We start from the raw sequence: 266,668 nt of genomic DNA, 5'->3' as shown, positions 1-266,668 counted from the left end.
GAAATGCATCATTGTCAGTCATCTCAAAGCCCCGCCCTCCAATCCAGATTTTCCAAGTAATCATAGTAAACTCATAGTTTAACCATAAGTATCCATCCCTACTCACAATAGAGTAGGTTGTCTGGTTTGGACCTTTATGTAAATGGAATCATGCAGTAGGACCCTTTTGTGCTTGACTTGGTGGTTCCCTTGACCCATTGTTTACTATATGCTTCCATGCTTTTATTTTGTTTATTCTTCCATGCTTTTACAAGTTTCTCTAGTTTTTCTAACTCTTCTATTGTATGTAAATACCACAATTTATGTATTCATTCTACTGCTGATAAGCATCTGGGTTATTTCCTGCTTTGGACTGTTTCAGGACTGTTGCAGTGAACATTTTACACCTTTCTCTTGGTGGTGTGCATGCATTTCTGCAGAGCGTGTACACACAACTGGCATTGTGAGGTCATGCTGTGTCTATGCTCATCTCCTGTAGATACTGCCAGTTTCTCAAACTAACTGTGCCAATTTGCACCACGCCAGCAATGCGTGTTTCCCCAGTTCTTCACATCCTTGGCCTTTGGAATATTATTAGAATTTGTACAATAGACATTCTGGTGTATGTACAGAAATACCTCATGGTAGAATTTGACTTTTCTTGATGACTGATGAGGTTGAGCACTTGTTCGCGTGATTATTTGCCATTTGGACATTCTCTTTTGCTAAATACCAGTTCTCTTGCCCGTTTTATGATGAGTTGTGTGTCTTTTTCTTTTTCTAGTTATATTCTAGTTATGGGCTCCTTTTTCATGTATTGTAAATCTATTCTCCCATTCTGTCTTATATCTTAGACCTCATTGATATTTTTTGAGAAACTGTTCTTAATAGTTACAGGACTACTCAAGTATTCTTAATCTAATATTCTCATTTCTAGTGTCAATTTTAACTAGCATTTTATAAGAATTTTTCTCTTTCATCTAAATTTTTTAATGTTTGGCATGTTCAGTGTTATGCCCAAGGTCCCAATCCCCAGAACTGAGAGAACAAGACATCCACAGCAATGCAAACGCATAAAGGGAATTTTATTGCTAGCTCGAGCCAGGACCCAAGTTTCATCCAATGCAATGGAGTGGAACAAGAGCCCGGAGCCCTGAATTACAGCAGTATTTATAAGGTTAAGACAAAGACAGGGAGTTGACAGGGGCGGATTGGTTGCAAGGGTTCCTTAGCATCTGCTAATTGGCTAGATTTTCGTGGACGCGGGCTTTCTCAGGGGGGTTTTCATCCCCGTCCTGATAGGCTTAGACCTGGCTACAGGGAGTATACTGATTGGTCGAGTTCTGTTGCCGGCGGAGGATGATCTCAGCTCCTTCTTGGGAATAAATTCAGCCCCTCTGTAAAGGAGACTTAGGCCTACCCTGGCCCCCTGAAGCTTGTCGTGGCGCCTGCTTGGTCCTAACATTCAGTTGCTCAGTCGTGTCCGATTCTTTGTGACCCCATGCTCCAGGGTCCTCTGTCCATGGGATTTTCCAGGCAAGAGTACTGGAGTTGGTTGCCATTTCCTCCTCCAGGGGATCTTCCTGACCCAAGGGTCAAACCCACGTCTCCTGCTTCTCCTTCACTGCAGGTGAATTCTTTATTGCTTGAGCCATCAGGGAAATATTTTAGCAGAAAATTATTCATATTTTCTTCTTAACTGTTTAATACCTAAAGGATGTATTGTATTGGCCTGTTCCTTAGTCCAACATAGCTATTTGTGCTTTCTGTCTTTTCTTTTTGATGATATTCACCAGAATTTATGAATTTTAAAGCTTTTCAGGAATGACTTTGTTGTCTGCTTGTGTTCTGTCTTACTTCTATTCTAATCTTTTCTTTTTCCCCCCTTCTACTTTCTTTGCATATATTTGCCATCCTTTGTTTCCCCTAAATTTTTTATTTGGATGCTTATACCTCATTGATATTTATTTAGCTTTTCATATTTTCTGATACTCACATTTAAAGACATATGTTTCCTCTCAAGTATGACCAGAGCTGTATCTCTCAAGTTGCAATGAGTTCTATTTTGATTATTATTCATTTCAATGTATTTTCCATTGTGATAGAGTTTTTTCTAGCTGTCTTTTTCTTTCATTCCTTTTTTTTTTAATGTAATTTAATTTCTCTGTTGTCACGGACAATACTCTATGTGATTTCAGTCCTTTGAAAGTTGCTTTTTGGCCAAGCATGTGGTCAGCATTTATAATAGTTTGTGTATGGTTGAAAAGAAGGTGTTTTCATTTCAGTGTGCCAACCATGTTGTTTAAATTCTCTGTATTCATAGTGATTTTTATTTGTTTATCCTACTGTATTCTGAGAGATGTTATATTAAAATCTCCCACTATGATTGTGGATTTTTTTAAACTCTATTTTATTTTGCTTTATATGTTTTAAGGCTAAATTTTGAGAAGTTAGGTTTAGTATATTATTTTACAAATTTAGAATTAGTACATCTTTTTGGTAGATTGAAACATTGAACATTTTGAGCTGTTCTCCTTTACCTCTATTAACTTTTCTGCCTTAAAGTTTTCCTTTGATATTCATACAGTTTGGCTGATGTTTTATGGTACATCTGTTTTCCATACTTTGTGTCAGCATTTTTTATCTCCATGTGTTATGTGTCTTTTATGACATATGATTAGGTCTCTTAGCTAATTTTTTTTTTAATCCAAGTAGATGATCATTGCTTTTAATTGAAGAATAGTTTGTGTTAAATGTCTATCCTAATAAGTGCTGTCTTCTTATCTAACCATTTCTGTGTTTCTTTTCCCCTTCTTGCTTCTCTTGGATTACTGTGTATCACTTCATGTTTTTCCTTCTGCTTATCCATTTGTCGTACCTGATGGATTCATTTTCCATCTTTCCCCACCCTGCCCTGGGTCCCAAGGAAGGTCACGTTTATGGATGACATCAAAGAGCTTCCTTGCTTTCTAACTTCAGGTTGGTTTTGCTCAATGGAAGAAACCATTAAGAAATTGAACAGTGGGAAGAATATGGAATTGGGATGTTTATTCCCCTTCTCTCCTGCCAGGTGGCATGGTTCCTCTCTTGCAATGCAATCCACTGCATGTGTTAAGTGTTACCTGACCTCTTTATGTAATCCTATGGGAATTTCAAGCTCAGAAAACTGCACAAATGCTGATGCTTTGGCTACTGTTATTGCTGTGAGTGACAAACTGTCCTTTGTCTCTGACCCAGGAGTTTTGTGTCTTCTGCCAGCACCCTTGAAACTATAGCAGGATAATTTGTCAGCTTGCAAGCTGAGTGAAAACTCGGAGAGATCTTGACACAATAGAGTTCTGCACTAGCACACAATGGAGTTCTCCACTAGCTCCTTTTGTTATATTTTGTTTTGTCTTGTTTAAACTTGGTCACATCTTTATAAGGAGCTCCTTTATTAAACTCTCTTCAAATTACCCAGCTTGAATGTGCCATCTGTTTTCTGCTTTATTAACTTGAGAATAATGCACATTTTTAGTATTCTTTTAGTGATTGTATCAGAGATTACAGCATAAATAAATAATAATTTAATTTTAACCATCTTTCCAAACAATGCAAGGATATCAAACACTTTTATATGAAATGCCGAGAATAAGCAAATCTGTAGAGATAGACAGTAGATTAGTGGTTACATAGGACCACTTGGGTTGGGGTAAAATGGAAAATAATTGCTAATGGGTGTGAGATTCTTCAGGGTGTGATAAAAATGTTCTAGAATTAATTGTAATGTTGGTTGTACAAATCTGTGCATATATTGATAGCTATTGAACTGTACATTTTAAGTGGTGAATTGTGTGGTATGTGACCTGTATTTCAACATAGTTGGACACTCCCTTGTGGTCTAGTGGCGAGGATTCAGCAGTCCCAACATAGTTGTTATATACGGTCTTTTATGACTGGCTTCATTCACTTAGCATACATTTTCAAGGTTCATACATGTTGTAGCATTTATATATACAGTTTATCCGTTCATCACTTGATGGATATTTGGATTTTTTCCACTTTTTGGATTGCATATAGTGCCACAGTGAATATGTGCCTACAAGTTTTTGTGTGGACATATGTTTTCAATTCTCTTTGAAATTGCAAAGCTATTTGGTAACTCGATGTTTAATCATTTAAGGAACTGCCAGAATATTTTCCAAAGTGTCTACACCAGCAGTATACAAAGGTTCCAGTTTCTCCTCATTTTGACTAACACTTGTTATTTTCTGTCTTTTGAGTATAGCCATTCCAGTGGGTGCCATGTGGTATCTCATTATGGTTTTGATTTGCACTCCCCAAATGGCTAATAGTGTTGAACATCTTTTCATCCACCAACTGACCATTTATATATCTTCTTTGGAGATATGTCTATTCAGATCCCCTCCCCATTTTTCACTTGGTTCATTTGTCTTTTTTTTTTTTCAGTTGGTTCATTTCTCCCATTGAGGGTTTTCTTTTCACTTCTGATGATTTTTTAAATCACAATGTAAGCTTAGATAAAGTCCAGTTTTTTTTTGACATGTGGTATTGATATCATATCTAAGAAAGCTGATGTCACGAATATATACTCCTCTATTTTCTTCTCAGTTTTAGAGTTTTAGCTCTTAACGTTTAACTCCATAATGCATTTTTATATATCATGTGAAAAGAGAATCCAACTTCATTTTTTTACATGTATATATTCAATTGTCCCAGCATTATTTATTGAAAAGACTTTTGTTTCCATTGCATTATTTTGGCATCATTGTGAAAAATCAGTTGTCCACTAATATGAGGATTTACTTCTTGACTTCCAATTCTGTTCCATTGAGCTATATTTTTCGTATGCCTGTTATACTCTTTTTATTATTGTAAATTTTTAGTTAGTTTTGAAATTGGGAATTGTGAGTCCTCCACTTTGTCCTTTCTTTAAAGTTTGTTTAAGGTATTCTGTATCCCCTTAATTTCCTCTTGAATTTTAAGATCAGTTTGTCAGTTTCTGTAAAGGAGCCAACTGAGATTTTGATAGGGATTTCACTTAAGCTTTGGTTCAGTTAAGAGGAGAATATTGCCCTTTTAAAAATATTAAGTCTTCTAATCTATGAACATGAGATATCTTTCCCTTTATTTAGGTCTTCTTTAGTTTCTTTCATCAATGTTTTGTGGTTTTCAGATTATAAATGTTATACTACTTTTTAAAAATTTATTACTAAGTACTTTATCTTTTTTGATGCTAATACAAATGGAATTATTTTCTTAAATTCATTTTTGCATTATTTATTTTTACTGTATATAAATTAAATTGATTTTTTGTATATTGATTCTGTATCCTGCAACCTTGCCGAACTGACTTATTAGTTCTAATAGGTTTGAGGATGCATTTTTCTTTCCTCTCAGGATTTTTCATATGCAATATCAGGTCATTTGCAGATAGAGACAATTTTAGTTCTTCATTTCTAATCTGGATACCTTTTAGTTTATTTTGCCTTCTTTATTCTTTTTTTTCTTTTTGTCTAATTGCCCTGGCTAGAGCCTGTAGTACAATATTGAATAAAAGTGGTGAGAACAGATATCCTTGTCTGGATTCTAATCATAGGGGGAGCAATTCAATCTTTCAGCCTTAAGTATGCTGTTAGCTATGTGTTTTCATAGATGACTTTTATCAAGTTAAAAAAGTAAACTTCTATTCCTAGTTTTGAATGTTTTACTATGAAGAAGTATAGGATTTTGTTAAATGATCTTTTCTGCTCAGCTTCCTATTTGAAGGATTTTTTGCTGCACAGAGAATTCCTACTTGGCACTACTTTCTTTCAACACTTTGAATATATTCTTCCATTGCTCTGACTGAATTGTTTATATTGAGAAATCAACTCAGTCTAATTGTCATTTATTTTGAAAGTAATTTGAACCCTATTTACCCCCCTTATTCTGAAGGTTTCCCTTTCCTTTAATATTCTGCCATTTGATTGTGTTGCACCTAGGTGAGAATTTCTTTTTATCCTTCTTGCAGTTTGTAAGTGCTCTTGAATCTGCTACATAATATTTTTTGTCATCTTAGAAATGTTTTTAGCCGTTATCTCTTCAAATAGTGCTCCTTCCCCTTTCCCTCCTTTCTTGGATTCTAATTATGTATATCTTAGACCTTATCACTGTGCCCTCCTTGCCTATTGGCATTTCTCATGTATTACCAAATTTTTATTTTTTCATACTTTCTGCTCAGTATTTTTTTCCTGACATATCTTTCTTCAGCTGAGTCCAAGATATTAATAAATCCATTCATTCATACATAAATTCATGTGAAAGTATCCTATTTTTAGTATCTAAATCCCTGTTAAAATTCAGTCTTCTTGTTTATCTCCTTGAAAGTAATAGGTGTTATTTTAAAGTGTCTGATAACGCCAGTCTTTGAACCCCTCGTGTCTATTTGCTATTCTTATTATATTTGATTCCCATCTTTTTGTCTCTTTAAACTCTTGGTTATTTATTTTTGTTTACCTGACATTGATTTGCAAAGGAACTATTAGAAATAAGCAGAGGCCTAAACATGACACTAGCTTCCTTCCCAAAGGGTTATAATTGCTTCTCCCTGCTTCTGGAAGCACTGCTGCTGCTGCTGCTGCTAAGTCGCTTCAGTCGTGTCCGACTCTGTGCGACCCTGTAGACGGCAGCCCACCAGGCTCCCCCATCCCTGGGATTCTCCAGGCAAGAACACTGGAGTAGGTTGCCATTCCCTTCTCCAATGCATGAAAGTGAAAAGTGAAAGTGAAGTCGCTCAGTTGTGTCTGACCCTCAGCGACCCCATAGACTGCAGCCTTCCAGGTTCCTCCATCCATGGGATTTTCCAGGCAAGAGTACTGGAGTGGGGTGCCATTGCCTTCTCCGCTGGAAGCACTAGGACTCTGAAATTATCTCATCTGGTGATGACTCAAAGCTGAGCGCCAGGTCATTTAAAGATTTACTACTTTTGATTTGCCACTACTGCTAGAGTACATCCTTTTGGTGACCCATCCCAAATCAAAGAGTGTTTCCAGGATTCCTTTTTCTACTTTAATAGTGCTGTATTATCATAACCCTCACAAGACTATTAAAAAAAAATTGCTCAGTCTTTCAGCCGTCCTCTAAAACTGATGAATGAAATTTCATCATCAAATCTTAACCTATGCTATATCTTATTCTCTAAAACAGGACTATTGTAGACCACCCTCACCCTTCACCCCCACTTATAGCCAGCTATGCTAACAAAGCAGTTAATAGTTGTGGGAAAAGCTTAAACATCTTCTCTGTGATCTAGGAGACATACATTTATCCCGTGACTTTTAGAAAATAAAGTGTACCCCTGAATAATAGAAAGTATAGGAGAATAATAAAACATTTTAAGTTCTTCTAAGACAGGAGGGTGCTGCCATGACCAGCCAGTGCAGAAACCTGTTTTCCAGGAGCACATCTATTGGAGATCCTGTTATCTTCTGTTATGTGGCCCTCTCCCATGAGTGTGCTGTGCTTAGTGGCTCAGTTTTGTCCAACTCTTTACAACCCCATGGACTGTAGCCCTCCAGGCTCTTCTGTCCATAGGGATTCTCCAGGCAAGAATACTGGAGTGGATTGCCATGCTCTCCTCCAGGGGATCTTCTCAACCCTGGGATCGAACCCAGGTCTCCTGCATTGCAGGCAAATTCTTTACTATCTGAGCCACCAGGGAAGTCCAAGAATACTGGAGCGGGCAGCCTGTCCCTTCTCCAGGGGATCTTCCTGACCCAGGAATCCAACTCGGGTCTCTTGTATTGCTTTCTTTACTAGCTGAGCTACCAGGGAAGCCCCTGTCATGAATAACCATTTTAAATAATCTTTGTGCCTTATTAAAAATGATATTTCCAGGAGCCATAATTGACTTGCCAAACTACCTGCACTTCTTGTGAATTTATTCATTTATCTCCTACCACTGCCTTCAGATGCAACAACAACCTGATTTATGTAAAAATGTTGATGTGCTTATAAGTTCCTATAATGCCCCAGTTAAGTCCCATTCCTAAAAATGTTTCAGCACATTTGTAATATCCCTGCCTGTGTTGCTGATGCTTTTGCAGGCAGAAAAATGGGGCTGCAGAGCTACCAGTCTGATGCTTTTATGAACTGCATGCTATATGATATCATTTTCTAAGTGAAAAAGAAAACCACTACAATACTCCAGGGAGCATACTTTATTCTCCAGTCCTAGAAGCATGACGTTTAGTGAGTACCTACCAGTGCACCTGTGTGTGCCTGCCTTCATTAGCTCGAAAATATGCATGCTCTCAAACTCCTGAGCTCCAGATGGCTCACAGAGATTCTGCCACCAACTTTATCTATGAAAGTTGTTTAAAACATTTTATATTTCAAGTCTTATTACTTTCAGCGGTTTCGTATGGTTCCCTTCTTGTTAATTTTTTTAATAACTAATTTACTTTACTTGGAGGATAATTACTTTACAAAATTGTGATGGTTTTTGCCATACATCAACAGAAATCAGCCCTGAGCCCTTCTTGTTATTTTTTTTTAAAATATAAACAAATTAGTGTGTGTGTGTTAGTCGCTCAGTCACGTCCAACTCTTTGTGACCCCATCGACTGTAGCCCCCCAGGCTCCTCTGTCCATGAAATTCTCCAGGCAAGAATACTGGCGTGGGTTGCCATGCCCTTCTCCAGGGGAGCTTCAGGGATTGAACCCAACTCTCCTGCATTGCAGGCAGAATCTTTACCATCTGAACCATCTGAGCGCATTGGGTATGTCCTATTTAAATAACAATACCAGAAAAGCCAAAGGCTAGCCTTTGAATGACTGTCTTAAGTGAGCATCAAGATTAGATTGTTAAAGGAAGGAAGGAAGGGAGAAGGGAGAGAGGGATGGAAGGGCAAAAAAGATTGAGATAGTGTAAAGATAAAGTAAAAATGGAAATTCACTTAAGAAGCATTCTAGAGAAACTGAAATCTCAGGTATCAGTTTTTAAACCAGCAAAGTATTATGGGCTTACGCCTAAGGAAATCTGACAGTATACCCTAAAGAAAGGCTTCTTTCTCTAAAGATGCTTTTTTTGCTCATATTCTAAGAAACTTAAAATTTCTCAAGAAAATCAGACTCTACCTGTAAAGTTCAAAGGCTATGTAAGAAAGGTCAATGTCACTTTTATCCACTCACAGCAAGTGTACAGATTCCAAAAGTCTGCGTTCTCTATATGAATACTACCCATGCATGGTTGGAGCTTATTTCCCTTTCCTTATGTTCACCATTGACTTTGACTTCCTTCTGTATATTTTGGTTTTTGCTGTTCTTTTTATTGTTTTGCTGTGTGTGTTCTGGCCACCTCATACAGTTTTTGGAATGAACCTAGTGATGTGTAGATAAATAATAATAATAATTAACAGTTTATTATGGTTACTATGCACTCCACAGTGTTGTGAGGGGCCAGAAGGCCTGCAGAGTAGGTATGAACAGAACTCAGAGAAGTGTTCTTTGTTAAAGCTGTTTTGACTAATTTTCCATTTTATTGGGCTTCCCTGGTGACTCAGACAGTAAAGAATCTGCCTGCAATGCAGGAGACCCTGGTTTGATCCTTGGATCAGGAAGATCCCCTGGAGATGGCTACCCACTCCAGTATTCTTGCCTGGAGAATCCCATGGACAGAGGAGCCTGGCAGTTTACTGTCCACCCAGCCAATATGTCTTGGGGAATCTCTCTTTTAATGGACACTTGAATATCAAAGGAATAGGGGGAGGTTGCTGCTGCTGCTAAGTCGCTTCAGTCGTGTCCGACTCTGTGCGACCCCATAGACGGCAGCCCACCAGGCTCCTCTGTCCCTGGGATTCTCCAGGCAAGAACACTGAAGTGGGTTGCCATTTCCTTCTCCAATGCATGAAAGTGAAAAGTGAAAGGGAAGTCGCTCAGTCGTGTCAGACTCTTAGCGACCCCATGGACCACAGCCCACCAGGCTCCTCCATCCATGGGATTTTCCAGACAAGAGTACTGGAGTGGGGGGCCATTGCCTTCTCCAGGGGATCTTCTTGACCCAGAGATCAAACACCCATCTCCTGCATTGGCAGGTAGATTCTTTGCTGCTGAGCCACCAGTGAAGCCCAGGTAATATATTACCAGATACATAATTTTATAGGACAACCATAAAGATTTTCTTTTGGCTTAAATCTCATCTTTGACTCTGAGCTGCTGTTTTGCCAAATATCATATACTCAATTGAGTTCATCAGTTTTTAATTGAGTGATTTCTCTTTGCCTTGTGAGGATTCATAAGTTCTGCTCAGAATTTGGTTGAGAGTTCTATCCACTTCTCTCAGCATAGCCTCCAGCCTCATCATAAGATAATCCTTAATTGCAGAGATCTGTGACGGGCATTTCCATCCCTAACTTTAAGATCCATAAGAATATTCGTGAACCTCTTCTGCAAATTCTTTAGAAGATGAGGAAGATAGGAGAGGTGTATCATTCTGTAGCTTCTCTTGGATTTGAGGTACCGTCTCTTGTGGGTTTTTTGTTGTCTTTGTTTCTCTTTTTTTGGCTGCTGAGGGACGGGATCTTAGTTCCCTGATCAGGGACCCAAGCCTTGCCCCCGTGCAGTGGATGCGCAGAGTCCTAACCACTAGACCACCAGGGAATTCCTTCCAGGTGTCATCTCCTAATACACACCTGTATTAAGAAAGGAAGTCTCTCTTCCCGTTTTAGAGATTGGCCCACCTGGCTGTGAGAACCCAAGTTTGTCAAATATCTGAATCTTTTCCCCTTCTCATTCTGATTCCATACAGCTACCTGGTTAGATCGTGATGAGGGGTCAGTTTGTTTGACAGGTAAGACTTTCAGCATAAATAAGAAATTGTTTATTCTGGTTTTATACATCTGTGTTAAGGGTGCTGTTAGCAAGTATAATATGCATTAACCTAATCAATTCCCCAGGTCATTTCTGAGTCTTTAAAGTAAAGGACGTACTCTGGGCTGAGGTGAATTCAGGTTGTTGGCTCCGTGATGCAGGGACTGTGTTTATCTTGCTAATCACCCGGTAATTTAAAGTGCCTGGTCCTCCATTGGTGTTTGATATATGTTAATAAATAAAAATTTTATCTTCTCAGGTTTATTAAGAAGCTTCTAGCTACTGAATTGGACTCTCTCCTGGTGACATCAATTATACCACACAAGATTTCTTTTGAAATTCTTGGTAAGCCGTATTATTCTCATTTTATATATATAAAAACCAAGACTTAGTTAAATGACTTTCCTATTGTCACAAAACTAACAGAATGACTTTGGAACCTAGGTGTAAAGAATTCCAAAGCCCATACCCTTTCCATTGCATCACAGTGGCTTTAGGAATAAATCAATGGGAGATCTCAGCTAGCTAGAGTTATCAGGTAAAGCATCTTAGAAAAGGTTTAATTTGAACTAGGTTTTCATGATATCAGCAACATGGTATCAGCCAAGGTGAAGTCATAAGATACTGCATGTTACATTGAGGAAATATTAGGTAATAAAATTCAGATTCAGTGTATAAGAAATAAGTTATAGGATGATAGACAATGAATCAAGAAAAGTATGATGGATAATTAAATTCTTGAATAGCAGACTGAGGAATTTGGACATTCTTTATAAATATTCTTAGACTTCCCTGATAGCTCTGTTGGTAAAGAATCTGCCTACAATGCAGGAGACCTGGGTTTGATTCCTGGTCAGGGAGATCCCCTGGAGAAGGGAATAGCAACCCACTCCAGTATTCCTGCCTGGAGAATCCTGTGGACAGAGGAGCCTGATGGGCTACAGTCCATGAGTTCACAAAGAGTCAGACACAACTAAGCAACTAACACAACACTATAATTTTCTTGCCTGGGAAATCCCATGGACAGAGGAGCCTGGCAGGCTACAGTCCATGGGGTCGCAAAGAGCTGGACACAATTGAGTACAACAAAAAGACTAAAAAAGATAGCAGTAAATGTTTATTGGGCTTCCCTGGTGGCTCAGGCAGTAATGAATCTGTCTGAAATGCAGGAGCCGCTCGCCAATACAGGGGACCCAGGTTTGATCCCTGGTTGGGAAGACCCCTGGAGAAGGAATGGCAGCCTACTCCTATATTCTTGCCTGGAGAATCCCATGCGTAGAGAAGCCTGGTGGGCTCTACAGCCCATTGGGTCACAAAGAGTTGGACAAGACTGAGCGGCCAACTAAATAAATTGGAAGCAAATGAAGATTTTTAAAGGTGATATGAAACATGATTAAAGCCATGCTTTAGAGTGATGATTCAACTTGACATGTTCCTCAGCTGGAAGCAAGGAAAGTAGTTAAAATGTTACTGAAAGTAGTGCAAGTAATGATAGGAAAGGTGGAACAGTAAGGGAGGAAGCAATTAATTCAAAGAGATCTGAGCCTCAAGGCAACATGGATAGGAGAATGAAGTACTAACAGAAAAGAGGAATTATTTTATCCAAATGTAGAAGACTAGTGCTGCTTTTGAACTGTGGTGTTGGAGAAGACTCTTGAGAGTCCCTTGGACTGCAAGGAGATCCAACCAGTTCATTCTAAAGGAGATCAGTCCTGGGTGTTCTCTGGAAAGAATGATGCTAAAGCTGAAACTCCAGTACTATGGCCACCTCATGTGAAGAGTTGACTCATTGGAAAAGACCCTGATGCTGGGAGGGATTGGGGGCAGGAGGAGAAGGGGACGACAGAGGATGAGATGGCTGGATGGCATCACCGACTCGATGGACTGAGTTTGAGTGAACTCCAGGAGTTGGTGATGGACAGGGAGGCCTGCTGCTGCTGCGGCTGCTGCTAAGGCCTGGCGTGCTGCAATTCATGGGGTCGCAGAGAGTCGGACACGACTGAACAACTGAACTGAACTAAACTGAGTGCTTCCCAGGTGGCTCAGTGAAAGAATCTGCCTGCCAATGCAGGAGACAGGGGTTCGATGCCTGGCCTAGGAAGATCCTCTGGAGAAGGAAATGGCAACCCACTCCAGTATTCTTGCCTGGAAAATCCCATGGACAGAGGTGGGCTACAGTCCATGGGGTCACAAAGAGTTGGATGTGACTGATCACAGAGAGTAGCAAAGAAGACCAGCAGGAGGTTAGAATGTGAGACTATAGCTTGAGAAATTTCTGCTAGACTCATCTATTTTGGATTCTTCTGTAGGAAGGCAACATTGAAATCATGGGGTAAATGAGATTATCAGAGGCAAGAGTCTGAAGAGCAGAAAGTAAAAACTTGAACAAATCTCAGGCAGGAACATTTAGGGGACAGAAGGAGGAAGAAGAAGCCTCAAAGTAGACACAGAAGGCGCGGTCAAAAGGTAGGTAGTTATTACTTCCCTCAGGGGGTTATTTCTGCTAGTTTTAAGACTGAGAACTACTGTCTTAATTTAATGATAGAAAATGATGGAAATAGCTAGGAGGAAGTAAGTTGGTAAATATGGATTAGGCCAAGGCAAATTTGATGAGCTGAATAGAATTTTTTTTTGGCAGCCATTTACTTAAAAAAATTTTTTTTTACAATGCTACTTCGAAACTGGCTTATTTTCCCAAGCATTCCCCACCCTATTTTGAACAAAAGTAATAGGCAGTAATGCATAAAGGATTCCTGGTAAATTCTTAAAACATTTAGGAATATGACTTGAAGCTGAATTTTAGATTTGATTCAAATATGAATTTAATTACTAGCGACTGATGTTATAAATTGACTTTGAATTTAAAATAGTCTATTAATTGAATGACTTTATCTTAGCTATTAATGTACTCTTTTCTTTTTCTATATTTTGTCTCTGAAATACTAATCCCTCTTTCCCCTCTGGTTTCCAGTCTTTGGTTAGATAACGTCATTTTGCTTTTTAAAAATTCCAATTTGACATAAATAACATTCGTTTCTCTGACCTTTAATAATGCTAAAGTCACAGAAATGCTATTCTACATTTGGATTTTTGGTGGGGGTTGATAAACACAGAGCATTTCTATTATATGATTATGTGATACTTTTATAGAACACAAAAAAAGGTGAAAAAATAACTATTGCTCAACATCAAAACTTGTTTGCTTAGTCTTTTTTTGCTTTTGAAGTATACTTGATTTACAATATTATACTAGTTTCATAGGTATAAGATATGACTGTATTTTTATAGATTATACATGTTTTTTTATAAAATATTGACTATATTCCCTGTGTTTGTTCACTCTTAATAAAAATATACATATTTCATAGCCTGAATATTTTTTGCTAATATAGATTTGTTCTTTTTGAGTAATGAATGGAGACTTTGGAAAATTGCTTTTTAATTGCAGAAAGGAGTTTTTTCTTCAATTGATCTCTATGATTAATTTCAACTGATATGAGAAACCCCAAAAAGAATCTTAATAAATGCACAGACTGTTTAGAAAGTGTCAGTAATCTCTATATTTATTTGTTATGGTTATTTTTAAAAGAACATTTTGACTGGCTAAAATTTTTAAAAGGAATTGATGTCATAGTAAATATATTAGGAGAAGATAGCTAGAATTTAAAAAAAATTTAAAGATGAAAAACACCCAATGGGAATTTAACAGAATGTTCTCTAAAAGTAAATAATCCACTTTAGTACAAGACAAAAACATCAAGTCTCCTGCTAAGTCACTTCAGTCGTGTCCGACTCTATGTGACCCCATAGACCGCAGCCCACCCAGGCTCCCCTGTCCCTGGGATTCTCCAGGCAAGAACACTGGAGTGGGTTGCCATGTCCTTCTCCAAAGCCTGAAAGTGAAAGGTGAAAGTGAAGTCGCTCAGTCGTGTCTGACTCTTTGTGACCCCATGGACTGCAGCCCACCAGGCTCCTCGATCCATGGGATTTTCCAGGCAAGAGTACTGGAGTGGGATGCCATTGCCTTCTCATTTCTTGCCTAAAAAATAGAAAAGAAATTCAGTGGTACCAATCGTTACTGTAGATATTTACACTGACACTTTACTCGCTGTGTCTGTCAGGAGGTCATGGATTGTACAGTGAGCGCAAGGCACACCAAGGGCACACTGCGACACCCAGTGTTGCTCCATCACTCTTGAGTTCCCTTTCAGCATTTTGCCATGTGTTGCAATTTCCTTGTCAAGTGAATTTTTAAATTTATTATTTTCAGTATTATAAGCGTTAAATAGTTTGTAATGAGAAAGACAATATCTAAAAACTTTTGTCTTACAAAGTCATTCACTAGTTATTTCACTGAAGTACTTAAAGTGATTGTTGAAATAAAAATTGAGTTATACATTTTTATTTTATATATTAAATAAAGGCTTCACATTTGCTGGACTTTTCTGCACTGGTAGGTGTGTCTCAACAAAATGTCGCCTTGTAGATATTTTTTGAAAAAAGACATGTTTTCATCCAGCCCATCAAGGTTAAAATGAGTGATTAAGCAACAATGGTTGCTTAACAATGAGTGATTCACAAATTGTTTTTGCAACTCATCAATTAGAGAAGGCATTTTTGAAAACATATGATTTTGCTGCATTTTAATAACAGATGTAAATATGACATCTATAAGTGTCCATTTCTTATGTTAAAACATAAACTCATGATTTAATCTGTTTTAAAGTCTTCTAACTGAAAATTTAAATGGATCTTGAACTCATTGCTAAAAGTATAACAATGCAACAACTTCTGATTAGTTGTCAAAATCTAGAAAATGCCAAGTTGCTGAATTTCAAAAAATATTCTGGTAATTGGTAGATGGATTTGAAAAACAAGTAGTATTATGATTTCCTAAGTACTTCCCTTGATATACTCATTTCATTGGAATATAACATTTTTTATAAAGTATCTTCTTCAGATATGTTAGCTATTAAAACCAAGTTTAAAAAGTTGAACCTTTAACTTAACTTTCAGATCACTAAATGTTAAGATAAAACTTTCATGGAAAGTCAGCATGTGAGGTTATATTGTTTTCTCTAAAAATAATTATCAATAACTTTAACAGCAAAGATTTTATCATTAATAACAAGAATTATTTAAACATTATTTCATCTTTAATCTAGACTTTAAAGTCTTCTATTTATATACTTGTAACTATGTATATATTATATTTCATACACTATCATAGAACAGTGGTAGATATATATATTATAATCATTTATTTATTTATAGCTTCCAGGATACACACAGGCTTCCCAGGTAGCACTAGTGATGAAGAACCTGGCTGCCAATGCAGGAGATGCAAGAGATGTGGGTTTGATCCCTGGGTCAGGAATTTGCCTAGAGGAGGGCATGGCAACCCACTCCAGTACTCTTGCCTGGAGAATCCCATGGACAGAGGAGCCTGGTGGGCTATGGTCCATGGAGTCACAAAGAGTTGGATCCAACTGAAGTGACTTAGCATGCATGCATGCACACAGACTCACATTCAAATAGTCTAGAGTCTACTCAATCATTAAACTAGAATGAACACGATAACATGTTTTCCTGTGAGAATAATAATTGTACTGAATAGTACACAGTCCCTTAGTGTCTGTTATCACATAAATACATGCTGACTTTATTATGACTTTGAAGGACCAGACACAGCCTTCATGTGCCTTTTCCTTCATAAAACTATATTCTTATATTTTATAATTGCATTGGCTGAAAATAAATATATCAATATTACCTGTATTCTCTAACCTAAAAGTTCATTTTTTTCTTCTGATTTTTAAAACAAATTGAAATATCTGCATATTTTAAATATTGTGGGCCATAGGCACCGTAGCACATGGACAAGTTGGCCCTGGCACCAACACCATAAGAGATGAAAACTACAGCTTCTCACATTCAGATTTCAGTGCCATATCTAGTATACCATTTGTTACAAGATAACCACACATGAAGACTAAGTATACTTTGTAAGGAAGGACTAATGCAAAACACAAGGTATGTGTTTTCTCTAAATGATCCGGCAAAGACATGAAGTCCTTCTGTTTGAAAGATAAGGGAGTCCCAGAACAGCAGCGCGCACAGGAGACAGGAGCGAACGTGGACCTGAAACTACAGCCTAGGAGCAGGCAGACACTGTGCGGATGCTCCCAGCATGAGCGCAGCAGTGAGGGCCCAGTCTTCAGAGAAACTGAAGCCCAGCTCCTCCTCTGGGCCTGCACACTGGACCCACCCTCTTAATTCCGGTGTCCTTCTTCAGGTCCCCATCACAGTGGCCTGCCCGCCGTTCCTCGCAGATGTGCTGAGCTCCCTGTAGCTGGAAGGCCTTTGCTGGGTCGCTCTTTCCCTGCGTTAGGGCAGCACTGCTCCCGTGTGTCATTTTGGCCTCTGCTCCCACGTCACCTCCCCAGGTAGTCTTTCCTGGCCACCCCTTCCCGCACTACTCTGTTAGAACACCCTGCTTTCTTTTCTTTGTAGCATTGATCACTGTCTGAATCTTGATCATTAATTCATTGGTCAATTGTCTGGCTCACCAAACGGAACACAAGCACTGTGGTTACAGAGGATGTCTGTTCATGTGTAGCTCCTCAAAGTCTGCAGCAGTGCCTGGCATCCAAGCGATGAATGAAAACACTGAGCTCAAGGCAGCCACGACCTCAGTCTTTCCTTCCTCTGCTTCTACTGAAGTCCACGGCTCTCTCTACCATGTGATCTTTTCCTTTAGGAATGTCACATGTAATTCAACACCTAGTTTAATGTACTGTATCTGAAAAGTGCTTTAGTGAAAGGATACAGGGTGGTGCTGCATGGCTAGACAGCTGAGAAAAACCTACCCAAACATCGTAAATGTCTGTTAGTATTTACTGGTGTTAATACACTTCACATGAGTATGTATCACAGCATCCTTAACTACCTGGCACTGTGTTTTTACATAAAACAGCTTTGTGCTGTCTCTATAACTTAGATGACAGTCTGGGTAAAATGACATGGCACTTGCAATATACCTACTGATCATGTATCTGCCTCACAGAAGTGAAGACGATAGCAGAGAATGCAATGTCTAATATTTAAAATGTCAACAGTGTTTCCAGGGCTTCATTTCTTCAGCCACCAGATCTATTCCCAAGCAGGAAAGTTTTTGAAGTGCTTTATCGCCCGCTTTCATTTTCTGTGAATGCTCGCTAACTGTTAATACACAGCTCTAAAACACTGCAGAGGGTGATGTTTAAGGCCCCCTCACACCCCCAGACACTGATTTTTGACTTCAATCACAAGTTCTTCTGCTGGAACATCTTCGATTTTCTGCTCTTCTTCCTCATACTCTATTTTGCAGCCATCCCCACAAGCACTCAGAAAGCAGTCAACCCAAAAGTATTTGCTTACTTCTGATGGTGTGCTCAGTACTGTGCCAGAGCTTTGAGGAGATGGAGGCGAGTTGTAAAAATCATCCCTGTTCTTGAGAACTTGTAGACCAAATTAGAGTCAAAGTTGTTGTTTAGTCACTAGATCGTGTCCAACTCTTTTGCAATCCCATGGACTGTAGCCCCACCGGGCTCCTGTGTCCATGAGATTCTCCAGGCAAGAATACTGGATTGTGATTTCCTTCTCCAGAGGATCTTCCCAACTCAGGGATCAAACTCACGTCTCCTGCATTGGCAGGCGGATTCTTTTACACTGAGCCACTTGGGAACCCAGAGACAAAATTACTAGGAATAAAAAAGTATCAATGAATATTAACTAAACTTATTGTTGTGATCATTTTGTAATAAACATATATTGTACTCCTGAGACTAATTTTATATTTCAATTATATCTCAGTTTTTTAAACATTAAAAGCAAATCAATTTTTTTTTTTAAAGCAGTGAATCTTTGAGTAAAAAATACAGTCACAGGATGCGGACCAAGATCCCATTCTCCAAGTGAGCGAGAAGGCATTTCAGGCAAATGGGTAAAGGCATAACGAAATGGCTTATTTATGGACTTTGAGGAGACTTGATTAAAATGGTGTCTATGTTAGAAAAAAAAAAAAAGTGGGAAATGCGGTTAGTTAGCAAATGAGAACATATCATCAAAACGTTGAATGTTAGGCAGAAGCGTTTAGATTTGTTTGAGCGGAAAACTTGGAATTATATTTACTCTCATTTTTCTCTCCATGTCCCAAATTTGTGGAGAAAATAAAAGACTTCTTTTTGTTGAATAATTCCTTCCTGGAAGTCTTCTATTTGTAGTAATGACAGTCAAAACCCTCTGAAGGTATGTTAAGAATAGTTGCTGAAACCTCAAGCTGGGATTTTTAGCATTTATATGTTTTTTCATAAGTTCTTTTTGCTATTTTTAACCCTAAATAATTTGGTTTGGAAGAATGAAAGAAATAATCCTTAATGAGAGGTGACTTTTTTCCTGACAGCAAATAGATTTTTCATTTCAGCTGGTCTTAGGACATGGTGACTTTCTCAACTATCTTAAGCTGCTTTTGGTTGGTCTCAGAATCTGGAATAAGAATATATTATATCCAAGTGGGCGATACATGCCCTAATTTTTCATTTTTTTTTTAAATTTAAAGCTTATTTCTATCATCTCATGCACTAAATTATTGTCAAAGGAAAGAAGAAAATTTGTGGAGTATGTATTACGGATCAAGATAGAGTAAGATGCAGGACAGGTAAAAGAACCAGATTCTGGTGGGCACTAATAAGGTCTGTTAAGACCATGCATCCAGCCAATGTGCTTCATAAGTTTTATTGAATCTTTACAAAAGCTTTAAGGAGTAATATTCTCCTCAATTTTACAAACGCAAAAAGCGAAGTGGTGCAGAGATGTAGAAAGAGATTTGGGCCAGAGGTCTTGGGTTGGGATCTCAGTTCTGTTATGTATTTCGTTGTAAGACAGTGCAACTGATACGTTCACTTCTGTAGAATTAAATTATGCACACCACAGTAGGATGATTTTCCTGATCTCTTGATCATATTAGGTGCCTCCGCTATCTTACCGTAGCAATCGGTACTACTTTTCCCTCATTGCCATTGTTGTAGGATAACTACTGTGATAATGATACATTTCTTAAGAAAATGGTTATTCATAGTTGTAACCATTGTATTTAGTTCAGTTTCTGGTACCTGGTGTTTAATATTAACATTTATTGAGGGAATAAATTTAAAAACGTAACTTTCTAGTCATCTATTTGCTGACAAAGGTCCGTATAGCCAAAGCTCTGTTTTTTTCCAGTAGTCATGTACGGATATCAGAGTTGGACCGTGAAGAAGGCTGAGCACTGAGAATTGATGCTTTTGAACTGTGGTGCTGGGAAGACTCTTAAGAGTACATAGTTCAGCAAGTCCCTTGATCAAACAGTCAATCCTAAAGGAAATCAACCCTGAATATTCACTGGAAGGACTGATGCTGAAGCTGTGGCCACCTAATGCGAAGAACTGACTCATTGGAAAAGACCCTGATGCTGAGAAAGATTGAGAGCAAGAGGAGAAGGGGGCAGCAGAGGATGAGATGGTTGGATGGCATCTTCGACTCAATGCACATGAGTTTGAGCAAACTCTGGGAGATAGTGAAGGACAGGGAAACCTGGTGTGCTGCAGTCCGTGGGTCACAAAGAGTCAGACATGACTGAGCTATTGAAAAACAACAATTTAGCTGAAATCAATCAGATGAAAATGGAGATGCTGGTAATGGTATGAAGTAACTTGCCATATTCCAGAAAAGCATAGCCAAAAATATCTATTTTCACAAATTCCTAGGGATTTTTATCTAAAAAATAAAACAAATTTAACAAAATTATTTAATATTACAGACTGGCAAACCATATATGAAACTGACAGGTTAATTTTTTTCTTTACAATTGTATTGGTTTCCTAGGGCTGTAGTAACAGAGCAACACTAATTATGTGGCTTAAAACAAGAGAAATTTAATGTCTCAAAGTTCTGGAGTCTAGAAGTCAACACAGTCAGTTCCTTCTGAAGGCTGTGAGGGAAAATCTGTCCCATGCCTCCCTTCCTGGCTTCTGGTGACAGCCAGCAATCCTTTCTGCAGATGCATCATTACAACATCTGCCTTCCTCACATGACCTTTTCCTTGCATGTTTCTTCTCCCCTCTTTTCTTATAAGGACACCAGGCGTGTCAAATTAGGTTCCACCCTCGTGACCTCATCTTTGCTGCTGCTGCTGCTAAGTCGCTTCAGTCGTGTCCGACTCTGTGCGACCCCATAGATGGCAGCCCAACAGGCTCCCCCGTCCCTGAGATTCTCCAGGCAAGAACACTGGAGTGAGCTGCCATGTCCTTCTCCAATGCATGAAAGTGAAAAGTGAAAGTGAAGTGGCTCAGTCGTGTCCGACTCTTCGCGACCCCATGGACGCAGCCTACCAGGCTCCTCTGTCCATGGGATTTTCCAGGCAAGAGTACTGGAGTGGGGTGCCATCGCCTTCTCCGACCTCATCTTTACTTGATTACATTTACAAAGACCCTATTTTGAAATAAGGTCCAGGACTTCCCTGGTGGCCCAATGGTAAAGAATTTGCCTTGCAATGCAAGGGACACGAGTTCAGTCCTTGGTCGGGGAACTAAGATTAAGCCCAGGCGCCACAACTAGAAAGTCTATGTGACACACTGAAAAGATCCCAAATGTCATGCCCAAGATCCCGAATGCTGCAACTCAGAACCTACACAGCCAAGTAAAACAATAACGAGTTAAATAAGGTCACATCCGCAGGCACTAGAGTGTAGACTTCAACACATCTTTTTAGAGGCCAGATAAAACTGCAACAACTATGAATAGCATTGTTTTAAATATGTGAGTCAACAGTAAGATCATTAGACCTCAAATAAAAATCTAGATCTCTACTTCTCTTGAAAACTCAAAAGATCTTGAAAGAGAGAACTGGGTTTTCAAGATTGTGCAGCAACACAATATCAGCAAAGGTAAAGGGGCAAGATGTTGTATGATATATTGGAGAAATATTAGGTAATAAAGTCCAACTTTAGTGTATAAGCTTTAAGATATAGGACTACCAAAATGAATTTATTCAGGACAAGTTATTTCAGAATGAATGACTTATTTTTAAAGCCTGAAGTATAGTGAAAGTGAAGTCATGTCCAACTCTTTGCGACCCCATGGACTGTAGCCTACCAGGCTCCTCCATCCGTGGGATTCTCCAGGCAAGCGTACTGGAGTGGGTTGCCATTTCCTTCTCCAGGAGATCTTCCCAACCCAGGGATCGAACCTGGGTCTCCCGCACTGCAGGCAGATGCTTTACCATCTGAGCCACCAGGGAAGACTCATAATCAGGCAGAGCCCATGAGAAATGAGAAGGTAGTGTCAAAGGAGAAAATAAGGTCAATAATCACTTTTTCACAGAAACAGCTGAAACAGTGCAGCAATAATTAAGAGGGAAAAGACATGGGAAAATGAATTGCATCATATGACCCACCCATGGGCAAGATAAGGGCTTCCCTGATGTCTTAGATGGTAGAGTCTGCCTGCAATGCAGGAGACCTGGGTACGATCACTGAATTGGGAAGATCCCCTGGAGAAGGAAATGGCAACCCACTCCAGTATTCTTGCCTGGGAAATCCCATGGACAGAGGAGCCTGGTGGGCTACAGTCCATGGGATTGCATAGAGTCGGACATGACTGAGCAACTAAGCATGCATGGGCAAGATAAAAAGATGTATTCAGAAAAAAAAAATTAACTCTATTTAAAATCATAATAGTCAAATTTTAAGGATACACAAAGAAAATTTCTAAAGGGACTCATGAGATGAGGGTAAAATGTTAATTGTCTCTTAAAGTTGTTTTATGTATTGCTAAATAGAAAGCTACTGGAGGTGATAGAATTCCAGTTGAGCTGTTTCAAATCCTGAAAGATGATGCTGTGAAAGTGCTGCACTAAATATGCCAGCAAATTTGGAAAACTCAGCAGTGGCCACAGGACTGGAAAAGGTCAGTTTTCATTCCAATTCCAAAGAAAGGCAATGCCAAAGAATGCTCCAACTACAGCACAATGACACTCATCTCACACACTAGTAAAGTAATGCTCAAAATTCTGCAAGCCAGGCTTCAGCAATACGTGAACCGTGAACTTCCAGATGTTCAAGCTAGTTTTAGAAAAGGCAGAGGAACCAGAGATCAAATTGCCAACATCTGCTGGATCATGGAAAAAGCAAGAGAGTTCCAGAAAAACATCTATTTCTGTTTTATTGACTATGCCAAAGCCTTTGACTGTGTGGATCACAATAAACTGTGGAAAATTCTGAAAGAGATGGAAATACCAGACCACCTGACCTGCCTCTTGAGAAACCTATATGCAGGTCAGGAAGCAACAGTTAGAACTGGATATGGAACAACAGACTGGTTCCAAATAGGGAAAGGAGTACGTCAAGGCTGTATATTGTCACCCTACTTATTTAACTTCTATGCAGAGTATATCATGAGAAACGCTGGGCTGGATGAAGCACAAGCTGGAATCAAGATTGCCGGGAGAAATATCAATAACGTCAGATATGCAGATGACACCACCCTTATGGCAGAAAGTGAAGAGGAACTCAAAAGCCTCTTGATGAAAGTGAAAGAGGAGAGTGAAAAAGTTGCTTAAAGCTCAACATTCAGAAAACGAATATCATGGCATCTGGTCCCATCACTTCATGGGAAATAGATGGGGAAACAGTGGAAACAGTGTCAGGCTTTATTTTTGGGGGCTCCAAAATCACTGCAGATGGTGACTGCAGCCATGAAATTCAAAGACGCTTACTCCTTGGAAGGAAAGTTATGACCAACCTAGATAGCATATTCAAAATCAGAGACATTACTTTGCCAACAAAGGTCTGTCTAGTCAAGGCTATGATTTTTCCAGTGGTCATGTATGGATGTGAGAATTGGACTGTGAAGAAAGCTGAGCGCCAAAGAATTGATGCTTTTGAACTGTGGTGTTGGAGAAGACTCTTGAGAGTCCCTTGGACTGCAAGGAGATCCAACCAATCCATTCTGAAGGAGATCAGCCCTGGGATTTCTTTGGAGGGAATGATGCTGAAGCTGAAACTCCAGTACTTTGGCCACCTCATGCGAAGAGTTGAATCATTGGAAAAGACTCTGATGCTGGGAGGGATTGGGGGCAGGGGGAGAAGGGGATGACGGAGGATGAGATGGCTGGATGGCATCACCGACTCGATGGACATGAGTCTGAGTGAACTCCCGGAGTTGGTGATGGACAGGGAGGCCTGGCATGCTGCGATTCATGGGGTTGCAAAGAGTTGGACACGACTGAGCAACTGAACTGAGCTGAATAGAACGGAAATAGAAAGTGGGCTTCCCTGGCCCAAATGGTAAAGATTCTGCATGCAGTGTAGGAGACCTGGTTCAGTCCCTGGTTTGGGAAGATACCCTGGAGAAGTGAATGGCTACCCACTCAAGTATTCTTGCCTAGAGAATTTCATGGACAGGGGAGCCTGGCGAGCTACAGTCCATGGGGTCACAGAGAGTTGGACACGACTAAGCAGTTAACACACTCTTTCAAGTAGAAAAAATATGCAGCATTCAAGGGCAGTGGATTTAACAAAAGAGAACAGCAATAGATCTTTAGACCTAAATAGACATGAACCGCTGTCCTCCAGTCATTAAATTTTCGATGTCAAAACTCATTTTATGCTCATTTTTCACTTCCCCCACCTGATCCAAGCATGTCTCCCTGCTGAATTCCCTGAGTTAAAAACTAACCCTGTTTTCCAGTCATCTGAGATGCAAGCATCCCAGCCTCACCCTTTTCTCTGAATCACATTCAGTCACAGATCTGGTCTTGTCGTTTTTTTACCTCATAAATAGATAAGGAGACATCTATTTCCTTTTCATCCTCACTATCCCCATCTTCATGAGGCCCCCTCCACCATACCCACTCTGCAGAATGGAGCTACAAATAATCAGGTGAATGCATCAAAGCAGGTGCTCATCATTCCTCCTGTGGACTATTGCACTTCCTGGAAATTGGTGTCCCTGTCACTTGCTTCCTCCAATTTTCTTTTATTTTACACTCAGACTATGGCCATTTGCACATCCTGTGTCCTATGTAATACTCCCTCTAGTCAAATGCCTGTGTGCATGCTCAGCTACTTCAGTCCTGTCCAACTCTTTGTGAGCGTATGGACTGTAGCCCAGGAGACTGTCCTCTGTCCATGAGATTCTCCCAGCAAGAAGACTGGAGTGGGTTGCTATGTCCTCCTCCTGGGGATCTTCCTGACCCAGGATTGAACCTGCATCTCCTGGGTCCCCTGCATTGCAAGCAGATTCTTTACTGCTGAGCCACTGGGGAAGCGCATTCAAATGCATATAATACCTACCTTTCCACCTTCTATTGCTTATCCCTCAACTCCATCTCCCTCTTGGAGCCTTCCATATTGAGTTAGTTTCCTTTCTTCTGTGCTCTTTTAGCATCACTCTGTTTATATCTCAATGAACTTGCTCCTAAACTTTGGTCCATTGGTCCACAGTTTCCACAGCCTGGGAACCTATGAAAAATGTAGAATCTCAGGTTCTTCCCCAGACTTACTGAATCACAATCTGCATTTTAAGGAAATCTGCAGGTGATTCTTACGCACACACATGTTTGGGATGTGTGAATAGAAATTATATTATCAGAGATTTGGATCTCTATCTTTTACCCTGAACTCCGAGCTCCTCTAGATAAGAGCCACATATTTTATTTCTGAATGCCTAACAAAGTGTCAGTGTATGCTGAGCATTTACAGTACGTAAATGAGTGAAAGAGGAATAGAAAACAGATGGTTCAGTGGTCACCCGAGTGTTAGTGGCAAAACCGGGACTCTGCAGGCACGTACATATCAGAGCCTTTCTACCCCCCATGCTGTGCCACTTACGAAATGTCTTTCTTTTACATTTCCAACACTTAGAGATGGTGAATGATGCACTTATAGTCACAAGGCTATTTTAAGTGGCAAAGAGCACCCTAGAATACAACTCTTTATCTTGACACTGAGTTGAGGATCTTTCCATGGTGTCATTTGGCCTCTATCTGTCAGAAGAACAAGTGAAAAACACATTAATTGAACTTCTGTTCTCACAATTCAAGTTTCAAAGAGCATCTGCCATGATGAATAAATATATGTATTCCCCCAGTGTGCTTCAATTCAGTCAGTCCTGGATTACAGTCCAGTAAACTAAGCTCCGTGAACATGTTTATTTCAAAGTTAAAGGAAAAGCCCGAAATTAAACAAAAAGAAATAATTATAAATAGAAACATAATTACTCACTCAGTTTGCCAGTTTGATTTTTTTTCTATGTGGTTCAATAATTTCTAGCTTGTAACATTAAGTATATTTTTATAGTACATTTATAAAATGTTTGATATATAATGGTTACAAACTTTCCTTTAAGACATATTTATATTCCAGATGATACATTTGCTTATGTATTTCCAGCATGCTTAAATATTTTGGGAAGGGAACAAATAGGACATTTATATAATTGCCACCAATAAGCTTTGTTTTGTTTCACTTTTGAAATAATAATCGTATTATGCCATCCTGTTCATTCATGAAGGCAGCAAATATTTATTATATTTGCACTATGTTTCAGGAACTGTCATAGGCTCTGGCCTCAGAAAATTTTGCCTCCAAGAGTCTTATGGATTAATGGGGGAGAGAGCCAAAGAAGCAAGCAGTTTCATGAAGGCAGGTGAAAACACAGGTCCTACAGGGCATCCAGGCAGAAAGAGCACCTGGTCCTGCAATGGGAGACCAGAAAAGTCTTTGCAAAGAGGTGGATGAAACTGGAGCCTATTATACAGAGCAAAGTAAGTCAGAAAGAAAAACACCAATGAAGTATACTAATGCATATATATGGAATTTAGAAAGATGGTAACAATGACCCTATGTGCGAGACAGCGAAAGAGACACAGATGTAAAGAACAGTCTTTTGGACTCTGGGAGAGGGCGAGGGTGGGATGATTTGAGAGAATAGCATTGAAACATGTATATTATCAGATGTGAACCTGATCGCCAGTCCAGGTTTGATGCATGAGACAGGGTGCTAAGGGCTGGTGCACTGGGATGACCAGAGGGATGGGATGGGGAGGGAGGTGGAAGGGGGGTTCAGGATGGGGAACACATGTACACCCATGGCTGATTCATGTGAATGTATGGCAAAAAACACTACAATATTGTAAAGTAATTAGCCTCCAATTAAAATGAATAAATTAATTTTTTTAAAAGATGGCCATGAAGCCATGTCCTAAAAAAGAATAGAATTTAATTAGGCAAATTATGTGAAATGGGACTTGCCAGATATAACAGCTACACATGCAAGAGAAAGAATGTGTGTGCTCAGTTGCTTCAGTCACATCCGACTCTTTGCAACCCTATGAACTTTAGTTCTCCAGGCTCCTCTGTCCATGGGATTCTCCAGGCAAGGATACTGGAGTCCGTTGCCATGCCCTCCTCCAGGGGATCTTCCCAACACAGGGATTGAACCCACGTCTCCTGTGTCTCCTGTACTGCAGGCAGATTCTTTACTGCTAAGCCACCGTGGAAGTCCAAGAGAAAGAATGGAAGGTTCGAAATAGATGCAAGTAGTTCAGTATAGCGAGAGCAGAGCTTTGCTGGTGTGAAGGAGGGAAAGATAATAGAGAGTGAAAAGGGTTAATGCCAGACAGGAAAGTAATGGCAACATCATGAGGGGTGCTGGATGCCCCAAAAGCACTTTGGATGTCATGCTAAAAAGTAAGAGTGACAAGTAATGCACGTCTAGTGCTTATTATGGGCTCCACATTGTTCTAAATGTATCTCAATTTGTCTTCATAATTGGTATATGCTCTGGGTACTGTTATTACTCCTACTTTTATAGATAACGAAACTGAGGCAAAGAGAGTTAAAAGTCCTTTAGTAAAATTGTTCAGCTGGGTGTTAATGGTGCTAGGCTTTTAAAGATGATGGGAAGGCATGATTAATTTTTGTTTTGTAAAGAGTGAAGAGTGACTTTAAGAAGACATTTCAGTAATCTAAGTTAAATAATCCAAAGAGTTGAACCAAACTGAGGCAACCAGGAGGAAAGAAGTAGAGGCCTCGAGAGATGTTCAGGGGGCTAGGACAGACATAGTGATGGGTCAAGAAGGTGTGAGGCCAAATATGTGACCAGATGCACTGCTCCAAACAGGCGTAAGTACCAGATTTTAGGGAATAAACAATCAATATGCATTTTCCATTACCACATTTTTCATTAGAACAACTAAAATAAATATCAGCTAATTTCTAATTGATGACACATAAATTAAAAGTAATGCTCAAAATTCTCCAAGCCAGGCTTCAGCAATACGTGAACCGTGAACTTCCTGATGTTCAAGCTAGTTTTAGAAAAGGCAGAGGAACCAGAGATCAAATTGTCAACATCTGCTGGATCATCGAAAAAGCAAGAGAGTTCCAGAAAAACATCTATTTCTGCTTTATTGACTATGCCAAAGCCTTTGACTGTGTGGATCACAATAAACTGCGGAAAATTCAAAACAGATGGGAATACCAGACCACCTGACCTGCCTCTTGAGAAACCTGTATGCAGGTCAGGAAGCAACAGTTAGAACTGGACATGGAACAACAGACTGGTTCCAAAGAGGAAAAGGAGTACGTCAAGGCTGTATATTGTCACCCTGCTTATTTAACTTCTATGCAGAGTATATCATGAGAAACGCTGGGCTGGAAGAAGCACAAGCTGGAATCAAGATTACCGGGAGAAATATCAGTCACCTCAGATATGCAGATGACACTACCCTTATGGCAGAAAGTGAAGAGGAACTCAAAAGCCTCTTGATGAAAGTGAAAGAGGAGAGTGAAAAAGTTGGCTTAAAGCCCAACATTCAGAAAACGAAGATCATGGCATCTGGTCCCATCACTTCATGGGAAATAGATGGGGAAACAGTGGAAGCAGTGTCAGACTTCATTTTAGGGGGCTCCAAAACCGCTGCAGATGGTGACTGCAGGCATGAAATTAACAGATGCTTACTCCTTGGAAGAAAAGTTATGACCAACCTAGATAGCATATTCAAAATCAGAGACATTACTTTGCCAACAAAGGTCTGTCTGGTCAAGGCTATGGTTTTTCCAGCAGTCATGTATAGATGTGAGAGTTGGATTGTGATGAAAGCTGAGTGCCGAAGAATTGATGCTTTTGAACTGTGGTGTTGGAGAAGACTTCTTGAGAGTCCCTTGGACTACAAGGAGATCCAACCAGTCCATCCTAAAGGAGATCAGTCCTGGGTGTTCTTTGGAAGGACTGATGCTAAAGCTGAAATTCCAATACTTTGGCCACCTCATGTGAAGAATTGACTCATTGGAAAAGACTGATGCTGGGAGGGATTGGGGGCAGGAAGAGAAGGAGACGACAGAGTATGAGATGGCGGGATGGCATCACTGACTCGATAGACATGAGTTTGAGTGAACTCCAGGAGTTGATGATGGACAGGGAGGCCTGGCGTGCTGCAATTCATGGGGTCACAAAGAGTCGGACATGACTGTGTGACTGAACTGAACTGAACTGAAATTAGTTTGAACAGTGACATAATTTAAATGGATAATTGGAAGACCTAGCTTCATTTTATAATAAATGATGTAATCTGACTATGGTGTCACTTCATTCTTATGTTGTTTACAGTACAGCTCTCGCTCATTCTCTTTTTTTCCTGCCAGTTTTAATTTCTCAGCAGAAGAGCCTCATCAGTAACTATTCTCCCAATGCTGGCAGGAAGTCAAAATTCAGGTTGTTCCCTGCAAGTTTTGAACTTTGCTTGGTAGATGACTCAGATTCCAGGTTGTGAATATCTTTCTTGATCCCATTCATCTTTCTGCCTTGTCTCTAGTTACCCTGTTTTTATGTGCCAATTTCTATGCTTGGGCTTTTCACCATGCAGTGCCTGCCATTCGCATACACTTGATCCCTGGCCTCTCTAGTTCAGAACCCCATATTATCAGCTGCCAAACCAGTATCTCAGCTCATCAGTTCATATATAGTGATCTTTTCTCTTCTCCTCTGAGGTTTTTTTTTTTTTTTTGGTAATATTGATAAAGTTATGATAAAACTAATTTTGTCAGACACTGTGTTGTTTATTAAACTTATTCATAATCTGTATTAAAATGCCAGGTAATTAGTATTCTTTAGTTTTGACCAATGGGCTAGTCCATTTCTGAAAAGACAGTTTTGAACTTTTAAGACTTTTGTCGCTTCTTCTCATACTGTGACTATCCTTTTTTTTTTTTTTAATTGGATGTAGGGCCAAGCCTTGAACTGCCTTTAATATCACATCTTCACTTCCTTATCATTAAAGCAATTATCCTGTGTGTTTCTATTTCAGGTCTTCACCCAGCTTTTAATCTTGCCTGTACTTGGTTCTTCTCTTCCATATTCTTACCAGTTCCACAAGGGCCAAAATTCAGTCCCAATGTTATTAATAGCTATTAATTCCCATTTTAGATTACATCATTATTAGAATAGCCAAAATCATAGTAGATCACCATATTTTAAAGATAATCTATCATAAAAGAAAGGTGAGAGAAGAGTATTTTATATTATTAAGAAGACAGAGGAATACTTACTACATTTATGAAAACCTAAAAACATAAAATGACAAGCATTTATCAGAGCAAGGATAAAGAAGCCAATATATTCTTTGTTATCAATTGTCTCAGTTTTTATCAATTATTATAAATAATAACAATAGAGCAAATCAGTGCACATTTTGAAGAACACAGGATCAAGGGTAAAATGGTTGATGGACAGTAAAAAAAAAGATAGTGGATTTGGAAAACATTGCAAATTTGGAAGAGATAACAAAAGAAAATTCCCAGCAGAGATTAAAAGCAAAAGCAAATATACTAATTAAAATGCCATAGTCTCTACATCTTTATCATTGACATTTAAAAAATCAGTTCATTGGCAGATTATTGTTATTTTCATCTACACCTGACTTCACTGTTTTTTGCAGGGGTTAGTAAACTACAGCTGGAGGACCCACTAGCTAAGAATAATTTTCACATTTTTAAATGGTTGAACAAAAATTTTATTTTTAAATGATTGAACAAAATCGAAGAATAATATTTTGTGATGCATAAAAATTAAATGCAAAATTCAGTGTCCATAAAGTTTCATGGGAATGCTGGCAGAGCTGAGGAGCTGCAGCAGAGACCCTATGGCCAGGAAAGCCTGAAACACTATCTGATCCTTTACAAAAAAGTTTGCCAGCCCCTGATTTTGCAACTAAGTTTCATCTTATTTGACAAAGGCTTTTAAACGCAAATATTTTGTAAGTATTCATTCCCCAAAGCAGTGGATGCCTGTATAATGGTGTAATACGTAAGTATATAAGTGAATAAACCAGCTGATTTCCTACATAGATCATCAGGTCATTTTCCAGACTATATAAAAACAATGACTTCTTTGGCATATGTGACAGTTGAACAGTCTATAAAACTTCTCTAAAATATTCTATTGGTTGCTTATTAATTCCTGGATGTTCTTCTGGAAAGTACTAAGGGATAGAATGAGGTTGGTTTGGATATACAATAGGAAATGAAAATCCTCAGAAATCCTAAAAAGGAACAGGGAATTGTGGTAAGATGAATAAAGGCGTCTACATAAAATGACTGTCATTTTTATAGCACATAAGAATGTCTTTGGGGAAATAAATGTGGCCTCTAAAAATTACTTGTATTTTTGGAACAAGTTTGCCATGTTAAATTGAACTTGACCTTGGTATGTAAAGGCCACTGAAGCAGTCCCTTGAGCAGTCCCATTGTATTTACATAGGTCATCAATGTGCTCTACGACTTCACTTAATCTTTTTAAAAATACAAGAGCTTTTGTTTTTGTTTACATATACTTAAATTTGGAATTAAGACAACGATAACAGTATATACATCAAAGGTCAGCACAATTCCATGTATAAGAAGTTGACACAAAGCAAGGTGTTTATGTTAATATTAGCCGACAGATTTTATTAAAGTTTAGGAATAATATTTTTGCTAAACTGAATTTGAGACACTAATAAGATAAATTAACAAAATTATGTAGGAATGAAGAGGGGTTTTAAAAACTCATAATCCAAGAAGGAGTTTTTTCTTCCATAATTTCAGTGTTTAATGTATTTATTCATTTAAAAAGTATGTCTATTCAGTTGGCATCCATCACAGGCAAAGTGGTGTGGCTAAGTCCATGGGCTGTGGTAGGAAAAGACCTGACTTCAAACCCCAACCCATCTGTAACTAACAGGATGTACTTAGGCAATGTGACTAACTTTTTTTTGTACCTTAGTTTTTCTCCCTAAAATTAGATGTAATAATATGTCCATGTTGTAAAGTTAACATACATATTAGTTCATTGTTATGGTCATTTTATGCCAGGCCCTGTGTGAAGAGTTTTAACATAGTATAAGTATGAACATTTACTATCTTCTTGATTTTTCTGTCAGCTCATGACAGTGAAAGTGTTAGTTATTTAGTCATGTTCAACTCTTTGTGACCCCATGGACTGTAGCCTGCCAGGCTCCTGTGTCTATGGGGATTCTCTAGGCAAGAATACTGGAGTGGGTTGCCACCGCCTTCTCCAAGGGATCTTCACAACCCAAGGATTGAACCCTGGTCTCCTGCATTGCAGGGAGATTCTTTACCGTCTGAGCCACCAGGGAGGCCCATCAGCTCATGGAGTAGATCATTATTACTGGCCCCTTCAGCTGCATGTTTTTGTTTTTTTTTTTTTTTGTAATGTTAGTGAGAAAATGAAAATGTTCCAAACAGCACTGTCACTTGTGAAATCTACCCATCGTCTGTTCATATTAAATCTTCACCTAACCAGTGATCTTTAGTTACATCTGTATAATAAAATATAATAGCCATTGTCTGCCGTAATATGGGGTTTAATATAGCTGGCCAGAAAGTAGTTTCTGAATGCATATTCCCACTGTGTGAACATCCCTGTAATCATGGAGCTAGTCTTACAGAAAGATTGTGGGAGCCAGTCTGACTGTAAGCTTCCCTTGAATGAAGTCCTGTTTTTAGCTGGTGTTGGCTTGAGGAGACTGGAGCACACCCAGCGGTCACATCCAGGACCTCACTAGGAATTTCCCCTACACAGACATGACTCAAGTCAGCTAAATAAAACCCAAAGTCCCCAAGTATGAGAACTTCTTGTTGCTTGGATGAGCAGACATTTCTGAATGCCTGTTCCGATTGTCTTATTTTCCTGTCATAACCCTGTTGGGAAATTTGGACCCATCCTATGTTATAGCACACTGTGCAGAATTTTGACCAAGTATATTTTTGTCCAAAATGAAAACATACTTCCCTGAATTTACAAAACATTGCTCTATTGTGAGGGATGGACTGTGGGAGTCGCTGTGAGTAAAGTCTTCTTTGAAGATTTGGTCTTGGTTCAGTATTGCCTGCCAAAAGATGGATCCAAGGGGGATTCCCTGTAAGTGTGAGAGACTCCCTAATAGAATTACTGTGAAAGGGGAAACCAGACAGTCTGGAGGGCCATCATCTTTTCCTTCAAAGCATATTTGTGATCTTTCCCAAAGGGGAGGGAAAAGATTCCATGTTATCTTGAAAAGTTTGGATCATCCCTCAGAGGTGACATCTAGGCCACTGAAGAAATGACTCAGATGAGACATGAGGCAAATTAGATGGAAAGTCCCCAGATTTCCTTATGGAGAACCTTGGAGCCAAGTCTCTCATGCAAAGATTTCTGTACCAAGAATCCACACTCTTCAGTTCAGTTCAGTCACTCAGTCGTGTCCGATTCTTTGCGACCCCATGAATCGCAGCACACCAGGCCTCCCTGTCCATCACCAACTCCCGGAGTTCACTCAGACTCATGTCCATTGAGTCCGTGATGCCATCTAGCCATCTCATCCTCAGTCATCCCCTTCCCCTCCTGTCCCCAATACCTCCCAGCATCAGAGTCTTTTCCAATGAGTCAACTCTTCGCATGAGGTGGCCAAAGTACTGGAATTTCAGCTTTAGCATCATTCCTTCCAAAGAAATCCCAGGGCTGATCCCCTTCAGAATGGATTGGTTGGATCTCCTTGCAGTCCAAGGGACTCTCAAGAGTCTTCTCCAACACCATAGTTCAAAAGCATCAATTCTTCGGTGCTCAGCCTTCTTCACAGTCCAACTCTCACATCCATACACGACCACAGGAAAAATCATAGCCTTGACTAGACGGACCTTTGTTGGCAAAGTAATGTCTCTGCTCTTCAATATGCTATCTAGGTTGGTCATAACTTTACTTCCAAGGAGTAAGCGTCTTTTAATTTCATGGCTGCAGTCACCATCTGCAGTGATTTTGGAGCCCCCCCAAAGCAAAGTCTGACACTGTTTCCACTGTTTCCCCATCTATCTCCCATGAAGTGATAGGACCAGATGCCATGATCTTTGTTTTCTGAATGTTGGGCTTTAAGCCAACTTTTTCACTCTCCTCTTTCACTTTCATCAAGAGGCTTTTGAGTTCCTCTTCACTTTCTGCCATAAGGGTGGTGTCATCTGCATATCTGAGGTTATTGAGATTTCTCCCGGAAATCTGGATTCCAGCTTGTGTTGCTTCCAGCCCAGCGTTTCTCATGATATACTCTGCATAGAAGTTAAATAAGCAGGGTGACAATATACAGCCTTGGCGTACTCCTTTTCCTCTTTGGAACCAGTCTGTTGTTCCATGTCCAGTTCTAACTGTTGCTTCCTGACCTGCATACAGGAGTCTCAAGAGGCAGGTCAGGTGGTCTGGTATTCCCATCTCTCTCAAAATTTTCCACAATTTATTGTGATCCACACAGTCAAAGGCTTTGGCATAGTCACTAAAGCAGAAATAGATGTTTTTCTGGAACTGTCTTGCTTTTTTAATGATCCAGTGGATGTTGGCAATTTGATCTCTGGTTCCTTTGCCTTTTCTAAAACCAGCTTGAACATCAGGAAGTTTGGGGAAGGATATTTCTTGAATTTGCCATGTCCAAATCTATTGGCTATCTCCAGACTGTGTTGGAGTTGAGAAAACAAAATGAGACTCTGTGGGGAAAAAAATTTCCCAAATTTCTGCACACAATGGAAAATTGGATGGATAACCATTAAGTTTAACCAAGCTTTGTTCAATAATCTTTCATTAATATACACATATTAAAACAATCCATTGTAACTTCAAAGAAATTAGCCAACTTGGTTTACTAAGAGTTTCTTTAATATTATAAAACTGAGGCAGTGGGTACTGCCAAGTCCCAGGCATATGGCTCCACCATGTGGATGAGCCTCTGCAAGTAACACTGACAATAATTTTTTTAAAAGAAGTTAGTCATAATGAAAATCCGAGATCAGAGGCCAAACTCTCATTTTATATGTAAGACAAGAGAACTCAAGAGGTTAAATGATTTACCCAGTCACACTTCAACACTAAGGCTAGCAGCTTCGGGTTCTTTTTATTAAAGTAGTTGCATAAACTAATTAAATCTTACTGTTATTTCACCCATTCATTTATTTTAATTATTAAATAATCAGATTAAGCATGTTCAATGGGTATGCCCTTCATTTTTGTCTGCTCAGAATCTTACACCCCTTTTTATTGGGTAGGAATCTTGTTATGGAAATACCTTTGGGGAACCAGAAGGAACATTCATTCCCTCTTCTCACCCCGAGAGCTAAGATGCAGACATGTCTCTTAGGTTTGGTCTGCAGGAAGCTTTATATGGGAATGTTGGAGCTTTAGGAAGTGACAAAATCAGCGGTAGATGAGGGTTGCTCTGGAGGCAGCTGCGCAGTTAACTCACAGTGGTTCCAGGCCTTCATGCTAGAGCAGCAGCCAGGACCCAGTGGCAGTGCTGCTAATGGGGATATTCTGTCCAGGCTGATCCTGAGGGAGAGGCTTAGCTGCCTTCTCTGCTTCCCAGTCTCTAACCCAGGCCCCTTTCCTGAGCGTGATTCTCTAGACTTATAGACTGTCTGAGCCAACATTTTTTTCTTCCAATGAAGTCCTTTTCTGCTTTGTAGAATCAGAGTAGGCTTCCGCTATGCAAGCAAGACCCCAGTTTAAACAGAAACTGTTACCAGTGAGTTGCAGCACAGAACCTCAGTGAAATTGGGCAGGATCCAGGGCTTTTATCTGGCTTTGTTGAGGGTGAAGGAATAGAAAATTCTAGTCATTTTAGAGATAGAATGTAGATCTGCCTGATTCTAGTATGAAGAACTGAAACAGCTAATTAACTTATTTCTTGTGGTTCCTGGGAATGAAATCCTCCCACTCTCTGGCCATCATGGTCTTGTGGTTGCCAAGAGAGGCCTTATGTAATTCCTTCAGTCATCAGCCTTCGTCCTTGAGTCAGTCCAATCTAGGTACCAGGTATGGAGGAAGGAGACTTCAGATGGCTCCAGCCCATAGTTAATGAGTCATCCTCAAGCTCGGGATATCCTAACTGAGGCAGACATCACAGGACAGGGGAAAACCTTCCCCAGGGTTCCACCTGAATTCTTTACCTACAGAATTCATGATCCCAATAGAGTGATTGCTTCAAGCCACTAAAAGTGAAAGCTAGTCACTCAGCGGTGTCCAATTCTTTGTGACCCATGGAAGGTAACCCACAAGGTTCCTCCGTCCATGGAATTCTCCAGGCAAGAATACTGGAATGGGTTGCCATTTCCTCCTCCAAGGATCTTCCCGACTCAAGGATCGAACCCTGGTCTCCTGCATTGCAGGCAGATTCTTACTGTCTGAGCCACCAGGGAAGCCCTAAGCCACTAAATTGTAGGTTAGTTCTATAAACACCAAAGATAATCAGAACAAGAACCTATGCCAATCCAGTGGCTAATGAAACTAGTCAGATAGCCAGGCAGTTGGAAAGAGTAGGATTGGAGGATGACGGAGGAGTTTGGGGAAAGCATATGTTGAACAAATCTGTGCTTTCATAATGTGAGTACCTTTCTTGGGAGGTTATATGTTCACCACAAAGCTTGTGTGGATATGTGACCCACTCCATAAATATAGGTTAATCTCCTTTCTTGGCAATGTCAGTGGGTTCCTGAACCAAATGTTTGTCATAGAGGGAATAAAGGTTATCTTATCCCTGGTTTCAACAACATGGAGTTCTCATCAGTGGCCATCCAGCTACAGGGAACACTCCTTTTTCTAGTATCAGTAACTGATCGTGGGCTTCTAAAAAGCATTATACCTAGAGAGACCAAAGAACAATTTAATGTCAAACAGCTCAGCTGATAAAGAATCTGCCTGCAATGCAGGAGATCCTAGTTTGATTCCTGGGTTGGGAAGATCCCCTGGAGAAGGGATAGGCTACCCACCCCAGTATTCTTGGACTTCCCTGGTGGCTCAGCTGGTAAAGAATCCACCTGCAATGTGGGAGACCTGGGTTTGATCGCTGGGTTGTGTAGATCCCCTGGAGAAGAGAACAGCTACCCACTCCAGTATTCTGACCTGAAGAATTCCATGGGGTCGCAGGGTCAGACATGACTGAGCAACTTTCACTGTTTACACAGAACACCAGTCATCTTTATGGTATGGGGAACAGAGAACAGCAATTTTTCCAAATTGCAGCAGATATTCTGAATTTATTTTTGCTTTTCCTTATCATTTTTCTCTGTCATTGTGCCACCTGTAGATTAATTGGTTGCCTTATGCAAAGACATGGTACCCCACACCAATAGTTTCAGTTTAAAGGAAGTCATTTTTTAAAGAAACAGGAAGTCAACGAGTTAATGTTCCAGGGGTTCACTGTTCCTTTTGCATACCCCATTCCTAGTCACTTAGGTAAATTTCACCTGAGAGTCAATAGTGTGGGGGTTTGATGTGTTGTCCTGCAGGACATGTTATACACTTTGAATAAATGATTACCACATGGAGTTCCTTTTCCACTTAGAATATTCAAGTCAGAAACTCTAGGGTTTGAAATTGGGATGGAGATTCTCGGGGTTATATTTATTGACTCTCATGCCAATTGTTTGCTTTCTATCCTTTCGATTTTAGATTCTGATGGAATCATTACATGAGGATTGGAATTCCACTGAATTGAAAAGTAAGGCTGAACCTAATCAGATTGGGTTCTTCATGCCCTATGTGTGTTTGTGTGTGTATGCTCAGACACGTCCAACTCTTTGCAACCGCATAGGCTGAAGCCTGCCAGGCTCCTCTGCCCACGGGATTTCCCAGGCAAGAATACTGGAGTGAGTTGCCATTTCCTTCTCCACGGCATCTTCCCGACCCAGGGATTGAACCCACATGTCCTGTATCTCCTGCATTGCAGGGAGATTCTTTACCACTGAGCCATTGGGGGAAAAAACAGAAACCTACAGAGAAGGACTTCCCTGGTGGTCCAGTGGTTGGAAACTCACCTTCCAGTGCAGGGGACACGTGTTCCATCCCCTGTCAGGAAACTAAGATCCCACTTGCAGTGGGGCAGCTGGGCTCAAGTGCCACAACTAGAGAGCCTGTACTTTAACTAGAGAAGCCCGTGCACCATAATGAAAGATCCCACGTGCTACAACTAAGACCCAACACAGCCAAGTAAATAAATACTAAAAAACACCAACATCACTACAGAGAGAAGATGACTGTTGCTGTGTTGCTATGTTTGTCTGTTCTCCTTAAGGGAAAATAGACTTACTGTCACAGTGGTGGGTGGAAGGAAGTGTCAGTATACTGCAAGCTGACTTAAACAAGGTTAATGGGGGCTCAGCTCCCTCACCATATTGGGTAAAAATTCATGACCCACTGATACTCAAACTAAAGCAAAGGAAAGTATAATGGACAACGGGAGTCGCAGAATTCAGTTAAGGCCTCAGTCGAAGAAGCCATGGTTACTTGTGCTGTGTCACGTTGCTTTCTTTGTGTTAGTGTTTGCAGCCAAGAACTTGGGCTGGTACAGTCTCCAAATTTGGTGTTAACTCATTTTTCTGGAAAGTGATAGAAAAATCACAGTCCAGTTTAAGTTTATAGCTATTGGAATAATATAAATTTGCATCGATTTTAAATTGTATTATCTAAGTTAATTATAATTTAGGAAGAGTTGCTGTATTTCAAGTAGACAGACATATAAATTTTCAAAATAGAATTTATTTGATTTAAATATTTATTTGACTTAAACATTTCATCAGGTAGTGAATGATAGTGACATGGGAAATTATTCATTTTTAGTATCATAGTATTTTATGATTAAAAATACTTATTTCTCAACTTTACATAAAATATTTTCTGTATTAATAATGTTTTAATAATACATTAATAATACTAATCTTTTCTGTAATAAGGGCATTTCAAATAGTCGCCACAATAAAAATAAACCCTTTTCTTAAATATTCTTAATAATAAAGTAATAGAATATGGAGAGTCCCAGAAAAACATCTATTTCTGCTTTATTGACTATGCCAAAGCCTTTGACTGTGTGGATCACAATAAACTGTGGAAAATTCTGAAAGAGATGGGAATACCAGACCACCTGACCTGCCTCTTGAGAAACCTATATGCAGGTCAAGAGGCAACAGTTAGAACTGGACATGGAACAACAGACTGGTTCCAAATAGGAAAAGGAATACATCACGCTGCTTATTTAACTTATATGCAGAGTACATCATGAGAAACGTGGGGCTGGAAGAAGCACAAGCTGGAATCAAGATTGCCGGGAGAAATATCAACAACCTCAGATATGCAGATGACACCACCCTTATAGCAGAAAGTGAAAAGGAACTCAAAAGCCTCTTGATGAAAGTGAAAGAGGAGAGTGAAAAAGTTGACTTAAAGCTCAACATTCAGAAAACGAAGATCATGGCATCTGGTCCCATCACTTCATGGGAAATAGATGGGGAAACAGTGGAAACAGTGTCAGACTTTATTTTTGGGGGCTCCAAAATCACTGCAGATGGTGATTGCAGCCATGAAATTAAAAGATGCTTACTCCTTGGAAGAAAAGTTATGACCAACCTACATAGCATATTAAAAAGCAGAGATATTACTTTGCCAACAAAGGTCTGTCTATTCAAGGCTATGATTTTTACAGTGATCATGTGTGGATGTGAGAGTTGGACTGTGAAGAAAGCTGAGCACCGAAGAATTGATGCTTTTGAACTGTGGTGTTGGAGAAGACTCTTGAGAGTCCCTTGGACTGCAAGGAGATCCAACCAGTCCATTCTAAAGGAGATCAGTCCTGGGTGTTCATTGGAAGGACTGATGCTGAAGCTGAAACTCCGATACTTTGGCCACCTCACGTGAAGACTTGACTCATTGGCAAAGACTCTGATGCTGGGAGGGATTGAGGGCAGGAGGAGAAGGGGATGACAGAGGATGAGATGGCTGGATGGCATCACCGGCTCGATGGACAGGAGTTTGAGTAAACTCTGGGAGTTGGTAATAGACAGGGAGACCTGGCGTGCTGTGATTCATGGGGTCACAAAGAGTCGGTCACAACTGAGTGACTGAACTGAACTGAACATTAATATATTAAATTAAGTAGCTTATTATTGGGGAAAAGTGTGTCAAATTTATAATTCTAAGCAGTTTTCATTATTGAAGAAACCATAGTATACCATGATATTTGGTACATTAAACTAACATAGATATTTTAAGTTTTAAGAACTGATAACTAGGCTGTGGAATGGAAATAAGAATTTCATAAATGTTAAGATTATTTGCTACCAGAAAAGAAAATTAAGTGCTGCAGGGTACATGCTTTGGATCATACAAAGAAAATAACGTAATGATTTGGGGTTGTTGGAGTCTTTCAAGATAAATTGGTAGTTATGTAAGAATATTATTTCAGTGTTTACAGAGTAATTTATCACAGAAAAATGTTCAGTTAAGATCCCAGAATGATTTACCACAGACATTTTAAGCATATCCAAACATTTTCCCATAAATTAAACATGATGTAATTGAGTGTTACGTTAGTAATGTACCGCTGTTGATTCATGTGGAAATCACAGACGTTTCACTGATTACTATCCTTTCACCATATTTAATGTTGATATGATAAGTATTTTCACAAGATTTTCAGTAAGTCAACTTCAATGTACCATTTTAAAGATTGAAGCAGTTTTCAAAATGTCATAATCCATTTATTCAGGTTTGTATACTGTTTAGAACTTACAAATAAGTGCTATTAGGATTACTTCAAGTAAAACTATGTATTTAAATAAGTCATTTACCCACGAGAATTCTTCATGTTTACCAGTACATGACTTGTGTGTGCTCAGTTGTGTCAGACTCTTTGAGACCCCATGGACTGTAGACTGCCAGGCTCCTCTGTCCATGGGGTTTTCCAGGCAAGAATGCTGGACTGGGTTGCAGTTCCCTACTCCAGGGGATCTTCCGAGATCTGGGATTGAACCCTTGTCTCTTTCATCTCTTACTTTGGTAGGCAGATTCTTTACTACTGAGCCGTCTGGGAAGCCCCGATATATGACTTATTATCTGCTAAATAGTGATTCTTTCTTATGGATATTCATTTTGGGTATTCTAACATAAACATAATTAAAGCAGTAGGCTATTTCATAATTTTGGTCTTTGGTTTTCCTAATAATCATACAAATTATTTAGCCCATCTTTATTTATATCTAGATAAGCACCCAGAACAATTTAGGGTAGATGATTGAGAGTTTATTTCACATGTAAAATCTTTTTTGAACTTTTAAACAAGGAAAAAATGAGAATGGAAAAGTTAGATGGAGCCAGGAATGAGGTATCTAAAAAGCATACACTTGCTACTGAACTGCAAATCTGGCTCCAAGCTCTCCAGCAGCCAGATATTCCTTAAATAGCTTGAGGCTGTCTTTACACAGAAGTGAAAACCAGTCTGAATGACCTTGAGGCTATTCAAAGTTAGTACAGTATAAGCTTAGTACAGTATAAGAAGATTATAAATGAACCATGCTTTACACAATAGATTCATTACTGATAAACTACAGAAACAAAAATTTTGTACATGAAATAATGTTATAAATATACTCATGGAGGGATCATAAATGATCCCTTTTAAAGAAAACCAAAAAATGATTCCTTGTGTAACATGGAACTAATACACATACTTCTCTCATGTGCTTAGAATTTTTAATATTGGATTTACCAAAGAGTCGATATGTAACATAAGGCCATCCTCTCATCTCAGTATCGTGGCAGTAGAAATATTTAATGTATGCACCGAAGGGAGTAGGTTGAGACTATGTAAAATCCTTTAACTTTTGTTTGTTCAGCTGTATTTATCATGTTTCATTGCTTTTGTTCAATTTTCTGAGTGCATAGGGCAACCTACAATTTAAATTCCTTTGTACAATACACATGTATTATCCAGTGTTTGAAAATAGAAATACACACATCTTTAGTCATATTCAAAGATAACTCTAACATTCACCAGTTATAGCCTACCATGGTAAACTCTAGATATTGAACCCAGTATCACTTAAAATATCTTACTGTTTTTTTTAAAGCCTTGCATTTACTAAAATGGGTAATCTTTTATGATCCTTGAAATAAAAACAATCAGATGAATTAGACAGTTTACATCTAAAGGGAGCTTTATGAAGTTATCAGTTTCCCATTTTGCAAGAGAAAAGCACAGGATGCCAAGAGTGTTTTCCTTCCTGTTGTATTCCAAGGCACCACACTGCTGCTGCTGCTGCTAAGTTGCTTCATTCGTGTCCGACTCTGTGTGACCCCACAGACGGCAGCCCACCAGGCTTCTCTGTCCCTGGGATTCTCCAGGCAAGAATACTGGAGTGGGTTGCCATTTCCTTCTCCATTAGGCACCACGCTGAGCTAATGCATAATAGGTTCTTGGTATGTTTAATGAAAGAAAGAAAGTGAAGTCGCTCAGTTGTGTCTGTCTCTTTGTGACGCCATGGATTGTAGCCTACCAGGCTTCTCTGTCCATGGGATTTTCCAGGCAAGAGTACTGGAGTGGGTTGCCACTTCCTTTTCCAGGGGATCTTCCTGACCCAGGGATCAAGCTTGGGTCTCCTGCATTGTAGGCAGATGATTGTTTAATGAAGGTGAGGTATTTGAATATTATTTCATGATGACATTGCTTAAGTGTTCACCTATGATGATTAAATTAAGCTTCAGAGGTACTCTTATGAAAACAGAGAAATATGACTTCTATGTCATCTATAAAAGCAGTGAAACAGAAAATGTAACAGTGTTACATTCTCATTTAGAGAAGCATAAGTTTTTGTAATACTGTCTGGTATTTTCAAATGCTAAAAGAACTAAGTCAAAGAAAACAGTCAAATTAGAGTCTTTGCTTATAATCAAGACTTCGTAACAAAATGAAAAGTCTAACTTTTACTTATATTTAGTAAGTTGAAAAGTATTTTAGGGCAGTTGATCCACTTAGGCTGAAAATGTTTCAATATGAATAACTCAGAAAATAAATCATTAGCAACACAGAATGAAAATACAATATTGCAAACAGACTAAGCAACAGATACCTGGCTAGTTTACTCCAACATCAATGAAATACTATTCAAACTGTATGACAAACAGTTTAGAAATCCAAATACTATAGAAATACTACTCAACTATATGACAAACTGTATACAGTAAGTGACAAAAGCTGTTTTAAGAACAAGTTGGAAAGTACACTTAATTTTCCCACAAAGCATTTATTTTTACTGTGTAAATGTTAGGTTGATACAAAAGTAATTGTGGTTTCAGACCATGAATTTTAAATCATTATAACTGGGCTCAAGCACATCTTTAATAATCAAAATAGGAACCATTACAATCAACACATTTTTGCCAGCAAGAAATAAGTTTGTTTATTCTTGTAGCGTAAAAATCTGTGCTTCAGGATTTGAAGAACTCTTGGAAAGTACTTTCTGCCTCCTGCTGGTTGTGGAGGCATTTTCCCTGCAAAAACTTGGTGAGATGCTTGAAGAAGTGTTGGTTGGTTGGCAAGAGATCAGGTGAATAGGGCAGATGAGGCAAAACTTCGTAGCCCAATTCATTCAACTTTTGAAGCATTGGTTGTGGGATGTGTGGTCAGGCGTTGTTGCAGAGAATTGGGCCCATTCTGTTGACCAATACCGGCTACAGGCGTTGCAGTTTCTGGTGCATCTCAACGATTTGCTGAGCATACTTCTCAGATATAATGGTTTTGCTGGGATCAGAGAGCTATAGTGGATCAGGCCGGCAGCAGACCACCAGTGACCACGACCTTTTTTGGGTGCACTTTGGCTTTGGGACGTGCTTTGGAGCTTCTTCTCGATCCAGCAACCGAGCTGATCATCTCAGGTTGTCTTGGTAACATCCACTCTTCCTCGCATATAAGAATCCAATCGAGAAATGGTTCCTTGTTGTTGCGTAAAATAAGAGAAGACAACACTTCAAAACAATGATTTTTGGGGGGGCAGCTCATGAGGCACCCATTTATTGAGCTTTTTCACCTTTCCAATTTGCTTCAAATGCCAAACGACTGAAGAATGGTCGACACTGAGCTCTTCGGCAACTTTTCGTGTAGTTGTAAGAGGATTAGCTGCGATGATCCGCTCAGTTGGTCACTGTTGACTTCCAATGGCTGGCCACTGCACTCCTCATCTTCAGGGTTCTTATCTCCTTGGCAAAATCTCCTGACCCACCACTGCACTGTACGTTCATTAGCAGTTCCTGGGCCAAATGTGTTGCTGATGTTGCAAGTTGTCTCCGCTGCTTTACAACCCATTTTGAACGCCAATTAACAAAAAAAACACTCAAATTTGTTTTTTGTCTAACATCAGTTCTATTGTCTAAGATAAATATACACAGCAAGTAATGTCATTAGAAGGAAAACATAAAGTGAGAAATGGGCATTAAAATGATGTATAACATAACCACAGTTGTTTAAGAATGTATTCCCACGTCAAACAGCAAAGTTCAGCAATGCAAAAGAGCAATTACTTTTGCACCAACCTAATATAAAGAAATTTAAAGCATTTACTCTGTTTGTAACAGAATTTGAATAGAAGACAGGAATAATTAGAAGATGTTCTTAATGACATGAAGCTATTGTTGTTTAGTTCTTCTAAGAAAGTTAACCATAACCATAAACTTAGCCACAACCACTTAACCATGAAGTGCTGTTTAAGGGCTAGAGTTGAATTAACCTTTATTTATGTCCACTACTGAAAATGAAATTATAGCTAGTCAGCCAAGATATCTTTAAGCACACACACACAAAGCACACACACACACACATACACACACAAAATAGGGTGAGAATAAAGGTACATTAGTGAATTAACTGTAAATAACATATAGAAATAAAGGACAAAATAATTATATCAAGATGGAAGGTAAAGAAAAAAAAATTAGTAAAAAGTATTGAAAAGGGAGCCTTAAAGCCATATTGAAAAGAAATTTGTAAGAGGAAAGAAGAAAGGAGCAATATAAACATCTGCTGTAGTTGAAGGAAGAAAAGGAAGAAAGGGAGGGAAGGAAAGAGGGAGGCAGGAAGGGTATGATCTCTTTTATTTATTTATGTATGTATCCATTTATTTATTTACTTCCGGCTCTGCTGGGTCTTTGCCGCAGTTCACCGGCTTTCTTTAGTTGCCCTGAGTGGGGGCTACTGTCTAGTTGCAGAGCTCGGGCTTCTCGTTGAGGTGGCTTCTCTTGTGGAACACAGACCTATAGCATGGTCTCAGCAGTTGTGGCAGAGAAGGCAATGGCACCCCACTCCAGTACTCTTGCCTGGAGAATCCCATGGATGGAGGAGCCTGGTAGGCTGCAGTCCATGGGGTTGCGAAGAGTCAGACACTGAGTGACTTCACTTTCACTTTTCACTTTCATGCATTGGAGAAGGACATGGCAACCCACTCCAGTGTTCTTGCCTGGAGAATCCCAGGGACGGGGGAGCCTGGTGGGCTGCCGTCCATGGGGTCGCACAGAGTCAGACACGACTGAAGTGACTTAGCAGCATCAGCAGTAGTTGTGCAGTATCGGGTTAGTTGCCCCAAGGCCTAGGGGATCTTCCTGGACCAGAGATTTAATCCATGTCCGCTGCACTGGCAGGCAGATACTTAACCACTGAACCTCCAGGGAAGTCCAAGAGTAAGAGATCTCAAAGTTCACTACAAATTGAAGACCCTACTCCAGAAGATTGTTCTCAGTCTCTTTTCTCACCAGAGTGGCTATTTCAGAAGTGTAAGCTCTAAACATAATCGCTTTCCTTGGAGGCGAATGGCAAGGAGTTTTTTAAATCTTTGTTTCCAGTTTTGGTGTGTTTGGTTGGTTTCTGTCACTGGGGATAGGAAGAGAAAGCTCTATCTATTCTTCTAATGGCAAAGAAAACTCTCCATTATTTATCTTATATTCTCTTGCATATCTCAAGCAAGAGTTTAAGAAATTTAAAAAGAAAAAAAAAATCACCGAATCCTTATTCCTATTTTAACACCATTGCTTCCATTATTCAATGTTAACCTTCTAGTTTATTCACATCACATGGTATAATCAAAGTAAACAGACCATTTAGTGCTCTGATTTTTAACATGCTGTTTTTCTATGTTATTATGCAGTTTATATTTATCATTATTTGAGGGAATGAAATATTCCATGTTGTTTACTTGTCTATTTCTCTATTGTTGAACAATCAGTATGCTCCTTAGGTTTTATTTATAATTGACACTATATTTGAATTCTCTCTCCATTTATGGTTTTTTTTTCCTTTTTAATTATTGCCTTAGGATAAATTCCCGGGAATAGGAGGAACTGTGCCAAATATTATGAACATTTATAGTGCACTTTGTAAATGTTGCCAAATTGTTTTCTAAAAGGAATAAACCAATTTATACTTTGATCAGCAGTATCTGAACATATCCATTTTCTCCAAAAGTTGACAGCAATTTTGCTTTATCATTTAACCACACACATGCTTTGGGATTTTTTTTTTCCTCTACTATCCAAAAGGGATAAGTAGATGAACATGAAAAGAATGGAACTTTTAACTTAGTCAGTTTGGAATGACTGTGGGTTCTTGTTTTCATTCAATAGCTGTTGTTACATCCACTCAAAGAAATATTATGCAGGAATAAATAAGGATAAACACAAATGCTACATAGTAACATAAAAAACACATTCTGGAATTCAATTCAAAGGAAAAGGAAGACTTAAAGGGTTTGGCTTGTCCACTTATGTTTCCAAACCCACACCATCTGAGAGACAACTGTGTATACTCAGTCTCCTTTCATGCCAAAAACTTTCTTGCAACACAGTCTGTTTCCAAGGGTAATACAAATCTATTTTTCCAAGAACACTGCTTGCTGCCTAACCATTTCTAGCTACCTACAAAGTTTCAGAAGAGACAGATCAACTCTGAGGCCCTGTAACTTCTCTGGATGGGTGTAATAAGTCACTTGGGAACATTGCAAAACATTCTTTCTTAAAGAATAGGGCATCTATCTAATTCTTTTCCTGGTAGTTATCTATCTGGTCCTTTTCTAATTAATTGCAATTAAATTGTAAAAAAAAATTAAGGTATTGACTTAAACTGCAACATTAACAAAAATATCTGCTCAATATTAAACTCTTCTATATCCATTTATGTATGGTCAGGCCAGTCAAGACGGCTGTTCTCTTATTCTCTGCTCAACCAGAGAACTGTTGCCTCTGTAAGCCCCCCTGCTCAACCAGGCTCTGCTTCTCTCACATGAATATCCAATCCTCTTAATCATGGAACCTAATTAACTGCCTGCGTGCTTGCCCCTTGCCTCAGCTGCTGGTCTCCCTGGTGACTGAGCCAACCTGACATCAATTCTCCTATGAACAGAGGCTTCCTGCCCCCCCACCCCCACCCCCAGGTAGCAAAGGTTGCTGGCGTTTCCTGCTCGATGGCTGCCTCACACAGCACACGGTGGGATGCTGCTCCAGGACTTCACTTCAGACAAGTAAGAGCTCCTGTCCCTTAAGCCATTGGTGTCTCTGTCTTAACTACAGACTGTTTCTTCAGTCTTAAAACTGGGCAAGTACAACAAAGGTCTGTCTTAGTCAAAGCCGTGGTTTTTCCAGTAGTCATGTATGGATGTGAGAGTTGGACCATAAAGAAAGCTGAGCACTGAAGAATTGAGGCTTTTGAACTGCAGTGTTGGAGGAGACTCTTGAGAGTCCCTTGGACTGCAAGGAGATCCAACCAGTCCATTCTAAAGGAAATCAGTCCTAAATATTCACTGGAAGGACTGATGCTGAAGCTGAAATTCCAATACTTTGGCCGCCCGATGCGAAGAACTGACTTATTTAAAAGACCCTGATGATGGGAAAGATTGAAGGTGGGAGGAGAAGGGGACGACAGAAGATGAGACTGTTGGATGCCATCACCGACTCAGTGGACGTGAGTTTGAGTGAACTCGGGAGTTGGTGATGGACAGGGAAGCCTGGCGTGCTGCATTCCATGGTATCACAAAGAGTCGGACACAACTGAGTGACTGAACTGAACAACACTTGCAGCCCAACAATTGGTGAGCCAGCCTGGTGGCCGAGAAAACTCCCGTAAATGTCAAGATGTTGGGAAATAAGGACAGGGAATGAAGGTTGCAGGGTAGCCCCCCACCCCCAGCATGTGGAGCCCTGTGGCCACTGTTTATCATGAAAGGTATCTTTTTATTCCATTATGTCAATGAAATCCTGTTAAACTCGGAGTCTCTTGCCAGTTGAAAAGAAGCAGCCCCATGCTTGTGCACAGGAATGGCTGATAAGGACACTAACTTGCTTTCGCCCTTGCCACAAGATCTAGCCCCAGAGGAACACATTGTAAAATGGCCCTGGGACTGGCAGGTAAGGCCTTGGTGGTTTCAGTTTGCTGCTATGGATCTCACCTGTCTCCTGCTGGGCCCCACCTAGTAAAGCAACTACTCCAGGCTCTCTACCGGAGAAAGGCACCCTTATGTTACCACAGGGTCTGTCACGTCCCTTCTCCAGTATTCAGCACCAACTGTCAGCACGGTGAGTGGACAGGCGAGGTGGCCCTGCAGGCCAGGATGAAAACCACAGGCAGGGCTGACGTTGTCTCAGAAGGCTGTTACTGCTTGTATTTTGCTTAGTGGTCGTGATCTCCCCTGTATTGTGCCTGTTAAACATCTTGCATTTCATCCTTAGTCTGAGCAGAGGGAATCTGTTCATGAACAGGTGGCTTCACTGCAAAACAAGTATGATTGCTGAGTTGCTAAAGCGAGATGACTGTGTCATCCTCTCTGGACTTCCATGAAAAATTGACTTGATAAGCATGTGACCTCCATCTCTTGGCCTCCCAATACTCTTTAGCTACAGTTTGTCGATTCTCTATGTGTGGTATATGGTTTCCATGTACCTCTACTTACCTGACTCCAGGGGTATCCAGGAAGATGGGTGGACGCAGACTATTAGAGTTATGCATGTGTGCAAGGATGAGTGTATAGTCAGGCCGCTCAAGATGGCTGTTCTCTTGCTTTCTGCTTAACCAGGCCCTGCTTCTCTCACATGACTATCTACTTCTCTTAATTATATGGCCTAATTAACAGCCTGTGTGCTTGCCCCTCGGAGAAGGCAATGGCACCCCACTCCAGCACTCTTGCCTGGAAAATCCCATGGACGGAGGAGCCTGGTGGGCTGCAGTCCATGGGGTCACTAAGAGTCGGGCACGACTGAGCGACTTCACTTTCACTTTTCACTTTCATGCATTGGAGAAGGAAATGGCAACCCACTCCACTGTTCTTGCCTAGAAAATCCCAGGGACGGGGGAGCCTGGTGGGCTGCCGTCTATGGGGTCTCACAGAGTCGGACATGACTGAAGCGACTTAGCAGCAGCAGCAGTGCTTGCCCCTTGGCCCAGGTGCTGGTCTCTCTGGTAACTGAGGCAACCTGACATCAGTCCCCCCTGTTAGTGGTAGCCTCTTCTTCCCCGAGCAGTGAAGACTGCTGTCATGTCCCTCCCACCGTCTGTGCACAGTAGGTTGTACAACCTTACTTATAAGATCCCTCTATCCCTTAAACCATTGATGTCTCTGTCGCTTACTCTGGGCTTTTTCTTTAGTCTTAAGGCTGGGCAAATACAGGGCTTGCCACCCAGCAGTTTATAAGAATGGACCCTGGAACTAGATGGATTGCATTCAAACCCTAGCTTTGTCACTTAGCTATGAGATTTTGCATATTACTTAACCTGTCTTTGATTCATTTTGCTCACTTGTAAAATGAAAATAGTGGTACCACTTGTCTCAGGACTGGTACAAGAATTGAATCCGTTATTTTAATGATATCCTAGTGTCTAGAAGCACGTAATGAAACATTAAATAAATTGTCTCTGATGTTGTTACACAAGAAATCTTTCAGTACTGCGCTGGCTCCAAGCTCAAGAGTAGCTTACTAGTGACCTTCATTTCCTCTCCAACTGTCATTTTTTCATTTAAAGTAATACATAACAAAGGGAAGAATTACAATAGCCGTCATGACTGAATGCTTATTATGTACCATCCACAATGCTAAGTGCTTCATATGCTTTATTTTATCAGTCATCACAATAACTGTGAAGTTGATACCAATTTTCAGAGGCAGTGACGAAAGCTTAAAGAAACAAGTAGTATGCCCAACACCAGCTAACTAGGAAGTGGCAGAACTTAAAAGCAGTCCTCCCTGTCAGAATATGTGCAGAAGAAGAGAAAATGTACTCAAATATCAGTGGTTTCTGGATCATAAAGTTGGAATGATTTTAAATGCCTCTGCTGCTGCTGCTGCTGCTAAGTCGCTTCAGTCGTGTCCAACTCTGTGCGACCCCATAGACGGCAGCCCACCAGGCTCCCCCGTCCCTGGGATTCTCCAGGCAAGAACACTGGAGTGGGTACTTCTATCTGTTTTATGTAGTAAGAGCATATTTCTCTGATAATATGAGACTTTGCATATTTAAATATATTTCAGATTCTGTTTCATAATGAATTTCTGTTTCATAATGAATAATAGTTCCTCTTATTGCTCACTCTTGTGAACCAAAAAGGAAGTCTATCTTTGAATCAGTCTTTTTATCTTTTGCACAAAGCAATTCTATTACAGCTTTCTAAAAATGAATATAGTGTTTTAGAATCTGAATTCCATCTACTTGTTCTTAGCGCAAGCATCACATACACAGATTTTATTAAAATCAAGTTAACATCCAGCATCACCTTGAGCTTGGCATCGTAGGGTCTCCTTGCTGTTACCCCTAATACCTCTAAGGGAAAGCCCCTGCTGAATTTGCATGGGGATCAGCAACAGAGGAGAGGCCGAATGAAGGCCGAGACACAGCCTGGTGACACTCAGAGGAGGCAGGTGTGCCCCACACTCCCTCACTTCTCTCCCAGAACTTTTAACGAATGGAGAAGAGGCAAGAAAGGCAGTATGGGGCACATCAGATTCGTGGTTAGGGTCAGCTAACACTGACTCTACTGCCCGTTAGGTCCTGTGTGCTTTTACCAGCATTGTCCCATTTTATCATCCAAGACCAGTGTGAAATAGGTATAGTTAGTTCCTCTTACAGGTAGGGGCAGTAAGGATCAGATTCGGCAGCTTGCTCAGTCACCCAGAGGACAGGCAGCAGACTTGAGATTTGAACCCTGCTCTGCCAGTGGCCTACACTAATCTTTATATAGTGCCACCAACACTTTCATCATTCCTAGTGCCCAGAGACATGAGGCAGCCATCTATAAGAGCATTATACATAAGAGCAGATCCATAAGTTGGAATACTGGAACAACATTAGTAAGTAAATATGGGTCTGTCTATTTGCCTGCCAGTCTGTGCTTCCTTTGCTTTTTTGCGTAAGAGCCTATTTCTCGATTACATGTTTCAGTTTGGATAGTTTTTGCTAAACTTATGATTCTTGGTATGAATTGCAAAGCAAAATTTCACTTATTGATGTATGATAAATCCTAGATCTGATTTATAGAAAACAAATAGAACCATAATGTTACTGTAACTAGAACCAGAGTCCATGGATGTGCTGATTATTCCCTTCTCTGAGGTCTTCGAGAAGATATAACCAGTTCTGTGACCCATCTCAAAGGCTCTCATCATCGATGTTTCTGTCAATTTTATTATTCTATATATCTGTCAACAGGGAGCTTAAACAGGAGTGTGGACTTGTATTGCTTTCAGAACTTTATGAGGATAAGGACATTTTAGACAATGGAATATGTTACCGAAGTGTCTTATGAAGTTTTTTTCTTTTTTTTTTTTTTTTTTCTGGGAGGCTGCGCTGTCATTTGCCTGGAATGGGTCAGGACAGTTCTGCCTGGAGGCAGGACTATGGACTCATTAACCTTCTAGCCCTGCAACTCTGTCAATCTCAATTCTCTCCACAGTTTCAATCAGATACAGCTGCCTCCAGTTTCATTCTGGTTGGTTCAGTGTGGCTGTGTGCTCTTGCAGTTTTCCATATTGCAAGGGAAGAAAAAAAGCATCTTCCATATATGTAGCTGTGTGTGCGGCAGTGTGCATGGTGGATCTTTCCTTACCGAAAGGCTCAGCGTAAAATACACTGATAGACAAGCACACTGGTGTATAGAAGAGCACCATATGCCAAATATAGAGGATTCTTATCATTTCTCTTTGCATATAGATGAATACACAGCTGCAGCACTCTCAGGAGGCCTCGGAGTCGACTTGGTCCAGAGGAATGACTGTGCTATTTTTGCACTTTCCCTTACATTATTTCTCAAGGCTTGAGGGAATTTAAATGTGACTTACTTGGCAATGACAAGTCTCTGTCCCCTCGGTACCTCCTGAATGAGATCATTTGCAAAAGTCACCTCACCATAGCTCATTCTATTTCTTCATAGAGAAACAGTATCACTTAGATGGACCCTACATTTAAAGAAAGAATGGTGTTTTCTTTCCCCTTAAAAATGACTCCTTTAGAATGTTACTATTAAATTCATAGTACTTCTGTAATTTATTTTAAAAGTATATGTTCTCTGGAAGCGATAAGGGTTGTATCATAGAATCTTAGTTTTACTAATGAAGGAATTGAGGTTCTGAGAAATTAAATGGCCTGGGCAAGGTCTCTTGGTAAGTTAGTAGCATTACAGGCCTAGAATTCAGCTCTCTGGTGTCCCAGTCCAGAATGCAAGCCTCCTTTCCTTCTGAGGCCCTGTTTACTGTTGAGTCGCTCATGTCCAACTATATGCGACCCCACGGACTGTAGTCTGCCAAGCTCTTTCCATGGGATTCTCCAGGCAAGAATACTGGAGTGGGTTGCCATTTCCTTCTCCAGGGTCTGAGGCCCTACACACTCCTGAATGAAACTAATTTTAACAAAAGCAGTAAGATCTCTCCTCAGTAAAATGTTAACTGTACTTATCATGAAGTAGAATTTTGAAACTCTCAAATGTATTCATTGGTGGTCGTTTAATTGCTAAATTGTATCCAGCTCTTGCAACCCAATAGACAGTAGCCTGCCAGGCTCCTCTGTCCATGGGATTTCCCAGGCAAGAATACTAGAGTGGGTTGCCATTTCCTTCTCCAGGGGAATCTTCCTGATCCAGGGGTCAAACCTGAGTCTCCTACATTGCAGGCAAATTCTTTACCAACTGAGTTATTTCTTATACTTGAAGAATTTTTTGAAACAATGAAATTCATCCATTCCCCTGGAAAATCTTTTAAAATGAAGACAAGTAGTAATTAAGCCAAGTGTAAAATACACAGTGAATTGGAGTCTAGAGAAAGTGACCATTTGGAGTCCTTCTCTATAGAGGGAATAATCAAAGGCCCTGGAAGAGGTGGTGACTTAATTAGAGCTATATTTTAAAGAGTAGGGATGAGGATTTTAAAAATCAACAAACAAACTCATTTATAGAAATTCTGTTTGTAAACCACTTTTACAAATACTATGAAAGGTTTCTGTGCTTCCTAATGTATTTGTATATACTTCTGGCAGAATATGTTTTAGTGGAAATCAAGACAGCTTTGAGTAAATTTAACCTCAATTACTCAAATTTCCTGTCTCTTTAGAATTTGAGGGAATTCTACAATAGTTGTATCAAGATTGAAGTTAGGTTATTGTCATTATTAAGCTCTCAATACAATTGGCTATCACTATTTTCTTACATTTGTAGAGAGGCGGATCAATATTTCTAATGAAAGAAAAGAAAAATTCAAATGATCCGTGTCTCACTTGGCCAAGATTTTAAAAAGCTATTTACTGAATTGCTCATTCATGCTTTTCACCAATACTTATCGCTTGCATAATATGACAGGTAATATAGGAGAATGAGGAGTCTGAAGTCAGAGGACCTGGTTAATGTTCTGGCTTTCTACCTGCTAGTTGTGGTCTTTTGGTAATTTGTTCCTTAGTGTCCTTGTTTGTAAGATTGGAAGTAAAAATATCTATTATTAGATTAAAGAATTAATGTCAAAGCATTTAGAAGAGCATATGATCAGGGCAAAATGTTAACTGCTGCTGTTGTGTTATGGACTATGGATGGAAGATAAACTAGGTATGATTTTTTTTCTGTCATGGAGAACAAGTTAGTAATTGGGAAATAGTAAACAATTGGATAAATAACTTTAAGCTACAATTGTTAAGTGCTAAGGAAAGTACAACATGAATAATATCACGTGGAAATAACATCTCTCCAAATGTTCATGTGTCATTGGCTTGTTTGCAACCAAGAGAACCACAGTTCATTTTGCTGTTCCACACCCTCCATGGTGACTGAGTCTCAAAATCTTTGATATTTTTAGGATTATCATACACTTTCAAGTGAGTAGCAAATGGAATTTCACATCAGGACCATTGTGTTGGGCAGGCATCCTCAGAATAATTTATTTTCCCACTTCTCATTGCGTTATGACCATTTAAAGTTTCAAAAGGGTGGCTCAGACAGTAAAGAATCTGCCTGCAATACGAGAAACCTGGGTTCCATCCCTGGGTCAGGAAGATTCCCTGGAGAAGGGAATAGCTACCCACAGCAGTATTGTTGCCTAGAGAATCCCACGGACAGAGGGGCCTGGGGAGCTACTGTCCATGGGGTCACAGAGTCAGACACAGCTGAGAGACTAGCATGTACACACACACACGCACACACAGTTTCAAGAAAGCAATCCTAATTCCCAATGGTTCGCTACATTTCTTGAGGCATAAATCTCTGCGATGCTCCAGAGACCTTTGTCCTAATAAAGACACTTTCTTCTGAGAAAAGATGAGGAGAGCGTGAGCCAAGGTTTGTGGAGGGGGAGCCCAGTTGTCTCTCCCATTCAGCAGCAGATGGCATGGACAGCCTGAGTGCCAAGGAGGAAACATACAACCCCATCATCCAACTGTCCTCGTCTCGCTCAGAAGCTCCACGTCACAACTGCAGTCACATCTTCTCATTCAAGTCTCAGCCTTCTAGGAGGGAGCTGATTTGGATAATCTGCAGTAATATTAACCAGATACCTCTAAGTACGCTCGGCATTTTGGCCCTACCCAGACATTTGAGGCAGATTGTAAACTCATATTTAAATGAAGGTCAGCTTGTTCCACAGACTGCTCATAAGGGTTTAAAAAAGAAAATGGTCAGATTCTGCAAGAAGTCAGGCTTTTTTTTTTTCCTTATTTTTTTTTCTTAAAGAATAAAACAATTCTTATACAAGGATTCCCCAAATCAATCCTGGACACAATCAAAAGTCCTAGGTTTACTAAAAATGATTTACTTGACCTTTGGCACTGATATTAAATGTCTTATTTTTAGACAAGATTTTTGAGGTCTCCTCTCAAATACAGGGTCATCAAAATATTTTATTGCTCTTTTTTCTTCTTGCCACAGCACGGGTATTCTTTGGGCAAATAGGAAAATTCACACTCACCCTTTAAGTTGGAAGACACAGATGACATAAGCCTGCTACGAGGGAAGCTGCAGCCTAGGACTGCTGTGGTTATATAGTGAAGTGTTAAAGCATTTCTGCCCTGTGGTACTTGAGTGCACTAAAAATAGGCAACCCTGGACTATTACTGCAGTTGAAGGACGAGATAAAAATAGGAAATAAAGTTGAAAAAAGTTGTATAAATAAAGTACTGGGATTAACAACTCAACCCACAGGATTGAATTCGCTAATAAGATATTAGTTTTTGTTGAATGTAGCAAACAGGGTACCATTTAAAGATTTAAGAGAAACCTTGGTTATGTAAGTATGTTCAAAATTTAAGGACGATTGACATTCAAGCAATGACAACTTATTTGAAATAGGGTTCCTTTCAGTTTTTCAGCTGGGAAGTCCCTTTATATCTTTTAATGGTACTCTTCTCACTTAGAAACAAAAATGCAAAAAAACACCCAAATTTGGATAGTAGCATCAGCCAGCTAGACATAACTGATCTAGCAGATGTAGCTAAAACTCACTGGCGATTTATGGTGTCACGTTACCCTTGAATTCAATTCCCATTCAGTAGGACTGGGAAGAGCCCAAGAAATAAAGCCATTCAGTTTATTTAGCATAAATTTAATCACTTATAGAGACAGCATCTGAAATTTAAAATTCTTCACGTCTCCTTAAAAGATGATATTGAAAATTCTGGCTTCAAAATTCTCTGACGAAAAACCTATCCTGGGAAATTAACTCTTGGCCTCCTACTTCAGTCTTCCTTTGTTTTGGCCTTCTGTGTTTCCACCAAGAATACTAGCAACACTTAGCCCTGTTTCTTGTTCCTTCTGATGCTCCTGCTGTGATTCCAGGACCAGAATGCCATCGGTAACTTCTGAATTTCTGCTGTTGTCTGCACCCAGCAGATTAACATAAATGTGCAGGGATGTCACTTTTCTGCTCAAAAACTTCAGAAGATTAGAGGATAAATTTGAAACTCTTCACCTGGATCTAGACTTGCTAAACCTGCTTTCATGTTTTAACATTAGTAAATTATAGGTTTGTTTTTATTAAACCAATTTATTTTCACCCCTGAACCTGCCATCTAATTCATAACAAGACAGTAATCCTAATAACCTACCTGTGTCCTCCTTGTCTATCCTAATCTTACCCTTTTCCTCTCTCTCAAAGCTAACCACAGTCCTAAATTTGGCGTTGGTCATGCCTCATTCTTAAAATGTTTTAGCATATATAAATAATCCTCAGTTTTATAGAAGGTTATCATGCTCTAGTTTGCCTTCTATGGCTTGCTTCAAACTGTTTTCCTCAACATTTGGTTACTAAGACTCATCTGTGTTGCTGCATGTCTTACAGTTGGTTAGTTTTCACTTTTGTATAATATTAGGTTGCAAATATATCACAGTTAGCTTTGATCCCATCCCTCCTTGTTTTCTGTTTTGCTATTACCGATATGTGCCAAGTGTATTGCGGACATTCTTGAACATGTCTCCTGGAAAGCATTCCTGCTTTGGTTTCTCTTGGGTGTGTGCCTAAGAGTGAAATTGTTGAGTTTTAGGTTGTACCAATAAGGGTCCTGGCAGGAACAAGGTCAAATTGTGTAATTGAGGAAAGTTAAATAAAGGAACTATTATGGGATGATGAAGCATGCTAGCTCTAGCAAGGGCAGGGAGCCATGGCCATCCTATCCCCGAAGAGGAAAGGAGAGGGAGGAATTACTGGAACCTGAAGAGGGCAGCTGCAGCTGTAGGAGGGGATTACCCAACAGAGCTCTAGCTTTTCGTGGAACTCCACCAATCAACAGCCTGGCAGAGAGGGAGCTGATCTCACTAAAAACCCTGACCTCACTCTCAACCCGTCCCTTCAGTGTTTGGCAGAGTCTCTCATTAGCTCAACCCAACCCAACCAGAATGCCAGGTAGCCCATTGACTCAAGTCTCTAAAGGTCAGCTTGCAAAAACAGAGCATGGTTTTGCCTTTCCATATTCACAGGGTTCTCGAGGCAAGAATTCTGAAGTGGTTTACCATTCCCTTCTCCAGCGGACCATGTTTGTCAGAACTCTACACCATGATCATCTGTCTTGGATGGCCCTGCGTGGCGTATAGCTTCAATGAGTTACACAAGGCTGTGACCCATGTGATCATTTTGGTTTGCTTTTTCTGATTGCAGTTTTCATTTTGGAGGCTGTGCAATTATAGTTCTTACTTCTTCTCTTTGCCCTCTGATGGATGAGGATAAGAGGCCTGTGAGTGTTTCCTGATGGGAGGGACAAGCTATGGGGAAAAACTCTTGCTCTGGTGGGCAGGACCATGCTCAGTAAATCTTTAATCCAGTTTTCTGCTGATGGGTGGGGCTGTGCTCCTTTCCTGTTTGTTGTTTGGCCTGAGGTGGCCCAGTCCTAGAGTCCACAAGCTCTATGGTGGGGCTAAAGGCGACCCCCAAAAGGACTTATACCAACATGGACCTCCTAGTACTGCTGCTGCCAGTGCCTGCTTCCCTTCAAGAGGCCTCTACCAACCCACATCTCTGCAGGAGGCCCTCAGACACTTGCAGGCAGGTCTGGTTCAGTCTGTTGTGGGGTCACTGCTCCTTTCCCATGATTCCTGGTGCACACAAGGTTTTGTTTGTACCTCCCAAGAGTATCTGTTTACCCTAGTCCCTGTGGATGTTCTGTAATCAAATCCACTGCCCTTCAAAGTTGGATTCTCTGGGTATTCCCAGTTCCTTTGCTGGAGCCTCAGGTCAAGAAATCTTACGTGGGGGCCTAGAGCCCCTGCCACAGTGCAAGAAACTTCTTTGCTATTATTGCTCTTCAGTCTGTGGGTCCCCCTCACAGTGCATATGGGATTGGATGTTAATGTGATTGCACCTCTGTCATTTGTTGCAGCTTCTCCTTTGTCCGTTGAGTCTGTTTCTAGTTTGTAGATAGATTCATTTGTGTCATATTTTTGATTCCACATTGAGTGATATCATATGGTATTTGTCTTTCTCTTTCTGACTTCACTTAATATGATAATCTCTAGTTATACCGTGTTGCTGCAAATGACATCATTCATTTTATGGCTGAGTAATATTCCATTATATGTATGTACCGCATCTTTATACATTCATCTGCCAGTAGACACTCAGGTTGTTTTCATGTTTGGGGCTATTGTGAATAGTATGGTTATGAACATAGGGATACATATATCTTTTGAAATTACATTTTTGTCTGGATATACACCCGGGAGTGGGATTACTGGATCCTATGGTAATTCTCTATTTATTTTGAAAGTATCAGGTAAGTCAAACTGACCTGTTGTATCATTTAGGGTCTCTGTTGCTTTATGGATTTTCTGTCTAGAAAATCTGTCCATTAATGTGAGTGAAGTGTAGAAGTCTCCTACTGTTGTATTTCTGTCAACTTCTCCGTTTAGGTCTGTTAGTTTTTATGTATTTGGGTGCTCATATATCAGGTGCCACATGTAGCAATATTTTTGATGTACTTGTGGGAGGAGATGAGCTCCGTGTCCTACCCCTCTGCCATCTTCATCATGCTCCCTCTTAAATTTTTTCCTTATTTCTGTCCTCCCTCTCACAGATAATGCTATATTTAATCAAACCTTGAAATGTATCTTTTTTAGTTAAGACTTAACAATAAAACTGTTCAATAAACTTTGCTAGTAGCTAATTGCTTTTGCCAAATTAATGCTTGCATCACAACATCTCCTCTGACTTGCCTAAAATTCATTGGTGGAAGGAACAAATGACCCCAAATTAAACTCTCCTTCCCAACTTGTGCATAGTGCTGCTGTTCACTATTATAGGAGTATCTCAATAATTTGTTCCCCAACTTTATATTATGAATAATTTCCAACATGTAGGAAAATTTGAATAATCTTATGTAACTATTATCCTGATAACCCCCTGTTAGATTTATCAGTCATTATGATGATTTATCATATGGATGATGCTGAGGTTAATGAGGACATTAGCAGAATATCTTTCTTCTTTTTTTTTTTTTTGATGGTTTAGTATGGTTTATTAAGCTGTGCCTTAGTACAGACACTGGGGCTTGCCCATGGTGCTCTTAATGTACAAGGCCTGACTTTCTGCCAGTTTTTCTTGAGCAATGATACCAGGAAGTTGACAGCTAAGTGGATGTTGTACACAAAGCTCATCATCTGTCATCTTCACATGGCCAACAGCCACTGCCAGACGCAGCACCTTCTTCATCTGGAACTTGACCATGGACTTCACGTCATCAGCTTTGGCCACCATGTTCTCATTGTGGGTCAGCAAGGAAAGGAACTTGCCAGCCTTGTTCAGGCCTGGGCCCAGGATTCGGGGGATCTGCTTGATCAGAGACTCTGAAGCCAAAAAGGCATCATATTTCTTGGCCAGCTTCTTGACCAGTTTCTTATTCTTGTTGAGTTTTTTCAGTGCCTCGATGTCCATGTGGGGGATATCCACAGCCTTGGCCTCATCACAATGCTGCTGGTCCCCCCAAGACACACATGGAGAACTTGGGGCGGGGAGTGGACTTAAGCCTGACGGTGCCCGAGAAAAGTTTGTCCTTCTGAGGGTCATAGTTCTTCAGGCTGATCTGAAGCGCCACCCTCTCCAAAAACTTTCTGCGCGTGCGCTGGTTCCCGTGCAGGACTTTCTGCACCGCCTGGTAGAGGGTGTCGCGGGAGACTTTGCTGCTCATAGTTCCCTGCACCGCGATAACCGGAAAAGAGCAGAATATCTTTCTTATTTTATTTTTTATTGAGTGAAAGTGTCTTTAAATTCTATAATGCTATTAAACAGTTTTCCAAAACGCTTTTCCAAAACAGTTTTCCAAAGTTTCACACACACAATTTCATGTACTCTCAGAATATCCCGTTTTTCCACTGTATTGTGGTCTTTCCACCCTTCTTACTCTCTCCTAGTAATGACTAGGTTGTCCTATATATCTATGTATCTGAGTCCGTCTCTTTTTTGTTCTATTCACTAATTTTCATTTTCAGATTCCACGTGTAAATGATATTTTGCACTTTTCTTTTTCCATTTGACATTTCACTTAGCATAATGCCCTCCAAGTCCATCCATGCATCCATGTTGCTGCAGATGGCAAAATTTTATTATTTGATTTTTATGTGGCTCGCCACGTCTCCTTCATTCATCATCTGTTGCTGGATACAGGTTGCTTCACAAAGTCTTGGCAATTGTAAATAATGCTGTGGATATAACCATGAACATTGTTATCGTTGCTGATGTTAAGTTGTGTCCGACTCTTTGTGACCCCATGGTCTGGTACCTCTCCAGGCTCCTCTGTCCATGGGATTTCCCAGGGAAGAATACTGGAATGGCTTACCATTTCCTTCTCCAGGGGATCTTCCCAACCCAGGGGTCAAACCTGCGTCTCTTGCATTGGCAGGCAGATTCTTTACCACTGAGCCACCAGGGAATGTTGATGTGAACATTGAGGTGTGAAGGTGAGGTGTTCACCAATGTGAACATTGAGGTGCTTATATCTTTTCAAATGAGTGTCTTTTTTTCTTTTTTTTTTAGGATACATACCATGGAGTGAAATTGTTGGGTAGTATGATAGTTCTATTTGTGGTTTTGTGAGAAACCTCCATACTGTTTTCCACAGTGGCTACAAATTATATTACCACTAACAGTATATGAGGATTATCCTTTTTAAACATTTAATTCTGATTTTGTATTAAAATATGATTGTTAGTTTCAGGTGTATAACAAATTGATTCAGTTATCCATGTGCAAATATCCATCTTTTTTTCAGACTTTTCCCATATAGTTTATTACAAAATATTGAGTAGCATTTCCCACACTATACATTAGGTGCTGTTGATTATCTGTTTTATATATGGTAATGTGTGTGTGTGTGTGTGTGTGTTAATCCCAGACACCTAATTTATTCCTCCTTCTACCTTTCCAGTTTGGTAACCATAAATTTGTTTCCAAAGTCTGTGTGTCTGTTTCGATTTTATAAATAAGTTCATTTGTATCTTTTTTTTTTTTTTAGATTCTCCATATAAGTGATATTATATGATACTTGTCTTTTCTCTGTCTCTTACTTCAGGTAGTAAGATAATCTCTGGATCCATTCATGTTGCTACAATGGCATAATTTCATTCTTTTTACAGCTGAGTAATGTTTCATTGTATATATACCACATCTTTAACTACTCCTCTGTCAATGACAATTAACTTGTCTCTACGTCTTGACTATTATAAATAGTGCAACAATGAATATTGGTGTGCATGTATCATTTTTGAATTAAGATTTCTCTGCATATATGCCCAGTAGTAGTGATTGCTTGATCATATGATAGTTTTATTTTTTATAGGGGCTACCAGCTACATTCCCTCTGCCAGTGTAGGAGGGTTTCCTTTTCTCCACACCTTCTCCTGCATTTACTGTTTGTAGACTTCTTGAAAATGAACATTAACTAGTGTGAGACGATAATTCATTATAGTTTTGATTTACAGTTCTCTAATGATCAGCCCTGGGATTTCTTTGGAAGGAATGATGCTAAAGCTGAAACTCCAGTACTTTGGCCACCTCATGCGAAGAGTTGACTCACTGGAACAGACTCTGATGCTGGGAGGGATTGGGGGCAGGAGAAGGGGACGACAGAGGATGAGATGGTTGGATGGCATCACCAACTCGATGGACATGAGTCTGAGTGAACTCCGGGAGTTGGTGAGGGACAGGGAGGCCTGGTGTGCTGCGATTCATGGGGTCGCAAAGAGTCAGACACGACTGAGTGACTGAACTGAATGATTAGTGATGTTGAGCAACTTTTCATGTGCTTTTTTGCCATCTGCATGTCTTCTGTGGAAAAATGCCTATTTAGATCTTCTGCTGAATTTTGATTGGGTTTTGTTTTTTGATATAGAGTTATATGAATTGTTTTTATATTTTGGAGATTAATCCCTTGTCAGTTGCTCCACTTGAAAATATTTTCATTCTATGGTTTGTCTGTTTATGATTTCCTTTGTTTTGAAAGCTTTTAAGTTTAAATAAGTACCATTTGTTTACTTTTATTTTTATTACTCCAGGAGGTGGATATTGCTGCAGTTTATGTCAGAGTGTTCTGCTTATGTTTTCCTCTAATAGTTTTATATTATTAGATCTTACATTTAGGTCTTTAATCCATTTTGAGTTTATTTTTATGTATAGTGTGGGAAAATGTTCTAGTTTCTGTACTTTCTAGACTTGGATGACTGTTTCTTTCCCAGGTCAGGAGTGTTTTCAGCCATTATGTCTTCAGATATGTTCTCTACGTCCTTTCTCTCTCTTATCTTTCTGGGACTTCTAAAATGCAAACATTAGTGCACTTGATGTTTTCCCAAGGGTCTTTTAAGCTGTGCTCACTTGTTTTCATTTTCTTTTCTTTCTTCAAAGGCAGTGATTCCCGCTACTCAGTTTTTCAGCTCACTGATAGGTTCCTCTGTGTCATTTGGTCTACTGTTGATTCCTTCTAGTGGACTTTTCACTGAAATTACTGTGTCTTTTCATCGCCTATGTGTTAGTTGTTCAGTTGTGTCTGTCTTTTTGTGACCCCATGGACTGTAGCCTGCCAGGCTCCTCTGTCCATGGGATTTTCCAGGCAAGAATACTGGAGTGGACTGCCATTTCCTTCACCAGAGGATCTTCCTGACCTAGAGATCGAACCTGAGTCTCCTGCATTGCAGGCAGATTCTCTAACATCTGAGCCACCAAGGAGGCCCATTTCATCTGCCTAGTTGTTTCTTCAGTTCAGTTCAGTCACTCCATCGTGTCCGACTCTTTGCCACCCCATGAATCGCAGCATGCCAGGCCCCCCTGTCCATCACCAACTCCTGGAGTTCACTCAAACCCATGTCCATTGAGTTGGCGATGCCATCCAACCATCTCATCCTCTGTCGTCCCTACTCCTCCTGCCTTCAATCTTTCCCAGCATCAGGGTCTTTCCCAATGAGTCATGTCTTCACATTAGGTGGCCAAAGTATTGGAGTTTCAGCTTCAACGTTAGTGCTTCCAATGAATATTCAGGACTGATTTCCTTTAGAATGGACTAGTCTGATCTCCTTGCAGTCCAAGGGACTCTCAAGAGCCTTCTCCAACACCACAGTTCAAAAGCATCAATTCTTCAGTGCTCAGCTTTCTTTATACTCCAACTCTCACATCCATACATGACTACTGGAAAAGCCATAGCCTTGACGAGATGGATTTTGTTGACAAAGTAATGTGTCTGCTTTTTAATATGCTGTCTAGGTTGGTCATAACTTTTCTTCCAAGGAATAAGCATCTTTTAATTTCATGGCTGCAGTCACCATCTGCTGTGATTTTGGAGCCCCCAGAAATAAGGTCTGACATTGTTTCCACTGTTTCCCCATCTACTTGCCATGAAGTGATGGGACCGGATGCCATGATCTTTGTTTTCTGAATGTTGAGCTTTAAGCCAACTTTTTCACTCTCCTCTTTCACTTTCATCAAGAGGCTGTTTAGTTCCTCTTCCCTTTCTGCCATGAGGGTGGTGTCATCTGGATATCTGAGATTGCAGACATTTCTCCCGGCAGTCTTGATTCCAGCTTGTGCTTCATCCAACCAGCGTTTCTCATGATGTACTCTGCATATAAGTTAAATAAGCAGGGTGACAATATACAGCCTTGACGTACTCCTTTTCCTATTTCGAATCAGTCTGTTGTCTCATGTCCAGTTCTAACTGTTGCTTCCTGACCTGCACACAGATTTCTCAAGAGGCAGGTCAGGTGGTCTGGTATTCCCATCTCTCTCAAAATTTTCCACAGTTTATTGTGATCCACACAGTCAAAGGCTTTGTCACAGTCAATAAAGCAGATGTAGATGATTTTCTGGAACTCCCTTGCTTTTTCGATGATTCAGCGGATGTTGGCAACTTGATCTCTGGTTCCTCTGCCTTTTCTAAAACCAGCTTGAACATCTGGAAGTTCACAGTTCACATATTATTGGAGCCTGGCTTGGAGAATTTTGAGCATTACTTCACTAGCATGTGAGATGAGTGCAATTGTGCAGTAGTTTGAGCATTCTTTGGCATTGCCTTTCTTTGGGATTGGAATGAAAACGGACCTTTTCCAGTCCTGTGGCCACGGCTGAGTTTTCCAAATTTGCTGGCATATTGAGTGCAGCACTTTCACAGCATCATCTTTCAGGATTTTTTTTTTTTTTTTTTTTAATTTTATTTTTTTTTAATTTTTAGTTTTTTATTTTTTAAATTTTAAAATCTTTAATTCTTACATGCATTCCCAAACATGAACCCCCGTCCCACCTCCCTCCCCAGAACATCTTTCTGGGTCATACCCAAGCACCAGCCCCAAGCATGCTGCATCCTGCGTCAGACATAGACTGGCGATTCAATTCACATGATAGTATACATGTTAGAATGTCATTCTCCCAAATCATCCCACCCTCTCCCTCTCCCTCTGAGTCCAAAAGTCCGTTATACACATCTGTGTCTCTTTCCCTGTCTTGCATACAGGGTCGTCATTGCCATCTTCCTAAATTCCATATATATGTGTTAGTATACTGTATTGGTGTTTTTCTTTCTGGCTTACTTCACTCTGTATAATCGGCTCCAGTTTCATCCATCTCATCAGAACTGATTCAAATGAATTCTTTTTAACGGCTGAGTAATACTCCATTGTGTATATGTACCACAGCTTTCTTATCCATTCATCTGCTGATGGACATCTAGGTTGTTTCCATGTCCTGGCTATTATAAACAGTGCTGCAATGAACATTGGGGTACATGTGTCTCTTTCAATTCTGGTTTCCTCGGTGTGTATGCCCAGAAGTGGGATTGCTGGGTCATAAGGTAGTTCTATTTGCAATTTTTTAAGGAATCTCCACACTGTTCTCCATAGTGGCTGTACTAGTTTGCATTCCCACCAACAGTGTAGGAGGGTTCCCTTTTCTCCACACCCTCTCCAGCATTTATTGCTTGCAGATTTTTGGATCGCAGCCATTCTGACTGGTGTGAAGTGGTACCTCATTGTGGTTTTGATTTGCATTTCTCTAATAATGAGTGATGTTGAGCATCTTTTCATGTGTTTGTTAGCCATCCGTATGTCTTCTTTGGAGAAATGTCTATTTAGTTCTTTGGCCCATTTTTTGATTGGGTCGTTTATTTTTCTGGAGTTGAGCTGCATAAGATGCTTGTATATTTTTGAGATTACATAGTTCTGGAAGTTTTAGCCACAGCAATCAGAGCAGAAAAAGAAATAAAAGGAATCCAAATTGGAAAAGAAGAAGTAAAACTCTCACTGTTTGCAGATGACATGATCCTCTACATGGAAAACCCTAAAGACTCCACCAGAAAATTACTAGAGCTAATCAATGAATATAGTAAAGTTGCAGGATATAAAATCAACACACAGAAATCCCTTGCATTCCTATACACGAATAATGAGAAAGTAGAAAAAGAAATTAAGGAAACAATTCCATTCACCATTGCAACGAAAAGAATAAAATACTTAGGAATATATCTACCTAAAGAAACTAAAGACCTATATATAGAAAACTATAAAACACTGATGAAAGAAATCAAAGAGGACACTAATAGATGGAGAAATATACCATGTTCATGGATTGGAAGAATCAATATAGTGAAAATGAGTATACTACCCAAAGCAATTTACAAATTCAATGCAATCCCTATCAAGCTACCAGCCACATTTTTCACAGAACTAGAACAAATAATTTCAAGCTTTGTATGGAAATACAAAAAACCTCGAATAGCCAAAGCAATCTTGAGAAAGAAGAATGGAACTGGAGGAATCAACTTGCCTGACTTCAGGCTCTACTACAAAGCCACAGTCATCAAGACAGTATGGTACTGGCACAAAGACAGACATATAGATCAATGGAACAAAATAGAAAGCCCAGAGATAAATCCACACACATATGGACACCTTATCTTTGACAAAGGAGGCAAGAATATACAATGGAGTAAAGACAATCTCTTTAACAAGTGGTGCTGGGAAAACTGGTCAACCACTTGTAAAAGAATGAAACTAGATCACTTTCTAACACCGCACACAAAAATAAACTCAAAATGGATTAAAGATCTAAATGTAAGATCAGAAACTATAAAACTCCTAGAGGAGAACATAGGCAAAACACTCTCAGACATAAATCACAGCAGGATCCTCTATGATCCACCTCCCAGAATGCTGGAAATAAAAGCAAAAATAAACAAATGGGATCTAATCTTTCAGGATTTGAAACAGCTCAACTGGAATTCCATCACCTCCACCAGCTTTGTTCGTAGAGACACTTCCTAAGGCCCACTTGACTTCACATTCCAGGATGCCTGGCTCTAGGTGAGTGATCACACCATCATGATTATCTGGGTCATGAAGATCTTTTTGTACAGTTCTTCTGTACATTCTTGCCACGTCTTTTTAATATCTTCTGCTTCTGTTAGGTCCATGCCATTTCCGTCCTTTACTGAACCCATCTTTGTATGAAATATTCCCTTTGTATCTCTAATTTTCTTGAAGAGATCTCTAGTCTTTCCCATTCTATTGTTTTCCTCTATTGCTTTGCACTGATCACTGAGGAAGGTTTTCTTATCTCTCCTTGCTATTCTTTGGAACTCTGCATTCAGATGCTTATATCTTTCCTTTTCTTCTTTGTTTTTTGCTTCTCTTCTTTTCACAGCTATTTGTAAGCCCTCCTCAGACAGCCTTTTTGCTTTTTTACATTTCTTTTTCTTGGGAATGGTCTTGCTCCCTGTCTTCTATACAGTGTCACGAACCTCCATCCATAGTTCATCAGGGACTCTATTTATGGATCTAGTCCCTTAAATCTATTTTTCAGTTCTACTGTATAATCATTAAGGATTTGATTTAAGTCATACCTGAATGGTCTAATGGTTTTCCCTACTTTCTTCAATTTAAGTCTGAATTTGGCAATAAGAAGTTCATGATCTGAGCCCCAGTCAGCTCCCAGTCTTGTTTTTGTTGACTGTATAGAGCTTCTCCATCTTTGGCTGCAAAGAATATAATCAGTCTGATTTCAGTGTTGACCATCTGGTGATGTCCATGTGTAGCGTCTTCTCTTGTGTTGTTGGAAGAGGGTGTTTGCTATGACCGGTGAGTTCTCTTGGCAAAATTCTATTAGCCTTTGCCCTGCTTCATTCTGTACTCCAAGGCCAAATATGCCTGTTACTCCAGGTGTTTCTTGACTTGCTACTTCTGAATTCCAGTCCTCTATAATGAAAAGGACAGCTTTTTTCAGGTGTTAGTTCTAGAAGGTCTTGTAGGTCTTCATAGAACCATTCAACTTCAGCTTCTTCAGCATTACTGGTCGGGGCACTGACTTGGATTACCATGATATTGAATGTTTTGCCTTGGAAATGAACAGATATCATTCTATTGTTTTTTAGAGACTGCATCCAAGTATTGCATTTTGGACTCTTTTGTTGACTATGATGGCTACTCCATTTTTTCTAAGGGATTCTTGCCCACAATAGTAGATATAATGGTCATCTGAGTTAAATTCATCCATTCCAGTCCGTTTTAGTTCACTGATTCCTAAAATGTTGATGTTCACTCTTGCCATCTCCTTTTTGGCCACTCCCTATTTGGCTTGGTCTGTGGACCTAACCAGAGAAAGCAATGGCACCCCACTCCAGTACTCTTGCCTGGCAAATCCCATGGACGGAGGAGCCTGGTAGGCTGCAGTCCATGGGGTCGCTAGGAGTCAGACACGACTGAGCGACTTCACTTTCACTTTCATGCATTGGAGAAGGAAATGGCAACCCACTTCAGTGTTCATGGATGGAGGAGCCTGGTGGGCTGCCGTCTGTGGCGTCGCACAGAGTCGGACACGACTGAAGCGACTTAGCAGCAGCATGGACCTAACATTCTAGGTTCCTATGCAATATTGCTCTTTATAGCATCGGACTTTGCTTCCATTCTTGCCTTGAGAAGCCCATGAACAGTATGAAAAGGCAAAAAGATAGGACACTGAAAGTTGTTTCTAACTCTTTGTTTAAAAACATCTAACTTCTTGCTCTGTGGATCCATTCTTCTCCAAAGCTCTTTGATCATCTCTGTTATCATTACTCTGAACTCTTTTTCAGGTAGACTGCCTATCTCCACTTCACTTAGTTCTTCTCGAGTGTTATCTGGTTCCTTTGTCTAAACCATGTTCCCCTGCAGCCCTATTTTGCTTACATTGCTATTTGTATCTTTATGTAGGTGTCAGTTAGTTATGTTTCTCAGCCTTGGAGGAGTGGCCTCCTGTGGGAGACGTTCTGTGTGTTCTAGCAGCCCACTCCCCTCTCATCACCTAAGCTATGTGTTCTAGGGGTTTCCTCTCAGAGGGCTGCATGGGTTCTTCTTTTGTGACAGGCTGATTATGTTAGTGGCCTGGTAAGCTGGACTGGCCCATAGCCCAGTTGATTGCCATGTACTGCTTTGTGCAGATGCTGCTGGCTAGTGAGGCCGAGTCATGGAAGAGCTTGCTGCAGAGCCCTGGGGAATCCTAGGCTAGTGCTAGCTCAATAGTGTGTGGAATCAGGGTTCAAAAGACTCAAGAGCTGTTGCCTGCTCACTGGAGAGTGAAGCCAGATCATGGGGTTAGTGCTAAAGTGCTGGCTTGCAGAGCCAAGTCCTATAGTCTGGGTGTAGGGCCCAGGGGTACTAGTTGTTCAGTCGCTCAATTGTTTCAGACTGTTTGTGACCCATGGCCTGCAGCATGCCAGGCTTCCCTGTCCTTCCCTGTCTCCCAAAGCGTGCTCAGACTCATGTTCATTGATCAGTGATGCCATCCAACCATCTCATCCTCTGTCGCTCCCTTCTCCTCCTGCCCTCAATCTTTCCCAGCATCAGCGTGTTTTAGGAGTTGGCTGTTCGTGTCAGGTGGCCAAAGTATTGGAGCTTCAGCGTCAGCATGAGGCTTTCCAATGCATATTCAGTGTTGATTTCCTTTAGAGCTGACGGGCTTGATCTCCTCGCCGTGTAAGAGATTCTCAAGAATCTTCTCTAGCACCACAGTTTGAAAGCATCAATTTTTCAGCACTCAAAGTTCTTTATGGTCCAACTCACATCCGTACATGACTACTGGAAAAACCATAGCTTTGACTATATAAACCTTTGTCAGCAAAGTGATGTCTCTGCCTTTTAATATGCTTCCTAGGTTTTCATAGCTTTTCTTCCAAGGAGCAAGCATCTTTTAATCACTATCTGCAGTGATTTTGGAGCCCAAGAAAATGAAGTCCATGACTGTTTGCATTTTTTCCCATCTTTTTGCCATGAAGTAATGGGACCGGATGCCATAATCTTAGTGTTTTGAATATTGAGTTTTAAGCCAGCTTTTTCACTCTTCTCTGTCACCTTCATCAAAAGGTTCTTTAGTTCCTCTTCTCTTTCTGCCATTAGGGTGGTGTCATCTGCCTATCTGAGTTTATTAATATTTTTCCCAGCAGGCTTGGTTCCAACCTGAGCTTCGTTCATCCCAATATTTCACATGGTGTACTTTGTAGAGAACTTAAATAACAGGGTGGCAATATACCACCCTGATGTACTCCTTTCCCAATTTTGAATCAGTTCATTGTTCCATGTGCAGTTCTAACTGTTGCTTGCTGACCTGCATACAGGTTTCTCAGGAGGTAGGTAAGGTGGTCTGGCATTCCCATATCTTGAAGAATTTTCCACAGTTTGTTGTGATTCACACAGTGAAAGGCTTTAGCATAATCAATAAAGCAGAAGTAGATGTTTTTCTGGAATTCCCTTGCTTTTTCTATGATCCAACGGATGTTAGCATTTGCTCTCTGGTTCCTCTGCCTTTTTTAAATCCACCTTGTGCATCTGGAAGTTCTCTATTCACATACTGCTGAAGCATAGCTTGAATAATTTTGAGCATTACCGTGCTACCATGTGAAATGATATGATTGTGCAGTACTTTGAACATTCTTTGGCATTGCCTTACTTTGGAATTGGAATGAAAACTGACCTTTTCCAGTCCCGTGGCCCCTGCTGAGTTTCCAAATTTGCTGCCATATTCAGTGCGGCACTTTAGTAGCATCATCTTTTAGGATTTGAGATAGCTCAGCTGGTATTACATCACTCCACTCGTTTTGTTTATAGTGATTCTTCCAAAGGCCCACTTCACTTCGCAGTCCAGGATATCTGACTCTCGGTGAGTGATCACACAATCTTGATTATCCTGGTCACTAAGAATTTTTTTAACAGTTTGTGTATTCTTTCCACCTCTTCTTAATATCTTCTGCTTCTGTTAGGTTCATACCATTTCTGTCCTTTGTTGTACCCATCTTTGCCTGAAATGTTTCCTTGGTATCTCTAATTTTTTTTGAAGAGATCTCTAGTTTGTTCTATTGTTTTCTCTATTTCTCATTGCTAACTTAAAAAGGCTTTCTTATCTTTCCTTGCTATTCTCTGAAACTTGACATTCAGATAAGTATATCTTTTTCTTTCTCCTTTGCCTTTAGCTTCTCTTCTTTTCTCAGCTATTTGTAAGGCCTCCTCAGACAGCCATCTTGCCTCCTTGCATCTCTTTTTCTTGGGCATGGTTTTGGTCACTGTCTTCTGTACAGTGTTATGAACCTCAGTCCATGGCTGTTCAGGCACTCTCTCTACCAGATCTCATCCCTTGAATCTATTCATCACCTCTACTCTATAATCATAAGGGATTTGATTTAGGTCATATATAAATGGCCAAGTGGTTTTCCCTCTTTTCTTCAATTTAAGCCTGAATTTTGCAATAAGGAGCTCGTGGTCTGAGCCACAGTCAGATCCAAGTCTTGTTTGCTGACTGTATAGAACAACTTCTTCTTTGAGTACAAAAATATATAATCAATCTGAATTTGTTATCTGCCACCTGGTGATGTCCATGTGTAGTTTTGTCTCTTGTGTTGTTGGAAAAGGGTATTTGCTATGACCAGGTATTCTCTTGCCAAAACTCTGTTAGCCTTTGCCCTGCTTCATTTTGTACTCCAAGGCCAAACTTCCCTGTTACTCCAGGTATCTCTTGACTTCTTACTTTTGCATTCCAGTCTCCTATGATGAAAGAACATCTTCTTTGTGTGTCTTAGTTCTAGAAGGTCTTGCAGATCTTTATAGAACTGTTCAACTTCAGCTACTTGGCATTTGTGGCTGAGCCACAAGTGTGGATTACCATGATGTTGAACTGTTTGCCTTGGAAGCAAACCAAGATCATTCGGTCATTTTTGAGATTGCACCCAAGTACTACATTTTGGACTCTTGTTGACTATGAGGGCTACTCCATTTCTTCTAAGGGATTCTTGCTCACAGTAGTAGATATAATGATCATCTGAATTAAATTCACCCATCCCCTCCATTTTAGTTAACCGATTCCTAAAATGCTGATGTTCACTCTTGCCATTTCCTACTTGACCTTGTCTAATTTACCTTGATTCACGGACCTAACATTCCAGGTACCTATGCAATATTGTCCTTTACACTGTCAGATTTTATTTTTACCACCAGACACATCCGCAACTGAGTGTTATTTCTACGTTGACCCAGCCTCTTCATTCTTCCTATAGCTATTTCTCCACTCTTTCCCAGTAGTCTATTGGACACCTACTGACCTGGGGACTCATCTTCTGGTATCATCCTTTTTGCCTTTTCGTAACTGTTCATAGGGTTCTTGAGGCAATAATTCTGAAGTGGTTTACCATTCCCTTCTCTAGTGGACAACGTTTTGTCAGAACTCTCCACCATGACCCATCCATCTTGTATGGCCCTGTAAGGCATGACTCATCGCTTCAATGAGTTACACAAGGCTTCGATTTATGTGATCATCTTGGTTAGCTTTCTCTGATTGTAGTTTTTGTTTTAGAGGCTTTGTGATTATAGTTCTTACTTCTCTTTGCCCGCTGATGAATGAGGATAAGAGGCTTGTGCAAGCTTCCTTGATGGGAGGGACAAGCTGTGGGGAAAACTGAGTCTTGCTCTGGTGGGTTGGCCATGCTCAGTAAATCTTTAATCCAGTTTTCTGCTGATGGGTGGGGCTGTGCTCCCTTCCTGTTTGTTGTTTGGCCTGAGGTGGCCCAGTCCTAGAGTCTACAGGCTCCGTGGTAGGGCTAAAGGTGACCCCCAGAAGGACTTATGCCAACATGGGCCTCTTAGTACTGCTGCTGCCAGCGCCCGTTTCCCTTCAGGAGGTCACTACCAACCCACATCTCTGCTGGAGGCCCTCAGACACTTGCAGGCGGGTCTGGTTCAGTCTCATGTGGGGGAAAGTAGTCTCATGTGCTCCTTTCCCATGGTTCCTGGTGCACACAAGGTTTTGTTTGTACTAAGAGTCTCTGTTTATCCTAGGTCCCTTGGATGATCTGTAATCAAATCCGCTGGCCTTCAAAATCAGATTCCCTGGATATTCCCATCCCCTTAGCCTGATCCGCAGTTTGAGAAGTCTGTTGTGCCTGGAACTTTCCCAACAGTGTGAGAACTTCTTTGGTAGTATTGTTCTCCAGATGTGGTCACCCCCCAATGGGTATGGGATTTGACTTTAATGTGACTGCCCCCCTCCTACCATCTTGTTGCAGTTTCTCTTTTGTCCTTGGAGTCTGTGAGTCTGTTTCTATTTTGTAGACAGATTCATTTGCATCATATTTTAGATTCCACATTAAGTGATATCATATGGTATCTGTCATTCTCTTTCTGACTTCACTTAGTATGATGATCTCCAGTTATATCATGTTGCTGCAAATGGCATTGTTTCATTCACTTTATGGCTGAGTAGAATTCTATTGTATATTTGTACCACGTCTTCTTTACCCATTCATCTGTCTGTAAACACTTGAGTTGTTTCCATGTCTTGGCTGCTGTGAATGGTGCAGTTATGAACATAGGAGTGCACGTATCTTTTTCAATTATAGTTTTTCTTGGATACATGCCTGAGAGTGGGATTGCTGAATCCTATGGTAGTTCTCTATTTCCTTGAAATATCGCTAATAAGTCTAACTGTTGTATCACTTAGGATCTCTGTTGCTTTATGGATTTTGTTTAGAAAATCTATCCATTTATGTGAATAGAGTGTAACAGTCTCCTACTACTACTGTGTTTCTGTCAATTTCTCCCTTTAGGTCTGTTAGTTTTGTTTTATGTATTTGGGTGCTCATATATCAGGTGCCACATGTAGCTATATTTTTTATATATTTGTGGGAGGAGATGAGCTCCATGTCCTCCCCCTCTGCCATCTTCATAACACTCCCTCTTAAATTTTATTTTCCTTATTTCTATTCTGCCTCTCACAGATAAGGCTATATTTAATCAGATCTTGAAGTGAATCTTTTTTTTAGTTAAAACTTAACAATAAAACTGTTCAATAAACTTTGCTGATAGCTAGTTGCTTTTGCCAAATTAATACTTGCATCACCACATCTCCCCTGACTTGCCTAAAATTCTTCATTGGTGGAAGGGAAACAAATGACCACCATTTAATCTTTCCCTCTCCACATATGTTAGTGCAGCTGGCCTCTCTAATAGGAGTATCTCAATAATTTGTTTTCTAACTTTATTTTAAATAATTTTAAAACATGAAGGAAAGTTTAAAAAACCTTGTATAATTATAATCACATATCTCCTGTCTAGATTTGTAGTCATTATAATAGTCATAATAATGATGCTGAGATTAATGAGAGCCATAGCAGAATCTTTTTTTATTTTATATTATTGAATGAAAGATTTTTAAATTCTATAATGCTTTAAAACAATTTTTCAAAACAGTTTTCAAAAGTTTCAAACACACAATTTCATGTAATACTGCAATAATCTTTTTTTCCCTATATGGCAGCTCCACAGTTCTTTCACCTTCCTGGTAATGATTCGTTCATCTCTGTAAGTCTGTTTCTTTGTTATATTCACCAGTGTGCTGTACTTTCTAAAAATTCTGCACATAAGTGATATTATACACCATTTCCCCCCCTGTTTGACTTATTCCACTTGGCATAATGTCCTCCAAGTCCATCCATGTTGCTGAAAATGGCAAAATTTTATTTTTTATGGCTGCGTAATATTCCATTATATATCATTATATATACGTGTGGGTGTACACACACACACACACACACACACACCCTATCTTCTTTATTCGTCATCTGTTGATGGATACCGTTTGCTTCCATGTGTTGGCAGTTGTAAATAATGCTCTAAATGTAAACGTGAACATTGTTGTTGTTACTAGGTCATGTCCAACTTTTTCATGACCCCATGCACTGTAGCTGGCTCTTCTGTCCACGAGGTTTCCCAGGCAAGAATACTATAGTGGGTTGCTATTTCCTTTTTTAGGGGACATTCCCGATCTAGGGATCGAACCCACATCTCCTGCATTGGCAGGCAGATTCTTTACCACTGAACCACCACGGAAGCCCAACGTGAACACTGAGGTGCTTGTATCTTTTCAAACTAGTGTCTTTGTTTTTTTCGGATAGTCAAGGCTATGATTTTTCCAGTGGTCATGTATGGATGCGAGAGTTGGACTGTGAAGAAAGCTGAGCGCCAAAGAATTGATGCTTTTGAACTGTGGTATTGGAGAAGACTCTTGAGAGTTCCTTGAACTCTCTGCAAGGAGATCCAACCAGTCCATTCTAAAGGAGATCAGCCCTGGGCGTTCTTTGGAAGGAATGATGCTGAAGCTGAAACTCCAGTACTTTGGCCACCTCATGAGAAGAGTTGACTCATTGGACAAGACTCTGATACTGGGAGGGATTGGGGGCAGGAGAAGGGGATGACTGAGGATGAGATGGCTGGATGGCATCACCGACTCGATGGACGTGAGTCTGAGTGAACTCCGGGAGTTGGTGATGGACAGGGAGGCCTGGCATGCTGCGATTCATGGGGTCGCAAAGAGTCGGACACGACTGAGTGAGTGAACTGAACCTAACTGAACCATGGTGTGAAATTGTCGTTAGTGTGGTAGTTCTCTTTGTGATTTTTTTGAGAAACCTCCATACTGTTTTCCAGAGTGGCTGAACAAATTTGCATTTCCACTAACCGTATATGAGGATTCTCCCTTTAAAAAAAATTTTTTTAAATATAAATTTATTTTAATTGGAGGTTAATTACTTTACAATATTATATTGGTTTTGCCATACATCAATATGAATCCACCACAGGTATAAAATTTAATTTTTGTATTATAGTTGATTTGCAATGTTTTGTTTCAATTGTACAATAAAGTGATTTAGTTATACATGTACAAATAATCATTCTTTTTCAGATTTTTTCCCATATAAGTTATTATAGAATATTAAGTAGGGTTCACTACCCTGTACAGTAGGTCCTTATTGATTTTATATATGGTAGTATATAAATTATACTATATATTTTTAATATATATAATTTATAGTAGGTCCTTGTTGATTTTAAATATGGTAGTATACATATGTTAATCCCAGACTCTTAATTTTTCCTTCCCTCTACCTTTCCCCTTTGGTAACCATAAGTTTGTTTTCCAAGTCTGTGAGTCTGTTTCTCTTCTGTGAATAAAGTCATTTGTGTGATTTTTAGATTTTACATGTAAGTGATATCATACGATATTTGTCTTTATGTGACTTGCTTCACTTAGTATGATAATCGCTAGATCCATCCGTGTTGCTGCAAATGGCATTATTCATTCTTTTTTTACAGTGAGTAATATTCCATTGTATATATACCACATCTTTAGTCCTCTGTCATGGGCTCTTACTGTGTGTCTGTCTCTTGACTATGATTAATCGTGCTATAATGAACATTGGGCTGCATGTATCTTTTTGAATTATAGATATCTCTGCATTTATGCCCAGCAGTAGGGATTGTTGGACCATTTATTTTTTATAATAGCTACCAATTTCATTCCCTCCACCAGTGTAGGAGGGGTTCCTTTTCTCCACAACCTCTCCATCATTTACTCTTTGTGGACTTTTTGAAGATGAACATTCTGACCACTGTGAGGTGTTACCTCATTGTAGCTTTGATTTACATTTCTCTAATAATTAGTGATGTTGAGCATCTTTTCATGTGTTTTTTGGTCATCTGTCTGTCTTCTTTGGACAATTGTCTATTTAGATCTTCTGCCAATTATTTGATTGGGTTTTTTGATATAGAAATGCATGTATTGTTTGTATATTTTGGAGATTAATCCCTTGTCAGTTGTTCCACTTGCAAATATTTTCTCTCATTCCATGTATTGTCTTTTTTTTAATGATTTCCTTTGCTCTGAAAAAGCTTTTTCTTTAATGTTTCATTAGGTCCTATTTATTCATTTTTGTTTTTATTACTCGAGAAGGTGGACACTGCTGCAGTTTATGTCAAAGAGTGTTCTGGTTATGTTTTCCTCTAGCAGTTTTATAGTATTCAATCTTACATGTAGGTCTTTAATCCATTTTGAGTTTATTTTTAGGGATAGTTTTAGAGAAGGTTCTAGTTTCTGAACTTTCTAGACTTGGGTGACTGTTTCTTTCCTAGGTCTGGGAACTTTTTAGCTATTATGTCTTCAAATATGTTCTCTACGTCCTTTCTCTCTCTTATCTTTCTGGGACTTCTAAAATGCAAATATTAGTGCACTTGATGTTTTCCCAGAGGTCTTTTAAGCTGTGCTCACTTGTTTTCATTTTCTTTTCTTTCTTCTGTTCAAAGGCAGTGATTCCCGCGACTCGGTTTTTCGGGTCACTGATAGGTTCCTCTGTATCATTTAGTCTACTGTTGATTCCTTCTAGTGTATTTTTCATTGCAATTACTGTATCTTTTCACCCGCCTAGGTTTGTTTTTTTTTTTTTTTTTTACTTTTTTCTCTTTGTTTAAAACTGTCTAACTTCTTGCTCTGTGGATCCATTCTTCTCCGAAGCTCTTTGATCATCTCTGTTATCATTACTCTGAACTCTTTTTCAGGTAGACTGCCTATCTCCACTTCACTTAGTTTTTCTTCTGGAATGTTATCTGGTTCCTTTGTCTAAACCATGTTCCCCTGCAGCCCTTTTTGCTTACATTGCTATTCGTATTTTTATGTATGTGTCAGTTAGTTATGTTTCTCAGCCTTGGAGGAGTGGCCTCCTGTGGGAGACGTTCTGTGTGTTCTAGCAGCCCACTCTCCTCTCATCACCTAAGCTATGTGTTCTAGGGGTTTCCTCTCAGAGGGCTGCATGGGTTCTTCTTTTGTGACAGGCTGATTATGTCAGTGGCCTGGTAAGCTGGACTGGCCCATAGCCCAGTTGATTGCCATGTACTACTTTGTGCAGATGCTGCCGGTTAGTGGGGCCAAGTCATGGAAGAGCTTGCTGCAGAACCCTGGGGAATCCTAGGCCAGTGCTGGCTCAATAGTGTGTGAAATCAGGGTTCAAAAGACTCAAGAGCTGTTGCCTGCTCACTGGAGAGTAAAGCCAGATCATGGGGTTAGTGCTGGACTACAGCTGGCGCAACCAGGTCCTATAGTTTTCAGGGGTCCTGGAGCTGGGTTCAGATCACTGGTGGGAGAAGGGACTGTTCCTGACACCTTTGGATATGGGGTCCTGGGTGTCCTGAAGCTTGTGTTGGCCTGCTAGTGGGTAGGGCTGGGGTCCCAGGGAAAGGGCTGGCCTTCTCTAGGCCAATTGGGTCTGTGGGCTGCAAGATTATGGTTTTCTTATGTCTGGTGTCTGCCCTCTGGGTGAGGCTGGTCTAGACACTAGTGTATCCCTCTTGGAAGCAGCACCGGTGCCTCCCCACTGTGGGGCTGAGTTGGGTTTTAGTCCTCTGCTGGGCAGGGTCATATTAGAGGGATGTGTAGAGGTGCCCTGAGCTCAAGAAGTCTTTAGCCAGACTGCCTGCCAAAAGACATGGTGTTTCCCTGCCCACTTAAGTTATTTGATTTGAGGTGTCCTAGGCTACAGGCCTAGAGGCTGTTGGGTGGGGTCTTGGCACTGATAAACTAGAGGGAGGGTCCCAACATGGCTCTCAGCAGCGTGTCCCAGTTCCCAAATTGAATGTCCCCAGGGTTAGCCACAGCCACCCTCCACCTCCCTAGGACACTCTCCGAGACCCACCTGTAGGTCTGACGCAAAAGAAAGTGAAAGCGCTAGTCGATCAGTTGTGTCTGACTCTGCCACCGCATGGACTGCAGCCTACCAAACTCCTCTATCCATGCAATTCTCCAGGCAAAAATACTGCAGTGGATTGCCATTCCCTTCTCTAGGGGATCTTCCCGATGCAGGAATCAAACCTGAGTCTCCCGTGTTGCAGACTGATCCTTTACCATCTGAGCCACCAGGAAAGCCTCCTATCAAATTGCTGCTTTTACTCTGGGTCCCAGTGCACTTGAAATTTTGTCAGCACCCTTTATGAGTGAAGTCTCTCTTGCCCCTAGTCCTGTGGGGCTCCTGAAATTAAGCCCTGCTGGCCTTCAGAGACAAATGCAAAGAGAGCTTGTCTTCCTAATGCGGGAGGCCAAGGCCGGAGAGACTGACATGGGGCTCAACTCTCATTCCTGTAGAAGGATCTTTGCAATAGAATTATTCTCCAGCTTGTGGGTTACACACCCAGGGGTATGAGACTGGGTGGGATCATGAGTCTGCTCCTCCTACCTGGCTCATTGCCTTCTTATGCCTTTAATCATAGAGGGTCTTTCATGGTAGGCTGTGGTATTTTTCATTGATTGTTGTTCTGCAAATAGTTATGATTTTGGTGGACTTGTGAGAAGAGGTGAGCTCACTGTCTTCCTACTCTGCCATCTTTGCCAATCTCTAGCAGAATTTTGCGAGTGTATTATTTCCTGATGACTTAGGAGGTATCTAAAGTCTACCAACAGAAGTCATCCACAGGGTTTCTTCACTGTGAACTATTCAATGAAACTTTTCCTATTTACCACCTGAGGGTTTCTCTGATGGTGAATTACCAAAGAGAATAAAGGTTGAGTCACTCTTCCACAAGGTCACTTTCCAGTTTCCTGACTTGGCTGGGCCTGCTCTCTCCTTTCCCCACATGTGGGATGCTTCATATCCTCCTTCTAGACTTTCTTGAAAGAGTAGGGTTGCCAGATTTGGCAAAGAAAAATATAGGATGTCCAGTTAAATTTAAATTTCAGATCAGTGATTAATTTTTTAGTGTTTCTCCCAAAGATTGCATGGGACATGCCTAGACTTAAAAATAATTCATTGTTTATCATTGAAATTCATATTTAGCTGGGAAATCTTTATTTTATTTGGCAACTGTATAAAAAACAAGTCCAAAGAGTTTCTAAGGGGGTTGTGGATCTCTTTGATATTGGATCTCTCATTCTCCCAGTTCTGAAGATAAATTGAGAGGTGAGAAAGAGAAAGAAAATATTTCTGTACCACCAGTAATAAAGGAATTTTTAAGTTAGAATGATTTTTTGAGCCAGCTGGGAGCTAAAGAGAGATTCAGAGGTATATTTTTGATGGATTTAGTAAAGAATGTGTGGAACTCTGGGGAAAATAGGGCGTGTGAATCTGAACCAATTGGATGAATTGATATTTTGGGTTGCAGTCACATGTATATTTGTTTAAAAGGATGTATTGAATCTATTGCCACATTAATGCTGTATAACAGTCAACCATGGGACCTTGAGGGCATCGCTAGTTGGTAAATATTGATTGCTTACATACCAGGGGCAGCTCTGTGGCCCTGCTAATCTTGATTGAACTTGCTCATGTCTAGGGCTCTGACTGTTGAATGCTGTAGACTGACCTCAGTTGGTAGCACTGCTCTCTGCATCGCGCATCCTTAATTTAAGGACCATTCAGCCAACCCAGAGATGTCTCACAGTAGCATTTCAGGCACAGGAAGAGCAAGCAAAAACATGCACCCTTGGATATCTGGTCTCAGAACGGGCACTGCGTCATTTTCACCTCATTCTATTAGTCACGAAACCTATTTCTCTGGGTGGGGAAATAGGCCATGTCTCTTTAGTGAAAGGAAGTACAAAGTCATGTGGCAAAAGGTGTAGATGCAGGTGTGGTAAAGAATCGGGGCCATCACTGCCATCTACCACAAGGAGTGGGTAGGAACATAAGGATCAGTTGGGAGGTAAAGAGATGCCTTGACTTGAAAACTATAAGTTTGGAATTCTAGCACTTTTGCTGCAAGATGAGTAATTTGTGAGGCATCCAAATGAATTTCTCCAGTTTGTGGAAGCAGAAATGCCAACAGTTCTACACAAATTGTCAGAATGTTTCACAATTTCTCTTGAAATACCTGTCAGAAAATTCTTTTGAGAGAGCACATGGTGGCATTTTTTCTTGCCATAAACAAAATGTATCTATCCATATGAAGAGTCTGAGGTGTTAAGGAAGAAAACTGGCAGGAAAGTGGTAACATTTAAGAGAAAAGCAAGACCAACTGAAGATCTGGAACGAGTAGGTCCCTAATCAAGTGTCCTTTGAAATCTAGCCCCAGATTCTCCATCATTTACACAGTTTGGCCACAGGAAAGAGCAGACTGGAAATGAGATGTGGGATTCGGTCACTTGTCTGGTTGTGTGACCTTTGTAAAGTAGCAATTTCTTTGTGTGGATCAAATAATATAAAAGTTCTGTGTAAACTCAAACACTACATAAATTAGCTATTTTTACATAAAATATCATCTAAGAAAAACATTCTATTCATGGAAATCTTCATTGTGACCCCTAATTGCAAGTTCCCTTTTCTTTGAAGACATTTATGACAGACAATGAATAGTAAAAAATGATGAGTTTCTTAACTCTTGTGGTTTTTTGTCTCTACTAGTAGTGGGTAAGAAATGAACTGGCACTAGACAAATAATTGTATCAACTGCAATTCTTTTAAGTTTCAAGGACAAGCAACATTAGGTCTCAGGAGAATGGCTGGTCTCATTCAAGGACTTGGACCAACTAGCAGAGTGTGGATTCTGGTGTCTCAGGCCAAAGCCAGATCTGATCTTAAAATGAGAGGGAAGGTCACTCTTGAGGAGGATGGGAAATAGATTAGATTATTAGATAAATAATACCTGTTCACTAATAGTAGTATTTAATACAGGTAGTTTTAGCTCCTCTGGAGGAGGGATAGGCTACCCATTCCAGTATTCTTGGACTTCCTTGTTGCTCAGCTGGTAAAGAATCTGCCTACAACACTGGAGACCTGGGTTCAGTCCCTGGGTTAGGAAGATCCCCTGGAGAAGGGATCTCCAGTGCTCCAGTATTCTGGGCTGGAGAATTCCATGGACTCTATAGTCCATGGGGTGGCAAAGAGTTGGACATGACTAAGCAACTTTCACTTCACTTTACAACCATCACCATGAGGTAAGTTTACTAATTCAATTTTTCATAGGTAAAGAGGCACAGATAAAATAATCCCCATGATTCATAAATGGCAGACATATGATTTGAACCCAAGTATCTTAACTCTCGACAGAACTGTGTACCACAGCAAGAAGCAAATAATAGAACAGCAAACTGAAGCATGATAGGGTAGATCTGTATGAGCGAATGGAAAAGCTCTTCCAGAACATCGCTGGCACAAAGCGAAGATGCTGCTGCTGCTAAATCGCTTCAGTCGTGTCCGACTCTGTGCAACCCCACAGACCCCACCAGGCTCCGCCGTCCCTGGGATTCTCCAGGCAAGAACACTGGAGTGGGGGTTGCCATGATGCTAAATAGTATTAAATCTTAAAAGCAACAGTAACAAAAACAAACCCTGTAAAAATACAAAAGCCCAAAACAAACCTATATATTGATATAAATATCTACATATAGGAATTCATATCAAAACATTGATGTTGGTTATCACTGGAGAGGGGAGTGGGATGCTGGAGACAGAAAAGAGGGTATCTCAGTTCATACCCTATAATTTATATACTCTGTGTAACTTAAAAATATGTATTGTAAAGAGAAAAACTGGCGGAAAATGAAAAGCAAAATACTTAGATGCCCCAAATTCAGGATGAAAATAAATATAAAGTTGCTTCTAAAAATATGTATTATAAAGAAATAACCTGATGGGGGGAAAAAGGAAAAAGCAAAAAATGCCTACATGCCAAAAATTAAATACAAAAATTGAAAGTTCTGACTCACTCCTTTGTCTTCATTTTATTGTCACTTAAGGATATGGATCGTTTTCACTAGTTTCACTAGTTTTCACCTCCTTTCCCAATTGGGGAGAGAATGTAGCACATGCTTTTCTCAAAAATAGTGTGGATAAGGGAACTTTTTTCAGAATGTATGTGTATTCATGGTTCATACATATCCCCCTAAGTCCTGTGTGATCTTTAAAAAATATCCTTATTACAAACTATTTCAAGTATGCTAAAATCTGGAGTAAAACTTGTTTTCAAACCAGTTTGTAAAAGAAATGAACCACAGCTTTCTTATCCATTCATCTGCTGATGGACATCTAGGTTGCTTCCATGTCCTGGCTATTAGAAACAGTGCTGCGATGAACATTGGGGTACACATGTCTCTTTCATTCTGGTTTCCTCCGTGTGTATGTCCAGCAGTGGGATTGCTGGGTCATAAGGCAGTTCAATTTCCAGTTTTTTAAGGAATTGCCACACTGTTCTCCATAGTGGCTGTACTAGTTTACATTCCTACCAACAGTGTAAGAGGGTTGGTTCCCTTTTCTCCACACCCTCTCCAGCATTTATTGTTTGTAGACTTTTGGATTGCAGTCATTCTGACTGGTGTGAAATGGTATCTCATTGTGGTCTTGATTTGCATTTCTCTGATAATGAGTGATGTTGAGCATCTTTTCATGTGTGTGTTAGCCATCTGTAGGTCTCCTTTGGAGAAATGTCTGCTTAGTTCTTTGGCCCATTTTTTGATTGGGTCATTTATTTTTCTGGACATGGAAGCAACCTAGATGTCCATCAGCAGACGAATAGATAAGAAAGCTGTGGTACATATACACAAGGGAGTATTACTTAGCCATTAAAAAGAATACATTTGAATCAGTTCTAATGAGATGGATGAAACTGGAGCCGATTATACAGAGTGAAGTAAGCCAGAAAGAAATACACCAATACAGTATACTAACACATATATATGGAATTTAGAAAGGTGGTAATCATAACCCTGTATGCGAGACAGCAAAAGAGACACAGATGTATAGAACAGACTTTTGGACTCTGGGAGAGGGAGAGGGTGGGATGACTTGGGAGAATGGCATTGAAACATGTATACTATCATGTAAGAAACGAATCGCCAGTCTAGGTTCGATACAGGATACAGGATGCTTGGGGCTGGTGCACGGGGATGACCCAGAGAGATGATATGGGAAGGGAGGTGGGAGGGGGGTTCAGGATTGGGAACTCATGTACACCCGTGGCAGATTCATGTCAATGTATGGCAAAACAAAAAAAAAGAAATTACTACAATTGATGCTTCCTATAAATTTCCCCAATCCAGTCTTCATTTCTTGATTCCCACTAGCAAACATGTGTATTCTATGTTTTTCTGTATTTATAGCCATAATACATAATATCACTTTGCATTTATTTTATATAACTGGCATCATAAAACAAGCATTGTTCCACAACTTTTCTTCATTATTTTTGAGATGTATCCAAGTTGATATGCGTAACTATTCATTTTCACTGTTGTATAGAAATCTATTATATGAATATACTATCAGTGTTGAATGTCAGAATTCATTTCTGCTGCTTATATATAAGGCTGCCATGAACATTTTTATGTCTCAAGCACACACATAGCGCTTCTTAGGTGGAGCTAGTGTTAAAGAACCTGTGTGTCAATGCAGGAGACAAAACAGATGCAGGTTCAATCCCTGGTTGGGAAGATCCCCTGGAGGAGGGCATGGCAACCTACTCCAATATTCTTGCCTGGAGAATCCCATGGACAGAGGAGCCTGGTGGGCTACAGTCCATAGGGTTGCAAAGAATCAGACATAACTGAGCAACTTGGCATCTACACAAGCACACACATAAGTACTTCCTTAAGGTAACGTGGTAAGAGGTCTTTAATTTTATTAAATATTGAACATTTGATGGTTGTACCAGTTTACTTTGCCACCAACAGTTAAAAAAGTCTTCATTATTTCATTGTCCTTGACAACATTTGCTATTTCGAAACTTACATTTTGGGTGTGATATGGTACACTTCCTTGGGTTTGTAACTTGTGTTTCCTTGATTATTAGTGCAGAGTATTTTTCCATATGTTTATTAGCCTTTCAGATTTACTCTTGTAAGAAATACCTTTGTTTTCAGTGTGTGCGTATTTCTATTGGGTAGTAGTTTCATGAATCTTAGGGATTTTTACATTTTTACAAATTAATCCTTATATACAATAAATGCTTTGTGGGTTACTTTTTCACTTTTATAGTACTTAATGTACATATACCTTTTAATATTTGTAAATGTATATCTTCTATGACTGTGCCTTTGTCTTATTTAATTTGCCTATTCTGATGTCTGAAAAATGTTGAATATATTCATTTAAGTTTTAAAATATTAATCTCAAAACTTTAACTCAAATATATTTGTTCCTAGTTTGAGGTACGAATCCAAATTTATTTTTTTTCTAAGAGGATAATCAAACACAATTTTTCAAAAAAGTCACTCCTTTCCCTATTGGTTTATAATGATGTAACAGGTTTCCATATATGTACGTCTCTTCAAGTCTGATTCAAGGTAATAGCAGCAGTATTTAACCTAATGTGTACTCTCTCTGTGTCAGAAACTCTGCCAAGCATGTTATGCATTTTGAAGTTAGAATGTGTGGGTGGTGGTGGTGGTGGTGGTTTTTGGAGTTTGAACATGTGGGCTTATGTATACTAGAGAGCCCTGATGAATGCATGGTCTCAGTATATTTACTGGCTGATGGAGATGAAATCAGGTGAAATGTATAAATACCTGATTGACACACACTGCATTTTAAAAAAGCATCCCAAATATATAACTTGCTTTTATTAAACAGGGGAAAAATCAACATATTTTCCAAAGAGGCAGATATCCCAGTAACTAATGTAACATCAGTTTGTTTGACAAGGCATTTAGAATAAGCAAGCAATTAAATTCTTCAGGTAGGAACAGAACATCAACAAGCTTCACATCCCAGAATCATTACAAGCCAACAAGTTAGGCATTGTTTTGCTTAACAATTTTAACTTTAATGTAAATATGTATTATTTAGAATATTAGCTTCTGAACTACATAATGACTTTATCACTATAATTAAAACCAGGATTTCTGAAACCTCCAAGTAATCTTTTAAAGTTTTCCAATATGGACATAAACTAACCCCTATTCTTCTCTACATATCGAATTTGAAATAACTGTCACAATATATCAACATTTTCACAGGAAGAATTTTAAGGCTTCTGGCACATAAAATGTGCAAAATCTGTGTGACAATAATGTTATAATTATATACAGAAAATATTTAAAATTCTCCTTGAGCAACTTAAGTTCTAAAGATTAAAAAACTTAAGTGTCCATGTTAATAAAATATTAAAATACTATGAGCTTTTTGATAAACTTGACACTGATTTTGTAATTACATAAAGAATGTGCAAGATAAGACCTGCACACTGATTCATCATTGAAATTAACTGTTAAACTGAATATACTTATTGATATCATTAGTTTTCTAGATCAAACTTTCAGCACAAACAGGCTTTAATATAACTTAAAAACATTTCCAATTAAACTGTAACGCTGAGACAGCAAATGTCAGATCTATGTTTGCCTAGCTATTTAGGTGTCACATAAATAAGTCTGAATCCTAATTTATCCTTTTGTCTAAGTCACCATTGTAGATAATGTGTTAATAAGGGGAAAATAAATGAAATCAACAAAAAGTGACTATTTCTCATTTGAAGAAATGAGTTATCAACACCTTGTCTTAAAGTTCTGAAGCAGCACATTCAGTTCTTAAGGCAAAAAAGGCCAAACTTATTATTATAAATTATAAATTCTGGTAATTCTTCTTTTGGCATTAAAAGTCACAGCACAAATTCTTAGGCTTTAATAGATAATATATTAGTGTATATCTCAATATACATTTGCTAACATTCTCCATCAGTATGAAGTTGTTCTGCGCAGCAGAGGTGGTGAAGTGTGGCATGGCAGGGCAACATTTAACGGTTACCCGGGGAATCAAGGGACACAGAACGGCTGAGTCTTGACTTTCCATTCACATATATTGTATTTGATTGAACTGTAACCTAAGAGAAAGAAACACACTTTGCAGCAATCAATGTAAAATTGGACAGCTGTCTGTGAATTTTCATCAGTTACCAACATTTTAATTTCTGCTTAATACTAAAATTTCATGTCATTCAATAAATTTCAAATAATCAAGAATAAATGTTCATTCTACCATGAAATTAAAAATTAGTTATTTCTACAACAAACAAGTTAAATAATCCATTAACACATCTTAGTCTTTACAAAATTACCAAATCAACTCAAAGGACAAGAGCATAAACAGACTGCAGGCCAAGCTGTTAAAGCGCATTTTTAGCTAGATTAGTTCTGGTTCCCTCAAAGTACATTGGAGAATGTAGAAAAACATAGTGAATCCCCACAGAGCAATGAATTCTGTAATTTTCATATTGATGATATTAACTTGAAGTTACTCTCTCCCAGGTACCCCTTATTTATAAGAAAAAATAGCTTTGGTTTTTAAAATGCCTTCATTTGAAGGGCTAAAAATGTCAAACTTGTGACTGTTATGCCAAAACTGCAAATACATTCCTAAGTTCCAAAATTCTATGGCAAAGTTTCCTGTTTATAAGCTGTAAGTAAATAAAAACCACTAAATCAAAATTTCCTAAATAGCTTGAAATTCCAACATTATTTATAAGAATGTAGAAGAAAATTATCTGGATTCTACATAGTAAGCAGGTATAGTATTTTAAAATATTACATGTAAAATATAACAATATTTTAAGGGAATTGATTTATCTCTTGATTATAATTTGACTAGCTTAGCTTCCTAACCAAACATTATCCTCTTCTCCCAAGCAGAGAACTGAAGTTGTACAAAAGGCCAGATTCTGCCTAGCAACAGAGTAAGTTAGTGGAAAGGAAAATAAAATTGGCAAATTTAGTTGGCTTTGGTTTCCTGGTGCTTCATTTGTTGCCTTTTACTAAACAAAGTTAAGTAATCCAAACTAGTCAATTTTCTTGACTATCTTAGGAACCCAGGATGGAGTAGAATGGTTGACAACCATCCACCTGAAACAAAACAGCTAAGGAAAAGAAGTTGCCACCAGAGGAAGAACACCTGTCTGCATGCTTTTCAGTACTTGTGTGGGATTACTTTCCAAGTGCAGCCAACAGACAGGTAATGGCTTTTTGCTATGCGGTCTTGGTCTGAAAAGTCTGTGTGTGAGGGGTTATTTTTGTAATTCTTGCCAAAACTGAAGTTCTCACATTCTTTGTAAAGTAAAAGAAAATTTGGTTTAAGCACTAAAAAACGATACAAATGGCTCTAAATATCTACAAATAAAGATGCTCATTGTAACATCGTTTATAGGATAAAAAACTAGAATCCAGTTAAATGTCTACCAATAAGGAACAAATAAGCTATGGTTCTTTCACACAAATTCTGTGTAGTCTTTTTTTTGTTTTGGCTGCACTGTACAGCTTCTGGGAGTAGGAAATGGCAACCCATTCTTGTATTCTTGCCTGGGAAATCCCATGGACAGAGGAGTCTAGCAGGGTACAGTTCATAGGGTCGCAAAGAATCCAACACGACTGAGCAACTCAGCACAAAAACAGATATGTATGTCTTAACATCAAACACATTTTATAAAATACTATGCTGGATGTAGTAATGCTTTATATGAAGACAAGACAAATCACCATGATTATATGCAGGTTGAGATGGGGGTAAGGTGCAGGAAAAAAAAGCCTTCAGAAACATGAAAATTCATGACTACATTTACACTAGAGCTATCAACTAGATAATTGTTCTAATGTGAACCAACTATATAATGAAGGTTAATTGCTCAAGTATGAACAAGAGCCATAACCTGGACTTAAAGTGAACATTTGGGTGCCAAGATACAGGCAAACACAGAGCCAACTTTCTGATGAACAGTCTAAACCCACTGTCAAAATCACTGGAGATTTTGTTTGGCACTATAACTGTTGTTCTATAAAAGAAATGTTAGAATTTAAAACAAACCAAGAGACATGTTCAGAACAGCACAGAAATATGGGACTTAAGCACAAGAAAGAAATTAGCGTAAGAAAGGAAAAAAGCGTAAGAAATTAGAGCCTTGTGTCTGTTTCTACCACCTTCTGCAATTTTTTGAAATATAATACATGTACAGAGATGTGCATTGAACAGCACAATGAAAATGGACATATATGTAGCCCACCACCCAGGTCAAGAGAAAGAATACCTCCAGCTCCCTCCTGATCTTGTCTTTATTTAAAATTTTGACTTTATCATGGATTTTTGCATTAAGATATATTTATCTTGGGAAAAAAGAAACAATATTTATCCTGATTACTAATTTTTTTGGTTCCCTCTTAAATTGTGTTCCAGTCTTGCTCCAATAAACCTCTAACAACCCTTTTCCTTCCCCTCTGGAAGTAACCCTATTGTGACTTTTGTAATTATTTCCCAACACTTAGGAATAATTGCCACCTATGCATGTATCACTATATAATTCAGTTTTGCATGCTGTCAACTTTACACATATCTTTACACATATCTACATTGTTATCTTTAGTATATCTTATCTAATTTATTGCCATTTGATAGTCCATGCTTTAAATATACCACTATTTATTCCACCATTTTTGGATATTAAGATTATATGTATTTGGAGCTATTACAAACAATATTCTTGAGTCTTGGCACATTGAAACACATTGTTAGCATATATAACTAGAAGTGAAGATGTTAATCATGGCATATAGATATGATAAACTCCACTAGACCCCGTGTCTTTCTTTAGAGGAAGCAAAAGGATTATGTAAGGGATTTTCATTAAACAGAATTTAGGAGCTGGCATTATAGAGAGTCAGAGCTATCAATAACCTCCTACTGAAAGAGATAAAATTTAGATTCAATAGAACCTAAAGTAATGAGTAATAAATAGGATACAATTATAGGATCATCATTTAGGGCCTGCTTTCTGTGTTGATTCACATCCAGCTCGTTCTGGAAGCAATGAGAGCTTTATCTGTGAAGAGACTGCCAAATCAGGGCCCATAACACACCAAGTATACAGCTGCCTGCCTATATGATTCTGTTGGCCTAAAAGGCATTTCCAACTTAATGCATTATTTTTTGCCATTAGTTCATTGAAACTGATTATTAATAATACATCCACTGATTTAATACAAAGATACTGCAGTTATTTTCTATTCTGCTGTGAGCGTGAGGATCCCTGGCTCTGAACACCCAGAAGGCAGAGGCTTCATTTGACTCAATTTTGTATCCTCAGTATCTAGTACAGTGTTTGGTATTTTTCTGTTTTTAAAAAATGCTTATCAAATTTACTGAATTGAGAACTTTGAAACTCTAATTTATAAAATTAGAAACAGAATTAGAAATAGAATTATTTTCATGAATGAGAATGCACAATTTATTTACAGGAACATATTTCCCCCCAAAAGTATAAATGTCATGACCTGTGAAATACCAATTTCAATATTCCTTTTTTGCTGCTGTTGTTTGCTGCCTGGGACTCAACTCAAATTCTACAAATAATCTACGAAATTCAGACCTACCCCCCTGAATTATTCCTTTGTGTTTCCTCCACTCCTGACAGCACACAATATTTTGCCTTGTCACCCACCATGTGTGCCCAGATGGGAATGCTAAGTCCTCTGGGCAAACGGCCGTCACTCAGGGCTCCACTGAAACCCACTAGGAAGCTGACTGACGTTCACGAATGCCTTCCCCTTTTTTTTATCTTCGCAGCATTCCTGTTCCTTCGCAAATTTCATTTTTGTTGAGTTCAGTGATTTGCTCAACAAGTCTCTTACTTTTCTCTAAATAGCTTCTAAAATGATTAGAAAAGCAATTCACAAAATGAAATGCCTAGGGAGTCAGTGAAATAATGAGTACTTTTCTTGTCTTGGTGTTGAGGAACTTGCAACCAAGATGACTAAGGGGAACAAGAAAGACATTTAGGGGAGACTGCAGCCTCTGGGAAGTCCAAGTCATGGTGCCAGGCTTAAGGCTTCACTACATCCTGTTTCAGAGGATGAGAACGACAGAGAGGAAACTCATCTGTAATAACTCCCTGTGATGCTTTCCAGAACAGAGTGTGTTACCTTGCTCTCATGTCAGTTGAAGCTAGACTCTCGCAGTATATTATTAAAACTTGAATTTCTGCATTAGGTATCATCTAAATTCCCTAGATTTTCCCTTCATTTTTTTAGTTTAGCCTATAAAACTCCTCCCCCCTTAACCAGCCAATCAGTACGGTAGTAGCTGATTACTATAGGAGCCAGGACTGAAAACTTGCAGGCTCTTACAATAGCACAGCTTTTCTGGAGTAAAGGAGGGACTTTCTTTCCAAAAGACTCTTTCTTGCTGTGCTAACACAGTTTCTTAAAATAAGAGGCACTTTCCGGGGCACTTTCTATATATAGTTATATAATAATGAGCAAAACTTGCTTTCTGCACCTGGCCCGTGTTTGGAAAATAGACCTGACATAGATTTAAGGATGTGTAACACTCTAGACTCTCAACTTATGCTTCAAAATGACCCTTGACTTATAAAAGAGGAACTTCTGGCATCTTCCCTGTTCAGATTTAAAAGCCAGAAAACAATTTCCCCTAAGTATTAGTTTGACACTGTTGAAAATAAACCCAATGTCACCCATCTGATAAAGAAAACTTACCCTTTTCAGTTTGGCAGCAGCCTCTCCAGAACGAATTGCAGTCAGCAAGCTCTGTCGGATCTGTTCTGGGTCAGAGCTTTGGAATGTCACAGAACTTTGCCTCTTAAGGGTGACCGACGGGCAGTCAGTTGGAGATGGTATTTGAGGATTCTGTTCATTATGCGCAGAGTTATTTTCCTGTAAAAATAAATGTGAACGTTATATGAATACCAGGTGAAGAATGGACCACTGTTCAAAACACTTTCATCATCAATAGCTCTTTAAAACACCAGTGTAGCAAATGGGTGTTCTTAAACTATTTCCTCATCCACTGAGTTATATCTGATGTCAGGCTCAACTGGAAGACAAGGGCCTTACTTTCCCTCATTTTGAACTCAGGAGGCTAAGGAAGAAAAGTGATATGTCTCTTTGTTTCACAGTGCAGTGGTAATTTTACTGTCCTTGAGTAAATGAAATAATCCTGATTTCTCCAATAGAGTCAGAAGAGACAAAGTAATAATAAAAATCCACAGACTTAAAAAAACAAAAACAAACCCATTTTCATAGTTCCAATATATTAGTATTATGAAGTTATTTTTGATGGTACAAATGGACAAATATTGGCAATTTCATACTGGTTGAACCTAACACATCTTCTAATAAAGAAGTATTAATGACTATGTAACAGCTTATTTTGTCTTTCTGGAAGTCACTGGGATGAAGTGATGCCCATGTTTTATTTTTCCCATGAGACTGAAAATAAATATTAGAAATTTAAGAATCAAAACTTTAATTAAACTTCTTAGGAAGGAATATTTAGTAACTGATTTCACTGGCAACTGTATTCAAACAATCTTAAAAATGTCTTTTTCAAACTGCCAAATAAATATCTTTATAAAAGATGAGTTAAACAGAACTCAGGCAATGGCTCAAAAACTGTATTATCTAAATCAAGCTTCTGTTGTTTAGAAATGGTATTCCATTCTAAGAAAAAAAACACAGGCTTTGCTCCCAAGTAAAGAATTAATCTCTAGATCATATATATCTTTCTGATATGATATCAAAGTAATAAACAAAAATACAAACTATAAAGAAATATTTTTCAAGGTAAATATTCCTTTAAATTATGGAAAAATCTTTACTTGGCAACATGGTTAATGTTCTGTTACTCTGGGCGTGTTTGAAAAAGTAGCATAAAATACTTCTGGAACTGTCATACAAATATGAAAGTATTCTTTAAACACATCAGAAAAAGTACACAATGTATTTTTTTAATCGCATGGGAATTATCATAATTCATACTGTGAATTGCATCCTCTAACTATACTACTTGAGTCTAGCAAATTATATCATTTAGTTGATCCAACATGAAGTCAACAAATTCTCCTTTTGTACATCACTAAGGTCAGATATGCAGATGACACCACCCTTATGGCAGAAAGTCAAGAGGAACTAAAAAGCCTCTTGATGAAAGTGAAAGGGGAGAGTGAAAAAGTTGGCTTAAAGCTCAACATTCAGAAAATGAAGATCATGGCATCTGGTCCCATCACTTCATGGGAAATACATGGGGAAACAATGTCAGACTTTATTTTGGGGGGCCTCCAAAATCACTGCAGATGGTGATTGCAGCCAGGAAATTAAAAGATGCTTACTCCTTGGAAGGAAAGTTATGACCAGCCTACACAGCATATTCAAAAGCAGAAACATTACTTTGCCAACAAAGGTCTGTCTAGTCAAGGCTATGGTTTTTCCAGTAGTCATGTATGGATGTGAGAGTTGGACTATAAAGAAAGCTGGGCACCGAAGAATTGATGCTTTTGAACTGTGGTGTTGGAGAAGACTCTTGAGAGTCTCATGGACTGCAAGGAGATCCAACCAGTCCATTCTAAAGGAGATCAGTCCTGGATGTTCTTTGGAAGGAATGATGCTAAAGCTGAAACCAGTACTTTGGCCACCTCATGCGAAGACTTGACTCATTGGAAAAGACTCTGATGCTGGGAGGGATTGGGGGCAGGAGGAGAACGGGACAACAGAGGATGACATGGCTGGATGGCATCACCAACTGGATGGACGTGAGTTTGAGTGAACTCTGGGAGTTGGTGATGGACAGGGAGGCCTGGTGTGCTGCAGTTCATGGGGTCGCAGAGAGTCGGACACAACTGAACTGAAGGTTAGATGGTGGTTAAGTGATATTTTGGTCAACATACATATAACTGGAATGTTGACACTGAATTAACAAAACAGAAAACAGTATTTTTCACAGAGCTAGAACAAATAATTTCACAATTTGTATGTAAATACAAGAAACCTCAAATAGCCAAAGCAATCTTGAGAAAGAAGAACAGAACTGGAGGAATCAACCTGCCTGACTTCAGGCTCCACTACAAAGCCACAGTCATCAAGACAGTATGGTACTGGCACAAAGACGGAAATATAGATCAATGGAACAAAATAGAAAGCCCAGAGATAAAGCCATGCACCTATGGACACCGTATCTTCGACAAAGGAGGCAAGAATATACAATGGAGAAAAGACAATCTCTTTAACAAGTGGTGCTGGGAAAACTGGTCAACCACTTGTAAAAGAATGAAACTAGAACACTTTCTAACACCATACACAAAAATAAACTCAGAATGGATTAAAGATCTAAATGTAAGACCAGAAACTATAAAACTCCTAGAGGACAACATAGGCAAAACACTCTCCGACATAAATTACAGCAGGATCCTCTATGATATGATCCACCTCCCAGAATATTGGAAATAAAAGCAAAAATAAACAAATGGGATCTAATTAAAATTAAAAGCTTCTGCACAACAAAGGAAACTATAAGAAAGGTAAAAAGACAGCCTTCAGAATGGGAGAAAATAATAGCAAATGAAGCAACTGACAAAGACTTAATCTCAAAAATATACAAGCAACTCCTGCAGCTCAATTCCAGAAAAATAAATGACCCAATCAAAATATGGGCCAAAGAACTAAACAGACATTTCTCCAAAGACATACAGATAGCTAACAAACACATGAAAAGATGCTCAACATCACTCATTATCAGAGAAATGCAAATCAAAATCACAATGAGGTACCATTTCACGCCAGTCAGAATGGGAGGGATCCAAAAGTCTACAAGCAATAAATGCTGGAAAGGGTGTGGAGAAAAGGGAACCCTCTTACACTGTTGGTGGGCATGCAAACTAGTAAGCCACTATGGAGAACAGTATATAGATTCCTTAAAACTGGAAATAGAACTGCCTTATGACCCAGCAATCCCACTGCTGGGCATACACACCGAGGAAACCAGAATTGAAAGAGACACATGTACCCCAATGTTCATCGCAGCACTGTTTCTAATAGCCAGGACATGGAAGCAACCTAGATGTCCATCAGCAGATGAATGGATAAGAAAGCTGTGGTACATATACAGAATGGAATATTACTCAGCCATTAAAAAGAATACATTTGAATCAGTTCTAATGAGGTGGATGAAACTGGAGCCTATTGTACACAGTAGTAAGCCAGAAAGAAAAACACTAATACAGTATACTAACACATATATATGGAATTTAGAAAAATGGTGACGATAACCCTGTATGCAAGACAGCAAAAGAGACACAGATGTATAGAACAGTCTTTTGGACTCTGTGGGAGAGGGAGAGGGTGGGATGATTTGGGAGAATGGCATTGAAACATGTAAAATATCATATGTGAAATGAATTGCCAGTCAAGGTTCGATGCATGATACAGGATGCTTGGTGCACTGGGATGACCCAGAGAAATGGTATGGGGAGGGAGGTGGGAGGGGGGTTCAGGTGGGAAACACGTGTACACCCGTGGTGGATTCATGTTGATGTATGGCAAAACCAGTACAATATTATAAAGTAATTAGCCTCCAATTAAATAAATTTATATTAAAAAAAGAAAATTACATATTTAAACTGATTTTAATTTAAATTATATATAACAATATTTGGTAAGCTCAGGTTGAGTGTATATGACAAAGTGCAGAGCTGAGATATGTTTGGTTATTTTATCTAGTCTTTGATGCTGCTTATGTTTTTATATAATTACAACAATTTGTTTTGCTATTATGGAGAATTGGAGAAGAAAATAAAGTAAACCAGAACATCCAGGAAAGTTTTCAACAAACTGAAATAAGCAAAACACAGAAAACTAGTCAGAACTATAGTACGGTATACAAATGTATGAGCAAAGAAACTAAATATTTGCAAATGAGGTGATTATTTAATGACCTTATAGTAATATCTGATTAAATTAAATGAATTATAATGACTGAGAGTAAATAATCAGATTCTATGTATTACTACTCATTTTTTTCCCCCTACAGCATCTTCATTGCAGATTATGAATTAAGTCACACACAGGCTTTTTAAACCCATTGAAGTCATGTTGTATAAGAATCCCCTGTTTTATAAAAGGCTACATTTACCTTATCACTCACACCTAGTTGTGGCATGTTCCCAGATGTATTTACAGAAGGAACCTTCCCTTTCTCTGCATCAGTTGGAGTTCTGGCAGAGGCACCCTTGGTCTCCTCGCTGCATGACTCTGTAGGGCTTTTGCTGAAAGACTGTGACCGTTTCACCACAGCGAGGGCAAACGGTGAAGGAGCAGAGCTGGAGTATGGTCGTGGGGCACCAAAAGTCTTCAGAGTTCTCAGATTCGGCATTGCTAACTGACTCTTGGGCAGAGGAACCGGTTTGGAGGCCACGGGAGGAGGGGGAAGCGGGGCGGCCACGGGGGGAGGGGGAAGGGGGGAGGCCACGGGAGGAGGGGGAAGGGGGGAGGCCACGGGAGGAGGGGGAAGCGGGGCGGCCACGGGAGGAGGGGGAGGTGGAGGCGGCGGAGAGGCCACAGGAGGAGAGGTTTCAGTAGGCTTCTGATTGCTGTCATCATCAGTGTTTTGAATGTGTGTCTGTGGAAGAGATTGAATAGTTTTACTTAAGGGAGAAAGAGCTGGCTCTGGAGGAGGTATTGTATCTCCTTCCACCTCTTTCTTTATTAATTCCTTTGGAGCAGGATTAGAGGCAGCTTGAACACTCTTGGCGGCTGCAGATGTCACATAGTGATCTGAAACTCTTTTTTGCATCTGCAAGAAAAAAGCGCTTGGTTTGGAGTGGGGATTTGAAACCCGCGATTTAAATTTTGACTCCAAAATATTGTTTATATCTTCCAATTTTGGCGCAAAAGGAGCCGTGCCAGTGTCACTCGTCATTCTGGGAGGTTTCAGAGGATTCACCATTCTGCTGCGGGTTAAGCTCTCCTCACTTTGCATCTGCTGCTCTGTTCTCAGGGTAGGCTTTGATTTCAGGTCTGCTTGTGACTCCTTTGGGCTTTCAGAAATGAGGAGATCTTCTGTTTGGACTGTTGTTTCTTTCACATTCTCATAAGTGTCCTTTTTCCCTAAAGTATGTATCTCTTGATCATTTTTATACCCTATGGTTTCCGATTCCCAATCTTTGGATATTTCTAGGGATCGGGGAGGCACTATTTTATAAGTAGTCATCCCAATTTTGGGTATGTACTCTCTTGTAATTTCATTTGAAGGTTTTGGCTTGGGAATATAATCTTGTCTGTAAAATGGATAATTCTTTACATAAGCTGTTGAATTTTTATCAGTTCCATCTACAGGAGGCAAAAGATTGTCATTACCACCTGCACAAGATGGATCTTTTATGGTGAGTTGCTCCTCTGTATGTACAAGGGGGCCCTGACTCCTGAATTCTCCTGAGATATCTACAGAATCTTGTGGGCTCAAAGATAAGCGTTGAGTTGATTTGTTGTTACTTGAAGTTTGCACACTTTCATCAACTTTGACGTCAGACAAATTATGATCTTGCTGATCCCCATCAAAACTGTCACAGGAAGGGATTGTCTGAATTGCCGCATCTTGCATTTTTGTCTTTTCTGCACTGGGTTGAATCAGGTTTTGATCTGGTGCTGATGAAACAGAAAGATTTTCTTTGTAACATCCAGCAGTATCAGTTTTATATGCCTGATAATTTGATAGTCTGTCAACTTCTATGTCCACGTTGTTATTTTTGGCAACGCCTGCTACATTGATTTCTGTTCCCCTCACTCCATTTTTCATATTATTTTCTCTGTTTGTTGGAATGACAATTATTTCATGTTGATCTGCTGAGAGAAAAAATATAAAGTATATGAAAAAAATAGAAAAGTGCAAGTTTTCAGTACCCACCCTGCCCTAAAGTGAACAGGTTGGTTTGAATTCTACAGATAAATAGTCAGCTCACCAATTATACAGTAATTATACAGGTAATGGCATACAGAGAAAGTGGCAAGGACTTTGGGATCATAGAGACCTGAGTCAGGAATCCTGCTTGACTAATTACAATCTGTATGGGCCACATCATGTTACTCTGTTTGAGCCTCAGATGTCAAAAACAAAACTATGTATTATATATCACTTATGTAACAGTAACATGCTTATTAGGATACAGTAACATGCTTATTAGGATACCGTATTGCCCAAAACAAGTACTCATAGAATATAGCTATGATTTTAAGACCATATTTCAGTCATTATTAAGAATGACAAAAAGATACTGACAAATTTTAAAAAATGTTTTTGCTCTGTTTTTCTATTTTGATTCTGTCTTTTCTATAATCCCTAGTGTATTTATATTTCATACTTAGCATTTGTTTGGATTGTTTCCCTTTTAATGTTATGAGTTTTACTTACGACAGACCACAAAACCTTACCTTTAAGAGCTGAAATAAAAACAGCCTAAGTTCATTGTCTGACTAATTAGGTATCCATGCTAAATAATTTTAGAGGATTTTGTTTTCAGTCACAATATGGGTGGTTTCAACTACATTAAAAACAACCATGTGGGTTTTTATTTTCTTCTCTGTGAAAAAAGATAACTTTATTTTTCTCATGTCAGAATCCAGGTAGAGAAAACAAACTTCCCTCTCCCAATACTACTTTTCCTCTTAATTTTAATTCAGACCTCCTGAAAACAAAAATCATTTGCCAGTGTCTAGGTTCACAAAGCCAACAGTTGCCAGCCAACAACATGATGGCAAAGAGTTGGAATGAGGCATCTGGAAGGAAACAGGCTTATGACTGAGCCAAGTGACTCATATATACTGTCCTCCTCTAGTCAAGTACCATGAAGAATCATTTCTTCTGAATAACCAGCTAGCCCTCTTTTTCAAAATCCTTGGTGGCCTCTCCTTTCAGATATGACAGTTTGCACAGCACAAGTGAAATGTGGGCCTTGGAAATCAAATTGTGAAAGATGTCAAGTATTTCTCTATAGTTTTATAATCACTCACTTTCACCTATAAGATCAAGTTCACTGTCTAAACTATAAAATGGATCCTCTGTGGAAAATGAAATGAAAAAAAGAAGCCTAAATGTATTTCCTTTTCTCTTGCTTATTTCTCATTTTCCACTGAATATAGATATATCCCAGTTACAGAATGGAAACACTTTCTAAAAGAAGGTATATCATTATAGAAATATATTTTAAAAATGAAATTCCCTATAATAAATCCTGATTTATTGGTTTTAGAACTTCTTCACATTTTCTGTGGGTTATAATTACCATTATCTACTGAATTTCTCACCAAAATTTCAAAAATTTCAGTGTTTGTCAGGCCTAGAATCACTACTGAATTCATTAGCTTGTCTATCCTGCTACATATCTGCTGATAATGCAAACAAAATGTCAATGAATAGACAGGCTATTTTTCAGAAATGGCCAGTAGAGGGAGAAGGTATATTTTGTACTATACTATACTTTCCCCTACTCAAAACTGACATGAACATCAACCACCTGATGAAAGGATCGTTTAGATAAGTGCACAGTTTAGGTTTAAAGAAAAAAGGAGAAAAGCAGAATAAAATTAGTTCTAAGGATAACAAATTATTTTAAAAACCACCCAGAGTTGACAGTGGTCATTGTAAATCAAGTGCAAATCAAAATAAGTCTATTACAGAAATGTGCTTGGGACCCTAATACTAATATGATACCCAGATCTTTGCAAAAATGATTTAATTTTACTATGATTTTAAACAGTAAGCAGCTTTTAAATCATATCTTCTCAATAGAAATGCTATTGCCATCATAATATATTTTGTTAAAAAGCTGCGTCAAGAAGAAAAAATGGGGAAATTATATAGAAGTATATAAGTGTACACTTGTATCTCAGGAGGTTATTGACCATAAGGAAAATGAATCAAAGACATTCATATTCAAATTAACCAACACATACCACATATATAAAGTGTCATATCTATATACATCTGTCTATCTTGTTTGTGACATTGGGATAATCCAATACCTATTGAATTTATATACGTATCTATGTATCTCCGGAGAAGGCAATAGCAACCCACTCCAGTACTCTTGCCTGGGAAATCCCATGGACAGAGGAGCCTGGTAGGCTATAGCCCATGGGGTCGTGAAGAGTCGGACACAACTGAGCAACTTCACTTTTACTTTTCACTTTCATACACTGGACAAGGAAATGGCAACCCACTCCAGTATTCTTGCCTGGAGAATCCCAGGGACGGGAGCCTCATGGGCTGCTGTCTGTGGGGTCACAGAGTCGGACACAACTGACATGACTTAGCAGCAGAAGCCTATATATCATGTTTTCTATGGACCTTAACCTAGTTTTATGTACTAACATAATAGATTGGACTTGAGAATAAGTCATTTCCTTCATATCCCCTTAAAATACCATTGTGTATTCACTGCAATTCTAATTTGTACAGTATCTTTTTTTCTGAAATTCAATCCTAACTATTTATTTTAACTGTTATCTCAGTATTCTGCTAGGTTCCATAAGGAATTGAAACAAAGTATCAGATATAATTTCTCTGATGGAAGACTGTCGAATCTAGTCAAGTAGTCGAGACACAGAACTACATGGCGTCCAGCAGTCAAGCAACAGAATAAGTGAAGTGGCAGGATTTGGATAATAGTTGAATGGGTGAAGATTACTTTCCAGACAAAGATAATAATAAAATAACCCATAGGCCTAATGATAGAACTGAGTGAAACATATATGCCATGAGAAAGAATAAACTATCTTGATTTGGAGGTATTGGGGGAGGAGTGGGAAATCCTGGTGAACTTTATTACATGATTAGATGGCTTGAGCCTGCAAAATCAGGCAGACAAGTTTTACCCAAGGTATATCAACTTGGCTATGAAATAAAACAGGCTTGAGCTAGGGAGCCAGTAGAAGGAAAAAGGAGAAGCAGATCATAAGTATGCACAGAGTATACATCGGTAAGATTCAGAGCTAAGTTAGATAACCTCTAAGATTTAACAACATCATCATAAGACATGGTAGTGAGAAGCAAATTCTGGAATCAACACATATTGAACACATACTGCCTGAGTTCAAATCTGAGGTCTACCATTTACTGTGGGACCTCAGGTGAGTTATGTAATATCTTCGTGGATCAATCATCTGTAAAATGGGACTAAAGTAACAATACCCATTAATGAGTTAATATACAACATTAAATGAGCTAATATAAAGTGTTTAAGAAAGGTCATTGGCATATAGTATGTGCTATGAAAGTGTTAGTTATTAGTGCTTACAGAACTCACCTTTCTCTTGGTTTGGGTCCAGTGACTTAAAGTTTCTTACACTGTCAACTACCGTCTCTTTGTCGCTTGAATTATATACCACAATGTGTGGCCTTCTGTAAAAATGATATTATATATTATATATGATACTATTCAAACACACACTCACACAACAATAAAACAGGCAATAATTTCCAAAGACAGATAGACTGGAACAATCATCTTTTTCTGCCAAATACTGGAAATTTAATAGCAAAGAAAAAATAAAGCTAAGAGGAAATGGTGCTATGAAACATTAGCTTTCATATGTGGCCCTGTAACAAAGCAAGATATTAGAAGCTTGGTAAAATGGACAGTTTCCCCAAGAGAGTATCTTTTTCTTATTATCAATTATTATTTTTGAAAGAAAAAGGAGCTAAATGAAATTTACTTTCATAGACATTTCCCTTACATCTGGCAAGGTCACCTTGTGGCAAGTCAGAATGTGAATTAACTTTACTGGGTTTTTTTAATGATAGAGAAGTGTAATTTGGAGACAATCTCATGCAAATTATAGTAAAACTTTGATAAAATGGTTTATTTTACGTTCTTGATTTCATCTTTATTCATAGTGTGGTATTAGTAACAGAATGTAAGTGTACTTTATTATGAATTTCTATTTCTAGAACCAAAGGGAAAGTGCATTCTCTGCTTCACAAAATTGACTGTAAAAATGATTAGTGGCTTAACATCATATTCTAATATGCAGAATTGTTTTATAAACCAGTCAGTGAAAGTTCTTTAGGAGTATTTGGTGCAAACTGAGATTAAATATTTTATTTAGGTCAAATAGGTAACAGGCAAAACAAACACAACACAAACAAAAACGCTAATATTTATACAAAATAACTACATGTTGTGATTTATCTGCCACAGGGACCCCAAAACCATTGGATTTGATTTTACTTAAAACCAACCACATGTAAATAGATACTCTATGAATAAAATTTTTTTAATGATGGTAAAAGGGATAAAGTATAAACTAAAGAAATGACTTCACTTGTGTTTAAAATATCATTTCTTCAGTTAAACAAAGCACCGCCACCACTTCTGGCATACAGACTACTTACTGTTCATCTGTGTTTCTAGTTCCTTGTTTTTCTTCTTTGGAGTTTTGTGAGGACTCTCCAGTAGCACTGCCAGGGGCTGAGTCAGGATCATTTTTCAGTGTATTTATTATATCAGTAGATACAGTAGGACTGTCTTGTGACTTCAGAAAAGTATTTTCAGCCTCATCTTTAGGCATTTCACTCAGTTCTTCCTTTTCATCTATCTCTTCAAGGCTATAATCAGAGCTTATTCCAGCTACAAAGAAATGAAGATATAATCCTAGATATTAATTTGTCTCATTTATCCAATGCAATTCTGGCAAGGAAGGAATTTTTAAAATAATAATTAGCTGGACTCTTTTAAATTCTGATTCAAAGCTAATAGTAAAATACTTGTCTAATGGTGAATAATTATGTTAATGTATAATCAGATTATCTCAGACATGCGTTTCTAAAAATAATATGCTATCGCTCTAGGTTTTCTTTGTGGTAGAAAAAATGGTTATTTAAGCTTATAAACTTCAAGTTATATATTTCATTTAAGAGTGTGTCTTTCAATTTAAATGACTTTTACCTAGACCAATAGCATTAAATGTAAACAAAAAGAACACAAATTTTTAGGTAGTCTACAAGTGTAATTGTGGCCCAGACGGTAAAGCGTCTGCCTACAATGAGGGGGACCCGGGTTCAATCCCTGGGTCAGGAAGTTCCCCTGGATAAGGAAATGGCAACCCACTCCAGTACTCTTGCCTGGAAAATCCCACGGATGGAGGAGCCTGGTAGGCTACAGTCCATGGGGTCGCAAAGAGTTGGACACGACTGAGCGACTTCACTTCACTTCACAAGTGTAATTACAAAGTTTGACTCAGTAGTTATCAGTGCTATGACTGAGAACTGTCTGAGCATCCTTTAAAAATACTGATGCTCACCTCTACTGTACATCTGTTAAATTGGAATCTCTGCAGGACAGGACCAAGAATTTTTAAGATTCTTTGGGTGATTCTAGTGTGTAACCAAAGTTAAAAGCCACTTACTTAGATGCTTAATTTTTAAGATAATAATAGAATAAGCATTATGCTATAAAAATTAATTTTAATTCCTATTGAGTTTGATTCTCAGAGGCAACTTCCATTAAGTCTTCCTTTCTCTATATTAACTAAGTATAATGAGTATATACCTTTTAAGCAGATACACATACATTTCCTTCTCTTCTTCTTGTTGGTTTATTTAATCTAAATGGAAGCATCCTGTATCTGATGTTTTCAACTTTTCTTTCTCCACTCAACTGTATCTTAAAGGTTGTCCCATATCGATACGTGTGTGTGTCTGATTCTTTTCAATAGCTGTGGTTAATATTTTGTTGAATAAAATGGTTTTATTATTATTTCTTAGTTCTAACAACAAATGGCCAACAGGGTAAAAGACAAGGAGCCATCCTAAGTGGTTAGTGTCCACACTAGTTCTGAAAGTATATTTAAACCAACAAATGAGTTTTTGGATCTCTGCTTATTTGAATATAATTCAGTACCTCCACCTACACAATAGCAGCTGAACAAAGTTTAATTTTACCCCAATTGAGGGAGGGAAAAAAAGTAGTATATCATTGAATTGTAGTGATCTGCACATCTACAAAATTTAACAAAAAGTTTAATGTATTTGAAGAATATTTGAAATAATTAAAATGTATTTATCTTTAAGCATATAGACAGAGTAGTATGCCATTTGTGATTTTTGATAAATGTGGGGAATTTTAACATTTTTGTTATAAATTGAAAAGTAGATTACTAAGAACAAATAATTTGACTTTAAGTAAACATATATATAAATATGTGCACATACTTATACATACAAGTTTTTATCATGACATGAAATAGTTATTTTGATGCCAGTGTACAATATTATGCCTTTAAAGTAACTATATAGATATGACATCTATATAGTAGGAACATATTTACATAATTTAAAAAATGTATCCAGGAAAACTTAATGGCCATTATGATTTAGATGCAAGTGTGTTTTATAGATGGCTCCTGGATATATGTTAAGCTCTTTTGAAATTAACTGAGGTAACATTTAGCAAATTATTGATCTTTCTCCCTATTTCTCTCTTCACAATCACAAGTATTTTATACAGATACACAATTTTAAGCATGAGGTCCTCACTGAGAAAATGGTCCTAAAGTATGAAGAATGAGTCACACGTTTCAAAAGTCTTTTCAAATTATTTTTCTGGGGTTTTATCAAGTGAAGTCGCTCAGTCGTGTCCAACTCTTTGCTACCCCATGGACTGTAGCCTACCAGGCTCCTCAGTCCATGGGATTTTCCAGGCAAGAGTACTGGAGTGGGGTGCCATTTCCTTCTACAGGGGATCTTCCCGATCCAGGGATCGAACCCAGCTCTCCTGCATTGTAGGCAGACACTTTACCGTCTGAGCTACTTATACTTAGTAGTTATAAGCATTATATGTGTGCATGCTCAGTTGTGTCTGACTTTTTGTGAGCCCATGAACTGTAGCCCACCAGGCTCCTCTGTCCATAGAATTCACCAGGCAAGAATACTGGAGTGAGTTGCCATTTGCTACTCCAGGGGATCTTCCCAACCCAGGGACTGAACCCTGCATCTCCTATACTGGCAGGCGGATTCACCATTGTGCTACTGGGAAGCCCAAGCATTATGTAGGCTTTCTTAAATAAATGCATTCCTGTCATTAAAAGTCTTAGAAAAGGCTGTGATTCTTTAAAAAAAAATTCTAATCAAGAGCACTTTCACACTTTGTTATTTGATTAGTACAGATTTTCCCAAGCTTTAAAAAATATTAAATCAAGTTTGTTTACTGATACTATGGTCAAATGACCAAATTTTAAGACTACAACAACAACAATGACTATAACAAAATGAGGTGGGGACTGTGAACAGTGAATACTTTTCACAGATGTTATATCACAACTATTATATTTCAGCTTCATACATTCTAAGGGAAGACAACTCACTTTCAAAGAACAGAATATCCAAACCTTTGGTGTAGTTTGAAGATACAACAACTCCCAAAGTGTGTTAAAAAAAAAATTACAAAAATATCATTTGAAAGTATAATTATTGAAATTTCTTTTACATTTACTTAGCTTTCTATAATTTGAATCTATTTATCATAATTTTTTCAATCCTTCTAAAGGTTACAAAATTGAAACAAAAATAAAATTCAAAATATTTAAAATTCACAAAATTCAATTGTGTAAAAGAAATTCAAATAAACTTAGTTTGTAGCATCTTATGTCATTAAAGCTTAAAATTTCACTAAGCCTTTTGGGACATCGTGTATATTTTTCCTGGAAATAGTCAAAAGGGCAAAATTGTTTGACAACCACTATCCTTTGCTAAAACAGAATTGTATTAGATTAAACCTATTCTTGTGAACTTTAAAAAAAAATTCATTTATTCAGAAAAATGCTCACTGTATCAGACACTTGTAGTTGTTACATGAGTTGTTTTCGCTTTCATTTTTAGAGACTGAGGGAAGGCCAGGTAACTTACAGGGCAGAGATGTGGCAGCAGCCTCAGGCGTTCCAGGGCACCCTGAGACAGGGGCTTCAGCGGGCAGCTGGGACACAGCGCACTGTTCGTTCCCAGGGCCAAGGGAGGCTTCTGCCAAAGAAGTAAAAGCTGCGGTGATGGCACTTAGAAAACAGAATCAAGCAAGCAGAGACCGAGAAGCGTTTTGGAAGAAATTATATTTGTGACCTCACAATTAGCCATGCATTAAATAAGAGAGAGATGAGGGGGGAGGGGGGAAGGACCAGAAGAGGAAAGAGCTATGGAGCAGAGTTCAAAGAGCAGCCACTTGTCTCTAATACTTTAGAAATCCTCTCATTTCATTTATATAGTTTGATATTATTTAATAAATTTCCATGTGAAACAGAATGGTGTTATTGATATTACTCTGGGTAAGACTTGAGAAAAATCATTACTAGTTACCTAATGATAGTGTTTTTAATCACAGAAGAAAGGAGAATTCTATGTCAAAATATTAAATTCCTAAGGATCACCTAAGGATTAATGATTCAGGAACACTTGGGTGCTCCTGAGTTTTTCTGTATTTGTGAACATCAATTATAAAAATTAAGTAGTTATATTAAGCAATTTTTATACCTATCAAATTATCTCCATGTTAAAGTACTGACATAGTAATATTCTATTTTTATCATATTCACTTATATCTAACTAAGTCTAAGGAAGAAGAAATTTTATCATACCTATAATAGCTACTAAATAGCTGTCATTTAAAATATTAGGAAACAGTATTAGGTTGAATTTTTTTTTTACTGGAATTTTACTTAGAGAAAATTCAAAATAAGCCATATAACAATAAATAGTTCACAGTAAATTTTTATCATTAGATTAGGACACTATGAATTCACACCGATGACAGCTGAATAAAGAATGATACTTTATACCTTCATATAAGTTTTCTTCTGGAAACACCAAGGTGCATTCCTAACTAAGATGCATTGTTCCTCTGGGGGAGAAGATTAATAAATGGCAACCTGGCATTGCATAAGGAAAAGCAGGAGACCTATAGGAAAAGTACTCAGGGTACCATCACAGAATTAAAATTCTGATTGCTGTGTTTCATGCTCTGAGCTCAGGAGGGGAATATTTTTCATTTCATACTGTATAATGTGGGTGTTAGCCACTCAGTCATATCCAACTCTTTCTGACCCCATGGACTATAGCCACCAGGCTCCTCTGTCCATGGAATTTTCCAGGCAAGAATACTGGAATGAGTTGCCATTTCCTTCTCTGATCTTCCCAACCAGAGACTGAACCCACATCTCGCGCACTACGGGCAGACTCTACTGAATTACCGGGGAAGCCCCTCCCTGGTGGGAAATGGAGTCAAAGTATCTGTATCTCCTTCATGTACAGAGCATTATAAGTAGCTTCTAACTTCATTCCTCAGCTCTACTCGAAGTTCTTTCTCAGTGGTTACAAGATGAGGAACAGAGGTGTCATACCTGGGCTGGACAGGCCCTCAGAAGAGCTCACTTCTATGCCACTGTCTGTAGGAACTGCAGGTACTGACTGTGTGGCTAGAGGACAGAAGAGACATAACTTATAAGCAGGCAGGTCACATTCACCAATGAAACAGTTCCTTACTAGCTTAACTTAGTGGCATTTATAGAATTCAGAAAGAGATAGCCCTAACCACCTTAGAAACCTCTTTACTTGTCTAGCTCTGATACAGCCAAATCTGGTTAGATTCCCAATCCTACATGTAGTCAGTCCTGGAAAGACAGTATCTTCTTAATAGACTCATAAATTATAATATGCTCATTTTAGGGTCATGGAGCTGTACAGTTTTATACTTTGTTAAGTTGCAGATTTTTCAAAGGTGGTGAGAATAATCAGGGGCTATCTAAGTATTACTAATAAAATCAATTAATTAAAAGTTAAGTACTATTATTATTTAATAAAAATACATAATTTATAACATATCATCTCTGTTGTCTAAAGAAAACACAGCACAAATGTAATGTTAATGGGAAAATTGACATTACCAGTCACATGGCTGTTCTCATTGCTTTGCAGCAGGACTGTTGTCGAGGGCGGGGAAGGTGCTTTTCGCTTTGTCCTTTTCAAAGATGAATTCCCAGCAGATGTGCTGCTGAGCTGCAGAGAACCCGTCCTCACCCTGCCTGCTCCATAGGAACTCTATAGAAAACAAAACAACCAAATGGAATCTCCAGTCGAAAATGAACAGCAGGCTTTAGGAAGACACTGACCTTTCCATTCTAACACATCACATGCCAACATGGAGCTTAACAGTCAGAAAGCATTTACAGAGTATCTGCCATGTGCCAGAAATGGATATGTAAAGCAAAATAAAACATGGTCCTTCTCAAGAAAGGCTAGAATGGGAGGCAGGCATATAAACAACTAATTAAAATGTACATGACTCATAAAAACTAGCTTCCAAAGAAAAATCTAGAGGAAACTACTGGAGTAAAGTCAGAAGCGGAAAAGGGAAGAATATTTGTACATTGAGACTGGCTTGATCTTTCTCTTTTTAGCACAATACATCAATGACAAACATTTCAAAAATCTATATGTTTACCAAAAGCAAGGTCATCTGAGGTCCGTGACTCTATACACAGCTGACGCTCACACTCACAGCATGTGACTGTCAGCAGGCTGGCCAGTGCCTCCTGGCCCACTGCCATGTCATCTTGCTCTTGCCCTTTACAACAAACCTGCTTAAAAGAGTTATTCATAATTTTTTTCTCCCATTTCTCATCTGCCACTTGAACCCCTCCAATCAGACTTCTCTCAATCTTTGATCCATTAAAACTATTTCCTGTCTGTGAGATAATAGAAATACATAAAGGTCTCTGTCCCTGTTGCTGGCACAGAACTCCTAAAACCCTTGAACTTTCCTAAGTGACAAGAACACTAGAATCATCTCTTGTTCTAATATTGGTCTTGGACCCTGGCTCCTGACACCTTGTAGTTTCCTGGGTGATAGGAGTATCTTTTGTTATAATAAGGCAACTCTAGAGGCCTCCTGAATGAGGGCTTGTCATGGGGAAGTCACAATTAGAAGTCTGAAATTTTCAGCCCTGCCCTCACTGTCTTGAGAAAGGAGAAGGGCTGAAAATGGAATTAATGACTGATCATGCCTGTGTGCTGAGGCTGCCATGAAATCACAAAAGTATGGAGTTCAGAGGGCTTCCAGGTTGATACACATGGAGCTGCTGGGAGAGTGCAATACCTGGATAGGTCATTGCAAGCTCCATGCCTCTTCCCACATACCTTGTCCTATATGTCTCTTCCATCTGCATGTTCACCTATATCCTCTACCATATCCCTTAAAAACAGGTAAATATAGGCAAGTGTTTCCCTGAATTCTGTGAGCTGTTCTAGCAGATTAATTAAACCTGAGAAGGGGTCGAAGAAAACTCTGGTTTATAGCAAGTCGGTCAGAAGTATAGGTAACAACTTGGACTTGGGAATGGTATCTGAAGTTCAAGAAGAGGGTCACTGGAACCTATGATCAACAGCTGGTTGGTTAGGGCTTCTGACTGGTATCAGAAGTGTGTATGGGAAGGGAGGGCAGTCTTGTGGGACGGAGCCCTTATCCTAAGGAATCATGCTGTCTCTGGGTAGGTGGGTCAGAATTGAGTTGAATGCTGGTGTCTAAAAATTGCTTGGTGGTGTGGGGGAAAACCTCCACACGTCTGGTGACCAGAAGTGAAATGTTTTGTGTGAGTAGCAAAGAAGACTCAGGGAAGAAACACATAGTAGGAAAGAACTGGGTTTTCCCTACATTGGTAGAAAACTGTTTTTACTTTATACTATGCAAGTCATCAATGACCTCCTCCCTGACTAAACCAGAGGTTACTTCTTCATTTCAGTTCAGTCGCTCAGTCATGTCCGACTCATTGCGAACCCATGAATCGCAGCATGTCAGGCCCCCCTGTCCATCACCAACTCCCGGAGTTTACCCAAACTCATGTCCGTCAAGTCGGTAATGCCATCCAGCCATCTCATCCTCTGTCATCCCCTTCTCCTCCTGCCCGCAATCCCTCCCAGCATCAGGGTCTTTTCCAATGAGGCAACTCTTCCTATGAGCTCACTTACTGGACATATTAGCAGCATTACATAGCTGACCATCCTCTAAAGTCTTTTTCTTATATCCAGGATACTATATCCTTATTCTGCATACATCTGAACTTTCTATTTCTGTGTGGGTCCTTTTCATCTAGTCCTTGGACATATTCTCTTTAATATCTATGCTCACTCTTAGTAATCTCCACTATCTCTAGGTTTTCTGTATTATTTGTATTATTTACAGGTCTTGGACCTTGTATATACATTTTCCGTATTTATTTATATAAATATTTATATTATTTTCTGTATTATTTATATGTTGGTGATTCCAAACTATGTCTCCATTCCTGGACCTCTGTCTGATCTTCACTTAGTATCAAAGCTCATTTCAAACTCAGCATGTCTAAAAACTAAGATCCTGATAATCCCTCCTTTCATCTCCCCCATTAAAAATAATCCTGTTCTCACAGTCTTCCCTGTTTCAATAAAAAGCAAGTCATTCTTCCATTTGTTTAGGCCAGAACTTGTGGAGTCATGCTTCCTTATCCCCTCTCACACTGCACATCACGTCCATCCTGTTGGCTCAGCCAGTTTGACTGCTGCCACAGAGTCTGAGTCACCACCAAGAACCTTCTACCTGGACTGCTTCTTCCACACTGCTTCCCTATTGTCCTTCTGCAACATAGCAGTGAAGGCACCTGTTAAGACAAAAATCAAGGGGCTTCCCTGGAGGCTCAGTGGTAAAGAATCTGCCTGGTCAAATCAGGAGACACCAGTTCAATCCCAGATCTGGGAAGATCCCACATGCCAGGTAACAGCTAAGCCTGTGTGCCACAACTACTGAAGCAGCGCTCTAGAGCCCATGAGCTGCAACTCCTGAACCCATGTGCCACACGCCTAGAGCCCCTGCTCTGAAATAAGAGAAACCACTGCAATGAGAAGCCCACACTCAGCCCAACTGGAAAGGCCCATATGCAGCAACTGAAGACCCAGCAAAGCCATAAATAAATCTTACAAAAAAAAATCAGGTGAAAGCACTTTGTTCAAAACCCCCTAATAATTTCCCAAGTGATACAGAAAAGCCAAAGTCCTTGTAATGACTTCTAAGGTTATCAATGACCCAGCACCTAGATCTTTCTGACCTCCTCCTCCAAGTGTGGAGCAGACTGAGCCACACTGGCCTTCGCACTGCTCCTCGAATGTGCCAGAAGGAGTGTTCCCACCTTAGGATGGTTGCCCTTGCTGTTCCCTATCCCTGGAATGCTCTTTTTTGTAACTTACCATCTTATCCTTTCATATTCTTCAGGTCATTTCTCAAGTATCACTTCTCAGTGAGCTCCTCCTTGATTCCCTCCCCCTACCCACCCACCCACCCACCCACACACACACACATACTCTCTCTCTCCTCCTGTCTCTCTTCCTAGCTTGATTTATGTGCTTGTGTGCTTGTGCTAAGTCGATTCAGTCGTGTCTGACTCTTTGCAACCCTATGAACCATACCCTGCCGGGCTCCTCTGTCCATGGGATTCCCCAGGCAAGAAAACTATGGTGGGTTGCCATTTCCTACTCCAGGGGGTCTTCCCAACTCAGGGATTGAACCCACATCTCTTGCATATTCTGCATTGGCAGGTGGGTTCTCTACCACTAGTGCCACCTGGGATATTTACTCTCAGTGTTTAATCTTTCTCTAACAGACTATAGGACTGGCCTGTTTACCTTGTCTATTGTTGCTTCCACCGGTTTGACTCTTAGATTAAGGATGTTTTTTTCCTGTTTTGCTCACTGCTGTATCTCCAGAACAATGTCTGGTTCATAGAAGTTTCTCGATAAATATTTGTTGAATGAATGAGAGAAATGAACCAAAAATTGCCTTCTTCATTTGTAAATAAAGGCTCTTGATAAACTTGGAGAGTCTGTAAAGCTTAGGCCATTCCAGTCTTATGAGAGAAGGTAAGTACAGCTAAGGAAAGCAGTCTGTTTCATAAGATGTTTATTAGTATGTTTTGCTACACACCACAAAAAGTTCAGCAAATTTACTCTTTTGAAATATTGTCATATTTCTGTCAGGGAAGGAAGAAAGCCTGCCCTCCCAGAGAAAATTTTGAGTCAGCTGTTGTCACTGCTTGCTCTGTTAGGTACCAAAGTGGAAGGCAGATCATCTCACAGGGACAGAAGCAGAGTCCACAGTGGCAGGTGCTTGGCGGAACACACCTCTCACTAAGGTTAAGTCATCTTAACAAGGGGTCAGACAGGGTGGCACCAGGCTGACCTTATCAGTAACTGAAACATTAGACTTCTGTACCAGTTGATAAATAGCTGCAACCATTAATCTCTCCTCTCATTACTCTGGTCCCTTCTACAGAACACTTTAGACGTCTCCAAAATCCAGCATGAAATGAGTTAAAGCCTGCCACCCAAACCCAGATTTTGATTCTGAGTCACTAAAGCCAATTCTGATTAAATCAGAGGGTCATCGCCCCCCCCCCCCGCCCCCAAACACACCTCAACTGGATGGGCATATGGGTGGCTCCTCACCCATATGCTGCTTGGACCTTTAAATAATTAGGAGAAAGGCCCTTGATGATAAGAGATGAGAAAGGAACATAGTGATGAATCAGCAGTATTTAAATATCATTTTGAGTAGAACATAAAGTTTAAATAAAAACCTTATGATGATGTGTCTGTGTTTGGAAATGTTCACTTGCCATCTTATAAAAGTAACAAATTTAGGGATGGTTAGGAAGAAGGCCAAAAATTCTCCTAAAACAATGCGGCACTTCACTTTTTGAAACATTGATCTAAAATATCAAAAGCAGTAAAAATGTCATTTTATTTCTTGATGAGATTACTTCTGTAAAGCCCTATTCAAGTATGCCTCATTCCTATCACAGACCCAGTTTACCAGTAGAAACACAGTAGGTGATCAGGAAGTAATTGGTGAATGCATGAAGCCATGGCTGCATCTGGTCCTCCTAATTCTATGCTGACACCATGTTTCCCATCTCTGGACTGATTGCTTTCATGTCGTCTGAAAACAACTTGTGTTCCCCTTCAGGTCAAGTTCCCAGCCACAGTCATTTATTGGTCTTTTCTATGACCTGACAAAAGCAGTCACAACATGAATTTCTCAGACAACTATATCTGTTTAAGAGTTAGAGCTCTTAAAATTTGATTATAATATAATAAAGCAGATAGCACAGAAATTTTAAAAAGGGAGAAATGTATATACAGAGATTCACAAATTTATATGGACATAATAACACAAAGACAGAGTAAAAATAAACTCATGTATTTCATTTATCATCCTAGAGGTCTTCAAATAAGCTAACTTTTTTTTTTTTGTACAGGATATTTATATTTCTATGGATAAATAATTTAAAATTTGTCAAAATATACATATTTCAGCATCACAAATGTTAAACTATTTTTAATAGCATTTGTGAAGACAGTTGAGGGAACGCATGTTAGAAGGGCAAAGCCATGAATGTCTTGTGGGGAGCACATGTTTTATAACCCTATTCTGTAAGATTTACCCCCTTCCTCTATTGTATGGATGTGTAATGAAAGCAAATTGACTTGTGTTTCGAGACTAGCACATGGGTCATACAGACTTAAGAACAAAGACATTTGAAGAGAACATAATCATCACTGCGTGTGACCAGGTCAACTTATGTTAACTATATCACTAGATTCCATGCTATAATTAATGATAAGAGCTTACTAAATTGATGTTAAAAATGCAAACTTAACAAATGGTGTAAGATGGGCCAGGCAGGATTTTTTAAGGACTAAGAATGATGAGTTTAAAAAATAAGCCTCATTTAGTGACGGGAATATTTCTTTCGTTCTGAGATATGAATGATACTAGCATTCAAAGAATAGCTTAATATACATTTTTTGTTGTCCTATAAGAGAGAGCCACAAGAGTTTTTAAATTTGTGTGTGTGTGTGTTTAGAGGCTATTAGAAAAGAATTTTAATCAGCTAAGCTGCAGCCAAGAGAAAATCAAACTTGGACTTATTCCATGTTAATTAAAATATCGCTATTAAGATTAAAATGAAGGAACCCCTGGATCCTAGAGGAAAACATTTCTCTTGGGTAAAAACCTACAGAAAAAGAAAGGGCATTTAAGGTAGAAGATCTAGGTATTTCTAAATAGACTGTAGCCAAGAAAACTGGCATGTACCTTGGGATGCCTGTAGAATAACAGATCTAGTACACAAGCTTTCTAAAAAGTAGACAGACTAAACTAATGCAGTTATTTAAGTAAACACATCATGAGTTCCTATATAAAATATTAAAGAAATAAAAAAGGGTGAGGAAGGGCATTGTGTATTCTTAAGCCCCATTTTGTTCTGTGCGCTTCAGGAATATGCTCCTTAATCGACTCCCAGTAGTTCTACTGTTTTCTTTCATCAGGGTTGAGCTACCCAGGATGTTGAGTGTGAATCTGTTTAATTGGAGAGAAGTTTACAGAGGTTTTGCAAGCTGGAAGAGAGGCAATGTAATGGTTACCAAACACAGGAGCTTTGGAGTCAATGCCAGGGCTTGCACCAGGAGAGCATAGCATTTACTGTCCCTGCAACCTTCTGCCTCCTCCTCCACAAAGTGGGAAAAGTAACAGTACCTGCTTCGCTGGGGCTGGATGCTCATGTGACATGACCTGTGTCAGGCACTGAGGGCTAGTACAGTGCTAGTACTGCTCCACAAATAGTAGCTCATGTTACGACACGTAATTTGTCTATTTTCAAGTACGTGAAAGTGTAAATAAGCAAATGACAGTTGTAATTAGGGGTTAGAGTAAAAAGTATAGGTAAAAGGAGGTCTTTAAGAATGGTGCTTTCTTCAGTGCTGGGGGTGGTGGGAGTCCTACTAGAGACAGTCTCAGTTATAATCAACCTCAAACAGCTGCAGGAACTTGTGCTTAGCCCACTGCACAAACCAGTTCCACTGTGTGTAGAACGCCACCTTAAGTCACTTCAGGCAGCTTCATCATACCTTCTGCTGCTGCTAAGTCACTTCAGTCATGTCCGACTCTGTGTGACCCCACAGATGGCAGCCCACCAGCTCTCCCGTCCCTGAGATTCTCCAGGCAAGAACACTGGAGTGGGTTGCCATTTCCTTCTCCAGTGCGTGAAAGTGAAAAGTGAAAGGGAAGTTGCTTAGTCGTGTCCAACCCTTAACGACTCCATGGACTGCAGCCCACCAGGCTCCTCCATCCCATGGGATTTTCCAGGCAAGAGTACTGGAGTGGGGTGCCATTGCCTTCTCCGCATCATACTTTCATCATACATTAAAGGAGTTTAATAAAAGCTAAATGTGTAATACTAGTTTGTTAAATCTTAGTGAGGGGGTATATTAAAGTATATAAATCTGCAATATTTCATACATTTAGTGCAAACATTTAAAATAAAAGAACTGCTTAGAACTGTCTTTAGTTTTTACCAGCTAGCCAAGGTACATTTCCTTTGTTCAAATTATGATGGAAATTTTTAAAAGGAGTTGCTGCTGCTGTTAAGTCGCTTCAGTCGTGTCCAACTCTGTGTGACCCCATAGACGGCAGCCCACCAGGCTCCCCCGTCCCTGGGATTCTCCAGGCAAGAACACTGGAGTGGGTTGCCATTTCCTTCTCCAGTGCATGAAAGTGAAAAATGAAAGTGAAGTTGCTCAGTTATATCTGACTTTTCGTGACCCCATGGACTGTAGCCCACCAGGCTCCTCCGTCCATGAGATTTTCCAGGCAAGAGTACTGGAGTGGGTTGCCATTTCCTTCTCCAAAAGGAGTTGAGATCATATTAAAGTCCAGGGGATTTACAAAACAAGAAAACAGAGAGGTTTCTTCTTACTATGGGAAAAATGCTTTGGTTAATGGTTAATGATTAGAAATCTCCAATTATTTATTTTAGTTAGACTCACTAAGTCTGCCTGCCTTCAGCAAAAACTACACCTCTAACAGTAACATACATCACTGAATTAATTCACTAATGAAAGTGACAAGGTCAAGCTGAAAACCATGCCAGATAGTTAACCCCTCATAATTCACATCCAGATCAGAATTCACTGGTTTAAAATAAAAGTAAATTTAGCTGAAGAAAACAGGGTTAAATGGCATTCAATAGATTTACTTAGTACTAGAACTATAGTAGTTATTAAATTACTTATTAATCACAGTTGAATTACCTGATGTGGATCATTGAAATCAATATATCCTGGTTAAAAGAGAAGAATACAATTAGGGAAATAAAAAGACTAAATCAAAGGATGGAAATACAGTGATTCAACTTCAATGACATTGTTAAGTGTTTCTAGTAGAAGCTTTTGGATTTTAGTTTGTTTATAATACGATTTTCCATGTAAGGTGGGGTTGGGTTAGAGAGAACTTAAGCAATCTCTTAAAACTGTCTTAAAACTCATATAATTTTCTTTTCTTCTTTAGGCACAGATTCCCATTATCCTTCTCCAATTTGGACACTCTCAATAAATGCTGTAAAATATTATAATACCTTATAATTGACATTAGGTTTTCTTCATTTACTATGGATTAATCATTTCTATCCTAATGACTAAATTTCCATTTAACTGAAGGTCATGCTTTAACTTTTTTTTTTAAGCCAGAACCACTTTCAGGACCTTAGTTTGCTGACCAACAACTGAACCCTGCAGTGAAAACATGGAGTCCTAACCCCTGGACCGCCAGGGAATTCCTAACTCTTAACTCTTGATAGAATTCTAAAATACTTTGACAACTTAAACAACAAATCAATTTTCTTAAACTTTAAACATAACTATTATACCAGAGTGAATGTAATATAGAAGTATAAGATGTTCTATTGAATTTCAAAATACGCAAAGCTCTGAAGGTAGGTTTTACTTATTACAAAGAAATTGGTTTTATTATTGATTTGATCATAAAGTTAGCACAGTCTCCCATGAGATTCAAACAGTGCATATGTTGACGAGGAAAAAAACAAAAGAAACATCACTGTAAATCTCAGTAAATACAGGTTACCTCCTAGAAATTTTGTTGTCCAACCTTTACCTTATACCTGCATACACTCAGGCAGACAAATGCACACAAGCTTTGACTTGTACTGGATGAAAGCATACATGCCAGTTTCTTATATGACGATTTTTCACACAGCATGCTACGTTTGGTGGGTCTAGAGCAAGTTTACTTTGCTTCTTTGAATCCTGCCTTTTCTATACCCTTTTCCCCCTTGGGCAGCACTTTGTCAAGACTCCTAAACACTTAGAACTTATATGGTCTATTTTTTTATTCTCTCTGTAATCCTGTTTTAAGATCCTTCATTGATAGCACTGAAAGTCTAAGCTTGCTTTAGTCAACTTACATTTTAAAAAGTCATATCAGTGAAGGAGTATAAGAAATAGGGGTGATATTCCAGGTATCAGACAATGATAGTTAGGGAAAGGAGAAATAGGGAAGCAGTCTCAGAGCCTGGAGCTCTCAAATCCACATATATAAGCAGGCATCCATTCTGCTAATTTTAACAGTATTTCTATCAATCCCCTGAAATAAATTCTACAAGAGGTAGCAATGAGATTAGAGCTGATCCACTTACAGGTGTCTAAATGACTACCACCACCTTTCACTTGTGCCTTTTAGAGTTACTAACAAGTTAAATCTCTTCAGAGGATTCTGAGTGGCCAAGCCTACCAAAGCACTTGTCTTAGAATCATCTAGTTTTTAACTCACTGTTCAGTTCAGTTCCATTGCTCAGTCTTGTCCAACTCTTTGTGACCCCATGGACTACAGCATGACAGGTCTCCCTGTCCATCGCCAACTCCCATCCCCAAACTCATGTCCATTGAGTCGGTGATGCCATTCAACCATCTCATCCTCTGTCGTCCCCTTTTCCTCCCATCTTCAATCTTTCAGCATCAGGGTCTTTTCAAATGAGTCAGTTCTTTGTATCAGGTGGCCAAAGTATTGGAGTTTCAGTTTCAGCATGAGTCCTTCCAATGAATATTCAAGACTAATTGCCTTTAGGATGGGCTGGTTTGATCTCCTTGCATTCCAAGGGACTCAAGAGTCTTCTCCAACACCACAGTTCAAAAGCATCAATTTTTTGGCTCAGCTTTCTTTATAGTCCAACTCTCATATCCATACATGACTGCTGGAAAAACCATAGCTTTGACTAGATCGACCTATGTTGGCAAAGCAATTTCTCTGCTTTTTAATTTGCTGAATAGGTTGGTCATAACTGTTCTTCCAAGGAGCAAGCGTCTTTTAATTTCATGGTTGCAATCACCATCTGCAGTGATTTTTGAGCCCAAAAGATAAAGTCTGTCACTGTTTCCTCGTCTTTTTGCCATGTAGTGATGGGAAGTGAAGTGATGGGACCAGATGCCATGATCTTAGTTTTCTGAATGTTGAGTTTTAAGCCAACTTTTTCACTCTTCTCTTTCACTTTCATCATGAGGCTCTTTAGTTTTTCTTTGCTTTCTGCCATAAAGGTGGCGTCATCTGCATATCTGACGTTACTGATTTTTCTCCCAGCAATCTTGATCCCAGCTTGGGCTTTATCCAGCCCAGCGTTTCTCATGATGTACTCCACATATAAGCTAAATAAGCAGGGTGACAATATACAGCCTTGACGTACTCCTTTCCCTATTTGGAACCAGTCTGTTTTTTCATGTCCAGTTCTGGCTGTTGCTTCCTGACCTACATACAGATTTCTTAAGAGGCAGGTCAGGTGGTCTGGTATTCCCAGCTCTTGAAGAGTATTCCACAGTTTGTTGTGATCCACACAGTCAAAGGCTTTGGCATAGTCAATAAAACAGAAGTACATGTTTTTCTGGAACTCTTGCTTTTTCGATGATCTAATAGATGTTGGTAATTTGATCTCTGGTTCCTCTGCCTTTTCTAAATCCAGCTTGAACATCTCGAAGTTCTCAGTTCATATACTGTTGAAGCCTCACTTGGAGAATTTTGAGCATTACTTTACCAGCGTGTGAGATGAGTGCAACTATACAGTAGTTTGAGGATTCTTCTGCATTGCCTTTCTTTGGGATTGGAATGAAAACTGACCTTTTCCAGTCCTGTGGCCACTGCTGAGTTTTCCAAATTTGCTGGCGTAACAGTGGCAAACTCACTGTTAGTCAATGATAATAACATCTGTGTTGTCTGGTTAACAGACTCATTAACCTGAACATAACTTCCTCAAATGTTATTATCTTCAGCCTCTTTTAAGGGATACCCAAAACACATGTGTTGGCTTTTTGTGTTACAATCAAGAGTTCAGGGAGAAAGATCCCAGTTAGCCCATGATTTATTTTGCTATCCTTCTTCAGGGTTCAAAAATCTTTAGATGAGTAATACCAAGACTAGATATCACTGTCCAGTGTAACACTGACCAAACCAAAGACCCCTGCAACAGAGCACTTTCATTTGTTAAAGCCCGATTTTAAATGACAACAACAACTTTCACAGAAAACAATACTATAATACTAGAGTTGAAAAAGACTTTTGGAAATTTTGTTACAAAACCTTTTTCTACAGAGGAGAAACCCAAACCACAACGTTCAATGTCTTGTCCTTCAAGGTAGATGATGATGAAGACAATGAGAAAAATAACCCCAAAACAAAGAAGAATATGAGACCTCTGGCAGATCCAAGAGTCTCTCTCAAGCCAGGCTAGGGTTTCTTCTGCCACAAAATAATTCTTTCCAGCCCTCTCCACACATATCAGAATAAACCTAAAACACAATTTTACAACCTGTGTTACACCTGTTCTTGCAAGGGCTTTACATTTCTGTCCCTCAGGCAATCTGCTTCCATTTTATCAACCCTCCAATACTTTGAGAAAGTATGTACTCAAGTCTTATTAGTGGTAATCCCTTATTTATAACATTTTTTAAATGCCTGAAGATATGGGCCTAAGTAGTATATCTTTAATGAAAAAAGACAAGATGAACCAGGAGAAAGCAGAGATCAGGATCAAGTTGAAAAGAGGACAGTGGTAACTGGTTCTCTGTGGTCATAGTGATCAAGACAGAGGGGTGTCTAGAGGCACAGCAGGAGAATACCCTACAGGTAGCTGAGTTAGGGCCTCTACCAGAGCAAAGGAGCAATCAAGGGGACAAACTAGGACCAACTCAGCTCATCCCAGAAGAGAGTTCAGACTGTATGGCCGGCATTATCCAAGTGACCCCACCTTTTTATTATGGAAGCTCCAGGAAAGGGGCCAGCTTCTCTCCGCCCCAAGAAAAGTTATGACCAACCTAGATAGCATACTGAAAAGCAGAGACATTACTTTGCCAACAAAGGTCCGTCTAGTCAAGGCTATGGTTTTTCCAGTGGTCATGTATGGATGTGAGAGTTGGACTGTGAAGAAGGCTGAGCGCTGAAGAACTGATGCTTTTGAACTGTGGTGTTGGAGAAGACTCTTGAGAGTCCCTTGGACTGCAAGGAGATCCAACCAGTCCATTCTGAAGGAGTTCAGCCCTGGGATTTCTTTGGAAGGAAGGATGCTAAAGCTGAAACTCCAGTACTTTGGCCACCTCATGCGAAGAGGTGACTCATTAGAAAAGACTCTGACACTGAAAGGGATTGGGGGCAGGAGGAGAAGGGGGCAACAGAGGATGAGATGGCTGGATGGCATCACCGACTTGATGGACGTGAGTCTGAGTGAACTCTGGGAGTTGGTGATGGACAGGGAGGCCTGGAGTGCTGTGATTCATGGGGTTGCAAAGAGTCGGACTGAGCGACTGAACTGACTGACTGACCAGAGAAAGGCATGCCTTTAGAACCATGTGGTCCCAAATATCAAGGTGGCAGAAAAGCTAAGAAAGCTTTGTCCTATAAGAACTTGTAAAGGAAGACCCCTAACATTGATTATTTTCTATGATACTTAAAAACTTTGGGCTGTACTTTGCAGCATGCAAGACCTTAGTTCCTCGATCAAAGATTGAACCTGTGCCCCCTGCATGGGAAGGCGGAGTCGTAACCACTGGACCACCAGGGTAGTCCCTCAATGATATTTTATTAACTCAGAATATCAAACTAGATAAGGAAGTGAAATCCCCACTAATTCCACAAATGACCTATTGTTCTTTGAATAGTACTGTTCTTTAAAATTTAGCAACTTTATAATGTGCTTATTTGCATTTAGGTCAGAGGTAAAGCTGGCAGAAGCTTAAAAAGTAATTGCTCAGAGGAATGTCATGAGCATTAAATGAATAAAGTGATCCTTGTCGGAAATATTAGCAAATGTTATATAAACATTAGTCATTATTTCTGCCCTTGTGTGATTATGACCCTTTCAAGATCTGATGAAAAGTACAATGCAAAGTATGTCTTGTATCTGGGAAAACCTTAAAAAAGCAAGCATATTAAATATTTTATTGTGCTGGTACATTTCTCTACTGAATGAAACAAGTCATATTTTTGGAAGTACAGATAGCTGTATACTGTATATAAGGCTGAAGATGCCATGGCAACCACTGTTCCTAGGCAATTGGAGAATTATATGTGTGGTCCACTTTCTGTATCATAAGTGGAACGTGGAGGTGAAAATCAAATGTTATGAGACAACCTGGAGAAAAAAACTAGAAAGGGGTATATTTCTCAAAATTTATATGCTCTATTACAACAACCTTAATGACTCTGCATAAAATGACTAGATTAAACTCATTAAGTGAAGCAAGACCAAATATATGCTTGCACATTTCATAACCGTATGACAATCTCTCATCTGTTTGTAAAGCATGATAAATATTAAAAGATGAAATTGGGTAAAAGATGAAAAATGTCAAGTATTTAAAAAAAAAACAAATCAGCTGTTAAAAAACTAACACTCTAGGTATTATATTTCAGTTGCATAAGACTATATGGCAAAGAATTTCAGTTTCTCAACATTTGAGTGTTTGTCTGCAGCAGAAAGCAAAATGAGACCAAGTGAAATGCCCAGTCAAAAGCATTCCTTGTTATGTTTCCAGCCAAAAGTCAATATCCTAAAGAAAATGAGATGTCACGCAAGTAGCAGTAAAAAGCAGTTTTCTGTTGTATACACACACATCCAAGCAGCAAAGTCACACCAAATGTATGAAGAATTCTCCAAAAGATTCTTTGGATTCTATGGGTCAAGATTACTACAGCTTCTGTCCAACTCTCCTTCCACTTCTTCAAATGTAAAATAAGCATAAAAGGTTAACTTATCAATAATACTAGGATGTCCTTTGGCCGCTGATTTCATTAAATGTGCTCTTCAGAGATACTTGGTCAGTAGACATGGGTCAGAAACTAGATTTCTGAACTTAGTTTCAGTCCCAGAACTCTAAGTCACTTTTAAGTCAATATCACTGCATTTCTGACTTCTGTCATGTATGAAGTCAAGGACAACCTTATTTTAAAAATTATACGTATTTTATGCAGTGATACATGTGATCTAGTCCATGAAATGACAGCATGGGCCAGCTCCTACATATGTTGTTGCACAAATGGCATTTCACATCTTCAGGCAGAATCATATTCAAAAATTGCTTTAAAAGAACCAAGTAAAACTGCCAGAAAATTTCTAATTGGATAGTTTTCTCTTCCAAATGAACATTTCCATAGAAAACAAGGTATTTCACCTTTACAAGGAAAATGACACTGTAGAAGTGCCAGCAAACTGTGTAGTCTTTTAAAATATATGCTTTAGATGGATAGAAAGAATTTTAGATGCAGAAATGTTCCCCCAAAAGGTTAGGATAAATTATTTTACTAACTAGGATCATCATTGAGTTCTCTTTGGAAACTGCACGCCTGGTTGCCAAAATTAGCTCAGAAAATCAACAGCCTTTGATGTGAATATTTTCAGTTGATGCTCCAAAATCACTATCCAAATACCTTAATTTGCCAGTACTGAGAAATGCCTTAGAGGAATGAGGCAAATTATTAAATATAGACTGCCAAAAAGTATAAAATAGGTGTGGTTAGCAACATTTTTTCCAGGCTACAGATAGACTGACTTATCTCTAAGCCTAAGGCAAATAGAATATCAGTGATTACTAAAGAACATTAAAATAAAAACTCAAAATGAATAAAACTGTGCTAACTATAAATCACTTTCTCACACATTACTGTTATTTCTCTCTCTAGCTCTGTTTCCTGATAGTTCACCCACAAGAGATAAGCATTTGCTATTTCTAATATAATGTAACTATTTCCAATATTCTCTTTCTGCTTTATTCAAAGGATGCTTTGGGGAATAAGACTGGAAAAATCAGAATGCTATAGTTCTGTTAAACAGCGCACCCTTGTGGTTTATTTTACCACCTAAACATTAAAAATCATAGGACGAGGATGTATCCAAAATTTTCACCGACTTGGAAATTATTTTGTCGTTTATTTTTTTCCAGTAATCTTTCCCAGCTTGGTATTACTTTTAGGCTTTTAGGCAGTAAAAATAGTGCCTTTTTAAAATTTCAAATTCTAAACTAAATTGTTACAATGGATATAAAATGTCTGCAGTGATTATGACTATATGCTTTGCTGAATCTCCTGAATCTTTTCATCTGATGCTATACAAAAATTTCAATTCAAGAGTGAATTTCGTTTCTATGCATTATGCAATGCACACTAACTACATTTTAGTTGTTGGTCCTTAAGCTTTTAACACAACCTTGCCAAAATTCTGGCTTTGTAAAAGCTTAGGAAAAATATTGCCAAGAATTATTTGAGCCAATTACTATTAAAAAGTAAATGTAAGCAATGTTTAAGTTATCCAAGTACTTCTTAAAATTTACCAGATCTACCCATGGAATACTAGAATTTTATTTGACATTTTCATTGTATATCCCATACCTGATCGTGTGAAACCGTGGTTAAAAGTTTACGTATCAATTCTCTAACACCTACTGTGTTACAGAATTTCTCTGGGTAACACAAATCCCATCCTCTGGTTGGGAATTTAAAAAGGGAGAATTTAACAATGTTATAAGCTTTAAACAATAAAACAATGTTTATCTTTAGAGGATGGGGTGTCTATCCCATAACATGTTATATCCATCAATAGAATATTATGCAACCTTAAAAAGGGAAGCCTTTTATGTATTGATAAGGATATCTAAAATATATCATTCAGTACCAAAAAGTGAGGTATAACATAATACATGTAGCATATGACTGGCTGAGAAATTAAAAACATATGTAGGTTGAATACTGACTTGAATATATATACATATAGTCAGGCTGGAAGAATACACAAAAGTGTAATTGGTTGCCTTTAGGCATAAAAATTTGGCTGGCAGCAGGGTTGGAATGGAGAATTTTCACTGTATTTTCCTTTTCATCTTTAGAAATATATATCATAGGATATATGATACTACCTAAACATATATATAAATTAAAATGAAACATAAAAACACAAGAGACACAAATTCAGAGAGAGTAAGATCATCTCATGTTGGAATCTTTAAAAAATTGTCCATGAAGCAGGTAAAGGAAAGTTATAATTTGAATGAGCGAGGAGGAATCAAGATGAAGCTGGGGGAATTACTCTATTCTAAAAGCATAGGAAACATGGTTTTTGCACAAGTGATGTCAAATCTTCTGGTTAGAGTTAGAAGTATACTGAAAATGATGAGGAGTTAACATTAAAAACAAACAAACAAACAAACTTGTGCTTTTGTACAGCAACAGAAACCACCAACAAATGAAAAGGCAACCTGCAGAAAGGGAATATTTGCAAATCATGTATCTGGTAAGGGGCTAATATCCAAAATATATAAAAAACTCATACAACTTGATAGCCTAACAAATGCAATTTTAAAAATGGGCAGAGGAACTGAATATTTTTACAAAGATTTACAGATGGTCAATCAGTATTAGAAATGGTATTTAACATCATTAATCATCAGGGAAGTGCAAATCAAAATTACAGTAAGATACCATGTCATACTTGTTAGAATGGCTATCATCAAGACTATAAACGATGTGTGCTGACACAAATGTTAAGAAAAGAGAATCCTTGTGCACTCTTGGTAGGAGCATAAATTGGTGCAGTCACTATGGAAAACAGTTTGGAGGTCAGTGAAATAATTAAAAATAGAAACTACCGTATGATCCAGCAATTGCACTTCTGCATATGTATTCAAAGGGAACAAAAATAGGATATTAAAGAGCTACCTACACTCCCATGTCACCATAGCCAAGACACAGAAGCACCCTAAGTGTCCATGTATGGATAAATGGACAAAGAAGATGTGATATGTTAAATATGTATATGTGTGTGTATCATATATATATATATCATATATATATATATGATACACACACATATGCACACACACAGGAATATTATTCAGCCATGAGAAAGAAGGAAATCCTGCCATTTGTAACAACATAGATGGACCTTCAGGGCATTACAGTAAATGAAATAAGCCAAAGACTGCCAAATATTGCATGGTTTCATTTACATGTGGAATCTAAAAATCAAACTCAAGAGTAGAAGAGGTTACCTGGGGCTGGGGAATGGGGGAATAGAGAGAAATTGATAAAAGAGGACAAACTTTCAATTAGCAGATGAATAAGATCTGAGGCTCTAATGGAAACCTAATGACTATGGTTGACAACACTGTATTATATAATGGAAATTTGCTAAAATAGAACTTAAATGTTCATACCAAAAAAAAACCCAATAATATGTGAAGTGATGGACATGTTAATTAAATAGATAGAATTCTTTCACAATGTATTCAAATTGCCACAATGTATTTAAATAGCTTACAATTTTATTTGTCAATTATACTTCAAAATAACTAGAAAGAGAGGAGGGGAGATGTGTGTCGGGCCTTTCACACCCACCACACTGTGTAGAGGGCCTTAAATGCCGGGAAAATAACAGCCATCTATAACAGCCATCTTCAGTTCAAAGTTTCTGAACTGAAAAGTGACAATTATAAAATATAAATGTGGCAGCTTGCCATATCCTTCATATTGTGAAGACGAAAAGGGGCAAGACAAGCTAAGTACTGACCTTCTCCTTACATTCCTGCCCCTGGACTTCCCTGAGGCATGGCTTTAGCAGAGGGGATACAAGAAAGGGACAAGGAGACACTGTAAAGAGAAAGTGAATAAGTGGATGTGGAAAGAAAAAGAAAGAACATCAGAGGTCATCCTGAGCTTTTCAAATTGGGAAAAATAAGTGAGATTGATTTTACATACATTGATCTCTAGATGATCGACGCCCAAATCAGATTGATTATGTTCTTTGCAGCTGAAGAATTATATTCTTTGCAGCTCTAAACAGTCAGCAAAAACAAGACCAGGAGCAGACGGTGGCTCAGATCATCAGCTCCTTATTGCAAAATTCAGGCTCAAACTGAATCAAGTAGGGAAAACCACTAGGCCACTCAGGTATGACCTAAATCAAATCTCTTATAAGTGGAGGTGACTAACAGATTCAAGGAACTCGATCTGGTAGACAGAGTGCCTGAAGAATTATGGATGGAGGTTCCTAACATTGTACAGAAGGTGATGACCAAGACCATCCCCAAGAAAAAGAAATGTAAGAAGGCAAAATGGTTGTCTGAGGAGGCCTTACAAGTAGCTGAGAAAAGAAGAGAAAGAAAAAGCAAAGGAGAAAGAAAAAGAGATACCCAACTGAATGCAGAGTTCCAGAGAATAGCAAGAAGAGATAAGAACGCCTTCATAAGCAAACAGTGCAAAGGAATAGAGGAAAACAATAGAATGGGAAAGACTAGAGATCTCTTTAAGAAAACTGGGGATACCAAGGAAACATTTCATACAAAAATGGGCACAATAAAGGACAGAATCAGCAAGGATCTCAAGGAAGCAGAAGAGATTAAGAAGAGTAGCAAGAATACACAAAAGAACTGTACAAAAAAGGTTTTAATGACCAAGATAAACACAATGGTCTGGTCACTCACCTAGAGTCAGAATCCGGGAGTGTGAAGTCAAGTGGGCCTTAGGGAGCATGGCTACAAACAAAGCTAGTAGAGGTGATGGAATTCCAGTTGAGCTCTTAATCCTAAAAGATGCTGCTGCTAAAGTGCTGCATGCAATGTGTCAGCAAATCTGGAAAATGCATTAGTGGCCACAGGACTGGAAAAGGTCAGTTTTCATTCTAATCCCAAAGAACGTTCAAATTATTGCACAACTGCATTCATTTCACATGCTAGCAAGAGTACGCTCAAAATCTTTCAAGCTAGGCTTCAGCAGTACATGAACTGAGAACTTCCAGATGTACAAGCTGGATTTAGGAACCAGAGATCAAATTGCCAACATCTGCTGGATCACAGAAAAACCAAGGGAATTCCAAAAAACATCTGCTTCAGTGACTGCGCTAAAGCCTTTGATGGTACAGATCACAACAAACTGGAAAATTCTTAAAGAAACAGGAATATCAGACCACCCTACCTGTCGCCTGAGAAACCTGAATACAGGACAAGAAGCAACAGTTAGAACTGGACATGAAACAACAGACTGGTTCAAAGCTGGGAAAGGAATATATAAAGGCTGTATATTGTCAAGCTGCTTATTTAACTTACATGCAGAGTACATCATATGAAATGCCAGGCTGGATGAGGCACAAGCTGGAATCAATACTCCCTGGAGAAATATCAATAGTCTCAGATATGCAGATGATACCACTTTAATGGCAGAAAGTGAAGAGGAACTAAAGAGCCTCTTGATGAAGGTGACAGAGGAGAGTGAAAAAACTGGCTTAAAACTCAACATTAAAAAAATGAAGATCATAGCATCGTGTCTCATCACTTCATGGCAAATAAATGGGGAAAAACTGGAAACAGGGACAGATTTTATTTTCTTGGGCTCCAAAATCACTGCAGTGACTGCAGTCATGAAATTAACAGAAGCTTGCTGCTTGGAAGAAAAGCAATGGCAAACCTAGACGGCATATTTAAAAGCAGAGACATCACTTTGCTGACAAAGGTCTGTATAGTCAAACCTGTGGTTTTTCCAGTAGTCATGTATGGATGTGAGAGTTGGACCATAAAGAAGGCTGAATGCTGAAGAATTGATGCTTTCGAACTGTAGTGCGAGAGAGGACTCTTGAGAGTCCCGTGGACAGCAAGGAGATCAAACCAGTCAATCCTAAAGGAAATCAACCCTGAACATTCATTGGAAGGACTGACGCGGAAGCTCAATACTTTGGCCACCTGATACGAACAGCTGACTCCTTGGAAAAGGCCCTGATGCTGGGAAAGATTGAGGGCAAAAGGAGAAAGGGGTGACAGATGAGATGGTTGGATGGCATTATTGACTCAACAGACATGAGTTTGAGTAAATTCAGGAGATAGTGAAGGACAGGGAAGCCTGGCATACTGCAGTTCATGGGGTCTCAAAGAGCTGGACATGATTTAGCAACTAAACAACAATCAGGCAGTGAGGAGTCAATAAGCAACCATGAGTTCAAACTGCAAGTGGAATGATATTGAGACTGGAATACAAAGCTGATGTATTCGTTTCCTAGACTGCCAGAACAAATGACCATGACTGGGCAGCTTCCACCAACAAAAATGTGTTCTGCTGCAGTCTGAGATCAGGTGTCAGCAGGACCATATCCCTCGGAAGTCAGTGGGGAGAGCCCTTCCTCGCCTCCTCTAGGCTCCTGGTATTCTCTGGCTTGTGGCGAGGTGCCACTGCAATCTCCATCTGTCGTCACACGACCTCGCCTTTGTGCCTTTGTGCCTGAGTCTTCCCTGGTGGCTCAGGGGTAAAGAATCTGCCTGCCAGTGCTGGAGATGTGGATTCCATTCTGGGTTGGAATGATCCCCTGGAGAAGGAAACGGAAACCCACTCCAGTATTCTTGCCTGGAAAATCCCATGTACAGAGGTATCTGGTGGGCTACAGTCCCAGAGGCCGCAAAGAGTTGGACAGGACTGAGCGACTAAACAATGTTCCCCTCTTGCTGTTGTAACACCACCAGTCACTGGATCGGGCCCAACTTAAGTCCAGGACTTTCTCATCTCTAGATCTTCGGCTTGGACTTTTTTGAGGGGGACATTATTCCAAACACTACAGCTGAAAACTCAACAAAGAACAGATGTTTTCTCTGAAAGAGTAAACAGACTAAGATCATGAATTCAGGTACCTCCAAATTTAGAAAATGGATAAAGAACTTGTGATTAAAAAAAAAAGAAGAGAGCTGAGCTATAAGAAGAGAATTAGGGCCACAGAAGAGAGAAAAAATAAGACCAAAGGGTGATCCGTCCCATTGAATATGGCAAAGAAGTTAAGGCAATATGTGGTAAGATGCCTTGGAAGGCATGAACTCAGGAGCATCATGTGTGCATGTCCACACACTCATACACATACTCACACAGAGAACCGCAGCTTCACTGTTAAGAAATTTTTGTAATGAATAAATTTTTTAAAATGACTTTTCAGCTTCTCTAGGGAAAAATAAATAATTCCAGATCCTGCTAAACAATACATCAAAGAACTAACCAGATGTCCAGATCAAAAGAAAAAATAATTAGAAAATTATATAAAAATGTCTAAATTTCCAAAGGCAACAAACTAAAAAAAATTAGCCTTGAACATGGGGGCATCAACTGGTCACAGAACAGAGAGTAAGAATCAAAAGAAATGGTTTTTGGTGAGGTCACTGGTAGTACAGCCTAGAATTTTAAGAAGCTGACTTTTAGAAAGACAATGTAGACCTCTTCAGGCTCCAAACACAAAAGAGGTTTACTGTAATAGATTGGATGAAGTCATCTGGAAAGGTTTGTGAGCAGGGGCTAAGATGTATTTCTATATAAAGGAAAAGACAGACTGGTAACCACTCAAGAGTGTAATAATTTATACTCTTACAGTGCAGTTTTATGGTAATTAAAAATATAAAATGATCCTGAAAGTGCTACCTTTTAAATGACTTGCTATGAAGAAGTGCAAACTAGTTATGGTCATAGAATGAAGTCTCTGACCCTGACATGGGGTCCCTGCTTCTCTCACTCAGTTTCAATCTCTATTTCTTACGCATGCCCAGACTCACCAACAGGCCTCACATTGCTTGCATCTTTCAACAGGGTTCCTCTTGCCTGACCTATACACTCCCACACATTTTTGAAGACTGAACCCAACCACCAAGCATTTGCCCTGGAAAACTCTGTAGTAAATGATTCTATAATTTGAAAAAATAACTATCCTCCTGATGTGTAAGATGAGATTTTATACCACAGCCATTTGACAAGAGAGCCTTACAGAAATAATAAGACAGCTTAATAAATGACTTTCCAAGTAACTACTGAGTTTCAGCATTTTTTAAGTTCATTTCTATCTAATCCAGTTGCTACTTTCTAAAAACACATGGCAGTTTATAAATTACAATTTAAAACTATAGTTAAAATATCTCTAAGATTAAGAAAATACAAAAAAGTTTATTAGTTGAGAAGGGTTAATCTCTTGATTAGTTGAATTCACTAACTTAGTTGAATTCACCCTTAGTTGAATTCACTAACTTTCTAAGGCGGAAACAAAATCCTTCAACTAGACACAAGAAAACTGAGTTTCTCAAACACCTCAAAATAAAATTTGCTCTTAAAGTTACTTAGAACAATTGTCAACTCCAAGCAACAAAATATATGGTCTCATATTCAATCACAGTTACTTAAAACTTCATATATCATATCAATGTATGGCAAAACCAATACAGTATTGTAAAGTAAAATAAAGTAAAAATAAAAATTTTTTAAAAATAAAAATAAATAAATAAAACTTCATATATAATCCACCTGAATAAAGCAAAGAGTGTACAGACATTACAGGCATGAAAAGTTATTTGCAAGTGGATTTCTACAAAATAGTATGTTCCAGGAAAATTGGGGATTAAAGAGAAGTAATAGTGAGGATGTTTGGGGAAAAGGTACACCTAGCAGTGCCTTGAACATCTAAGTATATGATAGTAACTGTAGTATTTTATATATAAAGACTTTTTTATAATAGAGTATACATGTATCAGGCAGACCCCCCTGAGAATCTGAGAGCCAGGTCAAGATCTGACTATATGTAGTTAGAAATCCATGAAAGTAACATAGATTGTGTTGCTGTTAACAAAAAGAAAAAAAGCTGTGTTCAAAAATAAATATTTCCTTTCCTAATACATGCATCAAACAAGAACCTCCAGCTGGGCCTTAATAAACCAGGACTTTACGGTTTACAGATGATATATTTGCTTGCATATAAAAGCTACTTAAAATAGACATTTTATTCTTTACTGCATTTCAGAACTGTACACAGGGACTCTCTTCATGGTTCCAACGCTGCTAGTAACTAGTTATTCATCTAATTACACATGAGTAAATGTTACTATTAGCAGCCTATGTGGAAAAGGACAAGCTAGTTAAGAGGAAAAATAGATGGTCCCCTTCCCCATCTTAAAAATACAAACAAAACAAATGTACCTACCTCCTCTGTTTCATCCACACTCGGGGATTTCACCATACAAGAAGCTGGCCTCTCCTGAATGTGTGCAGGGTCCTGGGGGGCACTCTGAGGCCCTGGCATTGGAGGCAGTGGAGCACGCCTCTTCTTGGGAGCATCTGACGGCAGGGTGTTTGAAATATACTGCTTGGAAATGGTATTGCTCTTTGTAAAAGTTGGCCGGTGCTTACTTACTAGAGGAGTCGCAGGGGCGCTGACAGTCTAATACAGAATGAAAAGGCAAAATCTACAGGTAATTCCATGGTAAAAAGCACATGCAATTAAAAACAGATTAAATAGTCTTATAAAATACTACATGAGAAAATACGTACTTGCTCCCGCTTTTTCTTACTGCGTTGAAATAAGCTGAAAATCCCTTTACTTTCTTTATCCTTCATAAGGTCTAGGTTTTGTGATATTTGGCAGGACTCTAAAATAGAAAAAAAGCACCTTACTTTTGTTCACAGGGTTATATGTTCACCTCTGAGGTTTCTCTCGATTACTTTTTCTTGATAACTGTATTTAATGATAAAAGCTACTAGCTATGGTCTACTATGAACCAGGCACTCTGCTAGGCACCTCATATTCTAATTAACTCTTGAGAGTTAATAGGACATAAACCCATTTCGTAGTGACTCAGAGTCTGTTTTATACACAACTACCAACATTTCAGAAGTATAAAGGACACTTTTTACTTTTAAAAGGATGTTGTAAAAAGGATGCTGTTATCATACAGTTTGTCTCTGTTGATTTTGAATTATACTTTTTTGTCTCAGCTAAACTATCATGAAGTATTTAATTCTCCAAAGCATGATTCATTATAATTACTTAGCACTCTGTTAAATGTTTTAAAAATTTTATTTCTGTAATCCAATGGTTCTCAACTGAGGGTGACTTTGCACATACGATCACACATACACACATTCACCCAAAGACATTTAACAATGTCTAGGGACAATTTTTCTTGCCTGGAGAATCCCAGGGATGGGGGAGCCTGGTGGGCTGTCATCTCTGGGGTCGCACAGAGTCGGACACAACTGAAGTGACTTAACAGCAGTAGCAGTAGGGACAATTTTGGTTGTCAGGACTGAGTTAGGGTGAAGAGAATGTGCTGTTGGGATCTACTGGATACAGGCTAGTGATGCTGCTAAATAATACTCTAAAGCACAAGACAATAATACTCTAAAGCCCAACAACAAAGAATTATTTAGCCCCAAATGTCAATAGTGCTGAAATTAAATCATATTTTAATCAGAATAGCAAATGTCAAACCTCAATGTTGCATAGGTAACATTTCATCTTCTAAACAGTATTTTCTAATGTCAACTGAAAGGGCCTACAAACAACAAATCCAGTACCCCTGAGTCACCCTGGCCCAGACTGTTTCTAAATTCCATTTCCCACTAAAAGGAACCATCTCAGGAACCAACTTGATACAGTTTCTCCTGACCAGTCAGGACAATTTGGACATCATAAGAATAACTCAATAAAGTGAAACATAGCACACATGTTTAATTCCATAAATTCATAACAATACTAAAAAGTAACTGATTCTCATTGGCCACTATTTTAAGAATTAAGGGAATCACATTTTAATCCTGGCTTTTCTGAATGAATTCTACTGAGAGAGATAAATAGCTGACATAGGAAAACTGGCTTCTTTTAGAAATATCTCAACTACTAATTATAGGAATATTTGTTACAGACTATAATTGTTTTATAACTCTTAATTAACTAAGACATGTGCAGTGATGTTCACAGCAGCACTGCCAATAGTACATAAAACACGCTGCTGCTGCTGCTGCTGCTGCTGCCAAGTCGCTTCAGTCGTGTCCGACTCTGTGTGACCCCATAGACAGCAGCCCACCAGGCTCCCCCGTCCCTGGGATTCTCCAGGCAAGGACACTGGAGTGGCTTGCCATTTCCTTCTCCAATGCATGAAAGTGAAGAGTGAAAGGTAAGTCACTCAGTCATGTCCGACTCTTAGTGACCCCAGGGACTGCAGCCTACCAGGCTCCTCCATCCATGGGATTTTCCAGGCAAGAGTACTGGAGTGGGTTGCCACTGCCTTCTCCGCATAAGACATGAAATAACCTAAATGTCCATCGACAGATGAATAGATAAAGAAGAGGTGGTATATACGCACAATGGACTACTACTCATCCCCCCAAAACAATGAAACAATGCCATTGGCAGCAACATGGATGGACCTAGAGATTTTCATACTAAGTAAGCCAGAAAGAGAAATACAAGTACCATATGCTATCATTTATACATGGAATCTAAAATATGATACAAACGAATCTATCTATGAAACAGACTCAAAGACACAGAGGACAGACGTGCAGTTGCCAAGGAGAAGGTAGGGGTGGGGAAGGAATGGAGTGGCAGCGGGAGTGCAAACTATCATATGTAGATAGGATGGCTAAGCGACAAGGTTCTACTGTATAGCACAGAAAACTATATTCACCGTCTTGTGATAAACCACAGTGGAAAGGAATGTTAAAAAGAATTATATGTATGTGTAACTGAATCACTTTGCTGTAGAGTGATATATCCGCTATACTTCAATTTTAAAAGATACCGGCAATGATTATTGATGGCTAATATCAATAAAGGTAACTTGTTATTACATGTCTGTTAATGGAAATACACAATACAACCCATGAAATATTCTTATCAAAAATACCTCCCCCAAATCTGATCAAGTCTCTAGATTTAACAATCAATTTACAGGAGACAGGGGATAAAGGAACATGTTAAGTGGCACCACAGGATGCAATCAGCCAAATTCTGAATGTGGGAAATACCATAAGACAAATGACCTGGTTTCTTCAACAAATAAGTTGCAGATTTTAAAAAGAGAGACAGGAGTGGGCATTGATACATTTTAAAAACATCTCTCCTGTGAAACACATATGAGTTTTATGGCAAATTACAATATAATCTCTGTGACATTGGAGACAAAGTATTATATGTTGAAATATGTGGGATATATCTGTAGCAAAACTTAGAGCTCAATGATAGTCTTAAATACATAGTATTTTCTAGTCTTTTTATTTAAAGAAAAAGTTTCAAAACTTAAATAGTTTATGACAAAGTAGGAGTTATTCCAGGAAAGCAAAGATAGTTAACACCAATAAATATATTAATGCAATATGCCTCAATAAGACACTAAAGGAGAACTATATTTCACAAATTAAAACTTCATAAATCTGATGCTTCAAATATTAAATAAGCACTATGTATTCTGTCGGAGAAGGCAATGGCACCCCGCTCCAATACTCTTGCCTGGAAAATTCCATGGATGGAGGAGCCTGGTGGGCTGCAGTCCATGGGGTTGCTAAGAGTCGGACATGACTGAGCGACTTCCCTTTCACTTTTCACTTTCATGCATTGGAGAAGGAAATGGCAAGCCACTCCAGTGTTCTTGCCTGGAGAATCCCAGGGACGGGGGAGCCTGGTGGGCTGCCGTCTATGGGGTCACACAGAGTCAGACACGACTGAAGTGACTTAGCAGCATGTATTCTGTACGATGAGTTTACTGACAGTGCTAGCAACTAACAATAATAGGCATGTGGACAGCATTTTATGGTCAAAAATTTTTTCACATGCCTAATTCATCCTTTAGAACAATCCTGTGAGGTAGGTGTCACAAGCTACCTGAGCTGTTCTGAGCCCTTGTTATAAGTAGGGGACTGTAAAGAATTGAAAGGCCTGGGTCACGGTGACTAGAGAGTTTGAATAACTTGCACCAAAACAAATAGACATTAAACACGAGAATTGAATCCAGTACCCATTTAAAGAGGATGTGCAATACCTCTGACTTCTTTTTTTAAGAAATGCTACTATTTCCTTTTCAGATAGACTCATCCATTAGCTGAATGTAGATATACAATTAAATTTCATTGGAACAGTAAATAGCAAGTTCACATGGCGCTGCAGTGCAATAACTATAACCAGAGTACTCATGTAGTTATTTTTGGCAAAGTAATTTCCAGGCATCCTGAATAGTGGTTAATTCCTAAGTCTTCACTTAAACCTCAATTTCAGGGATCACTACAAGTCAGTTAAACACCAGGACAAACAAGGACTTGAGCCTACTTAGAAAAGCAACTCAAATACTGTAGTTTCCTGTTTCTCAAAGAGAGGCTGTAAATAATTGCACACAAAGTTCTAAGCCTTCTGATCTTATCAGACAAAATAAGGAGGCAGGGGCATTTACCATGTTTGGATTGACCTTGTAGATTCTGACACTGTAAAAGAAGCTTTTTACGTTTTCCTGTTACAGTCTCTCAAGATTATATTCACAACATTTAATACTCTGCATAAACCACATACTTTTTCAGCTGGAGGGGATATTAGCAATCAGCACATTCAACAGCTTCAAAATGAGGCCAACAAGATTATGGAATTTGCTTAGCAGTGGCAGTAGCAATATGTATGCAGAGAGTGGCAAAGTTAGGAGTGAAAGCCATGTACAAGTAACAGAATGCTGTTGCTGGAAAGAATCAACAGAACATTTTTTTCTCTTGATTATCATGAAAGTGGGAGGCAAGATCCAGACAAATAAAGTTATTTGCCTAATCAGCTTGCCAGATGAGCTTAGTAGCTAAGGTAATATCAGGATTAACATGCCTATCTTCTGATTATTAGCCAGTATACACTTTACAATCATAACAATTTTCAACTCCTTTGATTAGTCTTCATGATAGCCACTAGAAATAAATAAGTATAATTCTTAATTCTTGGAATCGAGAGGTTCATTCTGTTATGAAAAAATTCTAAATGGTGAAGAAAGAAGATTTCAGTAATTTAATAACACTTAATGTGTATAGTTTATTAAGTTTTTTTAGTAGGGAGTAATTATTATAGTAATCAATTATCTGAACCTATTCTTTTTTAATGGGGAAAAGATTTCCAGACTTTATTATTATTGGCTAATTTTTAATAAAGTTTTCTGCTATGAAAGTAATATATTTCCATTATAAAACTCTATAATATAAAGAAAAGAAGAATGAAAAAAGTCACTCATAGCCCTACCACCCAAAGGTATCCACACTTAAAATTTTTATATATTCCTTTTCAGAAATTTCATGTAAAAGTTTTTTAAAATATACTATATTAAACATTAAAGAGCTTTAAAAGCTGATTTTAGCATAAGCACTTTCCATATTATTACAAAATATTCACAAACAATTTAAATTTGCAAACATTTCCTATAATGAATATACCCTTAATATTCCAAATAACAATTTCAAAAGAAATAATTTGGGATCCTTCTTGGAACCACCAAGCTTTCAGTGTACGTACCCAATAAAGGCCCTAGCAAAACCACTTTTTCTTGTCTGAGAGTGAAGGGTATGTTTTTCTCATTCTTAATGTGATATAAGTTTTCAAATAGTTATTGAAATGTAATTATTGTATTAAATTCAGAAATCAAGGTGGGAGCTTATAAACTATTTTTTAGAAATAAAACCCAAAGATTTTCTAAATTAAAATCTCTTACAGAATGTACTTATTATTAGCGTTAAGAAAATAAGTAATCTTATCAGCTTAGTTGGTTAGTGTTAGTCACTCAGTCATGTCCAACTCTTTGCAATCCCATAGACTATAGTCTTCTAGGCTCCTCTGTCCATGGAATTCTCCAGGCAAGAGTACTGGCATGGGTAGCCATTCCCTTCTCCAGATCTTCCCAACCCAGGGATTGAACCCGTCTCCAGATTCTTTACCATCTAAGCCACCAGAAAAGTCCCATTAGCAGTTTTTGTAATTTACCCAATAGAAATAGAGATTTCATACCATAATCTTCCTGCAGATTCATATGTCTTACCTTGTAAAGATGACTTATTGAAGGCAGTAACAGAAGTGGCTACAGAAGGAGGGAGGGAAAGAGGGTAAATTGACTGTAAAGATAATGTCTGCTCAAGTATAAAACATCACTGAGTTGAAACATTTGTCTATGAATTATTTAAAGCCACAATCTCAAGATAAAGTTGAAGTTCTCTACACAGAGAAGATGTAAGTAATCATTCTTCACAAAGCTTTTATTACTCCTAATAAAACAGATTTGTGTTAAATAAATAAGCTTCCATATATCTATTAGATATCATAGAAACCAACATTATCTAAAGTCTCCAAGTTTTAATACATTATATCTATAGATTTATACTCCAAGTATTCCGATTTTGAAGACTTTTGTAACTAGACGGACTCATTTTATAAGCTAATTGATTTTGGGTGCTGAACTTAGAAAAATATTTGTCAGTATACTCCCAAATTCGAAAGAAAATTAAGACTCAGACAAAACCATGGTGAGTCTCCCACAGTACAGTCGGATTTTTTACCATCTGAGCCACCAGGGAAGCCCATGAATACGGGAGTGGGGTAGCCTATCCCTTCTCCAGGGGATCTTCCTGACCCAGGAATCAAACCAGGGTCTCCTGCATTGCAGGCGGATTCTTTACCAGCTGAGCTACCAGGGATGCCCTAAATAGTCAAAGGTAGATGGAAAAGTGGAAAATGTAAATGACAGCTAAGGAAGACAATTTTTATTCCAATTTTAATAACTGAACTCAAGTTAAATTTTATTACATTTAGTTTTCTCTTTTTATTTCCAATGACATGTACTGCCTTTACTACAGGATTCTTTATGAATCTGAGAATACTTAATACATAAACACAAAACATGCACACATATGCACATCCTGTCAAATGAACATGCAAAGTCTTACTCACCTTTGCTGACATCGATGGCATATAATTCTCTCAGTCCCAGTTCATTAAGAGATTTTGTCAAGTCAAGGGGCTCCTGAGACTGATAGTCCTTCAGCAACTGTGTGTGTAATGGATCAAACTCACATTTGCTGCATATAATGGCGAGAAGTTCTTGAAGTGGTGCGTGTGGGCTAACTCTCACTATTGTCTTCTGCGTTTTCTTAAAATTGATCACTACTCTCACAGTTTTCTGAAACATAGATTAAAGCCAGAGTTACACCATAATTTACTGGTTTTTTTTTTTTCTTCAAGATAATAAGAACCTTCATTTTATTGTGTAAGAATCCTTCTTCCATAGCCAAGTTCAATAATATAGGTAACATTAAGAATTAACGTGAATAACATGATGATATACAAGTCCTGTGACCTTATTTTTACCTTATGGTGTTTCTTGTGGAAGTTAAGTGGCCTGAGTTTCCATCCTGAGATCTGGAGAAGATTGGAAGCATTTTCTAGAATAGTCTTTGTAGCACTAGAATGTCATAAATTTCTGTCTCATACTTCAGACCTTAACCTAAGCCCCAGGCTCTATTCCTATATCTCTAGCACCCTCACATTGCATAATATGAAATTACCATAGTTTACTGACCATCTTTCTACATCTTTCTACAGTGATGTCTAGAACAATGAGATAATTTATGGAAAATTATGTATTGGAACAAATACAATATATAGTATTTTTTACTTTGTGGTAAAATTTTCATTTTGATTAATGTTACTTCCTAAATCCAAACCAGATTCTTGGAAAAAAGTCGCTTATTAAGTAATTTAGATTAAATTCATAACTCTTATAAAGTATTAAGTAGATTTAAATCCAAAACAAAACATAAAAGCCTCTTATCTAGTCCTGCAGGTGTTTTTGCTTTATTCCTTAAAATATTTACTTTAAAATTAGCATACATGATAGAATTATAAATGTTTTATTCTATTTTTTTTAGTTGAGAAATATTTATTTTCCCAATGGTTTGTCAGTTGTCTCAATGGAAAAGGGATATTTTAATTAAGACACTAACATTTTTGAGCTTCTATTTGAGATAAGTGAGTTAATCCATATGAAGAGCTTAACACATGGCAAATTGTAAATTATCAACACATAAACATTAGCAATCGTAACTATTGTTGTCACTACTATTATTACTACTTTGGTTAATTTTAATATATTAGTAAAGAATAGTATAATAGTCCTCATTTAGATATTTAATACTGCTAACTCAAAGTTACCAAGAAGATTTTAAGCACCTCCATATTTTAATGCAATTGAATTAAATTTTATATGTAAATGGAATTTAGAAACATGAGCACGTTAAGTGAAACTTACAGACTGCAGATCTTTAAAGTTTAACATATATTTCTAAAATACCACATACAGTCAAATGCTACAACATAAATAATACAATTTCCATTTAGATAAATAGTATACATATGTTTATGGAAAATAGCCCAATATCCTAATTAATATTTAATATCCAATCAAATGCTGTAGAAAGCAAAGAATTTTTAGTACTGTCCAAAAAAGGTAACTTTTTTGTTAAAAAAAAACCTTCTCATAAGAATATGAAGAAAATATGAGAATGTATGTACTCAAGTCATGTGTAAATGAACTAATTTTAAAAATAAACCTTTATATATTTTTTAAAGTTAAAAATGGTTTATGTTGTTCCTAATGAAAGAGTATTTCTAGAAACCCATTACTTCTACCCCCCCATTTGCTTACAGAAACAGAACAATTTTATAAAGGAGAACTGATGAATGATATTATCACTGCGGTAAAAAAATTTTTGCTTAAAATTCATACATTACAGAAAACCGAGCCATCATGCAGCTCAAATTAACAATAATTTATAAGTTAAAAAGTTACAACCACCACTTACCATGTACAGAGAAGTCAAAAAAATTGTTTTAAATTCTTAGAGGAATTTGTATTAAAGAATTCTAAAGCCTTTTTTAAAAAATGTAAAATACTTTTTAAAAGAGTAGCTCAAAATATAGATCTTTCATAATTGTCAGATTCTGATACTGTCAAAAAGATCACTTCAGCACATCTAAAATCTTAAGTATTCTCCAAATCCTAGTTAATCCAAGGATAAACAACCAAGTGAATCCTAAGCAAAAAGGTTCAGGAAAACATGATAGCCATACTTATATCAAATTAGACCAGGAAAGGCAAACTTTATTTCATTTACACCGAGCTGCAAAGAATGATTTTTAAAATTAACAGTATTATGTCAAAAACTACTATGAAAATCTTACCTCTGGTATTAGAGGTGTAGGTTTTTTCTTATCCAGAGTTTTTGGCTTTAAAATTACTTTCTCCACCTCCAACATTCCTATTGGTGTGTTTGGCTTAAATTTAATGGGGTTCTTTTCAGCTGAGAGCAGATCAATTGTGTGACTTGATGGATTTAAGTGATATTGTGCACAGAGGAAAATCAACAAGTCCATCATAGGTTTACTGTAAAACAAGAGTAGTGCTGATCATGGAACAGTTTCATTACCTGTTCAATTTATTGTTTCAGGCATTTTTTCTAGGGCCTCTGGGGAATGGCAACCCACTCCAGTACTCTTGCCAGAAGAATTCCATGGACAAAGGACCTGCTGGGCTACAGTCCATGGGATCACAAAGAATCAGACACAACTGTGTGACTAACTTTCCTTTTTTTTCTTATCTTCAGCAGATAAAACAAGCCTACAGAATACTGTGAAAGCTGCTTTAAAAGCTAACTACAAGATATTATATTTAAGCAGACAAAATTATAATAGTTTAAAAATTCTATGTAGTATTCAAGAAAACTTGGCTCCTTGTGTTGGTTTAAAAATTCTGTATATTTTATCTGCCAAATTGTCTTCATATCATAGATTTCAGGAGAAGGAAAAGATCTTCTTTACCCAAAAGCAGTCACTTAACTTAGCAGATGCTCCTTCACAATGTCATTTGGAATATGAGCAATCTTTAGCTTACAAATTGGTTCTAATAAGAATACAGAATTGTCACTTTGGTCTTTAGAAAGCATAGAATCTACAGGAGGAAGGCCACAAAATCCTAACGAAAAGTGTCATACAGACTTCAATTCATTCAAACAGCATTTAATATCCCTAGGCACTGGCAACAGGGTACAACTTTATGGCATACCTTCTCTCATATCCCCAAAACACTGCTAGATGGGCTAGACTAAGTGTCAGCAAGCTACAGTCTGCAGGTCAAAGTGGGTCCACACTCTTGTTTTTGTAAATAAAAGCTTACTGGCACACAACAAAGCTTATTTGTTTATATAATACCTAGGGCTACTTTTGTGTTATAATGACAGATTTGAGTAGATGTGACTGAGACTGTAGGGCCTGCAAAACCTAATACTTTTTTACTAACTGGCTCTTGACAGAAAAAGTTTAGGGACTCTTGTGCTAGACAGTGAGAAAAGAACCAAGTAAATGTATGATAAAATTTCAAACAGTGGTTAAGTGTTGAACACTAATAGTAATACAGAACCTATTTCTAAACAGAATTGCTAATTTGACTTGAGATTCAGAGACACTTAAATTTTTGCTTCCCTTCCCACAGATTCCAGCTGCTGACACAGACTTATTTTCATTCACTTCATCTCCCTTCTCTCTCCCACATACAAGTTGTACCCATTATACATATACCAAGAAAATAAACAGAATTGTGCAGTCTCAAACTCTTTCTTAATTGTCAGCATTTGAGGAAAGCATACCAAAAAAATCTTTTGTATTATGTGCTTTCTGCAAATGTCTGTAGGTCCTAAGCTGTTAGCTCATACTCAAGACTGAGGCAATAAAATACTGTCTAAAAGTCTTATTTTTGCGAACTGAGGTTTCCAGGGCTTCAGTTGAGGGTAATCAGGTGGCCAGCCTTTTTTCTCCCCGCCAAAGGTAAGTATAAATGTCAATAGAAGATAATTCTCCAATTTCTTGCCTAGATTATGAACAGCTATCAGTCTTTGAGAAACTTGACAGGGAAATGAGACTAAAAAACCTTCCTGTTCAGTCTGCTATTTTTAATGTAGCACATCTGTTCCCATATGCACCTACCCGCAGTCTCCTGGATAGGATTCCCAGGTCTGTAAGCCTCTCTGGTTCAAGGTTTCCAGAGAGGAAGTATCCTGCTGGGGAAGAATTAGTTGTCTGACATTCCGTGGTCCTGAGGTCCAATACTTTATATGGATTTTCAAACCATGCCCTGGGTTCAGCTCCCTACCTCACCCTCAGCTTCTGCGGCTGTTGCCCATTCTTAGGCCATTCCACTTGTTATGGGATTAAGAGGCATTTTTCATAATGGTGTACTTACTTCTCTTCTCTCTCCCACATACTAGTTGTACCCGTTATATATATGCCAAGAAAAATGAATAAATAAAAAATAAGTCCCTCAGTTAAAAAAAAAAAGTTCTCTGTAATATGTTTCAGTCCCTCAACTATGTTTCCTATGTCTTTATTAAAGGCTTGTACAGTAATATTTAGGAGTTTTATTTCCTACTCTTGAGCTACCTAGTATGTTCATACATACATTTTCTATAATTGCACAAATTTTGGCTTTGGATAGTACACAATCAATTTCATCCAGAGAAAGACTAGCATAATAGTATTGTTGAAGTTTATTTTTTGGTAACAGTCCTCTATGATAGCAATTTGATGCTAAATACCAATTCTAGATTTGAAAATGGTACTTCTTTCCCTGATAGTAAATAAAGTTAAGAAGGATTAGGTAATGTCTAGATAAAAACAATATAATTAAAAATACAAAATATTTATACAAAATAATTATAAATTACAATAAATTATAAATCCTTATACATATAAGCTGGAAGAAGAGAGAATTTTCAGTGCCAACTCAGTGGAGACATGTCCACTGTGGTCTATGAGTAAATGGTATTATGTTCAGATTATATTTTCCTTTCTCTCTATATATAAATGTGCCAGTTAATACATGTAAAAACTCTAAACTTCATACTTCACACATCTTTTACTTGTTAAATGTACAGTCCTTCTAGAATCTCTGCCAGAAATATACACTAAACATTATCAAGACAAAAAGTGATTAGTATAAAGTTTTGTTTTTGTTTTGTTAATCTCTTATTTTTATGCTACCATTTTTTTATCTTTTAGAGTAAAAGATACTTTAAAAACTTTTTAACAATTTGACACTCTAACTCTTCTGATATGCCTTAATGAATTATAGCATTTTTATCTGTGATATGCAAATTTTATTCCTTTAGTCAAAGTGGTCACCTATAATTTGCATACTATACCAGATTTCACAGTAAAAAAGTTGCATGGTGACTAGAAACTTTGGATTCACTGCCTAAATGTTTTCTAATAAACTCTTGGAAAAGCAACTAAAAGTTACAGATCTTCTTTATGACCTAATTCTCTCATTCTATAATTACAGTTTCAACTTTTACTTAATCATTCCAGAGGCCAATTCTCTCTAGAAAATATTTGTGGGCAGATGAAAGCAAAAGATCAGTAAGTTCTGTAACAGACAAAAATACACAGGGATTTGATACTGCCTATGATAGTGATGTGATCACTCATCTAGAGCCAGGCATCCTGGATGTGAAGTCAAGTGGGCCTTAGAAAGCACCACTACAAACAAAGCTAGTGGAGGTGATGGAATTCCAGTGGAGCTGTTTCAAATCCTGAAAGATGATGCTATGAAAGTGCTGCACTCTGTATGTCAGCAAATTTGGAAAACTCAGCCGTGGCCACAGGACTGGAAAAGGTCAGTTTTCATTCCAATCCCAAAGAAAGGCAATGCCAAAGAATGCTCAAACTATTGCACTCATTTCGCACACTAGTGAAGTAATGCTCAAAATTCTGCAAGCCAGGCTTCAGCAGTACGTGAACCATGAACTTCCAGATGTTCAAGCTGGTTTTAGAAAAGGCAGAGGAACCAGAGATCAAATTGTCAACATCCGCTGGATCATGGAAAAAGCAAGAGAGTTCCAGAAAAACATCTATTTCTGCTTTACTGACTATGCCAAAACCTTTGACTGTGTGGATCACAATAAACTGTGGAAAATTCTGAAAGAGATGGGAATACCAGACCACCTGACCTGCCTCTTGAGAAATCTGTATGCAGGTCAGGAAGCAACAGTTAGCACTGGACATGGAACAACAGACTGGATCCAAATAGGAAAAGGAGTACGTCAAGGCTGTATACTGTCACCCTGCTTATTTAACTTCTATGCAGAGTACATCATGAGAAAGGCTGGGCTGGAAGAAGCACAAGCTGGAATCAAGATTGCCGGGAGAAATATCAATAACCTCAGATATGCAGATGACACCACCCTTATGGCAGAAAGGAAGAGGCACTAAAAAGCCTCTTGATGAAAGTGAAAGAGGAGAGTGAAAAAGTTGGCTTAACCTCAACATTCAGAAAACGAAGATCATGGCATCTGGTCCCATCACTTCATGGGAAATAGATGGGGAAACAGTGGAAACAGTGTCAGACTTTATTTTGGGGGCTCCAAAAATCACTGCAGATGGTGATCGCAGCCATGAAATTAAAAGACACTTACTCCTTGGAAGAAAAGCTATGACCAACTTAGATAGCATATTGAAAAGCAGAGATATTACTTTGCCAACTAAGGTCCATCTAGTCAAGGCTATGGTTTTTCCAGTGGTCATGTATGGATGAAGAAATCTGAATGCTGAAGAACTGATGCTTTTGAACGGTGGTGTTGGAGAAGACTCTTGAGAGTCCCTTGGACTGCAAGGAGATCCAACCAGTCCATTCTAAAGGAGATCAGTCCTGGGTGTTCATTGGAAGGACTGATGCTGAAGCTGAAACTCCAATACTTTGGCCACCTCATGCGAAGAGTTGACTCATTGAAAAAGACCCTGATGCTGGGAGGGATTGGGGGCAGGAGGAGAAGGGGATGACAGAGGATGAGATGGCTGGATGGCATCACGAACTCAATGGACATGAGTTTGAGTGAACTCTGGGAGTTGGTGATGAACAGGGAGGCCTGGCATGCTGTGATTCATGGAATCGCAAAGAGTTGGACACAACTGAGCAACTGAACTAACTATACTTAGATGTTAACTCCTCTCTAGCAGGTCCACCTCTTAGCAGACTTTCTTTCCAGGACCAAATACAACACAGGTCAGCGTCACTGAATGAGGAATTTATAGGAGTCAATGATTATTTATCTCTTAGGTAATTCTGCTTAAATATCCATGAGCTCAAACCTACAGCAGACAATATCCATTTGAGATGGCTGTTCAGTGTCTGATGCATGAAAAGGTGAAACTGTCAAAAGGAGACTCACACGCTTTAAAATAAAGACAGAGGTGAGAAAGCAGTTTTGATTTTTGTTTTTTAATTAACAAACTTGACTAGTAGCCTTGTTGCATCTAAAGACAGTACACTTAACATAGAAGTGGGGTATAAGCATCAAGTTGTACTAAGACTTTATCCAAAATCAGCCTCGGATCACTATGACTGCTTGAAGTATTTAATTAAAGGCTCAGCATTTGGCCCTAAAAACACAGAAGATATGATTCTGACCTAGCCAATTCTGAGGATGGGAATTACTAACCATCTCGTTCTACCTTAAAGAAGCTGTAACACAATAAAAGCAGGACACTAACTTTTAAGCAGGCCCTGCACACAGTGGGACTGCTTTGGGGATTAACTAGCCACAAAGCACTCCCCTAGAAAACAAAATCCTCTCTTGAGGATAGTTTAGAATTCCCCAACCAAATGCCGAGTTACTTCTACCAAAAACAACAATTTTAGTTTGATGGTAATTATCCTAAGCTGATGAACCTAACAACCATTGGCTGAAAGGTCTAAGCACGTGATCACCATAGTAAGGACACTTGTGTTCCTATTCGCTAAGGTGGGAGCACATGCCAGCAGTCCACCCGAAACCCAAGCCAAATAACTGAAAGTTCAATAGGACTGGCTGAATTTGATCACCACTTCGTCATTCAAACAAGAAATAGTCTTCTTCCTCCTCTATATCACCATATTACTTTGAATTTTGGCTTATTATTTAACAAAGTCTGCTTTGCCCTATTATTTACAGATTTTTTTTTTAAATCTTCTAAAATAATGAATTTCTAGAGAGGGAATTAAAAAAAAAAAAAACTTAAAAAAAAAAAAACAACTCTTCTTTGAACCAGAAGAAATCCTTATGAGGTTTCCCACCCCATTTTGAAATAAAAATCCTTTGTATTAATTTCATATCTAGTATCTCCTTTGAGTTCACAACCACCGCAAAAGCTACTTCCACTTTATGAATGAAGAAACTGTGGTTAGAAAAGTGACATAAACAGATTACCAAGAGCATAAACAGAATTGGCTGCAGTCAGAGTGAAAATGTCCTGACTCCTAATCCAGCTACACTTTAGCCTCAGGATCACATGCAAGACTCAGAGCAGATGGCTTGCAACAGGTTTTATGCTTTCCACTGCAGTTTCACTTCAAAAATTGATGGCATCACTAAGTAACTCCCTGAAATCCTCCAATGACCCTTCCTGCATTCATGGTACATATGAAGGGTAATCTTGTCCTCGTTTTATTACCTGCTAGATAAAAGAAGACTTCTGCTTTGAGATTTTAAAGATCCACTTAGGTATTAAAAATGAAAGTCAGGATTCACCAAAGAGCTTTCAGATCAGCTCCAACAACTACCTAGGTGAATTTCCAAATCCTGCTGCTACTGCTAAGTCACCTCAGTCGTGTCCGACTCTGTGCAACCCCTTAGATGGCAGCCCACCAGGCCCTGCCGTCCCTGGGATTCTGCAGGCAAGAACACTGGAGTGGGTAGCCATTTCCTTCTCCAAATCCTACAGGTGCTTAGACAAAGTCAGTTAGCAATAGGGTTGCTATGTAACTGATCCAATCTGGACACCTGAGAATGAAAGGGGGTTAGTAAACTCTGGGATAACAGGTACCAACAGGGACTGTCATAAGAAAATGAGGATTCATGATGAAAGTACTTTTTATGACCAGATGGATTTCAAGCATCTGATAGGGGGTTGAGCTCGAATGAATAAGATTCTTTCTTAAGAAGATTCTTTAAATCTACCCTAGTATCTGATAAGGTGTATTTTACTCATTCTCAATAAATCCTCAAAACTGAGTTGAGTTGAATTGGTTCCAGCTGTCCCTTACAAATGTATACCAACAACCCAATTAAACTTATCAATGACAGTATAGGAACTTTTAGGACATTCTCCCTTGTTACTGATGTTTATCTTACAATAACCCACCTCATTCAATAAAGAGTTCAGAAATGAAGCTAACCCACCTAGTTCAGAATGAGTTCAGGAATGTCCATGTGCCTGAAAAGTGGATGAGGTACATAAAACAAGAAACCTAATCTCAAAGTTGAGAGTGCTTACTGAATTATGCAATAGGAAAAGGTTATATACCACAATGTTAATAGTTATAACTGGACTCCTTAATCATAACATGGTGTTGTAAGTATTTTTTTTTTTCCTGGCTTGTCTGCATTTTCCCACTTTCTTTAATAATCCCCAATCACTGCATTTATCAGGCTTCCCTGGGCTCAGTTGTTAAAGAATCTGCCTGCAATGCAGGAGACCCGCACTGTTCGACCCCTGGGTTGGGAAGATCCCCTGAAGAAGGAAATGGCTACCGGCTCCAGTATGCTTGCCTGGGAAATTCCATGGACAGAGGAGGCCTGGTGGGCTACAGTCTATGGGGTTGCAAGAGTCAGACACAGCTTAATGAGCAAACCAATCACCACCACTGCATTTAGAGTCATAAAAAATTAAAAATGAAATTAAGAAGGGTCATTGTTGCAAGGTGTAGGTTCCAGGAAAGGAAAGGGATGAGGGTGGCCCTTCTGGGAACCACACTTGGAGGCGGTTGTTGCTAGTATTGAGTCACTCTAATAGCCAGGAGAGCCATCAGCCAGCAGATGTTTATGTGCTGCCTGGCTCAGGGCTGTGGGGGGCAGTACTGAAGCCTGGTGCACACGATTCAAACCAGGCAAAAACTCAGGCAGGGCTGTTACACTTAAATAAGTTAACAGTTAAAATTACAACTTTTATTTAGCAGGTGTAGTTGAATAAGTATCTAAATCAAAATTTAGAGCTTTCTTATGGAACTCAATGTAAATGACCCTCACGCTGGGAAAGATCAAGGGCAAGAGGAGAAAAGGGTGATAGAGGATAAGACAGTTGTGGATGGCATCACTGACTCAGCAGACACGAGTCAGTGCAGCACACCAGGCCTCCCTGTCCATCACCAACTCCCAGAGCCTATTCAAACTCAAGTCCATCAGTCGGTGATGCCATCCAACCATCTCAACCTCTGTCGTCCCTACTCCTCCTGCCCTCAATCTTTCCCAGCATCAGGGTCTTTACCAGTGAGTCAGTTCTTCACATCAGGTGGCCTAAGTATTAGGGTTTCAGCTTCACAATCAGTCCTTCCAATGAATATTCAGGACTGATTTCCTTTAGGATGGCCTGGTTAGATCTCCTTGCAGTCCAAGGGACTCTCAAGAGTCTTCTCCAACACCACAGTTCAAAAGCATCAATTATTTGGTGCTCAGCTTTCTTTATAGTCCAACTCTCACATCCATACGTGACTACTGGAAAAACCATAGCTTTGACTAGACGAACCTTTGTTGGTAAAGTAATGTCTCTGCTTTTTAATATGCTGTCTAGGTTGGTCATAACTTTGCTTCCAAGGAGCAAGCGTCTTTTAATTTCATGGCTGCAGTCACCATTTGCAGTGATTTTGGAGCCCAAAAAATAAAGTCTCTTACTGCTTCCATTGTTTCCCATCTATTTCCCATGAAGTGATGGGACCGGAAGTCATGAAGAACAACAAATGGAGCTCAGTGTGGTTGTGCCATGCAACAGGTTTTCAGCAGTGTGTTTTTGGAATCTATCGCCCTATCATATAATGTATTTACTACACATCTGTCATTTGACATTTTTCAGTAAATATAAGAATGATTCTGAAATTCTTCTGAGATGCATACCACTTGCTGTATTACTGGTTGAGGTGTGGGAAGTAAACAAAACTGACCCACATTAATCCAGTAATATCTTGTCATTTTTTATAGTCTACTTTCTTCCAGTAGGTGGCACTGCAGTTCATGTAAAACACTCCTGAGTTAGTTCTCTGACCCACCAGGTACCAGTCAAAACTCTGCTCACAAAGGTCAGAGATATGAGGTGACTTGCTTGAGGTCACATAGCAAGTTATGGAATAAACTGTAGAGCCTGAGACTTCTAACTTCAAGTTCCATGCTTTCTTTATTTGTGTTTTCATTCCTGATATTCTAAGATTTGCTTATATCAAAACAAATCCCTATTTATGGTATTCAGGATGTAAAACAACACAAATTACAGGAGAGAGACTGGACTAGCAGACATAGAGTGCTCTCCCTGTAGACCAACAGAGAGAGTTAATATCAATCTTTTATCAAATTTCCAAATTAAAACTGCTTTAAAAATGTCCCCAGAGAAAAAGGGAAACATATTTATTCAATGAGAATCTCATCTGACTATAAAGCAAGGACATAGAGTGATGTACAAACATACCGGCATATTTCCTTTTTCACTGTAGTATCTATCAGAGTTTACCCTATAAGCTCATTTTCATTAAAAAGTAACTTTTCCCAAGCACGAGTAGATACCACCACATATGCTATTGCATAGCGTGGCATTTTCTGAGGAGCTTAGCCCCTATGCAGTTTGCCTCTAACAACAATATTCTTTAATGCTCACTTTTAGCAAGGCCCAGAGCTGCTTTGCCTGGTGAAAGAGATTGATTACCTGACCTGCACACACACACACAGACAGACAGAGATATATATATATATGTATGTATGCATGCATATATATATATGTATATGTATACACACACACACACACACATACATATACATACACATATACCTGTACTTCCTTCCTTCAATCCAATCATCTGTAATAACAGGACAAACAGAAATGACCAGAGTTTTCATGCTGCCACTCAGCTATCTTCAATGTAAGCCAAGGATCACGAAGGCAGGATGACAGATACTGGGTGACTTTTGGTCACTAAAGAGGCAGTATCACTAAGCTCTGATACCAAAAGACTGGTAAGCCTGTACAGATAGCTCCTAACCTGATTCAGGATAACAAGTTTTTAGTTTGCCCTTGAGCATAAGTCTATTACCGTCTCCAACTTTATTGTGTTCCCTAATCTGAATAAGCTCTTCAGTGAAAAATCAATGTACAAACAAGTGTATTCTAAGATACACTTAGATGTTGTGTGTTACATTCTCAGAAATGGGACTTTCTGAGCATACCTCTGCATGTGCTGTATGAGAACAGAGGGGAACTTTCTAAAGAACTTCCCCAAGAATACATTTTGAGAAGTACAATTTTTCTGAAAAGTTAAATGAAGCATAAGATTCTAAATATTTATTTCAGGCTCATATTGACATTATTCTTCAAAGGAAATATATATAAGTAACACCACTGAAATATACAATACAAAGAATATTTAGACAAATTAAGAAAAATGGCCTCAAAATATTAAAAATGTTATATTAGAGAGCTCCTTCATAGTGACATAAGGAGCTTTGATTTATTAATTGCTAAGAAAACTTTATGCCCTTAATTAAACTACTTAATTTAATTAAAATACTCTTCCATAATATACTCTTCCACTAAATCCCCATTTTGTTGAAAATTGTCTTGTTTCATTTATAGAAACAAAGCCAGGAAGAAATTTAAGTTATCTATACCATGGCTCTGCATATTAGGTAGCTAACATTTTTTCAGAAATAGAATTTTTTTCTATAATTGCATTTTTGTTTTTCTTGTTATTAACATTAAAAAAAAAAACAATGGGCCAGCAATTGCTGCAACCTTCAAAATATCCCAAATCACACTCAAGATAGCCTGAACTGCCCTCTAAAATATTTGGAATCACTCCTAGATATCCAGAATCATACTCCTGAAATATTCAGAACTGCACAATCACTTTTAATTATAAAGAATTAATATAAAAAATTAGTCATAGTATTTTCAACTTGAGTCATTCCTGAGTGATAAAACTATTAAGAACAAACTCTAAAATCAAACTCCCTCATAAAAATACTAATATAAAACAAATTCTACTCTCAGAAAAGTTTTTCAGTCCCAAACAAAATTTAAAAAGCAATCAGAATTTGGGGCATTCTTGCCTTGCTGTCTATCTGAGAAAATATCTTTATTTAAGAGTTTCTGGGGAAGCTACTAAGGCCCATTCAAATGCCTCTTCAAGACACATCATTTAAGTTGCTACCTCTATCAGCACACAAGATTTAAGAAGACAACATCTGAATTTACTAAATGTCTACTACACTGCAAGAAACTATAAAAATAAGAAGAAGAAAAAGAAAGAAAAAAGAAACTATGATAAAGACTAAGAAGGAAAGTCATGAGGCCTGCATGTATGTTTTGGTTTGCTTAAGAAGATAAGACACACATACAAATTACAGCCTGAGATAATGTATGATAACCATCAATGGTATCAAGTGTCAGGAGAGTTTGGAAGTTAAGAGGTCAACAGTTCTTTCTTGAGAGATCAGGGAGCCTTTATATAAAAAGTGTCACTTGAGCTATATTAACTGGATAAATGTGGCTGGTATGGTACTCAAAATGGAAAAGCTTTCAAAAAAAAAAATGTGAGTATCTGTAGAAGAAAAGAGTCATGCGGCTAAAGCTGAAGCTATTCAGAGGGAGTAGTGAAGGAAAGCCTGCCTAACTTCAGAGAAGAAGTTAAGCAGGGCACCTCATGTCCAGGCTTGGTAGCTTGGACTTCCTCACTTTGGTGCTGAATTGCCATTCCCGCAGTCTTTTATCATAGGGAGTGCCACAAACAGAGGGGTGTTTTAGTCAGATTACCCTGAGGGTGGAGAATGAATGGAGAGAGCCCAGGGTTAAGGAAAACAGTCCTCAACAGAAAATGGAGGAGGCCACTATGTGCCAGGCATTGATAGAATTTCATTTAATCCTCAAAACAATTCAGTTATAAAACATTTTTATAGATAAGAAAACTGAAGCAATTCAACAATAGTTGGCAGCCCAGAAACAAAAAGCTGACTGGTGGAAAATTACTCCAGTTTAGGAACCTGGAAGGCAAATAGGCTAGAAGGTCGAAAGGGCACAGAAAATCTAGGGTCCTTGTAAGTACAAACGTAGTAGAAATGACTGATGAAGAATTCAAGTCAAATATGAAAAAAACACGCACCAATCGGAAGAGAAGTCATCAATCAGACTTAAGGAGGATGAAGAACAACTCCAATTTAAAAAATGGATAAGCTAGATTCAAAAAAATTGTGTCAAAGCAGAAACCCTAAGATCTCACTTTTGAAATAGTTTCAAAGTAATAAGATACCACTGTCCAGTTGGACAGAGGAAGTAGACTATGGACACAGTTTTCCAGAGTCAAGGAAACAGAAGGAAGTTAGCTTGGTGTAGCAGGTGGGAAAATCTGAAGTAAATACAATGGGTTACAGGATAGAGAGGAAACCTGTGATTCTAATACTGAAGTCACTGAGGTTAAAAAAAAAGAAATCTAAAGAACCCAGAGGGCTAATAGTAGGGAAGATGGCAATATAAATAGGTGACTGGTACATTCAAGAAGAAATTTTGAGTATTGATGAAACCACTGTTATCTGTCAGCATTAGTGAAGAACTAGGAAAAATCACTCACTTAAAAAAACTAGCTTGAATCCAGGGAACATAAGAGAAATTGCCTTTACATTACCCGAGCCACATCCATTATCATCATTATTTTCAAACCAGGGTAATGGTGTGATCTCAAGGGTTAAAGATGATACAATGACCATTGTCTCTAACTCACAAGATGCCTCCTTCACCCAGAAGAGGTGGAAGCCCACCAAGGTCAGTCACAGGGTTCACAACCTCTAAAACATGATTCAGTGTGTCATCTCCAAAATTACTTTCAACACAAAACAAACGGCAAAGTACAACTTACTTGAATTTAATAAGAATTTAGTATGCAATACTATGGCTTCCCTGGTGGTGCAGACGGTAAAGCGTCTGCCTGCAATGCAGGAGACCTGGGTTTGATTCCTGGGTCAGGAAGATCCCCTGGAGAAGGAAATGGCAATCCACTCCAGCACTCTTGACTGGAAAATCCCATGGACAGAGCAGCCTGATAGGCTACAGTCCATGGGGTCGCAAAGAGTCGGACACGACTGAGTGACTTCACTTTCTTTCACTTTCATGTAATACTTTGTATTGTTTGCTAATGCTGAACTTTTCTATCTTCATGTACTTTCAATAATTCATAAAGTTGTACATAATCTTAAGGATAAATCTCCAAAGTAAGGTATCTTGAATGAATTTCTTCTAGATAAAACCACAATACAAAAATGCAATACCCAATCGATTGCTTACTTATTCTTTCATTCTACAAACAAATATATATACATACACATGCAACTAAAGGTCAAAATAGCTTCAGTTTCTAAAACAGCAGCCCTGATAACAAACAGGTAGTTAAAGGTGAAAGGTGGAACAAGACCAAGTATACAACTCATGTAACTTTCCTCTTCAAAATGAAATGGAAAATTACACTTGGCTAAATTCCATTTTTCCAGTTTTTATTCAGGTATTAAAACTATCAGTCTGCTAAATCACATATTTCCTTCTTGCTGGGTTAAAGTTTAATTTTCTGTTTCTATTACATTTATCTACATTTTAATAAATTCATTAAATCATTCAGTGATGTAAAAAATCCTGCTAGTTTTAAATACAGATTTATCTTTGGATAAATAAGAGAGTACCTTTTGAGAGTAGCTAACACAGCTTCTGCAAGTCAGATTTGGAGAAGCAGCTTAAAAAAGAAAGAATAATTTGGAAGCAAAGGGAAGGAGTTTTCTTATGGATCTCTGGCTTGCTTTGTAAGTTTGACTTAGAAAATCAATAAAACTGGTGACTATTCTTCTGGAAAAGACTATTTTTTAAAAAAATTAGTAAATGACTAACAAAATGTAAAATAGTTCCAAATTTCAAGAGTCACTTCACCAGGGTTGTGGAATCCATACATTTGATATTTAAAGCATTGTCAGGAAAATGTTAATACCTCTTATCATCTTTTTTTTTTTAATAGATAACTAAACTGGGTGATGAATAATGTATCTGTCAAAGAAAAGAGAAATCCAAACAGAGGGTTTCAATTACAGAAGAAAGGGAAATCCTGATGTTTCATTCACTCCACCGTACCTGCCATTAACAGTAGTAGACTTGATAATATCTCCAGGTAGAACCACCAAGAGTTCAATGTCTTTATCCATCATGTTCTCTTTCTGATCCATGATAAAAGCAGAAGATTCTACAGAATCATCAACTGAAGAGGCATCAAGGCATTTGGTCTCAGCTGGAGGAAGTGGTGCCTTGGCTTTTGGTTTTCTCCTAAAACAAAAACAAACCACAAAGAATAAAGTATACATGTTTTAAAAATAACTTGCTAATGCGATCTCATTTAATAAAAACACAAAATGTGTGTATGCTTTTTCATATCCAGGAAAAATGCGCTAAAATATTACAACTGTTAGCTTACTAGGGATGGTAGAATTAAGTTTAAAAAAATTTTTTTGCCTTTTTAAAAATCAGCATATTTGTTTGTTTTCAACAATATGCTTGCATTACTTGGCAATACAAACAAACAGGGTAACAAAGAGATTTGATATCGGCCTTCATTAAATTCAATTAGTGTGTGTTCACTACAGCAGGCAAAAGTACTGGATTTTGTTTGATGGAACAAATTATAAAATTCTTACTGTCCTAATATCTCATTTCCATACCTCCTACTAGCTCTCACTTTCATGTCTTTCATTCTACTTTTTTCTCATGTAGTGTATTCTGCATCTTTATCCAGATTAAACTCTACCTATGCTACTAAATCTAGCTGCAACCACCCTCCTCCCACCCCCTACATCAATATGAGGAGGCACATACCCTACATGGCACATACAACAAATTATACAATTGTAACTTTTTTTTTCCATTTTTCCCCCTGGAAAATTTTATCTCTCTGCCTACAATTATTACTCCTTGTAAGAAAGAAGTATGCTGGACTTACTAATGAACAGTTAACTGATATTGGTTATTTGTTAAATCATATGGAATTTTCCAGGCAACAATACTGGAGTGGGTTGCTATTTCCTTCTCCAGGGGATCTTCCTGACCCAGGGATGGAACTAGGTCTCTAGCATTGCAGGTGAAGTCTTTACCAATTGAGCCACCAGGGAAGCCCTAAAAATAAAAAAATGTTACAAGTAATTATTCTAATAAATATGTTTCAGTGTCACTTACCAGGACAACCCCTTAACTGATTTATAACAGAAATAGTAGTAGACATTCTGCACAAGACCAATTCAATGATTTGAGGGGTTGAAAAAAATGAGACATGGAAATAAACAACATGTAACTGTAAGGAAGTACATACACATATTTTCTAAGTACTGCAAATTAGAGCTTTTGAAAATGTTACTTTTTACTTTTTTTATTGAAACATAGTCGACATATAACACTACGTTGTGTCAGGTGTACTACATAGTGATTTGACATTTGCATATGTTATGAAATGATCCTAAGTTTAGTAACCATACTTCGGCCACCTCATGAGAAGAGCTGACTCATTGGAAAAGACTCTGATGCTGGGAGGGATTGGGGGCAGGAGGAGAAGGGGACGGCAGAGGATGAGATGGCTGGATGGCATCACTGACTCGATCGACGTGCGTCTGAGTGAACTCCAGGAGTTGGTGATGGACAGGGAGGCCTGGCGTGCTGCCATTTATGGGGTCGCAAAGAGTCGGACACAACTAAGCGACTGAACTGAACTGTCCCCATACAAAGTTATTACAATATTACTGATAATATTTTTTGTGCTATTAATATATCTTATATCCCTGTGGCTTATTTAAAATTGGAGATTTGTATCTCTTAATTATGGACTTCCCTGGTGGCTCAGTGGTAAAGAATCCACCTGCCAAGCAGGAGACGTGGGATCAATTCCTGAGTGGGGAATCCCACGAACAGTGGAGCCTGGAGGGCTACAGTCCATGGGGTCTCAAAATAGTCAGACATGACTTAGCGACTAAACAACAAATCTCTCAATTTCCTTCATCTATTCTTTCCCATCCCCAAACTGATTCTGAAAGAAAAAATACTTTTGCTTTCTATTCAGAAAAATATAAATTTTAATTTCTCCCTCTTTCCATTCCTAGGCAAAAATAAAAACCATAAAGATAAAAGGGCTTCTCTGTAAATCAATCTGTAGCATCCAGTCATTCAGTATTTTCAAAACTTAATGTCTCACAAATTTAAGCACCTTTGTGCACTCAGCATCATGTAAAAACAGAAACAAGGTCCCTACATTAATTTTCTAAAATAATGGAACTTTAATTTTTAGGAGTATAAGTGCAAAGTTATATTCCACTTTAGAAAATATTTCTTTTACAATAGTGACAAAAATGAACTTTTAGAAGTATTTCAGTAAATATAACAAGTTTATAAAATTTCTATGAAGAACAACTTTATCCAATTTCCAAATGCTTTTTAATCTATTAAAATTGACTGCTCATCTATTCAACAAACATTTACCCTGTAACTGACAATCATGTAGCAGATTCAGCTAAACACTGGGGATGTAAAGACTGCGACAGCCAGAACCAGTTCTCCTATCCCAGAAAGGACTGATGGATACACGCAAAAATAGAATAAAGGCTGATGACTCTTCTAATATAGGGATGCAGATGATACAGCTGAAGCTCATAGGAAGGGAAACCTGTGTAGCAACCCAGAAATGTTTGACAGATGGAAAACATGAGTTGAGTTTGTGGAATGAATAGACACTCACAGGAAAAGACAAGAAATAGTTGAAATTTTAGCAAGGAAAAGCAAATCGAACCATGAAAGAAAGTGGTACTTCTCAAACTTGAAGAGTTTGGTAAAATTCCACAGAGAAGCCAAAAGACAGGAGAAATCAGTGAATCAATGAAAAAGTTTTTATAAATAAGAGAATTCAGCAAGGTGGTTTGGCACAAAGTGAGCATGCCAACATCAATAGCCTATGTAAACATATGCAAAACCTAGTCAAAGTATAATGAAAGAGAAAACTTCTTTTACAGTGGGAACAAAAATAAATTTAAAAAATTATTATAGTAAATACAACAAGGATTTTGAAAAATCTATATGAAGAAAATCTTATATGCCAGATATTCAGCTTGGATTTTTCCCTTCAACTCCAGATTTGTAAATCCAATGCCTACTTGACATCTGGACTCAGATGACTGACTGGAATCTCCAACTTAATTTACCTTCCAATTCCTCTTCGCAGCTCCTCCAAACCAAACGGTTTACTCTCCAAGACTTCCATCTCAGTAAATCATAATTCTTTCAGTTGCCTGGGCCCCAAATCTCCTCTTTCATACACATACAATCCAATTCATTGACAAATTCTGCCAACTCTATATTATAAATAGACCCAGAATCCATCAACAACCTTGACTACTAAATACCTCCGTTCAAGCTGCTCTTGGTCTTCCCGTTCCCCGCCTTGTCACTTTACACTCAACAGAGCAGCTGGAGTGATCCTCTTAAAATGTTAAGTCTGGTCACAGAACTTCCTTTCCCACCCTTCGATGGCTTCCGACCTCACCTAAAACAAGATGCAGAGCTTTATAATCTGCCCACCCTTACCCTAGCCTCTCCAAGCTCCTTCCCACATTCTTCCCGGGCTCACTGCACTCCAGTCCTATGACTCTTGCCTTTTCCTTGAACACATTTAGGACAGTTCGTACTCAGGCCTCTCTAAGGGGTCTGTCCTGACCTTAAGATAACACGTCTATTTCTCTGCTTTGCTTTTGTCCGAGGGCTTATCAGCAGCTAACATTCTTGCTTATCATGTCTCCTTCCATTAGTAATTAACCCCATGAGTACAGGTTCTTGTCTCCACTGTCTAGTGTCACACATAACTGCTAATATGTGAAATCTCTAGAGCAATGTCTGCTCCATAGCAGGCACTCATATTGCTAAATGAATGAGTTATGTGGATACTTCCCATAAGATGAGGTACCTAAGCATGTAACTGAGAAGGAAAAAAGTCGTACCACTAAGGTACATCAGAATTAGCTGTGTTGGATTTTAGAAACTAATTATGTTTTATTTTTGAGAAGATGAATATTGAAAATTATGCAGTAGTCTTATTAGCAAGGGATAACTGAGAAGTTTAGGGCTTTAGAGGATTTTCATGAGAAAGGTCAGATGACACATCCAACTCTCTACAGGCACAGAGGTAGAGCATCAGGAACAACCTTGGGCACAATGAACCTGGCTTTCAAGAGAAGTGGTGCCATAGAAGGTCTACTAGGCACCGCCTTCTACCACAGTCTCCTCCCTATCTCCTGCTTTCATCTTTGAAGGTACCTTCCTGTCCCTAAGTCTTCCTCCTTCTGGGCTCTGCTTGAATGCCCTCCCTGTTTTCCCTGCATTGACTCATATTATCTATCCTTTGAGGTCCAGATTGAATCACCATTCCTTGTGACATTTTCCCTGTCTATTGCATACTGCACTGAATTCTAACAGTTTTAATGTTCTGTACATACGTGATTGTCTCATTTCCTAGGCTTTGAGTCTATGATGAAAATCCACCTTAAATTACTAAAGGTAAGCCAACTTAAAAGAAAAAGCAGAACAAAGCATTTGCTGAAATATTTTTTTACATGGAACATCTATTAAGAACACCTCAGTGTTCCCTATGATTGTAATAAGCATTTGTCACCTTTGGCCCTGAAAATTGGCAAGCATATTGAGAATCAAACCAAGATCCTTCCACAATGAATCAGAAATTCAACAGGGAAGATGCAATATGTAGGTAATTAGGCTTCCCTGGTGGCTCAGAGGGTAAAGTGTCTGCCTGCAATGCGGGAGACGTGGGTTTGATCCCTGGGTCAGGAAGATCCCCTGGAGAAGGAAAAGGCAAACCACTCTGGTACTCTTGCCTGGAAAATCCCATGGACAGAGAAGCCTGATAGGCTACAGTCCATGCGGTCACAAAGAGTTGGACACGACTGAGAGACTTCACTTTTCAAACAACAAATACCAAAAAAAAAAAAAAAGACCATATAACAGGTAACCTTGAAAATTCAGAGCAAGGAGAGCAAGCTAAAATCCTCTATGAGGATGAGAAGGCAGGTATCAAGATATACTTTAAAGAAAAAAGAAAAGTGACTCAGTTTGTGAAAGAAAAGTAGTATTTAGGAGGTAGAAGCTGTAGGTTCATCTATGCGTTAGTTCCCAACTGTGACCCATTTGCATTAAACTCAGGAATCTGTCTATCTAAAGTTTGCTCACTATATCCTGTAGTCTAGTGAAAGGAATACCACATAGAGGCCTGGACTGGGCCTGAATCCTAAGTAGCTTTAAGACTTTGTTAACTTACTTGACCTTTTACTCATCAGCAAAAATTTTTTAAATGCCTTTCACTTACTCACATACTTCCCAATGTTTTAAATGTTTTAGTTGAGATGCTTTGAAGTGATAACAAAATTAGGTTAAATGTCACCCAAAGCCAAAGTACAGTAAAAATAATCAAAGCTTTTAGCATAATCTAAGCATAGGAAATTCTGGTAAAGAGAGTAACATATCAACATGCAATAACAACTGTCATTTATGGCTTATGAATGCTAGTTTTTATTAATATATTAAAATTATAGTACCATAACTGCCACCGAAGTCCCTATACCTCTTTTAAACAAGAATGATGTTTGAGCCAGTTTTCTCCTCTAGGGATTTCCACTTAAGCTCCTCTTCACCAGTGGCCTAGTTTGACTCTGTTTCTGCTCCTCAGAGGCCACTATTTTCAACAGTAACAACAGCAAATTTTATACAAGGGTGGTAGCTGCTGCTGGAGAAAGCAGTGGCACCCCACTGCAGTACTCTTGCCTGGAAAATCCCATGGATGGAGGAGCCTGGTGGGCTGCAATCCATGGGGTTGCTAAGAGTTGGGTACAACTGAGCAACTTCACTTTCACTTTTCACTTTGATGCACTGGAGAAGGAAATGGCAATCCACTCCAGTGTTCTTGCCTGGAGAATCCCAGAGACAGGGGAGCCTGGTGGGCTGCCATCTGTGGGGCTGCACAGAGTCGGCTGCTGCTAAGTCGCTTCAGTCATGTCCGATTCTGTGTGACCCCACAGACGGCAGCCCACCAGGCTCCTCTGTCCACGGGATTCTCCAGGCAAGAATACCGGAGTGGGTAGCCATTTCCTTCTCCAATACTGAAAAGATATTTAACATAGAAATATTTTCTATGTCAAGGCAAAAATCCATTAATTGAGCCCTAAAAATAACAAGCCACAGTAAAATTATTGCTTAAGCATTGTTTTACTCACTAAAATTATCTCAATATTATATTCAATTTTCACAATGAAAATTAAGGTACAATCCCACAATATGAAATAATATGTCTTTAAAATACCCAAATTTAACTTTAACTGGAATTTAAATGGTATCCTGTTAATACTACTGATCGATTTTTTTTATCATTTGATCTAAAAAGTACTTCAAAATCATGTATCCATTGCAATAATCTCTCCATCCCTGTCAATATTTGTATCTTTAAGATAAATGAAAGGAATAAAAGAGGAGATCAGCAAAATAAGTATCTACTCAAACACCTCTACTTGGCTTGAAAGAAAGAAAGCTTTCAGTTGTATCAGGTTGGCCAAAAATGTATTTGGGTTTTTCCATAAGATATTATGGAAAAGACTGAACAAACTTTTTGGCCAACCCAATATGCGATCTATTTGCATTCTTAATAAGCTACTCAAGTCCAATGGAATCTCAATTGATTGCTATATTTATATTGTATCCTTATAGATTCAGAGAAATACTACATGAAAATACAGCTTTGATATTTAAAAAATGTAAGAATAAAATCATGTCTTAACAGATTTTTAAAGTATCAAATTCTAATGATCAAAAAGAAATTTAATAGCCACCCTCTCTCAGTATTGGGCTTCCCTAATGGCTCAGTTGGTAAAGAATCTGCCTGCAATGCAGGAGACCCTGGTTCAATTCCTGGGTTGGGAAGATCCACTGGAGAAGGGATAGGCTACCCACTCCAGTATTCTTGGTCTTCCCTTGTGGCTCAGCTGGTAAAGAATCTGCCTGCAATGTGGGAGACTTGGGGTCAATCCCTGGGTTTGAAAGATCCTCTGGAGAAGGGAAAGGCTACCTACTCCAGTATTCTGGCCTGGAGAATTTCATGGACTGGAGTCCATGGGGTCGCAAAGAGTCAGACACGACTGAGCGACTTTCCCTCTCTCAATATAGAGGGCTGTACTAATCAAACATTAGAAGCATTGTAGTTAAGTGTTGACGAGGCATCCTTCATAGCATCTGGCAATATTTTGATGGTTCCTAACTTACGCATTTCAACAATAGAGACCTGTTCTTCAAAATAATTTCTTAGTGTGTCTCCCTGGGTTTAATAAAACAAGGAAAGATTATTTTAAACAAAAATCTGTTCCAATGGTGAACATAACACTGTGCTATGTGCTTGAGGGAATGCAACTAAGTGCCTTTTCTTGATGAGCCTTATAGCTAATCAAAGTGAATATATCAAAGTGGCTTTAAAAGATAAACAGTGATGAAAGGCAACATGGGGAGACCCAAGGCATTTTATGACTCTTAACAGACATTTATCTGGTCAACGTCACCAATCACTTTTGTGTGTTCAGATCTAATAGACAATTATAAAATTCATCTCTGTCACATTTGAGTAAGCTCCTAAATTCCAATAAGGGCCCATTTCACAGCTGCCCAATCCCCCTCTGCTTGGAATTCTCTTCCCTTTATCTCTTTGTGTAACAACACAATCTACTGTTTTCTTCTTTACTGCCACTCCTCAGCCTCAATGCCCTTAGGAGTCTCCTTGTCTGACTTGTAATTATTGGGCCGCCCCAGGGTTTCTTGTCTGCCCCTTTGTCTTCTCTTTCTACAATCCTCACCCTCAAGTAATTTCATAAACTCCATGGCTTTACACATCATTTACAAGTTTATAACCCTTAAATTCACATCTCCAACCCTGAATATGTTTACTGAGTTCTGACTTACATGCCCCCAGATTTCATGGTCTTCTCCACTGGAAAGTCCCAAAGGTATCTCAGAATCAAAACTCTTGATTCTCCTCTCTTTCCCCAATTCTCATCCAACCCTTCCCCAGGATGTCCCATCCATGTAAAAGGCTCCATGCTAACCACCTTGTAAACTCAAGCAAAAATTCTGGGCATATTTTGACTCTTCTCTATTCTATTTTCAATCCATTACCAAGTCTTGTGGGCTAAAACATAACCTGAATCTGTATACTTTTCATCAGCTTCTCTGCTACACCCTGGCAATTAAGCTATCATCTCTTGCTTGGACTGCTCCAATAGCCTCCTCACTGCTCTCTCCCCTTTTCCTCTTGTCCCTTAAAATCTATTACTCTCTGTAGTCAAGGGGGATCTGCTAAATTTGTAAATCAGATTACATCACATCTCTGACTCTTCACTGGTCTCCCAAAGCATTGAGAATAAAATCAAATCCTGTCCTGATTACTCCTGATATAAATGAATGTCTAAGAAATCACTGAGCCACCCCGTGTCAACATCTGAGCTCCCTTCTGATTGTGTGTGTGATAGCTGCTCGGTCATTTCCAACTCTTTGGGATCCCGTGGACAGTAGTCCGCCAGGCTTCTCTGTCCATGTAATTCTCCAAGCAAGAATATTGGAGTGGATTGCCATTCCCTTCTCCAGAGGAGCTTCCCAACCCAGGGATGGAACCTGGGTCTCCTGCATTGCAGGCAGATTCTTTACAGCCTGGGACACAGTGGAAAGCCCTGGGAAGCCACTCCTATTACTTGCTTACAGCTCACTGTGTAGCTCACCCTGGCCTTCTTTTCCTTTCCTTCACATCTGAGGATTTGTAGAGCTACTCCCTCTGCCCCAAATACTTTTAACTACAGAACTTCAACTGCCTGTGCCTTCAGCTCTTTCAGATCAAATATTAGTATTTCCTTGTCATATAAGTATTCTCTGACCACTCAAAAAGGGTGCCAATTCCTATACCCACTCATCTCAGCCTAGTTTTCACCCAGTGGTGCTCAAATTTGACAACAGAATGAACTCACCTGAGGAGTTTTATAAAATGCCAATGCGCGGGTCCCATGCCCAGAAATTCCAATTTAACTGGCTACCAGGATTTTTTAAATCTCCCCAAAGGATTCTAAAGGGCAGCCAATTGATAACTACAGGTCTAGCATAATGCCTGACAGATAGTAGGTATTCATTTAAAGTTAATGATTTACATTCCTAAGGACTTTGCAGAGTCTGAAACACCCCCTGAAGGTTGCTATTTAGGTCAATCAAGTTTGTGTAAATCAAGAAGGTCTTAGTCTCAGTGAAGATAACAAATTTTAAAAGTATGCCTGAAGTTTAGTAATAACTTTTCCAAATTAAAATCTTTGTTATATTTTTGCTTCTTTTTCTCTAAGAAGGAAATTCCTTATGAAAGGAAAGAAAACATAAATTTCCCTTGATGTTTTTCACTAAGTTACAATTTATACACAGAAAAACATAAAATACAAACAGATACATTTTCATATATATGTGAATGTGGAATATGGAACCATACACAAAGATTAAAGTAGGCAAATGTATCTATAAATTAAAAATTAAATATTAAACTTCTCTTATCTGTCCCATAAATGTTGTTGCCACTTCAGCTTGTCTCAGGGTTTTCTAAATGTCTTATGTGGGATGTTTATTTTCTGCACAGTTAAGAAAGTCAAACATCAACAAGAGGAGAAATGAGGAAAGCCTTCACTACCAAAGAACACATCAATGGAGAAGATACAAAATTCATCAAAACAAATGAGCAAAGTTGAAAAAACAGACTTGAAAGCAATGTAAACAGTGAGTCAAAAGACAGTCATCGGCATTAATTGGTCACCCACTGTGTCCTTCAGTGGTATAGAAAAAATCTGGGTAGATTAAAGAAATACCGCATAAGGTCCTCTGACACTAGTAGCTTAAAAATGAAGTGAGTCCAAGCAAGCAAGTTCGAAGATATCCTAAATGGGCCCTACAAAACTAACTCAACTGAAGCTTATCTAGTTCTAGGAACTGTGCAAATGTTTTACATAGATAATCCCTTAACAAGTGCTATTCCTTTTTGAAAAAAAAATTAGTATCTTATTAAATTTTTAAACCACATTGAGATTAGTAGGTAATTTTTTTCAAAATAAATTTTAACTCCAAAACCATGTAACTCACTGGCTACCCCATTCACTCTATGCATTAGGCTTTTGCTCTGTAATAAATGTCAGTAGCAACTGGGCTTAGCATTATTTACTGAAAGCTTCCTTTGGACTTCATATTGTTGCCTTGCAGGCAATGTACATGGAAAAGTTGATGCAGTTTATGAAAATTAGTCTGAAAAGGTAAATAAGAAATGTGATTGACAATACAACTTAAAAATTCAAAAATGGTCGATAGAGAAGACTACACAAAACTTCTTGGGCTTCTTTTTTCTTTACCACATAATAATTAAGTATAAAAAGCCTTATATATTAATATTTCCAAAATATTAAAAAGAGGTTACTTATTAAATTTAAGGCAGGAAAAATCATCCACAATTGGATTGTTTTATGTACTAGCTTATCTGAAAAAACAGTAAAAGTAAAAAAAAAATTTTTTTTTACCCCTAAAAGGAAGTTAAAATGTTCTTAGTTTGCAACCTAGATGTCCTTCAGTAGGTCAATGGATAAACTATGTTACATACAGACAATAAAATATTACCCTATCATTTCCACTTTTTTCACTAAAAAAGAAATGAACTATTAAGACATGAAAAAAACACGGAGGAGCCTTAAATTATATTACTAAATACAAGAAGCCAGACTGAGAGGGCTGTATATTGTATACTTCCAACTATATTACATTCTAGAAAAGGCAAAAATATGAAAAAGTGAAAAACACTAGTAGTTGCCAGGTGTTTTGGTGGGAGATGAATACGTGGAATGCAAAAGATTTTTAGAGTAGTGAAAATACTCTATATGGTACTATAAAGATGAATACATGTCATTATGTTTTTCTCAAAATCTATAGAATTGAACTTTTCTGATGGTACAATGGATAAGAATCTACCTTCCAGTGCAGAGGACATAGGTTCAATCCCTGGTCCAGGAAGATTCCATGCCATGGGGCAGTTAAGCCCATGCACCACAACTACTTAAGCCCATAATTCTAGAGCCTGTGAGCTCTAGAGAGAAGCCACTGCAATGAGAAGCTGGTGCACTGCAAGGAAGACCGGCTCCTCCTCACTGCAACTAGAGAAAGCCCACGTGCAGCAGCAAAGACCCAGCGCTACCAAAAATAATGTCTTTACAAAAATCTGTAGAATGCATATCAAAAGTGATTACTAATGTAAACTATAGACTTAGGGACTATAATGTATCAGTGTAGGTTCATCAGTTGTGACAAGGGTACCATTCTGGGGAGAATGCATGTGTAGGCGCAAGGTGATATGGAAAATCTGTATCTTCTGCTTAGCTTTGCTGTAAACCTAAAACTACCCTAAAAGCATTAAGTCTAAAAAAAAAAAAAAAAGAGTTCTTAGTTGAAATGTTTTCTTAATTTTAATCAAGCTAGTAAGGAACTGAAAACATTAAATGTGGATTAAATGTGGATATTATAATTATTCAAATACATGCACACATGCATATTAAACAGTAGGAATGTATATGGTCAGCCAAGCAAGCACACTGGTAAACTAACCAACCCTAAAATGAAAGCATAAGATGCTTTTGAATCATAACCTCAATAACCTACTCTCAAATATGTACTTTTAAAATACTAAACAGCACTTAGTCCTTAGTCTCTGTTAAAGTTTTAAATCTATGTTTGGGAATGGTGTCTGTTGTCATAAACCACGCTCAAAGGCATAACATTCACTGCCTACTGATAAAGAAAAATCCTAGGATTGAATTTTCCAAGTTACGTTTCCTAGCTATAAGCTTTGTCAAACACTGGCTAGAAAAACTACTTAGAAACAGTGTCTCAGAGTTTACAAAAAATTAACCTAAAATTGATCTAAATATAAAATATAAAATTATAAAATGTTCAGGTCAAAACATAGGAGAAAATCTTTGGGACCAAGGCTTAGGCCAAAGGATCTCAGACATGACAACAAAGATGCAATCTGGAAGATTTTTTAAAATATCAGTAAACTGAACTTCATCAAAAACTAAAGCCTTTTGCTCTGTGAAAGACCGAGTTAACAGGATGAAAAGACAAAGCCACAGACGAGGAAAAATTATTTCTAAGACACATGCCCATCAAAAAGTCATATTCAGAATATATAGATAGTTTTCAAAATGCAATAGTTAAAAAACAAAGAATCCAATCATTAAATAGGAAAAGATTTGAACACTTCACCAGAGAGGAGGTAAGAATGGCCAAGAGGCACATGAAAAGATGTCCGACACTATTATTCATTTAGGGACATGCAAATTAAAGCTATGATGAGCTACCATTACCCACCTAAATCAAAACTACTGATAATATCAAATGCAGACAAGAATGCAGAGAGACTAGATCTCTCATAGATGTCTTGAACAAAGTGAATGCAAAGTGCTACGGTCACTTTGGGGAAGAGTTGGACAGCATCATATGAAACTAAATGTATGCATACCACTGAGCCAGCAATCTCCTCCTGGGTACTGACATGAGAGAAATGAAAACTTACGTTTGCATAAAACCTGTACATGGATGTTTATTGCAGCTCTCTTCATAACAAACCCAAACAGGCAACAACCCAAATGTCCTCCAACATGAGAATGAATAAACTGTGATGCATCCAAACGATGGACTACTACTTAGCAATAAAAAACAAGCCTTGATATACATCATCTTGGATGATCTCAAGGGCATTTTGCTGAGGGAGAAAAAAACCAGTCTCAAAAGATTAAGTACTATATGTTCCATTTATATGAGTCTCAAAGTAACAAACTTATGGTCATAGAAGACAGATCGCTGGCTGCCAGGGTTGGAGGCAGGGTGTAACCATTAAGAGTAATATAAGGGAGTGCCTTTGTGGTGATGCAACACTTCTGTATTCTGCTTGTGGAGTGCCACACAAATTTACACATGTATGAAAATTTCATAGGATTATAAATCAAGACAAATTTTTTAAAGTAAAGAATGCATGTAAGAGGTGATAAAAATCTAAATAAGGTCTCTATCTGAGTATTGTACCAAAGTCACTTCCCTGATTTTGATAACATACTATGGTTATGAAAGATATTATTATCAGGGGAAGCTTGGGGGAAGGCAAAGGGAAACCTCAGCATTATTTTTGCAATTTCCCCCAAATCAAACTATTTAAAACTATACACAATTTCATTTACAATAAAATTATATCTAAGGTAGAGATTCTCAAAATTCAGTGAGCATTAGAATTATCTATGGAACTTGCTTTTAATACAGATCTGCTTGAGTGGGCCCACATTATACTTTTTAAAATAGAATCTGAATATGGGGTCCTAATACTATATACTAGTGGTCCAGCACATTACAGTTTGAGACCCATTGGACTAAAATAAAGGAAAAGTTATTAGAAAGAAAAAATGATGATTTCCATCAATACATATTGTTCTATTTAATGGCTAATTACTAAAGAAGTCTTACCTACACAGAACCTCATTCACAGATTATCTTACTGAGCCAAGAGACTCTCATTTATAGACTAAATGAAAGACATACAAATAAAACCAATATTTGATCTATTTTTTAAAATGCAAATATCAGTATTCATAACCCAAATCTGTTATATCAATACAGAAGGGAAAATGCTGGCATTAAAATAAATGTTATTAAATTAAAACAAAGGCATGTAGGGGAAACATTCTCAACAAGAAACACAGGTCACATTTTGAAATGTCTATTAAAGGTCCTTACCGGTCCTCCTATGTAAAACCATTATAGTTGGCAAGTTACACACACATATATAAGCATGAATGCATTTGATCTAAAAGTTTCTTTTTTTGAAAAATAAAATGTTAAGATCAAACTAGACATTACTTCATATACAACAAATTAAGAATTAAAACCCAAGAAGTCTACTAAGACTTCCATCAATTATCCCCTCACTAAGCAGCCCAATTTTCAAACTCAGACCAGTGGTTTTTGCATTTCTTTTGGGAAGTCTTTGTGCCAAGGACCTTTCACTGGTCCTTTCACTTTCCTCAGGGAGAATGACTGGCAGCTTCACACTGTTTTCCATCCATCTTATTACCAGGAAAAATGTAGCAATATAACAGAATAAATCAAGTCTTAGAACACCTAAAGCTGCTAATTTCTGAAAGACCGCTAATCTCTATCTCAAACAGTTGCTATAAACTCTGAAATGCTAGCTCCCTTGCTCTCAGCTCTGTGGAAAACTAATTCAAAAGAATTCAAAAGGATGAAACATTAGTCATTTTCTGATTATGCTCAAATAGTTCAGCTGTTTAATAATAATCAACATAATAATTATCAAAATCTAGAATGTGGATAGTCTACAACCCAGTTTCTCTAACAAATCGACAATGTGGGGGGAAAGATGAGAGGGTAAGAACTGATATAGTATGAAAGAGTTAAATGACATAAACACCAAAGCAATGTGGGAAACTGAATCCAATTTGGACAAAGCGAACAAAGAGAAATTTAAATAAAAACTGGGTGTTAGATGATATGCAAAAGGAATTGTTGATTTTGTTGGGTACAATGATACAGCAGAAGGTATGTTTAAAGTCTTTATTGCTTCTTCTACTCAAATAGTCCTACTAAGTGCTTCAAGTAAGCAAGGATCATCATTTCTCTTTCTAACATCTTTGCCTTAACTTTAACACATCTCAAGCCCTAAGCAATCACTAAGCAACTTTGTCTCAGGACACTTGCCTTTTTGGACATTTCATACAAATGAGATCGTACAATATGCGTCCTTTTGTGTTTGGCTTCTTTCAATGACCACAACCTTTTGAGGTTCACCCATGTTGTAGTATGTTATCTGTACTTTTTTACTCTTTATTACCCAATAGGATTCCTCTATACAAATATATAACATTTTATTTATCTACCAACTGATGGATACTGAATTGTTTCTACTTTTTTCTATTTACTACTGTAAATAATGCTACTATGAACATTTACAGGCAAATCTGTACACATCCATTCTTGGTACAGTATGTCATTCATATGAAGACTTTGCAACAAAATATAGCCTCTTCCTAGTACTCAGTGTAACTACATGCATGCTCAGTCCATACTCAGTGAAATAATTCCTCCCAATTCCCACAGGCACAAGGAAATAGTTTAAAGCCAAGATTCCTCAACATTATTTGAAGGCACTTAAAATTAACACATAGTTACAAAAGACCAATAAATATTCAGGAATTATAGGCCACATGTAGACTATACAAAACACAGCTTCAGGCACAAACTGATTATCCAATAAACATTTTGATTATAATTAAAACAGTTCAGACCATAGGGCTTCCCAGTGGCTCAGGGGTATACAAGCATCCGCCTGTAATGCAAGCAACAGGAGTTCAATCCCCAAGTCAGGAAGATCCCTGGAGAAGGAAATGGCAACCCACGCCAGTATTCTTGCCTGGGAAATCCCATGGACAGAGGAGCCTGGTGGGCTATATAGTCCCTGGGGTTGCAAAAGATTCGGACATGACTTAGCAACTAAACAACAACAAGGACCATGAGATTCTGCTTTTCCATTAACTATAATGAATAATATAATTAAACTTATTTGTTTTTAGACAAGATACAAAGTAATAATCATTGAATAGACTAACATATCTAACAAAGGAAGAGGTAGTTGGTATAATGAAAACTCAGCATAACTACATTTAACTTATCTACTGGCTTCACTACCTAAACACAGAAAACATAAGATTCCCTGTTAGGTATTGCTTATATAACAAAGCGTAGTTCAAAACTGTACTTTTATACTAATACATAAAACTACATAAGTGTTTTTAGTATTTTTCTCATATATTTAAAGTTTTCATTGGGAGGAAAAAATCTATTGTGTTTCTAAATATATAAATAGAATAGATATCAATGTTCTCTTACAGAAAACAAAAGTTTGAGAATAGGGATTTAGGAAAAGGATCAAAAAGCAATGCAAATATAACAAAAACCCTTTAAAATTTCTAATCAGTAGGTTATTTTTAAAAGCCATTTAAAGTGAGAAATCAAAAGTTCAAGGAAACCTTGAGCATTGTAACTTAAAATACACAATAAATTAATTCTTGATCTTTGTTGCAGAGTGAAATGTTTATATTTGCAACTGTACCCACTTACTGAATTTTCAGCTTGGCCTTCTTGTATAAGCAGCACATAAAGGCTTGCCTCCCACTTCTAATTTTTTTAACTTTGTCAAGGATTTCAAGACACCTGCAAGCACTTCGAACGCAAATTCCTTGATTTTAGCATTTTATTTCATTCCTTCAGTTGCCTTATTACATGTAATTCAACAGTACATTTTTTGGAGGGGTGGGGTAGCTGGCTCACCAAAGATTCTTTCTTCAGTATTTAACTTGGCTTTTATCAGACAACTCTTACTGAATTCAAATCATATGTCTGTCATATTTAAGTTAATTACATTATTATAGTAAGTAATTATAAAAACAGGCCTTAACAGGTTAGGAAATAGTCAAAACAAATTTTTGATGAAATATAACAAGGGGCATGTGCAGGCAATCTAGAGAGTATTAATAGCTTACTGACTTTGGGAGTTCATTGCGCCAAGGACAGCCATTCAGCACGTTTCACTAAGGGAATGGAAAGTTTATTTGACCCAATGAATGAGCTGTCTGAAATTTAAGAGCTTCGACAGTATTACTAGACATAAGATTGCTGGAAAATTCTGACCCATACACAGACAAACCTTTAAGACACTGTGGCCCCAAACTCAATTTGTTAGTTCATCCAAACACTTGAAGTCTAAGCAAAAACCACACCACTGTCTCTTCATTTACCGCTTAATTCTGTAAGAAAGATAGTGAAAAATGAGAACACTATGGATCAGTTCACACATGTCAGTTGAGTTCGGTCATTCAGTCATGCCCGACTCTTTGCAACCCATGGACTGCAGCACACCAGGCCTCCCTGTTCATCACCAACTCCCAGAGTTTACTCAAACTCATGTCCATTGAGTCAGTGATGCCATCCAAGCATCTCATCCTCTGATGTCCCCTTCTCTTCTCGCCTTCAATCTTTGCCAGCATCAGTGTCTTTTCCAGTGACTCAGCTCTTCATATCAGATGGCCAAAGTATTGGAGCTTCAGCTTCAACATCAGTTCTTCCAATGAACACTCAGGATTTCCTTTAGGATAGACTGGTTGGATCTTCTTGCAGTCCAAGGGACTCTCAAGAGTCTTCTCCAACACCACAGTTCAAAAGCATCAACTCTTTGGTGCTCAGCTTTCTTTACAGTCCAACTCTCGCATCCATACATGACTACTGGAAAAGCCATAGCCTTTAACTAGACGGACCTTTGTTGGTAAAGTAATGTCTCTACTTTTTAATATGCTGTCTAGGTTGGTCACAACTTTTCTTCCAAGGAGCAAACGTCTTTTAAATTCGTGGCTGCAGTCACCATCTGCAGTGATTTTGGGGCCCCCCAAAATTAAGTCAGCCACTGTTTCCACTGTTTCTCCATCTATGTCAGAAATGATACTATTTTTTCTCTTAATAGAATAACAATCTAAGCAGTAGTAGGATATAAATACATAAGTATAACTCTCCAGAAACCATCATTTTAAACTTACGTAGAAATAATCCCTTTTATGCAAGGAAGAAAGTTCTTTTCCGTGGCCCCCGCTCCCACATTGAAGTATAGTCGATCTACAATACTTCGGGTGTACAACAAGTGACTCAGCCATACACACACATGCACACACACATTCTTTACAGATTCCCATCCACCACAAGACACTGAAAATAGTTCCTATGTCACACAGCAGGCCCCTGCAGTCCATCGGTTTTATACACAGCACAGTGTATCTGTTAATCCCAAGTTCCCAAATTTATCCCTCCCCCAGAAACAATCCATTTCTATTAATTAAATGTTTTAATGACTACTTGCAGTCAAGTAAATAATTTCGCAAAAGGAAGTAAAAATTTATTAAAAACTGTACTTATGCCATAACTAAAAATCACAATGAAATTAAAACCAAATAATATTTATTGACAAAGAATACTGACAAAGAGATAAAGACCTCTGTGAAAGAGTTGTCCTTCCTATCTCCTTAATTATCTTTAAGGTATTTATTTGTCGTAAGCACATAGTGGCATACTAAACAAAAGATCCCAGTTTACATACCACATCCTTTTCATACAGTGATGATAATGTTCAAATGGCTTGTTGTATATGGTCACATTTCTGATTAGTGATTAGTTCAGATTAGTGAATGGAAGCTCACTGAGTCGAGGCACTTTACTCTCGTTTAGTGCTATATCCTGAAGGATCTAGGAAACTTTGGGCACAGAGAAGGTGCTTAATAAAACATTGTTCAGTGAATGGATTCTCTCTTTCAGATAATAACGTACACATGCGCGTCAGGTACTTAACTATCTTCCTAATTTTCTAAAAAATATCCAAATTTCTTAGGAGCATACTGGGATAGGACATTTGATGTATTTGTAATGAAATGACAATTTCCTTTGACCATTTGACCCTGATTCTCAGAAAACAGAAAAGCTTATAAAAGGAATAAATTATCCTCAGTCCTACAAAAGTCTGATTGTCTTTAAGCAATGTATAAAAATAACCAACCAACACTTAGGATTCTAACATCTAGATCCCGTTAAAACTGTTTTCCTCCTTCCATCTAACAGAAAGTCATTTATCTTTGTTAATATTTTCTTACATTGTCAGGCAACTCTTCCAAAGAAATTATTTTATAATAGTTTCCCAAAATCATTAGCAAATAAGAATGTATATTTCAGTTTGTGAAAAAAATCAAATCATATATTAATTAAAATGAGCACTTTTAATGTAGTAATCATAAGTTAAAAGTAATGATACAAGAGAAAGACTCTGAACCACGAGACAAAGAAACACCAGGTCTCCCCACATACACTCCCATACAACACGTAATTATTCAGCACCTACGCTATCATACTGCCTTTTCATACTGTTCATTGTGGTGCTGGAGAAGACTCTTGAGAGTCCCTTGGACTGCAAGGAAATCAAACCAGTCAATCCTAAAGGAAATCAACCCTGAATATCCATTGGAAGGACTGATGCTGCAGCTGAAGCGCCAATACTTTGGCCATCTCATGCAAAGAGCTGACTCATTGGAAAAGACCCTGACACTGGGAAAGAGCAAAGGCAAAAGGAAAAGAGGGTGGCAGAGGATAAGATATTAGACAGCACCACCGATTCAATGGACATGAATCTGGGCAAACTCCAAGAACAGTGAAGGACAGCCTAGTGTGCTGCAGTCCACGGGGTCGGAAAGAGCTGGGTGTGACTTAGAGGCTGAACAACAACAGTTCGTTCCCAAGCCTGTTTCCTTTCTCCGATGCCATTCTGTTGCTCAATCTCCCTACCACGTACATCCAGCACCGGTCAAACAACTATTGGAAGTCTTAAAATTCTACTTAGAATGACAGATTGGGAAGAAAAAAACATTGTGTGAGTCTAACCAATAAATACAATTTATTTGCACTGAAAGAAGCACTGACTCAGCAAAAGAAAATCATGAGACATGTATACGCTAAAGACTAACTTCATCAGAACCGTGCCTCTGTGCTCTATAAAATCGTAATCCTTTCAAATAGGAAATTACTCACGTGCTAAAAGGTAAGTTTTGTGTCATCTGCATAGTTTAAGCAACCCGAAATACTATTCCAGGGCTTCCCAACTACCATTATTTCATTTCCACAAAAAGGTAGCTAATTTACCGTAGAAATATAATAAAATCCATTGCAGTTCTTCCTCCTGAGGAACAACAGAAGGAAATGACAAAGAAATATACAGTAGTCTCATTTATATAAACTTTCCCTGAGGAAATAGGTGGAACTAGAAACAAAGGCATATATAACATGCCAAGTACTGCTGGTCAATACAGCACAGTCCTAGCAAAGATTTTGTTCAAAAATAGCTCTTAGAATATCAAAGCCATTAAAACAACTTTTTTTTAGCAGAAGAATTCTGGTATAATAGGTGTGGTCCTGTTATGATAAATGCCAAGATAAAGGAGCTAAAATAATAACAAAACATTCACTTTTTGACCCTAAAATAAAAACGTATTGGATGTATTTATTGCAACAATCTCACAAAAAGATCATTACATTCTTTTTGTCCCCTAAATTTCTTAAGCACCAGTCCCATGTTATTTTTACATTTAGGAAAACTAAAAATGTAAAAAAAAATAATGACTAGAAAAGATAAAGAATGTTATATTTGATCTCACAAGCAAAACTAACCTTTTTTTCTATTTCTCTTTGATAAACTATTTCATGTTTTCATGAATTAGATGAGATATAATGTATCTGTACTTCAAAAAATGACAATTAACTTTGACCAACAACCTTTTTTCCAACTCAACATGAAAACTGGAAAATTATCTTTGGTGATTCCATGAGAGTAATTCTCAAACAAAAAAACAAAAAGCCCTCAATCAAATGTAATTGGTCATCAGTTTAATACTTCATTTTTGTTTGTTTATACAACAGTTTTACATTGTCTTCCAAAGAGTTTCTCTTTGAGAAAAAAAAATGGGTAGGTACATATTTTATAAAGTGAAAATGATTAACAAATTACTCTGACAAACCCATCAGTGGGTTTTCCATATGACTTGAGAGTTTATTTAATAACAGAATTGCCTATAGGCTGAAGTTTAATAAAAAGGAAAGAGGGTAACACAGTCATTACGAGGGACAGCATTGTGGGAAGGTTGAAACAGTAGGGTTCAAAAAACATGAGTTTCTAGTTGTATATCTCCATATATATGGTTTATAGACTGACTAACCACCGCAATCTGTCTTTGTACAAATAACTCTCATCTTTGTTTTGACAAAGTTAATAAGTGAGAAGAACGCATCCTCACATTCCATTTAAAGTCATAACTATATAACTCCAAGATTCTGCAGAAAACACTCACCCAAATTTAATTCTAAAGAATAATGTGTAATCGTTTCAAACATGAACATGGAACATAATTATATTCTTAATACTGAATGTATAATGACTTTGGGTTAAATAATTCTATTACTCACCTTAGCTTTTCCTTTATTCCATCTGGTTCAGTAATTTGCTTTCTAAAGAGCATATGCCTAGTGGGAGTAAACAAGACACCCTAGGAGTACTCTCTCTATTTCCTTATTAATGGCATCATTAAATCTGCCTATTTATAGTCTCAACTATCTGACCTCACGGCTTACATAGATAAATGGATTTGTTTAGTTTTTAATCCTCAGTGTATGCTTAGCAGCAATTAACCAGAAGGAGATAATAACATGATATATCTTTTTGATCTTTAAAATAAAATATTGTGTTATTGCATTTTCTATAGTTTTGACTTATGTGAACCTTAGGTATGATAATATTTCTTTGTGAGTAAAATTAGAAAAATATAAATCTCATGTACTTATTTCTATGAGAAAAACTGAATTATGCAAGTCAGATTTCTACAAGGTATTTAGAAATATAGCCATTGTGAAAATTATAACCACTTTGATTCCATCAAACAAATTATTTTTCAGGTTTAAGATCTATTTTATAATAGCATGTTGATTTATAATCTGAAACACACAAAATCTTTCCTAGGGACAGATAATTGTCCCTACGGTTTCTATAATCTTATCATTTCTAAGAAGACTTCTTTAACTACTAAACACCTATAAGTAATACTTCTGCGCACTGTGATGGAAAGGTTAAATTGGTGCAGCCTCTATGGAAACAATGTGGATCTTCCTCAAAAACTTAAAAATAGAACTACCATATGATCTAGCAATCTCACTTCTGGGTATATATTCAAAGGAAATAAAAAGAGAGGATATCAAAGAGATATCTGTACTCATATGTTTATTTCAACATTATTTACAATGGTTAAGACATGAAAACAACCTAAGTATCTGTCAAAGGATGAACAGATAAAGAAGATGTGGTGTATACATAATATATCATAATATCCCATATATAATGAAATACAATTCATCTAAGAGAAAAGGGGAAAGTCTGTCATTTGTGACTACATGAATGGACCTTGCGGCCATTATGCTAAGTGAAATAAATCAAACAGAGAAGGACAGATACTTATGATATCACTTACATGTGGAATCTATATAGCCAAACTTGGAGAAACAGACATTAAATGGTTTTAACAGTGGCTAAGTAGTGGAGAAAACAGGAGATGCTGGTCAAAGAGTACAAACTCCCAGTTATAAGATGTATAAGTTCTAGAAATCACTAATGTACAGTATGGCAACTATAGCCAATAACAATACTCTTATTATATACATGAAAGGACTTGCAAGAATAGGCCTTACATGTTCTCATAGTTAAAAAAAAATAGTAATTATGTGATGTGATAGAGGTGTTAAAGCTATGGTGATAATAATTTTCAGTATAGAAGTGTATCAAACCAACATGTTATATACTTTACATTCATTCACACATATTATAGATCAATTACATCTCAATAAATAAACTCTTCCCTGGTGGCTCAGATGGTAAAGTGTCTGCCTGCCACGTGGGAGATCTGGGTTCGATCCCTGGGTTGGGAAGATACCCTGGAGATGGAAATGGCAACCCACTCCAGTACTCGTGCCTGGAAAATCCCATGGACGGAGGAGCCTGGTAGGCTACAGTCCATGGGGTCACAAAGAGTTGGACACGACTGAGCGAATTCACTTTCTTTCTTTAGAAGCTGGAAAAAGATATTTTCTACCACAAGACAACAGTAGCTCATATTTTTCTTCATCTTATTATTTAAGACATCAAACCTCCACAGATATCTACCCCCAAATTTCAGTATATACGAAAAGATTCATTTTCACATTTCATCTAAGATTATATAATGTCAGGCACCTATTTTACCAGTGAGGTTAGTGTAATCTTTAAAAAGAAAAAATATTTTCAAACGAAAATACTAGACCATTTTCAAAAGCAGATGATTAGAAAATGTGAAATTATTTTAAAAGTTGTACAAATCATATTTCCCCATTTTTACAAAAGAAGTACAGTACTCCAAGCAAAGTGATGAGTCAGGTTGTGTTCTTTGGTTAGTTAAGTGAGCAAACTTATATGTAATCAAGCACCAGCCAAGTCAGAATTTCCACTAGCAACTTTCTTACATCATATGCTGACAGAGTTAATATTACATTCAGGGTCTGCTCTAAAAGTATTGTGTTAACCATTGGCGGTTTTTTTAAAATTCAGGTAAATTTGACTAAATGCTATTTTTACTCACTACCTAAAGGGGTGTTAACACAGACAAGCCCCATGCCAGGAAGGCGTAATCGAAGAGCACAAATCTAGAGATCAAAATACTACATTCTAGTTTGAATTTCTCTGTTAGATAACTTCACACCTCTGAATTTCAGCTTTCCTGTTTACTGATACTGAGTGAAGAAAACATGTTTATAAGGTTCTTGTATTTAAGAAGATAGTGATTAGTACTTTGTAAAAGTGAAAACTCTAGATAAGTGTAATTACCATACATTCTTATTGAAAGTGAAAGTCCCTCAGTCGTGTCCTTTTGCAACCCCTTGGACTATACAGTCCATGGAATTCTCCAGGCCAGAAGACTGGAGTGGGTAGCCTTTCCCTTCTCCAGGGGATCTTCCCAACTCAGGGATCTAAGGCAGATCCTTTACCAGCTGAGCCACAAGGGAAGCCCAAAGTGAAAGTGAAAGTCGCTCAGTCAACTTATTGAAATGTTCATGATAGAAGAAAACTTTACTGCATCTTCAGACTTGAAAGTTTCAAGAGCAGAAATGAACAGCACTAATTAATTTTATACATACATGGAGTTTAGTGAATTAAACATTAAATTTTTGTTCTTCTCCAACGAGTTACATCATTACCGTATATTTAATGTGTCACGGAAAATAAATTAAGTGATTTACTCTCCAAAATACCAATTCAAAAACCCCATAAGTATAATTCAGCCCTCTCTATAAAAATTGACTAAATGAGTTCTCACACATGTTAAAAAATGTTTAAGAGTAATAATAGTTCATAGGACAATATCAGACCATTTTTAAAAGCAGGTGATCAGAAAATGTGAAATTAAAAGTTTTACAAATCATATATACTTACAATTATTTCCGAAAGTCTCTATGAAACAGTACTGTTCTATTGGCTACTTAGAAAATGTTACACAGACTGTCCTGTTCTGTTACTGACCCTTCTTTTTATCATGTGTTAAGTGCCAGGTACTCCTTACTTCTGGCAAGTACATAAAAGAAGGAATTCACTGGTCTTACAACATCATTCCAGGAATGATCATGTAATGTTTTCACAGGTCTTTTTTCTGAAGAGAATGTATTTTACACAGTAGTTTTAAAAATAACTCCTTACCAAGCAGTTTTAAAATCAAAAATTTCAACGTGTCTCCTTTACAAAGTTATAACTGCTTGCAGATTCTCAACATATTTTAAAAAGATTTTAAGCAACATCTTACTAAATAATTATTAGATGTTAGTTAAGAAACATCTATATAATATTAAAGAAAAAAATTATTTGTGGATAGTTTGAAGAAAGTTGGGTATATAAAAATCAGATTCAGAGAAAAGATCAGGCTTTAAAATTTGTAAAAAGAAAAAAGAAACAGGAAAATTCCCTGCAGATGCTCCAGTTGGTTCAAGACAAGTACCATTTTCCACCAAGGAAACACTGATACAGCCAATGGAAGCTGATACTTGAGTTGCACAGGTTCACTCCACTACTCTAGAAAGACACCAGCCCTGATGTGAATGCATTGTAATCTGAAAGGGTAAATTTTGTAGTTGGTCCTTTCATAAATTAAAGCTCATCTTTGCAACAATTTAGATTTTTCTAGGAAGTTCAAAATCAAGTACACATTATTCAAATAAAAACAACAGAAATTTTGACCCAAAATTGCATGTACCATTATTTTCACTAATAGAGGTGGTTATTTCTTTTTCCACAAGTGCAATATTGGAATGAATGAAATCATAGTCTAGAATAAAGCTGAGAACCTCTACTGGGAAGTTCTGGGGCTTGCTTTCCAGCTTTGAGAAGAGGAAAACCAATGGTCTCTTGGTCTCAGTGGTAAAGAATCCGCCTGCCGAGGCCGGAGATGAAGGAGACGCAGGTTCGATCCCTGGATTGGGAAAATCCCCCGGAGGCGGGCATGGCAACCCACTCCAGTATTCTTGTCAGGAAAATCTCGAGGACACAGGAGCCTGGTGGGTTACAGTCCATGAGGTCACAAAGAGTCGGACACGACTGAACTGACTGAGGAGCAGCAGCAATGGTCTCTTATAGCACTCCCGATATTTTCCACCAAGCTCTCCACAGCAAAATCTCTTTAAGAGTATCTGTGGCTTCCATCCCTACTTTCCTACTTCATGTCCACTCAGAAGTATGCCCACGTGGCTACCACTAACCCCTGCCACTATCCTTAACCCCACTAAAATAAGGCTGTCCTATGGTTTTTATTATCACCACTGATATAATCATCTGTATATTTCGATGGGTACTGAAGAGGCCTCTTCTCTGTTCTTATCTCACTTGACATCTTTGTAGTATTCTAAACATCTGATATTGTCAATCCTAAAATCTTTGCCTGGAAGTGGATTCCCACATATCATACATTCCACTTTGCCAAGACAGTCCCATCTGGCCTCTGTTGTCCCAGCTTTAGTACTTAAAATTCAAATCCCATCCTGCCCTCCTTTCACTCTTGAAGGTGTCCCTGGCTGCACAGTCAATTGCCTCGTCACCCTACCTGGGTGTTTCTGCCCATTTTCTTTACACCTCCTGTTTGCTATCTAATTAGGCATCCTAGATTTGACAATGCTGGAAGTGAAATCTTTGTCTCTCCTTCCCTAGTCTTTCCTATTTCAATAAACAGCCCCATTAAAGCCAAAAATCTAATACTTAAACGTAAGCCCTTTCTTTCCCTCTCTGCCCCCATTTAACCCAGAATAGATACTGAAACCATAGACTTAATTTCCACCACAACTATCCCAGGCAACCTACCACCCACTCCCACCTGCAATCCAGGTCTTCCTGCCTCTTCGCTCATGCTGCAATCCAATCTCTTCCCGAAACTTCCATGGTGATCATTTTAAAACAAACTCTTTCAATTTATTCCATTTTCAATCCTCTGAAGCCTTTCTACAGCTCCAAGAATGAATCCCAAATGCCTAATCCTGGTAAATGAAGCCCAATAAAACTGGCCTCTCAGGCTCTCACAGTTTTCCTTAGCCTCCCCTGCACACACACCCCTCACTCCATCCCCCTCCTGTGCTTCAGCAGCCCTGGCTTTCTTGAAGGTCTGTCATCCATAAGTTCTCCCAGCCTTAGCAGCTTTGCCTTTGCTGTTTCCAAGACCCAGGAGGCTTTTTTCCTTGAACCTTCCTCATCACTGAGATCTCAGCTTCTAATGAAGACTTTGGATCTCATCGACAGTAACAAGCCAGTTGCTCTCACATCACCCTATTTTAATCTCTTCAAGGCACATCTCACTGTTATTTTTCCTTCATATGTTTTGTTGGTCTGGCCGTCCTCAACAAACTCAGCTTCCCTCAGAATCTAAATTCTGACAAGAGATACCATGCCATCTTTCCACTACAGGACATCCAGCCTCCCACAGACACTCAGGCCCAGGTAGGGCTGGGTCCTCAGAGCAGGGGGTCCCCTTGAGCACCTAACCAACAAGTCCTTTCCACTCCAGCAAGAGAGAAGGCACAGACTAGGAACTCCACCAGCCACCATCCCAGTAATTAAGTCTAGGGAGAAAAAAGAAGAGCTTAGGGGATAGAGCTCTGCTAGTTTAGATGCAAAATTAAAAGCAAAGAAAGAGATGTCCAAGGGGGAAATATGGGCCAGGCCTCCATCTGCAGAGAGTTCTCCTGTTGCACTGAGCCTGAGGTGAGGCCTGTTGAAGCCTCATGCACTTTTATATTTTAAAATGGAAAATTATGACATGATTACTTTTATTCCTTTTGTGATTTAGATATACAATTATGGCATCACTTCCCTGTCTTAAAATTCGAAGTGCTACTTTTCCTAAATGTGGGGCAGTCTAGCAAGATGGAACTGATCACCTGGGCTGAATCCCAACATTGAGTGGCTGCGTGATCCAGGGCCAGTTATTTATCCTCTGTCTATCTTAGATGCTTATCTGTGAAATCGGGTGGAATAATGCATACTCGGGGGTTTACTGTGAAAATTTAGTAAGTTAATATAAAGTCCTCAGCACAGTGCCTGCGCCATTGAAATAGCTAATACTTTGAGATTTCAAATGCCTCAAAGCAACAAAAGAATTTCAAATGCAGTACTGCTCTTCTTTCCTCAGCTATTTTTAAAGCCTCCTCAGACAACCACTTTGCCTTCTTGCATTTCTTTTTCTTTGGGATGGTTTTGATCACTGCCTCCTACACAGTGTTACAAATTTCTGTCCATAGTTCTTCAGATCTAATCCCTTGAATCTATTCATCACCTCCATAATCAGAAGGGATTTGATTTAGGTCGTACCTGATGCTGGGAAAGATTGAAGGCAAAAGGAGAAAGGGGCAGCAGAGGATGATTAGATAGCATCACCGACTCAATGGACATGAATCTGAGCAAACTCTGGGAGATAGTAAAGGATAGCTGTGCTGCAGTCCACAGGGTTACAAAGAGTCGGACACGATTTAGTGACTGAATATACAATGCCCCAAAGAGAATATAAGCAGACCTTCATAGTAAATAATTCAGAAAGTAAAATGATATCCAATACCATTTTTAAAAAGGTAAATCAATTAAAATGTTTTCTAATTTGCAAGTTATCAGTCAATTTAAACTATATATGTGTGTATGTACGTGTGTGTGTGTGTTTGTGTGTGTGTGTGTATTTTTTTAAAGGGATTCCGAGTGAGTCACATGAAAAAGTTTTGAGATTTTTTTCATGAGGGTTTTTCCTAAACCAGCTTTTTTCATGTGGCTTCCTCTTGGAAAATAGTTAATAATTAAACATTAGTTGAAGAGGTAAATAAGTTGAAGAGTTAAACATTATTTTCCTTGGCTCTCAAGATTTGGGGTTATGAGCTCTACAAAGACCGAGATATCATCACCACAAAGTATGGACAGAGATGCAGGACTCTTATTGATTTAGCATCTGCTCCAGTTTTACGTATTTTCAGCTTTGTGCCTTATTTAGAAGCCAAACACTGTTTGCCCTGGGTGGTGCTGCCAGTGTCTCTGCTGGGCTAAGTGGAAACTCAAAGGCAGGGTAAGCAGAGACACAGTGGAGATGCTGTTTTCATGGAGACACGGTGTCACCTTGTGAGGTCTCTGGGCAAGGGGTAAATATAATTCCCAGTCAATAATTTGCTCTTCCACTTGGTCAAACTCTAGAGCAGACGCCCTTTAAGAATACCTTGCCTGTGATGTGCATGTTTTCCCCTGGGTGTTTCTTTCATCTTGGGTGAATTTTAAATGCACACGCACACACACCCCCCTCCAGAATTTCACCAGCAGTGAGTAATGGGTTTTCCTCTATAATATTCTGAACTTCATACTATTATATTTTCTTTGTAAAAGTAATTTTCCTGACTTTAAAATCAAAAGCATGAAAATAAGATTTTTATAAGATCACCATGAATAATGCAGAGAAAACAGCCATTTACCTTCTTTGCATTATGTCATCAGACTTTTTATCAAAAGTCTTCATTTTTAGGTGCCTTCTATCAGGGTTCCATCCCTAGGTCAGGAAGATCCCCTGGAGGAGGGCATGGCAACCCACTCCAGTACTCTTGCCTGGAGAATTCTAAGGATAGAGGAGGCTGGTGGGCTTCAGTCCATAGGGTTGCAATGAGTTGGACATGACTGAAGCAACTTAGCATGCATGGATGCATCTATATGACAAAAACATCACAATAATGGCCAATATCCAAAGGAAAAATGGTATGTGGATACTTATGGAGAGGGGTTGGAACAGCTTTGTTATAGGTTGTTGACAATAAAATTGCTCCTAATGAACTGTACAAGTGTTGAGCTAACATTTTAATATTCAGATAAAGAATGCTTTGTCATTGTCATGGGGCCCCCCCACCTACTGAACACTTATTACAGAGAGCTTCTCAGGCCCTCTTTCACTCTTCCTCTTAACAGCCCACAAACAGGCACTCTACCTGTCTGCAAGACAGTAATACTTAAGGATAAGAACAATTTTGAGTCTTGTCAATGAAGTAGTTCAACTGAGGGGCAGGATTTTGAACCTCAGCAGTCTGACTCCAGTGTTGTTAAAATTGTAAAGTAAGCGTTTTCATATACACTTTGGAGAGGTCCTCTGTCCATGGGAAAAAATGTAGGTAGGCATAAGTTAGAATCCATGGAAAATACACCATAATCAATAACTAAATATCTTCTAAAAATCATAGGAACTAGGCAATGTAATATCTGCTTTTCTACTTAGTAGTCACAACCCATATACAACTTCACCTAACCTCATAATATATTATATTCAAAGATGTGAATAAGAATTCTTAGGACTTCTCTGGTGGCTCAGATGGTGAAAAATCTGCCTGCAATGCAGAAGACCCAGGTTTGATCCCTGGGTCAGAAGAGCCAATGGAGAAGGAAATGGCTATCCACTTCAGTATTCTTGCCTGGAGAACCCCATGGACAGAGGAGCCTGGAGGGCTACAAAGAGTCAGACACAACTGAGTGACTAACACATAGTCTGACTCCAGACCTCACTAAACTTCAAGTCAAATTTCATTCCAAATGTTCTCCACAATAAATCTTCCCACATGGTTTTGTTTCAAAGGGCCTCACTGTGAAAGAGCTTATCTATATAAGCAGTCTGCCCTCAAAACATTCTTTTTAAAAGGCATAAGGGAACTACATGCACAGAGGAAATCAATAAAACATATTTTTCAACAGATATCAAGACCATTAATCAAGACTATAATTAATATTCAAATATCACTACTGTTTTTTAAAGAAAAAGTAAAAATTCTTTTCTAAATAAATTATAACATCATTTATCATCAATGCACTTACTTTTTAAACCTGAACAAAGTCACACATTATTTTATAATGGTATTTTTTCTTTAGCCTCAGAGTAGATTATCTAGTAGGAAAAAATGGAATTTTTATCCTTGTAATTTAGGATGATATGTTAATTTCTGGTCACTCTGCATTGCTTTTTACTTTGATGTTTTATAATAAGAAAATACCTAACCTAATTATTTCTATAAAAATTTTGTGAGTTTTTTAGTCTGTCAATAAAATCACAAATATATTAATATTAAAGAAAATTTCTAACGTACAGCTGCTCATCCCTAAATAAACTCTGTATGTTGGTGAATGTATTAAAAAAAAATTCACCTGATCAGAAAATGAGTCTAACAAAATGAATAGAAAAGTATTATTATATCACTATATAAACTGAGCAATAAAAATCAAACCAGAGAACTTCCATTATTTTGCAACCTATGATATCAAAGTATACACATCAAAAAACCAAACAGAAAACAGATTAGTGGTTCCTGGGAGCTGGGGAGACAGGATGTGGAGTGACTGCCGAATGGGCATGGGCTTCCTTTTGGGGAGGATGATGAAATGTTCTAGAACTGAATAGTCATGGTTACACAACACTGTACATGTATTAAATGCTACTATTTTGCACACATTAAAACAGTATCTCTCCTAGAACACTATAACTTCCCAAAGAAAGTTATACATAAAGTAAAATGGCTGTTTAAAAATGTTATCAATAGTTCAGTAGATTGCCTACTTTCCAGCATTTTTTCTTCTATTATACACAGATAAGATTAGTATGCGATTATAATGACCATGTATTTTTGGATTCCACAGCAATAATTCAGCAATAAATGCCAAAATTTCACAGATCTGTCAGAAAGGCAGAGTGCATACCTCTTGGACTGTGGTCTGTGGCCTTGACAGGCCATTCACTCAATCAGTGTCAGAAACACGAGTCCTGGCTGGGCTGGCCAGAACCAAACACTAAAATCTCCTCCTCCATTCCAGACAATCCACACACATCCCAGATTTAGAGATAATGGCACTGCACATTCTAATCTTGTAAGCAAGAGGTTAAGGATGAGTTCAAACCATCAGACGCTACTGATAGGAGTGGGTGTCGGGTCCGATCCGGAGCGACTTCACTTCACTTGGCATCTGTAGAAAGAGTGCCGCTCCTATCAGCAGTGTCTGATGGTTTGAACTCACCCTTAACCCAATCCAGGCCACAAAGAAAAGTAGCAGGTCCAAGTAGACCATTACAACCTCAGGGTTCTTCTCTCTCCTTAACTAGTGATGATTTCTTTTTCTCACTCCATAGTGTTCACAGTGCTTATCTCTCATGCATTCATATTAATTTTATGGACTGTCTGAAATGCTAAGTTTTCCTCTATGTATGTTTTGTTTTCTCAAATAGACTTTATAGACTAAAAACAGGTTTTCCTGGTGGTTCAGCAGATATAGAATCCATCTGCAATCTAGGAGACACAGGGGATGTGGGTTTGATTTCTGAGTTGGGAAAGTGAAAGTGGAAGTCACTCAGTTGTGTCTGACTCTTTGTGACCCCATAGACTATACAGTCCATGGAATTCTCCAGACCAGAATACTGGAGTAGGTAGCCTTTCCCTTCTCCAGAGGATCTTCCCAACCCAGGGATCGAACCTAGGTCTCCCTCATTGCAGGCGGATTCTTTACCAGCTGAGCCACAGGGAAGCCCAAGAATACTGGAGTGGGTAGACTATCCCTTCTCTAGCAGATCTTCCTGACCCAGGAATCCAACTAGGGTCTCCTGAATTGCAGGTGGATTCTTTACCAACTGAGCTATGAGTTCGGAAAATCCCTTGAAAGAGGAAATGGCAACCCACTCCAGTATTGTTGCCTGAAAAATCCCATAGACAGGGTCACGGAGTCAGACATGATTCAGCAACTAAGCAGAGAAGAAGGGATTGCTATCCCCACAGACCACGATGCATCAGCCACACCATAAACATTCAGTTCAGTTCAATTGCTCAGTCCTGTCCAACTCTTTGTGACCCCATGAATCGCAGCACACCAGGCCTCCCTGTCCATCACCAACTCCCAGAGTTCACTCAGACTCACATCCATCGAGTCGGTGATGCCATCCAGCCATCTCATCCTCTGTCGTCCCCTTCTCCTTCTGCCCCCAATCCCTCCCAGTGTCAGAGTCTTTTCTAATGAGTCAACTCTTCGCATGAGGTGGCCAAAGTACTGGAGTTTCAGCTTTAGCATCATTCCTTCCAAATAACACCTGGGACTGATCTCCTTTAGAATGGACTGGTTGGATCTTCTTGCAGTCCAAGGGACTCTTAAGAGTCTTCTCCAAGACCACAGTTCAAAAGCATCAATAACGTTAGGAACACTTATAATTCTAAATTGTCTTATTGTTCTATTTTCATGTCTGCACTGTGTGTGTGTGTGCACACACATGCACGGGCACACACAACCACATACACTCAGCCCTGTCCAGCTATTTGTGACCCCATGGACTGTAGCCCACCAAGCTCCCCTGTCCATGGAATTTTCCAGGCAAGAATCCTGGAACGGGCTGCCATTCCTACTACTTGGGATTTTCCCAACCCAGGGATAAACCTGAATCTCCTGTGTCTCCTGCATTGGCAGGCAGATACTTTATCTCTGGACCACCTGGGAAGCCCCAGCATTTTGTATCTCTAATTAAAGTTTGAGTTCCGTTTGTTCAATATTCATAGATATATTTTTTTTAGTCCCCCAAGCTCCTTACACACTGCTAAAGCATATAGAAGGGGTTCAATCCACATATATAATTATTTTGCGTGGCCACTTCCATGATCCCTTTGGTACTATGTGCACGTCTATTGTCCAAAGCACTGGTTCTCTCTAAAAGGCCAGTTCTCTCTCCTCTCTCTTTTTTTTTTTGCCATACTGTGTGCAATGCAGTATTTTAGTTCCCAGCCCAGGGATGAATCCATGCCCCCTACAGTGAAAGCAAGGAGTCTTAATCACTGGAAGCCAGGGAAGTCCCTAAAAAGCCAGTTATAATGTTAATTCTTTGCAATCTCTAGTCCTTTCTCCTTTCAGAGCATTCTAGCCCCCTGTCCTGTGTCCACTAAGCACTGAAAAGTGGGCCATTCACAGGTAATCAGGTAAAAAAACTCTATGATATTTATTACTCATTTATTTGTTTTCCTTCCTGTATTACAGATTTATTTATAGGAATTTATAGGGCAGGAAATGTTTCATTTTTCAATTTCAATGGTACCAGAAGGATCTATAAATGATTTTTAATGATGAACATAAAAACAAATGGACATAAAAGTACTTTAATGTATTCACGAGACTTCCAGAGAACCAAACTGAAGTACTCAAAGATTTAGAGTTGGGTTTTTTGTGTGTTTGTGTTTCTGTTTGTTTAGGGTTTTTTTTTTTTTTTTAAAGAAAAAAAAGGCAATATTTTTTATGGTGAAACAGAGAGAGACACACAACTTCCAGAAGGGAAGTTACCCCAAACATTTTCACGTATGAAAGGCCTTTTGGCTAATATCAAATGTAGTATGGGGACATTCCTGGTGACTCCATGGTAAAGAATCTGCCTGCCAATACAGGAGACGTAAGAGATGCAGGCTCGATCCCTGGGTGGGGAAGATCCCCTAGAGTAGAAATGGCAACTCACTCCAGTATTCTTCCCTGGAGAATTTATGGAAAGAGGATCCAGGTGGGCTACAGTCTATGGGGTTGCAGAGTTAGACACAACTGAGCATGCAGGAGCTCCAAAAGTGAGACGATGCAATTGCTCAGAGTTCCAATGGCAGCAAGAAAAAACCTGGTACAGATATTCCAGTCATCATTTAGCTATGCTGTCTACTTGTTGAGGGGTTTTCAATGAGTTTGAGCCCAAGAAAGGAAACATAACATCTAAGGCTTATTCTCCACGAAGAGAATGTATCTAGTGCGCTGGCCTCCTGACGCCTATACTCCATCGCCACACCGGTACCCCATCATCACAGGATCTTGTCACTGCCTGAAAGACTGCCACGTCAGAAGTGCTATACTTTAATACCTCATCCTTCTTACACTTTTTGAACTCCTGCCTCCCCCTGTTCTGTGAACTTGACCTCTCAAATAAACACTATAGCCTCATTTACTTGCCATCCACCACAGACTACCTGGTGAAATCACCTGAGCTACACTCTCACCTACAATCGTAACTACTTTGCACCCTTGATCTTGCAGCTTATGGCTCATAAAATCCCAACTTGGAATTACATAGTAATACTTCCCCTAGTCCTAGCTGAGGCTAAAAAAACCCCATGAAATTATTCTATTATTGATTTCAGACTGTCTTCTTTCATGATTGTAACAAAACTGAAATATAAACTATTAGAATTTGAAAGTGTAAGAAATCCTTTCTTCATTTTGAATAAAAATATCAGCCACCATAGCAGACTCTTGTCAGTTGCTTCCTCAATCTCTATTTCATACTTCCTGTACAGTTTAGCAGTTTTGGTGCCTAGACAGACTGATTTTCATAAGCTAGCCACATGAGTGGGTACTGGCCTAAAACAACTGGCAAAATCTCACAACCTTACTATTGTGCTTGGCAGTAATTCAAGCTCATACCAACTTGAGGCTGGCATCACTCTGGCCATAGGAATTGCTATGGAGACCACAGCTTAAAAATGGTCCTGAGTGAAGCCCAGGAGTCCTCTTTGACAATCAGGAAAAAGAGACTAGACCTTCTTCCCCAAGAAAGACTGTAGTGCAGATGTGATGCTTGAATTGCTACATCTATTGCACTATAATGCATCAGAAGAGCCGAACTCAAATCAACTTTGTATCTTTTTTTAATCTAAAAATGATAATAACTTTTATAGAGGTTAGGGGAATTATGAGATATATGCAAAGAATCTGCCACCAAGTTATCCAGGCCCACTTTCTCACCCTAGTTGTTGTTATTGTTCAGTCACCCAGTCATGTCCAACTCCTTGCGACCCCATTGACTGCAGCACGCCAGGCCTCCCTGTCCCTCACCATCTCTTGAAGTTTGCCCAAGATCATGTCCATTGCATCAGTGATGCCATCCAGCCATCTCATCCTCTGACTCCCTCTTCTCCTTCTGCCCTCAATCTTTCCCAGCATCAGGGACTTTTCCAATGAGTCAGTTGTTGGCATCAGATGACCAAAATACTGGAGCATCAGCTTCAGCATCAGTCCTTCCAACAAGTATTCAGGGTTGATTTCCCTTAAGACTGACTGGTTTGATCTCCTTGCTCTCCAAGGGGCTTTCAGCAGTCTTCTCCATCACCACAGTTCAAAGGCATCAATTCTTCAGCATTCTACCTTCTTTACAGTCCAGCTGTCATAACTGGACACGACCACTGGGAAGACCATAGCCTTGACTATATAGATCTTTGTCAGCAGAGTAATGTCTCTACTTTACAACACACTGTCTAGGTTTGTCATATTTCACCTAGTAGCACCCATTATCTGGAGGACTGAAATGGAAGATATTATAATTTGGGCTAATTCATTTTTATGATTGGCGACATGTTGAGCAAAAGTTTGTCCAGGGAGAAGAGAAAACTTGAAAGTGAGCTGGCTATAGAAGGGAGTTAAAATGACTGATCTAGGAATTTAGACAGAACAAAAGAATAAATGCACAAGACGTCAGGTAACTAACAACATACAAAAATGTATAAGAGGTGTAAACAGCAAATAGAACAGGTTTAGTAAGAAAGAGAGGAGGATTACAATCTACAGAGTGAGTGAAATGTCTGAACTAATTTCAGAAGTATGCTGATTCCAGTTCATAACAAGGGAGATAGCTGGCAGGACTACAAAACAGGGGATTTTATTTTTTGTTTTTTAAAATAAAAACATAAAACATCCAGGGTACTAGATGAGTCAAATACTCCATCTTAATGGAGAGCATGAAGACAATTTAAAGGGAACGAGAACAGAACCGGTAGGGGATGGGCAGCTATTTTTCTGTTAACTTATAAACTGGTATCTCATTTTACTAAGCATAAAAATTTTTAAGAAGATAAGAAAAGAAAAAAGATGGAAAGACTACACAAGGAACTCCAGAAAAGAAAACATGGTTTATACGGGCAAGTGTTTGGACAAACAGTATCCATCTCCCAGGTAATGAGCATTGCTATCAATCTCTAAGGTAGTAAGGATTCTTGACTTTTTTCTATCCCCTCTGACAAGAGTATAGTATAATATGAAGCAAAAACAGGGTTCAGGGAAAAGCTACTACTAGTATTACCTCTGTGCTCAGGAGAATGACTATCTTTCAAAGGAAATGCAATGTTCTTGAAAAGCATGAATAACGTGGACAAGCAGACAGAGGTGTGAAGTTGTGTTTGTTCCTGAGAAGTGCAGAGGGTATACTGAACACTTAGCCAATCCATTAGTTCTCAAGTCTCACTATTTTTAGCATTGTATTATTTCTATGCAGATTTCAGAATAGGTTAGAAGATTAATTACTACTTAAATGTAATACCTACCTGAAAACCTATAATCAGCAAGCCTATTTCTCACATCAGAATATAGATTGTAATTGCATACATTCTCTCTGCAATTATGACTTTCATAGGACATATTCCAAAATAATAACTGAGTGCAACTGGATAATTCTCAGCTAAGATTACTACTTACTTTGCTGCCCTTAAGTTGATGAATCTTTCATACATATTGGGCAAATTAAGCTGAGTGCCAAAGAATTGATGCTTTTGAACTGTGGTGTTGGAGAAGAATCTTGAGAGTCCCTTGGACTGCAAGAAGATCCAACCAGTCCATCCTAAAGGAGATCTGTCCTGGGTGTTCATTGGAAAGACTAATGCTGAAGCTGAAACTCCAATACTTTGGCCACCTGATGTCAAAAGCTGACTCATTTGAAAAGACCCTGATGCTGGGAAAGATTGAAGGCAGGAGGAGAAGGGGACGACAGAGGATGAGATGGTTGGATGGCATCACTGACTCAATGGGCATGAGTTTGGGTAAACTCTGGGAGTTGGTGATGGACAGGGAGGCCTAGTGTGCAGTAGTCCATGGTGTCGCAAAGAGTTGGACACAACTGAGCGACTGAACTGAATAATTCTGAAACAGTGAGCTGGGTTTTTTTAGCCTATCAGTTTTTTTTTTTTTTTTCTTATACTCAAATACATTGAGAAGAAACAGATGAAGGTGATAAAAATAAAAATGTCAAGATAAAAATATGAATACAAACTTTCTATAATTAAACATGAACCAAAGATTCTTTAGCCAATTTTTTCTTTTAGCTTATAAACTGGTATTTTGTATTTGCTATACTAAGCATAAAAAGTTTTAAGAAGATAAGAAAAAAATGGAAAGTCTACACAAGGAACTTCAGAAAAGAAAACATGGCTTATATAACACATATCGGTCATTAAGGGAAAGTTTTGGAGGTCACTCTACTTCCCTCTAGAAACCAATTCAGCTTTTGACAGTTTTAGGCACTTGACCTAAAAACAACTGCCAAAAGACACAATTCTAGCTTAGAAATAACTTCCTTCTTTTCCATACTTCTAAGTAACTGGAACGATTGCCTTATAAAGTACTCTCCAAAAGATAACACCTGTCAGAAATCTCCAGGAAAATTCATATTTCAATTACTTTCCATTCAGAAATAAGATATATATAAATATATGTTTATATTATACATACACACTTTATTCTCTGCAGCTTACCTTTGAAAATAGAATACTGCAGAACACTCTCCCTGATATTTAGGAAACTCTCCTAGAGTTATATTGCTAACTTTTTTCTGGTACTTTTGGATTAAGAACTAGAGTTTAGCTCTAGCATTCCTTGCTCCATTTGCTATAATATCCAACCTCCCAAATTAAAAAAAAAAGTATAACTACAAAAAGTATAATCAAATATGTATTTTTAAAGTATTTATTCACTAAAAAATCCCCTAATGGCATGGTTAAAAGAAAACCTTTGTGGTTATCAGAGGCAGGGGTGGGAGGGGGGCAGAATTGGATGAAGGTGGTCAAAAGGTACAAGTTTTCAGTTATAAGAGAAAAAAGTACGAAGGATGTAATGTACTATATGATCCCTATAAGACTATTCTATTTATATGTGAAAGTTGTTAAGAGAACAAATCCCAAGAGTTCTCATCAGAACAAAAGAATATTTTTTCTTTTATTTTGTATCTAAATGAGATGATAGATGCTCAGTAAACTTGTTGGTAATCATCTCATGATATATGTAAGTCAAAGCATTATGCTGCATACCTTAAACTTATACAGAGCTATATGTCAATTAAATGTTAATAAAAAGGGAAGAAAAAAATGAACAAACATAATAAGTGAAAACAAATTACATCTAGTAGTCAGTAACATATCATGATGGCAGTTTCTTAGAAATTAAATTATTATTAGGAAAAAATGTTGTCAATTATATATATATATGCACCTGCTGAAAACACTGGACAGGAAAGGTTGGAAAATCTTCCACAGGACATAGGACCAGAAAGGCTGCAGGTAATATTTTAAGGAGGGTTGGAGGTAAGGAAGATCAGGCAATGTGATCATAGGAAAAAAAAAAGCAAGTTCTCCACTGCCATGTTTCTTTTTTAATGGTATTAATGGTATGATGAATATAGTGGATGGGTGCTCCATGCCAGTTTTTTGGGGGAAAGTGTCTCTATGCCAACTTTCTTCCTATATGACATAGGCCAAAACCAGTCACATTTCTTTTTCCAGGCTCCCCTGCAACTAGTGGTCTACTAATAAGACATACAAGCATGAGATTAGGAAGAAGAAAGTGAGCTAAGCAAGGCTGTGACACTGCTGCAGCAACCCAGTGTCCAGCAACTAATCTCATGGATATAAAAAAGCAAAGCATGGGACTTTTTGTTTTTTCTGGGATGAAGGTAACACGCACAGAGTGGTTTCTGAGCCGTTTACAGTGATGTCACTGTGACTCTTGGATCACAGATACGCTCCAAGGCAGCTTCTCCACCTTCCTGACTGTAGCAGAGGCACAGTACCCGTCAGACCAGATAAATGGTATTTCCACACCTGAAGGCCTAGATCAGGTCCTGCTACTCCAAACCGCCAACACTTTTGTGAGTTCCATTCCCTTCTCTTTTCTATTTAAAACAACTACCTTTCCTTCTTTTCAGATGATACCACTCTAATGGCCAAAAAAAGTGAAGAGGAACTAAAGAGCCTCTTGATGAGGGTGAAAGAGGACAGTGAAAAAGCTGGCTTAAAACTCAACATTGAAAAAGCTAAGATCATAGCATATGGTCCTATCACTTCATGGCAAATAGATAGGGGAAAGTGGAAGCAGTGACAGATTTTCTCTTCCTGGGCTCCAAAATCACTGCAGATGGTAAATGCAGCCATGAAATTAGAAGACACTTGCTTCTTGGAAGGAAAGCTATGACAAAACTAGACAGCATTCTAAAAAGCACAGACATCACTTTGCCAACAAAGGTCCATCTAGTCAAAGCTATGGTTTTTCCAGTAGTCATGTATGGATGTGAGAGTTGGACCGTAAAGAAGGCTGAGCACGAAAGAATTGATGCTTTCAAACTGTGGTGTTGGAGAACTCTTGCAAGTCCCTTGGACAGCAAGGAGATTAAACTAGTCAATCCTAAAGGAAATCAACCCTGAGTATTCATTGGAAGGACTGATGCTGAAGCTGAAGCTCCAATACTTCGGCCACCTGATGTGAAGAGCCAACTCACTGGGGAAAAATCCATGATGCTTGGGAAGATTGAGGGCAGGGAAGGGGGCAACAGAGGATGAGATGGTTGGATGGCATCACTGATTCAATGGACATGAGTTTGAGCAAACTCTGGGAGATAGTGAAGACAGTTGAAGTGTGGCATGCTGAAGTCCATGAGTTGCAAAGAGTCAGACACAACTTAGCAAGTGAACAACCACCACCACACAGAAATAAAACTAAACACTATGTATTAAAATTACATATGTCAAGTATCTTAACAAGCACTATGTCATGAGCGGGAGGGGGGTGGAAATTCCCATTTCAAGTCACTTAAAAGTTCTTAGGGCTCAGCAGGACTTCTAGTAACATTTAAATTTTTGAAGCCTCCATTTTTCAACTAATGCTCATATGGAGAGAACACTTTTAAGCATGTACTCTTTCTCTGTGAAGACCCAGCCCTTTAAAAATTCCTGCCTGCAAATCCAAGTTTGGACAGATTAAGTGACCCCCTGCTGCTCCACCCCAGGCTTAATCCCTTCTAAGCCTCCTCCTCTGGGACCTCTCCCCAGGGCAGACATTCCAGGGAAAGCTCATCCTGCAGTTCCCACCCATGGGCATTCCCACCACACAACTCCATGGAATTTCCTATTAGGGGTCACTACTCAGCCTGGGGTAAAAAGAATCATCAATTTATCTTCTGCCCCTTAATTATAAAAACAATCCAGAGATAATATGGTCCTAGAAACCCCCACCAGGAAGCAGAAATATTTGTTTACCCTAATAAGCCAGATGTACCTCTAAGTAGAATATGATTGAAATCTCTTGAAATACCCAGTTTATCCCTTTCTGGGGTGACTTGCACACTATTTAAATTGTAGAAATAAATGGAACTCTTTTTACAGCTGGAACAAAACCCTCCTACATAATAGTGGTTTATAAATCCTTTTCAGGAAAGGTTTTGGCTTTTTCCTCAAAATACTAAAGAAGGGACTTAAACCACCTTAGATCTTCAGCACCACCAAAACTGAACCTTTTACAAATGTGATCTACTTTAGCTACCAAGACTTAATTTCAAGAATTTTCACATGTATGTAATTTTACCATATATTTCATTTTGCTGAAAAACTCAAGGAAAACAATTGAGAGACTTTTATGATAATAATTTACCCTAATTCATCTTTATTCTTGCATCAGATCCTTATAACTCAAATCATTAGTGATTCATTAAGAAGTGTCTTGTACTTTGACAGATTTTTGTTTTTATAGCTTTTATGTTAAGTTCTATGTGAAAAGTCTCTTCCCATATTAAAGGATCTACACGTGATGAGGAATAAAAAGAAAAAAAGGAATCCTAGTATTTCACAGAATAAAACAGACATTTGTATGAGGAAACATTCAGCAACTCAAAAACAAGCATCTGTGCCTATTTTATAAGTAGGATAGCAGGCTGAGATTAGTATCATGTTGCTTATCGTAAAAACCAGTAAGACCAGAAGTATTTTCCTTTCCAAAGCATTACAAAGTATGAAAATCTTGAGGCTCATTTATTACAAAAGCAATTTTCAATTACAGATTAAAGATTTGTGTGCTTGGGTCTTCTTTTTATTTTTAATTGGAGGATAATTGCTTTACAGTGTCGTGGTGGTTTCTACCATACATCAACATGAATCAGCCATAGGTATAGATATGTCCTGTCTCTCCTGAACCTCCCTCCCACCTCCCACCCCATCGCACCCCTCTAGGTTGTCACAGAGCACCCAGTTGAGCTGCCTGTGTTATACGGCAATTTTCCATTAGCTCTCTGTTTCACATATGCTAGTGCATATAACTCAGTGCTACTCTCTCAATTCCTCCCATTCTTGAGTCTTCCTTTTTAAGATTTTTCTTTTTTTTTTTTTTTTGATGCAGACCATTTTCAAAGTTTTTATTGTATTTTTTACAATATTGCTTCTGTTTTACATTTTGGTTTTTTGGCCAGGAGGCAAGTGGGATCTTAGTTCCCAAACCAGGGATCCAACCCTTACCCCTGCCTGCATTGGAAGGCAAAGTCATGTGTGTGTATATGGGGGGGGTGGGGTGGGGGGCGGTGGTGTGGGTGGGTGGGTGTGTAGGCAAAGTCATGTGGGTGTATTGTGTGTGTGTGTATGTTAAAATTTACATTATGAAAGGTTTTGCAAGATAGTTAAAACAGCTTCTATATGTTATTTATATATAATAATGTTATTTAATTACTCAGCCATAGTTAGGACCTCCCCAAATTACATGGTATTCAATTTACAAGCACTAGGTCACACATACCTAGAAGAGGAAGAATAAATTTGAATAAAGTAACAGCAGGACTCTCTATCAAGCAAAAGAGTTGTCTGCCTTTCTAATGTGCCAATCTCTTTGAAAGGAAAAAGTCCCTCAAAACTGAAGTAGAACCACACACAACCTTCTCATGTGTATCCTGGTTATCGTAGCACCTATAATACCTATTCTTAATGTCATTATAAGGCTTAAATTATGCATACCTAAGTAATAATTCCATAGATGTAAGATAAAAGAAAACTGCAACTAAAGCTGCTCAATGCAACTAAGTACAATATGGAATCTTGAATAGGATATGAAAACAAATAATGGACACTAACATAAAATGCTGTGAGATCTGAACCAAATCTGTACTTTAGTTAGTAATACTGTATCACATATTAATTTCTTTGGCTTAAAAAAAACTTTTTTTATTTACAACATAGTATCAGCTACATGCAACAAATTCTGATAAATTCTCTTTTCATTTTCATTCCATTACAAATATTTTCTAATTTTCCTTGTTATGGTTTCTTAGATGTGAAAGTGAAAGTGAAGTCGTTCAGTCGTGTCTGACTCTTTACCACCCCATGGGCTATAGCCTACCAGGCTCCTCTGTCCATGGGATTTTCCAGGCAATAGTACTGGAGTGGATTGCCATTTCCTTCTCCAGGGGATCTTCCCAAACTAGGGATTGAACCCTGGTCTTCCACACTGTAGACAAACACTTTACCTTCTGAGCCACCAGGGAAGTCCTTAGAAGGGAAGTTTCTTAGATATACCCATCATCTAAAAGTGGACATTTAATTTCTAACTATGTGGGATTTTTTAAAAGTTGCTTTGATATTAATTTCTCATTTTGATATTAATTTCTCATTTAAATGCTTTCTTCTCTGCCATCACCCTCTGTCTTTTCAGTTTTTTAGCTATATTGAGGCTTTCAATGGCTAAAGTCAAAATCTCTCTTGGCAAAATCTTTCTTGCACTTGAAAATATGTGGCTATTTTCAAATATCTTTTGGTATTGATTTCTAACATAATTCTGTAGTGATAAGAGAACAGACTCTGTATGATTTGAATACCTTTAGACTATGAAAATTTTGCACGTTGTTTTATGTCCCTGGATATGTTCCAGTGTCTCCTGGGTTATAGTCTATGGGAACTTGAATAGAATTTCAATCCCACTGGTTGTGTGAAAATTACATAAATCCTAATTATGTTAAATTGGTTCATAGTACCTCTCAGGTCTACTACATCCTACTTTTCTGTCTATTCATTTCATTAAGTATTGAGAGTTTTATATTGAAACTTCAACTAAAAATCTTTATCTACTTAAAAAATAATTATAATATACAGTGGAACTCTATGCGACTTTGTTCTATACTTTCCAAGTCTCCTGTAAATGTGTTATCATACTTTCATAATTTAAAAAAATAAAAAAGAAAGAAGATTCACTAAAATTTTTTTAAAAAGGAATAAATAAAACTATACTTGTCTAAAGGCTACATGTGAAGGGTAGAGAGAATATCTTTGAGTTTGAGAGGTATCTTATACCTGGGGACAGTCCTGGTAAGAATTTTCAGAAGTATGCAAATTCATTTCAGATGATTTGGGGGCATGGGGTGAGGTGGGTATGAGAGACAAAAATCAAGGGAATGCGGACATCCTTACAAATTGCACAATGCCATACTTAGAATTCTGACATGCAGTTGCACTTTAGGTATGGTGATGACCCAGCAAGTTTCATACTACTTGGCAAACTCCACTGTTCAGTCCGGTGCACACTCTTGAACAATGCAGTCAGAGATGAAGGGAAGAGAAAGAATAGGACTGACTAGAGATCAGTTACATAGACAGCACAGGTACGTAAACTCCCCAGGAATCACAAGGAAATTTAAACTCCCTAAACAGAGTATGATTGCTCAAAGACATCCCCTTTCATTCCACCCTTCTCCACCCTCCCTGCCTTGGATTGCTGGAGTGTTTTCTTCTTAAGTCAATACCATTTATACATAAAAGTGAAAGACATTGGTAAACTCACAAATCCCTTCCCCACCCAATAAGGACTAGTAATGAAGACCTGGTACTGTTCAGAAAAGCCAAGAATATGAATTTTTAAGCCTCCTAAGCCAATGCCAACAGCAAGAGCCAATACAAACGACAGTGAGTTGTGAGAAATACTTATCACAGTTAACCAGGCTTCACTAAGCCAACTTCCTTCTAGGACACTTCTCATCTTCATCCCTAGGGGGGAGTTGCTTCCACATATCAAGTAATCAGATATGTTTATTCTGAAAGGGAAACTACCTTAGATGCTTCTTTTAAAGTTACTCCTTTATAATAACATACTAAAATGAGAACTTTGTTTTTTAAAAAGTGACACAGTACTTTGAAATTCACTGAAAAGTTTTCAACAGAAGAGGATTATGCACATTATACACATATACACAGAGAAAGAGGGCAATAGAGAAGACATTACCAAAGGGAAATGACACTTTTTACTTCTGACAAAAATATGCAGTTCCCTTCAGTTCAGTCGCTCAGTCGTGTCCGACTCTTTGCAACCCCATGAATCGCAGCACGCCAGGCCTCCCTGTCCATCACCATCTCCCAGAGTTCACTCAGACTCACGTTAGGGCTTAGCAAATTAAAATGAATTAAATGCCACTTAAATTTTTTTCATGGCATTATTACTAATCATTTCCATTGGTTATATTTTATTAAATTTACCATGCCAATATCTTCTAAACCCTTTTTGTATCTGGAGTGGGTAGAGTGACCAATTATCATCTCCCAGTTAAATTAACTCTCACTAGGACTGCATTTTAAGAAAATTGAGCCTGAGCTTGTGCTTCCTAATGTGACATGCTATGATTTCATATGACAAATATATTTTAGTCAAAAACCATTTAACTTCAACCTATATTGGCTAGATCTAACTTTTCCATACAGAAGGATTTAAGAACAAGCTTATACCACCACAAGGAAGCAACAGAAAAATCCAGAAAGTGCAATATTATGTTGGACAAATGGCCTGCTTCTTTCAAAAGTCAGTGTCATGACTAGAGAAGTTTACAGGACATAACCAGATGCACGGCAAAGTCCTAGAGTAGATCCTAGTTAGAACAAAGTACCTATAAATAATTTAGAGGTGATGGAACCATTGTGAGGATGGACTGGGTATTATGGAAAATGAAAATGTATTGACATGGGAAGGAGAAAAGCATTAACAGAAAAAATAGCAACTGATAAACCAGCATAAACAGCATTTTATTTGCATAAAAACAAATGTTTGTGGACATAAACAGATCTTAAATTCTACATATTGAAGGGTAAATGGAGATAATCTCTAGATAAGAGAATGTCTCTTTACCTTACTTTTGCTTATTAATATCTTCTCCTTTCTAGAATGGATATTTTTGGTAAAGTAGCATTAACAAAATTATAATTAAATAAAAGCCTTTAAAAAAAAAAAGGTTGGGCTTCTGCCCAGGCAACCAATCTCCTAAAATTTTATAGGAGACGGGTATCTGCGGGATGACAGGTAAAGTTCCTGGTCTTCCAAAGAGAAGGAAAGGTGTTTAGTTAATGAAACCATCTGATGGAAAAAAGCTAATTGAAATCCTTTCACATCTAGTACTGCATATCAAGGTTCTAAAACTCAGTGCTATTTACAAGGCTAGAAGAAAAATGGAGCATTACTTCTAGGAATTTAGGTGATGTCATCAGTCACAGGTAAAGTATCAATGTAACTGAAAGTCCTTTCATGAGCAGGCATTACGGAGCTAAGCAATGTTGGCTCCCTGCTGGCTGAAATATGTTAGGCAAGTTAGAAGAGGGGGATGATAAGGGGTAACAGAGAGGGAGGGATGGACCTGCAGCTTCTCCACTTATACTACAACCTAAAATACCCTCTCCAAGACCACCATGATTAACTTGAGACCAGATGATGCAAAACTAAATAGCTTATAGCAGATTTAAAGGATGTTATGATCAAAGTTCAGCAAGTGTTTCATATACCATTGTTAAGATTCAGTTCTCATAAGCTTTATAAATAGTTCCTACAGAAGACAAGAAATTGTACGCAAGGGACTATGAAGTCCACATTTTGCATAATTTCTAGATTTGATATGCTGATATAACCCCTAGAACAGATGATATGTGAGTTATCAATTTACCGCCTCTTGGTCCCAAATGCTTCAAAGAAGGCCCTGAGACAAACAATGAAATTCCTTTAAGCATTCCTCCTTTAAAGTAGATATAATGTTAAGCTTTCATATAGAGGGCACCAGGACACTTAAGAGGCTTCCTGGAATTCCTAGCCTGAGTCTACTAGATGCCCCTACTGGGTAAGGACATCTAGTAGACCTTGCCTCAGTCAGGGCATACATCACTATTCCCCATGATCTTGGTGCTGCTTCCTAGAAATAACCTTTCCGAGAGCCCCCACATACCAAATGCTCTGAAGGGCTTCGGCCTGTGGTACTGGTGTCTTCATTTCCTAGGCAAGGCCCTTCATGGCCCACACACAGTTACTTGTGACCCAGAAGGTCATACTGAGCAGTGACTCCTCTACATCCCTTCAACTTCACCAGCCCCCTCATCCCGGCTCCCATTATCTCACACACTGGGAAGGAGTTCTGCCACCTTTTACCTGCAGCACTTAAGACTCCCACGGCAAGTTCACATCTGCTCTGTGCCTACACTGCGGAAGGCGGTCTGCTGCTCATCCAGAAACTGCGGAGCAGCTCTAGACTGGCTAACCCAGCAAGCTTCTCTGCTCTCTGGGGACTGATCCACATCTTCAAGGAGGTCTGAACCCTTTGAGAGTCTATTCATCCCTGGTTACTCTCCTTCTGCCCTAGGACACCATGCAGTGTTTCCTTACATGTTATAATTACTCATCTATCTTAATAATTCTTGATATTATATTAAATATAAATAATTATTTGTGTTATATTAAATTACCCATTTAACTTAGTGTGTGCTTTCTGTGTCCTTAGGAGACCTAGACCTACAGATGCTAAATAACATGGTCAGTGTTCTCAGGAACATGAAGAAACTTATATAATCACTACTTGGCCTATTACTTTCTATTGTGCAACTTATCAGTCTAATACCTTCATGAGCTCACCTGAAAGATAAAAATGTCCACATAAATCCTGTATGGGATCTTTCTGATCCCAGAGTCTATGCACTTTCATTTCATCAAGACCATCTACCCATTCCTCCCTTCAGATGCTTATCCTTCATCAAAACGAGCATAACTGAGTATTTTGTCAGCTGGTCTTTAAGATATTTCAGTTATATTTTTTGAACTAAGGTACATTTTTCTTCCAAGAAAAGCAGGAGGGAATATGGAGGACTCCGCTCACTTTTGAAAAAGTCACTTGAGTATTTTGTCTCCCTGCGAAAGGACTGACCCTTCCTTTGTTTCCTTTCCCCAACAAGCAAGAACTGTTCTAACAGATACAAATGTTACTAAATAGTTTCAGTTTCTGGGGAAACCCATATTGAAACTGAAAGTATATAATTTTACTCCTAAATTATTATGCTTGGCTGCTGCTGCTGCTGCTGCTAAGTCGTTTCAGTCGTGTCCGACTCTGTGGGGCCCCGTAGACGGCAGCCCGCGAGGCTCCCCTGTCCCTGGGATTCTCCAGGCAAGAATACTGGAGTAGGTTGCCATTTCCTTCTCCAATGCAGGAAAGTGAAAGTGAAGTTGCTCAGTGGTGCCGGACTCTTAGCGACCCCACGGACTGCAGTCCACCAGGCTCCTCCCTCCAGCCATGGGATTTTCCAGGGAAGAGTACTCGAGTGGGTTGCCATTGACTTCTCCTATGCTTGGCTACAGAATTAATAAAAAAAATTTACATTGAAAGGATCAATTATTACCAGAAATAAGATCAGAAATCTATGGCTATGTTGGCTTGTGCTCATTATACTGAAAGCAAACTTTAAACACAAAACTGGCCAACAAATTTAAAAGAAAATGTATTTGCTCTAATTTCAACACAAAAATTGTTATGCTCTCACTGCAGAATTTCTGGATAGATAAATCTGCAGTAAAGAAAAAATAAAACATGAGACTCCTATGCAAATTAAGGAAATCTATTCCTTCTTTAAAATACCTGCCTCTACATCTCATTATCATTTGTGTAAAAATTTTTTAAATGTGTAACATTTTCCATGATTTGTTTCATATACACAGATTTGTTTTTTAAATATTTATTCTTTAATTCTCTCTAAAGTTTGCCAAGGCTGCCAGCCTAATCAGTCTTAAATAACTCAAATATAATCTTTCATGACTATTCTTTAAGGAAAATGGTCATAAATATGTCACTTTGACATTACATGTTCAACTTCAATTACTCAAGCTAAAAAAAAACTTCAATAAATACTTTAAGACTACAAATAGACATCGGCTATTCAGAGTTAAGAAAAGAGTTGTACCATAATTTTTCTACAGGGAGTAAAGGAGGAAGAAATGTTACAAGATCTCAACACATCGGTGGATTCCCTGCTAATAACAAACAAAATTAAATATGCGATTAAAAAGATAGCTACAATCACAGCAAAAGAGTTCTTGGTTCCAGTTGCGGGAAAGATCAGGTAAGCACACACTACCCTATCTCTCGAACAGAATACAACTACAAAACTTGGACAGGATACATGAAAAAACAATTTGAAGACTCAGAGTAAACTGGTGTAAGTGGACTGAAGAAGACCCGAATTCAAAGCACCACCAAACTGGCAGTGAATTAACCATTTTTTCTCCTTCAGTATACCCTAGCCAGGATTTAAGACCCCCAAACTCAGAAGCAGACAACAGATGCAAAGAGAGACCCAGCCCTGTAGTTCAGGGTCCAGGAGCAGGAAAATGGTCTCTTAATGCACAGAAATAAGAAGGAAAATACCTTTTACATTTTCCTTTCATAAAAAAATTCTACATAATAGCCAAGAAAAAATTTTAAATACCACAAAGATGAACTACTTGGGTAAAATATCTTCATCAAAATGTACACAGAATTTATTTTCTGAAACCTACATTACACTGATAAAAGAAATTTAAAAAGACTTAAATAAATGAAGAGGCATACAATGTTCATGGATTAGAAGACTAAACACAGTAAAAAGGTCAGTTCCTCCCAAATTGATCCATATATTTAACACACTTCCAGTCAAAATTCTAGCAGAATTTTTGTATCTATATACAAGCTAATTATAAAATACACAGTAAGACAAAACAATAGAAATAGAAACAATTTTGAAAAAGAAGAGAAAGCTGGAGAACCTGAAAAAGAAGAGAAAGCTCTTTGATTTTGATCTTACTATAAAGCTACATTAATCAAAACAATGCAGTATTGATAAATGGACAGACACATAGGCTGACAAAACACAACAGAAAGTCTAGAAAAAAAGCCACAGAAATATGAAGAACGTGTTTTTGACATAGGTTAAAATTAAATAGACAGCGGATAGTCTCTTTCAACAAATAATCTTCGAGTAATTAGACATATGTATGCTGAAACCTTATACCTTTAGCAAAATTTAACTCAAAATAAAAAAAATAGCTTTAATTAGAAAAAAGAATCTGTAAGACTTAGACACACAAACTATATACAGGAGAATATCTTCATGATCTGGGGTTAGGAAACAAGTTTTTAGATAAGACACCAAGGAACAATCCATAAAAGAAAAAATACTGACAAATTGGACTTTATAGAAATAAGAAATTATAAAATACATCATTAAGAGAAAAGGACAAACTGCAGTTTGGGAGAAAATATTCACAACTTACATTAGACAAAGAACTTATATATAGAATACATTAATAACTGAATACTCAACAATAAGAAAACAAGCCAATTATAAAAAATCAACTTAAATAGACATTTCACTAAAGAGGATCAGCAAAAGGCAAACAAGCACACAAAAAGTTCTTCAACATCTAACACCACTAGGGATATATAGATTAAGAGCAAAACGAGACCACTATACACCTATTAGAATGACTAAAATAGATATGGACAAGACCAAGTGTTGATGAGGATGCAGAACAAACCAAAGTCTCAGACCTTGTTGGTGGAATGCAAAATGGTACAGCCACTCTGGAAAATGGTTTGGAAATGTCTCATAAATTTAAATACACACTTATCATATGACCCAGCAATCACTCTCCTAGACACAAGAGAAATGAAAACCTAGTGTTTACAAAAAAAACCTGCGCATGAATGTTCTATCTAAAATGACTCATAACTGGAAACAACCCAAATGGCATTCAATGGATGAATGAAAAAGCACACCATAGAACATCCATATTATGTAATACTACACTAAGCAATATAAAAGAACTAGTGATACATATAAAAATTGGATGAATCTCAAAGGCAGTATGCTGAAAGAAGATAGTCTCCAAAGGTTATGATTCCATTTGTATGACATTCTTAAAGAGCCAGCCTAGAGAGACAATAGATCAGTGGTCACCAGGTGTCAGTGACAGGGGAAGGTCTAACTACAAAGAAGAGTTTTTCTAGGAAGATAGAATCATTCGGTGTGCTGACTGTGGTGTTTTCATGAATCTGTGCATGGGTCAAAATTCCTAGAATTGTACACCCAATAAATGTGATGTTTACACAAGTTGAATAAAAAAATTTTAATAGAATGGTTTTTATTTATATCCATACTGTGACATAATTTTTCATGTTCCTTCCTCCACTCCATTTTAAAGTAAAAATATCCATGTCAGGAGAAGGCAACTGAACAAGTAAATAACACATTTATTTCCATTATCTGTGAACATGTAATACATTTCTAGCAACACAATGGGCTTGGAGGTTAGTGAAAGTGAAAGTGTTCATTGCTCAGTCACGTCCAACTCTTTGCGACCTCATGGACTGTAGCCAGCCAGGCTTCTCTGTCCATAGAATTCTCCAAGCAAGAATTCTGAAGTGGGTAGCCATTCCCTTACCCAGGGGATCTTCTGACCCAGGGATTGATCCCAGGTTTCCTGCACGAAACTGTGTCTGAGTCTGCAGGCAGACTCTTCATTGTCTGAGCCACCAAGGAATAGAGTATAAATTCCCACAGACACTGCTAGTCATCTGAATCATGCTTTGTCTGAGCATTCAAAAGTAAAAATAAAAAGAACATAATAACATTTTTTCCTGATTCTTTGTAATTACACTTGAAGTAAGTGTGAAAGTTCATTTTAGCTTATAACCTGGAAATACAGAGTTAGCAACTGAGTAACAGGAGATGAGCATTCACAAATGGATGCTAGTAAATAACAAAAAAGAAAAGCATATCTGTGGGGAAATCAAAGCTAAGAATCTTTAAAAAAGTAAAAAAGTTGTATTTTTATAGACTTCACAGCATTTGGCACAGTACCTGGCACATCAAAAACAATCACCATAATTCCATAACTTATCACCTAATAAAAAGGAATATCTAATATTAGGCGCCCAGACCAAGCATGTACCAATACATTGAAAGCTAAGTTTTAACAACAGTTCACACAGGCAAACGTGTGGCAGCACCTGCCAGTAATAAACCTGAAGACAGGAGTGATGTAAATGTGGAAAGACTGATTCACTTGGCCCAGCACAGCAGGAAAAAGCAAGGGATAGGGGTTACTGAGGTCAAGGGGAGGGTATATGCTCAGCTTCCTCTGCACCATTCACCCAAATACACTGACTTACTTTCCAAGTAAGGTCCACTGGATGGTGGAATGGAGGAAGTTAGAGCACGTGGATGTTCAGGGATGTAGGCCACAGAAAATTTGAAACAAATTAAAATTCTGAGGTAGTTTTATTTCAATACTAACAGGTTTCGTTCTTTTAATTACCAATATTTTGACATACAACTATTTTTAAAATCCTGCGCCATTCTCTGAAAAACATCCAATTACTTTTACTATCAAGTTGGGAATGACACTTAAAAATCAAACTTAAACTAAGGGAGTCAAGAAGGAAAGGGAGGGAAGGAGAGAGGGAAAGAGTAAAATGATTAAGTGAACACATGACAGATGCTGTCCAAATCCAAATAATCAGATAGCATAGCAGTGCTAAATGATCTTCCCCTTTCTGAAGAAGAGAAACTCTCATTTCAATCAAGGATTAATCAAGGATTAAAACTTGCATTATAATGGGGGGTAGGGAGGTGTTCCCATGGTGACTATGACACTATTCTGTCCAACTCTTTGTGACTCCATGGACTGTAACCCACCAGGATCCTCAGTCCATTGGCTTCTCCAGGCAAGAAACCTGGAGTGGGTTGCCATTTCCTTCCCCAGGGGATCTTCCCAACCCAGGGATGGAACCTGTGTCTCCCACATTGCAAGCAGATTCTTTATGGTTGAGCCACCAGGGAAGCTCCTCCCTATGACAAACCTTATTTTAAATCAAAGGAAAAAATAAAAGAAATGCAAAAAAGCAAAATGGCTGTCTGAGGAGGCCTTACAAATAGCTGTGATAAGAAGAGAAGCCAAAAGCAAAGGAGAAAAGGAAAGATATACCCATTTGAATGCAGAGTTCCAAAGAATAGCAAGGAGAGATAAAAAAGCCTTCCTCGGTGATCAGTGCAAAGAAATAGAGGAAAACAATAGAATGGGAAAGACTAGAGATCTCTTCAAGAAAATTAGAGATACCAAGGGAACATTTCATGCAAAGATGGACTCAATAAAGGACAGAAATGGTATGGACCTAACAGAAGCAGAAGATATTAACGAGGTGGCAAGAATATATAGAAGAGCTATACAAAAAAGATCTTCATGACCCAAATAATCATGATGGCTTGATCACTCACCTAGAGCCAGACATCCCAGAATGTGAAGTCAAGTGGATCTTGGGAAGCATCACTATGAACAAAACTAGTGGAGGTGATAGAATTCCAGTTGAGCTATTTCAAATCCTGAAAGATGATGCTGTGAAAGTGCTGCACTCAATATGCCAGCAAATTTGGAAAACTGAGTAGTGGCCACAGGATTGGAAAAGGTCAGTTTTCATTCCAATCCCAAAGAAAGGCAATGCCAAAGAATGCTCAAACTACGACACAATTGCACTCATCTCACATGCTAGTCAAGTAGTGCTCAAAATTCTCCAAGACAAGCTGGATTTAGAAAAGGCAAAGGAACCAGAGATCAAATTGCCAACATCCACTGGATCATGGAAAAAGCAAGACAGTTCCAGAAAATCATCTACTTCTGCTTTATTCACTATGCCAAAGCATTTGATTGTGTGGATCACAACAAACTGTGGAAAATTCTGAAAGAGATGGGAATACCAGACCACCTGACCTGCCTCTTGAGAAATCTGTATGCAGGTCAGGAAGCAACAGTTAGAACTGGACATGGAACAACAGACTGGTTCCAAATAGGAAAAGGAGTATCTCAAGGTTGTATATTGTCTCCCTGCTTATTTAACTTCTATGCAGAGTACATCATGAGAAATGCTGGGCTGGATGAAGCACAAGCTGGAATCAAGATTGCTGGGAGAAATATCAATAACCTCAGATATGCAGATGACACCACCCTTATGGGAGAAAGTGAAGTAGAACTAAAGATCCTCTTGATGAAAGTGAAAGAGGAGAGTGAAAAAGTTGGTTTAAAGCTCAGCATTCAGAAAACTAAGATCATGGCATCCAGTCCCATCACTTCATGGCAAATAGATGGGGAAACAGTGGAAACAGTGGCAGACTTTATTTTGAGGGGCTCAAAAATCACTGCAGATGGTGACTGCAGCCATGAAATTAAGACTCTTGCTCCTTGGAAGGAAAGTTATGACCAACCTAGATAGCGTATTCAAAAGCAGAGACATTACTTTGCCAACAAAGGTCCATCTAGTCAAGGCTATGGTTTTTCCAAGAGTCATGTATAGATGTGAGAGTTGGACTACAAAGATAGCTGAGCACTGCAGACTTGATGCTTTTGAACTGTGGTGTTGGCAAAGACTCTTGAGAGTCTCTTGAACTACAAGATCCAACCAGTCCATCCTAAAGGAGATCAGTCCTGAATATTCATTGGAAGGACTGATGTTGAAGCTGAAACTCCAATCCTTTGGCCACCTGATGTGAAGAGCTGACTCATTTGAAAAGACCCTGATGCTGGGAAAGATTGAAGGCAGGAGGAGAAGGGGATGACAGAGGATGAGATGGTTGGATGGCATCTCCGACTCAATGGACATGAGTTTGAGTAAACTCTGGGAGTTGGTGATGGACAGGGAGGCTTGGTGTGCTACAGTCCATGGGGTTGCAAAGAGCTGGACACAACTAAGCAACTGAACTGAAATCAAAGGAGGAGGGAGGGTTAATGTCCCAAGGATCAGGAGACAAGTATTATGATCACCAATACTGAAAAGTAATCATGTGGCAAGCCATCCCCAAACACCTCCCCCACCCTACCTACTACTGGGATCCTGACCTCCACATACATTTAGTTTTATTAGCAGATGGATTTCTGACAGAGGCTGCAGAAAATCAACTCTACCATTCAAGGGCCCTCAAAGAATTGAATTACTTTCCTACTGCTACAAGTTTCTGCCAAGAGCTTCAAGAAACACCAAACACAAAAAACACAGCAAGGTGCCACTTCCATACACAAAAGAGTCCTTTCCTGAAAAGATCAAGGTGTGGGATAGGGGTTTGGGAAAGACAGAGTCCATCTATTTGTCCATATGTGCCTTCCTCTTTGAAGAACTCAGAAAATAACCCACTCTCCAAAACCCCACACTGAAGTTGCAATATGTTAAAAGATAGAGCCACATGAGGTTGACCAAGGTTGCCCCCAGCACAGAAAGCTCATTGTCTCTTCCCACAGCATAACTTCAGCACCACACATACAGTCTCTGACCCACAGACTGAGTGATGTCTTCAGTGCCTAACCATGTTTTAAAAATCAATTAAAAATTAACTTCTGTTTCTTTTAAAGTTACATATCAATGACATTCTAATACTTTCTCACACCAGTGAGTCATCCCCTACTCCCCTTTTCCTGGAGATTCCACTGATTTGGAAGCAGATGATGACGCCCTAATATGGCTAAGGGGCAAAGATGCAGATTTTTCCACATGACATTTTTAACAGACTTTTAAAAAGAACGTTTTAGGCTTCTGGAACAGTGGATGAGACAGTACAAAGAGTTCTCATGTACCCTGTGCCCCTCTCCTCTCCCAGATTCCCCTATTATTTATATCATGCACTAGTGTGGTACATGTGTTATAATTGATGAACAGACACTGAAACATTATTAAAGTCTATAGTTTACATTAGGATTCACCACTTATGTTGTATAGTTCTGTGGGTTTCAAATAATGTACTGATGTGTCCACCATTACTGTATCATAAAGAATAGCTTCACTGCCCTAAATATCCCAGACTCCACTCATTCACACCCCCTTCCCCAGTTCCAAATGTTGAGCAGTTGATTTTTTTTGTTTGTTTACAGTTTTCACTGTTTTGCCTTTTTTAGAATGTCTTATAGTTGGAATAACACAGTATATACTTTCAGACTGGCTTTTTTTCCGCTTAGCAATATACATTTAAGTTTCCTGCCTGTCTGTTCATGGCTTGATAACTCATTTATTTTCATCCATGAATAAAGTTTCATTGTTTGGGTATCAATTACAAATTCTACAAATTGGCACTTGCCACGGGCACTATTTACCTCTACAAGGATTAAACCATGTGCTTCTGCACCTGCTGATTTTTCAAATCCCTCCCCCCTCCACCCCTGGGTCCTGAAAGGAACTTAGAGTGGAGAGCAGAATTGAGGCACTCTGCAGCTCTGGGAAAAACTGGCAGAACAGATCTTCAGACAGTGAGATACTCTCAAGAGCCAATTTTATGAGCCCAATTCTTGTATCTCCTCGCATCTAGAAAAGCACTAAAGTCTTTCATGGTGATAACTGCTCCTCATGACCAGCTGCTGGATTGCATGTATTCCCCCTTCACCAAAATCACATAGACACTAAGCTTCCACCCTGCCTCTTGGGAGTGGTTTCTCAGAGCTATCTGAAATGCTGTCTCCAGGACTGTAGTCCTCATTTTGTCCTACATGAAACAACTTGCAAATCTCATGTTGTGCTTTTCTGGATGGAGGAGTCTGGAAGGCTGCAGTCCACGGGGTCACGAAGAGTCGGACTGACTGAGCGACTTCCCTTTCACTTTTCACTTTCATGCATTGGAGAGGGAAATGGCAAATCACTCCGGTGTTCCTGCCTGGAGAATCCCAGGGACAGGGGAGCCTGGTGGGCTGCCATCTATGGGGTCGCACAGAGTCGGCCACGACTGAAGCGACTTAGCAGCAGCAGCAGCAGCATACCACAGTTGATCCATTCACCTATTTACAGAAATCTTGTTTGCTTCCAAGTTTTAGTCTTTATGAATAAACCTGTTATGACCAACCATGTAAGGCTTTTGTGTGGATATAAGGTTTCAGCTCATTTTGAAACACATACATACCAAGGAGTATGGTGACTGAATTGTATGGTTAAGAATATATTTAGTTTTGTAAGAAACTGCTCACCTGTCTTTCAAAGTGGTTGTATGATTTTGCATTCCCACCAGGAATGAATGAGAGTTCCTATCATTCAATATCCTTGTCAGTCTTTGGTATTGTCAGTGTTTTGAATTTTAACCGTTTTAACAGATATATGCATATTAACTTTCACATCCAGATAACTTTCTAAAACTTTTCATTGTCTTTAAATGTTTTGCCCCTTGATTATCTTAGGTAGCTTACTTACCAAAAGGGGGCAGGAATAAAGAAAAAGGGGAGGGAAAAAAGTACACTCCTTTGAAATTTGTTTACTTCTCATTCCCATATTTGATCTAACAGCACTCTCTAGAACTTTCAGGGGAAAAGTTATATAGTAATGATGATTCATTCCTGGTTTCAGAGACAGAGCTAGTATTTCATTATTAAATACAATGTTTTTTATTAGCTTAACACACACGGTGCTTAATCAATATCCCTCCATTTCTAGGTTTCTAAGTTCTTCAATTTTCCATCATCTTTTGAGAAGAGCTTCTGCAGTGGCAGAAGGACCAGACAATGCTTTATCTCTTTAGAGGACATAATTATGTATAACTGTATGTATATAACTATATACAACTATAAAGTAAAAGTTATAAGGACAGGCACTTCAGTTCCATAAAGACATTGTTCTGTCTGAGCTGTCCAATTATACCATATAATCCTTCCCAATCTATTTCCTTTCAAGGTTTTCACCACATTAGAGTAATATCAATGTTTTATTTGTATATTTTATTCAATTTAACTTCTTTGATTTTAATTAACAATATATCAAATCCATGAACTTATATTTTCTAACACAGAATAAAAATGAGCATTAGAAAGAAAAAAATTATATCCTCCCCAAAACAGTTTGTTACAGCATTGAGAAGCATTGATAGACCAGGAATTTTTCCAGTCAGAACTCTCTGTTATTGACCTTTGTCTCCCCAGATACTAACACAGTGGCTGGTCCTGAGCAGGCACTCAGTAAACATTCATAGGATGAAAGGACAAGTATGATGTCAAGGACCTTGACTGGCTCAGAAGGGTGTGTGACCTCTTGCCTTGGAGTTATTTTAGTATTAGAGTAAAGATAAACTGGGAGATACAGCAAGGTAGATAACCTCCAACAAGTCTAGCAAAAGTACTTCAATTTGTAAGAATAAAAAATCACTTCCCAGGAAAGGATAACTTTTGCATCACAAAACTAAGTTTAACACCTAGGTCTGTCACTTATAAACTATGCAACCCTGAACGTGATTTTCCCTTGATTTATTAGTGTGAGATACAGCTTTATACTAGTAAGCCATTTTTTAATTCCTGTAATAATTCTACTTAGTGACATACACATTTATTCTATTATTATTTTATTAAATATTCTTATTTTATTTTGCATGCTTGCATACATACTAAGTCAGATCAGTTGTGCCCCAGTCTTCATGACCCTACGGATTGTAGCCCGGCAGGCTCCTCTGTCCGTGGAATTCTCCAGACAAGAATATTAGGGTGGGTTGCAATATCCTCCTCCAGGGGATCTTCCCCACCCAGGAATCAAATTCACCTCTCCTGCACTGGCAGGTGAACTCTACCACTGAGCCAGCTGGGATGCCCAATTGTTACCCTAAGAGCTTAGAAGAATTTGATTATTATTTCCATAAACAGTCTTTGTTTGAGCTTTAAATAATATCTTTGGGTCAAAAATGTCTCTGTACAACTCATATTTATGGAAATAAACTAGGTTTTCTTCTGGCCCAGTCTATAATTAATTTTTAACCTTCTTAAATATAAAAAGTACATTTACCTTAGTTTGCTGCCCTATGGTCTCTTTTAAGTGGATAAACACCATTTTCAGTGCTCTCTGCTTGCTGATTACATAACACTTTGGGGGCTTCACTAATGTGCACAGGCCCTCACGGTAAGGTCTACCAAGCCCCTGAATCTAGTTCTAATCGCTCTCTTTCTTTCCGCCATCACCACTTGCTGTTCGTGTGTCACTGGCAGCAGTCCATCTCCACTATTCTAAATCACTACTTCTAGCATCTGCCTTTGCTTTTGAAATACCATAGTATCACATGTTAGAAATAAATGTTAAATAAAACCTGATAAGTCTTTAGTAAAGAGTCTGCCAGTACCCATTGAGAAAAATGCTTGACCTCTGTGAAAAAAGCTTTAGCTATTCCAGTCTCATAATATTTACTTACTTTCTTGTTCTCAGTTTAGTTTTCCAAGGCACAGACTAAGTTTAGCTAACATTCCCTGGTAGTTGAGATGGTAAAGAATCCACCTGCAATGCAGGAGACATGGGTTTGATCCCTGGGTCAGGAAGATCCCCTGGAGGAGGGCATGGCAACCCACTCCAGTATTCTTGCCTGGAGAATCCCTATGGACGGAGGAGACTGGTGGGCTACAGATCTTGGGGTCACAATGAGCGACTAAGCACACAGCACAAAGATTAGTAAAATACTTTAAACTATTTATGTACTTTAATTATAAGGATTTTAAAAGTACGTAACTACATTTAAACAATAAAATGCTACCCATTAGTTTTTTTTAATTTGTGTTAAGTATACAGAGAAAAGTCCGCAGTATATTTATACTGTTTTCTATGTCTCTGTCTTTGAGAGAGGCTATCACTAAGTGAAATTGTTTAAGCCAGAAATCGCTGGTTTGCTCCCCCACTCACAGTCTTAAAGAGAAAGAACAATGTTTCTTTTTATAACTAAACAATGTGGTACTTTCTACAACATTCACTCCTCTCAATGTACCTTCCTTTGAGAACAGCACTAGACTGTTCTTAGGATTCTTTAACCATTGGACTATCATCCTCAAAACATAATACGTTAAGCAGCTCACATTCCCATTTTGCCTAACAGTGTTTTGTTAACTTCGAGAATAAATTCTGTCATTTCATTGGATCTGAATAAAATTTATATGATGAATTTCAAGAAAACAATCTTCAGCGATCTATTGCCACATTTCTGTAGAAACCACAAAGCTGAGAAATATATGCAGTTAATTTAATACTCTGGTAGGTATGTTTAATAACACTCATATAAACTATGTGGTATACATATTCACATACAAAGGAAATAAATATTCCTTATTACATAACAAATTTGATGATGAATTATTTCTACATTATATAATAAAATTTCCCTAAACAACAAAATCCTTGTTTCTAACAAAGTCATGCTAGGGATTCCTAGTCTTCACCTATATAATCAGAAGAGTAACATAAAAATATTTTTGTGGTTTAAAATTCTACAGGATTAATTGCCCAAAGTAAATGTAAAATATCTTCAAATAATAGAATTGTTCTTTCAAAAATACATAGCCAATTCTCAGAGCATTAAGAAATGACAAGATAACATTTAGTCTCTAAGTTATCAGCTACTAAGGAGTTTATCAATAAATTTCATACTTGGGGCTTTAAAGAATATAGAGACAAAACAAACTTGCAACTCTTTCAGAGATCTGTCACTATTATCAACTTGCCCAGTAATGTATGATGAATTTATAAGAGAGAGGACATACCTTCTAATCATAAGATTGATTACCTGGATTTCTTTTGGGGGGGATGTTGCCAGTTTAACTTTTTAAATTTATTTTTAATTGGAGGATAAGTGCTTTACAATATTGTGTTGGTTTCTTCCATACAACAATGTGAACCAGCCATAAGTATACATATGTCCCCTCTTTCTTGAACCTCTCCCCAATCTCCCCACCCCCACCCTATCCCACCCCTCTAGGTCATCGCAGAGCTCTGGGTTGAGCTCCCTGATTATACAGCAACTTCTTATTAGCTGTCTATTTTACATATAATAATGTGTATATTTCAACGCTGCTCTGTCAATATGTCCTACCCGCTCCTTCCCTTGCTGTGTCCAAAGTCTGTTCTCTATGTATACATTGCTATTCCTGCTCTGCAAGTGGATACATCAGTACCATTTTTCCAGATTCCATATATATGCATTAATATATGAAATTTGTTTTTCGCTTTCAGACTTAACTTCAATCTGTATAACAGGCTTTAGATTAATAATGCTAGAGAGGGTGTGGAGAAAAGGAAACCTTCTTGCTCTGTTGGTAGAAATGTAAACTGATACACCCACTATGGAGAACAGTATGAAGATCCCTTTAAAAGCTAGGAGGAAAACTACTATATATTCCACCAATCCTACGACTGGGCATACACCCTGAAAAAACCATAACTGAAAAAGACACATATACCCCAGTGTTCACTCTTGCCATCTGTTGGATCATTGAAAAAGCAAGAGAGTTCCAGAAAAAAATCTGCTTCTCCTTTATTCACTATGCCAAAGCCTTTGAATGTGTGAATCACAACTGTGGAAAATTCTTCAAGAGATGGGAATACCAGACCACCTGACCTGCCTCTTGAGAAACCTGTATGCAGGTAAGGAAGCAACAGTTAGAACTGGACATGGAAAAACAGACTGGTTCCAAATAGAAAAAGGAGTACATCAAGGCTGTATCTTGTCACCCTGCTTATTTAACTTCTATGCAGAGTACATCATGAGAAACGCTGGGCTGGATGAAGCACAAGCTGGAATCAAGACTGCTGGGGGAAATATCAATAACCTCAGATATGCAGATGACACCACCCTTATGGGAGAAAGTGAAGAGGCACTAAAAAGCCTCTTGATGAAAGTGAAAGAAGAGTGAAAAAGTTGGTTTAAAGCTCAACATTCAGAAAACTAAGATCACGGCATCTGGTCCCATCACTTCATGGCAAATAGATGGGGAAACAGTGGAAACAGCGGCAGACTTTATCTGTGGGGGGTGCCCCAAAATCACTGCAGATGGTGACTGTAGCCATGAAATTAAGAGGTGCTTGCTCCTTGGAAGAAAAGTTGTGACCAACCTAGATAGCATATTAAAAAGCAGAGACATTATTTTGCCAACAAAGGTCTGTCTAGTCAAAGCTATGGTTTTCCAGTAGTCATGTATGGATGTGAGAGTTGGACTATGAAGAAAGCTGAGCACTGAAGAATTGATGCTTCTGAACCGTGGTGTTGGAGAAGACTCTTGAGAATCCCTTGGACGGCAAGGAGATCAAACCAGTCTATCCTACAAGAAATCAGTCCTGAATATTCATTGGAAGGACTGATACTGAAGCTGAAACTCCAATACTTTGGCCACCTGATGCAAAGAGCTGTCTCACTGAAGGTGGGAGGAGAAGGGGACAACAGAGGATGAGATGGTTGGATGGCATCACTGTCTCAGTGGACATGAGTTTGAGTAAACTCCGGGAGTTGGTGATAATCAGGGAGGCCTGGCATGCTGCAGTCCATGGGGTCACAAAGAGTCAGACACAACTGAGCAACTTAACTGAAGTGAACCCCAGTGTTTATAGCAGCACTATTTATAATAGCTAGGACATGGAAGCAACCTAGATGTCCACTGATAGATGAATAATTTGTGGTATATATATACACACACACACACTGGAATATTGAAAATGAAAGTGAAGTTACTCAGCCGTGTCTGACTTTGCGACCCCATGGACCACAGCCCACCAGCCTCCTCCATCCATCGGATTTTCCAGGGAAGAATACTGGAGTGGGTTGCCATTTCCTTCTCCAAGAGATCTTCCTGACCCTGGGATTGAACCTGGGTCTCCTACATTGTAGGCAGATGCTTTACCATCTGAACCACCAGGGACTCAGCCATTAAAGGAAACCCATTTAAGTCAGTTCTATTGCCTATACTTATAATGAAAATTAACATATTTTTGGATGCTTGACTATGGAATAGTTTCCTTGGCTGATATTTGAGATGTATTCAATTTAAGATCTTTTTTCTTAAGAGATTTGAAAATTGAATTTGGGGTGGGGAGTAGTTATATTCCAAAAATATAAGAATGTCATATATATTTCCAGAGCAAACATTTAACAGGAAATTTCTTTTAAAAAAAGCTTAATTTCTAAAAATTCAAGCTATATAACACAAGAGTAATTATATAACAAATCATGCACCAAACAAGAGTTAAATAATGGCACAACAATACAGTTCAATATGAGGTAGAATTAAAATTCTGATGAAGATTGTGCCAACATAGAAATATTTATATAAAAATAGAGAATCTAAAATTTTAAAGCAGTTAAAGAAAACACCTAAAATCAAAATATTTGATTTTTTGGATGGCAAAATTGAAGCTAATTTTTTATTGTTATCTATGCCATGAACAGATTTTTTAAATTGATTATTCTCCAAATCACCAATTATCAAAATCTTACTGCTGAATTTTATTCAGTTCCCTAAATAGAATTCAGATGTCAGAGATGCGGTTGACAGTGGGAGCTTTATAACCAAAACTATCCTAAACAAAAAATATTTGAAAAGAAATAAAGAAAAATATATGAAAAGCATATACCAGTTAATTATAAAAGCATTCACTATATTGCTTACTCCTATCTAAGTACAAAAATTGGATCAGAAATACACACACATTAAGTGGTATTGGTCACTTCTCGAAGGGGACTAGAACAGGAATGGTGGTTAAAGGGGATGTTAGCTTTATCTATAATGCTTTCTGTCTTTGAAAAAAAGATAGTGAAATATTATGAAAAAAATGTTAAATGATTTCTGGGTGGTGAAAATCTGAATGTATTTTGTAACTTCTAAAACATATCTGTGTTTAACTTTTCAAAACAAATACAGAAAGCAAAACAACACAGAATCCTTTAAACATTTGGACAGTATTGTGCTAGAGTCACTTATTGAATCAGGAAGCTGCCGTGACTTGAGGAAGGAACTACCAAGTGTATGTTTCATGTCAATGATCAGACTCGTGGGACTTTTTTGTCATGCCCCAACACTTACATGCCAGGACCACAGAATTTCACAACATGATAGAGAAATTTAAAAGCCTCTAGAGTTATCTACCATACATTTGGGACAACAGGTTTAATTCCATACAAAGGAAGAAAGTTAAAGAAAATAATATTTTTTTCAATTCTAAAAAGGAGTATGTCATATTTTTATGCAAATATTCATTAACTGTAACAATTCTCTGAAGGAAGTATCATCATCATCATCTCATTTCCTGGATGAGAAAAAAATGAGAGACAAGGAATGCAGATAACTTCCAGGGACACAGGTTTGTAAGCCCAGAACCAGGATACAAATAACTCATCTGTTTGACCACCAAGCCAATAGGCTTGCTATCACACCAGCCTCCTGTTAGATCAAAACATCTCTCCCAGGGGTATTATGAAAAGATCTTCACACTAGCTGACAGAAACCTGGTGTCGGGCTTCAGCTTTGCTCCCAGAGTTCTATGACCCGACACTAATCACTGTGTACCTCAGTTTTCTCATGCATAATAATCTATAGTGGTAGGCATAAAACACTATTTTGTCAATTCTAATCCACACTTTTCCCTCACTTTTTAACAAGTGCGAAGCCTATTTGTGTCTAACACTCAGTGTCATCTTACACTCGCTGCTGGCCAGGTCACAGTCATGAGGCAGGATATCCACATGCGGTCCTGGGTATCCATGTTGTCATTAACCTCCAGGAATTATGTGCACTCTTGCAGCTACTCATTTGATACTGCCAACCAGGCAAACCAGCAGGAGGTAAAGAAACTACCAGAGCTCTTGGAAAAGATATGTGAAAGCAAGAAACAGCTAATGAGACCAATGACTTAATGCATCCAACAAGTGAGAGTTGGACTATAGAGAAAGCTGAGCGCTGAAAAATTGATGCTTTTGAATTGTGGTGTTGGAGAAGACGCTTGAGAGTCCCTTGGACAGCAAGATCAAACCAGTTCATCCTAAAGGAGATCAGTCCTGAATATTCATTGGAAGGACTGATGCTGAAGCTGAAACTCCAATACTTTGGCCACCTGATGGGAAGAACTGACTCATTTGAAAAGACCCTGATGATGGTAAAGATTGAATGCAGGAGGAGAAGGGGGTGACAGAGGATGAGATGACTGGATGGCATCACTGACTCAATGGACATTAGTTTGAGTAAACTCCGGGAATTGGCAATGGACAGGGAGGCCTGGTGTGCAGCAGTCCATAGGGTCACAGAGTCAGACATGACTGAGCAACAGAACTGAACTGAAAGAACACCACAAAGGCTTCAAGCCTCAATATATGAGAAAGTTCCTACTGACTGCACAGAAGTTGCTTAACTTTCAGTGACAGTCCCCTCAAAGGAAAAACAAAACCTAGAAGTTAGTCAAATAAGAAAATGTTAGCCGAAACTTCTGTAATGGACATAATCAACTTGAAGGGAAAATCCCATAAGCCAACAACAGAGCATATTTCCAGGAGTGCTGTATCATCCTCCATGCTCTTGACTGCAGAGGACGAGACTGAATGAAATAGTAGTCACTGACAACTCTGAGTCCAAAAGAAGAATCAGACTCAGAATATGAAGAAATTTAAGGGGGAAAAAATGTTTATATGTTCCTTTTTATGATTACAAAAAAAAACATTAAATTGAAATTTTTTATATCCAAGAAATCCCTGGAGAAGGAAATGACAACCCACTCCAGTATTCTTGCCTGGAGAATCGCATGGACAGAGGAGCCTGGTGGGCTACAGCCCAAGGGGTCGCAAAGAGTCGGACACGACTGAGCGACTTCACACATACACACACACATATCCAAGAAATAGAATTTAAATGAAATTAGAGATGCTTGCTTCCTGGAAGAAAAGTAACATTAAAAAGCAGAGACATCACTTTGCCAGCAAAGGTCTTATTGAGTCAAAGCTATGGTCTTTCCAGTAGTCATGTATGGATGTGAGAGTTGGACCATACATAAAGAAGGGTGAGTGCCGAAGAACTGATGCTTCCAAACTGTGGTGTTGGAGAAGACTCTTGAGAGTCCCTTGGATAGCAAGATCAAACCAGTCAACACTAAAGGAAATCAACCCTAAAATATTCATTGGAAGCACCGATGCTGAAGGTGAAGCTCCAATACTTTGGCCACCAGATACAAAAAGCCGACTCATTGGAAAAGACCCTGATACTGGAAAAGACTGAGGGCAGGAGGAGAAGGGGTGGCAGTGGATGAGATGATTGGACAGCATCACCAGCTCAATGGACATAAACTTGGGCAAACTCCAGAAGACAGTGAGAGATAGGGAGGCCAGTTGTACTGCAGTCCATGGGGTCACAAAGAGTCGGATATGACTCAGCAACTGAACAGCAACATAATTAAATATGTCAAATTTATTTAAAATCTCTTTCAAAATTATTAAATATAAAAACTAATTGGAAATATATTGCATATGGGATTTTTCTATAGCTCAGTTATGATAGTGTTGGGATGGTATGTTATTACCGCATTTGTTTGTCAAAACTTGCAGCAATAAACATTAAACTAAGTAAATTTTACCATACAATTATGCCTTAATAAAAAAAAAGAAAAACTTAAGAACAGTGTACTAGTTTAGTTGATAGTGTTTTTTCTTTTAGTAGTATATAAAATAAAGGTGAACCTAAAACTCAATAGCATTTTAGATTCAATGAAATATATATAAACAGTGACTATTAGAGAGCTAAAATCCATCATGTGTGACCAGTGTCTATATTGGGTTAGACTTTCCACACCCCAATGCAAATATTTGCACCAGTTTCTCTCTCAATTTCCTTGCCTCTATGACTACTGATTTTAAAAAGATATTCTGGAAAATAAAAAAGAGGTATTCTAGAAAAAAATCAAACATTAAGGATGAAATTAACAAGTTTAAAAAATGACACAGACAAAAAGCAAGTCCAAGTTTCTGCCATCAAGTTAAGGCTAAGAATAAATCAAGAATCTGAACAGCAATCTGCAAAAATGCAGGGGAAAAAGTTTTCATTTATATCTTCCAAGTCAAATGCTAGACATCTACTCACACCTATTAATATAAATTTATCATCCTCTGTGGTAGCATTTTTGTAAGACATCACAACTAGAGGTATTTGGAGACTTACTTTCACCAACATCCAGCACCACAAATAAAAGAGAAGAAAACCAATCGAATTTCTGACATTTGTTGTATTATGTAACAAACTAGATCAGTAGACAAGACACTGAATGCCTTTATGGTTAATGCCTGCTTTACAGACAAAATTTAAATCGTTCAGTTCAGTTCCACAATTCTACAAAAATTCATTTTAATTGATTCCATTTTTAAAATGAATTAACTGGTCTACTGTGTGCTAGGCATTTGTGATCTATGTAGGGAAGTGGGTAAGGCACACATTGTCCCTGTAGCCCTCTAGTTTCATAATCTACTTAGTTCACTTCTAGTATTTATCTATATCCTAGAATAAAATATTAATGATAAATTTCATTTCCACAGGTAAAAACCTTCATCAAATAGGGACCATTTTTCTAATACTAGAGAAGCCTGGTAGACGAGTGATTAAGTGAACGTGAACGGGTCCACCCTGCTGCTCTTACCACCTTCTAAGTCTCTAATCTTGACAAGGTCTCGCCTTTCTCTGCCTGAATTCCTCCAGATGCTCAACAAGCATCTTAGCACTCATCTCTGAGTTGCTACAAAAATAAAACACATCCTAAGCTCTTGGTACAATGCCTGGTTTATAATAAGTAAATACTTCGTAACTGTTTGCTAGGTTTTATGTTTTAAAAAAGCAGGGCCCTGATTTAAAATAGAAGAGACCTTATTTCCGAGAAGGCAATGGCACCCCACTATAGTACTCTTGCCTGGTGGGCTGCAGTCCAAGGGGTCACTAAGAGTTGGACATGACTGAGCACTTATTTTCACTTTCATGCATTGGAGAAGGTAATGGCAACCTGCTCCAGTGTTCTTGCCTGGAGAATCCCAGGGATGGGGGAGCCTGGTGGGCTGCCATCTATGGGGTCGCACAGAGTCGGACACGACTGAAGCGACTTAGCAGCAGCTGACCTTATTTTACAAAGTTATTAACTTTAATTACACAGTTGCAAAGTGATGTGTAACAAGATAGTCCTTTTTTGTATTTTCTCCATAAATATGGTGTAACTCAATTAAGTTCATTTGTTGTTGTTGTGTTAGTCACTCAGTTGTGTCTGACTCTGCAACCCCATGGACTGCAAACCACCAAGCTCCTCTGTCCATGGAATTCTCCAGGCAAGAATACTGGAGTAGGTTGCCATTTCCTTCTCAAAAGTTCATTTATGTAAACTCAAATATACTAGGGCTTGATTATTCACCTCACCCCAAATTTCACATTGATTCCTTTAAATAACTTCTTTCAGTATATTTAAGATCAAAAATCAAATTTCCAAATTTAAAAAAAGCTATTTTGAACAACTTTTCCAGAATTATAGAAAGTGACATATACTTCTAATTATGATTCATATAGGTGTATCAAATAGATTGATGTGGAAACATTAAATTAATACAGCTTCACTGTAGTGAGTTGCTACTTTAAATCTAGTTTTTCAGCACAGTTTAACACAATACCAACAAGAAAATCCACACTGTCATATGACATCTTCGTTTAATCAACAACAAAGATTTTCTAGTCATGCATTTACTTTAACCACTGGATAAACAATCATGTACCTTCAAAAGACCTCATGGGGGTAACCAAATGTTACGAAATTGTAAAGTTAAACTGGGCACTTGAAAACCTTACCCATGAGCAAAGATTTTATCTAGAATCACAGTTGCTTCCCACATGGCACAGTGGTAAAGAATCTGCTTGCCAAGGCAGGAGATGCAAGAGACTTGGGTTTAATCCCTGGGTCAGGAAGATTCCCCTGGAGTAGAAAATGGCAAACCACTCCGGTATTCTTGACTGCAAAAATTCCATAGACAGAGAAGCCTGGGGGCTACAGTCCATGGGATCACAAAGAGTCAGACATGACTGAGCATGATTGTGTGAGAGTGCGCACCCACACACGTGCAAGCATACACACACGCACACACACTCATGGTTGTTTAGCTTGAGAGATAGAAACAGCATTATTCCCGTTATGTAACTGACTCTTATCATCCAAATGGAACATCGAGGGTGTGGATTATTTCTTTGCCTGACTGCAGAGCTGGTAGCTCTTTCAAACATCAAGAAGTAGTAAAAAGTCATGAGGTAATTATTAACTGAAAGCATTTCCATCCCTCTTAAAATAAGAAATGGACAACAAAGTAGCAAACAAAGCACAAGACTTCCAATTTCAAATTCAGTGTTTACTTTCCAACTTCACAACTTATTAGGCTGCTGGAACTCATGTTGTTTACAAGAAAACTATTAGTGGTCAACCTAAAAAAATTCAGTACTACTTTTTTATATGGTTTTGTGATTGAGTCATTTTATGGAAAAGTAAAAGAGAAAAGAAATGGGAACTGCTTTTAGGGATCTGCTACCATGTGCTTTACAAAGACATGAAAATATTTTAATTGCCATTTTATGAGCAAGGGAACAGGGGCTCAGAGTAACTTCCCCAAGGTTACTCAATAAGAAAATGGCACATCTTCAGACCCAAGTTCATATGACAAAGTCAGAACAGGCAGACAGAATATTGTTTGTCAAGAAGTTTTGGAAAAGTAATTTCTAAAAAAAGTCTTTCACATGAGACATACTAAAATCACATATACTTTGAAAGGATGGATCATAGCAGTAAAGTACCAAAGATGATCTTAGAGAAGTTGCTTTTTTCTCTCATTATCTCAGGTTTTGTTCTGTTTTATTTTTTCATCTGGTAAATAGGGACAAAGATAGTAGTATCTCGTACACAAGTTAGAAAGACAAATGCTCTAATATAGTTAACATACTTATTGTAAGATCCAACACCTAACAGTGTGTGTGCTCATTTGTGTCTGACTCTTTGCAACCCCTTGGACTGCAGCCTGCCAGGCTCCTCTGTCCATGGGATTTCCAGGAAGGAATATTGGAGTGGGTTGCCATATCCTTCTCCAGGGGTCTTCCCAACCCAGGAATCAAACCTGCATCTCGTGTCTCCTGCATTGTCAGGCAGACTGCACCATGTGGGAAGTCCTTAGCATCTAATAAGGTCTTTAAAAATGCTCATCAATTTTTGCACATTACTCTTGCTGTCATGTGTAAAATTAAAGAGTATTCTCTACTGATGATCAGTTATGAGGTCTCTGAAGAAGTCACTAGGTCTGTCCTATTAGAGAGTCTGGAATAGAGTAAGTGCTCAATAGTTATTGAATAAATAAATCTAATAATTTCCCATTCACTTTTATCTCACTGCATAAATATTGATGGTCAGTAAAATAAAAGTTATCACTTTTGCTAATTTATTTTTCCCACAATGATGACTCAATTCAAAAGTTCTGAGGACAAATGATCCTTCATTATAAATCCTATTTGATTAAAGAGGAAAAAAAAAAGAAAACAAAGGAAAAAACAGAACTTCCATATATCAGGTAAAGAAAAACTAGGTAGACATATATGCAAATAAAAATTTAATTCACAGCTTTTCCTTCTCCATTTGAAGGTAATCACCCTGAACTCTAGAAAAATGTATAAATTCTCATTATCTTCTGAAATCTTCCACCACCCTCCAATAGGATCTAACTACTAGTCCTCTAATTATACAGCAAAGGAAGAAGGGCTAAAAATCAATTCTTCGTGTTTATCCACTGACCAACTCTATATGATATAAAAGTCTTCGAATTAATGTTTACATTTTTAACTTAACATCCTTATAATTGATTCTGATAAATTAATTTACCTTGTTGTCAACTTAAGCATCTCCAAGCTGATAAGCACTAGTTTGGGGAAGGGTACACATGGAAATTACTTTTTCCACTGCCAGCTGATCTTAAAGCTGAACTTGATTTGATCTCTGCAACAGGTAGGTAGGGTCAGAAACATACACTATTCAAATGTTCAGGTGAAGCAGGACAGCACTGTGATGGAGAATATAGGCTTTGGAATCAGACAGACTTGACATGAAAACATGGTTCTATCCTTTCCTCCATCTCAGTTAAGAAAACTATGAGCCTCAGAGTGTCCTCCTGTGTAAAAAGGAATGAAACATGAGTCCCATAGGGTTGTTGGGAGGACTAAGCGAGCCAGTGTATGTGAAAGCGTTGCCATAGTAGTTGGTTTTAATAACATCAATAAATGATAAGGATCATGACTTATTTTCAAGCAACTTGCAATGAAAGCACTGCAATCACTTTAATTAGTTAAAGGTCCATAGGGAGTGTTCCTTCCCAAACCATTCCTTTTAGAGCCTCAAGCATTCACCCAAATTCTTCTGACATGTAAGAAGGAGAAAAGAGAAAGAAGAGGCTAGAATAAATAGGCAACTATCGGAAAAACACAAATCCTTCCACTACATTGCTCTTCGCAAAAAGTAATTTCTTAGACCACCAAAATCCTAATTGACAAAGCAGTAATTGAAAACCCACTATGAACAAAATAATGTGAACCATTGCAATTACGGATAAAATGATAAATAAATCTTACCCTTAGCAAACTTACAACTTAGTGAGAAACAAGCTTATAAACAAAACAAAAATAAAACACAGTAATACATGCTCTGACAGAGTTAGAATCAAAGTACCATGAAAGCAAAAAGTAAAAAGAAATATATTTGGCTCAGAGATCTATAAAAGCTTCCAGGAGAAGGTGGAATTTGCAACTGAGCTTTGAAAAAAATGTGTGGATTCCTCTGGGCAGTGAGGTAAGCCAGTAGAATTCCACACTTTTAAAACACTTGACAAAAGCAAGGAGACTGAACTTCCCAGTATTCAGGAGATACCCCCAGGCCTGAAAAGAACGTGACTAGAGGGAGATGACGGGAGATGAGGCTAGAAAGGAAAGTTAAGACCAGGCATCCATGCATTCCCAATGTTTGCTACAGAGTCTGGCCATTGCAGTATAGTAAGGAAAGACCTTCTGGGGGAGTGTAAGGGGAGCTTGATAAGAAATACCTCATGATTTGGAAATATTCCTATAATTATATTAAATCCTGAAAAGTAAAAACTCAGAGCAAAAAGGGGCTATCAAAATAGCCCAGGGTCAAACAAGAACATCAAGGAAAAGGACATTTTATTTTAAGAGTCCACAAGATTCAGCAATTTCTAATTCTTATAATGTACAAATACATTTCTTCCATTCAGAATAAAAGTAAATAGTGGGCTAAGGGGCATGGGGGCGAAAAGGGCTGACCAGCCTGTGAGACCAAAAGGCAAAATTAACCCCCCAGAGTTGCTAGGCTTAGGTTCAGTATTGGTTATAAAGGGTATCTATACTATAATAAAGGGCTATCAGTTGGTAGATAAAACACAATAGCCCGGGTCTCAAGACACTTGTGGTATGTGTGGAAGTCAGGTTGGGGATGTGGTCAAGGCTCTTGGTGGGTCTCTCTGATTCACAGCAGGCTCACAGCTAATTAAAGGCCATAGGAATCCAGGCCCCAAGAGTAAAAAAATTAGCTAGCCAGGGACTCAGGGCCTAGTTCCGAGGCACGACTCCAGTGAGGCACAAGAAACATTCATGGACTCGGTGGGGAAGCCTCGGGTATATGGATGTTGACAGCAACTTAACAGTGGTGCTTCAAGTAGCAAGAGTAATTCTAGACCACACCCAAGGGTGGAAGAGGCTTTGTTGGAATTCACTAACCAACTGTTGAACCCACAGGTTATGTCTTTAATACTGAGAAAGGCCAAACAGGACACAAAATAAAATTGCGCTACATAACATGAACTTTAAACAGAAATACTTTTCTGAACTTATAACCTAAATTCCTTAGGTAATATCACTGTAACGGTATAGGTTACCGAAAAAAAAGAGGAAGACCTAAAAACAAGACAAAGTACTAAAGCAAAATGTCTTTTAGTCCACCATAGTCTTAGGAGAACTTGCATAACTGGGCTCAGCTTTGTCTGTAGCCTCACCTGCCCCTGCCCAGCCCATAAGCTTTACTCACATTGGACTACTCCACATTCCCCAATATTCAGGGCATTCTGGTGTATGTATGTCTCCATTTATAATATCCGTCTCCTTTTTCTGGCTTGGCAACTTCCATTTATCCTTTAAGTCACCTTCACGTTAAGAACCCTGGTGCCATCAACCAGAACTAATCACTGGGTGAGTTTTTACAGCATTTTCTACATACCTCTCCCAGAGGAGGATATACTTGTCTTTCAAGATCAGCTCAAGAGTTCCTTCTTCCAGGAAGCCCCAGAGCTCTCACAGCCATCCACGCGTGCCTTTATTCCTAGCCTCGCTACCAATAGCGTCACATCAAATTGGTATTTCCACCATTCAATTGTGAACCACTCATAAGCTATACCTAAACCCTAATCACTATTTTATGCCCAATACCTAGCCATTTCTGGCATAAAATAACCCATCCATATGCTGAGTAACATTTTTTTTTTCCATTTTCCAGGGTTCCATGAATTTCTGATGGAATTCAGGGATTTCAATAAGAAAAGGCATCGAACCTGAACAAGACTGAAAGTGTTTATCCTCACTGTCCTACACTAGGAATTCTTATGCCTTTCTTGGCATCACCCATTATCTAGAACCCGTCAAAACCAGCAACACCCCTTGCTTTCCAGACCTTTTCTCTCCATTCCCCAAGATGTCACAACTATCTAATACTCATATTCTGTACTAGAGGGCAATCTGATAACATTAGTAGCTACTCAGCATCTATACCCTTTGCCTATGGGTATAGATATAATTCTCTTGTGTGTGTGTGTATATATATATATATATATATATATCACGTATAGTTCTCATAACAGCCCATATTACAGATGAGGATATGTAAATACAAAATATGTAAGTACACAATATTTCCCTGGAGTAAAGGGCTAAAATGGGAATTTATACTATAGTTGACCCATGAACAACAGGGGGACAGGGAGACTGACCCTTCACAAAGTTGAAAATCTGAGTGTAACTTTATACCAGCTCTCTATATCCTGGATTCTGCATCTATCCATAGGTTCAACCAGAAAGGATCACATATTACTATAGCATGCATTCAGTGAAAAATACTCACATTTAAGAAGGCCCAAAGTTCAAACCTGTGTTGTTCAGGGGTCAACTGTATGACTCCAATGCTATGCTCCATCCATTACACCAGTTCTTGATCTTTCCCTTTAGTTAGAATCGTCTGGCAGCTTAGTAAAAGACAGCTGGGCTCCACTCTCAGACTTCGTGATTAAATAGGTCTGAGAATTTGCTTTTCTATCTAGTTCCCACTTGATATTAACACTGCTGATTACACTTTGAAAACCACTGCACTGCACCGTAATGACAAAGTTAATTTACTTAGTTGTAGATAACTGGTTAATTCAGTAGCTCTCAAGGTGATTTGTTATTGGCAGAGGGCATCTAGGAAGGCATACTTTCTCCCACTGGTAAAATCTGTAAGTTCTGCTGTTCTTAACAGAGGTAGACATCAAGGGAAGAGAATAGCAATATCAATTCCCCAAATATTTGTATAAAAACTGAAGCTGCTAATCAATTCTCATTTCTAATTCTAAATTTAACATGGGAAAAGAAATGCCTGAGAGCAGCCAGAAGAATTTCTAAAAAGAAAACTAATCATGATGACTTACCCTACTAGATCATTAAAACATACTAAAGAGACACCTAAACACGTTTAAATAAAGCATTTTAGACCCATAGAAAAGCAGAAAAATCAACAGAGTGGAAGAGAAACACAGAACACAGAAACAAAACAGAACAACACATTAACAAACACTGACACAAAAATATCTATAATAAACGTGCCATTTCAAGTCGGTAGGAAAAGATCAGTTGTTCAATAGATAACGTTGAGGCAATTTTTCAAAATTTAGACCTTATTTCATATCACAAAAAGATTAACTTCAGTTTCTGTCAAACATTTAATCTATCATTAATTTAAGATAAAGGAATAATTTTAAGACTTATACAATTATGCATTACTAAGCAAGTACATGCATTTCTGAGCAAGACAAAGGAAAACATATGGAATTGTCTCTCAAATAATAAAGAACTAGAATGCTAAATATGTTTCCATAAACAAACCTGCATGCTAAGTGATTAAAACTGCAGAAATATTTAGAACACAAGAAATAAAAAGTCAATATTTTTTCCATATTGAGAGCAAAATACACATTAAGGACTTTCACAAAATCAATAATAGAAAGATGAATATAGAAACATAAATGAGATAAAGGGTATGAAGTAGATTTTTAAGAGACAAGTGAATAAAAATTAAACATTTTAAGAGTTCCTCAAACATCACAAATGATCTAAGAAATACACATTTAAAATAATCATAATTATTTTCCCCCATGAGACTGGAAACCATCAAGGTTTTACAAGGCAAAAAGTGACTTTGTTTTTAAATCAAATTGAAAACTAAAAAAAAAAAAAAAAAATGCAGTGAAGGCTCAGTGATACCAGAAAAGATGCCAAACTGTCAACCACATTGGATTCTTTACCACTGAGCCAGCTGGGAAGCCCCATAAAATACATTACTGTCAGGAAACTAAGTATGTCTGTTTCTCTGAAATCACAAACTAGTAATGTGCAACTAGTGTTCACACCATTCAAATAGCAGCCAGTTTCAATAAGAATGCCTGCACTTTTAACAAAACACATCAGTTCAAAATGTGAACACACTGTAATATGCTACCCTCTTCCATGATCATCCCTTCCTTCTTCACGACCTTGAGGGTTCTCACCGATTTTCTATAGTTATGACCAGAAGGAAGCTGGTTAGGATACCATAGTGAGAAAACAAAGTAGCTGTTCACTTTATGACCAAAGTAATAATCTACCTTCCTTCAGAAACGGCATTGACACCTTTGAATTGAATGGGTATGGCACAGTGGTAAAGAATCCACTTGCCAACACAAGAGACTCAAGATACTTGGAAGACACTCAGGCCCTTGGTCGGGAAGATCCCCTGGAGTAGGAAATGTCAACCCGCTCTAGTATTCTCACCTGGAAAAACCCACGGACAGAGGAGCCTGGTGTACTACAGTCCATGGCGTCACAAAGAGTTGGCCACGACTGAGCGCACATCATGTGGAAGTGAAACTGGCAGGATATGAAGATGGCGCCAACACACTTGATGGGAAAGAACAGCTCTATGCAGATGTCACCTTGTGCTCCACACCTAAGAGAATTCGTGCTGTCAAGAGAACCAACCTCTAGAACTAGCAAGAATCTTAGAAGGAAATGCATAACCCGTTCAACCAAATCACTTCAAGACAGGTATCTGTAACAATGAATAAACGGTCCCCATCTTACAGATCATTTTTAATGTAAAGGGGTTATTTATAGTCTACAGTATGTGAACACCTGGTTCCAGGTGGCCAGCCTGTATTCTGCTCTTGCAGCTTCCTCATAAAAGAATGAAACCCGAGCCATGGATAGGGAAGGCCCAAAAAATAAAACCTGGTCTTCTTATACATGAGCGAACTGCCTGGGAATCTCAAAGATAAGCTCTTTCCATCAGGAAACTCTGCCAATAATAAAGCCCAGTGAAAGAACATATTTGGTTAGTGGGTTATTTTCTTTTTTAGAGGAAAAAAGGAGCAAATATTGACAATATACACATTGTGTGCTCACTATCTCCACATCTTACCAGGTAGAGGCTTTCCCAACGACTGTAAAGGACGAGAAAGCCTGCTTACAGAGAATCACATCCCACGAAGTAACAAATTACAAAACAGCATGATTTTTATTTGGGAACCATGATCCTTACCCAAATGTCAAATACTAATTTACTTGAAACCAAGAGTCAACAGCTTAAACCAATCACGTGAACTTTTCATATGGCTAATGTTCAAAATCTTTAATAATTTAACTACAGACATTTAATTGTTAAATTTAAATCACATTCCATGAGCTTTATTATTCTGTCAATATTTCATGATTTCACAAACAAATACTTCCAGTTAACCTCAGGCTTGAGCCTATGAAATAGGTATCTTCATTTGCAGATGGAAAAAAGCAAAAGAAAACAGAAGCAAAGAGGTGAGACAATTTGTCCAAAATGCCCTAACTGTTCAGTGGCTGAGCCAGGATTCAACCCTGCATCGTCCTGAAATGCCAAGACTATTCCCAGTGCTTCTTGACTGTCACTTCACACAGATCAGTCACAAGTTTAAGGCTACAAAGGTGATGGCTGGAGTCCAGTAGGACGAAGAATAACCTCCACTGTTGCCTGATGTCAGACTGGTGGCTCTGCCCTGCGCCTGCTGAGCTGTACCCTCCCAACCCCCCCGCCCCCCCTGCCGGGAGCTCCAGGCAGGGAGGGAACAGGCCAGAGCCAGCCACCTCTTGCTGTCATAGCAACGGTCCTCAGGACTCCTGGGCTGCTGGATATTCCCTTTAGGAATTTTCCCTTTGGCACCTCACCGGGCCTGCAATCCACTGCCCCAGTGAGGGCAGCATTCTCCAGTCTTGCCATTAAAAATCTCAGCCTGAGGAAGACAGTTTGGACACTCAGTTCTAAGAAAGTCAATGCTAACAACTTCCTAGAGTCCAGTGAGAAAGAACTAATTTCAAGAATTTTCATGGGGGGAGGGACAGGGCACATCTACATTTACAAGTTCTATATTCAAGGAAAGGTTCATCTGAGGAAACAGACATGATGTTAACTAACCAAGGCAAAAAAGAAAAAAAAAAGTATCTGAAACTACTGAGTAACTGGCATTTCAGAGATTTGGACTTTACTTATTTTAAAACAGAGAGGGTATTGTTTACCGTGCCTTGGAGGTTGTTCAAAGATATGTATTTTTAATAAGATTGAATCACATTTTCATGCCAGCCAAAGTAATTCTATTCCATGAATATAATTTCCATGTACTGTATATTTTCAATATAATTAGCTGCCAATGCCCAGCCCAATGCCTGACACATCATTAACCTTCAATAAGTAACTGTTGAATGGGGAAAAAAAAATGAATTGTTGATTCTTTCAGGGAGATTTCTTTTCCTTGTTGTTGTTAAAATGAGTTATCTATTAAAGAACTTCAAACTCAAACCTCCCCAATTAACCCAAGTTTAAAACCACCCTTCTCAAAAGCCAAGCCCAGTTTTACCACCCCTCAACAGAACCTGAGACTCCCAGCCCTCTCACCCTCCTTGACCCAGGGAAGATTTACTGACCCAAACTCCCCATGTGTCCAGGCTTCTGGGAGGAGATCAAGCTTAGCCTGGGGACCACACAGGCTGCATGTGAAGAAATGCATTCTTCCAAACCAAGTGCTAATTATACACAGAGACACCTAAATTCCCAGCCCATTCTAATAACTGACTACTCCTATTCCCCCTAAGAATGTTCTTTCTCTGGCATGTCTCTCAGAGAGCAAGTCACAGGGCCATCCCACACAGATTTCTTTGAAACTTATAATGGTTTTCACAGTTTCTAGCTAGGCTGGTTTCCTCACTGCTAAAGACTCTGCAGTCTTTCAGTTCTGGAATCACATTTACCCAAATCTGAAACTCAGACCCTATTAATGATTTCATGGGAAATGGTCCAAATGTTTAACCACAGATGAAAGTTTTTTTTTTTAAGAAATGCAAACACACACACAGAAACCCACATATGGTTTGTTATACAACCATATATTTCAAAAGGCATCTTTAAATGAGTTTTAAATGGCTGGAATAACCTATGATACAATCATGGAGAAAAGGAAAACAAAAATAGTATTTGTAGTTAAAAATTTAGATGTTTATTTAAGAGCCTAGAAGGATGCATTTTATCTAAACTATGATTGAGAGAACACTCATTTTAAAATACAAATGAGTGTCCTCATAAATTTGAAAAATGTTATTTTCCATGTTTCCATTCTGGAAGCCCATTGTACATATTAGCATATTAAAGTTTCCAAGAAGACCTTTAGGGAAAAAAACAGTTTCATTTTGTTTAACCCAGATTTTCCCAAAATTGGGAACTCCCTGATAGCTCAGTTGGCAAACAATCCACCTGCAAGGCAGGAGACCCCAATTCGATTCTTGGGTCAGGAAGATCCACTGCAGAAGGGAAAGGCTACCCATTCCAGTATTCTGGCCTAGAGAATTCCATGGACTGTATAGTCCACGGGATTGCAAAGAGTAGGACATGACTGAGCATCTTTCACTTTCACTCTCCCAAAATTATTTAACCATATAAGTTGTTTTGACAGAAAACGTGTTAACATGTCTTATTCAGAAAGTGCCTTGGGGAATGCTAAAATGTAAACCATGTAATAGTGGTTATCTCCAGTTGGTCTAGATAATGATTATTTTTCTTTACATATAGTCTTATTGCTTTCAAATATTCTGTGATAAGCATATCACTTAATAACCAGAATAAAATAAAGCAAAATACCAAAAAAAGTTTAGTCACAGTTTATGTCACTCCTATTATTAGTTATTATATTGGCTTTGCCACCCCTAGCAGTTGGGGAGGGAGGGGAGCAGAATGCAAAGTGGTCAAAACAATGCATCCCACTCTGAGATCAGCCACTGCCTAGCCATGTGACCCCAGACAGGACCCTCAGCTTCCTCTTCTGCACAACCTGGATAACAGCTATATCAGCTTTATACCATGGTTGTTGACTGTTAAATGCAGTAGTACATGCCATGGAATTAACACAAACCTGGTGAACAGTGTTCCATAAACACTTCTTGCTGGTATGATCAGAGTCACTCAAGCCATCATCCTCTGTTCTTAAACACCTGTGACCCGGATCCTTTCAAGCAGTAGAAATTTGAAGGAATTTACAAATATTCATTCAATCTCTGAAGCATTTAATAAGGCTCCATGTGATTTTACATACTAACTTGTAAAACACAGGGGGAAGGAGATCCAAGACGGAGGGGATATATGTATACATAGAGCTGATTCACTTCAGTGTGCAACAGAAACTAACGCAACATTGTAAAGCAAACACACTCCATATTTTTAAAAAGTACATTTACCAGGAATACCTTAGTGCTCAAGAAACTTTCCAAGTGCAGAGTCTGTACATGGGTATAATTTATTCTGCCTGAATTTTTTCATTAAACTTATCAAGTTTACTTGGAAAACATCAATTTGAAAGCAATTTGCTTTCAAATTGATGCTGGATAAGACTCTTGAGAGTCCCTTGGACTGCAAGAAGTTCAAATCAGCTAATTCTAAAGGAAATCAACCCTGAATATTCATTGGAAGGACTAATGCTGAAGCTGAAATACTTTAGCCACCTAATTCAAAGTGTCCACTCCTTGGAAAAGACCCTGCTGCTGGGAAAGACTGAAGGCAATCAAAGGAGAAAGGGACAGCAGAGAATGAGATGGTTAGATAGCATCACCAACTCAGCAGACATGAATTTGAGCAAACTCCAGGAGATAGTGGAGGACAGAGGAGCTTAGCATGCTACAGTCCATGGCGTTGCAAACAGTTGGACACAACTTACTGACTGAACAACAACAACAATTAAGGGGAAATGGATCTTAAATAGGCAAAGAAATTTTGAATTAGTCTTTCTTCTTTGACATCAAAACTCACCTCCAAGAATAGAGAAAATATTCCTATATAACATCCAGGAGATGGTGAAGGACAGGAAAGCCTGGCGTGCTGCAGTCCATGGGGTCACAAAGAGTCAGATATGACTGAGCAACTGAACAACAACAACATAAAAAGTGAATCCAGGAAAATAAATAAGGCTAGTTTAACTATTTTCTCGACAACAGACTTTTAGTTAAGGGTATACTGGGTTAATTTTCAGACTATGTCATCATGTTGCCACCAAAACTTAAAGAGGTACAATTTTACATAATCTGGACAAATGCTGCCCACTTGCCTCCTCTGTACTACGTAATACAGTCATAGCATCGTTGAGGGTGAAGGAGTCAGCACCTGGAGATCCCTCTTATCAATAACTAAAGTTAGTTTCTAAATTGTCACTTCATTCTACAGTGTTTGTGGTAAAATATAATGATTCATTATACTTTTGAGTCAAGTAAACTTTCTTGACATCACCATTATGGCAGAAAGCAAAGAAGAACTAAAGAGCCTCTTGATGAAAGTGAAAGAGGAGAGTAAAAAGTTGGCTTAAAATTCAACGTTCAGCAAACTAAGATCATGGCATCTGGTCCCATCGCTTCATGGCAAATAGATGGGGAAACAATGGAAACAGTGACAGACTTTATTTTGGGGGACTCTAAAATCACTGCAGATGGTGACTGAAGCCATGAAATTAAGAGATGCTTGCTCCTTGGGAGAAAAGTTATGACCAACCTAGACAGCACATTAAAAAAGCAGAGATATTACTTTGATGACAAAGGTCCATTTTGTCAAGGCTATGGTTTTTCCAGTAGTCATGTATGGATGTGAGAGTTGGACCATAGAGCAGGCTGAGCACTGAAGAACTGATGTTTTTGAACTGTGGTGTTGGAGAAGACGAGAGTCCCTTGGACTGCAAGGAGATCCAACCAGCCAACCCTAAAGGAAATCAGTCCTGAATATTCATTGGAAGAACTGATGCTGAAGTTGAAACTCCAATACTTTGGCCAGTACTGATGCAAAGTACTGACTCCTTGGAAAAGACTCTGATGCTGGGAAAGATTGAAGGTGGGAGGAGAGGGGATGACAGAAAATGAGATGGTTGGATGGCATCACAGCTCAATGGACATGAGTCTGAGCAAGCTCTGGGAGTTGGTGAAGGACAGGGAAGCCTGGCATGCTGCAGTCCATGGGGTCGCAAAGAGTCAGACATGACTGAGCAACTGAACTGAACTAAACTTTCTTGTTTACGGAGGTGAAAGATCTTATTATAATCTATACGTAAAAACAACAAAGTTCCTTTCAAAACATGATAGCTTATGATTAGAATGGTGTATCATACCTCAACTCCCTCTTTTTGAATACTGATGATCTAACGTATGATACCACAATGGAAAATTTTCAGTCACAAATTTTCAGTAACAAAATCAGAGAAACACAGTTAGGGTTACTCTCATCTTACACATGAGAAAATATTAAAAGGTAGGCACTTTCCAAATGGTGAAGCAGAGATACAAACAATTACAATCACCTTGGTAGCATATTCCAAATCTCAGACAGGGCATTTTTCTCCTTTAAAAGGGAATGTGATTTTCATCCAGATCAGTACCCATTCTGTATTCAGTGTTCCAAGAACAACTTCCCTGCATCTGGCATGCGAACTTTCACATTATACTGCTACTGCTAAGTCACTTCAGTCGTGTCCAACTCTCTGCGACCCCACAGGTGGCAGCCCACCAGGCTCCTCCGTCCCTGGGATTCTCCAGGCAAGAACACTGGAGTGGGTTGCCATTTCCTTCTCCAATGCATGAAAGGGAAAAGTGAAAGTGAAGTTGCTCAGTCGTGTCCAACTCTTAGCGACCCCATGGACTGCAGCCCACCAGGCTCCTTTCATAGTACACTTGGGAAGAAAACCAACCCATTGCCCACTTCTGGGGAGAAGAAAATAAAAATAGGGCCTGACTCCTTGTTCTGTGGTTTACAGTTAGTGTAGTAATGATGCCAGCATTACAAAAGGCTGAGTACCGACAAAGCAGATAATATTTAAAAGTTAACAAACATAAACACGATGCCTGGCATGTGGTTTACTTTTGTACTTTCATTCTGGGTGTCCTCTTCCTCCACCAGGGAGGAAACCAAGGCCAGTTGAGAGGAGTGTGTGTGTGCTTTCTCAGTTGCATGCAACTCTTTGAGAGGCCATGGATTGTGGCCTGCCAGGTTCCTCTGTTCCGGGGATTTTCCAGGCAAGCATACTAGAGTAGCTTGCCATTTCTTCTTCCAGGGGATCTTCCCGACCCAGGGATGGAACTGCAATGAGTCTTCAGTCTCCTGCACTGCCAAGTGGATTCTTTACCACCAAGCCACCTGGGAAACACCTGTTACAAGAGAGAAAGTGCCTAAGCCAGAGAGTGGCAGAGCAGAGATTCGGTCCCAGGTCTACTGCCTCCAACTGCCCTCTGCAATAGCTGCCTGCCAAGTGCTTATTCTGACTTCCGGCTGGACCAGTTTTATTTGAAACCAAAACCAAATGCTGCTAAATGCCAGAGAGCCAAATTAAATTTACTCGTTCGCAGTGTCAGATAACAGTAAGGTAGGCTGCTGAGTTAAATGGAGAGGATCAGACTTGCTTAGAATGCTTTACAGAATGATCTCTCACCTGCCCATGTATTAAATGATTACTTCTTTAGAGGGTTTTTGTTTTTTTTTAAGATCAATTCTGGCTTAAGAATTTTATCTTACTTTGAAACACTGTAAAATGCCAACTTGTTGGTGAAAGCATGAAGGAAAAAATAAGAATGAACTTGTTTTCCATTATAATATTCACAGTTTTAGAGCCATTTTGAAGTGTAACTCTCTAAAACACTAGACCACTCATACTGATTTTTCTTTCCTAAGTGCCTATTTGACAATATACTTTCTTTCATTATGATACCTCTAAATTTCCAACCTCTTCTTTCATGAGCTGGAAAATATACCTTCTATTTTTTTTTAAATCTTACTCTTCTGTAATTGCTGTTCACATCAAAATACTAATTTCTTCTACTGATAGAAGAACTGGATCAAAATAGTAAGGCTCTCGTCAATTTAGATTTCAGGGTGTTGACACAAATAAGAAGAATTCTTATGTACTAATTAATCATATAATTAATGACTACTTGTTATACTCTCAAAACCTATATTCTGTAAATCAAATGTTACTCTGCTATCATTATTCAAATAGGACTGTTTAAGCTGCAAATAATACTATAACAACACTTATGTCCTGTTAAACAACACTACCCATGAAGGCCAGAGTTATTCTTTCCTGGAAGTTTGTGATGGAAGTGTCATTACTCAGAATTTTCACTTGAACTACTAATGAAATGTATATTTCTTTCATAAATACTACTGCAGGGATTAATGCTAAAATAGAATCTCAAACCAAGAATAGAGTTTTATAGTAGAATACTGAGATTTACAATAGCACTTTTACATGTGAGGCTATTTGATAGGGTCTTAGTAACAATTTGTTGGTTAATGTCTACAAAAATGAATGTTAACTATATTGTACACTTGTAACTTAAGTAGCATTGTACATCAACCATAGTTCAATGAAAAATATCATTGGACAGTTTCAAATAAGAAGATGAATGTTAACTACCCAATTTTTGTGTAACTAAGCTTATACCACAAGTAACAAGTAGACAAGCAATTTGCTGATTCGTATCCCCAACACTGATCTCTTGCCCAGGTTCACACAAATAATTTAAATAACACCCATCCAACCAATAACTGATCTTTATGTATCTAGGTATGTTCATGCATTAAATTAAACCCAGCAATACATACAAGAACAACATTTAAGAACATGGTTTCACAAAGGAAACCATTTACAAAACAAAAAGACAACCTACCAAATGGGGAGAAAATATTTGACAATGATAATAACCAATAAGAGGTTAATATCCAAAATACATAAAAAATCATACAATTCAACATAACAAAAAAAAAACCAGTTAAATGGGCAGGAGACCTGAACAGACGTTTTTCCAAAAATGATATACTGATGGCCAACAGGCATAAGAAAAGATGCTCAACATCATTAATCAGAGAAATGGAAATCAGTGATTTCCAGTGATATCACTGCCAGAATGGCTGGCATCAAAAAGCCCACAAATAACAAATGTTTGTGAGCATGTAGAGAAAAGGGGACACTTGTACCCTGTTGGTGGTAATATAAACTGGTGCAGCCACTATGTAAAACAGTATGGAGATTCCTCAAAAAACTAAATACATGATTACCATATGATCCATCAATTTCACTCTTGGGTATATATCCAAAGAAAAGGAAAGCATTAACTTGAAAAGATATATGCACCCCAATGTTTATAGCAGCATTATATACAGTTGCTAAGATATGAAAGCAACCCGTGTGCATCAACAGATGAATGCTTAAAGATGTGGCATGCACACGCACACACACTGGAATATTACTCAGTTGTAAACTTCATAAGAACGAAAGTTTGCTATTTGCAACAACATGGGTGGACTTGAGGCTATTAGGCTTAGTGAAGTAAGTCAGACAAACACTGAATGATATCACTAACATGTGAAATCTAAAAAATAAAACAAACTAGTGACTATAACCAAAAAAAAGAAACAGACTCACAAATATAGAGAACAAACAGTAATTACCAGTGCGGAAAATGAAGAGGAGGGACAAGATAGGGGTAGGCAATTAAGACATACAAAGTGTAAAATAATACACTTAGTATTAGCTACAGGGATATGTTATATAACACAGAGAATATAGCCACCATTTTATAATAACTATAAATGGAATATAATCTTTAAAAATTGAAATCACTAAGTTGTATACCTGAAACTTATGGAACATTATAAATCAACTATACCTCAGTTTTTAAAATAAGGGGTTTAAAAAAGGGGAACAAGAGAAAAGAAATGTGTATAGCCTAGGTAAAATGCTATGCTTTATATCTCATATAAGAATAATAGAGTCTATAAGGAACTATTGCTCAATATTTTTAGTAAGATTGAACTAACCTCACAGTACCTGACTAGTTAGTAATGTATCTTTAATCATTTAGTGATCATCTAGCATGTGTTAAGAATCACATGGAATTAAGAATCGTGTGTGTGTGCATGCTCACACATGCACATATGTGGAGAAAGAGAGCTGAGGTTAACTCCAAGTTATTTAGCTAGAAGTGAATCTTTATGCCAATGAAAGGACTGGTACAAAACTGTTCACAGAAGCTTTGCTTATAAGAGCTAAAAACTGTAAAAGGTACAAATGTCTATAAATATTATAATAAAAATATATACTTACATGATGGAATACTACACAGCAATGAAAAAAATGAATTACTGCCTAAAAAAATATGTAGATGAATCTAACAGACATAATGCTAAACTAGACACAAAAGAAGTTTTTGATTCCATTTATATAAAGTTTACAAATAAGCAAAACTAATCTATTGTGCTAGCAGTCAGAGTAATGATGAGAAGAGAGCAAGACAGAGGACTCTATGCTCCTAGAAATATTCTATATTTTGCTCTGGTTTGTGATTACAAGTTCACATATGTAGAAATTCATTGAAGATGAAAAATTAAAAACAAAGAAAAAGAATATGGTCTCTGCTTTTTAGGATTTCACAATCTAGTTAATCAAACATACCAGGAAAGGGTATTAGTACAGGAAATTGTACCCTGACTAAAGGATGGTTAATAACACTTAATAATCACTTAATAACAGTAAAAGGGCAGGAGAGGGAGAAATAAATTCAAGTATCCATCATTAAGGGACTGGTTGTATAAATTATGGTCATCCCTACTAAGACATAACATGCGGTTATGGAGGAAACAATAGAGCCCTTTATGTAATAAAATAGAATATAAAAGGGTAAGAAACAATATGCATACACACACCCGTTTCCTCCTGAGTGTAAGGACATGCTCTGTCCAATGGAGTACACACCAGCCACATGAAGCTTTTCAGCACTAGAGATGTGACTGATGCAACTAAGGAACCAAAATTCAAATTTTGCACAGTTTATCTACATTTCAAATCTGACAATGTAAAAGATTTTTTTCTATTAAAGACAACTTTACTGTTCTGTAGAACTAGAAGCATGTTAACCACTACAACGTGTAAGATATCATTTAAATTGAGTTTTTAAACCTAACTCCTAGATTTAAAATTGTATTTGTGGCTCACATTATATTCCCATTGGACAGCACTGGTGTAGAGTATCCCACAAGCGTTTGTAAGAACCATAACATGATTGCCTCTAGGGAGAAAACCTGAGTGAACGGTATAGGGAGACTCTCTCACTGTTTCATCATTTTTCTCTTTTGAATTCTGTGCCGTTTGGATACATTGCCTATTAGAAAAATAAGTAATAAAGTGATATGACCTATAAATAACACTGTAGAGAATAACTGTCATTGGCATAATTATTTTAATTATCGTTCATGGAATCTCTCCTCCCACAAAACATACAGGGTATTTTTGAAGATGTTATATATACATTTGGGGGCAGAAAATGCTTTCTAATAACCTAAGATCACAGAAGTGTTTCACAAATTAATAGTACCAGAGTTACCAACTGAACGTAAGAGATTAAAGACTACAAACCTCAATTTGCTAGTTTAGTGCCTGCGTAGTCTAACAATTTTGCACCACTGCCTCCTCTTCTCCCATCAGAGACTGTTCTGCTCTTCATTTTTCCATCACTGAATATATTTTGCCTATTCCTGTTCCTTTCTTCACCTACCTTCCCAAATAAAATTGTAATTACTTAACTCAGCATGAATCTATTTGGCTAACCAAAGAAAGAAAAATGTCAAGAAAACTCTCCCTTTCACAAACCATGAAATTTCACTTTTTCTTCCATGAAACAAAAGTATAAAAACATAAGCAGATCACTTAAGGGCTCAATATACAACTGAAATACACTTAATGTATTTAAATATAAAAAATCAAATTACATACAGATATTACCATTTTTTCCACTTTATTTTAAAAATAAATACTTTGAACTTTGTTTCTGCACTGACATACCAATTTTCGACTTGTTTTCCTTTTTGGCTGTGCTGCAGGGCATGCAGAATCTTAGCTCCCCAACCAGGGATCAAACCCACACCCCCTGTAGTAGAAGCACAAAGTCCCACCACTAAACCTCCAGGGAAGTCCCCAGTTTCAGAATTTCAAATACATACATCAGTGAAAACTGTTTCTTGTTGGCAGTGTTAATTTTAAACTGGGTTTCCAGGATTCAAGGAAGAAAAAAGCCTCCATTCTCAACTCTTAAAGGCTCCCCTCCTTTTTTGCATATTCTCCATCCACCTTCACAAGAGTCCCTGACTCAGGGCTGCACTGGTGAGTATCATCCTGAGGAAATACTCCAGGGGCCACAGAGATAAAGTGTGCAAAGTTCAGCCCTGAGACACACCCTCACCAGTCACACAGATCACAGGCCAGGATGCACAATCATCACAATAAACAAAGGCTTTGACTGGGTTTGATTTGAGAGCATAGCGTTCTGAAATGCCTTTAACTAGTAAAGCAAAATGGCTAAGTGCCAGAATTTTTAAAAATTGTTTCTTGACAGGAAATTTTATGATAACCCCTGTGAAGACTGGTAAGTGGTAAAGATGTCAATGATAAAAATAGCTATCACTGTACAACTCCCTGCCTCCTGTACTGAATGTGCCTTCAGTATAGCCCATCATTTCTGGATGCTCCTTTGATTGGTCCTTTAACACCAATGGCACTTGGGATGCTTTTGTGTTCAAACTATTACAGTTTTCTGTGGAGTTCAGAAATTTGATCTCTTCACCTTGCCTAGATTTTACAGTGATATAAGGAAACTGAGAATTCCCCAAATCCAGGACATTCAAATATTCTACACTGCCAACTTCAACTTGTGTTCTGCTAAATACCTGGAAGAGTACAAAAATTACAGCAAATATTCATTCAGCACCTTCAGATAACTTTCAGAATTGCCACTAAGTTGAGCTTGAATAATCTGCTTAGTGTCCTAAATAACTATGAGTCACACAAAAATAAAAGTCCAAAATATTTGGTGCGCAACGCACACACACACGTAATCCTAAATTTAATTAGGAAACTCTAAAAATGCCTCTAAGTGCATTCATTCTAGGCTGTATCACTTATAACTACTAAATTAGCTGAAAACACATTCCTAGGCTTCACAGAGTTACGAGCACAAACTTCAGGACCATGTTTTCTTAACATCATCTAAGAGTGAATTTCCTATGTATTTCCACAGACATACAGGATCACAACAGATGAACAGATTATATGAACTACTCTTGGACACTGCTCCTTTCAGATCAGACTGTATATCAAAAATGTATGATAAACTAGAGTAAACTATAGGTTGGAATAGGTTCTAGATACAAAATTTGTCTTTAACTGAAGAAAGACAAATGCATAAAAGTAGTTTCTCTCCACCTGCCAACATTCTTTGCCACTTTCGGCTTTGCTCTTTTGAAACACAGCAAAAAAAAAAAAAAAAAAAAAAACCTGTTTTAAGGTAAAGCATCTAACTGCTTCCTGGGAATGGGCACCTTATGTAGAAACAAAAGAGAGGGAGGTAGGACAGGTTACTCAGCAGTTCTGCAGCCAGTAACTAACAGAACCATGCACACCCGAGAATAACGAGAGCTGCTGAGACCGCAAAACACAGAGGCTGTCCCGTAAGATAGGGACCCTGTCTATTTCCTGATTGTCCTGGAGCTGGGATACCTGACAAAAAGGAGGAGGAGACTGCTCCTCTCTCGGCCACTTCCACTTTGTGTGTAACTTGCAACCACGTGAGCACAAAGAAGAAAAGCAATTCAGTGGCTTTATAATTATCTTGACCACTGTGAACTCAGTTGGCCTAGAAACTACAGCACATCCATCAGACGTGGGAAAGGCAAAGTGGTAGCCATTTTTGGATTTAGCAACTCAATTTCCTGCTTTCCCAGAGCAACTGAACTGATATACACGACTATAGCAGCTATTGAAACTCTGGCTGTCCCCCTTGGGGTTATTCTAATACTTCTTCACTTCCATTTCTCCAGAAACAATGGCATGTGTGAATGTGCCTGTAATAGCAGGTGTACAGGTTACAGAGATGAAAGTCAAGGACTAGTGATAAATGGCCCACCTAGATTTGAGCATCTTAACTCTCTTTCCTCACAAATAAATATTGGTGTTAAGTACAGAAGTGGCAATCGCATCGCTACAAAGTGATGTGGTGTAATTTTTAAAAATACGCCAAAATGCATACAAAGTAGTTATAATCTCTCAAATTAATTACATTGAGAAACAATGCATTTTTCCACTGATATTATTGTTTAAAAAATATATTATTATTCCCTTGGTATTCAACCCTATTTAAAATCAAGTTACAACTTACATGACAAAATCAAAATCATTATTTTAAAAGCAGATCTACATTTTGAACCCAAAGTGTTTTATCTCAGGTTCTTTTCTGATCCCACAGTAGAGGCTCAACTCTGAACCGCTTTGAAAGCGAAACTTGCTCAGTCGTATCTGACTCTGTGACCCCATGAACTATACAGTCCATGGAATTCTCCAGACCAGAATACTGGAGTGGGTAGCCTTTCCCTTCTCCAGGGGATCTTTCCAACCCAGGGATCGATCCCAGGTCTCCCACATTGCAGGTGGATTCTTTACCAGCTGAGCCATAAGGGAAGCCCAAGAATACTGGAGTGGGTAGCCTATCCCTTCTCCAGCGGATCTTCCCAACCCAGGAATCTAACTAACCAGGGTGTCCTGCATTGCAGGCAGATTCTTTACCAACTGAGCTATCTATTTTTAAAAATCAAATCCCATCCAATATGGATGGCATTTTCACTTTTAATTCCATCCAAAGCAATCTTCTCCAAGCCTGAGGCAATTACCAAGGAAAATCCCTGTCCTATTAATCCATACTTTTTCGAAAAGTAATTATTTATTTACATTTTCTATAAAGCTCTGCTTTCAGTGGAGGAGGGCATTCAATAGGAAGGGTACATGAGTACATACAGGAAAGAACAGGAATTCAGAGATGATTTTTCTCCCTGCTCACCTAGAACCTCCACCCTCACCATGTCACAACCACATACCTGAAAGCTGTAATGAGGCTACCCCCCCCCCTTTTTTTTCTAGAAAGTAGAAGAAAATGACTCAGTTCTGTAATGTACTGTGTTTCCCTCCCACCAAATTCCTGAAAGCCTGCCTCTGTCTGAGCTACACAGCATGAAAAGGCACATCACGATGCTGCCCCATATAGGATACCTAAATATCTTCATTTGTTCCCTGTGAAACTTGGAAATTGTAACCTTTGTAAAGATGTGTAATTATTTAAAATACGGTAAAAGTTGCAAATAATTCTTAGTTTTCAGCTTTCTACCAGTTGAGCTTAAACTGTTTCTCCTGTCTGCATTCTTTGCTGTTGTAATGATGAGATGAGCATCCCATTTAAAGCATTTCTTGGTCAAACTACTCCACAATTCAACTCCGCAGCATTCTTTTTCCATTTCCAAGCTTTACTGAGATATTACAGAATGCAGTATTTTTACATACCTGACAGAAAAACTATAATGGAAAAGACTGACCATTACTAATTCTTAGCGAAACTGTGGCACAACTAGAACTTTCACATGTTGCTGATGGAAAGTATAAATTGGTGGAATCACTTTGGAAAAATGACTGTGTCTATAAAAGATGAATATGCATGTATACTCTTCTGACCTAGCAATTCCACTCCTAAGTATACATGCTCATCTGAAGTGAGATTTTTAATTTTTTTTTTTTTTGTATTTTGCCTGTATGGTGTGGCACACAGGATCAGGGATTGAACTCAGGCCTCTGCAGTGTAAATTTTGAATCCTAACCACTAGACTACCAGGGACTCCCTTCCACAGCTTTTTTTTTTAATGTCCAAAGTCAATAAATAGTTCCAACTTATTTAAATTTAAAAGCAGGAATGTGAACTTAAAGTATGGGGTGGGGGGAACAAGTTCACTCTAACATTTTTCTAAAGACTAGTCAATCTTTGAGAATCTTTTCCAAGGGATTCATTCCTCAGATATGAAGTTTGTATCAAAACTGAAGACATTTGGCCCTTTATAAATAGCCATGGGAAACTTCTTTCTCCCATACTTTTAGTTTGTTTTTACTGTAACAGATGGGGAAAAAATTTAGCAAAGTCATTTAAAAAAAAAGAAAGGTCTTCTAATAACCATCACTCTAATTTTAGAGCACTAAAAGCTGCATCATATGCAACATTATTATAAAGACAGTTTGCTTAACTGGAAATAGGTATAGGCTGAAAAAAACTAGATAGGAATTAAGTATACCTTTGGTCAAGCTTCTCCTAGGCACATTTGTTTCTAAACACTTTTATCATACATCAGTCATTTTTCATGAAAGAATCTCCAGCACAGAAGTGTAGAACTTTTCTTTAAAATATATTCTGATAACACATCAATGTTATAATTTCTACATTGCTTGCCAACAGGCCACGCCTAAGTTTTCACCTGGTGGGGGCAGGAGGAAACACCTGATCACCATTGAATATAAACGCTTACTATAAGAATATCTTGATTTATGCAAACAAATATCATTTTGTTCTAATTTATAAGTTCAATACTTACATGCCTCCCTCCCAAGTAAATAAATTTGGAATCACCACTACTTCATTTACCAATTTCATAAGTTGGCCCATGGGATCAGCAAACTTTTTTCTGTACATGGAGAGAAGGCTAATAATTTTTAGCTTACAGATCATAATATCTCTGCCTGGACTACTCAGCTATAATATGAAAGCAGCCATAAACAATATGCAAATAAGTGGATATAGGTGTGTGCCAATAACGCCTTACAAAGACAGGTAGAGGATAAGGGATTACTATCTGGAATATGAAGAGAGTTCCTAAAACTCAACAGCCAAAAAAGCAAACCAAATGAAACATAGGCAAAAGCTTTAATAGACATTTTTCAAGAGAAGATATACAAATGGCCAATAAGCATGTGATATGATGCTCAACATCATTAGAGAAAAGCAAATCAAAACTACAATGAGACACCATCTCACACGTAACAGAATGGTTGCTTTCAAAAAAATAAAATAACAGGTGTTGGCAAGGATGTAGAAAAACCAGAAGCCTTGTGCTCTGTTCTGGGAAATGGAAAATGGTATAGCTGATATGGAAAACAGTATAGCTGTCCTCAAAAAAAATTAAAAATAGGATGACCATGCTGTGTGTGCTGTGTTAAGTTGCTTCAATCGTGTCTGGCTCTTTGAAAACCAATAGACAGTAGCCTACCAGGCTCCTCTGTCCATGCGATTCTCCAGGCAAGAATACTGGAGTGGGGCCATTTTCTACTCCAGGGGATCTTCCCAACCCAGAGATTGAATCTGGGTCACTTCTGTCTCCTGTATTGGCAGCAGGGTTCTTTACCACTAGCGCCACCTGGGAAGCCCAGGATGACCATAAAATCTAGAATTCTGCTTCAGAAAAACTGAAGGCAGGGTCCCAAAGAGACAGCTCAACACTCATGTTCCTAACAGCAATAGTCACAGTAGCTAAAACATGAGGAGCAACCCGTGTCCATCGATAAATAAATGCATAAAAGTAGATTGTTATTCAGTCTCAAAAAGGAAGGAAATTCTGATATATGATAAACATGGATGAATCTTGAGGATACTATAATAAGTGCACTAAACCAGTCACAAAAAGACAAAGACAGATTCCACTGATGCGAGGTGATAAGAGTAGTCCAAAATCATGGAGATAGAAAGCGGAAGAGCAGATGTTAGGAGTGGTGGGGAGAGGAGAAATCGGGAGTTAGTGTTCAAAGGGTACAGAGTTTCAGTTATGCAAGATGAAAAGAGTTCTGGAGACAGACGGTGGTAACAGTTGAACAACAATATGAATGTACCTAATACTGAACTGTACACTTAAAAATGGTTACGATGGTAAATTTTGAGTGTATTATACCACAATATATATAAAAAAAAAAAAAGGAGGAAAACATAATACAGATAGAGGGCCCATTTCAACCTTCTGAACAAAATTTGCTGACCAATGAACCATGACATTTTGAATCCTAAGCATATCCATAGTATGCTTTTCAAGTTAATATCAAAGTACCACTTCTACACTAACAGCACTTTCTTTTTTTCCTGCATAGTTACAAATAGTTTTTTAGCAAAGCTCTTTAGATCGGGAGCCGGTCTCCCAGTACCCAGAAAAATGTGTTTTATATAAAATAAGGGCTCACAAGTTTTGACTAATTAATTGCATTAGAGGAGTTGTCTCAATAAAATGAAGCTTGAAATTTATAAATACAACTGGCATTTCAATAATAAGGTTAAGTGATAACAGTATTAAATTACCCTCTAATACATTCAGAGAAAATTATAGACTTTGAAAAAAATGTCTAGCAGTGTCTTAATAAACACTTCCATTTTTCTTATTTGGTCAAAAATCCTACATTTGAAACTATGCTATAATAAATTTAATTGCTGCCTAAGAGCAAAAATAAGTCCAGCTATGACATATCTGTCATCTGACAAAAAGAAAAGTGCCAATTTACTATGAGATAAATCATCCCAAACACACGAAAATGTTAAATGACTTTAAAGACATAAACCAAAAATTTAAGTTTTTTCATATGCATTCAATTTTGTCGGATTTTGTTTCTTTAAAGATACTACAAACATAGTTTTAAGAAGAATCAAGACAATGTATGCATAAGGCCACTTTAAATAATCCATTCAGTATCATCCATGGTAGCAAACATCCTGGGTAACAGGCCTAGGGATGAAGAGCATAGTTTTGAGGATAAGACCTTGTTTTTATTACTCTTGCATATCTTAGCATTGTATAGCCTTCGTATGTTAATTAAGTTATCCGAGCCCCAGTTCCAAAATCATAAAATGGAGTTAATATACTTCCTCAAAAAGTAAAAAAATAAAATTAAAAGTAAACAATACTATAGAGCATCTAAATGGAATCTTTCAAAAGGTACAAAGAAAGCTGAACTCTAGGGTCCTGAGCTCATTAAAAATGATTAATAGCAGCCACCATTCCATTTATGGCTTCATCTCTATCTCAGCTGGTGATACCTGTTTAATCAGTGATTCTCAGATCTGAATGCATATTAGAATCACCCAGCAGTATTTTAAAACTCCCCATGCCCTCCTCCCCTCCTAGACCAATTAAAATTAGGATAGGTAGGAGTGTGAGAGCCTGTTTTAAAGATACCCAGGTGATTATGTTGAAACCTTTGCTAAGGCATTCAGCTTCTAAGTAGTCAAAACACATTAGCTAACAAGACCTGTTTAAACAATCAAAAGCAAAACTTTCAAACCAAAGATGCCTCCAAATAAAAACTAAAGGAAGCAGCTGCTAAATCATTTCTTAATTTTTTACTATGCCTTCAATTAGCTCCATAGCGCCAATGCTGCAAGACGATAAAGAAATATGCAAATGTGCCATGCCGGAAAATTTGTTTCAGAATCAAAACACCAATAAGGTCCCTCAAAGCAAGGTCAACTTTTGACATTTAAATTTCAAAGAGTTAAAAATATCTATCCACTTTGGCAAGTAAAATCACCAGCACTGGTAGCTCTAAAGATAATGAATCCATCTGAAATGGTATCATATTGTGATCTGAAAAAGATTAAAGGCAATTAATGCAATGAACTAGGCGATTAACACCTGGGTTTTCCTTCAGGTTTTGCCATTAATTTGCTCTGGGCCTTCAAAAATCACTGTCTCTGTGCTTCAGATTCTCACTTGTAAAATAAGGAGTTGCATTAAATTTCTTTAAAAAGACATGTTACAAGGATCTAAAACTTGGAAAAGTACTTACAGAAGCATTTTTTAGAGCAGCAATATTCAAGAATAAGGACTAAGCTAGGCCTCATAAGTTATTGGAGTCATGAATCATGATTTAATTAGTAAAGAATGTGCTTTCCAAACCTAACATTTTATTATAACATATAGATTGGCCCTACCACTTCCCAAAGAATTGTCCATCTCTTTGATAATTCCTTTTTTTCTCTCAGAATTAAAACCTTTTTAATGTACTGGGGTTTTGAGAAAAAGAACGAAAGTAATATTGAATAATAAATATTCAACAAATACTATATACCAGGCACTGGGAATACACCCAGGGACAAGACAGACAAGTGAAAGCAGAGAAGTAATTTTTTTTTTAAACATTTATACCTTTCAAATATTGTTAACTTCTCCAAATAATACAGAGTAAAATGATATGGGGGAGGGGATGTTATTCTAGATAAGATGTTGAAGCATTTTTCAACTTATCTCTTCTTAAATTTGGAGAGGGCAGGACAAATTTTCTAAAAATATATTTTCTTCATATTTGAGAAATTAGATAAAGCAATTTTGTACATTCTTTTGTAGCACAGAATTTCAGTTTAACCTTTAAATCCTCAAAAGTAAAATCTGAAGTGTCTTACTACAGTCGTGCTTACCATTAGAAAGCTCTTCTCATTTCCTTTATGTCAGAGGCATCTGACCTCGCCTGTTTTACTCACAGAATTATTTGACTTCTGAACACCCATAAAAGTATACTAGTGTATTTTGTGTACGTGCATATGCTGTGTGTTTGGGGTTTTTTTTTAATAGTATCTGTGTGTGTGCTCAGTGATGTCAGACTCTCTGCAACCCTACGGACTGTAGCCCGCCAAGCTCCTCTGTCCATGGGATTTTCCAGGCAAGAATATTGGAGTGAGTTGCCAGTTCCTCCTCCAGGGGAGCTTCCTGAGTCAGGGATCCAACCCACCACTCCTGAATCCTATATTGCAGGCAGATTCTTTACCACTGAGCTATGGAGGAAGCCCAAACAGCACCTTAATCTAATCCACTTCCAAATCCACCAATTTAATACTATTTTATTTTGAGGTACCCGAATACATTTCAGTATTCCTGCAGCTGCCTTTAGACATTCACGCTTTTATGATTAATATCTTCCTGCCAATGAACTTCTTCCCCCATACATCCTAAGGTGATAATACATATGATCATATCTAAATAACGAAAAAAGTGGGTAAAGAATAGGAACGGAAGTCAACAGAAATACAGCTATTTGCAGAGGGGAGAAGATAACTAACTGGAAGAAAAAGAATTAATTCATACACTGCATGTTTCCTCTATGTAAGCATTATACAAAATATCTTTTATATTAGTCATGCTGCTTTGAGACTTTTCCATGTTTCCTCTAGACAACTGCCAATGTTCGAATAGTCTCTGATGAATAAACATGCTGTGACTTGCTTCTAAGGAAACGTGTGTCATGTTCCGGGATAAAAATGACTTTTCTACTCTCAAATCAAGAAAACTGTACAACTCTCATTCATTAGCTATAAAACAGATTTTTCCTTCCCGATTCTTTTCTGAATGTTCATGGTCTCTTGAGAACACTGCTGTGTTCCGATTAACTATCGGAAAAGAAACTGAATTGGGGGAACATCTGAAGGAAAATGTTACACTTTCCCAAAGGGATTTCCCACTTCTGAAGTTCAACTAGCGCCCATGTTAAGCCTTCACTGTTTACCAAGACGAAGGTTATTCTCAGGTTCTCCCCACCTCTTGTAGAACTACCTGTTCTCATTACTGTTTACCCAAACGCTTAGCAAGGTGATTATTAGCATATCTGGCAGGAAGACGTGCTCCATTGAATATTAACTCACCATGTGACAGCCCCTTCCATTCCAATCTCTCCTAACCATGTGAGGGTACAAAGAAATGTACCGTGTTTGCGGTCTGACTCTGCGCTAGGCTTTGGGACTGGCAATTGGCCACAGGCACACACATACCCACAATCAGAGGCGCACACCCGGCCGGGTCCCGGAACTGTCATTGCGGGCTGACAGCTGGCACACCTTCCTGTCGCCCTCCACCCGCTCGCAGAAAGCCTCTTCCTTACAGTCACCTTGACACGGCTCACCTGCTGAGCCTCAGCCCTCGGCCAAGGAAACTTTTTTTCCCTTTCTCAGAAGCTCACTTACAGGTACCGTCCCGCCGGTCTCCCAGAGCCCCAACAAGGAGCCCTTTGTTGCCATTTTTGCTCCCGGAGTCCTTACCCAATTCTTGGCATTCAGCTGCCCTTTAGCAACTCAGAGCAGCCCGGGTAGGAAAGCAATCAAAAGCTACCGAGCCCCCACCCCGGGGTGGCCTCCGAGGAGGCCGGGAGGAAGCAGCCCCGTCGGCCGCGTGTCCCGCGGCTGGTGAATTCGGCGGCCGACGGGGCGGCGAGCTGCCAGCCAGGTGACGGGTGAAGGCCCGGCAGCTCTCGCCCTCCCGGGTGAGCGGCGACGCGGCGCTCGAAGCTTACCCTGCGGGTGCGGCCGGCGGGAGCGCCGCCGGAGCGTCCTGCACGCGCGGGGCTCGGCCGTCCATCGCCTTGAAGGGCGCTGCGCGGGCTCTGGCTCCGAGGCAGCGCGTCACTGCTGGAGTAGGAGAGGCCGGCGGGTCAGGGCGGGACGCACGTTTCCCCGAGGCCCAAGCGGGGCTGGCTGCACAAGAGCCCGCCCGAGCCGCCCCCAGCCTCCAGGGTGCGCTTCCACCTGCGGGCCCGGCTCCCCGCCCGCGGGCAGCGCCGCCGCCGGGACTAGCGGCCGCCCGGAGCGGTGGCGGCAGGAGGCGGCGCTGCAGCCCCCGCCCCGCGAGGTTACTGGGTAGCCATTTGGCGCCTCTCGGGGAGGGAGCGGAGCTGCCCAGGCTGGAAGGAGGAGGAGCGGGGCGAGGCGCACAGGCACAGCCGCCACGCCGGCAGCGCGATCCCGGGCTCCGGAGGCCGAGTTCGCACAAACAAAACGCCCTGGGAAAACTTTTCGCGAAGAAAAGTTGGGAGGGCGCCTTCGTCTTTTCCCACCCAGCGTTCCTACTTTCTTTTCAAAAGGACACAGTGGCTCCCTGTTCTCTCCCGCGGCTTCCTCTCCCACTCTTCCCTCCCCCGGCGCGCTCGCGTTCGGCTCCCAGCCGGGACTGGGAGGAAGGGGAGAGCGGCAAGCCTCTCCCAGGCTCTGCCCCGCGCGGGCCGGGCCAGACAGCGCCTCCTCTGCCCGTGGGCGGGTGCCGGGCGGTGCGGAGCCTCTCGCCGGGCGGGCTCACTCACCCTGCCCCATCTCCGTCCCTGGAGCCCGGGAGCTCGCCGCCTCCTCCGCCTGACGGCCGCCCCGAAGTGGCGATGGGGCTCGGCGGCATCAAAGCGAGACGGGCAGCGAGCCGGAGAGAGGAACGGGGCGGGGATGGGAGAGCCCTGAATGGTAGTTTCCTTCCCCCGGGGCTTCGGGGTCCAGCTGGGGGAGCCGAACCGAAAGGAGGCTCCCGCGCGGCGTGTTCTCACTCCCACCGCTAGGGCATCGCTCCGGGAAGCCCAGACGGACAGGTGGGGAGGAAGAGAGCGTACCCCCTTGCGAGGACCGGAGCCGAGGACCTGGGCGCTGCGGAAGTACCAGGAGAAACCCTCAGAATGGGGGCTGCAGCTTGCCCTCCCTGCAGTCTGATCTCCGTCCAGGGTGCTTTCTCCCCCGCGCCCCCCCCCCACGTCTCCCCCAACTTGACCTCTGAGGTTGCTATCCTGTTAAAAGCATACCTGTGACACTGTGATCTTTCTAATTGGTGGCAGGTTTAAGCTTGTCCTGTCTTCAGAGGCATTTTCCTTTTTTTTTTTTAAATTTTTAAGCTTTTAACAGCTGTGACATGAGGACCAGACAATATTATGTCTAATAACGATCTATAAACTAAGAATCGAATGACAGGTTTTATTCACCTCTTGACAGTTTTATGGGAAGAAAGGACTCACATAGGCACAACCATGCACTTGTGTATACGTTTTAGTTCCCACGTGCATGCTCTTTACGGGATTCTTTACACCTGACAAACAAGTATTTGTAAATCCTGTGCGCTATTACATGTGCCTGCCAGGTTTTGTAAGGCGCAAGCCATTTCTGATGGGCCCGAAGGAAAGTTTGCATTCCGAAAACTAATGTGAATTAATGAAGAAAGTAACTTTAAAGTATTTCCATCAACTGTAGCAGAGACATTAAGTGAAAGAAGGTCGTAAATGAGGCCTGTACTGTCGTATTAGCATCCTGTAGTACATCTGTTAGCCATTTCGCCCTATTGATACAATAACATTTGGAAGGTGGGAAAAATTAGGTTGATACTTAGAATCACTGTTTGACTAAATGTTCTCTCAGTTATATACCCATTGTAGCTGAATCTACAGGGATTGATAAAAAGATCGCTGAAACTAAGTAACATACAAAATATCTAGCAGTATGCCTTTTGTCCCTATGGAGAGGCATTAATTTAATATGTATTCGCTCCTGTGCGGGATATATGCCTTTCAGTGTATCTCTGAGTATAAAAAGGAGAAAAAAGTAACTTAGGTGGATTATAATATCAGAACCATACCAGAAAAATTTGCTTTTCAACATTTTCATTGATATTTATATTTATCAAATCTTTCCATTTAAATCCATCTGAATTTTAGTCTTTAAATGACACAGGTTAAACAGTTTCATGAATCAGATATGTAACTTTCAATCGCTAGATGAAGAATAAACTTTAGTTAGTTTCAACCTTCGGAGAAGGCAATAGCAACCCACTCCAGTACTCTTGCCTGGAAAATCCCATGGACAGAGGAGCCTGGTTAGGCTGCAGTCCATGGGGTCGCTAAGAGTCGAACTCGACTGAGCGACTTCACTTTCATTTTTCACTTTCACGCATTGGAGAAGGAAATGGCAACCCACTCCAGTATTCTTGCCTGGAGAATCCCAGGGCCAGAGGAGCCTAGTGGGCTGCCGTCTATGGGGTCGCACAGAGTCGGACACGACTGAAGCAACTTAGCAGCAGCAGCAGTAAATTCCATTAGTCTAATTTGAACCATAAAACGTTACCATAACATTTCATGACTACTGAAGGCATTTTGAGTGCTTACCAATTTTTCCTGTCCTCTTTCTGAGTTTAGGTATAGAGGAGGATTATACTCTCCACCCCACTGAAATTAGGTATGGTGGTATAACTTGTAAGTAAATGTGAGCAGACATGTAATGTTTCATTTCCTGGTAGACTCATTGACAGGCCAGTGCTTGGTTCTCTAGGTTCCCTTCCCTTGCTGCTACAATCATGGAAGGTTATAGTAAGATGGAAGTGGCACAGGACTGAAGGATGCTGGGATGCCCTATTATTACCCTGAGCACAGCTGCCCTGGATGGCCCAGGATCTACAACAGAATCTGCATAAAGCAAGAAATAAACTTGTTTTGGCTTAAGCTTCTAAAATATTGGAGCGATTTATTTTCCAGCATGACTTAGCCTACCTTAGATATAGTTGACCATTTTCAGAATCCCTAATAGGCTAGACTTAGTATTCTCATATGGTAGGCATTAAACTGTTCCCCCTATAGTCTGCTGGTTACATAGTTTATTAGCAAAATAGTAAACAAAGTTGCTATAAGTCTTTATATATAATAGTGGGAAATTATCCTACTCCCCACATCCTTTCCTCTCATTATGATGAACTCCTGCAAAATTGTCCAGGTTTCCAAGATTCTGCTCAATTTCTATTTGGAAATCTCCTTTGACCTCTTGATCCAGTCATGGTTAATGCATGTGCTTAGGTGTTATATCCTCTGGAAGACTTTCTGGACTACACATAAAGAATTGGCCCCTCCCTTTCTTAGCCCCCGTTAGATTTTGCAAGGTGGGGCTAGGCCCCATGACACTTTGTTTGTTATTCATTTACAGAAGAATACAACTGGAGTGTTTAGGGGGACACCTCTTATTCTGTGTCCTGAAAGAACAGCCCAGAACATGGGAAGTTCTCTGCGTATATCTGTGGAATGAATTAAGTAGTAAAGTGAAAGTCACTCAGTCGTGTCTGACTCTGCGACCCCATAGACTATACAGATAGCGAATCATTACTTTGTTACCTGATGGATCTGCAGGTCTTGCACACACAAAAAAGATCTTTTAAGCAGCAGGATTGATGCTTTATATTGGGAAATAATATATCAGTACAGGTCACTGTGACAGTATGACTTATTCAAATACAGTGCTATTACAAGCAGTCAGTTTTCACATTCCAGAATAAATGGCAGGTATTTTTTATTTGCGTTTATGTTTCTCACAGAAACCTTATTTGAAATGTTTCATTATTTACTGTTGCTTTTTACAAATGAAAGGAATGGGAACTCTTTCCATGGAATTCTCTAGGCCCGAATACTGGAGTAGGTAGCCATTCCCTTCTCCAGGAGATCTTCCCAACCCAGAGATCGAACCCAGGTCTCCCCCATTGCAGGCAGATTCTTTACCAGCTGAGCCACAAGGGAAGCCCAAGAATATTGGCATGGGTAGCCTGTCACTCTCCAGTGGATCTTCCTGACCCAGGAATCCAACCCAGGTCTCCTGAATTGCAGGTGGATTCTTTACCAGATGCACTACCAGGAAAGCCCTATTAAGGAGTAAGGGAATCCTTAAAAACTCCACTTCTAGGTTACTTGTAAGAGGTGAGTGGGACCTCAAGTCAGGGAAGGTCTTTCCAATTCAAAGGGTCTAGTGGATTATTTAAAAAGGAACAGATAAAAGTTGAGTTTGTTCTATTAGAGAGAGAAGATTTATTCTCTGCATGGAATTAGTTTCAAAATCACTATCTAGAGAGAGAAAGTCTAGCTACGTATCTCTCTGAATGATGATCTAGACCTCAGATTTCTTCTGGAGAATATTAAAAGGGAAAGAGGTTTACATACTAAATAAATAAGTGTATGCTTACATAAAAAGACATATACTGGTTCAACTGGGCAATGCAAAACGTGTTAGAAAATGAAATTGGGGTATGTCTAAATATTTTGGGGTATGTCTAAATAATCTCAAGCTCATGGACAGGCTCCTCTGTCCATGGGATTTCCAGGCAAGAATGTTGGAGTGGATTGCCATTTCCTTCTACACGGAATCTTCCAGACCCAGAGATTTAACCTGCGTCTCCTCCTAAATATTTCACGAATTATTTGGAACAATGATAGTTTTCTTAATATTTAGGTGTGTTCTTGTTCGTGGCTTCCCTGGTGGCTCAGTGGTAAAGAACCTGTCTGCCAATGCAGGAGATGTGGCTTTTGTACTGGTATAAGTCCTATTGAAGAGATTTATTTAAAACGGAAATATCATGTTTCTGAGGTGGTAAATATCTTCCTATGCATTTCATTTTTGCATATTACAACATTAAGAAAATGATTATTTTATGTCTTCCAAAACTGTGTGTGTGTGTGTATGTGTCTGTGGTTTACATAGCAAGATCAGAGATGTTGCAAGGTAGTGTTCAATTTTAATGGACCTCTTCAGTTCAGTTCCGTTCAGTCGCTCAGTCGCGTCCAACTCTTTGTGACCCCATGGACTGCAGCACACCAGGACTGCCTGTCAGTCCATCACCAACTCCAGGAGTTTACTCAAACTCATGTCTATTGACCGGTGATGCCATTCAACCTTCTCACCCTCTGTCGTCCCCTTCTCCTCCCACCCTCAATCTTTCCCAGCATCAGGGTCTTTTCAAATGAGTCAGTTCTTCACATCAGGTGGCAAAATTATTGGAGTTTCTGCTTCAACATCAGTCCTTCCAATGAACACCTAGGACTGACCTCCTTTAGGATTGACTGGTTGGATCTCCTTGCAGTCCAAGGGACCTTCAAAAGTCTTCTCTAACACCACAGTTCAAAAGCATCAGTTCTTCAGCACTGAGCTTTCTTTATAGTCCAACTCTCACATCAAAACCATAACCTTAACAAAACAGACCTTTGTCAGCAAAGTAGTCTCTGCTTTTTATTATTCTATGTTGGTTATAACTTTCCTTCCAAGGGGTAAGCGTCTTTTAATTTCATGGCTGCAGTCACTGTCTGCAGTGATTTTGGAGCCCCCAAAAATAAAGCCTGACACTGTTTCCACTGTTTCCTCATCTAATTCCCATGAAGTGATGGGACTGGATGCCATGATGTTCGTTTTCTGAACATTGAGCTTTAAGCTAACTTTTTCACTCTCCTCTTTCACTTTCATCAAGAGGCTCTTTATTTCTTCACTTTCTGCCATAAGGGTGGTGTCATCTGCCTATCTGAGGTTATTGACATTTCTCCCGGCAATCTTGATTCCAGCTTGTGCTTCATCCAGCCCAGCATTTCTCAGGATGTACTCTTACTTCAGACTTTATATTTCCAGAAGCTATTTAATCTCAAGCAAGCAAATGTTTTATTTAGATATTTATGTATGAGTTTATTGATGACATCAGGGAGTTAAAAATTGGGATTGTGGCTATATTCTGAAATATATTTGTTGTTTAGTGGCTAATTCATATCCAACTCTTTTGCGACCCCAGGGACTGTAGCCTGCCAGGCTGTTCTGGCCATGGGATTCCCCTGACAAGACTACTGGAGTAAGTTGCCATTTTCTTCTTTAGGCAATCTTTCCGAACCAGGGATCGAACCCATGTCTCCAGGACTGGCAGGCGGATTCTTTACCACTGACCCACCATAGGAAGCCGTAATGGTTTACTATTGTTTCATCTTCATACAGTGTTTTATAGCTTTATCATTCACAGAGTTCCCCCCAATGAGTTAAAACAGAAAGTGCTGTTAGCATTCAGACTTCCCTATAATAAAAGGTCCATAAGAGCTTTATCTCAAAGTACCAAAAATCTTTCTTTTCTTCGCTGCCAGGACCCCTAGGCCAGGTTTTTTCCTTTAGTCACTACTGCCTCTCTCTTTATCACTGGCATATCTGCTTGTCCGTCCCCTCTTATTCTTCAACAGTTGTTTCACAGGTGAAAAGCAGTCAATTCACTAGACATATATTTGTTGAAATGTTACTTTCTTTAATATAGAAATCGCTATTTCTCTCTCTCTCTTTTTTTTTTTTTTTGATTGGAGGGCAATTGCTTTACAGTGTTGTGTTGGTTTCTACCATACAACTTTGCAAATGAGTCATAACTATATATATGCTGCTGCTGCTAAGTCACTTCAGTCGTGTCCGACTCTGTGTGACCCCAGAGACGGCAGCCCACGAGGCTCCCCTGTCCCTGGGATTCTCCAGCAAGAATACTGGAGTGGATTGCCATGTCCTCCTCCAGGGGGTCTTCCCGAACCAGGGCTTGAACCCATGTCTTTTACGTCTCCTGCATTGAAAGGTGGGTCCTTTACTAGCACTACCTGGGAAGACCAAAACAGGCTTATTTTCATCCAATTCACTACAACTGACTAAAATTCTTTCCTTTTTATAGTTGAGTAATATTCCATTATATAAATGGATCACAAATTCTTTATTCATTCATCTGTCAATGAACATCTAGGTTTCTTTTATGTCCTGGCTATTATAAATAGTGCTGCAGTGGGAACATTAAGGTGAATGTGTTTTTTTGAATTGTGATCTCCTCATTGTATATGTCCAGTAGTGGGATTGCTGGGTCATATGGTAGTTTTATTGCTAGTTTTCTTGAGGAATCTCCATACTGTTCTCTGAGAGGTTGTATCAATTTATGTTCCCAGCAATAGTGCAAGAGGGCTCCCTTTTATCCACAACCTCTCAAACATTTATTTTTTGTAGATTTTTTGATGATGGCCATTGACCACCTAACTGCCTCCTGAGATACCTGCAGGTCAAGAAGCAACAGCTAGAACTGGACATGGAACAACAGACTGGTTCCAAATCTGGAAAGGAATACATCAAGGCTGAATATTGTCTCCATGCTTATTTAACTTCTATGCAGAGTACATCATGAGAAACGCTGGGCTGGAAGAAGCACAAGCTGGAATTAAGACTGCTGGGAGAAATGTCAATAACCTCAGATAGGCAGATGACACCACCCTTATGGCAGAAAGTGAAGAAGAACTAAAGAGACTCTTGATGAAAGTGAAAGAAGAGAGTGAAAAAGTTGGCTTAAAGCTCAACATTCAGAAAACTAAAATCATGCCATCCAGTCCCATCACTTCATGGGAAATAGATGGGGAAACAGTGGAAACAGTGAGAGGCTTTGTGTTCTTAGGCTCCAAAATCACTGCAGATGGTGACTGCGGCCATGAAATTAAAAGATGCTTGCTTCTTGGAACAAAAGCTATGACCAACCTAGACAGAATAATAAAAAGCAGAGATGTTATTTTGCTGACAAATGTCCACTTTGTCAAGGCTATGGTTTTTGCAGTGGTCATGTATGAATATGAGAGTTGGACTATAGAGAAAGCTGAGCACTGAAGAATTGATGCTTTTGAACAGTGGTACTGCAGAAGACTCTTGAGAGTCCTTTGGACTGCAAGGAGATCAAACTACTCAATCCTAAAGGAAATCAGTCCTGAATATTCATTGGAAGGACTGATGCTGAAGCTGAAACTACAATACTTTGGCCACCTGATTCAAATAACTGACTCATTTGAAAAGACCCTGATGCTGGGAAAGATTGACGGTGGGAGGAGAAGGGGATGACAGAGTATGAGATGGTTGGTTGGCATCACTGACTCGATGGACAAAAGTTTGAGCAAGCTCTGGAAGTTGGTGATGGACGGGGAAGCCTGGCATGCTGCAGTCTATGGGGTCACAGAGAGTCAGACACGACCAAGCGACTGAACTAAACTGAATAATGAGTGATGTTGGGCATCTTTTCATGTGTTTATTGTCCATCTGTATGTCTTCTTGGAGAAGAGTCTGTTTAGGTCTTCTGCTCACTTTTTGATTAGGTTGTTTGTTTTTCTGACATTGAACTGTTTATATATTTTGGAGATCAATCCTTTGTCGGTTGTTTTGTTTGCAATTAATTTCTCCTATTCTGAGATTTTTTTTTTCCATCTTGTTTTTAGTTTCCTTTGCTGTGCAAAAGCTTTTAAGTTTAATTAGATCCTATTTGTTTATTTTTGTTTTTATTTTCATTACTCTGAATTGGATCTAAGAGGGTAATTCTGTGATTTATGTCAAAGAGTGTTCTGCCAATGTTTTTCCCAAAGCATTTTATAGTTTCTGGCCTTACATTTAAATTTTTAATCGATTTTGAGTTTATCTTTGTGTATAGTGTTACGACGTGTTCTGCTGCTGCTGCTAAGTCACTTCAGTCGTGTCCAACTCTGTGCGACCACATGGACTGCAGCCCACCAGGCTCCTCCGTCCATGGGATGTTCCAGGCAAGAGTACTGGAGTGGGTTGCCATGTCCTTCTCCAATGCATGAAAGTAAAAAGTGAAAGTGAAGTCGCTCAGTCGTGTCCGGCTCTTCTTGACCCCATGGACTGCAGCTTACCAGGCTCCTCTGTCCATGGGATTTTCCAGGCAAGAGTACTGGAGTGGGGTGCCATTGCCTTCTTCATAAGAAGTGTTCTAATGTCATTCTTTACATGTAGCTGTCCAGTTTTCCCAGCACAATTTGTTAATGAAGCTATCTTTTCTCCACTGTATATTCTTGCCTCCTTTGTCACGGATGTGTGGGCTTTTCTCTGAGCTTTCTATCTTGTTCCATTGATTTATATTTCTGCTTTTGTGCTGGTACCATATAGTTTTGATAACTGTAGATTTGTAGTGTAATCTGAAGTCAGGAAGGTTGATTCCTCCAGCTCCAATTTTCTTTCTTAAGATTGCTTTGGCTTTGGGGGATCTTTTGTGTTTCCATACAAATGTAAAATATTTTGTTCTCATTCTGTGAAAAATACCATTGGTAATGAAAATATGGAATGCTTCACAAATTTGCATGCCATTCTTGTGCAGGGGCCATGATAATCTTCTCTGTATCCTTCCAATTTTAGTATAGGTACTGCTGAAGCAAGCATTAGAAATCACTATTTTATGAAAAATTCTTGATTTTTTTAAATTTGAAAGCTTTTTTCTTTTTGAAGACAAAGGTATACATAGGAAAATATTTTAACAGATTTTAATTGATTTCATGTTTAGTATAATATCTAATATATGTAATTATAAAACTTCAGTTCAGTTCAGTTCAGTCACTCAGTCATGTCTGACTCTTTGCGACTCCATGATTGCAGCACGCCAGGCCTCCCTGTCCATCACCAGCACCTGGAGTTCACTCAAACTCATGTCCATCGAGTCAGTGATGCCATCCAGCCACCTCATCCTCTGTCATCACCTTCTCCTCCTGCCCCCAATCCCTCCCAGCATCAGGGTCTTTTCCAATGAGTCAACTCTTCACATGAGGTGGCCAAAGTATTGGAGTTTCAGCTTCAGCATCAGTCCTTCCAAAGAACACCCAGGACTGATCGCTTTTAGAATGGACTGTTTGGATCTCCTTCTAGTCCAAGGGACTCTCAAGAGTCTTCTCCAACACCACAGTTCAAAAGCATCAATTCTTCGGCACTCAGCTTTCTTCACAGTCCAACTCTCGCATCCATACATGACCACTGGAAAAAACATAGCCTTGACTAGACGGACATTTGTTGGCAAAGTAATGTCTCTGCTTTTGAATATGCTGTCTAGGTTGGTCATAACTTTCCTTCCAAGGAGTAAGCATCTTTGAATTTCATGGCTGCAGTCACCATCTGCAGTGATTTTGGAGCCCCCAAAAATAAAGCCTGACACTGTTTCCCCATCTATTTCCCATGAAGTGATGGGACCAGATGCCATGATCTTCGTTTTCTGAATGCTGAGCTTTAAGCCAACTTTTTCACTCTCCACTTTCACTTTCATCAAGAGGCTTTTTAGCTCCTCTTCACTTTCTGCCATAAGGGTGGTGTCATCTGCATATCTGAGGTGATTGATATTTCTCCCAGCAGTCTTGATTCCAGCTTGTGTTTCTTCCAATCCAGCATTTCTCATGATGTACTCTGCATAGAAGTTAAATAAGCAGGGTGACAATATACAGCTTTGACGTACTCCTTTTCCTATTTGGAACCAGTGTGTTGTTCCATGTCCAGTTCTAACTGTTGCTTCCTGACCTGCATATAGGCTTCTCAAGAGGCAGGTCAGGTGGTCTGGTATTCCCATCTTTTGATGAATTTCCCACAGTTTATTGTGATCCACACAGTCTAAGGCTTTGGCATAGTCAATAAAACAGAAATAGATGTTTTTCTGGAACTCTCTTGCTTTTTCTGTGATCCATCGGATGTTGGCAATTTGATCTCTGGTTCCTCTGCCTTTTCTAAAACCAGCTTGAACATCTGGAAGTTCATGGTTCATGTATTGCTGAAGCCTGGCTTGGAGAATTGTGAGCATTACTTTACTGGCATGTGAGATGAGTGCAATTGTGTGGTAGTTTGAGCATTCTTTGGCATTGCCTTTCTTTGGGATTGGAATGAAAACTGACCTTTTCCAGTCCTGTGGCCACTGCTGAGTTTTCCAAATTTGCTGGCAAATTGAGTGCAGCACTTTCACAGCATCATCTTTCAGAATTTGAAACCGCTCAACTGGAATTCCATCACCTCCATTAGCTTTGTTCATAGTGATGCTTTCTAAGGCCCACTTGACTTCACATTCCAGGATGTCTGGCTCTAGGTGAGTGATCACACCACCATGATTATGTTGTTCATGAAAATCTTTTTTGTACAGTTTTTCTGTGTATTCTTGTCACCTCTTCTTAATATCGTCTGCTTCTGTTAGGTCCATACCATTTCTGTCCTTTATTGAGCCCATCTTTGCAAAACTTACAGGATTCATTTTGTCCATTGAAATTGCTTCAAGAGTGTTTGTCAGTTAAATTTAGTTAAAAGCTTTACTATATAGTTTTTGATAACCATGGTAATCATAGCTATTTTTATATGTAAAGAATGCTCATGAAATTTATAACGTAAAATAAATGACATACTCAAATGAAGTGGTAGTATAACTATTCATGTTATCAAGTGTTACTGTAATAAATGCCTCCTATTTATTGCATATCACATGTCTCTTATAAATGGCGTTATATGTCTATATCATCGTAAACATTTCTAGGCATAGACTTTCTAATTAATATGCATACTTTCTAGGATAAAGATAAGGCCTGGAGAAACAAGCATGGCATGTGGATCTATAAAATATTTAGTACAGCGGACATGCAGGAGGGCCAACTTCTCAGTACCCATCCAAACTTCAAGCTACACATTTAGATAAGTCAGCACCATGTTGTCTAAAACCCACTTTCTCCTTCACTTTTATAAGATGCCCTTTTGTCAAAGTGAATTTCTGTTCTTTATTATGTAATCTGTTACTGATTGGCAGTAAGTTTTCCAACTCATTGGAAGAGAATATTCCCTTTTAAGTCATTAAAGTATCAGTGGTGTTAAAAAATACCCGTGTGATTTAAAATTTAAATGCCTTTCAAATAATGGTTATTTCCTCTCTTTTAACAAAAGGCTAAGGATGAAAAATAAATTTAAATAGTATCTATTTGATATAATACAATTAAAATCTTGGTGTTTAGCATTTTAATATTGCCTGTTAAATTGCAACTATAACTGGGAACTACACTTCTCCTTTTATAAATTCTAAAGAGCTTGGTAAACTCTTAACTGCTTGTCAGTTTCCATGTATCAAAATGTACAACTTTGAGCCAGGCAGCCACTGGCTCTGGCTTTCCAGGCCTAAAAATCTAACATGTCTCAGCACATTTCCTTCTGGCAGGGCTTGCCACCCCTTTCTCTGCCTTTTCTCTTGGGAGGCTGAGTGAGCATGTGTGTAATTAACTACCTACCACAGTGGCTCAGGCTCTGGAGCCAGGCAGATTTGAGTTCACGTCCCTGGTCTGGCTATTCACTATCAGGGTGACATTAGGAGAATTACTGTTCCTGGTAGAGAAAAACCACCAGTGAAGATAAAATCAGTGTCCAGGGAAGGTAATGGAGATCCTTTTCTTAAAGAATGTTACAAATGGGAGTCACCCGTGTCCTGGTTAAGGCTCTGTTTATGAAGCAGAAGTCTTCCTGCTCCAAGCTGAGACTTCTGGCTTTTTGTGCTTTTGATGATCTTAATCAAGTGACTCAACCAGGGAATTTTCAATTTCCTTATCTCTATAATGAGTTTATAAATATTCCATGATCTCTAAATTCTTTTTGTCTCTGTGCTGAGCAATCAAGCTCACTGTCAAGAACTGTTGTATTTTATAGGTGGATGATTAATAAAAAGACTTTGTACTATAACACCGTGCGAAACACTTTTGTTTACTGAGACTGGGTCAAGCCTTTCAAGAGTTTGCAGAGACAGACACTGCTATCCCCACTTAACAGTTCTGGAAACTGCAGCAAGTGACTTGCCTGAAACTGCAGTACGAGTGAAATGGCACAGCTAGGAACAAAAATTACTTCTGGTTTCTATTTTTTAATTTTTTATTGGCACTACAGCTACTTTGCTGCAAGGATAGCACTTTTAAAAAGTGCTACCACAGCAAATTAATGTTATTAGGTAAATAGCATGTTGAACATCTTTTCCCATCTCTGAACTCTAGGTCAGGGTTGAAGGTATAGTGTTATCAGACATTGCAAGACTAGTAGGTAGAAGATAAGACTACTTGAATAAAGTGGTTTTCTTATTTGGTATGTTTTTATATGATGACATAGTTACAGGAGCTATTGTGTAAATTTCAGGGGTAATAATATATATTTTCTAGATATTTATGATTTTCTGTTTAAATAAAGTGATGACTTTGCTCAGAAAGGAACAAATATTCTCATACAGAGATCTGGGAATGTTTTAAATAAATACAGTTATTTGGGGGATAAAAACATAAAAATGGGATTAAGATGTTCTTTCTGAAGATGCTAATGAAAATTGTGTACAACCGTATCAGTTTTAACTTCTTCATTCTCTGATACATAGAAACTTTTTATGATAATCAGTGACCTTTTATTTGGGATATCACTAAAACATAGTTTTATACCTGGCAAAAGTAAGCTACTTTTCTCTATATATATTTTGATTTGGATTAAGTGTTGCCTCATAGCTCCAGGCATGATTCTTATGCATATTACAAATTTTGCAATCTGTTAACGCCATAGAACAGGCTGAGCTATTGCTATCGTTACTATTTCAACACCCAAGAGCTTCCTTCCAATTAATTCTGAAATATCTCAACTTTTCTCTTCTCCCTGAATGTTAGAAGAGGTTGGGGAATTTAAGAGTAAGTTGGTGAAACACAGTATTGCTAGTTTTGGAATATAATCCTTCCATTCAGACTTTAAAGTCAAGTCAATTCAGTGAAGCTAGTAATTGTATAATTATCATAGATTTATTAATGGGTATTTATAATCCCATATCTGAAGGAAAATTTAGAAATAATTTTGTAAGTTTATTCATCAATAAGATGGTGATAAATTAGTATGATACTCTATGTTGTAAGGTTTGAATTATGAATAAATATTTTTTAAAGTCTAACTGTAATAAACAGGGATCATACAATGTTAAATCTGAGGAAGTCTTTGGAGATTGTCTACTCAAACCATTCATTACATTTATTAGAAAACTGAGACATAGAGTAGTCAGATTTCGCCAGATGTGCAGTTAAATTTGAATTTCGGATGAACAATAGGCAATTTTTGGCATAAGTATGTCCAATGTAATATTTAATTATACTAAGTAATAATTTGTTGTCCATTTGAATTTCAGATTTAACTGGGTGTCCTGTGTTTTATCCAGCAACCTTACCCACAGAGGTATCTAAATGTCTTTCTTTTCTTTTTTTTTTTTTGGCCATGCCATGCATGCAGAATCTTAGTCCCCTAACCAGGCATGGAGCGTTTGCCCCCAGTGGATTGCTAACCACTGGACTGCCAGGGTTCCATAATTCTTTTCAAAGGGTATACAGTTAACTATGCACTGATGAAGGAATAGAATCTGAACAATTAAAGGCTTACAGAAAACTCTTCCAAAGAATTAAGTTCTATAGTAGAATGTTTTAGAAAAGCAAAGTAACAATATGTCATAAACATAATTTTATAAAAATTGAAAATAACCAAATCATTTAAAATAGAAACTTTCTAATCTCTTGATGCTAGTAACCAAATTCTGAATTACTTTATTCTCTTAGAATTTGAAAAGAGCTCACATTTAAAAATCAGAGTTTCTTTTTTTTCTTTTTTTCTAAAACAAGAGTAGCTCAATTGGTCCTCACTGTTAACCAGAACTGAATAGCAGCTATTCCTCTAAGCGTGTTTCTGAATATGTCTAGCCAATGATTAAAGTAATTTTTAGGTATAGTGAAACCTTAGCTATGAAAAACTAAGAATAATTTTGTATCATATAGCTCTCAGTTCAGTTCAGTCGCTCAGTCATGTCCGACTCTGCGACCCCATGAATTGCAGCACGCCAGGCCTCCCTGTCCATCACCAACTCCTGGAGTTCACCCAAACTCATGTCCATCGAGTTGGTGATGCCATCCAGCCATCTCATCCTCTGTCATCCCCTTCTCCTCCTGACCCCAATCCCTCCCAGCATCAGAGTCTTTTCCAATGACTCAACTCTTCGCATGAGGTGGCCAAAGTATTGGAGTTTCAGCTTTAGCATCAGTCCTTCCAAAGAACACCCAGGACTGATCTCCTTTACAATAGACT

General features: G+C 38.5%; 1 protein-coding gene, 1 long non-coding RNA gene, 1 other non-coding gene and 1 pseudogene across 12 annotated transcripts; 1 reads left to right on the top strand and 3 right to left on the bottom strand.

Annotated features, from left to right (window-relative positions):
* Positions 1–12,935: 12,935 nt before the first annotated feature.
* On the top strand, positions 12,936–29,486 carry LOC138432782 (uncharacterized). Of its 3 annotated transcripts, none has more exons than XR_011253979.1 (4): positions 12,936–13,296; positions 20,095–20,549; positions 26,458–26,674; positions 28,175–29,486. It is a non-coding gene; the product is annotated as an uncharacterized lncRNA (long non-coding RNA). The 3 variants fall into 3 exon arrangements; XR_011253980.1 differs by having other exon boundaries at positions 12,939–13,296; positions 20,092–20,549; XR_011253981.1 differs by lacking the exon at positions 20,095–20,549.
* A 30,156-nt stretch (positions 29,487–59,642) lies between these two features.
* Positions 59,643–60,349, bottom strand: LOC138432781 (large ribosomal subunit protein uL1 pseudogene; annotated as a pseudogene).
* Positions 60,350–85,480: 25,131 nt separating this feature from the next.
* Positions 85,481–252,683, bottom strand: COBLL1 (cordon-bleu WH2 repeat protein like 1). Of its 8 annotated transcripts, none has more exons than XM_069574305.1 (16): positions 252,295–252,683; positions 251,512–251,626; positions 154,111–154,299; positions 140,128–140,329; positions 137,839–138,067; positions 136,934–136,972; positions 131,433–131,530; positions 131,086–131,322; positions 107,641–107,794; positions 107,098–107,172; positions 105,617–105,727; positions 102,107–102,341; positions 101,019–101,113; positions 95,852–97,560; positions 91,426–91,602; positions 85,481–86,774 (listed from the first exon to the last, which is right to left on the bottom strand). In XM_069574305.1, the coding sequence occupies exons 1-16, from the start codon at positions 252,302–252,304 to the stop codon at positions 86,688–86,690; spliced, it is 3,762 nt and encodes a 1,253-aa protein (XP_069430406.1). In that variant the 5' UTR covers positions 252,305–252,683; the 3' UTR covers positions 85,481–86,687. The 8 variants fall into 8 exon arrangements, with proteins under 8 accessions (XP_069430406.1, XP_069430407.1, XP_069430410.1 ...); XM_069574306.1 differs by having other exon boundaries at positions 95,852–97,557; XM_069574309.1 differs by lacking the exon at positions 252,295–252,683 and adding an exon at positions 252,065–252,220.
* Positions 252,684–260,858: 8,175 nt separating this feature from the next.
* LOC138434811 (U6 spliceosomal RNA) lies at positions 260,859–260,961 on the bottom strand. The gene has a single exon (XR_011254891.1). It is a non-coding gene; the product is annotated as a U6 spliceosomal RNA (small nuclear RNA).
* Positions 260,962–266,668: the final 5,707 nt, after the last annotated feature.

This window comes from Ovis canadensis, chromosome 2 (genome assembly GCF_042477335.2).
Source record: "Ovis canadensis isolate MfBH-ARS-UI-01 breed Bighorn chromosome 2, ARS-UI_OviCan_v2, whole genome shotgun sequence".
Taxonomy (NCBI): domain Eukaryota; kingdom Metazoa; phylum Chordata; class Mammalia; order Artiodactyla; family Bovidae; genus Ovis; species Ovis canadensis.
This window is presented reverse-complemented; position numbering and strand designations above follow the sequence as displayed.

Bases quoted from the DNA above. Each gene is read 5' to 3' on its own strand.
- COBLL1 (XM_069574305.1), bottom strand. The intron at 140,330-154,110 runs GTACGGTGGAGT...CTTGTTTTACAG, and splicing joins TCTACTACTGTTAATGGCAG to TAAACCTATGATGGACTTGT. The intron at 107,173-107,640 runs GTAATGTCAATT...TCTGTCCTCTAG, and splicing joins TGAGAACAGCCATGTGACTG to CCACACAGTCAGTACCTGCA.